Source organism: Rhamphochromis sp. 'chilingali' (genome assembly GCF_963969265.1).
Source record: "Rhamphochromis sp. 'chilingali' genome assembly, chromosome: 2".
NCBI classification, from domain to species: domain Eukaryota; kingdom Metazoa; phylum Chordata; class Actinopteri; order Cichliformes; family Cichlidae; genus Rhamphochromis; species Rhamphochromis sp. 'chilingali'.
The window spans coordinates 25,651,141-25,893,341 of NC_137930.1; the positions used below are offsets into that span (position 1 = coordinate 25,651,141).

At 40.7% G+C, this 242,201-nt stretch overlaps 5 protein-coding genes and 1 pseudogene across 9 annotated transcripts; 4 read left to right on the plus strand and 2 right to left on the minus strand.

Moving 5' to 3' along the window:
* Window positions 1-1,657: 1,657 nt before the first annotated feature.
* kcnn2 (potassium calcium-activated channel subfamily N member 2) lies at window positions 1,658-28,760 on the minus strand. 3 transcript variants are annotated; one of them, XM_080876690.1, is made up of 8 exons: window positions 27,868-28,760; window positions 27,380-27,475; window positions 12,712-13,130; window positions 12,295-12,436; window positions 12,028-12,138; window positions 11,822-11,949; window positions 7,090-7,159; window positions 1,658-3,670 (listed from the first exon to the last, which is right to left on the minus strand). In XM_080876690.1, exons 1-8 carry the CDS (start codon window positions 28,654-28,656, stop codon window positions 3,395-3,397), a joined length of 2,031 nt encoding a protein of 676 aa, XP_080732816.1. In that variant the 5' UTR covers window positions 28,657-28,760; the 3' UTR covers window positions 1,658-3,394. The 3 variants fall into 3 exon arrangements, with proteins under 3 accessions (XP_080732816.1, XP_080732814.1, XP_080732815.1); XM_080876688.1 differs by lacking the exon at window positions 7,090-7,159 and having other exon boundaries at window positions 3,488-3,670; XM_080876689.1 differs by lacking the exon at window positions 1,658-3,670 and having other exon boundaries at window positions 3,679-10,015.
* A 15,804-nt stretch (window positions 28,761-44,564) lies between these two features.
* slc2a11l (solute carrier family 2 member 11, like) lies at window positions 44,565-57,420 on the plus strand. The gene is made up of 12 exons (XM_080875783.1): window positions 44,565-44,664; window positions 44,964-45,062; window positions 45,158-45,318; window positions 45,446-45,570; window positions 45,683-45,812; window positions 51,861-52,009; window positions 52,103-52,290; window positions 52,522-52,632; window positions 53,169-53,270; window positions 54,915-54,990; window positions 55,107-55,234; window positions 55,338-57,420. Exons 1-12 carry the CDS (start codon window positions 44,641-44,643, stop codon window positions 55,542-55,544), a joined length of 1,500 nt encoding a protein of 499 aa, XP_080731909.1. The 5' UTR covers window positions 44,565-44,640; the 3' UTR covers window positions 55,545-57,420.
* A 94-nt stretch (window positions 57,421-57,514) lies between these two features.
* Window positions 57,515-75,002, plus strand: LOC308392651 (cytosolic purine 5'-nucleotidase-like). The gene is made up of 18 exons (XM_080875784.1): window positions 57,515-57,691; window positions 58,753-58,826; window positions 59,500-59,617; window positions 59,729-59,824; window positions 63,705-63,796; window positions 63,918-63,975; window positions 64,092-64,185; window positions 64,278-64,331; window positions 64,407-64,490; window positions 64,915-64,950; window positions 65,040-65,147; window positions 65,229-65,295; window positions 65,394-65,564; window positions 65,641-65,692; window positions 66,200-66,260; window positions 67,886-68,062; window positions 68,153-68,243; window positions 68,335-75,002. The coding sequence occupies exons 1-17, from the start codon at window positions 57,633-57,635 to the stop codon at window positions 68,240-68,242; spliced, it is 1,491 nt and encodes a 496-aa protein (XP_080731910.1). The 5' UTR covers window positions 57,515-57,632; the 3' UTR covers window position 68,243; window positions 68,335-75,002.
* Window positions 75,003-87,732: 12,730 nt separating this feature from the next.
* On the minus strand, window positions 87,733-127,197 carry sppl3 (signal peptide peptidase 3). Its single transcript, XM_080876672.1, has 11 exons — window positions 126,634-127,197; window positions 100,222-100,299; window positions 96,670-96,761; window positions 96,366-96,485; window positions 96,063-96,141; window positions 94,968-95,080; window positions 94,339-94,445; window positions 91,168-91,331; window positions 89,450-89,640; window positions 89,186-89,295; window positions 87,733-88,137 (listed from the first exon to the last, which is right to left on the minus strand). The coding sequence occupies exons 1-11, from the start codon at window positions 126,657-126,659 to the stop codon at window positions 88,066-88,068; spliced, it is 1,152 nt and encodes a 383-aa protein (XP_080732798.1). The 5' UTR covers window positions 126,660-127,197; the 3' UTR covers window positions 87,733-88,065.
* An 11,436-nt stretch (window positions 127,198-138,633) lies between these two features.
* Window positions 138,634-189,881, plus strand: gnaz (guanine nucleotide binding protein (G protein), alpha z polypeptide). Of its 2 annotated transcripts, none has more exons than XM_080864262.1 (3): window positions 138,634-138,847; window positions 171,330-172,638; window positions 187,123-189,881. In XM_080864262.1, the coding sequence occupies exons 2-3, from the start codon at window positions 171,916-171,918 to the stop codon at window positions 187,465-187,467; spliced, it is 1,068 nt and encodes a 355-aa protein (XP_080720388.1). In that variant the 5' UTR covers window positions 138,634-138,847; window positions 171,330-171,915; the 3' UTR covers window positions 187,468-189,881. The 2 variants fall into 2 exon arrangements, with proteins under 2 accessions (XP_080720388.1, XP_080720387.1); XM_080864261.1 differs by lacking the exon at window positions 138,634-138,847 and adding an exon at window positions 154,700-155,006.
* Window positions 189,882-210,931: 21,050 nt separating this feature from the next.
* On the plus strand, window positions 210,932-232,372 carry LOC308392626 (sodium/glucose cotransporter 1-like; annotated as a pseudogene). Its single transcript has 15 exons — window positions 210,932-211,107; window positions 211,869-211,940; window positions 214,109-214,213; window positions 214,404-214,463; window positions 214,556-214,660; window positions 214,753-214,858; window positions 223,392-223,472; window positions 223,565-223,773; window positions 226,465-226,600; window positions 226,716-226,823; window positions 226,906-227,056; window positions 227,132-227,300; window positions 228,097-228,312; window positions 231,949-232,054; window positions 232,164-232,372. The product of its transcript is annotated as a sodium/glucose cotransporter 1-like (transcript).
* Window positions 232,373-242,201: the final 9,829 nt, after the last annotated feature.

The window sequence follows — 242,201 nt, forward strand, 5'->3', positions numbered from 1 at the left end:
TCTAGCTGAGAATGTACCACTGTTGTCTTATATCGTCATACAAAAGTTGTACCTAAAATACTGCATGAGTACATTTACTCAGGTTGGATAGTGCGCTTTTATTTATTTTGCTCTTTTATTGAAATAATCCACAAGTTAAATATTAGAAGTGCTTTTCAGTATAAAACAAAACTATTTAACTACACATGAACTAAATTATCGTCTCCTAAATTAGGTTATGAATAAAAAACACCTCTATAGAAGAAAATTTTGATGAAAAAATAAGCTCGTGGGCCACTTCACTGAGTACACCTTAGTGATATGAGGTTAGAATACCCTTTGCCTTTTGAATAGCCTTAATTCTTCGTGACACAGATTCAACGAAACGCCGGAAACATTCCTCAGAGATTTTGGTCTATGTTGAAATGATCACACAATTGCTGCAGATTTTGCAGCTGCACAACCCTTTATGAGAATCCCCCATTGCCACATCCCAAAGGTGCTCTATTGGATTGAGATCAGACCATTTGAGTACAGTCAACTCATTATCAGTCAGTATGAGATGATCTGGACTTTGTGACATCATGTGTAATCCTCCTGAAAACAGCCATCAGAAGATGGACACACTGTGATCATACTGAAGACCGACCGATATATCGGCACTGCTGATATTATGAGTTATGTTATGAGTGGTAATGTTATCAGTTTTCATGTTGCATAGTTTGTCCACCAGAGGGCACTCTTTAACGTCTCTGCTGGCACCAATGACTGTCATTGGTTGGCACAAACACGGCAGATCTAAGTAGAGTCAGGCAGAGCATGAACGAGTAATCCAGGACTTGCTTTGACAATAAAATATGATTATTTTTAAACTGAATTGGAAGGACTCATAAATAACATAACAGATATTATGGAAATTTGTTTATATTTCATGTATCGTATTTCATGTCACCCATCAGCCCGTCTAGCACCAATAACCACGCCATGTTCAAAGTCACTTGAATCACCTTTCTTCCCAATTCTGATCCTCCGTGTGAACTTCAGCAGGTTGTCTTGACCGTATCTACCTGCCATGTGATGTGTATCATATTTAACACATGGGTTTTTGTCTTATTTATGAGCTGTTGAAAAGGTGTACCAAAAAAGCATCCAGTGAGTGTATAACTGCATATAAAGTCAAAGTATTGCAAACTGATGCTTCGGTAAGATTAATATAATATCACATTTGTTTAATAATAATTACATTTATTCAGGTAGACGTTTAAATACTGTAACTGGATTTCTGGTGTATAATTGTAAAATTGTTGCATGCTAACTTTTAAGAAATAATCAATTCTACCTTTCTGCTTCTAAATAAGAAAAATCTTATAACTTTGTTATATACTTAAGGACTATGCCTTTACTTTTGCCAACACAATGGCAACTCTGGCTATATCAAATAACCTAATGTATGTCATAGTGAGCCTATTTCTTTAGAAGATCTACAAAGTCTGTGGTGCACTTTACCTGGAGCGTACATACTGATGAGCACATTGTCTACAACACTGGTTATTGCACTGAACTGTGTAACATCTTTCTACAAAAGCACATAAGATACAAACCCACATTTAAATGCACACAAAAAGGATGGAGACCGGTGAAATTGTATATTTTTATTGTTTAATTCTTTATCGTTTAAGTCGCATACAGTATAGTCTGTCATTGGTTTCTATGCTGCTAAAGTTTGTGGACGGAACATCTGTGTTTTGTCAACTCTCTGATTGATTTATTGGTTAATGAGTGAGCTGGTTGAACAAGACCTGTGATGGATCTCCTCTGACCCATGCAATGCTCTGTGAACCTTGGAACGGCTGTTTTAAAAATACACAACCATTATGGTCGTATACTGAGTAATAATGCATAAAAGGGTATGTTGGACACATCAGGAGATCTCACAGTTCATATGTAGCTACTGTGCATTAATGACCAAAGTGGATATATGAATAAAATCAGAATATATGTTAAATCAATTGTGGACCGTAACATTTCCAAGTGTAGTAAATGCCAATCACATTTACCAGCCCTGCTCTTCCAGCTCATCCCGCAGTATCATCCAAAGCGTATGCTGTAAACGATAGATGAAGTGTGAAGAATACCACAGTTTTTAAATCACACTGTTTGTTAATTATGTTCAGGAAAAAGTCTCACAGACAGTTTTATGTATCTTAACTCCAGTCCGAGATATCCTTACCGTGTGCTAGTTATGCTGAATCTGCCTCTTAATCGATCCCACGTTGTTGTTTGTTTAGTTTTAAGAGGTGTGCTTCTCCTCATTAAAGTATATAAAAATAGGCATTTACTTTTTAAAAGGTAGATATGGTTATGGTTTTGTTGTTCAGCATTTGATGGCAGCAAGCATAAAGAGCACAGGTAAAAGAAAAAAAAAGGACAGGAGGTGAGACACAGCGAGACTGGGGGTTAATTAGTAAATGTATGATCACTCAGTAAGTTTCTAAAGACTTTTGCAGGTCTAAGATGATGCTTCTTTGTGAGAAACAGAAATAGGGCTTCGATTTGAATCATTAACACTAGCCACAACTCGATAATTGACAATAATAAACCCATGCCCAAACATTTAAAATGTTCTTCTTTTAATGAGCAACGTATCTTTATATCATATCTTAGTCAGCATTGAAGTGCATTGATTAAAAAGTAAGTGCAAGTACAGGTTCTGATGCATTCATTTTTACTAGAGGATTAAATTATTTGCAACGTGGCCCCAAAAAATAGTCATTCTACAGGGGCACTCTGCAAAGGAAAACCATTATAGTTGATGCTGTTTCTAACCTAAAAGATATATGTTGTTTTCCTCATTTCAAGCTTTTAAAGTTATCTCTGAGTGACAGTGTGTAGGAGCGATTTTCATCTGGCTTCTGCTGTCAGCTCACTCCAGTCCGTAAACCGCAGCATTTTTCCTCAATATCACTGCCATGCTCCCTGACTGATTTCTCAGTGGTTTCTCGGTTTCCTTTGAGGAACACAGAGACTGAATCAAGCCAGCAGAAGCACAAAGTCTGTGAGAAGCACTATTTTAGTGCAATAGTTTCACACTTGGTAACTCTGCTACCTAAAACTGGCTACCTCTGCATAGAGATGGAGAAGAGTTCTTATCACAGCCCCATCGATAGGCCTTTTAGTTGTTACTGAGGGAAGCGCCATTATTTTTATGTCACCAGAGCAAGGATAACAACATCTTTTGAGGTAATAAAAAAATAAATAACAGCATGAAGTTATCCATTAAAATGTATTGTCCCCAGTATCTTGGATTCTGTCATCAGAATTTGGATAATACTTATTGAAACCATAAGGCTTTACGATAAATGCAACTTGGCCATATGATGGCAAAAGTCTCCAGTGGAGGCGTTCCCCCTGGACTCTAGCTGCTCTCGGAGGAGGTGGGCGGTGCCGTGGAGGACGACCTCCGCCGGGACACTGACTGTGAGCGCTCAGGGCTGTGTTTGTCATAAGGCTGGAGCTGCACCTCCAGGAAGTCCCTGTGCTGCTGGCTGATGACCTGGCTGATGAGTCCGGGCAAAGCTTGCAAGTTACTCAGTAGAGTCTCCAGCTTCGTCTCCAGCAGGGCAATCCTTTTCTCCATGTCCTCCCCTCTCTCATTCAGGTCTGATACCATGTCATACATGATGTTCTGAGTCTGGAATAGGAGAGATAAAACAAGCTTATTGTTAACATTTTCAAACCGACGTTACTTTTGATGGACCACCAGAAAATTTATTATACATTAAAAAAAATAGGGAAAATGCATTTTCATCACATCAAGATGCACTGATAGTTCTGAAAAGAGAAGAAAGAAAACTGGTTACAAGAGGCTACGAGTGCTAAAGATTCACTGTTCAAACACATCAAAGTCAAAGTAAAGAATGACTTTAAAATAATAAACTGATGTATATCTATTTGTACGTCTGTCTGAAAACAATACTCACATTCTGCCTGCAATTTCAATGTCAGAAATCGTGAATAAACATCAATGGCGCTATGCTGTGTAAAAGTGCAATAAAAGTTCAGCTAATATGATGCTTCCACAGTCTGAGTCAGATCTATAAAGCTCACAGTTTCAGATGTTACAGGCTTTTTTCACTGTATTGCACAATATTTGCTTGCTAAACCAAGATAGAAGGAAGAAAAAACTCACCATCACATTCAAAGTATTTTAGGATTTCATGTTTCTCTTAAATGACAACAAAAAATGTTCATGACTGAGTGCAGTAATGACTCGAATACACTCAACAGCCACTTTGTTAGGTACACCTGCTCCACTGCTTGTTAATGCAAACTTCTAATCAGCCAGACTGCTTTGAGTTGATAGGATGGCAACAGGAAGTCAAACAACTCCTCGTTACAGCTAAGGTATGCAGAAGAGCATCTCTGAATGAACAACATATTGATGAGCTACAGCAGAAGACCACACTGGGTGCCACTTCTGTCAGCTAAGAACAGGAAACGGAGCTACAATTTACTTGTAATGGTGTGGAGGATATTTTCTTGATACACTTTGGCCACTTAGTACCAAATGAATATTTAAATGCCACAGCCTAACTGAATATTGCTGCGGATCTTGTCCATCTCTTTATGCCCTTTATGGCCACAGTGTGCCCATCTGCTAATGGCTGCTTTCAGCAGGATAGTGCACCATGTCATGCTCCTCAAATCATCAAAATTGTACTCAAACGCCCTCCACAGTCATCACAACCTAATCCAATAGAGCACCTTTGGGATGTAGTGGGATGTGAGATTTCCATTATGTGCAGCCAACACATTTGCAACTGTGTGATGCTGTCATGTCAATATGGATCAAAATCTCTCAGGAGAATGTTTCCAACTTCTTGCTGAATCTGTATCCCGAAGACTTAATGCAGTTATGAAGGCAAAAAAGGGTCCACCCTGGTATTAGCAAGGTGCATCTAATAAAGTGTCCAGTGAGTGTATACACCTTACGCCACACACGAGATCAGCCTGTACAGAACCTGCATTATATGACAGGATGGTGATTGCACCAATGCTTCAGTTTATGTGTCAGGCTGCACGCTGTCGTAATACTGCACGGTAAGATGTTCCTGCGCAGGCTTCTTGAGCTGAATCAACAGTTCAGATTTTACAAACTGCTTTATGATACTGCCATTTTATCCATCTTGTCTGCAATGGCTTGTGTCTCACCCAGAGAAACCTTCACCATCCTTCAAAATAAGGTCAGAGGAACATTATTGGGAGCACAGTATCTACCGTAAACTGATCTAGAAGGGTGAATTTTATTTGGACAGTTTACAGGAGCTTTATGTTTTCATGCAGACCAGAGTACATTAGTTTGTGACCTTGAGGAGACAGGAAAGGTGCCTGCTGACTTCACATAATGCTCTTCTGATGCATCAGCCATCTCATAACAGGCTATTAAAAAACAACAACAAGAAAAGAAAAACAAACAAACACACAAACAAACAAACAAACAAAAAAACCTCCATGAAAATTATATAACTACCGTATAACTACTCTTCTCTAAAACGGTTTGGGCTTCCAAAATAGTCAGCAACAGCCTAAGAAATTCATGTCACATTCCAGATGAGAAGTGGTGGTGAGGCTGCTGGAAGGTGGTCTCTGAGGTACTATTCAGTGCAGGACTAATAACCCCTGGCAGCTTAGAGGCGATGTCATCCATCACTTACCTTGTCCTCTTCTGATTTGAGGCGGGGATGATGGGATAGCTTGTTTATATGAATCAGTGAGGACTAAGGAAGCCATGACACTACTTAACCTGACAACTGTTGTTAGGGTTGTGCTATTAATATCAAATCAATCCAATAAAGGTCTTTTTCCTCTTAGTGTAATTAAGAAATGATTGCATCCAGGCACAGGCCTCCAAGTTTCAAACCGTGAAATGAAAGGAGAACATGCTCAAATAAGGTGGAATGGATGATAGAGAGCAAGAAAACCATTAGTAGATCATTGAGGAATATATGTGATGGAGCAAGAATACAGGTGGTTAATAGACATCCACTTGGGCTGTAATGTAAAACCGCAAATTGACATTATAAACCAATTTCTGTACAAGACGAGGGAAGAAGCGCGAGCAGAGTGGCAGAGATGGTTGTTAAAGCCACTTGAGTGAGCACTTTTGTAATTTAAGGATATGTACTGGAAAAAATGAAAAAGAAAAAAAAATCCTGTGGAAGGAAACTGCATTCAGCCAATGTCACATCGTTTATGTCACGCTGGATGAATAAACAGGGTCTGTATAAGTGACTCTGGAGGAGATAATGAAATAAGGGGATACGTTATGATCTGAGGAATTTCACTGTGCACTGCAGTGGCAATGCATCTTCCAAAAAGATATGTTCAGCTCTATTTAGCTCCGTCTTTCCACCGAGAGCGTGAAAAGACTGAAGCCACACTGCCCTCCTATGGTTGCAGACTCATACAACACTGGCCATAAGCCACCTTACTCAATGTCACGTCGCAGGTTTCCGTGCTGTTTTACAGCATGAGGTGATTAGGCAATATTAACTAATACCTTTCATGACATGCTGGCCTGAATCCAGTTTGACTGTGGTGTACTTTTGAATGTCAGAGTGCTCTGCTTTTCTCTCCTCTTTTTCTCTGCCTTTATTTCTGGCTGAATCATCAGATCACAGTGTGTCTCCCTTTCCAGGTTACTGTTTCTGCTGTGTCAGGCTGGCGCACTGCCTGGTCTTTCCCTAAGGTTTGTCGACTTCTGTTTAGTGCATCTGGAGACAAACATCAGAGAATACATAGAGGGAAAAACTGTGCCGGGTTTCTCATTACTCCCATTCAGTAATTTTTTTGTCCCGGGGACAGTGATTTACACTGCAAAATGAAGATGCGTTATTATTTCATACCCCAAGCAAATTGAATTCCAGGTGAGCGCAGTCAACCGCAATCAACACACAGATTGTAAAGCCTGTCTGTTTATTTGACACCTGTAGACTTTGATTTATATTAGAAAACACAACTAATTCAGCCAGTCAGCTAGCATGCATCGGATTCAGCCACACAGAGGGAGGAAACCTACAAAGGCAGCAGTGTACTGTTAGTCTAGCTTACCTTAGCAAGGTCCACTAGTGAGTTTGCTTGGTCATTCAGCTTGCGTTGCTCCATTTTAACACTTCTCAATCTGAACACAAGACCATTCAGAACCCAATAAATTAACGCTATTAGTGTCGATATGTTTTTTCTTTTTCTTTTCTTTTTTGTTCTTGTTGTAAATTTGTGCACACACAAGGCATACACATGAAGAACACTCCCAGGACATGCATGGGATATGTGTAGAGAATGCAGGGTTTGGAGGGGCAGTCTGCTTGGTTGAGCTGCATGCAAGTGGAAAGGAGACCACAGAGAAAGAAAGGGTGGGGGGGAGGAGAGGGAGCTGCCACGGGGGGTGAATGAAATCAGCTCTGCGTCCTACTCAACCAATACACACCACAAGGGAATGGGGGTGGGGGGTCATATCTGGGTACAGTGTAAACAGCATTTATCAAGTCCTACTGTATGTCTTCTTGACATATGAGATTAGAAAACATCAACAGCAAGGGTAAAAAGGTCAGCTGTTGTTCCTGTAAAGTTCCCTTCTGGTTAACTTTTTTCTCTTTACTATTCCCATTTAGTCACTCAGAGAGCCAAAAACATCACACACTGTTTTGTATTAACACAGAGGGTAAAGTTTAACCTTTAAACAGCAGCTATGAGCCTGCTTCCCTTTTGAGACTTTCCAATATTCCCATTAGAACAGAGAAAATCGTGTCATGGTGACAACTTTTTTTTTTCTTTCTTATTTTTTCTTCTCTCTTTTTTTTTAAGTGACAACTTAAAGAATCGTTTTAATTGTTAATTGCGGGCAGGAAATGAAAAGATTTTTCCAGAAACTCTCTTGTGGGCTAAAAAACCATGCAAAACGCTAATTTTTCTATCACCCAAAAATCCTACCTGCAAAGACTGAAAATTGCCTACTTTATAAAATGTGCTTAAATAATTTACAGCTCCTGTTTAATTATGCTACTGAAGCACCATTTTAAACTCTTCTTCTCAGGGGACTTAAAAACAGCAAAATGTGCACTATTGTAGAGTATTAGCCACGTGGCATCAACATATTAAAGAGGGTTTTTTTCCTTCCTCCTGAATCGCTTAAAAATAATAATACACCATTAATACAGTCTGATTCTTAGGTGATGATTGAGGGTCAAATTTTAAGATTGCTAAAGACGAAGAAATTCAAGAGTCTTCGAGGGAGACTGATATTTCATCGAGAAACTCCCAAATGTGCAGCGAAGACCAACAGAGAGTGCCACAGAAGCCACTAAAGAAAACTTCAAGCATAGGGCAAAAATGTCCTGCCACCTTAGCCCCATTATGCTTCATACAAAGAAGACTCTCAGACAAATGCAGAACAAATTTCAAAACATCACTCTTATATTCTTCTAGTTATAATGAAACAAATAAAGAAAAGAGCAGTGGTCTGCTCTAAATTACAGAAGATAATAGGTGTTCGGGGTTACATGGTTTTGTAGTTGACATGAGACCTGTTAGAAATATACATTTCACAATTGGAAGACCAATAGCTGTCAGAGGGCAGGTTGAGGTGAGGGCGAGAAAGCCTGCTGACCTTCTATTTTATATTCAAAGTATGTTTTCCACAATCAGTCACTGCTCATGGGCACTTCCCTTTGTGAACGGGCACTTTATATGCGGTTGGTGTTCATCGGGGGAAAACGGCTATGCTAAGCGTTTCAATCTCAGTTAGTGCTGCTCCACATTTTTTACCCTCTCAAGTTGCTTTATTTGTCATGACCTCCATTAAACTCATGGTGAAAAGAAATGCAAATTATTCTTCAAAGTAATGGTGGATGGGTCTGACGTCTTCTTTTTTTACCCCCCCCCGTCGCCCTTGTCCCTGCTGACCATTCACACTGTTGGTCACAGTTGCAGCCTCTCGAGCACAAACGGGATTTCTTCAAGGCTTTACCCTGACCTTCCTCTTAGGTCACTTCCCTCTTTGTTCAATTCGCTGATCTCTGAGCTAACAAGCGCTCACTGTCCTGCTTTTTTTTTTTTTTTTTTGTCCCCACTATGGTTCCTCCTTCAGCCTTGCGCATGGAAAAAGACTTCCTCCCCAAAGGGAGACATTTGATTTCACAGCCGTTATGGCCTAAAACATTCTGCAAGACATTTGGCTAGCACTTGTGTCATACCGTGCCTCTAGCACGAGTCATCCAAAGGACCTCAGTGTTGTTGTGTCTCCAAACTCTTCTTGCATGGCAGCTGCATGTCGTTGCTATTATGCTGTTTACCAGCCATGACAACAACAATGGACTGGCATCTCTGCTACTGTGTCATCCAACAGGGAAATGGAGGAAATGTAGCTGCAAATGTCGTAACAGGCGTAACAATGGTTCCACTTGCCGAAAGATGACCCTGAGCCCTGATCTGTGCGAGCGTGGCCGCTTGGGCGTATCGCATGACTTTTTGGGGTATCACAGAACGTACACGTCTGCAGGCTAATGCCACTCTGGTCGTCATCCTTCGGTAGGTGAAAGCACAGTCGATTGGAGTTTAATCAGTTGCTTTCTGATTAAAGATCAAAAGTCTCATCACATCCATGCAGAAATGGAAAGAAAAACACCCTCCATCATTGATAATTGAAATTCACTTAAACTGCATCTGTGGGTGTGTATACAATGTGCAGCGCATATCTGTTCACTAACAAGGTGCCTGTACCGGTGATTTAAATCAGACAAAGAAAAATGTGATGCTGTGTGTTTCGTCAAACTGACATGCCAACTAAGAAAAACACACTTTTAGCAGGTGTGACTGGGTTGTGTGAAGCAAAGATTTTTGAGGGATGAATTTCACTTATCAAATGAGGGAGTGTAATTTTTTTTTTTTTTGGTAGTTATTGGGTTCAAGGACAAGCTCTCGTTAGCATGCACACAACAGGTCTGTATCTACATGAGAGGCGAAGACTTACTTTCGAGCTCTATTGCATTGTGTCGACACAAACAGGAAAAACAAAAACAAAACAGGAACAAAAAGGAAACATGAAGTAGACAAATGAATTATTACAATATCAGATAAACATAGTCAGATGGCAAACTGTGTTTGCTCACGTCTGGCTGCTGAAACCCTCATCGCTACACTGTCACCTGTGAAGAGCAGCCACCGCTTCTCCTGACTTCCCTCATCTTGAAACCAGTTTGTCATTTTACCCTGCGTGGACCGTTTCTGGTGGTTGCAGCTGTTTTTGTTCTCTGAATCTAATTTAGCCTTTTCTGGTCCTATCAGAAAGACAGTGAATAAAAGCAATCTTCCTGTTAATGCCGGCAAACCAGAAGTGTCTGTTTAACAACAGCTTTTACCCCCCTCAACTAATAAGGATGTGTGAGCAAAGTTTTCTCACTGTCTTACAACTTTGACCAGTAGAGGAAGTCAAAGATTGCTGTAGGCCTATTAAAAGCCTCCACTTGTTAATCCACTTCCTATTCTATATTAATTGCACGCCAGAGTTTGTCTGTCACACCCTGCGATTAGGCTACAGGCCCTACTTAAAACTCTCCCACACGAACCCCGTGAACACTCTGCCTCATAACCGAGACCGAATCTCTCTAACACAAAGAATGTGACCAGGAGATGTTGATACCACGCTGAGTGGTCGTTCTAAGCACACAGAGCAACGTGACTTTTCCCAACTGAATCTGGTTCTTTATAGATTGCACTTTAGCTCTGAGCCATTTCCATTATTAGGCTGTCCAAGAGAACAGGAGGTGGACATGAGAAGCCGTCATCAATGCCGCGAATCACCTGAACCCAACAGCAAGGGCATAATGACTCGAAAAGCAGCAACAATGAGAGAAAGCTATTAAACTGCAAGTCTGGATGCGGGTTGCAGCAGCAGCAGACAGTTTGTGTATATTTGTGTTTCCCTACCTTCCCAATAAACATCCGAATGCCGTTAAAACTTAAATGTGTGTCCAAAAGATTCACGAGCAAAGCAAAGTTGCACACAGTACACCATATATATATATGTGTGTGTGAATAAAACCACAGAAAGCAAAACAAACATACAAACAGAGGACATTTTTACTTGAGTATGAACAATATACCAGCGTATTTGCTATTATTTATTCTAATAAAGCGCCGAGGTGATTGCCAGTTAATGAAAGAAGCCTCAGTGTGGCTGTGCTGGTAAGCACTGTAAGCTGAAGGAAAACAACAGTGAGGTGAGGTTAAAATCAATACTGTTTTGGAGTGAGATAGCACTTTGGGGGTCCTTGGGGACCCACTAAAACACTAGCTGACAGGTGAATGTCTGAGCAAGCGCTAGAGGAGTAGAAACCGAAATGTGTCAGCCCTGAGGTCAGCCTGACATCTGACTCACAGCGAAGAAGACACACAAGAGTCAACCTGACAGCAAAAGGTGGAGAAATCGATATCATACTCCTGTGAATTCTGTAAAACCTGCATATTTTGAGGTAAAATGAACTTTACACAGAGTTTCTTTTTCATGATGCTAGTTTATGCCTTTTAAAAAACGGGTAAATGCTTTACAGGAATCTCCAATGAGTCATTGTGTATATATACATATATAACATTCAAACATCAGCAGAGGAAGTTGTGAAATCAGTCAAGTCAAAGCATGGTTATAAAAATACAAGATCCTCCAAATCTATGAGCACAAAGCTTTGCTACAGGTGTCAAACAATTCAGATTTCAGGTTTGTGTTGCTCTGGTGAATGAAATTGCTGAAGAAAAGTGGCGAGGTCAGGGTTAAGAGCACGGCACCTACTGGTGAATGGCTTGGAGAAATTTTCTCTGGTGCTTCCTGACTCTGGCGTGGTCCATCTTCCTCACCAGTTTAGTGTTCTTGTAGATGAGCCATGTCTCCCTGAGAACGTTCGCAGCTGTGTTTTTCACCTTAGGGTGCAAAAACAAAATTGCTTAAGACTGTAATGAAATAAAGCATCTATGACACCTTGCAGCACTTTCACTTACTCTTTTTGTTAGCTGGGTGTCCATCATAAAATTGTGAACATGTTTTTCAGCTTTGGTTAATTCCAGTTTCTTTGCCACCACAGCCACCACCAAGGCAGTGCAGCCAGCGCCCTGGGAGCCAGAGAAAATATACAGCGTTCCTTTACTTGTCAATATTTTTCAGTCACGATAAATTAGCAGCAGATCGGCTGCTTTTACATAATTAATAAGAGTCTTTCAATAGTTTCACAAGCTGATAAAAAAACAAAACAAGCATCATAATCTCACCATAATGCCAGTCAGGAGGCAGACTCCTTTCCCACAGTACGTATGTGGGACCATATCCCCATAACCAATGGTAAGAAACGTGATTGAGATCAACCACATGGCTCCAAGAAAGTTGCTGGTTATGTCCTGGTTATCATGGTACCTGTAATGAATAATAAATGTATCAGACTGACACACCTTCATGCACCTGAACAAACTGCTACTTATTTCTTTTTAAAAAAAAAGAGGTTTTAGCGACTGTAATGCCTAAAATCCAACGTTTCAGGACTCTGCAGTTTCATAATCTTTTCTTACAGCTTGTGTTAATCCTTCTATCTTGATGCTCAGACAGAGAGTGAGTATTCTATCTATTTTTAAGCCTTATCTATGTTTCATGCTGAGCAGCGCGGCATAGCATGAGAAAACTGATCCAGGCACCTCTCGCAGGCTCTCACTGTCCATGCAGCGATTATCCATAGCGAGATGGTGAAGACCAGCAGCACAGTGCCGGGGCAGATGGTCATGAGAGTCTTCATCACAAATCGCGTGTTAAAGTTAATCTTGTTGAGTGCACCGATGCTGCGGGACGAGGCATCGGTGAAGAGCTTGCTGTGCAGCAGCATGACGCGAGCGATGAGGTACAGGCGCAGGAACATGGGGATGGACAGGATGATGTCCACATCTGCATCCGTCTTGGATGCCACGTAGGAGTAGGCCAAGCGTGCCGTCCAGGTGAAGGTGTAGTTGCCTGGGATGGGGTGTATGGCGCACACCAGGATCTCCAGGCAGATGAAGAAGATGCGCTCGTATGTCATGGCTATCCTCCAGTCATCAGCTGCATTGTCCACCATAAATAGCTGCAAGGAAAGGGCACCATGAGAGTGATGAAGGGTAGAAAAAGCAATCAAACAAAAGGAAACAGCTGAAATTTTCATCATGTTGACACAGCACACTACAGGAAATCATTAAGCCCATTAAAGAGTAAACAGCAAATCGCCTCAAGCCATTAAATTACATTTTTTTTTAAAAAGAAACTGTGCTCAGAACATTTGAAGGAAGTGTAGCCAAAGAAAACGGAAAAGATTTCATGACAAGGGGAGGATGTTACAAGCTTTCAGATATTTACAGATATATACAACATCTAATGACCTCATCATGGCTTTAATGTCATATCTGTGTTTGTGAGCGCACCACACCAGGTGTGTAAGTTTTAATGCCTTAAGGAACGTTTGTTGCTATTTTTCCCATTTCCTTTAATGCCAAAGGTCTTTGTAACAAAATAAGACTGGGGCCGGGTCATGTTTACCACTGTGTTGCATCACCCCCCCTTTTTAACAACAATCTTAAAGCATTTGAGAACTAAAGCTTTGAAAGTCAAACGTTTCCCCATTTTTGCTTGATGTGGGGTCGCAGCTGCTCAGCTGTTTGACTTCAACACAGACTCACTGTTGCGATGTGTGTAAAACACTGGAAACCTCTGAGAAAGACTTCTGGATGGCAATATGTTCCTCTAAAACCTGCGTATGCCATTCAGCATTAAAGACGCTTTTGAAAATGTGGAAACCTTTGGTTGTTCTGACCACAGCAGAGTTAGTTTCCACCCCAGTCCATCTTAAATGAGCTTGGGTTCAGAGAGGATTTGTGTGTTTATTTTCTTTGATCTGAAAGCAGCTGAAAATGGGACTACTTATAAAAACGACTGCAGTTCTTAAACAGTTAATGCAATACCTTTGTTACAGCCATCGATTTAAATCTGAAAGTCTGCACTTCACCCACATCTCAATTGCTTGATTTAAAATCCACTGTGGCAGCGGACAACTTAACTGTTGGTACAGTAAACGGTTATTTCAGCATCAAATTTAAAAAACAAAATAGTCCAAAGACTTCAGATGTTCACTTATGATTGTAAACCAGTTTTCTTTAAAGTTTTACCTTTTCAACAAAACCGAGACATTTAAAGATTGTCAGGGCAGTATGGACTTTTTAAAGCTACTTTGACGTGAAAACTAAATAATGTAAAAAGAAAAAGAAAGCCAGGAAACGGCAGACTCATCAATGCTGTATAAAACAGCTTCTGCATACAATAAATTATTGAAATTTCTGGAATAAATGACAATCCTTAGTGTAAAGCATCTTAGTGCCTGTTGAATAAATTGTTCTGAAGATGACTGAAAATTTTGACTTCTTCATTAAAATGCATTAAAATAAAATATTATTACATCAGGCAATACATTAGCGGTGTGCAGTAAGCATTTTCAACTTCTAAGCAGTATACTAATGAGAACATCTGCCACCTCCACATAGCATTAGGTGCTGATCGCCTGGCCACCCTGACCAGAAGGCTGGCTGTCTCACTGGGGACTTCAGTGTGAGTGGATTTCAACACCTCCCATCGCTCTTCTCCACCCCGTCCTCTGTCATATATACGCAGGAGCTTTCTCACATGGTCATTCCTGCTGATGTCCCTTCACTCCTCTTTATCACTTTCTACAGCTATCTTCAACTCGTGTCCTCACACAACTACCAATATCAGCTCCTTCACGGTCTCCACTTCTCACGCTAAAGGTTGTAAACAGGCGATCTCAATTTTATACCTGTTGCTTTGTATTGTGAGGCTTGTAGATAAAAAGCGCTCCAAACTGTATTCCTCTCTCTGACACCTCGCACTGGTATCCCTTCTCTAATGCGCCCGCTCTATCCACTCAATCACATCAAGGTCCTGCGCCTGTACAAGCTGTCACAAGTGGCAGTAGATTTTTCACAAAACATTGTTGTCAGCAAATCCAATCGAGGTTTCCTGGCAGCTTTTTTTTTGCCATGAGAGCAGACGCCTTTATGAAGGGGGAAAAAAGAAAAGGAAAACTGCACTATTACGTGCCGTCCGAAACCTCCCTAATGTACTCGGTAATAAATTATGGGGTGTCCACTGACTTCTCAGGCTTAACTATGATATACAGTACAATGATTTTGCTTACAGCCCTCTGAAACAACATCCTGCACAGTTCTGTTCATCTTTCAGCTCAGAAATGTACAAGAATTATTAAAGTAAGAGGAACATCTTCACAATTTGTCCTATTAATGTGTTATATAATACTGAAGTATTTGTTTGCTTACTCAATGGTAAGAAATGAAAATCAAAAAATAACCCAGATATTTAATGGAAGGATTAGTTTCAGGTTATGTCGTAAGTCACAGAAAATGTATAGTTAAAAAAAAGTCATGATGCTCGCTGCAGAGGTTTTGTGCTGATCTTAATGCGAGAGAACAGCTGAAACACTGCAGTTACTGAGTCGGCAGAGCGTTAGCGAGTTTTTCTCTCTGTGCCATTCAGAGGCACTCGGTGATGCCGCTCTGTAACTTTATGTGGTCTGCAACTATGTCGTTGAGTTTCTATTGTTCATAAATGCACATGTTGCAGGGGCAACATCTCACAAGCAGTCAGGTCATCTTAAACGTGTCAGTGATATAACTCGAGAGGTGGAGCCATCAAAAAACCCTTTTGAGTTCTCGCTTGGCTTGGCTCCCAGTTAAATCTGGAATTGAATTTAAAGTCCTTCTCTTCCCATACATGGTCTTGAATAATCAGGCCCCATTTTATCTTAAACACCTCATATTAATGTATCATCCCAATAAAGCTCCTTACTCTCAGACCACTGGCTCACTTACAGGATAAAAGTAGAACGGGAGGCAGAGCTTTCAGCTTTGAGGGCCCGGTTCTGTGGAACCAGCTCCCAGTTTGGATTCAGGAGACAGAAACCCTCTCTTATTCTAAGATTAGCCTTATAACTTTAATTACTGATGAAGCATATAGTTAGGGATGAATCAGGTGACCCTGAGTGATACCTTAGTTATGCTACAATAGGTCTGGGCTGCTGGTGGATTCCCATGATGCATTAAGTGTATCTTCATCACTCACCTCTTTTAACGTGCTGTTAATGTGTTTATACATCACTCTGCATTTAATCATTAGTTATTATTGATGCCTGGCTCCACAGCATGTCTTTTGTCCTGTCCCCATCCCCCGAACTGGTCACGCCAGATGGCCGCCCCTCCCTGAGCCTGATTCTGCTGGAAGTTTCTTGCTATAAAAAGGAAGTTTTTCCTTCCCACTGTTGCCAAGTGCTTGCTCATAGGGGGGTTCTCTGTATTATTGTAGGGTCTTTACCTATAAAGTGCCTTGAGGTGACCGTTGTTGTGATTTGGCAATATATAAATAAAACTGAATTGAACTGAATAGGAGTAAAAAGATTTTAAAGAAAATTAGATGACCATTTTTAGAATAATTCATCATTTGCAGCACATAATATTAGTAAACATTGTATCTGAAGAAATCCCTACACACAAAGGACAACACTGAAAAACAAAACTGACTGGCAAAGAAAAAAACAGGTTACAGAAATGCTGCTGCATCCTCTGCTCGTGTAAGATGGACTGAGGTGAAGTGGAAAGCTGTCTGTGTTCTTATGTATCAAATTTTAAATTCATGCTTGAATTCACGCGCGCTGCTCTAACCAGGCTAAAGAGGAGAGGGACCGTTCGACTTGTTGTCTTGCTGTCAGGAAAGGCCTTATTTATTTGTGTAAGACAATGCCAGAGCCCATTCTGCGCAGAGTACACAGCACGGCTCTGTTGCAAGAGAGTCAGGGTGAAAAACTGGCCTGTCTGCAGTTCAGACCTGTCGCCTATTGAAAACATTGGATTAATAGGCAAAAAAAAAGACAACAAGAAACAGCAAGAAGCATTTGATTTACAAAACTGCAGCAGCTGGTCTCCTCGATCCCCAAACATTTAAAGAGTGTGTTGTTAGAAACAGAGGAAAACCTGATCCTAACCTTTTTAAAATGTGTAGCTAGCATTAAAAATGTGGGTGTATTTTTCAAAAACAATTATATGCCTCTCTTTTAGCATCTATTACCTTGCCCTCGCACTTTTAATCATTTATATAGGGCTTATATGATTTGCAAATCAGTCTGTCTTAAACTTTATGACAAATCATATGGTCATAATTTTCCGGACACTCTGGAGGCATACATCATGACTCGGCAGTTTGCCAGCTACTCTCCATTTAATTTGGAATTTCTCATTATAGAAGCAAAAAGAAAACTGTCCCACTCCTGAAAGGCTAATGGGATCACTGACCTAGATTGTAATTTTAGCTGTGACATGTTACCTAAAATGGAATCGCTGAAATAGTCATGTTTCTCACATCTTAAATAAAGCTCCCCATTCAAAGCGTTCATCTCAAGGACAAAGCCAGCGCGCAGAAATCAATAAGACTGCGCTACAGACGTGTACGAGTGCTCCACATGCTACAGTTCGACAGCTTCAAAGGGACTCCGAGACTACAGCTTCAGCTGCTTTAATGCAGAAACGGCACACTGCACGCTTATTATAGCTTCTGAGCCAAGAAATGTGCAGGAAATATCAGCTGTCAACAAGCCGGCACAGTACAACACCAGCCAACAACAACAGCAACAAGTCCGTGAATAAATGGTACAACAACCCCACGTAGCCTCTGCAGCTCATTTGTATTTATTCAGAAGCTACAATCAAAGTCCCCCGCCCTCCCCCAAACACAGAAAACACGTGAATTAAATTTTCAGCTGTGGTTGTTCCTATCAAATGAGCGACACTGAGCTCCTTTAACAAACTGACATCTGACAAAGAAGTGTGTAACTCTAACCACAGCTTGTCCTGTTCAGCTTTCCAGCTGAGTGTAATGTAGACATGGAAACACAAGCTGTGTCTCCACTCACACTGTGGTCTCTTACTTACAGAATTAGCTCTCTGAAAGAGGCTAAATCTATTGTTTGTACGCGGCACAAGCGACGTTTTATTTTACATTTTAAACAACAAACCGGTCGTGTCAAAAGCAGTTACAAAGTTTGTTACCTCCAAACAATGTAATTAAACATTTAGCAGGAGCTTGCATAAGGAAAGCCTACTTGGTGAGTAAAAGCAATTATGGTAATGGATGACCTGAAATACAATACTCATGGGGCTTTAACCGCACAGCATGAAATATTTCATACTCGCTGGAAAACCAGCAGTTATGACAGAGAGGCGGAAGAAACTGCATCTATGGATAAAAAATATTCAACTGTGAGGTTTATTTTTTAAAAAAAGAAAAAACTTATGTTAACAGTGTGAAAAACAAAAGCCCTGATGAGAAATAGAAGGTTAATTATTTACAGCACAGATGGTTTAAGTACTATAAAAACAGGCTATAAATATAATAATTTCAGTTACATCATAGTTACATTTTTTAATGTTAAGAATGAAAATATGAAACAATTAATAGAGGTTCAAAAAAACAAATGAGTCCACAAGTAAATCTTGTGGTGATCATTAAATTATTATTACATTTTTTATTTTATTTACATATAGACAATTACATAAATGAAAATTATAACCACAGAGACATGATTATTAAAAATATGTCCAACCTAACATGAGAATAAAATAAAGGCCTGTGACTTGAGAAACATACCTGAAAGTTTATTTTTAAGATAAAGAAGGTAAAAAGAATCTATTTCAAGCGGTAAGAGCGCCGCATCTTAACCTCGTACACAGTGGATCATTAAGATTTGAAGATGAAACAGAGGCACAGCTAGAACAGAAGAAATCATTTTTCTTTTCAAAAAAAATCTTGTGCATAGACTTTCTTTGTCGTGCTCACTGTGTGGAAATATGACATTTAAATACGGTTAATCTTTTGTAAAAGTGGCAGAAACTTTATCAGGTGTCAATTAGCAACCTAGTTGCTAAAATCAACTTGTTTAATCTGCTCAAATGCTACACGTGTATGTTACTTAGCGTACACTTGTTAACCACTTTATTAGGTACATCTGTTCAAATGCTCGTTAATGCAAATATTTCATCAGCCAATTGCATGGCTGCAGCTCAGTGCATTTAGGCTTATAGACAGGGTCAAGATGACCTGCTAGAGTCAAAACCGAACATCAGAATGGGACTGCAAGAAGATCTATGTGACACTGAATGTGGCATTGTTATCGGTGCTAGATGGGTGATGAACAGGCAACAAAAACTCAAACAACTGCTTGTTACAACCAAGTGATGCAGAAGAGCATCTTTGAATGCACAACATGTGAAACCTTGAAGCAGATGTGCTACAGCAGCAGAAGATCACAATGGGTGCCACTCCAGCTGGGAAACTAAGGCTATAATTCGGCTCACCAAAAATGGATAACAGAAGCCTAAAAAAATGTTGTCTGGTGATGGTAGAGCCAGAAATTGGCATAAACAAGTTGAAAGTGTGTATCCATGCTGCCTTGTATCAGCAGTTCAGGTTGCCGAGCATGTACTGGCTTGAGGGATGTTTTTTTGACACACATTGGACCCCTTAGTAACAGCGCCGGTCTACCTGAGTATCTTGGTGACCATGTCCATCCCTCAATGGCCATAGTGCGTGCACCCATCTTCTGATGCCTGCTTCCTACAGGATAAAGCTCCATATCACAAAACTCAAATCATCTCCTGATCATGGTTTCTTGCATATGACAGTGGCCTCATATGACCCACACAGTCACAATCTAATAAAGCACAAAGATGGGAATGTGGAGCTGAAAAATCAGCAGCAGCTGTGTGATGCTGTCATGTCACTATGCTTTAAAATCTCTGAGGAATAATTCCAGCACCTTGTTGAACCTGTACAATGAAGAATTAAAGACGTTCTAATTATAAAGGGGGATCTAACCTGGCATTAGCACCTGGTACCTAATATAGTGGCCAGTGACATTTCTAATTAGCACACAGTACAGCTCAGAGTGATGGGAATGCCATTAAGTCTGTGAGGTTATAAACTAAAGGATCAGGTAAAAAAAAAAAAGAAGAAGACAAGACCTTAATGGCATTAGATTAAAAGCTAAGGAGTCACTAAATATATTTCAGTACATCCTGGGGGAAAGACAAACATGTGCACTTTATTCAGTGGCAATCCATCCAATAGTTGCCCAGACATATTATTTGAATGTGAACTGTGTGTGGGGTCACACAAGAGATTAGGATTTATCCTTATCTGCTCAGTATGAATGCCTATAATAAAGTTTCATGGTCGTTCCTTTAATAATAAAATGGCTAAAAATTTAGTCACAAAAATAATAGATGAAAAACAGGCCTTTAAATTCTTACAATCTATATTCATCACATGGATATTGAAAGACACGTTTGTTTGTATCTATATATGTGTCCTAACCTTAACTGTGTGCCTTTATTCTAAAACAGCTCTCTCCAAAATCCCCACCTTACCTTAGGAAAAAAAACCTAAAATCAGTTCAAGAGCACAGACGTTAATCCCCTGCAATGTACAACAGAGCCCAGGGAACAGGGCACCAGCCTGTTTCTAACTCGGGCCAAATCAAAGCATCAGCGGTTTCTCTTTGACATTCATCTTGTTTTCTGATGGACTTAAAATACAGTCTAATCACTCAGAGTGCATGCCCCTTTCCCATCATCGAAAAGGCTTCTTCATGTCAGTCTGAGAGACAGCACAGCCGAATATGTCTTGAGCTCATTCCCTGCCTGCCGATGTCCTGTGTCTGCACTGTGCAGCCCCGGAGGAGCTCACCTGTGCTGCTAGCTGGGTTGGTTACTGGTTTCACTACTCTCAATATAACTAATGGAGTGCAGCTCAATATTTAATCTGTGTAATGTGGAGATGGGAACATATATCTTGTCACTGAGAATGAAATCACTCAATCTCATTAGTGAATTAGGTTGAGAGGTTCAGTCCAATTAGGCATTAATGCAATGCTTTATTTATGATATCAAAGTGAGCCACTAAGAGGCCAGTTTGCAGAATAAATCTGAAGCTTTCGCAAATTCTGTTTGCTTTCGCTTCCGAGATTAAGTCTCACATTTGCATGTGCAATTTTTCCATTCGAGCAAAGTGAAACATTTCTGAGCCAAAGTAAAAGCTCGTATAAATCTTTCTTTAAAGTGCTGTGGCTGCAGCCAAGTCGCCACACATTAATAATCTACATTCAGCTGCATGTTTGGAGTCACACACACGCACAAAAAGAGCAATTTCATAAATAATCTTCAGGATCCTCAACTCTATGGGTGGTTTGGTATCTGTGCCCTTGAAAGGCGGTACGTTCAGTGAAAACATTGAGGTCACCAGCCAGTGGTGGTTATCTGACTCCAGTCTGGAGTCTCAGGTAGAGGACAGATTTCACTGTGAGAAATTTAGAGTGTCTCCTGCAGTTACACCATATCTCTGACACATACGCAGCACTCAGGGGCAATCTGCAGAGCACAGCCAAGTTTGGCTTTGGCAGAATTTTGCTGGCACAGTTTGGGTGACGCGTTGTTGTTTTATCTTTTCCGCTGAACCGAAAAATGTAATATTGTGCGACTGTGAAACATCAGCGCAGACCCTTATCGCAAAAGTACACATCAAAGACAAAAAAAAAACCAACCCAGCCCCCAAAGCATTTTGCATTAGTTTAAGAGAACTCAGCAGAACTGTCATCACAAGGTAGAGTGACACAGCAGTGGCCTTAACACAACACTTTGATGTGAGAAGAAGAGGGAAACTTGCAAAATGTCAGTTTGTGTTCGCTTAGAAAAACAGAGAGAACTCATCAACCACCTCAGCAGCTTGCAGCTCATATCAGACTCTGACAAGGACAAGTCAAAGTTAGGAAAGAGCTACACACTCAATGCAGCTGTGTTAACTTCCACAACACAGCTGCATTGCCTAACTAAGAAGTCTAAAAATTACTCATCTGGAAATATTAAGGAGACGTATAATGAGATTCATGCTTCCGGCTCTTTATCAAAGCTGGTGTGTAGAGGGAGGAATACATATAATTTTCCTTGTGGACACTAAAAACAAAACAAAAACTAAGGACAAATCTTTTTCTTTTTTTTTAAGCACACTCAGCTCAGTAGGTCACTCCTCACTGCCAATGCAGCACAGCAGTTGTATCCCTAAACAAATGACAGCCTGTGTCCGACCTCTCTCCTGCCTGCTCAGAGTGACCTTTTTTTGAGTTTTCAGTCACTCTGCGCAGAACAAACTCTGTGTTGTGGAAATCAGAGAGCGCAGACTTTACCGAGCTTGACAAGTAAATCAGTTTTAAGGGGCTAGAAGTGGTGGGGAAACCATTTCATCACCCTGACTTATGCCTCTACATCTGACAGGCATCTGTGAGTACACATGGATGTGCATGCATAATCTACTTCACTGCAGGAACAACATTTCCCACATGGCAAAGTGCACTTTAGAAACAGCAATTCATATTGCAACATTGCAAACACATTAGGCTCTCGTAGAGGCGTAAAAATGAAGCGCGGGGATGTGGATGGGGAGGGCGTGTTAAACCTAAGAACATTGCATAAAACCGAATAACACAACAGCTGACAGAGTGCTGATGCAGTAATGCTAAATAAGGATTCAGTCGATGGGTGTGTTTGTGTTTTGGTGGGCGCGGTGGTTTTCAAACTTTTTCTCCAGGGGACGTCATTTGCAGATAGAAAATAAAAATATTTGGGTTGGTGAAGCTCTACATGGGAAATCTATCATTTAAAGCGATTAGTTTCTGAACTCAGGCTCTAATGTCAAATATTTGGAGTAGCCACCCCTCATTTCTTTACATTTTGTTAGGAAAATGGGAAATAGATGCAGAAATTGTCTAAACAAATATAGAAATAGAGCTTGAACTCTTTTAGACAAGCTTTCTCATAATTACTTTTGTCTTCAAGAATAGTTTCCAGGCTTCTTGTTAAAGCGCTGCTTTGGATGCTGACATGGCAGAGCCTCCACTGTGTTTACAAAAGGCTGTAGACACTCTTTGCATCAGACCTGTTGCCACTGAGACTATTTCTGATGAGTCTTCAGTGAACTGTACACGAGTAAACTGGAGTGTCAGATGCATCTTTCAGGTCCTGCGTCAGGTCTTTGTTGGATTTTTTTCCAATTTGTCAAGGACACAACTTCCAGAGCTGTAGAGAGTTTTTTTTAGACCTGCCACTTCTTGTTTTGTCCTCCACTGCCCTGTTTCCTCAAAATTTTAAAGACACGCTCCACAGCATGCTGAGTTATGCCAAGTTTTCAATTAATAGCTCTTTAGGAATCACCTTTTGTTACAAAAATCCTATTTTAAGTCTGCCAAACTGGTTCAGCTAAAGAAACGGGAACAAAGGATGAGCTTTTGTGACAGGCTGCTAGCAACAAAGTGTCTAACAACTCAATTCAATATTCATTCTTTGCTAAGTTGTGTGTTATGTGTAGACACAACACCGGCTGATCCTTGAGTTAGGTGTTTTTTAATACTTGAATGATTCATGCAGTAGGTAAAAATATTCCTCTGAAAATGGGCAATGTCCAAAGAAAATCTTTAAAACACCTCCATCCTGGAGAGCTATTGTTCAAGAGCACTTTAAAAAATTACACATCTTGTTCCTTGGAAAGAAAATATGAAGCAATTGTCGTTGGCTTTTGCATTGTAGTGCACATTTACATTGACTTCATTCATGGGAAAATACTGTACTTTTTGCTTTGTTACACTTACTACTTGGCAGCCTTTATGTGAGGTAAACAAAACATGGTCAAAGACAGAATGATTCAACTATCAGAAAGTTAGTTGGCAACTGATTCCTCTTTAGGTTTAGACTATTTGATAAAACACGAGTTTTTAGATGTTATGTTGTTCATTTCTTTGCAGCGAAAGCTTCTACTTCTGATATTTTAGGTAAACTTCCTAATCACATTTATAGATACATAAGAAACACTTTCAGTAGCTTTACTTTCAGCTGAGCTTTTAAAATGATTGACTTTATATGATTTTGTACTTTGTTGTTAATACTTGTATAGCATCTGATAACCTCTTTGCCACTGCCAGATTTCCCTGTGTGAATTTACGAATCACTGAAAATTTACCAGTCAGTAGTCGTATTCTTCCACCTGTTAAAGTAATGTTTCTGACTTTGGAGAAGCTTTTCTCAAAAGACTTTCCAAAACTGCCAGTTAAGCAGATAATCAAGTTAAAAATTAAATGCCAAATTAAAAATCAAGAACCCCCCTCCCCCCCAAAAAATTCTCTTGTTTCAGCTCGTCTGGTGTGACAATTTGCTGGGTTTTGTTTGTATTACATCACTGTCAGTGTTTGCAAGCATTGTACAAAATCTCTGCATTTAATAATGGAAAAAAGGCTAATTCAGCACCAATAAACGACACCAGATTATTTAGAGATATAGTGAAGACTTAATGATATAAAATCGGAAGTAACATGATGTCACGTAGAAAAATGCGCATTTAAATCCATCCATCTCCATCAATCCTAACTGCAAAGACACTAAAGTCCAGGTGAAACTGGACATACACACTGAACATATCACCAGTGCATCACATGACTAATATCTACACCCAAACCAGTTTAGAATCACCAGTTAACCTAACATGCATGCCTTTGGACATTTGCACTCAGCACAGTGCCTGCAGGTGACCAGGTTCAATCTCAAACCTTCTTGAAGTGAAGTGAATGTGCTAACTGTTGTATCACCCCAATTTAATCATCTATCAAAATATTGGCAATGGTAAAATTTGCATTGGACAAGTTTATGTCGTTCCTAATGCACCCGACGTAGCACCTCACTGCTAATAAAAAAGTCAACCTTCAATCAGGATTTTCAATTTGGGGCATTACACCTTCATTTAGTCCTGATATTTAAATGTTTAAGGATTCAATCTGGAGTCTGTTTCAGTTTATCTTCCTTAAACAAAAAATAAACCGAAAGAAAACAATCAGTTTGTTTTTTTCACAAGTGTATTGAGTAGCAGGCAGCACACGGACAGAGAAAATCAGAAAGAAAAACACATTTTATCAGCTCTCTCCGGTCTCTCTCTGTTCTGTGTGCTTGTGTGTACTTGCGTTTACCATCAGCAAGGCAGATTCAGAATTAATTCAGCCGTCTACACATGTGCATGTGTACGTTTTTGAAGGCACATATGTCAATCTGCAGGAACCAAAAAAGCCACAACTGGAACAAAAAACAGCAACAATTGACACAAAAGAGCCTCAGGCAAGGAGGGATGGGAGCAGCTGTTGTGGTGGATGTTGAAGTATAACAGTGTGAACTGGATTTAAATAGTGAGACAAAGTCAGTTCCAGGGACTGGTTACTCCCAAAGGGAATGTGATGAATTAGAGGACAGACCTTCTAATCAACTTGTATATTTACAGAGCAGGTCTAGTGAGTAAGACTGCGGTGACTTGATAATGTTTTCTGACTCATCAAAGTGTTCCAGCTTCTACTTCAGTCAGCGTGAATATGTGGCGAATTGCAATAATCAGCTGTGAAGAAACAACTGCCTTAATAAAGTTTTCTAGGTCAACAAAGGAGGAAATGTCTTTTATAGCAAAAAGAGAGCTATGCGGGGTGAAAAATGTTGTGGATATTGACGTGACTGTCAGAGGGGACTTGATCAAAGATGTCTGAGCAGCCTGCCTGTGTGTTAAATATGCATCTGCTGACAATTAAAGGAATGGAAAGAAATCCTTGCTTTAGAGCTAAAATAATCACTTGCGCTCAGGAAACAGCGGTTCCTCAGAGTCATTTTAAGCAGAGAAAAGAGATTTCAACTTCTTGAATCCATGTTTATAATATACAGATGTGTTGCTGTAACATTGCAGCAAGGATATATATACATAAAAGTAGTCTCAGCGTCTCAGCAAACTGGTTTCCTGTGAATGGGAACAATAACCGCGTGGCTGATGCAGGACTAATTTGATACCTCTACCTAAATAGAAACATGCTGTGTACAAAGAATGTCTCTTTACATCAAAACTAAATTGTTACACCGGCCGGCAGCTGCATAAGCAAATGGTGAAAAAAAGCTCTGTTTATGGATTTATTTATTTGCTCTGTATTTTAGCAGAAATATCCAATGGCCAAAAAAAAGAGGAAGAAGAAGAAAAAAATGGGTTTGATACTTTCATACCAACGTATGATTTTCTTTCTAATTTATACACAGATCCTGGGAACCATCTGCAGGGGAAATGAAACAGCTTCTGTTGTACGGTGAAATATGATAATGATGCCTTTCTACCATCTCTTATGAAGAAAGGTTTACAATGAGAGATCTCAAGGCAGTGACACATTTTACTGTTGGGCTATTTTAATGACTGATCCTCTCCTGGGGTTTGTAGCTGCTAAATATACCAACAAAGCTGATGAAGATTCTGTTTGCCAGATGCAAGAGGTAAGAAGTGATGTTTTATCAAAGTGTAATGCACTATTTCATAAACAAAATGAGGCTACGTCTTGAGTTTGAGACTATAGACTGGCAACAAAGTGAAGAAATAAGGTCAGATGAAAACAGCTGGATCAGCTTTTACAGTTCAGCTGAAGGCATTTTTAAAATCACCCTCTTGTGCAAAGGTAAGAAACTCCATTAACATGATTAAACATGGCGTTGTTTAGTATTTGAGAAAATGCTTGGGTGGTGTTTCTTTTAAGGTGAAGCTTTTCCCATTTAGGTGAATTTAAAAAGAAAGAGACAGAAACACATCAGGCACATGGAAGCCGTCTGGCATGCAACGGAGGCCCATGCTGCAGGAAGTGAAAATTTGTGGCAAAGACATGAGTACTGAAGCACAGTAATGCAACAATGCTCCGAGGCATGGTCATAAAACTGTCATGTTGGAGTATCTCAGGCTAATAATCATTCATCCACTCAACCCTGCGAGGAGTTCCTTAATCTTCCCAATATCTATAATGAACTGTTAATGCGGCTTCAATAGCTGATGATTAGGCCTACAACAGCACCAGTGCAACAACCTCTTCCATCATTTACACACTCACAGGGCTGCAGAAAGTCTTTGATTCTTTGAAAGAAAAAAAAAAGATGGCAAAGAAACAAACACACATTTCACATGTTTCACAATGTTCATGCATTAAATGCACAAAATACTTAAATCTGACACTAAATGAGCAGCAATGACTTTAAAATCAACCTGTAACAGTGTAAAAGAAGGGGAAAAGTGTGCAGAAATACAGCAGATTAGACATAAAACTGATAAAACATGCTTTGATTAAAACAAAAAACAAAAAAAAAAAACAACAGAGTGCATCAGCATTACCTGTATCTCCCTTGCATGGTAGATGATAATCAGCCCCAGGAGAATGATTGTAGAAAGGCTTATCAGGCATTTTAGAGCTAATGAATATAGGGATTCCTGCAAAAGAGCAAGGACAGTAAAGTCAAAGAAGACACAACAACATGACAGAAGATCTTGTCTTACATGCTGGAGTAACTCCTACTAATGTGCCAAAATAAATAAATAAGTAAGTAAAAACGGCACGATTTAGCTTTTTAGGACACAGTGCAACAAATTCTAACATTGCAGCTTCTTCTCCCATTCATTTTTTTGGAGGTGATGGTGGTGGGGGGTCCCCTTCATGGCTGGACAGCTGTGGGCCTGCGTGCCTGGGACCTGCCTGAGAACACTTTATCCTACCACAAGTTGTTTAACGTTAAAAACACTTGTTTCGTGAGTCACATGTCCCCTAAATCAACTCTAGCCTACATGGGACTGCGAGGCACGGACTTTGAGTGGGCTATACGCACCTTTCCATACGCTCCCCATGAGAGTTCAGTCTCTATAACCATAACAACGATCCCAAACATCCCAAAGATTAAAGCATAGTCGCTGAGCCGTTTCCTTTTCTCAAACAAGGCCCTCCTGTGCCCCAGCTTCTCCCCAATGTTCTGGTTCTTCTTTTTACCCGATTTGGCCCCGCTGTGGCTGCAGCCTCCCCCTCCGTCTCCCGATGCGTAAGGCATCAGGGTGCTTGAATTATTCTCCGGCTTGGATACTAAAGTGTCCGACGCATCTGCGGCGGAGATGGGCTGCAAAGGCTGGGACTCGGAATCAAACTCGTGTATGTTTCTGCGGGACGAGCTCAAGTTGCTCAGCGGCCGCATTACGCCGCCGTTGTATCTGCAGCTGCTCATGGCTATTTCATTGTAGGAGTTACTGTCTTTGTGGCTGCTGCCCAGGCTGCCCCGCTGCCTATCGCGGCAATGCTGCTGCTGCTGCTGATGGTGAGGATGATGATGATGATGATGATGTCTGGATGAACTACCATGACTAGAAGGTGTGAACTCGCAGACACTGTACTGGCAGCCTTGCCTCGAAGACGTTTCCGAAGGTGCCCTTAAAGTTCCCACAGTGGCCGGCGACGTCCCGCGAAAGACGAGGCTTTTTCTCGCATCACAGGTGCAATTATTGCAGGTGCAGCATTGGTCGTGCTGCTTGCCGAGGCGATCCTCGCGTCCGCAGTAGTGCTGGTACTTACAGTGCTGGAGCTGCTGCTCTGGGAAGAAATCGTTCTGCAGCTGTAATGGGGTTTCCATGTCAGTGCTGCTTTTTAAAGCAGCGACCAGGCGCCACAGAGCCCCCGACAAAGGGCGTCACGGTCCTTACGGGAGGACAGAGCTGCTGCATGAATAGATCCATTTCGGCTCCGGTAGATGTGTGAGAGGAGCCTCCGATTGGGCAGAGGGGACCAAAACAACTGTCTCGACGTCATGAAAAGGTTGCAACCACAGGAACTGAAGCCCAGCCTCGTTTCATTCTCATCAATATAAGCGAGTGAATTGTTGCTTCCCCCCACCTGCACTGTCACACCTTTACAAAGACACACAGGGAAAACTTACTCAAGGTGTGTGTGTTTTTTATTTCTCATTATTTCTATTGATTTGTGAAACATCCCTTGATCAGTGCAGCTCTGCTTTGCTGAGACACCGCCACTCCCACAGGTGCATTTTAGCTTTTGCCCCCAACAACACATCAGCACCTCCTATTAAGAAAACCCGGACTGATTTCCAATTTCTTACTTGAGAGGAAACACAAGTAGCTCGCTGTCACCCGTGATTTACAACAAGGTGCTGATTTCATTCAGCTCATTGGCCGTTGAGCGCGTGACGCCTTCGCGAGCAACGGCCCTCTGTCTCCGCAGCCAGATTGATGTGAGCGCTGGTGGCTACCTTATTAATGGAGTGCAAGAGTTATATCACCCCAAGGAAATACAACCAACTGCCCGAGATTGAGCAGCTGTGGCATAAAACAAAGACCGAAACCTAATCATCCAGACATCGCGGCGTAACAGCAGCAGCAGCAGCAGCAAATTTAGTCATAGGGCCGTTTGGCGCTATTGGAGTTATGTTGTTGTGTTTGCGGTGGGATTTGAGTGCGAGCTGCGCAGTTTGATTGCTCGGAATGATTTCTTTGCTTCATCTGCAGTGAAGTCGTAAAGTTGCCCTTCTATGCAATATTTACATTAAGCATAAAGCGTAGATCCAGAAACAACAAAACAGCTCCAAACGGGCGCAAAAGTTTGAACTGCACGAGAGTGCGTGGTAAAGCATTAAAGTGCACGTGTTTTCCTGCAGTTATCTAAGTGGAGCTGTTTACTGGAGCTCACAGACAAAAAATTTGAGTCTTCAAAGTCAGAAACTTCGACTCCGTGGACTGCTCCACTCGCCCATTGATCACTACCAACCCCTCAATAAAACAAACCTTCAGCACAGGATCGCAATGCGCACTTACTCCTGATTGGCTGATGCACACGCCACGTGACATCTCTCGCCTTCACGAGCCGGAAGCTTCTTCTTCTCTCTCCCTCTCTCTCTCTCTCTCTCTCTCTCTCTCTCTCTCTGTGAAGTCCGGTGAATGAGAGCCGTGCTCGTTAATTCAAGCCACAAATCGCACGCAATCTATGGGAGTCTATGGACTCTTTTCTGTAAGGCAGATAAAATAGCCTTCATTGAAACAGAATGGTCATTTCTTCCCCCCACTTTGAATAGAAAGCATTGTCAGATATCTTAGCCTTCGTTTCTCTGCAAAACGGGCAGAGCATTTTAGTCCTTAAAAGCATTTTGAGCGGTGTTTTGAAATTACACCGTAAGAACAGCAACACGTTTGTCCTCTTAGGTAATTTAAAAATATGTTTATTTTACAATGTCACAACACTATTTTTGTTATAAGACAAAAAAAGAGAAGCTCTAATTGTAAGGGAATTCCAGATCTTAGGAAAAAAACCCACAAGATCCAGAACAATCATATGCACAATAATATGGGAAAAACAGGAAGTTATAAAATCAGATATTCTCGGTAATTTATATTTAGTTAAAATAGTATTTTAAAACTGCTAAAGCCTGGCTAACCCACCCAGGTACAGATTTATGATCGAGTTACTCACTTCAGAGGAACTAATTATTGCGCCTTCTAGTGGTTGCACAGAAGGGGAGAGAGATTTCAGTAGACAAGGAGACAGGAAGCACATATTCTAATGAGATGCTGGCAGCTGTGATGGTGTACATTTTATTCTTTCAAAATGGCGTGCACCAAACAAGGAAGAATAAACATGAATGTGAATTCCAAGCTGGAGAATAAACCCAGATAAATTGTTTTATATTCATGCCTTTTTGTAGATCCAGTTATATGAAAACCAAAGTGTTTCACAGGACCATATGGAGTTCCATGGAAAACTTTGGGTCTTTGTGGAATAACATAACTTGAAATAATGGTTTTCGTTTGACTTTGTCAGTCTGTCACATCGTTAGGGATGAATTTGGGTCCACTCTTCTCTACAGCATTGCTTCTGTTCATTGAGATTTATGGGCTTTATCTATGCACAGCTCTCTTAAGATCCAGCTGCAGCATTTCAGTCAGTCACCTTTGACTATAGAATACTTTGATATAAAGAAGATTTCATAGTCGACTCAATGTCTGCAAGGCGTCCAGGTGCTGATATGTGCTAATATAGTGTATTTGGTTTTCTCCAAATATGGTGTTGTGCATTGTTGCCAAATATCTCCATTTTGGTCCCATCTGTCCACAGGACATTGCTCCAGATGTTCTGTGGTTTGTTCAGATACAACATTACAAACCTGAGCCTTGCTGTCATGCTCTTATTAGACATGGAAGACGTTTTCTTGGCAATCCTTCCAAACAAGACACAGTTGTTCAGCTTTTTTCAGAACTTTACCTTTAACATTTAACACATTAACTAAAGCCTGTAGAGTTCGAGATATAACATTTTGCAGTTTCTCTGAACATTGCATGATCTGACTTTGGAGTGAATTTGTTAGGACATCAACTTCTGCACAGAGTGTGACATTGTGTTTACACACAGTTGAATGCTCCAGAGCAGCAAACCGCCAAAACCGATGCTTTTTCAGAGGTGCTCACATTTGCTGATGATCAATTAACCACGTACCTTTGATTAGCAACACCTGGCTGCTACTTACCCTCTTAATTAGAAACAGTAATGGAGTACTTAGTTTTTTACAGGACTACATGGAGTCATGTGAAAAAGTTCCTTTTCCACATGACTGAATATATGGGCCTTTGCATTTACAATCTAAAAGTATGCTATCTCTGTTCATTCAGGCTTAAACTGTACTGTAATTAAGAGAACGTGTGTAGCTTTGGTTCCGTCGACAGGAATGTGTGTTGAAATTTCCAGGATTAGATTCATGAGTTTTGCACCAGAGTTATGTCTGTCCTCCTTTGTGCCATTTCTCCATTCTTGCCTCTGATGTACCTTGAAAGAGAAACATAATGCTTCCTTACACAATTATAGAGTCAGCACCAGTTTGCTCTGTAACTCCATGTGTTTATCTACTGGACTGTGTTTTGATCATACTGACAAGTAGGTTAGGAAAAAGTGAGGAGAGAAGCAAGCTGCAAAGTTAACAGCCTGCTTAGTCAACAGTATAGTTTGCTCCTTCCTTTCAAAGCACATCTGACGGAGTCGTGCACCTGAACCCAGTGTCACCAAAACAGATTCCCGAACATCTTTATTTAGATGCTTTGGTGACAAAACAGTATTAAAATTGCTCAAGGTGATACTGCCTTCAATATAATCTCTTAAGCCCAGTCATGTCCAACATGTACAAATACGAGTGTCTGCTCTTAATGTTTTTTATTTTTATTTTTAAATAACCATTTAATATTAATTAATGTTTAAATGCATATTTCTTATGTAAAATGACAAATAAGTCTTATAATTGTTATTATCATTTGGTCTTATAATGGGCGGTATCCTGCTGTTGTCCATCTGCACATAAATGATTCGTATTTGAATGTAAATGTGCGTACGCAATTATTTACATTGTGATTTTGTAGATGGATAGATAAAGAAGGGAAAGTACTTTCTTGAGGCATTTCAAGATCAATGTCACCCACCTCCATTGTGCTGGGAATGAATTAAACATGATTTATTTAGCTGTGAGTCATATGGACACTGGATACCTGACTTGAGTGAGAAGCTTTAACTCCAGCATCAGTTTGCATCTGTTTTCACTACAATTCCTCCTCTAATGTCGCTGATACCTGATTACGGAGGGCTTTTAGGTGCGTCACACCTGACAGAAGAGCCATTTGTGTTGAGACGCAGATTTACTGGCAATCTGATTTAAGTGGCACCTTCAAGGGCATGATGGCGCGTCATGGAACCTGGGATTTTGACTCTCGGTTTCCATGAGGAAGAGTGATATAGTGCTGCTGTGCTGATTCATCTGTAAATGTGTCACTTGTAATCTGGAGAATGGGCAGCAGCCATGCATGCATTGGCAGAAATTCGCAGCCTAATTAGTCTGTCTGACTTTTGTGTGCTTTATGGCAAGAAAACTGAAGATGAATGTGAAACACAAAGTGAGGAGTGAGGTTTCTGACTGCGGCATGTGGCATCAAGAAATGAAGATTTAGTAGTAAAACACAAAGACATATTTTACGTATCTGAACATAATTAACATCAGTACTTGCAAAATCCTTTTATTAAACTTGCTTTGTTTTCATCGGTCTCTTTCCTGCCACTGGAGATTAGAAAATGTATCCACTGTGAGTGGCACTTTGAGGACAACCCTGACAAGCTCAGCATGTTTTTTCTTCAAATTATGTGTGTGTGTGTGTCTGTCTGACAACCTGAAAGTACCACTCTTTGTCATTTTGTACAAATTATGGATCCAGAAATGCAGCATCGCTCGAGTACATAATAGGACACTGCTTTGAGCACAGCAACTTAAATGAGGGGTTATCTGAAAGTCTGACGTCAGCTGTGCCTTTCCCCTTTGCTGTTCTTTGATCATTTCTATAACCCCACCTACAGATAACAAAAGAAAACTTCTCTGGAATAATAATTCTGTATTAAGCCTGGAGAGTCTAATTCTGGGCAGCATGGTGGTGTAGCACTTAGTACTCTTACCTCTCAGCAAGAAGATGCTGGGTTTGGAGGTTCTCAGCCTTTCTGTGTGGCTTTTGCATGTTCTCCCACAGACATGTTGGACAGAGATGGTTGTGTGTCATTTAGAGTGTTGACGGTGCAGCACCTGGGTCCACAAGTCGAAAAGTCCTTTTCCACTAGCACTTACTCGCCTCGACTCGGCTGACATGGCTCAACTTGACACATCTCAGTTTCTGATGTTTTCCATTACAATTGAGCACCGGATGGGCACATGAGCATTAGAACCGGACCACAGAGCAATGGAAGTGTGAGGGACCAAGCAACCAAAGCAAAGAGGACACAGGCAAAAAGGTATCTTCAAAAAGTGTTTTCTTTATTTTAACCCCCAAAAAGTCCAAAATTAACAACATTCAAAAACATACTTAGCAGGCCCGTAAAAGAGGTCAACTAAATATAACGCTATGAAAAGTAATTTCCAGAAACTTAACCAAAACAAAGTGAGACACAACTTAACTCACAAACTGACCTAATTAGAAAGATGCATGAGGGTAGCTTTTATAATGATTTGGCCAAACCATTTACACACAATAGGGGGAAAACAAAAACATACTAATATTAACTAAGCACAGAATAACCTAACTAAACCTAAAACACCCCTGCTCCTGGTAAGCCCATGGTTGGTCCTGCTGAGCAGGCATTTTGTTCCCAGAGTCCTCAGCCTTTTTGCCCAGACAGGAAACAGCCACCGCCCAAACCCAGGGAACTCAAAGAAAGAGAAACATAATTAATATAACAAAACATTTTAGAAAAACCACACGATGCTATGTGCGCGCCTCGTAATATCAGTGTTAGGTTTAACCAAATGATCAACAGTGTTGGGGAGTAACGGAATACATGTACCGCCGTTACATACAAAATATGAGTAACTGTATTCTGTTACAGTTACCGTTTAAAAAGGTGGTATTTAGAATACAGTTACTTTGTTGAAATAAATGGATTACATGGCGGTACTTCCCTGTTTCATATTGTGGCGGGTCAGGACTGTTTGGGTTTTGTTTGACAGCTGTGATGTTCTGTTGTTCCAGGCGGCAGCGTTACGGTTGCCATCGTTACAGGGTGAGGCTCTCTCTCTGCTTGTTTTCTGGGTGAGAGAGCGCCTTTTTGTTGTTGTTGTGCTAAGCTAATAGGCAGAATGCTACAGGAAGAATGTAGCCTCATGGGCAGTGTAGTCCGTGCTGCAGGGAGAATGGACTGCCATACCTGTTATGTGTCTGTGAGCGCGAGGAGGGAGAAAAAGGAAAAGTACAAGCTGTCACGGAGCAGAAACGGGAGCTGGAAGCATGTAAATATAATAATAACCACTGCAGCCAAGAAGAGTGTCTGACGAGCCCAGTTGTAAGTAAGGGCTTTGGAGTTGACTCGACTGTTCGTGTTTTCCTCCAAAAACAATAAGTTCCGTTGGAGCAGTCTTTCAACTCCTCTTTCTGTCTCTCGCCAGCAAAGTTGACCCACACAACAAAGTAAAGCTATTTTTCGGCTACGTGCCTGACACAGAACCCACCGTATTAGTCAGAGGTCCCTTTACTACGGTCCGGAGCCGCGGACCTTCAGTAACAGTAATAAATCACAGCAATAGCACATTCATGTAGTTGTAAACAGCATGATAATATATTAAGTAATCCAAAGTATTCAGAATACGTTACTCTCATTGAGTAACGTAACGGAATACGTTACAGAATACATTTTGGGGCATGTATTCTGTAATCTGTAATGGAATACATTTTAAAAGTAACCTTCCCAACACTGATGATTAATGAATTATATTAATGAAGAAAACTGCAAAACAAACTAATAAAGTGGAAAAATGGACTGATTTACCCCTGTGTGGCTGATGCCATCACAGGAAGAAGGCGGTCATGTCGTATGAATCACATTTTCGTTTGCATCATGTGGATGGTTGGGTGCCTGTGCGCTTCTTACTGGGTAAAAAATAAGACCAGGATGCACAACAACGAGTTTCTCTGTATCAGGATTTGCATCTCGGTGCAGATACGTCAGCACACCTTTAGGCGACTAGTGAGTCTATTCCGCCAGGATAATGTTAGACAGATAGTCATAATGTTATGTCTGATCGGTGAAAGCACCAGTCAATTTTCATAGTTTTTTTTTTTTTTGAGTTTTAGTTCCAGTTTTATTTTAATCCTTATTTGTGTTTTGGGTACTTTTCTTGTCTGTCTTTCTTTCTCTTTTTGTGTGTTTGTGTGTGTGTGTCCTTTCTGGGTCTCAGTTATCTGCTCTCCCTGTTTTATTTTGGTAAATACTTTTCTTTGTGCCTCATCCTGTCTTTGTTCTTTTCCTGTCCTTGTGATGGCCTGCTCTGCTGTGAACTGTTTGTGCTCACCCTGGCCTCCCTTGCGTAAATTTATTCTTTGTGCTTTCCTCCAGTCTTGATCAACTAGCCAGTTTTTCCCACTTCCTATTGTTTGTTTAGTGGTTTCTCTGAGTTTCTCGTTCAGACTGGCTTGGTTATATCTTCAGTTTGATATTCTGCTTCTCCCCTTTTGTTCATCTGTATGTTTAATCAAGTGATTACAACCTCACTTCCCTGAACTATAAAAAAAAGTGATTTTAGTTTAAGTTCATTGAATAGAAGTAGGATTGTGATTGCTTTGTGTGTGCTCTAAGGAAGCCTATTCAACAGTTTTCTTTAGTCTGATTCTCCACAGAGTCAGTGGAAGTTCTGATAGAGACCCCCCATCCCCATAATTTATTGCAATCATGTGCCTTTCATTTTAGCTGAAAGGGTTGATTCCTGCCAAGCAGGGGTGCAGTGTTTCTGGAAATAATCAGCCGAGAGGAGAGGTTATAAAACTGTTAGACAGTTTAAGTCACCCTGACCAGACTGGAGTTAATGAGGATATAGAAGGTGTGTGTGTGAACCTGAAAAGCTCCTTGTAAAGTGAACCTGTTAGGCATTCATTATTTATCGCGATCAAGCGTTGCCATGGGTCTCCGTCTACTTAGGAGGACTTCACGAGTTTGGCACCAGGCCTTGAGTGTCAGTTTCTACTGCCAAGTGTTTCTGAGACAGCCTGAAACAAAGAGCCCAGACTCAGAAATACAGAGTTATTTCCTGGGAATATAAATGGAGAAACTGACACATTGTTCCAAATCTAAAGTCAGTGCAAGGGATGGAAGATGCAAAACATGTCACTGACACATGACAAGAGAAAACACCAGACTATCACAGAGCCAACACAAAGAGACAGACAACCATTTGCCCTCACATTTACACCTCTAGGAAATTTAGGATCAATAATTATCCCAACTCCACTAACTGCTTGTCTTTGAACTGTGGGAGGATCCCAGAGGACCCGGACAGAATTCACGCAGATACATGGGAGGAACATGCAAACTCATCTGAGGTGACTGTGTTAAGTACTGCACCACTGTGCTGCTTTTCCCATTTGTGTACTAAACATTCTTACACCATACACAATATAAACAAAATCTCTACCGTGGTTAAAAGTTTGCAAGAACCGAAACTGCTTGGATAAAAGTGAAGACAGTTTGGATAAATGCAATGGAAAAATAACAGCACTCATGAAAATGCTAAGTGACACCTCGGTTTGGAGCAGCTTCTCAGGCTGACTTCATTTAAGGCGTTCTTCACTGATTCATTTTGCACTTCTATTAAACTGGAGGGCTCACAAGAGACCACTTAAAACAAGAATGAGTTTTGCCTCCATCTCTGTGCGGGGACACTTTGGCTGTCTATATACAGAATGTATATTAATAATATTATTATTGTTATCATTACCATTAAGTGAAGATTTGTCCTGCTGGTGATGCTAAATAAAAGAGCTAGGGATCACCAGGGTTATTAGGGTTTGTCTTATGGATATCTGGTAGTTGTTGACACAGTTTAGTTTGAAGTTCTTAGAAAATATAAGAAGAGTCTCACTGCTTTGCACCCACTCAAAACCACTTTGGACATTTATTTGAGCAGTTATTTTGAAGCATTATCTAAATGAACCTTAATTAAATTACATTTTAATGGAGACATAAAAAGTACATTTGTACAATCACCAGTTCAATCTGATAAATGCAGCTTCAAACCTGCTGACTTTGCTTCAAATTTAGGTTTAACAAGCTTTCCTATTTTAACTTGTACTTTCACCCTTGTATTTGCTGTTTTAGCACAGATTTCAGTTTGATTTTCTTTCAGTGGCATCTTTCTCTCTCTTATAACATCCCAGGCCAAACCCTGCCAGATAAAAGAAACAGTTCTCACCTTCTGATGGAGGTAGCATGGCATAAAGGAGTGGTTCCAAGGGCTTGGCGAAGAGCAGGAGGTATTCTGATCCCTAAGGAGAAGAACTTCTCATCCATCAGCCACTTTCGTCAGTTTAGCCTGCTGAATGTAGAGGGAAAGATCTTCTTCAGTGTCTTGGTCAAAGACTATCTACTTTCTTGCAAAGAAATAACTATGCTGACAGATCAGTGCAGAAGGCCAGCATCCGGGGCTTCTTGGGATGTCTGGAGCATGCCACCGTCATCTGGCACCAGATTCAAACTGCCAAGAAAGAACGAAGAGACCTTCATCTGGCCTTTTGATCAGTTCTGCATGAGATCTTGTGGATGGCCTTCAACTATTTCAGTGTACCAAACAACATCACAGGACTGGTCAAGACCTATTTTCAGGATTTATAGTTTTGTGTGAGAGCTGAGAACACCACCACAGCCTGGCAGCATCTGGGAATTGGAGTTATGGCAGGCTGCACGATTTCTCTTCTGGCATTTATCATGACAATGGAGTTGGTCATGCGGGCATCTTGGTGGGTAGCGGGAGATGAGAGACTCAGTAGTGGCCTTCATCTTCCTCCCATTAGAGTCTACATGGATGACATGACCATCATTACGAAAACAAAACCATGTACTAGGTGATTGCTATAAGCTCCGGGAAAACATTGAATGGGCAAGAATGGAGTTTAAGCCAAGTAAATCTCACAGCATCTCCATCATAAAAGGAAAACTGACAGCCGAGCAATTCTATATCAGTGGAGAACCAATTCCAACAGTCTTAGAGAAGTCCATCAAGAGCCTGGGACAGTGGTATAATGCAGATGTGGCAACTTGAACAACTAAGGCAGAACATGGCTAACGACCTCAAGTGGATTAACAACACTGCACTCTGAGGGAAACTGAAGCGCTGGTGCTTCCAGTTTGGGTTATTACCCAGACTACTGTGGCCGTTGACAGTGTACGAGGTCTCACTCAGTCATGCCAATCAACTAAAGAGGCTAATGAGCTCCTACGATAAGAAGTGGCTCAGACTTCCCAAATTCCTCAGCAGAGTTGGAATCTACAGTGAATGGATACTGTCATTGCCTATCCCTAAATTGAGGCTTGAGATCACACTCACGGAATTCCGGGACCCAATAGTGAGAGGCACTGCTCCCACCCTAGCAACAGGGAGGAAGTGGACCCCAGCCACAGCTGTGCCACGGGCCAAATCTGCTCTTCGCCATTGTGACGTGGTGGGTCACGTCCAACTTGGCAGAAGAGGATTTGGTCTTGGAGCAGTAACACCTCTGTGGCAACAGGCATCTGTAACCGAACGTCAAAAAATGGTGGTGGAGGAGGTGCGTCGACAGGAGGAAACAGTAAGACATGCCAGAGCCATAGCGCTGGCCAAGCAGGGTCGCTGGATGAATTGGGAGAGTGTTGAAAAGAGGAAACTCACATGGAGTGAAATCTGGGGAATGGAGTCCAATAGGCTAAGTTTCATCATCCGAGCGACATACGATGTGCTACCTTCCCCAATAAATCTGCAGCTGTGGTTTGGAAAGGACCCATCTTGCACCCTGTGTACAGTCACAGCAACATTTAAGCACATCTTGGTTGGTTGTAGGACTAGCCTTACTCAGGGCAGATACACATGGAGACACAATCAGGTCCTCAGGTGTCTAGCTGAGAAAATTGAGAGCAAGATAAAATCCATCAACGCTCAACCTTTCATGAACCAAGAGGAGCGTCAGTATTCATCAGCATTTGTCTGGGAGGGGGACAAGCCGAGGACTAGCCCTTCAACCTCACTGAAGGTTGCCAGGGATTGGCAGATGCAAGTGGACTTGGATCAGAGGCAAATTTTTCCCACAGAGATCGTAAGAACTACTCTGCGACCAGACCGCGTCCTTAGGTCTAACTCCCAAAAATTTGTGTACGTAACTGAGCTGATGGTACCATGGGAGGAAGCAATTGAAGAAGCATTTGAGCGTAAGACACTGCGCTATGCCAACTTGGCAGCTGAGGCAGAGGACAGAGGCTGGGAGATCAAAGTGTGCCCGGTGGAAGTGGGGTGCAGGTGCTTTGTTGCCAGTACAACAGCAAACCTGTTTATAGAGTTTGGGATCAGAGGACAGGCACGACAGCAGGCTATAAGAGAATTAGCTAACACTGCTGAGAGGACCAGTCACTGGTTATGGCTAAAGAGGGCTGACATCACTTGGGTAGCTAAGGCAGTCTGCTAACCGTGAGACAACCCGTGGTGGGCCTGCCTCAGGAGAGGGTGTCAAAAGGGTAGAAAACCTAACAGTAGAAATTTTGCTGGTTGACTGATACAGCTGGCTAAGAGCCTACTGGGAGCTGTGCAGTTCATGAAAGTGAAACCTAAAGGAGGAATGAAAGAGAAAAAAAGAAAAAGAAAAAAATGTTCTGCTCTTCTCCCCTCTGCTCTTCTTCCCTTTTCTGGGAGGCAGTGGGGAGGTAGAGCGCACAGCCCAATCCGGCGGGGAGGTGCGGGATGCCAGGCACTCTCTGCTCTCTTCTATTTTGTCTCTTTTGTCTTACTTCTCTCTATTACCTTTTCTATTCCTTTGAAGAAGTGAGGCTCCATAAATATTAGAGAGGTAAGTATTATTTCTCAGTTGCGGTGAATTGATAGAAGAAAATAAATTGTAGAAAACTAAACAGAAGAAAGTAGAAGAGAAATAACAATTTAAAAGTTTATTTTAAATTGACACACTGACACACTCTGGGGCTTGATCAACCCTGGCAGGGCCTCCTTGGATGAGGGTGTCTAGTGATAACACCCGATGAATCCAAGGTCCACTACTGACGATGTGTCCCAAATTTTAATATGATAATGTAGACCTGGGGCCCGTTCTTCGTACGTCGCTTACTACATCCAAGATCAAATGACACATCCAAGATCAAATCATCGCGCTAACCGTGAGCTCGCTAATCCGGTTCCCCGAACACACCTGCTGTTGACGATTAGTACAGCTGGACGCAGTAATGTGACATCACTGGGTGTCATAAAAGGGGCTACGCATCGATAGTAGAAACATTGATCGGCAACCCTCTGATTGGTCGGCGAAAATGTCGAAGGAGCGCGCTCGGCTCGGTATTTTTCGGCAGCAGAGCAAGAACTCCTGAGTGAGGGATTTCAGGAGTTTCAGAGTTTAATCAGAACGCAAGGGAACACTGCAAAGGCTGCAAAAGCAAGGAGAGAGGGCTGGCAGAAAGTTGCTGACAAATTAAACTCGTAAGTAATTTAATAATAATAATAATAATATATTGGATTTATATAGCGCTTTTCAAGGCACCCAAAGCGCTTTACAATGCCACTATTCATTCACTCTCACATTCACACACTGGTGGAGGCAGCTACGGTTGTAGCCACAGCTGCCCTGGGGCAGACTGACAGAAGCGAGGCTGCCATATTGCGCCATCGGCCCCTCTGGCCAACACCAGTAGGCGGTAGGGTAGATTTATTATATTACACTATATTATCCAATATTATATTACATTATATTATATTGTTATATTATATCCTCTTTCACATTAGAGCCACAACAGGACCCACTAGAACATGGGAACAAGTAAAAGTGAAATATAAGAATATTCTACAGAATGGTAATATTTATCACTTATATTGCTTTTCGTCTCTTGGAAAGAGAGCCTGAAATAATCTGTTTGTTTGTTTATAACAGCAACCAAGAAAAGGGCAGAGCAAAAAAAGACAGGTGGTGGTCCTGCACCCCCTCGTCAACAAGTTGGTTAAGTAAATAATATCCTCACGGGAAAATCGATATCTCTCAATGAGCACACTGTCGCGCTGAGCTAAAGGATCCTGTCTGTCCCGCAATATACGCTGAATTCTGAGGACTCTCCTTATCAATCTTGCACCTTCCGCAATGGGTTGCTCGCGTAAACGGACAGGACATGACTGCGACAGGCTTCCCAAATCCACCTTGGCTTTTATAGCCGTGGTCTCTCATCTTGATTACACGAAGTAATTTACAATTACTACTCTGAAATATGAATTACATCTGTAATAATCACATACATGTAATAGAATGTTAATAGTACATTTCCCTTTTTTAGGAAATGACCTGTATGTATCTGTGTGACATCAATAAAAGGATCAAGTGCTGCATTATCTTCAGTTACATTGATGTTATTTATTTATCGCTGTTGCTTTCGTATAAATGAAGCGGACATACCTGCGTGGCCGCGATCTAATCCTGTTTACATAAAGTAAACCTGCTCCCGAGCAGGTTTACGCTTACGGCTCTGTTGCTATGACAGCAAGTCCCGGATGAGCTTCGGGGAACCGACTGATCCAGGATCACGCAAAATCGTCAACAATCTAATCCGGCTAACCTACTTAGCGAGGTACGAAGAACGGGCCCCAGATCTCTAATCCCTAAACCTAACCAAGGAGGGTAAAAAATGGTGGATTAGCCTGGGGATAAAAGACCAAAACACCCTGTGAAGTTGAGGCACACAATGATGTGTCTCGCTGGTAAAGTTTGTGGAACTTTTCAGAACAGAGCCTAAAGGAGAGAGCACGAGTTAACAAAGAAAGTCGATAACGCTGATGTCACCCCTATTATTGCTGACGGGGTCTTTATGTTTTCTGAGGATAGCTAGCATAAAGAAAGCATAATGTTGAAGTGTCTTTGTAGTACCCAGCAAACATACTACAAAGCCACACCAGGTCACGGTGATAGTGTACCATGGGGCACATAGTATGGGCTTGGGACCCATCTGGGGCTCCAGCCATGTTTGCTTGGTATAGCTGGTCTCAGTTAGCACACAACACAGATTGCTCATGGTTTAACTTTGCTCATGTTTCACCAACACCATTTAAAACCAGTGTATTGTATTTAAGTTCTAGTTGTTTGTTTTGATAGATCATCACAGTATTTTGACAGGAATGTTCTCTTCACACAGGAGAGTGATGGGCAGGTGGATGTGGCTGCAGTTACAGGCTTATAAAGAAGATCGGCCTATGCTTCTCAGAGTGGGAAGTCTGACATAGAGACTCACAGCTATTCAAAATAACTTTTATCCAACAACAAAGTCAGAGAATTGAACAGCAACGTGTGCAACCTGTACAACATTGATACTGATGGTTTTATTTTTGCCCTGCATTAGTAGGTTTTTCATGAATATTGTGGGTTTTTTTTAATATGTATGTAGGTTTGCCTTCCTTGGTGAAATATATATTTATGTATCTTTTACTGATTTCAGATGAAGATCATTTTCCCCTTTATCCCCATTGTTTCTTTAGTCCTTTTCACTATTGACGACGAGTCAATTTGGAGCCCAAGTTAAAGATTGAATCCTTTATAATTTGATCTGAGGGTGCATGTGTGGTTCTCCAAAGAAAGAAAAAACACACTGGTTCATCATTCAGTTCGCAGTAATGACTCCGTAAGAAAAGTCTTACAGCTTTCTCATAAAGTGTCAGCTGTTTCTCCTTCAGTCAAGCTGAAAATACAGCCTCAACGACAGTTGCAAAAGCTTCATTCACCAGCAGGAATTTATTTTTTTAAGTTCTGGTCTTTCAGTGCTTTATTGACAGTGTTTTTAGCCTGAAGCTGACTCTGCTTCCTCTCTGGAGGTCAGCTGTGTGACATCTGGCTGCATCATGTGTCAGACACAGACACACTGTCTCCTTGGGACAGTTGTGCACAGCTTTTGTCCTTTTTGGAGAACCGGCTTACTTTTGAGAACCAGATGTTATGTAACAAAATTTGTGCTTTTCACAGTGAAGCGTCTTACTGCTGCTTTTGATCGTTCGTTGATACTTTATATTTGTGATTCTGACTCTGAACCAGAGTTTTGTAATAATAGGTGTGTTGGGCCACTCTTGTTTTTCTAGTGGAAACGACTGAAACAGCTTAATTTGGGTATCAAACCTAAGAAGCAACACTTTGAATAAATAGACATCTCACTGTGCCTTTCAAAGACAGATTACTATACACAATTAACAAAGGATTTAGAATAAAAAGAAACTCCCACACAATATTTTTTTTTTACAAAACAAAAGTGCAAGACCAATGTGTTTCTTTCTTTGCTGAAGAATCTTCCAGCAACATCCAGTTTCTCCTGTTCACTGTTTGTATAACTGAATGAGGTATGTGCAAACATTAAGGAAGTTATGTTGGTTGTAGCTTAATGTTTACTGACAACTGACACTGAGGTTTTCCCTGTCTGGATAGCTAATACATTTTCCAAAATGTAACCTTTCTTTTGAGACTTATGGCTCTGTATCCCTTCCATGAGATGATTTTCCTGTTGTGTTTTGTGATGCAATTCTCCACTAAGCTTTGAGACAAATAAAAATAGGTTAAAGGTTTTGGCTTAACTTCATAATCACGTCTTTGTCTCTCTCTGTGTAACTTTTTCAAACTTTTAAACAGATTGCAGGACAATAAATAACTTTTCTTTAGAGCAGCCTGTTAACCCTCTCAGGCCCAAATTAAGTTTTTTGTTGCTAATGCACAACCAAGTCCTGCAGTGGTACTTCTGAGTAAAAAAAAACTAATTAAATATGTATGTGGGGTAATCAGGTTGTTAGTTTTTAACTGTTTCAAATCTGCAACTTCTGCCTGGAGAGGGTTAAGGGTCTTTCATGATCACTGGGCAGAATCCTTAAGCAAACAAAAGTCATGCCCACATGACTTATTCCACATCAGACACATAACTTTTTAAGTTGTTGTTTTTGTTCCAAACACCTTTTATTCTTTGACCCAGAAAAAAGTTAATCATTTCAGCGCTCAGTTAAATGTGTGCTGCATCCATGTGAATGATCTGAAAAGACTTCTCACCCGAAAGCGACAGACCTACAACAATGATTCAGCACTTAGGACTCCTGGTAGGTGACAGTTAAAACTATTTTTATGTTTACATTATGTTTTTTGAATTGTGAATGGCTAGCTCAAGCATATAAATGAAAGGAAAACTTCTTTTTTTTGATATTTAAATGACTGCTGTATATGGAGAATTGACACAATCCATAAAAATAATTGAACATACAGACTGACAGATGTAAGTTTAGGGAAATGTGGTATTGAAAAATTAAAATTTGATTATTTAGCATGATTGACGTTAAACAAAATGTACCTACATTTTCCATAAAAACATTTCTTGATTTCTTTAAAAACATTTTTACAGGTAGCTTATCCTGTTGTATTTGCTGCCATTTTTGTGTGTGGTATCGGTGGGACATTTCATTATGGATACAGCGTGTCTGTGATGACCTCCCCCTCTGTTGTAAGTGAGATACTTTACTAAATTAAAATACAGACAACCTTAAGCTGTATTTTCAGCATGCATAGACAAGTCTATACCTGTTCACCTTGTTGTAGTTTATAAAGGAGCTGGTGAAGCAAACATGCGTGCAAAGATACGGTCTCTCCCTGGAGCCATGGCAGCTCTCGCTCATCTGGTCCTTCACAGTGTCCATTTTCTGCATTGGGGGTTTACTGGGGTCGCTAACAGCTGGTTCACTGGCGTCAAAATTTGGCAGGTTGGTGTACATGAGCATAAAAGTTCCATATTCTGTTTAGCTATTAACATGGCACTGTCAAAGACATGCATAAATAGATGTTCTGCGTTGGCCTCAGGCTCTAAGTCTCTGTTTTCCTGTCCCATAGAAAGCGATGCCTTTTGTTAAACACCTTTGTGGCTATACTTGGCAGCGTGTTGATGCTCTTGAGTAAAACAGCCATGTCCTTTGAGATGATCATGGCAGGACGATTTTTCTTTGGCATTAATTCAGGTAACCTTTTGAGCAAACTCACTGGAGCTAGTTTCCCGGCTGTCCAAACTGTCACCTCATTGAATCTGGTCAGATTGTGTATGTGTGTTGTTGATTTTTCCTGTTACTTTAGGAGCCAGTCTTGCAGTTTATCCAATGTACGTCATGGAAATCGCTCCTCGGAAGCTGAAAGGGATTGTTGGCGTGTTCATTGGTTCCTTCATGTCTTTGGGGAAGTTCTCTGGCCAACTGCTGGGGATCAGGTGAGGTAGCCTACATGTGAAAACGAAAGTATCTCACAGTCCTGTGAAAAACTAAGTACATCTCGTGATTCTAACACCTTCAGCAGAAATAACCAGAAGTAATCATTTTCTGTATAACATCATCATTCTCTCATTGTGGAGGAAATTTGGCTCACTCTTCTTCACAGCACTGCTTTGGGCATTCATTTAGCTTTCTTAAGAGCTCACCACAGCATTTCAGTCAGGTCTTAATTTTGACTGAGTCACTGCAGCCAATGCAACAGGACTGCAAAGGGTCAGATCATGTGGTATTACAATGTGGGACATATTCACATATTTGTAGACATTTTTTTGTGGATTGGTAAATTTCATCTGGCCATTTCTCTGTAAGATGCTCTTTTGACTTGTTACCGTTAGCCTAATTAGATGCAAAATGTTCCTTCAACTCCTTAGTAAAACTTAATTTCCCAGCCTTTCATTGCACATTCCCAGCTTTTTTGAGCTGTCTTGTTGCCATGAAATTCATCATGAGCTAATATTTTACATGAAATTTTAAACAACATATCTTTTCTATTTTGAACAAAATCTGAAATTTGAAAATCATTTGCATTCAGCTTTTATTTGCATTCTACACAACATCACTACTTTAAGGTTTTTATAGTATTTAACTGTATTTCTGAAAAACAGTCCTTTATGGTTCGTATTATTTGCAATTGCAAAAAAAGGAAAAAGAACAAAAAGTGATAGTTGCAGGGATGGATGGCCACACTTCAAAGGCAGTGGAGGAGGCTAAAGTGATGTGGGAGTGGAGGGAACAGGGTTGGATGGTACATCAGGGACATTTGAGTGAACATGACTGCGCAGGTCCCGCTTCAGTTTCAGGCCCCAGTCCGCGAGATCTTCAACGCACACCTCCGGCAGAGCTTCAACAGCATTCCGAGGGAGACTGGGGACATTGAGTCCGAATGGACCATGTTCAGCGTCTCCATTGCCGAAGCTGCTGCATTGAGCTGCGGCCGCAAGGTGGTTGGTGCCTGCCGTGGTGGTAATCCCCGAACCAAATGGTGGACACCAGAGGTGAAGGGAGCCACCAGGCTGAAGAAGGAGTCCTGTCGGGCTTGGTTAGCCTGAGGGTGTCACGGTTTGCGGGGCAAGCCGTGTGGATTTGTAGTAAGGACCCAAAAGGCGGCAGCTCTGGTGCAGGTGAGTGTTTATTTACAGGGGTGTAAGTACAAACAGCGGTGGCGACAAAACATGAAACCGGAAACCTAAACTGGGTAAACTAATAAGACAAACCAGAATGAGGATGCAGGGAGGTCCGGAGAAATACATACGAGGAGACGCAGGGAGACCGAGGGGAAACAACACAGACGAACCAGCGATTACTAAGACAGAAAATACAACTTAAATACACTCAGAACACAGGGAGATTATACACAGGTGGGAGACACAGCTGGGAGTGATTAACATGACGAGACCAGGGAGGCAAACTGAAAACACTCACATAAGATGCAGACCTTCACAATAAAACAGGAACACACGGGGGGAACAGGGTAAACACCAATTAGAGAACAGAACCAAAATCGCGAAGAGAAAACACAAAACGCTGGGTCAAAAGGACCCAGGATCATGACAGTACCCCCCCCCCCCCCCTCAAAGGCTGGCTCCAGACAGCCCAACAAGAAACAAAACAGCCAGAAAAAACAGAAAACAACCCGACCAGGGCGGGCGGCGGGGGCCCAGGAAGGAGGGCTCGAAGCAAAACAAAACCGGAGCACCAGAAGGCCAAAAGACAAAAACAAAAAACGAGCCCAAAACCAAAAGAAACGAAGCACACCAGAACACAGGAAAAAACAGAGCCCAAAACAGAAGAGTTCAGGGGGCCGACAGCACAGGAGTCCAAAACAGTTCAGGGGTCCAACCGTGCAGACGGCAACGGCGGCCACTCAGGCGATGGCGGTCCGGGGGCCGGCCGTGCGGAAGGCAACGGCGGCCACTCAGGCGATGGTGATCCGGACCAGGCGAGGCTGCAGAGGCTGGACCAGGCGAGGATGAAGACTCGGATGAGGCTGGACCAGGCGAGGCTGAAGACTCGGATGAAGCTGGACCAGGCGAGGCTGAAGACTCGGATGAAGCTGGACCAGGCGAGGATGAAGACTCGGATGAAGCTGGACCAGGCGAGGATGAAGACTCGGATGAGGCTGGACCAGACGAGGCTGAAGGCTCTGAGGCTGGACCAGACGAGGCTGAAGGCTCTGAGGCTGGACCAGACGAGGATGATGATGATGCTGCAGCTGGCGAGGATGATGATGATGCTGCAGCCGGCGAGGATGATGATGATGCTGCAGCCGGCGAGGATGATGATGATGCTGCAGCAGGTGGCTGGACGGGCTCCTCGGGCCCTCCAGCTGAGACAGGTGGCTGAACGGGCCCCTTGGACCCTCCAGCAGAAGCCATCACAAAGCCAGCAGGCATGGAGTCCTCTGGCAGACATGAAGGCAATGGGTGCTGTGCTGAGCACTGGCCCTGCTCAGACAGCACTGACACGGAGTTGTTCTCTGAGGGCTGCTTAATCTTCAGGGGTCCAGAATCAGCTGGGGACTGAGACCTAGCCTCTGGGGAAGCCCTGGAGTGCAGAACGGTGCTTGAAGCAGCTAAAGCGCGAGAAACTCCCTGACTGGACCTTAAATCTTCTCCCTGCATGGAGTGAATGAGTGGAACCGGTACTGCTGGAGCCAGAGCTACGGGTAGCGGGGGCACTGGAGCTACTGGGGCCTGCGCTACAGGCGGCACTGGAGCTACTGGGGCCTGCGCTACAGGCGGCACTGGAGACTGAACTGAGGGTGGCACTGGAGACTGAACTGAGGGTGGCACTGGAGACTGAACTGAGGGTGGCACTGGAGACTGAACTGAAAGGAGCACTGGCTGCGGGGGAGCTAACTGAGCTGAGAGTGGCTGCGGGGGAGCTAACTGAGCTGAGAGTGGCTGCGGGGGAGCTAACCGAGCTGAGAGTGGCTGCGGGGGAGCTAACTGAGCTGCCGGTAGCTGCACAGGCGATAAGCAGCTCGCGTTGACATCCGCCACACAAAACGCAGCCCCTGAATGAACAGTCATGCAGTCTGAAAATGAAAAAGAGTCCTCACTCACCACAGCCGGTGATTTAGAAGCCCGAACGTACGGCTGTGGGGTGGCGCGCTTGCGGCGCGATCGGCGTTTCCTCCCCGCAGACGGCTCCGACAGGCCGGGCAAGATCACATCCGGCGAGTCGGGCAGCGAGGCAGGAGTGGCTGAGAGAAGGTGAGGTGTGTGCCGGAGAAAAGCCTGTATGGTCGGAGGAAGTGAATTCAGTAGCCATGGCAGGCCGGAAAAGAGACGTTGTAGCCGACCTTCCACGGCGCGGCGAAGCTCGTACGGAGGATTCTCCAGCCACAGCCCGAGGAGGATCTCCACATTGTAGCCGATGTCATCCTGGAGCTCCTCGGACGGATTGACTGCCGCTGGGTCCATGGTGGCTGGTTCGTTCTGTCACGGTTTGCGGGGCAAGCCGTGTGGATTTGTAGTAAGGACCCAAAAGGCGGCAGCTCTGGTGCAGGTGAGTGTTTATTTACAGGGGTGTAAGTACAAACAGCGGTGGCGACAAAACATGAAACCGGAAACCTAAACTGGGTAAACTAATAAGACAAACCAGAATGAGGATGCAGGGAGGTCCGGAGAAATACATACGGGGAGACGCAGGGAGACCGAGGGGAAACAACACAGACGAACCAGCGATTACTAAGACAGAAAATACAACTTAAATACACTCAGAACACAGGGAGATTACACACAGGTGGGAGACACAGCTGGGAGTGATTAACATGACGAGACCAGGGAGGCAAACTGAAAACACTCACATAAGACGCAGACCTTCACAATAAAACAGGAACACACGGGGGGAACAGGGTAAACACCAATTAGAGAACAGAACCAAAATCGTGAAGAGAAAACACAAAACGCTGGGTCAAAAGGACCCAGGATCATGACAGTGGGACTCCGGAGGCAGCCGACAGGTATCGACAGGCCAAGCGGAATGCGGCTCGGGCAGTGGCTGAAGCAAAAACTCGGGTGTGGGAGGAGTTCAGAGAGGCCATGGAAAAAGACTTTCGGGCTGCCTCGAAGAGATTCTGGCAAACCGTCAGACGTCTCAGGAGGGGAAAGCGGTGCTCCACCTGCACTGTGTATAGTGCTGGCGGAGCGCTGCTGACGTCGACTGAGAAAATTGTCAGGCGGTGGAAGGAATACTTCGAAGACCTCCTTAATCCCACTGACACGTCTTCCGAGGAGGAAGCAGAGTCTGGGGATGAGGGGAATGACCCGCCAATTTCCGGGGGCGAGGTCACTGAGGCAGTTAAACAACTCCTTGGTGGCAGAGCCCCTGGTGTTGATGAGGTCCGCCCCGAGTTCCTGAAGGCTCTGGACGTTGTAGGGCTGTCCTGGTTGACACGCCTCTGCAATGTTGCGTGGAGATCAGGGGCAGTACCTGTGGACTGGCAGACCGGGGTGGTGGTCCCCATCTTCAAGAAAGGGGACCGGAGGGTGTGTTCCAACTACAGGGGGATCACACTCCTCAGCCTCCCTGGGAAAGTCTATGCCAGGGTGCTGGAGAGGAGAGTTCGTCCGTTAGTCGAACCTCAGATACAGGAGGAACAATGCGGTTTTCGTCCTGGTCGCGGAACACTGGACCAGCTCTTTATCCTCTCCAGGATACTTGAGGGTGCATGGGAGTTTGCCCAACCAGTCTACATGTGTTTTGTGGACTTGGAGAAGGCATTCGACCGTGTCCCTCGGGGTGTCCTGTGGGAGGTGTTGCGGGAATATGGGGTGTCTGGCCCATTGCTACGGGCCATTCGATCCCTATACAACCGTTGCAAGAGCTTGGTTCGCATTGCCGGCAATAAGTCGGACTCGTTCCCGGTGGGTGATGGGCTCCGCCAGGGCTGCCCTTTGTCTCCGGTTCTGTTCATAATTTTTATGGACAGGATTTCTAGGCGCAGCCAAGTGGCGGAGGGCTTTCGCTTTGGTGGCCTCAGAATCTCATCTCTGATTTTTGCAGATGATGTGGTTCTGTTGGCTTCATCGGGTGAGGGCCTCCAGCTCGCACTGGAACGGTTCGCAGCCGAGTGTGAAGCAGCGGGAATGAGGATCAGCACCTCCAAATCTGAGGCCATGGTTCTCAGCCGGAAAAGGGTGGAGTGCCCACTCCGGGTCGGGGATGAGTTCCTGCCCCAAGTGGAGGAGTTCAAGTATCTCGGGGTCTTGTTCGCGAGTGATGGGAGAAGGGAGCCGGAGATCGACAGACGGATTGGGGCTGCAGCTGCAGTAATGCAGACGCTGCACCGGTCCGTCGTGGTGAAGAGGGAGCTGAGTGTAAAAGCGAAGCTCTCAATTTACCGGTCGGTCTACGTCCCTACCCTCACCTATGGCCACGAGCTGTGGGTAGTGACCGAAAGAACGAGATCGCGGATACAAGCGGCAGAAATGAGCTTCCTCCGAAGGGTGGCTGGCCTCTCCCTTAGAGATAGGGTGAGAAGTTCGGCCATCCGGGAGGGGCTCAGAGTAGAGCAGCTGCTGCTCCACATCGAAAGGAGCCAGCTGAGGTGGTTCGGGCATCTGACAAGGATGCCCCCTGGGCGCCTCCTGGGTGAGGTGTTCCAGGCATGTCCCACCGGGAGGAGGCCCCGGGGCAGACCCAGGACACGCTGGAGAGATTATATCTCTCGGCTGGCCTGGGAACGCCTTGGTATTCCCCCGGATAAGCTGGAGGAGGTGGCTGGGGAGAGGGAGGTCTGGGCCTCTTTGCTTAGGCTGCTGCCCCCGCGACCCGGCCCCGGACAAAGCGGATGAAAATGGATGGATGGATTATTTGCAATTTATTTAAGTGCAATTTATTGCACTTTGTTACCATGTATGAAAGAATTATATGCAAAAATCTTTGTCCCTTTAAAACTTTTCATAACTGTGTTTTTGGAAGCATGTTGCTATTTTAGATATTAACCTGTGATAACTTGACTATTGATGTTATACTTGCAGTGAGTTACTTGGTACAGAGAAGCTGTGGCCCTGGCTGCTTGGTTTCATCGGTTTCACTGGGTTGTTTCAACTCATCACCCTGTTCTTCCTGCCAGAATCTCCCAGCTTCCTGTTGCTGGACAGAGAAGACCAACGAACCTGTGAAAAAGGTGTACAAAAACATTTTTAGCCTTAGGGGATTTTTTTTACTTAGTGACTGTTAACTTACCATTTAAATCTCATGTTTTTTCATGCCACCTTAGCTTTAAAGCAGCTTTGGGGCAATAATGACTACAGCAGAGAGATCGAGGAGATGCTGGAGGAGAAAGCTGCCCTGCAGAGTGTCCGCAGCTACTCAGTGTTGGAGCTGATTCAGAACAAAACGATCCGCTGGCAGCTGATCACTGTCGCTGTAACTTTCACCTCAGTGCAGCTCTGTGGCATCAATGCTGTGAGTGTATATGCTAGAAAGAGATGAGTCTTTCTTTCACCAGTCTCTGTAATCTCCTTTTTTAGATTATGTTCTTTCAAAAAATCCTGTAATGTCTAAATATAATAAAATGTAATAAATACATAACTAACAATAACAGTGAAATATTCAGCAGGAAAACTGGCCAGTTTCAGTAAAATGAATAGAAACATTACACAGTTTCTTATCTGTGTATGTTTAACTTCTCTACAGGTGTACTTTTATTCTTTTGATGTGTTTCGTGCGGCGGGAATCCCAGAAGAAAAGTTACGATACACTGCCTTGGGGACAGGGCTCTGTGAATTTTCTACTGTTGTATCCTGTGTAAGTACTCTTTCACTGATATCCAATCATGTTTGTATCCAATAAAAAATGGACTGTCCAGCAAAATATAGGTGCTCAGCTCAAGAACGACAAACTTTAAAGGACAAAAAGTAGTGCAGCACAATGACTGATCCAAAGGTGTTTACTTGTGCAAACAGACTAGCATTTCAGCAGGTGGAGCCAGAGTGGACAAAAACTAACAAGGGCAACTTGTGTCCTATGACTCATCGTCATTTCTTTGTTCAGACTTCTGTTGAAATGTTAGTCACTTAGCACAAGCCAATTTTAGGGAAACTTTGTGTTTAACATCCTGTAAACACTCTATCATTAATGTTTGTTTTATTTACTTCCTGCTGATGTATCAAATCATTTAAGGGAATAAACGTCTGGAGGTCTCACCAGTGATGTAAATGCCTTGTGGCAGCTGTTTTCATGTGTAATCGTAGCTCCCCCATGTGGCTGTTTAATTAATTGTTTAATTTTAATTCTGTGCAAAACATTTACAGCAGCAGGCTAAATCTGTTCTCATGTTGCAGTTCATGATTATTAACAGAACAGGAAAAACGGCCCTGCTCTTCAGAGGCTACGCAGGAATGTCTGTGACACTAGTTTTCCTCACCATCACTTTGTACCTGCAAGTAAGTCACTGCAAAACTAACCACTTTTAAAAATATATTTATATATACACTACCAGTCAAATGTTTTAGGACACATTATTTTTTTTCCATTTTTTAATTGAAAATTACGCTGTTTAATGTCTCATTACACCCTGAAATGAAAGCATAGTACAAATAAGCTGTTGGAGTTAAAAGAGAAATCATGGAATCAATTTATAGACAAAAATGTATTCTAAAGTTTTGATTTATCAAAGTAGCCAGCTTTGGCAGATATAACAGCTGAACACACCCGTGGCATTTTTTCTGCAATAGAAATCCAATATTCTTCAGGAAGTTCTTCCCATATCTTTTGCAGAAGTTCCCATAAATGTGTGACACTTGTAGATTGCTTTGCTTTCACTCTTCTTTCCAGTTCATCCCAAACCAGCTTGATGGGGTTTCAGTCTGGAGCCTGTGCTGGCCTCTCCATGTTTTCAAGCTAATTATCTCATTCTTTTTTTCCTGAGGTAGTTCTGGTAAAGCTTGGACTTATCTTTTGGGTCATTATCTTGCTGTAGGATAAACCCCAACTAGGCGCATACCCGAGGGTGTTGCTTGGGGCTGCAGAAAGCTGTGGTAGCCGTTTTGGTTCAGGGTCCCTTTCACTCTCACCATCAAATTTCCTTCCCCACATTTGACAGTTGATACCACACACTGTGAAACCATCCTTTCGCCTACTCGAAAGGGTAGTTATGATGGGAAGATTTCAAATTTTGATTAGTCCATAATACCTTTTTCCAGTCTTCAGTAGTGCAATGGCAGTGTTTCATGGCCCAGGCAAGCCTTTTGTCTTATTCTGATTATTCTTAGCAATGGCTTTCTTATTGCTACTTGTCCTGTTAAACCTGCTCAAAGTCTTCTCTTCACAGTTGAAACTGGGACTTGCTTATTACGACCTCTATTAAGCTGTGCTTGAAACTGTTGTCCTGTGAGCCGCCTATCACGCAAACTGTTAACTCTCAGAAACTCGTCCTCTGATTCAGTTGTGGCTTTGGGTCTGCCAGAGCTCTTCCCGTCTGAGTTTCTGAGTGCCTTTTGATGTCGAAGGAAACTGTACTCACTGACACCTTTACTTTCTTTGCAATTTCTCTGTAGGAAAGACCTACATTTTTAGGTGCTATGATGGTCTGTCTCTCTTCCATTTTTCTCGCCATTTTTGTAGCCACACACTTTCTGTAGTACAATACTGTTCAACTGATGCTCATGAGGGCATGGTACCACAGTGTGTTCCAGCACTGCTTTTATGCAGACAGAGGGGCCAGTAAGTAATCCAGAAAAGTTGCAATTAGTAGCACCAGCTTTCAATGGTTGATCAACCTCCATTGCTGAACGACAGCTTTAAATTGTTAACCCATTTTGTGTTCCCCGAAAAAGACCTTTTTTAAATAATTTTGAAATGTATATTATTTTTTAGTTTTGGGTAAACTTACCTTCACAAAAAAAAAAAAAACATCTGGCAGTTGACCACTTACCTTTGTACCATTTCAAACTATTCACTGGACTTGAATGACTTGAATTGTGATAAATGACTGGAAAAATTGGGGTGTTCTGAAACCTTTGACAGATAGTATATACATCTGCATATTTGAATAAATAAACAAACTTAAACCCTTTTGTTTTCCTCAGAGTCAGGTCTCCTGGATGCCGTACTGCAGCATGGTCCTTATTTTCCTCTGTATAGTCTTTTTTGCCATTGGTCCAGGTACGTTTGTCTCTCAAGCTAATATTTCTAAAGACTGTAAAATTAACACCAAGAAGTTTTTCTTTTTGACCAAACAATGAGGAGATCTTATTGTAGCATGTACATTTTCCCCAAAGTTGGAGTTACACCTAGTCTTCCAGGGGAACTCTTTGCTCAGCCTTTCAGATCGGCTGCGTACACAATCTCTTGCAGCCTCAACTGGTTAGTCCTGTTTGTGGTTGGGATGGTCTTCCCCATCCTAGTGGTAAGTATGTTAAAAGTATGTAAAATGTGGCATATTTTTAAGATCATTTGAAATGTGTCAAGCACAAGGACTGACAAATTGCCTCCAAATGCTTTATTTCCAGGAGAAACTGGATTACTTTTGCTTTCTCATTTTTCTGTTTTCTTGCTTCATCTGTGGGCTTTATATGAAGTTCAACGTCCCCGAAATCAAAAATAAGACACCGCTGGAGATCGCTGCAGAATTTGATAAGATGCATTGCAAACCCAAAAGAGAAGACGTGACTGAGAAGTACGCCAATAGAATCATATCATACGAAACCAAACTGTGATTAGATTTATTAAAAAAAATGAAAATATGCTGTTAAATGTGCAGCTTGAATTAGTCACTGTATGTCAGACAGACAGGATATGAATGACGTTAATAAATATTTAGGATTAAACTGGTCATCAAGGACATAGCACAGAGGGTTTTTTTGTTTTTGTTTTTTTTACTGATGAAGGACATTCACACTGCACCAAAATAACTGTGTAATACAAAAAACAAATAAATGACAGAAAAGTCATTTTATCTACTATAAAAACGTATTTTCTTTTTTTCTTTTTCTTTCTTTACAATGGATACGCAGTAAGATAAAAAACAAACAAACAAAAAATTAAATATAAAATAGGACATTTTCTGTCAATGAATAATTTATTTCTGTTTTCATACCTGAACTTTTTTTGTAATTTTTAACATTTCTGTCAAACATTTTCTTACAGTTTATACCCGAACTTTCTTTCATTTACTACAACAGTATAGTATATGGCGTAGAAAAACTGAGCTGTGCTGTTGTAACTGCACTTCTTTTTCTTATGTTAAGATGTCTTAGGGATTCAGTGTGTAGTTAAATGTCTTTACACAGACAGAAAGGAGAGTTTCACTGGTCCAGCCCACTTATGATCAAAGTGGGCTGCATATGGCCCATGACCCATATTGTGAGTTTGACATTACTGACACGTTATAGATCTTTCACTCTTGTTTGCTTATTAAAAAAATGATTTTAAAGTGAGTTGTAGCAGCATTTTTTTCTATTTGCGTTTTCTTACTTTACTCTAAAACTTTAATATCAGACCTTAAAATATTGTTGTGTTTGCTCTTGTGCTTTTTGCTATAAGCTATGATTTTTAATTTCTCCTCAAATGTGGTAAATCAACCATAAATTACACAATAATATTTAACTCGTCTGAAACATGATGCATTTCTATAGTTGAAACTGCTCCACAGTCTTTTTCCATCCTGACCAGTTGTATCACTGGAGTGCCGTTTAAATACTGATGACGTTTTTCCACCTGTGTGACACTATATATAGAAAAAGAGGGTTGGTTATGTCATGGTGGTGTGTCATGCAGATAAGTCCCAGCCCAAAGGGACTTACAGTACAGCACATAGAGAAACAACCGCACTACACAAACCACAAATGTACAAAACATGAGTTTTACAAATAATATTTGCTACAAAACAAACAAAAAAAACCCCAAAAACTGTGAAGCTCAAGTTTGATGTAAGTTACTAAAAGGTGAAGAGATTTAAAAGCATACTTGAAAACGCATTTTCTTATTTTTCTTAAAGGGGCAATGCAGTTTAACATATATGGAGCATGAGACAGATGTGCAGCACATAGTATATAGCTGTTGCCTATTTCCAACACGTTTCCCTTGTTGGGCTTTTACATTCACAATGCATAAACAAAATGACAACATTCAATTACGTAAAAGCACCTGTGTGACACTATACATATGAAGTTAACAGTGTAAAAACGAAGAGAGGGAGACTGAAAGAGAAATGAAAATGATTTCCAATGTATGGATGCTTGTATACAGTTTTTCTCTTCCTGGTGACCCTTAATGCTGCTTTGTGCATAAATGTGAGGATGGGGATGTGTTTCTGGGTGAAATTGGACAGTATGTCTCCAAATTGTTGCTGTTACTTTGAGCGCATGCTGCTGATAACGCTTCTGCACATGAAACGCAAACCAAATGATTCATAAATCAAATATCAGAAATGTTTTGCTTTGATACATGCAGCGTGTACTTGAGCTGCTCGAGTCGCAGCGGGACTGACAGCCATCAGCAAAACTCCCATTAGTTACGCACACATGTAGCCTGTGCACATGTGTGTGCCTCTGATAACACAATCTACCCACTCCAAGCTGAAAGCTCCGCAGCACCATGGGTGTCAATGCAGGGGGGCGGCAGGCTGCGTGCGCGTGTCCCACGGCCGTTTACGTCATTAATGAGCACTTAGTCAAAAGGAGGGGTTTCAACATGTGCACAAAAACAGAGAAGACGCTCAGCGGCACGCCTACAAAGTTTTGGGTACATTTGAGAATTTAAATACCTCTTTGAAAAGAGGAGCTGCACATCAGCAGGTGTGGACCATGGAGGCAATGGACACAAGCATCTCCACCGAGGAGAAGAAGAGGCGCCTTGAACAAAAGTAAGTTCAACTGGGGTAATATTGCACACGAATATGTAAACTGCTGCTAATTGAAACACTTTTTAACCTAAAGATGAATTTCCACGATCAGAATTTCTAAGGTTTTACAATATATTTTTAAAAAAAGAACACAAAAAGAAAAGAAAAGTCGTCAGTTTCAGCTCTTTCTTTGCATTTTTGCTGATCACAAGTTAATTACGTATTTTTACATCATAAGAATACTGTTGCTCATATAATAAGTTAGACAATGAATTGCAAAAAATAAATTTAAAAAATCCACTGGTATATTTCCACAACTTCCAGTGCTTTCTGACATTCTGACCTATTTCTCTATTCTGAAAGTTTGCACTCTAACCTACACAACTATTTGAATCATCAGCTTATTCAGCTGCTTCCTGTCAGTAAGTGCTCCTGCATCAGAAACACTCCCTTGCTGACAGCTTTTATTTTCTGTGTGGAACTCAGGAGAAACACATTCACAGAACAAGAGCTTACAGATTAATTATTTACAGCAACTCTATATGTATGAACTGTCAGGAAAGGTTGAGACTGGGCCATCCTGGTGCTGCAGACAGGCCTCCCTGCTCTGTGTGGTTAAAAGGTAGCATCTGGGGGCAAATGATGTAGAAAATACATGACAGACAAAAATACGTCATGATTATTTTTAATATGTTGTTCAAAATACACCATGTTAAGTATTTGGCAGTCATTTCAAACATCTGTGATGACATTGGTTTTGATAACATCTTTAGCCTCCACCCAGCACCACCCTGACTTGAGGGACTTCAAGGGTAGGATAGGTTCAAACTAAGTATGGAAGTCTCTGAATTTCTTTGGTGGAAAAGATAAATTAAATCATAGCTTCACACACTAAATGACTTCTGCCCCTTGAAGATTCATTTAATCCACATCTCAGGGCAGACCTGATGTCAAAAAGCCAAGATGCAAACTGAACCTTAGGAAACCCATTCTGATAAATGAAAACATCAAATTGACCATAGTGCATAAAAAATGAATTTCTATGACTGTCTGCCTTCAGCTGTGTTTCTGTTTGATCACAGGGTGTTTGTCAACAGAAGCCTGACGCTGGAAAATATTAAATGCTATGGCTTCGACATGGACTACACGCTAGCAAGTAAGTAGAAGCAAAAAAAAAAGTTTAATCATCTTTATTTATTCTATTTGATATTGAGTTATCTGTACTTCTCCTTGCTTTCTGAGGAACATGACTGTGTCTAGCACAGAGAGTCATAGGATTATTATTTACCTACAAATCCTTAAGTTTGCAGTGTTGTGATGATGTCAGCTATACAATGTTTACATTTGATACACTTGGCCAAGAACAGTACAGTTTATGTATAACTGTATAATAACGTCATTTTTACTTTTACTTTAACTTGATTGTTTAATTTATGTTTACTGCACACTTTTAAAAATTGCCACCTATTTATCTATAGTACAATATATAGAGTGTATAATGGTCTAGATACCAACAGGATACCATGTATCCTACCAATAAAGTCATTATTACTTAACAAAGGATAAAACCCTTCCCTGAGCAGAATGAAGTATAAGGTACTTAATCTATATTTGTTCATTTTTAAACTATATTTTGCTTATCATACTTTTTACAGCATGTGTATAAAATATTAAATCACCCTGAAGATGCTACATGTTGTCTTCATTCATAATTTTGAACTCTCTGTGCTGAATTCTTCATTATAGTTTCTGACTTTCCTTTCAAACAAGCTGCACAACAGTGGATGATTGTGTATTCATGCTTTTGCTGTGTGCATTTCTGCTTGCAGCGTATACGTCTCCCGACTACGAGAGCTTGGGCTTTGAGCAGATACGAGACAGGATGGTGTCCATTGGATACCCTCATGAGATTCTGCGCTACAAGTACGACCCCAGCTTCCCCACTCGGTTAGTTCCAAGTCGATTTACGCTACAATGAAGTAGCCAATCAATTCTTCTTATATTTTTTTTTGTTCTTGTCTATTATTGATAAACCTTCTCCCCTTTTCTCCCCCTCAGTGGCTTAGTGGTTGACACTACATATGGGAACCTCCTGAAGGTGGACTCAAATGGAAATATATTAGTCTGCAGTCATGGCTTTCAGTTCCTCAAAGGGTAAAGTTGGAAACAAGTGAATACAGTAAAGAAAATGTTTGTATAATCTATTTTGTACTGTTTGGAATGATAGAGATCATCGAGGTGAGGACAGGCAGAGAGAAAGAGACAGAAACATAAAGACTAAAACCCAAGCAAGGCTGGGCCAGTTGAATTCAACACACACACACGCACACACACACACACACACGCACGCACGCACGCACACACGCACACACACACATATAAAAAACACCCAGCATGCCCCTGCGGGCGGTTTATCCTTCAAGCTCGGGTCCTCTACCAGAGGCCTGGGAGCTTGAGGGTCCTGCGCAGTATCTTAGCTGTTCCCAGGACTGCGCTCTTCTGGACAGAGATCTCCGATGTTATTCCCGGGATCTGCTGGAGCCACTCGCCTAGCTTGGGAGTCACCGCACCTAGTGCTCCGATTACCACGGGGACCACCGTTACCTTCACCCTCCACATCCTCTCGAGCTCTTCTCTGAGCCCTTGGTATTTCTCCAGCTTCTCGTGTTCCTTCTTCCTGATATTGCTGTCATTCGGAACCGCTACATCGATCACTACGGCCGTCTTCTTCTGTTTGTCTACCACCACTATGTCCGGTTGGTTAGCCACCACCATTTTGTCCGTCTGTATCTGGAAGTCCCACAGGATCTTAGCTCGGTCATTCTCCACCACCCTTGGGGGCATCTCCCATTTTGACCTCGGGACTTCTAGGTTATACTCGGCACAGATGTTCCTGTACACTATGCCGGCCACTTGGTTATGGCGTTCCATGTATGCCTTGCCTGCTAGCATCTTGCACCCTGCTGTTATGTGCTGGATTGTCTCTGGGGCATCTTTACACAGCCTGCACCTGGGGTCTTGCCTGGTGTGATAGACCCCAGCCTCTATGGATCTTGTACTCAGAGATTGTTCTTGTGCTGCCATGATTAGTGCCTCTGTGCTGTCTTTCAGTCCAGCTTTGTCCAGCCACTGGTAGGATTTCTGGATATCAGCCACCTCCTCTATCTGCCGGTGGTACATACCGTGCAGGGGCCTGTCCTTCCATGATGGTTCCTCGTCTCCCTCCTCTTTCTTGGGTTTCTGCTGCCTGAGGTATTCACTGAGCACTCGGTCAGTTGGATATATATATATATATATATATATATATATATATATATATATATATATATATATATATATATATATATATATATTAGGGGTGCAACGATACTCGTATTGATATTGAACCGTTCGATACAGTGCTTTCGGTTCGGTACGCATATGTATCGAACAATACAAAATTTGTAATTTATTTTATCAACTTTCCTTCTGACTATGCTGTCTGTGTTGAGCGCTCAGTGAATCTGCGTTCGACTGCTCCGCCTAGGGTCGACAGTGCAGCCTAGGCGGAGTAGTCGAACGCAGATTCACTGAGCGCTCAACACAGACAGCATCCTCAGAAGGAAGAGCGCAGGGCAAGCTAGCGAGACAGAAGTTAAGCTCTCCTTACAACATGGACCTCCCCCACCCTCATTCAGATCTGGCGTTTGGAATTATTTTGGTTTTCATGTGACGTATGACCCTGAAGGTAAGCGAGTCATGGACTAAAGTAAAACAGTATGTTGGATGTGCCACACAATGCTCAATTACATGGGTGGGAACTAGTGTGTTAGCGCAGTTAGCTCGTTAACGTGTTGGCCGTCTAGCCCCATGCACGGGGCGATCGGCGGTAGCTCGTTAACGGAGATTTGCTGTGTTGTGGCGTTAAGGTCATTTCAACGAGATTAACCTGAAAGCACTAGTGGGAACACAACGAATATGACTGTACATTTACGCCGACATCATCCTAGTGCAAAGACAAGTGGAAGCAGACAAAAAAAAGCAAGCATGCTACTAACTTTAGCCGAGTCATTTAGACAGCTGTTAGCACAGGATTCTCCTTATGCTGCTGAGAATATAGCCCAGAAGAAGCGGATAGTATAGCTTTTATTTTGGAAAGAGACATTTCTCTGTAATAAACTCTCTTTTCCAAAGATGAGTGATTCCTCAATCAGATACAGGGCTCGCAATATCGCTAGCCCGACTCCCGGAGCTAGCGATTTTTTTCAGTCGGGCTACCAAAATCTATCTCTGCCCTGCCCGTCGGGCTTTTGTAGGAAGGAAAAATATATGTCAATGCTTTTGCATTCTTTCAGAAATGTAGCTGGGTAATTATGTCATTGGCATCGGTGAGCCACTGTCAATATGTGACATATTGAAGTCGCCTTTGAATTTGCGCTTGTTTTTTTGCTTTCACTTTGCAATCGTGCGAACTGTGTATAGAAAGCCACAGTACTGATCTGTGAGTGATGATAATTTGCGCACCAATTCCTCTGACATCGTCTTATTAATCGTTAGCTTACTATGCAAACATGACAAGTGAAATCTCCCGCAGCTTAAACATGTGAGAGGTTGATCGCGCAGAGAATCGCTGAGCTTATGTGAGTGCGTGTGTAAAAGCATTTCAGTTCTGCTGAGCCAAATAAGAAAGGTCAGGGTGAAGAAGTGACAGCCAAAGAAAAGCTTACCACAAAACGGAGAAGTTATGACAAATCAGACTATAAGGCAAAAAGAAAGTGCAGCTTTATGGTTTCATGGACAAAAGAATTTCTGTGGCTGCAATATGACGAGCTAAATAACCAGGGCTGCACATAAGTGGTCCGCAGGTGCGCATTCGCTGTCAAAATAAAAAACACGCACAAGGGTTAGGGTTAAATTTAAAAACTGTACTTTTGAGTTAAAATATATATTTATAATTTTAATAAATGACAAATTAAAAAGGCATGAACATTTTTTTGTATCGAAAAAATATCGAACCGTGACACCAAAGTATCGAACCAAACCGAGAATTTTGTGTATCGTTGCACCCCTAATATAAATATAAATATATATATATATATATATATATATATATATATATATATATATAGATATAGATATAGATATATAGATATATATATATACAATCAAGATGTGATTAACTTATAAACTTTCAGCTTAAATTCAAAAATTACATTACAGTAATTTTTATACACAGTCCCCTATTTTCTGTGACAGAGGGCTCCCTGACAGTTTCATAGCCAGGTGAGGTCCTGGTCCAAGTGCATAACTATATTTGAAACTCTCAACAGGAGGTACAAAGAGCTGTCAGTGCAAGTGAAGAAGGCCATCATCAGACTGAAAATCCCAAATAAACTTCAGGGAAGAAACGTAGCACTTGGTGACATCCATTCTTCTAGACTTTTAGACTTCAGACAGTTACTGACTGCAAAGGATTTTTATTGAAGTATTATAAGCAATTCTTATATATAAAGTAATTTTGGTTTGTTCAATTGCTGTTGAGCCTCTGAAAACAGGGGAATGTGTATGAACATGGCTGTAATTCCATAAACTTGTTTTAAAAAAAATCAAGTCAGCATAAAATTGTTAGATATAGACACAATGTCAACAAACAGTTATCAACATCAGCGGTCTCACTTGTGTAATTAAGTCCCACCTTTTTGTTGTTGTTATAAAAAAAGCAACATCAGGTTTCCTTTTAAATATGAAAATGAGATATTACCTCACTGAATAAACACTGGTTTGCATTGATATCCAACAGACAAGGAAGAAAAAGAATCTCAAAATTGAGTAGTTTTGTTTTGGCCTTTATATTGTCTCACTGAAATGGCTGTCAACTTCTTCTTTTTTGCTTGTAAATCGCAGCAGTCAGTACAAGCAAGTGAGTTCAAAGCTAAGAATTTACACAAACTAGATGTAAATTCACGCACGTTTGCAAAAATGTTTTTGTTTCTCTGCAGCCAGTCAGTGCATCTGGGTTGTTAACATTGATCCGTGTTATCATTTTGTGCCACAGTGAAGACATTCACAAATATTACCCGAACATGTTCATCCAGAGAGACGACACTGATCGCTTTTACATCCTGAACACTCTCTTCAATCTTTCAGGTATAAAATCCTGCACTCTGCTATACTTTGTGTAAATTTTGTTTAGCGTCTTTGCTTTTCTACAATTTTTCAAATTTTCCTATGCATTCTAAACAATTTACGATTTATATGCACCCTGCAGAGACTTATCTCTATGCCTGCCTGGTTGACTTCTTTACTGGATGTACCAGATACACAAAGTAAGTCACATATTTTATCCATATTATATTAAACTATCATCCCACCAAGACTTGGAGAAATATTCACTGTTGAATAAACTCTTTGTCCCTTCCATACCTGTGTTAAACTCTTCCAGCCTCCTGAAAGGTTTCCAGCACGGTGACTTGCTAATGTCGTACAGAAGCATGTTCCAGGATGTTCGAGATGCCGTGGACTACACTCATGATACGGTGAGTTCACAAAACCCGCCAAAGTGCAACGTTAAACACAAAGAAAATGTGTGGACTTCTCAAAATTACAAAATGTTCAAACTGTTTTTTAGGGATCCTTGAAAGAATTAACTACCAAGAATTTGGAGAAATACGTTGTCAGAGATGTGAGTAAACTGAAAAGATTATCAGTCTGAGTTTATGTTAGCAGACTGAAACACTGAAAGTATAAATGTTTACAGCCAAACCTCCCTGTGCTCCTCACCCGGATCAAAGAGGTGGCCAAGGTTTTCCTCGCCACTAACAGTGACTACTACTACACCGAGGTGAGTGTGCCATGACTAAAACCTTCCAACTACAAAGGAAAATCAATGCCCCCATCGTCAGCTACACCTTGCTATTACTAGGTTGGACCCCTTTTTCCTTCAGAATTGCCTCAATTCTTTGTGGCATATATTCAACAAGGCCCTTCCTCGGAGAACAAATTCTGAGTCTGAATGTTGAAGCCAAAAGTTTGAGATACTGTTTCCTTTATGGCTCAAAGTAGTCTGGCTTCTCTGGGTTCTGGCACAGCTAAACGCACTGAGTTGCTGCCATGTGATTGGTTGATTAGATATTTGCATTAACAAGCAGTTGAATAGGTAGACCTAATGAAGCGGCCTGTTAATGTTTATGAGATCATTGTAAATGATCATTCTGCCTTTTAAATCATTCTAACTGTATATTTTACACTTTACCTTCTTCATCAAGGTCATCATGACATACCTGCTGGAAAGTAATGTGAAGGTAAGGCATCTTCAACTGTGGTTGGACTTTCTGTCCTCTAAAGAGAATCATGAGAATGACATTTTAAAAAAAATTTTTTTTCCTTCCAGCCTGGAAGCCCCAGAAAGAGCTGGCGCTCGTATTTCGACCTTGTTGTTGTGGACACCAAAAAGCCGCTGTTCTTTGCAGAGGGGACTGTGCTGAGACAAGTGGACACGGTGTGAAAGAGTGTTTGAAGAGTTGCATCACAATGTTGAGCATCAACAGTTTCCAGTAATCTGTTTCCTTTTTATACACAGAACACAGGAAAGCTTCACATCGGGACATACACCGGTGACCTCCAGCATGGAACAGTCTACTCAGGAGGTGAGACAGCACTGAGTTTTCCTTCGACTATTTTGTCCTTATTAGTAACGTTCAATTCTGTTCAGTTCAGCTGCTTAACTTGTGTTTTCTGGTTACAGGATCCTCAGACATTGTTTGTGATCTGCTGGGCGTCATAGGCAAGGACATCCTCTATGTCGGAGATCACATCTTTGGCGACATCCTGAAGTCTAAGAAGAGACAGGGCTGGAAGACTTTCCTGGTCGTTCCTGAGCTCACCAAAGAGCTGCAAGTGTGGGAGGAAAGGAAAAGTAAGAACAATGATCCACTCGTTGTGTGCTGTTTTACTGTTGTGTCATGGTTTTGATGCAATACTTGGTTTTTCAGATATCTTTGAGGAGCTCAAGTGTCTTGATCTCTACTTAGCTGAACTTAACAAGTGAGTCTATTTTTTGTTTCGGTATATTTCCTGTAGATATGTTTAGATTTGAAAGGCACTCAGATCTGCAGTTTTTAGATCGGTGAGCTTTACCATTACTATAATTTAAAATAGTTAAACCCAATGAAATAATCAACATGTTCTCATAAGGTGCAGGGTTCTATATGTGGCTAGCAGGTGGAGCACAAGCACCCACAAGCCCCAGTTTTGGAAAAAAAAAAATCCCATCTTGTGTCATGAATAGATGGGATAGACTAACATTTTATTCAGTAACCATATGTAAGATTTTAAATGTTTTATTAATTCATGCATTTTTACTGGAAATTAAACAAGTTTGTTGATGTTTTGCAGCTCTTGAGATTCCAAACGAGAGAACTCTTCGCTGCGTATTTACTCACTAACACTAATGCTGATAAGACTTGCATTTGATTTTTCATTTCCTACATGTGACACAGTTAGATAAAGTGACATAGCACGTGTTCATTTTTCTATATGTGTCTTTTGAAGGCACCCAGACACCACCAGTCAAGAATATCGTGACATCGGTTCCATTCATATGAGAATGAAGGTGAGCTCTGCACACCACAACACAGTATTTTAAACATTTCCACACCTTAGTTGTGGATGCGCGTAAAGTTCAATGCATTCGTACAACCTACACTGTACCTTCAGCTGGTATTAGAAATGCTTTTTTGGATTCAAATTCTGCCTCATTCTCTGTATGTTGAAAGCTCAAAGTCCTGCATGGGAGCTAAATTATCACCACCATGAAATAAATATGTCTCATATGTCCTGAGATATACCTGGAATACGTTTTATGTCATTTTAAATGCATAAATGCACTTCTAAAATTTACCACTACGATAGCAATGCTTCACTATTGTAGCAGAAGAAAACCCAAATGTGTCTGTGCAGCATAACTGTCGTTCAGCACCATTACAGTTCACTTCACCACTTTGACAGTGTTTCTATTCCTTCGCTCTACATATGGTTAAAACTACACTTTTTAAAGTATTGAGTAACTTTCCACAGTCACCGAGTTGCAGCACTAGTTGGCACAAGTCACCCATAGTGTTAAGGTTCACAGAATAAGTGTATTTTTTAATAGTAAATACAGGTGTTGGCATGTTAACAGTACGGAAGACATAAAATTGCCTTTGATGTTGAAATCATGTCCTGATTTGTATTTTATGGAAACTGTTCGGAGTCTGTTTACAATCCCCGATTACACTGACACGCCCAGTACCATAGACTGTATGAAAAAGATGGAACAGAGTCCACCAAAGGCTGTTCAAAAGTGGTAGCGAGGAGCAAAAGGTGAGTTTGGCTACAAAAAACCTGAGGATGTAACTCATTCGTGTGTCATACTGAAGGATACCCAATCTTTCCATAAACCAGACCATAATCAACTTTTCAGTATGACTTAAAACTTATAACCATGAGTGTTAACAATAAAAGTGTTTGCTGAGGTCATAAATCAAGTGAACAGGGAGTCATGTTACAATAGACTTTTATACATTCTGACTTGTAGCCAGCTGGTGGTGATGCCCCCTGCTGGCCTTTGGAAAAAATACAGGTTTAAGGCACCTCAAAATATGCTTTAGTTTTCAGACCCTGAGGTTGTGTCTAGCTTTCATATACAGTCTACTGCTAAAAGGACAGAATAAAAGAAAACAGTACAAAAAAGTTTATGGTTAAAATGAAGCTGTTTTTGAACAAGAAATCATCCCTGAATGAGCAAGAATGAACATGCTCCTGGAATGTGTCTCTCATGCCAGAGACTTGAACTGTACACTGACACATTTCCTCTGTGGAAATTTACCATCCATGGACACTCATGGTGCAACATGATTTCCAACACAACAGCAACTGCACTCTGCTATGAAAACTGTAGAAGGACAGTAACACTAATGACCGAGTAACAGATAATATCTGTGGTCTCCAAGACTGCAGGGAAACCTCTGCACGCTCCTGAGCGTAACACGAATCTCCTTAAAACAACACGTCAGAGGTAGATTATGACTTTTGACTCCCTCTGTCTATAAGAAGTCTATTCCCAAAAAAGTAAACTTTCTTAGAATTAAATTGGACTAAGCAGGAAGTCAGATTGGTATATTTTCACTCATCAACATTTAAAATGTTCGATGTGATGTGTGCCATTAAGCCACTGCATTGTTTATTTTATACTTGCAGTTGCTGACCTACAGGATGGACATGTCATATGGCCAGATGGGCAGCCTCCTGCGCAGCGGCTCCAGGCAGACGCTGTTCGCCAGCCAGCTCATGCGCTATGCAGATCTGTACTCTTCCTCCTGCCTGAATCTGATGCATTACCCCGTCAATTACCTCTTCATGGCTCCTCCAGTCCTGGTCAGCCCTCCTCTTTGGTCAAACATCACAGAAAGGAGATGTTTGTCTCTTTCATCATTTATCCTGAGAGTCTTTTTTTCTCTCTCTCAGATGCCCCACGAGGTTGTTTCTGAGGCATCTCCAGACTTTGTGTCATCGCCGCTTACTCTCAACAGCTATCCTCTCACAAACAAAAGCTGAGGTAACAGATCTTTATGATAAACTGTATTTCTTCTCTACATTTGTTCATGTTAAAAAGTTCACAAGTAGTTCATTTGTTTCTTCCATTGCAGTGACGGCAGAGTCAGACTCAGGGATGAAGAAGCTACAGAGTAATGTGCATCTTCTTGTCATTAACATTTCACACACTGAAGACGGCTGCTTGTACCCGTGCACACATGAAGGGTTTATTGTAAACCTAAGGTGCACACACTAGCACGAAATTAACTTACTGCTCCACATGCACGCTGACAGTTTAGGATTTCAAACAGAAACAGACTCAGTGTTTTTACTTCTAGTTTTAAAGGTTATGTAATGGTTTATTTTTTTTTTTTAAATGTTCAAAAAAAGGAGCTTTACTCCATAATCTGTTGAATTGGTTCAATAAAACATTCATAAAATCCGTTTTTATTGTTCTCAATGAAGTAAAGCTCCTAAATAAGCATATAAATCAGTTTTGTCTAAGAGAGATAAATAATATTCAGAATTTTTTTTGTAGTTGTTGCAATCACAGTTTTTAGATGTGATTTTTCACACAAAAATATAAGTATTATTATTTTAAAGCTCAGCAACAGATCGTTTAAACTAGGAGGCAAAATCTTAAAAATATAGCAATATAGCATACTTTAGGAAAAATAACGTGTAGTTAAAGATTTTACTTTCTGCATTAAAGTTTTTGTCCAGTGGGTGGCGCCTGATCACCTCTGCAGCCCACCTGAGGATTGATTCCTGTGTGGTTGAATGAGTTTATTTTTATACCCACAACAAACATATTGAATAGTTTTATCTCCTCAAACAAATATTTAATCTTCCAAAAAGCTCTCATCACTTTTATACCAGAAACATTTATCTCACAGCTGTTGCAGAAGCTCGTCTTGATCGTTAAACTTAAATAAGTTACATTTATTTTGAATACATGAAAGCAGAAGCAGATGTTAATATCAGGAGCCTCCATCTGGGTATTCATTCATCATGGAGAGCACCAACATAAACAGATGTGACGCAATCCATGAGCAAACACCTAAACACACTCACAAATATGTGTGGCTCTGCAGGACACAGGGCACCTGGACATTTAGCATTTGTTCTCCTTCTGTATCTCAGGAACACACGCACACACACACACTTTCTCTCCGTTGTTACTGTAGGATTTCCGCGCTCATGTGTGATTGTGGAGGAATTTTCTATCAGAGTGTCATGATGGTGAAAATGGTGAAATCCTTTACCATCAGTGACGCTTCACTCTGGAGCCAAACTTCAGCTTCACAGTGATGTGCTGATCGTGTTATTTTATTTTATTTATTAACTACTTAGAGCATTAGTAAAGATGATGTGTGTGAAGAGATTAAATGTGAATCTAACTTAATCTAAAGTCATCATTGTTTTAAAAATATTTCAAACTTTCAGCTGCTTTAAGATTAACACAGATGAACTCTTTTGCGTTTTTTCGCTGCTTGCTTCAGATTGTTTTCAGATAAGCCACGAGAGGTAAATCCAATGCTCAGTTTTCAATCCCTCCTCCTCCTCCTTGTCAAAACAGGCACATAAACATTTCCTTGATGATTTCACTTCTTGTATCGGGGCTATTTTGGTTTATTTGGATTTCTGCCTGCCCATTGTCTGTTGGTCACCCGTGTTTATTGTTGCTGTTTCTTGAGTCATTGTGTTCGCTTTGCCCTGTTGTATTTTCTCACCTGCACAAATCAGTTGATCGCTTCTGTTTAATCTGCTTTTGAATGAATGCATTTTGTGAGAATAACCCACACTCGGCGTCCGCTGCTATTTGATGTTCAGTGAAACTAAAGCAGGCTCTGATGATCAGTTTGTCGCTGTGGTAAATTTTCATTTCATCATTAATCATTTATCACATCAGCATAACGAGCATTTTGTGATTGTGTCAAATTCACTAGTTGCCTCTGCACTACAGCGCCTGTCCTTTGGATGGCATTAAACTGCCTCTCTGCAGCAGGGATGAATCTTTGAAGAGGGTTAAATGATGGGCACGGTCAGCACATCAGCAGAGAGGCTGTGCATCTTCATTTATCTCTCAGCAAAGAAAAGAGCCGAGAGAAACGACAAGTTTTGCTTTTCTTTTCAAATGTACCAGCTCCCATTTTTAATATGAAAATAAAGCATTGCTTCCTGTTTCAAATATTTTGAAAGTTGCTGAAATACAAAAGAGATTATATAAAATAGGAAACTTGTTCCCTGCCAAAAATACAATAATTTCCTTTTTAGACTTGTCCAAAAATCAGACTAACATACAAATCTACCCTACGCATCACACAATAGCCACCACACCGCTCTCTGATGGGAGAACTGTAAATCACAACTGTTTGTCTTTAAAATAATTTAGCGTCTGATCACTCCTTTAATAGCCTAACTGCTTAAACAGAGGAGGAAGAGGAGTGCCATCAGGATCCAAAATAGGGCCGTGACATTAATAAAGTTTCACACCAGCATTATTTTTGGCAAACAAAATTCACAGCAATGATTTTTATCATGATATTAAAGGAGAACTTGAAACACGAGTAGCCATAATACTGTTGGTGAAATCCATTAAAACACGTATATGTTCTGTGTTTTGGGGGGAAATGAATGTGACTCAAAATCCAAGTGCACAGACGTGGTGAAAGAGTCTGTGGTTATGAATTTCTAAAAGCATATAATGGGAACAATTATGCAAATATTTTACAATATATGCAACATGTGTATTACTGCCACAGTTTAGATGTATTTTATCATCAGTCAGGGTTAACATGGCACCCCGGCTGAACGATGACAGCATGTCTGCTCTCCAGAGAGCTCATCACACCGTCGAAGCATCCAGAACCTGCTGTTTGATTTAAACACAGTGGCTAATGTGCTTTTGGTTGGAGGCCTTTCTGAACTGTTTGTTGCATTTATTAGAATGTGAAAAATGTCACCACACTGAATGGCTTTGCAAAGTGTGAAAATGCCAAAGAAATCGTTAATAATTCCAGTTATTTGCTTTGTTATGCAGCGAAAGCAGCATCACTGCACGAGAGTGAAAATGTATGGAATGCCAAAGTGGTTTTAGATCTGAGCCTACAAATAAGATACTATTGTTCACAACAAACTAAAAAAAAAAATCATATTTTATTTCTTGTTCATCATCTACTTTGCAAACGGAAGGTTCAGTGAATATAAACATTTAAAAATAAATTGTGCTTACTTACACTAAAACAAATGGAAAGTCTTGGAGGTGTAATTTGAAAGTTACTGGTGGTTTTTACTGCTCCGGCCCACTTACAGTCAAACTGGGCTGTATAAGGCCCATGAAGTCAGATGAGTTTGACCCCCTAATGTTTGCCATATGAATTTCAAACCTAATGATTTTCACTTTGTTGATCCTATGCCTTTGCTGGGTCATTGTTTGCATTTACAAACATTTTTCCTCACTGCGTGTGAAGCTCTGAGTGTTTTCCCCGTCTTCCACTTGACTGGATAGTCTACACCAAGTGAAATTTAAACCCAAATATATACTTTTATTTTTTCCACGACACAATAACACCGATACGGTTCACACGTACTCACAATAGTTGATTATTTAAGGCAGGATTTCTGCCATCTTTCTAAACTTTCTAGTTTCCTCTCAAATTAAAAATGGAGTTCTGTAAGTTTTGCAAAATAAATAAATAAATGTTTTTAATAAATGCAACACAATTTTGCAACAAGATCCAGAGCGAAAATCTGTTTGTGCATCAAAACTGTCGAAGCTGTAAGTGCACCCTGCTAAACCGTCCGTTTAAGGCCTGCAGGGATTTCAAAGTTTAGGTACAAAAACTGACAATTTTCATGTTTTTTTTCCACCCTCTACTTTCTAGACTTTGTCACTGGAGTATAAAGGGCAATTTATATTTTTATGAGAATGCTGCATCTGCTGTGCAATCGTGTGGTTTCATTTAAACCCATCATTTTGCAAAAAAAATAAAAAACTGACAAAGATGTAAATTTAACTGACTTTATTTAGAGAGAGGGTGACAGAAGAACATGACAGCAGATTAATGAGAAAGGTTTCACAAACCTGTTAAATAAATTATTTAAAAGAAATACACATTTACTTGGTTTAAGATCAATTATATAAATGCATCACATAATTTAACTTGTTTTTTTTCCCCCTTTTCAAAAATGTACATTACCAAAAACTAAATCAAACACATTAACTCGTGAGCAGTAGCTCCAAAAATAAATGACAAACAAAACAAGCACAGCGTTTGCTCTGTAATTGAGTTCATGTAATCATTTAATTAGCTTCTCTTGCCTGGAGTTTAACCGTGCATTCTCTGATTGAGGTTTTAAGCTGCTCAAAAAGCACTGCTGACATGTTGGGTTTCACTGCAGGATACTTGCTGCTCTATGCAGTCAGATAGCTGCAGAAGCACCACCGTCCCCCATTCCACACATTCCAGGATTTCCCAGCAAGCATTGCAAGCAAGCCTAAACAAGTCACGTTCTTTACTCAGGAAGAATTTCACACAGTCAAGTGACTGAAGCCTGCTTTTGTTTTCCCTCTGGTGAGCAATCAGAAAGACCCACCTTTACATCTGAAACACCTCTGTCACCGTTTAAAATGTATTATTACTATCATACGTTTTCTTTTTTGTCTTTTTTTTCCCTTGTTCCTTTCTGGAGAGACCTAATGAGATTCTATAAACCAGCTTTACTACACAGTCACAGCAAACTTTCTTTTCACCTGAAACCTTTTACTGCAGCGGGGCAATCTGTGCCCCAAAATATGCTTCCTGTCTGTTTTTAATAATACCTTGAGTCCTTCTCCAGCAGCTTGTAACAGCAACTGGACTGTGGTTAAACATTTCCACCCAGAAAGGTCCGCTGACAGTCATCAAAACAAACGTCTTTGCTCTCCTACTTCAGGGTTCAAACACGAGGCACACACGCACGCACACAGGAGCAGTGACACCTAATCTCGACACGGAAAGAGAAGGAAGAAAGAAAATAAAGGGAAGGCAAAAGGCAAGAGGGTGAGAGGGCCTTGCTCCCTACATTCCTCACAAACGTCCCCTCCCCCCATCGACCTGCTACCACCGAGGATGCTCAGAAAGAAAGAAACCCCCCCCCCACATACATTGACCTCCCACCCCTCCTCCTTTTCTTTTTCATCTGCTTATTTTACCCCAACATCCATGCTCACCATCTCATTGACAACAGAACACCATGAAGAAAAAAGGTAGAAGTCTGATAAGAAGAGAAAAACTTGATTGTTTAATCATTTTAACATAAATAAACTGCAGTGTCCGCTTTTACTTCAAATCCATCTACAGTTGTGTGTGTGGGTTTTTTTTTAAGTTAAATTCACACTTTGTTTGGCGCCTGATGGAAATATGTGATGATTTCCATCACAAGCTTGACCCCTCCTAAAAAAAGAAAAACCCAACTGTACCATATGTGTCTTCTTTACTTCATGTGCCTCATTTGTGAACCATTACCCAAAACTCTGGTCACAAGGACTTATGTCAGCCTAGAAAATGTGTGTAAACTCTGCTCTGTAAATACAGTACTAGGTAAACAGCTTAGGAGGCTTTCTGCCTCTACCTGCCATCAGACACTGGCTTTACTTCTACACAAGCTCGTCTGAAGCGAGCCCTTTAAGCACCGGTTTTAGTGTGAACTGAGGCCAAATGCTATGACAATACTATTGCACTGCTAGAATGGATGGTACAGTAGTGCAACATTGTCAAAGCAGCTGACCTCAGCATGTGTCAGCACATGGACATGGGGTGGGGGGGTGGGGGGGGTTACAGCCATTCTTCACAGCCAAACTCCAATTACGCTTAAATAAGAAGCAAAGGTGTTATTTATAACAAAACAAGAAGGTGGGTGTTGAAATGCAAATTTACCTGTCTTCTTCCATGTGGCTGATAACGTCTGTCGAGTGTGGACTTAAGTCTACAGGTTTCTGTGCAGCAGGAGACACAGTTGCATCACATTTAAGCACACCCGGGGGAAAAAAAAAAAAAAAAAAAATCTCTCCACACGCAGGTTAAGAGTTAAGGCAGTAAAGGGAGGTTTGAGTGTCTGTTTCATCAGCCAATGCCCTTTTAATATTGCACTGCTCATCTCAGTGTCCAGTAGTGCAACAGAAAAAGGGCAGTGGACAACAACATGGACACAATCAGCCTCCACTGCACATACTGACTCAACTACCCACCTTGTTTTCTCAGCCCTGCAACAAACAGTCGCTTAAATCACACAAATGAATTAAAACACACACACACACACAAACACACACACACACACACACACACACACACACACACACACGGATCAGAAAAAAAAAAAAAAGAGGGAAAAAAAAGTAAAGTTAGTTTGCAAACTAACTAAATTAAACCGGAAACAAATTGTTACTTCTGCACAAAGTCATGGGTTTAGCTCAAAAAAAGTTCAGCCCTGCAAGCGTGCATGTCCTGGAAACAAAAGTTAGGATGTCACAGATTAACAGTATAGCTTTTCAGCTGAGGAGTTAAATGAACTTCCCAAATTAAACAGCATTGGTTACTCTCACCCTGGGAGAATGGGAATTTCCCAGCATGTGGGCCCATACTATTCTCTCCAGTGAATGACATGCATTCTAATTTTGGTGGAGAAATGGGAGGTTGGAAACAGGGGAGGGGGGACACACACACACACACACACACACACACACACACACACACACACACACACACACACACTCTCTCTCTCTCTCTCTCTCTCAAAGGATTCAAAGAGCCAGGGCTGATAATGCCAAACTATAAAAACACATTTTAAAAATAAATAAATATTAGTTTTGTGCAAAACGAACACATGGTGGGGGAAAAATTGAGCTAAATTATTTAACATATTCAAACTGAAAAAAAAGTTTGCATCAATACAGGAAAAAATTAGTAAACTGTAGCACTCCCTGGAAATAAAAGTGAAGCAAATCCTGCAAGTTTACACAATGGGTGCGCAGTTACACAACGTACAGAATCTATAGCATGACAGGAAAGAGGCGTTGCAAGCGTCCAGAACACAGCGTAGCTTCCTCATTCCTCAGACATCTGACGATTCCTATAAATACACCTCAAGGTGTTCCTCTCCCCCCACCCACCCCTTTTTTCTTCCCCCCTTTTTTTACCTGTTCTTGGGAGCTTTATCCGCCATACATCTCTGTGAGCGGCCTATACGCCATCTAGAAGCGCTGGCTTTGCTGTGCGAGCCACTCCGGCCAGCTCTCACAAACCCACAGAACCATACTGACGACTTGTTAGATTGCACAACAGCATATAGGCTGCACTAAACGTACGCACACGCTAGCACCGTGAAAATGTCCCCCCCACCCACCGAACCCCCCTCGGAGAGACCCACCGCACTAAGATAACGGCGCGATAAGGTGGAGGACGCGGGGTGTCTGTCCACAAGGCGTTAAATCGTGTCCTGATCAAGTTTTGAAACGAGCTTCCAGATGCGCAGCGCGCGGGATTCACTCAACTCTTATCGCCGTTTTGCTCCTTTAGGTCACAGAAACAGGAAAATCTTCGTATCTCGACCTTTGCAACTTCCAAGTTTGCACTGAGCTCCTGACAATTTACGCACACAAAAAAGAAAAGATTTTAAAAATAAATAAAAATCAGCTACAACTCATCGTGGCCAACCTCCCCCTCCTCCACCTTCTCCACCTCCATAACCTCCTCCTCCAAAATCATGAATAGTATCAAGCCAGGGAGGGACAATCCGTTATGGGCAAAAAAAAAAAAAAAAAAAAAAGAGAGAGAGAGAGAAAGGGGGGGGGGGGGGGGGAGAAAAGGGAAAAAGTTGTCCATAAAACAAAGAAAAGCAGCCCTCTCCACAAACCACACTTCGCGTTCCGCTAGTTTGAGGATTCGAGCCGTCATCCTGCGAGGCTGCGGGTGGATACGGATCAAATCTGCGGAGCTCGGAGAGTCAGAAAAAATCGCAAGTCTTCCATGCACAAGCACACGGCCTCGCAGACCCGGACTCCATCTTTGACTACTTGACATTCAGAGCCTGCCGGAGCAAATTCCTCGTTTGCATGCCTCCCGCTGATTGGCCTCTTCTTGCGCTAGTCTTTGCTATATGATGCGCCATTGGTTTGGTTTCGGCGTGTTCGACATTTTCAGCGCGCACGGGATTGGCTGCGGGCGTGGAAGCGTCACAGCGTACAACGAATACCTGATTAAATGTTTCCCATTCACAAATTTCTCATCATCTGCCCCGCACATTATCTGGATACTTAATCACTAATTATTGCGTTTACTGCGTGGCGCACAAACCTTTTGTGCGCTTATAAAGGAGATTATGGTTGGTGTGTAATTGGTCTCTGAGGGGACAGTAAGCTTCTCATTAGTTAAAATGTGGACTAAGTCCAGCTTATTCTCACGGCTTGGATAGCTCGGATCAGACCATCAGGAGTGACCCAAAATTTAAAATAATCGATTTAATATAATTATGACAGGAAGGCGGAAGTAGTATGTAGTCCATAGTGGGCGCCGATATGCAACCTTTATTAAAAGAAATTAGAATAATAAATTCAACTTGGACAGGCTTTAAACCACTAAGACAGTTTTTCTTTTAAAGAATATCCATAATTAGCCTGTATGGATCAGCTTGTGAGGGGTCAATGCTTGGATCGGATCACACGGTGCTGGAGGCGGACCTACTGGGCGCCTCGGCCCCTCGCAGAGCTTTGATTGACGCACAGAGAGGAGTAGCGGGCTGTGAAATTTGGCATTCCTGGCCAGAGGAGCTGAAATAATGGCATTATCCAGTGGGAGAGGGCCCACTTTTTACTCCCCACACACCCACCCGACTCTAGCCCACTCAGAAGGGATCTGATTGTGCAGCCAGTCGGCAAAATATGTTTGATGTAAGGCGAGGCATGATGGATCCGGTGAAGGTTTGGGCCAGTGATGTCCCATCTGAATCCACACAGAGAGGCTTTTTTCCCCTCCTGTGACTGTTCGCATGCTGGACCGAGTCCTGTCAACGTTTATTACTACCTCTGAAACTGATCATAAAGACCAATTATGGTATATATATTCTGATTTTATCACTGCTGCTGAAGCCCATTTTCACACATTGTTTCTGTCCTCATTCATAACCAAATAGAAACAGACAGACAGGAAATCCGTTTTAATGAATCTGATAAATACACCAGGAACACTGGAAATCTGTTTAAAAAACACTGACATGCAATATATGAAAATGAGTGGATCCATATTAGGTGGATGTATGAAATAGACCTGTTTTTCACATTAAAGAAATTAATTTATTAAAAGGAAATAGACAGTTTCAAAAACAATTTGGAGAAATGAGCTGATTCACTGCTGCTTCAGGCTGGATTTAAAATAAAAATCTGGTTTCACAAGGAGTGAAAATGAATTATTATTATTGCTATTATTAATAAGCATATTTTCAAAAATGTTTGAGGAAAGATTAATGAGTATTTAACAGGATTGACATAATTACTTTTACAAAAAAAACATTTTACTGTTTCAAAGACACAGCAACGACTAATCTATGATACGACTTGATTATTTGTTAAAATGAATTTATATGTATATATTTTGTAAGATTATAAAACTGAATACACTTCATTAGACTCTGTTCACACTTGGTTTACCTTTGGTAAAATAAAAGGAATCAAATTTAGAAAGTACAAAGAGATACTTTCTTTTCAGATTTGTTCATTTAAAATGTGACACAATTACATATTTATATTTTGAAATAAAATAACATCAAACAAAAGGAGATAAAATACATTTATTGATTGGACAATTTAAACCATTTTACAGCTAAACTCAAATCAGGTTTGTGGTCACCAAAGGCTGATTTTCAGCTGTGTTTAATTCAGATATGACGATTTGCATTCTTCAGTTCAGGGAAATCCAGTTGGATTTTTTAATAACTGTAATTTAAGAGATTTACAGAACTGAATAATTTATTCTGTAAATAACAAAGACTAAAACAACATATGTTTTATGATTATTTCAAACATGTGTTTCCTGATTTAAATACAGTGTTTGACTCACATTTACGAGGATCCCACAATTCAACCTTTACATTTTAGGTTTAAACTATAAACTGTTAATAAAGCAAATTTGTTTACAGTTTCTGATAAAGCAGCTATCACTGAAAACACACCAATAATGTCACCGTTCATTTATGCACATATATACTGCAGTTCCTGACACATCTATAAGTTAATTTTACACCTTTTAGGACATTTTATCTACATTTCTGACATTTAGGGCTGATGTTTTCTGAGCTAATTACGTCTGATATAATTTAATAAATAAACCACGAGTTAAAAGGATCAAACAATTCAGTTTTATCAGATTTTTTCAATTATTTTTCTTTTTTTGGTTTAACTTTAAAAAACATTTAGAAGATCAGTATTTCCCAAAACAGAGATAGCTACACCTTAATTAAACTGGTTAATCTAGAGGACATTAAAGAAGGAATACACCTATAGAAACACAGGATGTGGTGCACTCAAATCCTCCTTTCATTAAGCAAATAACAGAAGCAAAAAACATATTTTTAAACATAAAAAAAATGTTTCATTTTTCACAAAATGTTTCTTCTGAGCTCGAGCTTGGGAGAAAATTACCAGCTAAAAGCTAAAAAAAAAGGCCTGACTTTAAACTGCTGCCTGTGTGAGGTGTCATGGGGGTTGAGAAAAGCCTTTTAAACATGGGAGTTATTGTTCCCTCTCTTTTTCCCAACCTCCCATCCTCCGAAAATGTACCTCCTTTCTTCCTCTGCCCTTTAACCTCTACCAACCCCCTATCCCTCCATCTTACGTGTCTCTCCCCCTCAACATTTCCTCTCGCCTCTCGTCGGCTGAAGACCAAACAACTGTGATGGATCGTCATTGATAATTTCCCACACACAGAAAAAGGTTAATGGAGAAGGTTTTGGTCAGTGGAGAGAGGTGTTTTCTGCTTCATCTTTTTTTATGAAGTAGCAGCAGTAGTATTAGTGCTAGTAGTGGAAGACGTAGTAGTAGAAGACCCCACCTCGAGCACCGGCTCCCTTCCTAAAAGAGGTTTCCCCACCTCACCTCCCCCCTCTCTCCTCTTTCTTGAAACAGACTCTATGGACTGCATACATGACATTCCAGCTGTGTGGGTGGCACAGCCTTTACAGCTTCTCCAACAGTACACATGGCTCCTAAAGCACAACAGCAAAGGAGCCCACGATCCATCTTCACTTACACTTCATCACTTCAGCTCTGTGCCGCGGTTTTACCTGAGAAATGTAATCACAAATGTTGATGGCTCGTTATCTGATGACCCAAAAGTTCACAGGGCAGGACACGTGAAAGAATAAGTCACAAGGCGGCACATTTTCCCCTCTTCTTTATCTTTAACCCTGATTTTGTGTTTTAAGAGCTTTAAGGAGCTCAGAAGCATTCCTGGAATTTTGTTTTACCACCTTGACACCTCATGGCTGTTCAAAAATATGTTTTTGTTCTAAACATGATTTTTCTAATTAGTTATATGTTTTGGGAAATAGCTGTAGGCAGCAGCTTTAATACACAATTTAATATGAAAGATTTTCATGTGCCCTGTATCTGTGATAAATATGTAGCTTTTCCATTACTGGAGTTTTAAAAGCCTTTAATAGCCAGTTATATGTCTCATAAGTAAAGTCAGAATCTACAGCAGTGTGTACATTTGTCTGGAACCTACCTTTGTGTTTAAAGAAAGCTCACATTTTTAATACATTTCCATATCATATATAACATTTGAACTATATCTTTAGTAAGTGTAATCACAATACTTTTCGTTTTGCTCTTCAGTTCACCTCAAAAATGTTCTCCATATATCCATGTAATGGCAATAACTTTGATATTTAGTGGAAGGAAATAGTGAATAAACATTGCGCATGCACATGTATTAAGTCGCTCAAAGGTTTAATTGCACCTTTCGTACTCTTACGGTCAGAGACTCCCTCGCCTTCACTATACTTTTGTTTTACGTGTAATCCGTTTGTTAAAAAATAGACAAAGCACACAATAAATAAAGTTGGTGAATAGAAATTTGACTGAAGGCAGAACCATCATTTTTTTCTCTGATAGAGATCATGATAACGTCGTTAATGTAATAATTTACATTAACGACTCAGCTTCAGGAATCAAAAAGACAAAATTGGATACTGAGACCTACAAACCTTACAAAAAATGTTCTTATAGCTGGTCACAACTACATTATCATGCACCACAAACCAGTGATCAAAGGTTTATGGCGGTCTTCTAAAAGTTAGGGTGAGGGTTATTAAAGTTAGTAAAGTTGGTAGTTTTTAAAAAAGACGAGTGGAGTTTATGAAGTAAAGAGGATATCAAAAATAAACAAAATGCCTTTCAGTGCTCGACTAAAAATTATAGAAACTGTTCACCAGTCTACTATGAATCATGTCAGCGCAGGTTAATAATTTGTGATTTTGCTTGTTGACACATGTTCTGTTTGTATTTATACAGCTCAGTGTCACAAATTTGCCACAAGGGGCTCAATCTGTCCCCTCTACCCAGAGACTCCCAGCCCCCCTTGGAATAAATAACGGGGAAAAAACTCAAAAGCATCAGTAATAATTTTATTGTCATCATATTAACCCAACAGCTGAGCTGTAGTGGTAGCAGGGAGTGGAAGCACCAAACAGCCTTCAGCTTCCACAGACCTTCATGCCTCCATTCAACAGCACCCTCCATTAAATCAATTAGTCATGAGGATCACTGCAGAAACTTACTGAAGCTCAAAACCTGCGGGTGGGAGACATCGATTCCTCTCCTACCACCAACAAACAACAAACCTCGTCCATAACTCACAGCGAAGGCTACGTCAGGCTTGTTTCCCCCCCCCCCCCCTCACTTCCACCGGGCGAGTGCAGGAGCAGAGTCCAAAGGATGAAAAAACTCAACCCCATTAGCTGAACTTCAGAGGAATTCCTCACTTTACATACGGAATGCACATTAGGTCAAAGGGCAAAGGGCCAGAGGGGAATCCACCCCCGCCCAGGCAGGCAGGCAGGCCTTATTTAAACAAGCCAGGAATGCCTGGTTTGAGGAGAGGAGAAGAAGGAGAAGAAGAAGGGGAAGGAACCTCTATGCCATTAAAATGAGTTAAGGGGCCACTGCCAATGAATACCAGCACTTTTTAAATTACCCGCACTGGATGAGTTCATCTGCTACTGACTCTGAAATTTATTATGAGCTTTCCCTCATTAGATGTTTACTGCTTAGATGAGTCTTCCTGTAATGATAGGTGAAATTACTATGTGTGCTCAGATGTGCCGTGCAGACTGAGGAAGTGCAATCAACCTCTGAAACAGAGAAGCTCTGAAGATGGACAATGAATACATATAGACTTTATACTCAGTTTAATATACATACTGACAGTGTTGCGTAGATTAATATAGGCTTGTTGTTGTTTTTTATTAGTTAAGCCCAATCAAATCTGTTTTTCGTGACTTTTGCATTGTTTTTTAAAACTCTTGTGCAGAATTCATCCAAATATTTTTGATATTATTGGAAAACCTTTCATATGAATTGTGTTTGGCACTCCTTAAGACACACCAGCGAGGCTTATATCCACATTTGTCTCTATTTCATGTGCAGCTTTCACACTTAGTACTAGACAAATATCCTGAAAGTTCATTGGATTTTATTGATCTTCTGTCCCCATAAATTAAAACAAAGGATTGATTCCTACAGCAGTTGCTGGCTAATTGGGACTGTGTCTTGATCTGCATGTCTCTAATTTTAGGATCAAAAGGAGAGAGCGGTACGAGCGCCTCTAAATACAAAACCCTGCATTCCAGGCAAGGGCCAGCTTCCCGAGTTTTAGGACCATCTCGCCAAAATATCTTACAAATGACATGCTACAATCCCCATGACTGTGGTGGAATTCTGTCCACTTCAGGGCTTCAAAGCTGTGCAGGAATCGTGGATTGCTCTGGCCAATAGGTGGAGGGGGATGGACCCTGCCTGCTTTGACCTCAGAGACCTTCCCCCCCAAAAAACCTCCCCCAGCCACGCATTCAGTGTCCTGGCCTTCATCCACCCCCTCACCATCCACACCATCCACCTATCCACCGAGCCAGTCAATCAGTCAGTCAGTGGGTCGGCCTGTTCATCTGTATGGCAGTTTGAAGGTCTTCTGGGTGTCTTTAAGCAATGACGAGCACTCAATATGGAGCCGTTTCTTTTAGCACGAAACCTCAGCCAAATGTTACACCAGCATCTTTTCATTAAACTGGTCCCTGCTAGAGTAAATTGGCTTCCTCTCCATAAACGTTGGAGCTCAATCCTGACCCTGCTCGTACTCAAATATTTTAGCGCTGATCTGCCACAGCAGATCAGACAAAATGCCTCACATCCACTACAGACACAAGCACGGAGTGAAGATCTCAACATTATTGTAAACTCTTGACTCAGCGTCTTTGGTCTGTCATTGAGGCAGCCATTTCCCCCCATTAAGATCTCCCTACAGAGCCCTGCAGGAACCAATTACTGTACTTTGATGAGAGCACACCTTTCATTTCTGTTAACTGCTTAATCAAGGGATGATTTCTCTCTTTGATTGTTTGATTCTGCAGCTTTCTGCTTCTCCCAATGTAGCCTGGCTGTGAAAATGTGAACTGTAAACGCTGCGGCTCATCTGCGTGTTGATACATTGGGTGAAAGCTGCTCATATACAATGGAAAACAAGCTTATAACATCGGCCAATAAGTGAAAATACACACGCTGAGTTTAGGAGTAAAAACCTTTCATAACTGACTGGTGTCATAGGGTTTTCAGATATTTGTGCTCTGCTGCCATCTGCTGGGCGATGTTCATGTTGCAGAGAATTATGCAACTGATAGTTAATGGAAAATTTCATTTTCGATAGGAAGATATGGGGTCGATTCTGTAGCTGCATATGAAAACCGCCAGAATCTATCACCAGTGCATGCATTCTGCCTTAAAAATGGCTTGAAATTTCTGTTTCTAGGCTGACAATATATTTTTCTTTATTTTTATCTAACGTAAATGGGAAAACCTGTAAGTTTTTTTGTTTTTTTTTTAGGTTTGTTAGCTAAAGTATTTCTCCAAAGTGTACATCATAAAATAGAAATCATAATCCACTATTCTTACTGTGAGCAGTTTCACACGGGAACTATTTTCTTTCTACCAATTTACACCTGCAAACCACATCACTGCGCCCATAGGGTGCGCATAAACGCGAGCAGAGGCTTGGGTGAAGACTCCGGCACACATTATATGTAGTATATTACTTTGACCAAAACTCTAGCTGGCTTCTGTTCTGCCAGTGGACCTTGTGGATATTACAGGATGCTGACACAGACGTTTCCTCCAGTGGTTTCTTTTAAACGCCGTATATTGGAATTCAGCGGGGGGTGACTTCAAAAACAGTCTTTTCTTTGCTCGATATCTGTTACCTTTACTTGGTTGTACTGCTGATGCCTTCATCACCCATCTCTGGTGTGAGTTGATGATTTACACCACAGAGCTGATGAAAAGTGTGACACCCATTATTTAGTCAATATTAGCATGTCATGTAAAATTGTTGCATAGGAAAACGTTTATTACGCTCACCTGCTATTTTATTAGGCACACCTGTATAACTGTCCCAATCAGTTAATAAAATGGCAGCAATTCAGTGGATTTACTCATTGCCAAGATCACTTGCTGGAGTTCAAATTGTCGCATCAGAAATGGAGAAGAAGGGTGATTTAAGTAACTTTTGAACTTTCTATGAGGCAAGTGTGAGTATTTTAGAAAACTGTTGATCTACTGAGGTTTTCCCGCACAACCATCTCTGGAGTTTACAGAGAATGGTCTGAAAAGGAGAAAATATCCAGTGAGCTGCAGCTTTCTGAGACAAAATGCTTTATTATCAGAGGTCAGAGGAGAATAGCAAGACTGCTTCAGGCTGATAGGAAGGAAACAGCAACTCAAATAACTGTTCAGTACAATTGAAGTATGCAGAAGAGCCTCTCTGAATGGACAACACGTCGAACCTTGAAGGTGATGGACTACAGCCATAGAAGACCACGCTGGGTAGCACTCCAGTTAGCTGAGAGCAGGAAACCGAAGCTACAATTAAGGCTCGCATGAAGAACAGGACAGTATTGGAAAACCTTCACCTGGTTTGATGAGTCTCAATTTCTTCTGCAACTTTCTGACTGTAGGATCAGAATTTGGGATATGAATACATCCTGCCTTGCATCAAAAGTTCAAACTGGTGGTGGTGTAATAGTGTGGGAGATTTTCTTGCAACCCTCTGAGCGCCTTAGTACCAGCCGAGCATCATTTAACCACCACCGCTTACCTGAGGTATTGGTGGTGACCGTGTTTATCCCACTAGGATCAGTGCACTGATCTTCTGATGGTTGCTTCCAGGAGGATAACACACCCATTCACAATGTTCAGATCACCTCAGTGTTTCATAACTTGGCAATGAGTTCACTGTACTGAATGACCTCCAATGAAGCACATTTGGGATGAAATGAGATTTGCCTCATGGATGTGCAAAAACTGTGTAATGCTTTCATGTCAAAAAGGACCAACCCTGTATTTAACGTGTGCCTAATCAAGTGCTACCTAAGTCGAAGCACAACCTTTTTTTTCCCCCCTTCTTCAATGGCACTACCGATCATGTATGACAAACCAACACAGGAGATGGACCCAAAGAAAGAGATGCACTCGTGTTACAGTTAGAGTCATGTTTATTTACAGCAGAATCCTGAATGAGGGGGGAGAGGAGCAAAGGGGGCGGGGAAGAGGGGTTAAAAGGAGACAAAGTGTTTTTAGATCAAGCGCTTCAGGATTCATGTTTCACTACACAGTTCTTAATTTATTTTATTCACCATTTTTCTATACAGAATCCATTCAGCCGTAATATCAACTCAACCGACAGAGCTCGTGTGCTCTGCTGGAGGGGAAGAGAGATGGAAAGAAAAAAAACAAAGAAAAAGAAAAAACCTAAAGCACTAAACTAAAAATACAGAGGGGCTAAAAAGAAAACAAATTTCAATAAAAAAAACAAAACAAAAAACCCCCCAAGATCATTAGTTATGCATATATTCACATATACATACACACACACACACACACACGGGTATGTATATGTGTATATAAATCTATATATTTTCTGCCTTGTCCATGAAGAGGTGAAAGGGGGGGGGGGGGGGTGTAGATCCATGATGTCAGTTATGACGACTGCAATGAGCAAACTGCCAGAAATCCCGAAGCAGACAGTACTCAGGTCAAAACTTTCAGTCAGAGCTGACCAATCAAAGTCCTTCTGACCTGCAGCCTTTGTACTACCCACTGACAGGAGTTCATAGGTCCAATGTCTCCGTGTTGGCCAGCAGAGCTCAGCACTGCAGTAGCCCTGTTTAATGCAGTCTGAGAAATGATACACTGTACACTTAACATGCACGGCCAGGTAGCATAAAAAAGTAAAAAAAATAAAAATAAAAAAAAAGAATAAAAAGAAAACACAAAACAAAACACCACCCCAAACCCAAAAAGCCAGCAAAATGCATCCAGACATCTTCAATCACACACTTTCCAGTATACATTAGATATTAACTGACAAGCACCACAAAACAGTGGAAAGACCAAAAGAAAAAGAAAAAACAAAACAAAAAAAACATCAGTTAATGGTGACAGTAAAAACATCCTGTGGGTTAGCTTCAACCTCAATTATTTCACTGATTTCTGAATGGTGTGACTGATTCATGACTCAGCTCAATGGATTCAAACAGGTCCAAACACACACGCATACACATTCACCATCCATCCACAAAACCTTTAATCTGTAGCTACTTTAATCTCAGTAAGCCTTCATATCCAATGACCCTCCTCTGCAGCAGGCTTCGATTTCAAACTCTCACAATAGTCAGGTTTTCATCGACTGAGGTCAAACACTGACATTTACAGAGTTCAGATCAGATGTTTCGTTTGATTTGTTCTTTTTGTGGTTTGTTGTTGATTTTTCCTTTCCTCCTTTTTTTTTTTGCCAAAACACAAAAAGACTTGTGTATTCTGGAAAGAAGTGTATTTTCAAGGTCATATATAAAAGGTGCAAATTTGGGATGTGCAAAATCACTGAAACATGTAGTTTCAGGATAAAAGTAACGTAGCATACCTTCAAGTTACTTCAACATTCATTTATTTGAAACAAACAAAAAACAACACTTTTTACATTTCCACCTGTCCGAAGAAAAAATGACCTCTGGTGAGTTCTGTGTAAAAGTTCATGCAAGTTTTGATTGAACATCCAGCTCAATGCAAACCTGACTATTGTCGCTGTTTCTAAACTTCAGTGTTCGTGATTTCAAATTAAAACCCATGTAAAACAACCATTCACTCATTTGTTCTGCTCTCTCTCACACACACACACACACACACACACTAGAACAGGAAACTAACTTTGCAATTGATCAGTAACAAAGGAAATTGTTTTTTTGTTTGTTTTGTTTTTTAAACCATGCGCGCGCGCGCACACGCACACACACACACACACACACACACACACACACACACACACACACAAAAATCCATCTGTTGATTCTATTGGACAAGTCGACAAACATTTAGAAAACTGTCTCCAATAGATGGACGCTTGCTTGTCGACGCAGCTGGCAGTCAAAATTCACCAAAAATTCGGCTGTTGGCTGGCGTCAGTTTCCCACCCTGTTCAACATGCTCCCAAACACAAATACAAACTCAAGATACTGCAAATACATGTGTACACATATATACAAATAGAAGCGCCCCCCACCCGCCGATGCTGGGGGGAGGAGGCAGCTTAACAATTTATAATGCATCATTTCTGTATATGCCAAGAATAAAACTTTTCTAAATAAAATACATAGTTATCTGTGAGGGTGGGGAATGAGGACAGCAGATGAACAGAGAGGAGGAGCTCGCGGGGAGTGTCAGAGGAGAGCATGAGCGCCGAGGAGAAGCCATTATGGAGCGATGGTGGAACAGATGGGAGAAAGCTAAGGTGAACGAGGGCAGACGGATGGAAGGGGAAGACTCTTCTCCTTTACGGTGTCGCTGCTCGTGGGCATTCTCCTGTGCCGCTGCAATACTCCACCTCAACTCCATTTTTTTTCAGTTGTTCCATAATAATAATAATAATAACAACAATATTAATAATAATGACCACGACAATGCTAAAAAAATATATATAAACCCCTGCTATGTCTCACAACTGCAAGTCCACAAAAAGGGGGGAGGGGAGGCCTTGCCCTCGAGTTCATCTGAGTCATAGACAAAGAGATGCAGAGGAAATTAAAGACGTAGAAAAAGGAGGAAACTGCAGACAGAGAAGAGGCCTGACGAATGAGACGAGGCCATGTGAGGGAAGTGGCAAATGAGACCAACTATACACGTGTGAAAAAGGAGGGGGGGGGGGGGGGGGGGGGGGGGGGGGGGGCAGAACAAAAACAGCATGGGCAGGATGTGCTGTAGTGAAGAGGAAATAAACAGCAGAGAGGAAGCAGAGATGAAACAGGGAGGATATAGGGACCAAAGATGAGTTGTGTCGGGGCGTTGTGATCCACACACTGGTGTCCCTTCGGAGGGTTTTCTCAGAAGATTGGTGGAAAGCATGAACGAGTGATGACAACATGGCCTCACTGTGAGTGTGCCCTCTCTCCTTCCCTCGAATTAAGGGAGAAAAAAAACCCCCAACAACAACAAAAAAAAAAAAAAAAAAAAAAAAGAACTTCTCCGTGCTGGTCGCTTGTCCCAAGTTGTATCATACCTCTAGGAAGCGAGAGCTGCTAGACTTAGTGTGGAAAGGCTCAGACCACATGCGCCGCAAATCCCCCTGTGGGCCACAAACACCAAGACAAACACAAGTTACGAGTCTTTAAGCGAATCACTCAAATGTCAGTAGATTGCAGACAGCAGTCAACCGAATTCTGTTTTCTTACCCCTCCCAATTCAACTGCGTAAGCTACGGTGGCCCCTGTAGGACAAACAACTCTCGCTGCTGTTCATCCCTCTGTTTACCTCAGGTGTCAATATGCCAGGTGTCCACCTCTATGTAGGAGGAGGCTGTAAAACTTTGTGAAAGTAGTCTGATACGAGGCAACGACTCAGTGAAGCTCACTTCTGTCTCATGAAAGTGATACTGAGGTGAGTTATTGAGCGTATCCTGAACCTTTCTGTCAGTAAGCGCTGCCGTTTTTGCAGGGTTAGGTCAACATACCTAAAAGACTATCGGCAGGATGGCGATGTCCATCTCAAACACTGTATTATTCAAGATGGCAGGCCAACATGGTGGCTTCCACAAAGTGGCGCCTGCTTCTATGCTGTTGTTGTTTTTCTTTTTTTTTTTAAATGGACTAATTTTAAGTTTAAGAGTATGCATTAGTTTGTTGGAAGACACACACACACACACACACACACACACACACACACACACACACACACACACACACACACACACACACACACACACACACACACACACACACACACACACGAGTTTTTTCTGTTAAATAAACCCTGACTGAACCTTTAAATACACAAGTATGAGTTTCTTGTTGAAGTCAGATGAATGTGCGTTGAAAAAGCATGCTGACATTTTATCACTGTCTTCTGATTTTCCTTAGTTTAAAGTCCCAGTAACCAGTTTATTAAACAACATGGGCAAGCCTTTAGCACTTTCGAAGAAAATGTTACCATTTATAGAAATTGAGTGCAGTTTATAGTTTCACTTAACAATTAGATTCACACTTCTCTAAAAGCAGCACAAAGCAAAGAGCTTATTTTTTTCCCCCCACACGTAGTCTTTCTTTCTTTCTTTTGTTATTTCTAAATCAGAACTGCAACAGCTAGATTTTTGCCACAGTCCATGGCTGTTATTATACCTTCAGGTAGGCCATGGTGAGCAGAGGCAGCAGGGTGAAGGGCACCAGGTAGAGCAGAGCGGGCTGTGCAGCACGATGGATCCTGGAGGCCACGGTGGCAGTCAGCAGTCCTGAGGAAACATCAACAACATGTCAAGAAATGTCACAAATACTTAAGACAAAACATTTTGAAAGGTCACAGCTTAAAAAAAACAAAAATTCACCACTGCCTAACACTGAGACAATATAACCTTGACCTTATCCATCCCTTCATTGATTGCTTACCTACAAAGTATCCGATGAGAGTGCAGTGGAAATAGGAGACGCGCTGCATGCGTCCAGACATGTTACCGGGCCCTGGGACTTCCCCGGTCGCTTGCTTCTTGTAGTTATCATAACGCAGGACAAAGCATAACAGCAGCCCTGGCATCACGATGTCTCCTATTCCCAGCATCGAGAAGTGACTTCCTGTGGAACTGCGCAGGAGCAAAGAGCAAAAAAGAAGAAATGATGGCAAATCAATTCCTGTGTCTTTTATTTCCATTTCATCACTACTTGGCTAAAGCCAACACAAGGTCCTGAGCAAATATCAGGCCAAAAGTCAGTCACCATGGTAGCCGCACTGTGGTTACTACGATCACTGAAACAGAAAAGGAACTGACAGCTTTAGGTGTCAGCTTCAGCTGTATTATGTTAACTGCAGCTCTGTTAGTGCTACTAACACACTCATTTTTAAAGGGGCCCTAGAACTGCTTATTACCAGCTATTATTTATTATAATAATAATAATAATAATAATAATAATAATAATAATAATAATAATAATAATCTTTATTTAACTTATAATTCAACCTACACCTGGAAGGCACTTGTGGCTCCTCTACCTTTAAGCCTAGTTTCTTCTGACCTGCTGCGCTGGAGACCATGGACCATATTAAGTATATCTCCTCTCTGACATAATACAAGAGTCAAAAAACTGTCCAAAATGGAGCACTTAATGCAGTCTGAGGCTTGAGCTTCACTTGATTTTACCTCAGTAAAGAAAGTTATGCAGAGTAAGATAGAATATGTGATTGGTTTAGTTTGCTAGCAGGATCATGCAACAAAATTATAGCTGGAGATGATTAACCTCTGGCATTGGTCCAAATCTGGGTTTAGATTCGGTTTCCAAGTTTCCATTTGTAAGGACTGTTTACCATTGCAAGACGGGGCAAAAAATTTCACATCATATCCTGAAAAATATGCAATTCTGAAAATAAATAAATAAATAAATAAATAAAAAATAAAAAGGAAAAGGGAAAACATCAAACTAATATTGATCCAGGGACTCGATTCATGCAATTCAATCCTTTAATGGAGGTATAGAGAATCAGCAAGGTCATGTTTGCAACTCATTCTATGGCAGGAAATAAAACATTAACAGCTGTTTTCTCACTTAATCAATATAACTCCAAAGCAGAGTACGAGGAAAACATAACATATCAAACCTTTCTGAAGCACAAGCACGTGTTTTGTCTGACGGTGTCTAAGTTCATGTTTAGGTTGTCATCCAACACAAAGAATACATACTCATTGTGACAAAGGGACAAAAACAAACAAACAAACAAACCCCACAAACTGGTATACTAATTCACTGACAGTTTCAGCTATTAGGATGTACCCTTTAGCATTAATCTTGAGGCAGATCTTAAGAGGTAGTTAAAATGTTTGTCCTTTGTTTCCTGAAGGTGTTGTAAATTTGTTGGCGACACCAACAGCCGCGAGATAACAATACTTTAGGATTCACCTCGTGGGACCTGAAAGATGTCTTTTCAAGGGTCGGTAACATTTAGCAAACTTAAATGTCAAAAAGCTGAGCGGTGTGATGAAGTGAGCATCAGTGACTGAATAAAGGTCACACATCATGCACACGCAGAGGCTGATCACAAGCAAATGACTCGGTGATCCCAAATGAATGTGTACCAAGCACACACTGCACTGCTTTATGATTGAGAGCAGCATTACCTGGGAAAGACGAGTTTGCCGGGCAAGGAGAGGCGGGGTACGTCACGGCCCATCCCCGGCCCCAAATGGAGCTTCCTGGACAGAACATCTATGGGATTTTCAGCAGGCTGAGTGGCTACTTTGACCATCACATTACTATTGAAGATGTATGCTGAGAAAAACACCTGGAAAGAAAGAGAGCCAGCTGTTAATACTTATCAGGCTTCACCACAACCCAAAGTGACTGTTGCGACTTTTCTCATAAAACTCAAAACACAATGTTTATGGCATGAAAAGCAAGAAAATCCCACTTAAAAGAAGATGGCTGCAGCCAGTTTGATATTAAGTAACACGGAAATTCCACAGTAGGGACGGCTTATAAATTTGTCAATGCCCAAGTTTTGATAAGAGGCACCATCAGTATTTATGCACTTTTAATTCACTCTGACAGAGCAACTCATAACAGCTCTTTAATAAAGACAAAGCTACCGGTCTCAGGAGATTATGTCTGACTACTGTGTGTTTGCATTATGTGCTCTTCAGTCATAGCTGACAGGGCAGACTCTTCAAGAGCGTGTGCTCACTTTGATGTATTTAATGGAAATTCTACTGAATGCCATAAATGAAATGTATATGGCACTCAGCTTTCCTTACCCTTTTACCCATGTGAATTTAAAATTTCTATAAATCTGAAGGAAAGCGGCATGTTTGTTTGCAAAGCTGCTGCTGTACTGCTTTCCGATTCTGGTGCTTATGGCATTTGTCAAATTCAAAGGCAACTGACTTGGCTTTAAATTAGGGTAACACTCAATACTGGTGTAAAAATGTCTGTACTTAGCGCAAAATACAATTGACCATTTTTAAGCACTTTTCAAAATGCTGGTTGTTCTGGGAAAAGCAAACGGCTTCATCAGTGGACAGCAGACATGCACATTTAACCCATTCCTTAGTGCTTTACAAAATAAAATCAACAAAAAATTTTATTTTGTAAAAAAAAAAAAAAATCATAGGGCTGTCATCAAGTTAATTTTGAATTCTTCCTGAACATGAACTGGGGGCTGGAGCCTATCCCAGCTACTACAGGGCGAGAGGCGGGGTACAGGTCACCAGCTCTTTGCAGGGCTAACACATAGAGACAGACAACCAGTCACACTTACATGGGCAATTTAGATTCACCAGTTTGCCTAAATAGCCTCACCTTTAGACTATGGGAGGAAGCCGGAGTATCTGGAGAGAACCCATGCAAACAGGGGGAGAACATGCAAACTCCACACAGAGAGGCTTCGAACAGGTGGTTGAATTGAACTCATGACCTTCTTGCTGTGAAGCAACAGTGCTAATCACCGTGCCACTGTGCTGCCACAATCTCAGATATTGACCGATATTTTTCTTCCAGGTAGACGAAACAAACAGATTTCATAACATGGATGAAGGTTGTTTTTTCTGTCCCTTCCTTTTCATTTAAAGCCATATACTGACAGATTGAAACATTTTTAATAGTGGTCCTCCAATAAACTGGCCAGGTTCTCTTCTTATATATACACCGAATGTCACCCAAGTATACAACTACGTCCATAAGTATTTCGATCATAAGACACTTGTTTGTAAGTTCTGTCTTTGCATACCAGAGGTGTAGTTTAATAAGTTTTAATTCAAGAGATTTTAATAAGTGCTGCATCGTCTGTTTAGAAATCACTGCCAGTTTCATACACATATATATATTTTTATGTATATATGTCTTGACTCTTTTTCTCATTGCTGAAGCCACAACTGCAGATGTCTTTGATAGACAACTGTCTAATATAAAATATGGATGCAGCTACCGGGTCAGAAAAATGAAGCCAGTGCAGACGTGGGAAGTGTCTTAATCCTGGAATCTATCTGAAGGCGACTAGATAGTGATGGCTATAATTTCAAAAAGACTTCTGGTCCTATAGAGGTCTAAGGGAAAAAACTGCTTTCTGACTTTATGCCTGTATACACCTTCCTTGAGCTGAAGGGCTCAGTCAATCATTTCGGGTAATTTTGAACACGAAAATAAATAATTAAGAAAATTAAGCCTGTTATGTAAATCTTCGTCGTGGCTTGTTTCAACATAGAGGAATTTCTGTGGTATGAATCACAAGTCAATAGAAAATGAGCATGTGGCTTCACAGTCAGACTTGTCCTTGTCACTTTTGTGGGGGGTTTTTTACAATTAAGGAAGCGAGAGAGCAGAAATGCTCAACCTGAGGCTTCACAATCAGGACTTCAGAAATGAATGGGTGGCGTTATGACGGCACACTTTTAAAACAGTCTCTGCCATTATTAAAGTTGTTGTTCTGCTCTGGAGATCTGCTGTGAGCTGGAGGACAACATGAACCCACAGCAGGTAAAGGGCTGCTGCTGTGATGCTGTAGCTCATCTAGGTTGCTGAGCAGAACGAGTGGTCTAAGACAGTGGCGCTGAAGACCATCCACGAGATGAACTTACTGCAGAGACAGCTAAACATCGCTCTATTATTTATAGACACAAAACGTAAACCTTTTGTGCATGTAAACACAGATACACAACTATTTTTTTGTGTCTTAAAATATATTTTTTTCCTCTGTTTTGAGCAGCTCTAAGCAGTACTCAACACACTACCTACAAAATGGAAGAACTGTTTAACTGACCAGATATGGGGCTGTTGAAAGATGTGTAGCATTGTAAAATTAGAGGATATTAAACAAAGAAGAGAGACATACCAAAAGTCTGCCATAAAATGCTAGCAAGACTTAGATGCTTAAATGTCTTAGTGAATTAGTGATCTAGTGTTTCCTGGACTAGCACCCTCTGTAGCAAGATCACCTTCATGATTCATTTAACATGTTAATTCGATCAGTTTTGCTTTCTGCCAAATGAATTTTTAATTTTTCATGATTTATTTAATTTCTGCACAGCAGTCAATGCGATCAAGTTCTCCCCCAAACTCAATACTGTTCAATGTAAAGTGCCTCACTTAATCAGCAATGACAGACACCGGCCTGCAGGTTTGAGGAATAAATACAAAGCCTTTCATAATCGTGAATCATCATGTTTGTTTGTTTTTTGTTTATAAACAGAAATTTTCTCTTTGAATGTGTGCTTCATATATCGCAGTCTGTTTGCTGCGTCTCATGGAAGCTGCTTGTATGTGTTGCAGGTTTAATTTGGGTTGGGAGCATCTCTTACCCAGAAAACATCATAAATGAGCAGTCCTGACAGCAGCAGGCAAGACACCTTCAAACTGGGAAGTCGCACAAACGCTATCATGGCGACGCACAAGCCCATGGCTAAAGCTGAAAGGAGAGGACAACATATAATTTCACATTTTCAAAAGAAATGAATGAAAACATCAACACGATAAAGCTGTTCAAATTATTTTCCTACTTGAAATTGATTTTCTCAGGGCTGCATAACTGAAGATGAATACCAACATATACCTTTATATTGAGCTGGGAGTCTGTCATTACCTTTTTCAAAGTCCAGCGAACTGGAATGCCAGTTCATGGGTTAGTCATGTGGGTAAAATATAGAACCAATGACTAATATTTAGCATGTACTTTTCCACCATTAGGAGAAGTACTTCTTTTAAAACTATGAATCATTACAAGCTGAAGATGTTAAAATGCTTACTTTTAGCATGCTGTGTAGCAGGGCATGTTAAAACAACACCAAATCACACATTGCAGTTACATTTCTGAAACCTGACTACTTTGTGTTTAAATTTCATTGCTGCGGCTCTTATCTGTGGATTCTCATTCTGTTTGTAGTATGAACTGAAGCAACATTCATACAAAAGTTAAGGCAGAGCAACGTACCGTCCATGAGAAGCCAGTGTCCAGTCAGCACCCAGATGAGCACCAGCATAACAGAGAGTGAGAAAGACAGGAGCTCAGCCAGAGTGAAGCGCCCACAGCAACCAAACGAAATCCTGCAATGAGACAAAAAGACACAGAAGTGACCCACTTAAATCTCACAGAGCACTTTGGGGTAAAATGCAGTGCACAAAAACTTTTACAGGTGGATATATTTCTTAACTGAGGATCTGCTGCATATCGACTACTGTACAAAGAACTTATGTTTGAGACAACTGATGTTTGGATGAGTGAGAGTGGAAGGTAAGCCTGTAAACTGCTTTACAGATCAAGTTAACAGTAGTTATTTTGGTAAATAGCATGCAGGTGTCCATCTTTCAGCTAGGAGTTTTCCCTGGGGTGTGGCGCTGGCAGAGAAACCATTACATTGTGTGGGTTGTAGGGTGGAGCCTCAGTGGTTCAGGCTTGCTCTGGGGCATTCAGCTGATGCTTTGATGGGAGGGTGATGTCAGGAATTTTTGTCAAATGGCATGTGGAAAGCCGTTGCCATCATGACCATACTTTATTAAGTCTAAAGGGATTCTGGGTAGGTATGGAATTGTTTTGGGTGAGAGAAGCAGACAAAGATTTACTGAAAACTAGATATGGGGATTTGAATGTTTAAACAAAGTCGTTTTTATTTAAAGCAGTTTTTTCCGTGTCAGTTTATTGAGCAGATGAGCTCTCCTGGTGACTCTGTGTGAACTCCCCGGTGGAATAGAAGAGTTGATTATTCTAGATGTCTTAATCTAGAGACTATGCTGAACTTTTAAATGGAAATTATATGGAGCAAGGCAATGCAAGAGAATTTATTGAATTTTTACTACCTCCAAACATTCAAAATAAATTTCCCAGTGGTATTGAGCTTTGCATCTAGTTTCCGTTCTACTCTGTGAAATTAATGCAAAGCATTTCCATCACACCAGGAACAGCTGAGAGGACAAGGACATTTGATAAGCAGTAGTAAAAGACCTTTTTGAATACTTTGTGGAAGAAACGCAAAACACCACAGAGCAATTGAGCAGGAGCCAGAAAGACTATGAAACATGATTTTCTTACTTGTTCTGTGGGGAGCAGGGTCTGGTCAGATACTGGCACATTGGCAACAAAAGGAATGCAAATGCAATTGTTGCAAGAACTGAGGAGAGGAACAAAACACAGCAGTTAAATCCAAAGCCCAGTTCACCTCCGCTGCTTGTTCCAGTGGTTCCTGTCAGTTTAATGGGGCAGCTAATGTCTTCAGTTATAATAATCAATGCAGTAAAGATGTTTCCCCAGTGCGTAATTACACAACACTAACATAAAAGCTTTATAATAACTCCACAGCTTATTTTTTGTGGTATGTTCAAGACTGGTAGTTACCTGCAGTGCAGATGGTGAAGACCACCTGTACAGAGTCGAAGAAGAAAAACATGACTAGCAGAGACACTGAGGCTCCTATGGGCAGAAACAGGGCCTGTGTGGAGTCTATAGTCTGAATGCCTGAAAAGGAATTCAAACATTAATGTAAGATGGATTAAAATGCACAAAACAGAAATGGATATTATATATGACTTTAAAAACAACGGTACGAGCAGAGAATTTAATCATTCATAAGTTATTACCTGAAAATCCAAGAAAACGTTTAGCATGCACAGTTCAACTTTGCCCTGTATGTAATACTTACTGTTGTTTGTATTGTTGTTATTGAATGACCCCGTTGTTGAAGGGTTTCCATCCTTATCCTTGTCCTGGTTCTCACAATCCATGTTTAATGACCTGCACAAGGAAGGGAAAGAAAACCTATGTGTGATTCTGGCTTCCACAATTAGCTCCTCAAAGCATGTACATTAGTATGAGGTGAAGGGAGGTGAAAACGCAATCTCTGCAAATCAGATCTCATTGTGGATGCTCTAGCAGCTCAATTTCAGGGTCTTTTGCATGATAAGCACCTTGCAAAAGACCCTCACATTTAGCATGCAAGCTTTTAATTTTATTTCTTCATTTACTAGGCATAGGTTTTGTTTTTTAAATATTTGGTTTCTACATAAGCTGTGTATCTATTAAAGCAAAAAAGACAAGAGACCTGTACTGCCAAAAATGCATATTTTAATATTTCTTTGTCACATGTCAAACAGATAATCAATACTGAGTTTCTTCATATTGTGCAGGCCAAGTCTGCATACACAGGTCCAGTCTGATGACTTGCTAATAAAGAGTGTGGGCAGAAGAGTGTAAAGCTTGTGCCTGAAAAAGCACATCTTTTCTTTGAGTCAGAATGCCTGACTCACAAATCCCGTGACTGGAAACCTTGAGTTCAAAAAAATTTAATCCTTAAACATTAGCAAATTTAAACTTGATGCATGTTTTGAATTAATTATGCTTATCTACAGTAGCTTTTTTAAGTCATACTTTGATACCAATTTTCCATTCTGGTACTATAAGCCATACTACCAGAAGAGGGTGCAAACTGAAAATGTGGAGAAGCAGTGGAAATTACGTATGGATGCATGTTTATCTAAACAATTATAAGCAGACTTTATACCATTTATTGTTACACAGATAGAAAAATGCTCACTGGATATCTTTGAAAACTCGTTGCCTTCTCTAACCATCTTTTTTGCATTCTTTAACATCTATGGCACTTTTCATGTTAATAAAGTACAAGATTACTGTCACACTAGAGAGGCTGGGATCCTACAGTTCAAACCAGATTTGATTCAAAGACAAAACGAAAGTTTTAAAGACCAACAACACAGTAACCAAAAATAAAAAATCCTGATATCAGTTACTTAAAGGTGCCACTTGTGTTTGTGGTTGGGCTGAGGTTCTTTAGATAGTCTCGTCAACAGCTGCAACAAGCTGATCTGAGATGCATGAGTAAGTCAAACTTGCTAATGTAAACCATCTTTTCAAACACACATGAAAATGTGGGAAATTCCAAAGTTTGGGAACATCAGTTACCACCAAGTCGCATTTCAAACACTTCCTACACAAAACCTTAATAGTCATTATTTTCCTGTATAAATCATTGGTTGCTTCTGTAAATCCAATAAACTTTGTTTCACTTCTCAAATATCACTGTGTGTGTCTCCTATATCATATATTTAACTGACATTTTTTATCGTAAAAAATTGTATCACTTTTTGTTTCTAATTAAGATTTCACCTTAGCCAAGTTGGAATTTTTTTACATTTTGATTTATTTTTGTCATCGCTGCCAGAGATTTATACTGTGCAAAATCAAATGGCATGCCTCCCAACAGCAGCCGCCTCAGACTAGAATGAGCAGAGTGCAATAAGTTAATAATAATTAACTAACTAAATTTTGTCTGATGCTTTGCAAGCTGCTCTGCTTGCTGGAGTGATGGCTGAGTGGCAGTTTCATGGTATAATCACAGCTATATGAATGTTTAGTGTTTCAACCTTTTTTCAGTACCACAAAGTGTATAAAACATTTTAAGGTCATAAAAAGAGACAGAGACTCCCATAAGAGGCGTTCTCTGTTGTTTTTGGTTAGCTGTGATGCCCTATTTTAAGGAAAAAGTCCTTAAAAGTTAAAAGTCAGGCTAGCATTTCCATAGCAGAGCTGTGAACTAAGACTTTAAAACAAACTTATGTGGCACAAACTATCCTGTTATCAGGAAGAACACTCGATTGCCTCAAGTAACATGTTTCTGTGCCTTAGCTGGTTTCCTGATACTTTGTGTAAAGAAGCTGCCTGAGACACAACCACAGTGAAAGTTCAGCACAATTTTTTTTTTCTTTTTTTAAATTGAACAAAGTCAGACAGTAGACGAGTGCTGTATGTTTTTGACATATTCCTGGTCTCTTTGTGTAATGCAATGATGGACTCCATGTCGGATGTTAATGATGTCAGGTTACCTAGCTAGTAAATATTACCCAGCATGTGTGTAGCTTTGCAAATGTGCAGTTATTAGAGTTAAACTGTTTATTGTTCACAGATTATAGTGTGACTTATTGATTTCTATCATATAATTAGAAGTGTGAATAAGGCACCGGGCACACAGGAGCTAGAGTAGGATGTCTCGAGACCACTTTTACGTGGTCTTGGTCTTGTCTTGGTCTTGGATCCCTCGGTCTTGTCTTGGTCTCGCTCTCTCTGTCTTGCTGTCTCAGATCAACATAGTGGTTGGGAGATTTGGAGTCAACAGTATCCATGACACACAACGCAACGTTCGATAATCTGTCATGCGCAAAAGCATCAGCTCTAAGAGCCGTGCATAGAGAGTGCTTTGTAGTGAATCAGAGTCGACTCCCATTGAGCGAGAGCCGGCTCCTCAATTTCCTTTCACTGCTCAGCTCTCACACAGTGGCTCAGCTATGGTCCAATCCCTCCATATTGTGGCCAATCACATGCGAAGATATAGGATAATATCATTATGTGGAAAACAGAGGGTGAGAGACACGACAGTCAAGTGGAGCTTGTGTCTGTCCTCTCAGTAAGTGAGTGAGACAGTAGACAGCGGTGAGGAGGGGTGTGCAAGTGCATCGCAAAAACACATAAATATGCCTGACACCCATAAACGAAGCAGCATCTGGCTGCAGTTTAAAGACTTTTTTTGTCTCGGTCTCGTTTCGACTTTGTCTTGGTCTTGATACCCTCTGGTCTTGGTTACAAGTCTAACAGGAGCCCATTCCCCCACCCCCAGGCAACCACGGCTCTCTAGGGAAACATTAATATTCCCTGTGTGGTTGTGAGTAGTTGCTGGAGGTTGCTTGTTGTCACTAGGTAAATTTGGTCACAAAGGGTTATACAGTGCTAACTGAAAACCTTTGATTGCTTTGGTCACATAAAGACTGCCGCAGTCAACAGTAAAGCCCCTCAGGTACCCAGTATGGAGACAAATTTAGACTACGTGAAAATTCATAGGGACTGTTTTGTGGGCTGACTGGTAAAACACTGTGAAAATGTTATCATCATTTTGATCATTAATTAAATTATGTCCAGTTTTAATGATAGATTACACCTGTTATTACTGGGATGGGAGAAGATAATATATCCATACAGATTAATCACAAAATATAAATTAGAGAGATGTCGTAATTTTGCTGTTTGCTAATCCAAACAATTAAACTAGAACTTGAGCATTTTTACTGACTTGAACACAAACAAAAAAATTTATTAAAAAAAAAACCAAAAAAAAAACCAACCTACATTTTACTGCTCATCTACTGTAATAGAAACACTAAAAACCCCTTTTGCTATTAACACTCACCTGAAGCTGCCATAGACAATGAGCAGAATGGAAATGAGGAAGGTGGACACCTGACTGGAGTCAACTAGGGAGTACGCCCTATAGAAGAAAGAGAGACATACAAACATTACTTACGGCACAAATGACTACGCATGGACATTTAACAACAACAAAAGCACAACTGTCTCATTATTAACACAAGATTACTGCTATGTACTGTTGAAGAGCAGAAACACATGAATCTGATAATTAACTGTGCTGCTGTTGATATTTATTTTACCACAGCTTAAGTTTTCAAATTCCTAACACTCAGATGCTGTTGTCAAGCGATTATACTTGATGCTTGTGTGTGTTTATGTTCTGTACTCTCCGGTCACAGCTGTCAGGGCAAAACTCTGGGCTCCATTCACTACATTCAATAGTGAACAGCATATAAAAAAGTATTAAATAGACCAATGCCAGCAACCTCAATGACATCTCACAAACAGAACTGCTAAGAATATGAGGAATATGCGATGAGTTTCACTGCTATAGCAAAGTGGCTGCTGTTCTGGAGAGCAGTCTCACAACTGTGATGCTGATGGGATTTGTTTAACTAAAAATACAGTGGTGTGGCCTCTAACACTTGGCATTATTAGACTTGATATTTCATCAGTTTAAATGTTTTTTTCAATAAGTGCTAAGACATGCAGAGGCCAGGAAAAGGAGACTGAAAACAAGTGTCACATGCTTCAAAGTATGAGCGAAAAGAAAAGAAAACACCAAAGTCTCTCTTTTTTTAAACCACAAAGGTTAACAACAAAAGTCAGGATGATGCAGCAGGAGACAACAATGTGGAGGAGTTAACTCGAGTGAAAAACTTAAAAAAAAAAAAAAAAAGAGTTTAGGTACTGCTTTTGCTGTAAAAACAAATCAAACCTTTGTGGTGAAATGCTTCTGCTAGAATCCATATAAATAATAAAGATGTGGTTCGATGACCATTTTTTCCAAGGGTAGCCGCATAAGCAGAGACCACCTTCACTAACAGCCCTGAAACATTACTGAAACTGCTCCTCTAAGGCTTTCAAGGGGTAAAGAGTTAACATTTTTTATTTTGTTGTGTAAAACAGAGTGTCAGTGGGCACTTAAAAGTTCAGAAAATGTCTGAATGTCTTTAACTATTAAATTTATTCATTGCGCCAAATCCAGCTGCTCATTAAGCCTTTCTGGTTTGATCAGAAAAGAAAACAGTGGTCCATACACCTGAAAGTCCTGAAAACACATTGTGAATTCTGTCTTGAGTCTACGGATGTATCCATGTATTTCCACAGTGCTGTTGCTGCGCTGAGCACATTTGAAGTGTCGGAATGTGGAAATTTCAACATCGCTTGAAAAGGTGCCAGCTAGCAACGTCCCTCTCACTGGTAGGCTAAGTTATCTTTAGCCAACTACAAGTTGAATCTGGTAGTTGGAGTTGTCAGCTAAAATACCATCATTAAGAAGCGGCACAACTAATGTGTGCGATGTGCACCGCTGGCCCAGCCATTTTTTTTTTAATGCACCTTCTCAGATTAATTCACTGCGTGTCGTGCCCAGGGCTGGACTGGGACAAAAAAAAATCGGCCCGGGCATTTTGACTAAAGACTGGCCCACCAGGTATTATAGGAAAAGCCATAAAGCCTTTAAATGAAAACGAACGCTGTTGTGACAGTGATGTACAGTCCTGTTGGTATATGTATGATCTCTATACATTTTACATGAGATGAAAACTTTGGTTGTAAGATTCAGATAATTATTTACTTAAAGCCAGACATTTTAAATGAGAATAAGAAAGAAAAGTATTTCTTTGTGCCCCCTTTCCCTGTCAATGCCCCAGCTGGCCCCCTGGCAAAACTTTGCTAGACCCGCCCCTGCACAGTTACCAGCTGTCAGCTACTTAGAAAAGGATCCTGGTGTTATTTGTCTCTCAGAAACAGTTCACAACTTCCCTTCAACTCATTCATGTCACCTAAAAGGTAAACCTGTTTCTCCATCACTTGTTCAGCTCTGATGATTCAGTAACATCAGGACATCTCCTGGTTTCATCTTCACGTTTCCCTCTCACCAGATAAGCAAACCGATATCATGACCAGCAGCCTTTACAGCTGTGGCTCCAGCAAACATCAGCTGATACTAGAAATGAATATTACCGTAATTGTCGGGCTATAAGCCGCTACTTTTTGCACAAGCTTTGAACCCTGCGGCTTTTAGTCAGGTACGGCTTTCTATGGATTGTCCATGATTTTTGTCATATCGTAAGAGGATTTGTTTTGTTTGTTCCGCTTTTGTACGGCACTACGTTGCCTGGCGGAAGGATCAGGGTTCAAGAGTGGTATGTTGGTCACATGTCCATCCGCCAGGCAACATAGTGCCGTACGAAGTAGCGCGAAAAACAAACTTCAAAGTAGCGCTACGCGTTCAGCTGGAGGCGTAAATAATGATAGGCGATAAACTTGCGAAAAGCAAGTTATGCTCAACTCCACCAGTGGATTCTGACAGCGTGGAAAAGTGTGAAAACATCCACGATCACCAACGGATTTCGAAGGGCTGGACTGCTGCATGATGGAGAGGAGGACACCGCCACGGCCCTTCCGAGGGTGTTCGACTCTGACACTGACAACGAGGATTTGTTTGGTTTTGAAAGTGACAACGAAGGAAAGAAGCTGAGAGTGGATGACGAAGCCATCATGAGCCTGTTCATATCCGACACTGGAGAAGAGGACTTTGGTGGTTTTAGTGCACAGGAAGAAGAGAAAGATGGTGGTGAATGACTGACTTTTCTACTTGTTAAAGTCGTGTCACTGCACCTGAGCCTAAAAGGTAGTCCGAATCTATTTTTCTGGTGTGCTATAGGTTACTGTTATGTACTAGCGAATGAGAGAAGAAGATGCAGCTGATAGCGTAAAGACAGAAAAACTCAAGCTTTGTGTCTTTTTCCATTCTAGCTGAAGTCCGGGACAAACTGTTCCTTTTCAGCTCAATACGAAACGCGTAATAATTTCTCTGAATACGGGACGATCCTGTTTTTTTACAGGACAGTTGGCAACTCTGCTAACAAACCTTATGAATAAAATAAAGTTCACTATCAGTAACATCATAGCACCCAGCCAGCTGTATAGAAACTTCATCATGCTAGCTAGTACACAGTACGAGTTATTGTAACTGACTGTAAAAAGTCAGCACAATGAAAATAAACTACACCTAAACTTGGTTTATACCCGACCCAGATAGACTGCAGGTCATAACTTTCTACCTAAAGTTCAGTTCACCTGACACTCGGACCGGCGGCTGCCTCAGGTCTCGCCCTCCTCCTGCCTCCTCTTTCCCTCATCCACCCACTGGCCTCTGTGAGCTCCGCCATAGCCACCACCAAACAACGAACTTATTTTTACACATCGGCCATCATCTGGCCAATCCACCACCTTACATTGTTTATATCATTACAAAAACAAACAAACAAACAAACAAACAAAAAAAAGAACCATCGGCCCGTAAAAATGAAAAATCACAATCGGCCCATCGCACAAATGCCCGGTATGCCCTATGGCCAATCCAGCTATGGTCGTGCCATCAGTTAACCCTTCGCGTGCCACACGGTTGCCAACCCCTGCTCTAAATGCACCACTCACTCTTATGTCAATCAACGCTATCCCGTACTTTCATTAGTTCCAGCTTTGCTTGTCTTGAAGTTTAGAAAAGTTTAACTTGGGATTTGCCCACTCTTCAGTTTTTTTAATATACTTTTGCTTGTTGCACAAGTTGAATTCTCACTTGATGTGATCTGACAACTAGTACCAAAAGAGAAATTGTTTAAAAGTGATTTTAGCTTTTGTGAGGCTTCCTAGCCTCTCCTTTTTTAGCTAAAGGAGAAGAAAATATTCACTAAAATACAAGCATTACCAAAAAGAAGGGAAAAAAAAACAAACCAAAAAACTATCACACCAGCAAAACAAATAAAGTTATGAAACAAAACATGTTGAGTTGACAAGGATTATTTAGTGAGTCAGGATGCATGTGATTACTGTCAAATTTACTCAAAGTTCAATTATGGAAGAGGAAATATGAGCTTCAGAGCTGGTATATTACAGGGGAAGAAAGTTCAGCCCTTAGATTTGCTAGACTGTGGTGAATTGTGTAAATAAGCCTCTCTCTGAGAATAAAAGGTGGTTTTCCTGCTGGATTCTACTCTGTAATCAATTCACCCATAGAGACATACAAACCATTGGTGATGTCCGAATAAATTATGGCTGTGCTGTTCTTTCCATGGAGTATTATTTTTTAAATCATCATACTCTAAATATAGCAAAAACAGACTCTAGCTGAAAATGGCAATTTGTGTGACTCCTTTCAGACTCTATACCTGACAATGGAAAAATTGGCTGTGGCAATTTTATCACCATGAGACACATTTGTCCCAGCAAAGTAGCACGGCACCAACAGCAACCACAAAAATGATAAACTGAGTGGAGCAAGTTTAATGCTTGGAAATAAAATAATGAAGTCTGCAGACTGTACCAGCAAGTGTAAACTAACTGGGCAGCATGTCCATTCTATACAAAGGTACAGCATTGTGCATTGTGCATACAAAGGGAACTGGGTCAGCAGAGTTCAGTTAACCATCACAGTGGCCTGTTAAAGTATAAGAATAAAACGAACAAAAAAAAATCCCCGTTTATCACTACATAACCAAACATGCAACAGAACTGGAAAAGAATCTGAATAAATTAATTATGACCACCCTACATCCCACTGAAGCTGCACAATACTGTTGAGCCGCACAACCATGAGCATATGTTCCCCTGAGATGACCGGACCTCATAATGCACACACACCAAAGGAGCGAATGAAACCAATTCGACAGCAGAATCTGAATTGCTAATTTTGCTGCATGTTAAAATGAGAACTCAGGAAAAGCAAGTTATTGATTATGAAAATCAATGAGGCCAATGGAACAGAGTTGAAGGCACACTGGAAACTGTATACTAAAGAAGAGGGTGTGAATTAAAAAAAAGAAAAGAAAGAACTGTACTAATGTTAAGTTCAGGTTTTAGGTGTTATGTTTATTGGTGTAGTTTAAAAGCAAATGACTGGCACATTGAGGTTTTATAAAAGCTGAGCTTGCACTAAATACTAGCTTTGCACCTATATTAGATCCATCAACATCTGAACATCTGAAATTTCACTGTGTGTATAACAATTCCTGATCGGACTGAAATGCATAAGCCAACACTCCAGATAGAAAATATAAATCATGCATTTGGTTCCTAGAATACTCTGTAACATAAAAGATTGTATAGAAAATGTTCTATAGTCTGGGATTGCCACCTATGATCATCTGCAGATCTTGCTGAAATAATGCCTCTGGAGTGGAATCCCCATGTGCTATAGCACTTATGTTTTTCAGTTTTATTAAATAGCCGAGGAACAGATTGAGCACAACAACGCAATAGCCCTCTGCTCAGTCACTATTAAAAATATGATCCACACAACTCAGCCTGAAAGCAGCAGGAATCATAGTTATGCACAATGACAGATGCATTGCACTTATTTTGATAAAGGGTGAGCATGGTTTTAAAACTTCAGATATCCATCTATCCATTTCAGTTTGTTAATCAGTCATGATTAGAGTTCTGCATCTAATCTGGATGTTTGCACATTAAACAGTGGCAGCTGTTTTCAAACAAATGTTTACCCAGGCTTTTATTTTGATCTTCGTCCCATATCAATATGTGGCACATCCTTGACATGCAACCTTATTATGCAGTCAAAAACTAGGCTGGTATTGTAATTTGCCTGCCTTAGTACGAGGTGCAAATTTGACCCAAATCCTACCCGTGTGTCTCCTGTCAAACTCTGGTCATGGATGAGGAATGCAGAGTGTATTTAAAAGTGCTGTTGAATTTAATGTTTACTAAAGAGTAAATGAAATAAAAATATACAGAGAAAGAAATAAGGTGTTAAAAAAGAGAAAACATACAAACACACAGTGTCAGAAACTATATGTGGACTATATGTACGACATTTAAAAGTAATATAATATAGTATCACTTCGTAGTGTTTCAAATGTTTCTCACACTATGACACCTGATGCCAGCAGCTACATCCTCTTTGGTTATTATGAAACAACACTGAATGGATGCAAAAATGATTTCCTTTGCAACATCCTGTATTATACACATTACATTTCCGTTTGTGTTGTCAGCACCAGCAAAATGTGAAAGCTATATTATAATATATAGCAATCATAACTAACTGAAAATCTGCATTTTTGAAGCCAATTTCGTGAGCTATACTTCAAGAGCGACAATGAACAAATGCAATCTTGGATGTTTTATCTCTGTAGTGTGCACCATAATGCCTCTCAGCTTTAATTAAATCAAACAATCCTTGGATATTTTTTTGTTTGTTTTTGTTTTTTTAATTAAAGCCAGTAGAAGATAAGTTTGAGAGCAACTCCATAGGTCGAATGTTATAAGTAACAGTTTCCTTGAATTGGTTATTGGTACATATACCGTAATACACACAGTGTCAACACAGATGAAATACTCCAACACCATGTACACGAACCGAGATCCAGTTCATCAACATTAATTGGCTGAGGTCCAGCCCAGGAAATATCTACCAGCTACACCCACGTCTCGGCAGCCACCTGTCAGACTATGCTGCCACACCTCCAACAGAATTTAGATTTTGTACAATTCAAACAGGTCAGCTATTAAAACTGGGGGATGTAAAATTGATCCTGCTGCAAAGATGGACATTTTAAGATGGGAGTCTATGAGAGCTGACTTGCTTTTGGAACAAGGTTCTAGTGGCAGAGGAACTGCTGTTTTTGGCCCATGCTGACTTTATTTTGCAGGCCTGAACTGACCCGAATGTAAAGCTTATCACACACACAATATCATGATATAAAGGGGATGCATTTTTAGTTTGGCTGTGCAATTACAAAGATTTATTTTCTGCTGGCATGCAGTTGAGTTGTATAATTATTTTTCCTCCAAACACTGATAGAACATTTAGCATAATGGGCCCTTTATACTCAGTTCTCATCCTTGCGAGTTGCACCGGACGCCAGAAGTGACATCACTTCCATTGGCACAAGCTGCACTTTGGTGTTCTGGTATAATGTTGGGCAACGATAAGAAAATGAAATATAGTGATAGAATATGGGTAAAACGTGCATGTGCAGTGCCTTTGTTTTCATACGCACATGGTGGAAAAAACATGGCGGCGAAGGAGAACGAGAAGGGCGAAAGCGGATCGTTAAATGAAACGGATGAACCAGAATTGGTTTGTAAAAATGCTGCAACTTCAGTGGTGTGGAATAGAGCAGGGCGATATGGCCAAAAATATTTATCACGATATATATTTGAAAATTTGCGATAACGATATAATTGATGCGAGACAAAATACAACTCCACAACATTACTAGCGCAAAAAGACAACCTATCATTTATTTTCACTTAAACAAGAAGCTGGTTTTTATGTACATTAAAGCTTTATAAAAATGTAACAGTGCAAATGCAAATTCCTTGCTGAAAGTTTAACCAAAAGGCATTTCCAGTAGAAATGGGCTGACATATACTGAGCATAACCATGTATAATATTCACTGAAGTTAAAATATAAAAATATTCACTGTTTGCAACATTAAACTGCAGTGTGCAGTACGTATTTTTCGGACCATAAGGTGCACGGGATTATAAGGCACATTAAGCGAAACAAAGCAGTCAGATAAATCAAACTTTATTAAACTCATTCTTCTTGCTTCCTCCACTTCTGTACCATTGATTCATTAATGTTGAATTCTCTGGCAGCTGCTCTATTCCCATGTTGTTGCAGTATATTAATGACTAACCTTCTATTGTGGATGGATTATCTCAGTTGTTCTCCTGACTGAAGATTGGTCCTTTTACAGCATCCTGCCATGCGATTGCATTTGTCTCTAACCATGAGGAACCTTAACGTTAATTTTTATAAGTGGAAAAGTGTTAGTGTTCGTCCTCCAGCTTCACTGTTTATGTTATGCTAACATAGCTGTGTCGCTAGCGATCACGTAGCACATAATTATATACCAGCTAGCCCAACTTCAGTAACCCTACAAACGTCACTGCTGTTTAGTTTCCTGTCTTCATTTATGTTGGAAGTGATAGCAGAGCTGTACGTTTGATTTTTTTCAGAAATCTCTCAGTCAGAACATGCAATATCATGCTTAGGTAACTAGCGAAACTAGCGAGCTAACTTCCGCTAGCTTCCTGCTAGCTTCTAACTCCGTTAAATGTAATGCATTTTGTTTTCATGGATGCCTGGAAGTTAAACTTCATAGTTACACCTGGTAAAGCAGCAATGCTGATCGTTTTATTAAAGATGAAAGAATTTAGACAGTTTTTAACTCTTAGTGATGCTGCAGTGTTCGTTTGACCTGAAGTATACGGAGTTTAGGACCCAGATTACTCCCAGATTTAAGGGCATCTTAGTCCGACGGCCGCTTGCATGTTCTGCAAAAAATGTGCTTTGTCGTGTATCTGACGGACAAACACCAAACCAGTTCCACATCACTGAAGTTGCACCATTTTTACAAACCAATTCTGGTTCATCTGTTTCACTCAACAATCGGCCATGTGCGTATGAAAACAAAGGCACTGCGCATGCGTGTTTTACTCATATTCTATCGCGATATTTCATTTTCCTATCGTTGCCTAACATTATACCGGTATTACCGTGAACGGTATAATATGGCCCAGCCCTAGTGTGGAACTGGTTTAGCTTTCGTCCGTCAGATACACAACAAAGCACTATTTTGGTAGAGCATGCTAGCCGGCCGTCATTATTACCGTGTTTTTTGGTGTTTTTAAAATCAATCCTTTGATTTTTCTGAAAATCAACAGTGCCCCTTATTATCCCGTGTGCCTTATGTATGGATTCTGGTTGTGTTTACTGACCTCGAAACGATTTTATGCGGTACACGGCGCTCGAAAATCTGTCAAATGTTTTAGCACCGCTTGATGGATTGGCAGAGCATTACGGCTATTGTAGGCAGGAGCCTCGCAGAGTGATACGTACTGTGCTTCAACATAATATTACTGTATTGTGTGTCTATAACCTCTTTTTAAGTTTTGTGGATATTATACATGGTTATGCTGAGGATATGTCGGCCAATTTCCACTGGAAATGCCTTTTGGTTAAACAGTCAGCAAGGAATTTGCATTTGCACTGATAAATTTTTATATAACTTTAATACACAAAAAACAGCTGCTTGTTTAAGTGAAAATACATTGATACATTGATTTTTTGCACTAATAAAGTTGTGGAGTTGTAAAGTATTTTGTCTAGTGTCAATTATATCGTCAGTTATATCTTTAATCACAAATTTTCAAATGTATATCGTGATAAATATTTTTGATCATATCCCCCTGCTCTAGTTCTTACTCTGCAAAAGTGAAAAAAAGCAAGACCGTTGTCGCTTTCATTTATTCAGTGGTACAGAAACTTCTACTGGGTCTCTGAGTCTGGAACACTAACATACAGTTCACTGTGGAAACGGGACACTAGGACAGCACTGCATCATACAGCATTACAATGGGGGTTGGTATATTTGACTCTAGGTGCGGGTTAAAACAACATGGTCAGTTTGGTTTCGAGCATTCATAAAGTGATAAGGGAAAGCTGACTTTGTTTTACAACACACCAATGAGGTCACTGCTCCACTGTCAACACAGCAAGCAGACAGACAGCTAGTTTAATCTCCCACAGACCTAATTCATATTCTAGCATCGAACTGGTTCGTCTGAATTCTGTGCACAGAAGCCTGTAGAACATGGGTGAGATAGATGAATGGAACATTTAAAAACAAAATACAATCCCGGACTGTTGAGGCCTGGACGGTAGCCCGAAGTGCCATAAGACGTCCTTGTTCGCTGACAGACTAGGTTTTCAATAACAATTCCAATACCATTCTTAATCAAAGCAGTTGCATGTAGAACTGGGCGATATATCGACTTTTTAAATATATTGATATATTTTTAGACGAGATATGAGATGTGACAATATCGTAACGCTATAGTATGTGTTAAGTTAGAATTATACTTGAGGAGCTGCAAGTTTGCCTGTCTTTCGTCCACTTTTGTCTCTACGCAACGTTACTCTGCCTCGCCTCTCTCCTTCACTGAACACAACTCCCCCTCTCCCATCGCTTCACCTGCAGGCAACGACAAGATGGACATGGCAGCTATCAAAGAGGAGCTGGTCGGTAAAAAGTAAACATTTGGAGATTAATGCTACCAGCACTAAAATGGTAATCTCATTAAAACGACGTTAACGCCATAACTGCATTAATGCGTCAATGCGGCTGGACGGCGTCAACACGTTAACGAGCCAACCGGGCTAACACATTGACACCATGCAGCTCCACGCACGGGGGCTGCCCGGCCTAAAACCCTTTCATTTTCTCAAAAATCGACAGTGTATGAATTCATACAACCAGAATTATGTATGAATTCTGGTTGTGCTTACTGACCGCAAACCGCTTTTATATGGTACACGGCGCTCAGCAATCTGTAAGCTACAAAGCCGCACCACTTGATGGATTGTTGGAGCATTACGGCTACCGTAGTCAGGAGCCTCGCGGAGTAATACCTACTGTGCTTCAACGTAATATTACCGCATTGTGTGTTTGTAAGGACCACAAATGGCACCAGTTAAGAAACATGGTTACAAAGAGGATTTCAAACTCCAGGCTGTCAGTCACATAGTAGAACACAATTGTGAGCTTTTTGTTATGCACAAAAACAACATTGTTTTATTTTATTTATGGAGAATTATTATTTAATAAATGCTGATAATTTATTTCTGAGTAATTTTTTCATGTACGCTGTATATTAATAAAAGTGCCTGTGTGAGATCTGGGACACAGCTTTGACTACGAACTCACTTTTTGTTCTTACTTTAGGGATTTAAAAAAAAATTTAAAAAATAAAATAAAATATCAAGATATATATATCGCCATCCAGCAAAAGAATATCGAGATATGAATTTTGGGTCATATCGCCCAGTCCTAGTTGCATCCAGACCTGACCACTAAAGGCCAGGTCAACAGGCCACAATAAAGACTTTTGCTACTGTGAGGTATAGTAGCAAAAGTCTACTATTGCAAAATGAACATCTTACTCAGGTCTGGTCTAATACACACACACACACACACACACACACACACACACACACACACATTAAACAGAAAAAAGGCAAGTCTTCCAGGACTAACATTAATCTTGCGAACAAGTTTTCCCATCAATTACATTAAGCGAGGCACTGGGTGTTTGACTTCCAATTAGGTAGCATTTAGTGTCTCACCTTTATGATCAATTATGGACATTAATGGACTACACCCAATATAAAAGGACACATTTCCTCTGCATTGGTACTGTAATGAGTTATCTTTCCATTTTGTGTTTGTTTGAGAATTTAGCATTGAAATGGATCTTGGTCAGATCCAGGCGGTTCTGGTCAGGCTTCATCTCTGGTGTTACAATCCGACAGCCCATCGTTCATCTTAACGTAGCAAAGATTGCCTCTAGGAGGGGTTTACAATTTTGGAGTCCAGTGACTAGTAAGCAAAAATAATAATGAGATCAAAAATACATTCTTGAATTAATCTTTTTTTTTTTTTTTTTTTTTTAAATAAAAAGAGAAAATCTCCTGCAAAAAGACATGTTTTAAAGTTTTGTAACTGCATGACGTATGCTAATGAAAAAATAAGTTGAATAACCAACTAACCAAGAATCTATCAGTTTGTATTAAGACATCAGGGATAATACTAGCTGTTGCACATACCTATTAAGGCTGGCCTCAACATGTAACAATTTTACTCATTTAATCAGCACAGATGACCACCATTAAAATTTAAGCTTGATTAGGCGCCTGTCTCTCCAAATTAAAACAAATTGAGCTTTTCAGCTCTGAGAGGTTATCTTAGTGGTGCTTCTGTTCAGGACACATCCAACAGGTGCCTTAGTAGTGTGCCAAACTCAGGTCAATGTGTGCTCTTAAATAGAAAATTCAGCAGGATTAGCTCTGTCTATACAGCTGTAAGATCTACTGAAGAAGCCCTCAAAACTCCTTAAGATTTAACAGGATTATTTAAAAAGTGCAAAAGTCATTTAACCCTTTAAGACCTACTATAGAACCAAGTCCGCCAGAGTTATCTTTATATTTTTGCATGCAGTAGTGCCATTTTTGGGAGCATTTCAAGTTGCTATACATCAATATAACCGTTATAGCCCAGATTTTAATAATATGTATGCATTAAGTCTATAATAACTACATATATTACAACAAAGTGCAATAAACTACAAAAAAATTGATAATACTTTTTTGGGTTTTAAGAGGTTTATCCCTCAAAATTGTAAATACAAAAAAGTTGCACAAAATAGTTTCTAATAACAGGAAATTTATTTTGAGTGTCTTCATAGTTTTATGTTTGAGCTGCACCAATTTTTATATACTGCTGGAGAAGTGAAAATAAATATTACAATGCAAATAAACACCATGTGCATCAAAATAAACTATTTCCAGCAGTGCAATTTGAGTTCTAAGCATCCCAGAAACTATTCAGAAAACTATGAACTCAAAAATGACTTTTAAAAATTATTGTGCTAGCTTACGTGGTTCTGGTTCTACAGGGATTTAAAAATAGTTACGCAAAACTGAGCATACCCGCTCCGACCGGTTTTAAAGGGTTAAGCATCATCGACTTGTACTGTAGATAAGTCTTAACAGGACTTTGTATTTATCTCTTTAAAAACTAGGTTTCCAGGTGTAAAGTTTCTTCTTTAATTTTTTAACTCTATTAACTTTTACTAAGGTATTCATTCATTAAAATAATCACATTAGTGTACATATGAACAATATTTTAAAAAAGTTTGTATTAAGATTATTTAAAAAAAAAAAAAAAAAGGTGCAGGAAAAGTGCTTCAAACATCTAAAAGATGAGCTTAAACATTGCAAATACAATCATTGCATTTGCATTTAACATTCCATTAATGACATTGTGCTTTTAAATATTGCTGAAGATTTTGTGCTGTGTATAACACTACACACGTGCAGTATTAGATCAGTTTGCCAAGTGTTACATTAGCACTGCTAGCAGCAGTAATCCACCTTTCCTGTTGGCCAGCATCTACATATGTGCCTGTGCAGAATGTGGTTACACACAGCTTCAGTCTTGTTTATGTTAACTCTTGTAATATCTAACGTATAACCACTCATCTTTCAAAGCATTGTAGAACCGCACTAGTTCTCACAGCTGTCTGCCTACTTTCCATCACAAAGAGGGAGCAAGCACCACTGCCTGCCCTTAGACGGAAGACGAGATATTACAACCAATGGGTAATTTTGGATATCAATAAAATAAGAATCACTTGTTTACCTGACAAGTACTTCTGGTGCCGACTAGCAAAAGCAGCAATGTTTAAACATCTAGTTGACCAGATGTTTAAACATTGCTGCTCTTGCTAGTTGGCAAGAGCAAGTGTTTTAAATCCAGACTCCAGACTGAGCTTTCCTTTCACGACATGCAGTGTACAAGCATTTAAAGCACCGGCACCCTGACCCTGGAGCTGTGACGTCAAGTCTGCATTTGTCAGTTTCAATGACCCCCACATACATTAGGTGGTACTTGATCGTAATGTCAGGTAGAAAGCTTGTTCTACAGGTTTGTTCTGAGAGAGAACATATGTTGACATAAATCCACACACAAGTTGATCTCTGCTTTTCTCTCCTTTTGTTTTTTGTCAACTATTAAATGTGTCAGATTGGCACAACTAAAAGAAAAGTTCTATTTTTTAAATATGCTGTAAATTTGATTGGATATGACAATCAGCAGATATGCAATGTAAAGTCTAATGTTTTAGGAACAAAAAGCTCCAGCAAAAAGCAAAAAAAACAAAACCCAAACTTCTTAGTTTAAACAAATAATTCTTTACAAAGATTCTGCTGTACATCCCTTTACACCTACATGCTGCAGCATTATGTTATTATTTTGGAGTAAACTTCATAGTTCTTGCAATTATATAAATTACAGTAAAATAGAAGTACCATCAGGTCCTTAACTATTTGTACTGGCTTTCCACTCAAGTCTTGGGTCTTGTGGCATCTCTACACAAGGACACACTAATTACATGTGCAATAAAATATTCATGTTGCATATCATAGTGCCCCATCTTGCTATACAATATAGTTACGCTTCAGACATACAGATATTTTTAAAAACACGCAGGCACTCGTAACTCTACCGCAAATGTATCTCTGTGGTAAGTGAGCCTGTAGTTTGCTTCAGTTTTGCCTGTTAAACTGAGCAGTAACCCAACTTAAATCTTATGATTATTACGAGCGCCACTATCTTGTCTTCATTTTTCCTCAGCTTCCTAATCCTGTCCCATATTAATTTTTTTTTCTAAAAAAACCTGAGCCTTTATTGCCTTTTTACTCTCATTTGTCAGTAACAAAAAGGAAATGCATGGGTACTTGAAATATAATATAACCTATTAATATAACCTTGAAACTATATGGCAATATCCCAAAAGGTTGATTCTGTTCATCTGGACATTTCGTCACCCACCCAAGTGACGAAACGTCCAGATGAACAGAATCAACCTTTTGGGATTTACTTACCTGGATGATTGGGCATGCGTCAAGATATATAGCATTATTTTTTAACATTTTAGCCTGATCCACAATCTGAATTGACAGAAAAGTATTTTAACTAACTGAAAGTGTTTCAAAGATTAGACAGATGGATTCAGTTTTAGCATGGTGGCTAGCTAGTTAAATTCCTCAAGTGAACTAACTTGCTGAGACTCACACCGTTTAACTTGACTGCAAGACTGCACAGGCCTGTTATGCATAAACAGCACTGCACTACCAATGATACGCTGGCATTCAGGTAACAACTTGTTACCTGAATCATCCTTAACATCCTCCACCCTTAGGTCACACTGACACAGAAATGACATATGACTTGGGTGTAGGCTATGTCAATTATGGAGAGATGGTACTTTCTTGGAGAACTCAAAATGTTTCTGACATGTAAATTCAAGTATTTCCTTCTAGACACTTTTTCATTGTAATCTACCCATGTCTATACACCAAGATGGAAGCCTACATATTTCAATTTAAAGGAACCCTATTGAACATAACACTCTTCTTCACTGCAACACCATCCAAGTCATCTCAAGGAAAACATACCTACTGGGCAATTTTTATGCCTTTGGAGAAATTTCTCAGACTTGGAAGAATTCAAAAGCATGACAAAGGAGATGAAATCATGATTTAATTAAGGAAAGTGCCATCCCTCCATAATCGTCAGAGCCTAATTCCATGCTTTAGTATCTTCAAGATATGAACTGCTTAAGCCTTAAAACCTTAACAGAAAAAAAATGAAAGAATAACTTTCATCACTGAATTGAACCACTATCATCAGAAATCCAGGGACATAATTAACAGACACTGGCACATCTTAAAAGCTGAACCGTCACTAAGTGGAATCACTGAGTGGAATCACTGAAATGCCTCCTCTCCTATCATTTCAAAGAGCTCAAACAATAAGCAATAATCTTGCACACAGTTTTCAGGCCAGCAAACCTAATCACACTTGGCATCACCTAAAAGGAAACTTAAGATGTTGGTAAATGCAGACAGTGTAACACCATTTCAGATATATTTTACCCATCCACATATTGGTAAAACGTTCCTTATCAAACAATTCATAAACTAAACTACAGTACAACATCAGTAATCTGTATTCTTGAATGCCCCAATGGTCAAGCTTACACTGAAAAAACAAAGAGCAGTCAACCAGTGAACTTCAGAACATATTAGATGCATGCATACTGGGAACTTGGAGTAGTTACAGCCAAACACTACCAAGAAGCTAAACATCAGTCCCTTGCCACTCTGCATTTCATTGGATTTGACTTCTCAGAAAGAGGTGTATTGGGTCTCAACACTCAACACAATGATGCCTGCTGGACTGAATGATGATTTTAGTTTAAAATGTTTTCTGAGAACAAGTTTACCGTAATTGTCGGGCTATAAGCCGCTACTTTTTGCACAAGCTTTGAACCCTGCGGCTTTTAGTCAGGTGCGGCTTTTCTATGGATTGTCCATGATTTTTGTCATATCGTAAGACGATTTGTTTTGTTTGTTCCGCTGTTGTACGGCACTACGTTGCCTGGCGGAAGGATCGGGGTTCAAGAGTGGTATGTTGGTCACATGTCCATCCGCCAGGCAACATAGTGCCGTACAAGTAGCGCGAAAAACAAACTTCAAAGTAGCGCTATGCGTTCAGCGGGAGTCGTGGATGACGAGCGGCGATAAACTTGCGAAAAGCAAGTTGTGCTCAACTCTACCGGTGGATTCTGACAGCGTGGAAAAGTGTGCAAACATCCACGATCACCAACGGATTTCGAAGGGCTGGACTGCTGCATGATGAAGAGGAGGACACCGCCACGGCCCTTCAGAGGGTGTTCGACTCTGACACTGACAATGAGGATTATCTTTGGTTTTGAAAGTGACAACGAAGGAAAGAAGCTGAGAGTGGATGACGAAGCCATCCTGAGCCTGTTCGTTTCCGACACTGGAGAAGAGGACTTTGGTGGTTTTAGTGCGCAGGAAGATGGTGGTGAATGACTGACTTTTCTTCTTGTTAAAGCCGTGTCACTGCACCTGAGCCTAAAAGATAGTCTGAATCTATTTTTCTGGTGTGCTGTAGGTTACTGTTATGTACTACATTTGTTACTCATTTATGAAGCACAGCACATGTGCAAATATGTACCCATAACTTGATTTTCAAAATATTAATAAAAGGGGTGTGTCTCCAAACAGCCATCTCTTTCCTGACAATTCGCTTTGTGCATATTCTCTTACATATGATAAGTCAATATTGAAACACCTGCGGCTTTTGGTCAGGTGCGGCTAATGTATGTACAAAACAGGATTTTCCCCTGATTTTAGCTTGTGCGGCTAATATTCAGGTGCGCTTTGTAGTCCGGGAAATACGGTATATAAAAATACAGAATATTTACAATAAAACTAATAACCCAAGACATAATCATACTCAGTCATATATATCACTATATCATTAGTTTGTTTTCTTTAATGCTCTAACAGAAAAAAAATGCCACTTATTACCTTTGAGTACTTGACACTGGACACAAATAACTGTGTTATCCTCCTAATATTTTATTATTAGCCATAGCTGCTAGTTCCTAGCTTAATGATGTTGGCTACTGTGGCTATTGGTTAACTGCTAATAGTGAAATGGCTACTGTTAATGTGATCTCTGGCTTTGTTAACATTTATGAAACCGTTTAACAACTTTGCTGGCAACTTTGCTGTCCTCTCAAAATTCGACAATGCTCAGCAATAAAGTGTTGCTGAGCATTGTGTAGTGGTCATGTGTTCGGCAAATAGTGAGGTGAGGAATTTGACTGGAGGCAAAGATGGCACTGTTGCCATCGGTACTTTTGCTTTATCTAATCAGATCTGTAATTTTTAGCTTATTATTATCTACGTATTATTTTTTAAACAACTTTACTCAAAAATATGTGAATTTACAAGTAATTCAATTGCTGATGGCACAAAACTATTTAACGTTAGTTTCCAGAGGAATGAGATGTAGTACTCTTCTTGCAGTCATCTGTCAGCAGTATAGTACTGCTGACAGAAAGAAACATTATACCAGAGGATATACAGTAGTCATATACGTAAACACACACACACACACACACACACACACACACACACACACACACACACACACACACAAAAAGGCCAATACAGTTTTAGTGCCCCCTTTGGATATTTTTGCTGCCACTCTTCCCACCCACAACTGGGCTGCTTAAACTAAAATAATAAGTTTAATAGCTTTTTACCAATATAGGTCTTGATTGTGATTATAAAAACGAGCACTGTTGCTATCAACTTAAGAAAAAAAAATTAAAGCTCAGGTTAAGTGAAAGAAAATTAACGGTCTTAGCTAGGGCTGCACGATTAATCGTTAGAAAATTGCGATCTCAATTCATACTTATGTGCGATCTCATTTCCAAATGACAACAATTTTTAAAAAAAAGACGATGATTGTACCGCATTTTGATCTGGGTACAATCTGCAACAAGCGCTCACTCTTCCTGCTCAACAAATGACAAGGGTGGAGCCTTATACCACGTGATACAGAAGCTGGCTGCTGAAATTGGCAGGGAAAAAAAACAACGGAGAGCACGTCAGGGATGACAAGAAAGTGACTGGAGAAAATTTGTCCCGGTCAACCACCCAAACATCAATAACAGGAACCTTATGCAGCGCTTCCCTATACACGTCGAACTCCCGCAGGCACAAAGAAATTATGGAAGCTATCACTTATCACCAGTGTTGGGTAAGTTACTTTAAAATAGTAACTTAGTTACATTACTAGTTACTTCTCTCAAAAGTAACTCAGTTACTTCAAGTTACTCGTTACTTTCAAAGTAACTAGTTACTAGGGAAAGTAACTTTGGTTTTACTCAGAATTCTCTTGTTAATGTGTTTCTCCCATAACTTTGCCAGTCTTCTAGCTTGCTTACTTGCCACAAGTGCACTGTGCCACCTACCAATAGAAAGGAAAATATAATGTATAATGTATAATGCATATTTCCACGAGAGAAATCCCACGCCTGGACCGTCATTGACTGCTGCCATGATTCTAGCCTACGTCACAGAGTCATGTGCGCCTTTTACATCCAACACAAAAACTGCAGTCGTGGTGCTTTGATTGTACTCAGAACTTGGAAATTCTGCCTTCTGAATAGGAAGATGTAGGCAACACCAGACTGCAGATGAGCTGCATACAGAGCTGGACTGGGACAGAAAATCGTCCCGGGCATTTTGACTAGAGACCGGCCCACCATTATAGGAAAAAAATCATAAAGCCTTTGAATGAAAATAAACACTGTTGTGACAGTGATGTACACTGTTTTGATGGTATATATGCATCAATCTATCAATCGTTTGTTGTAAGATTCAGATATTTATTTTTTAAAAGCTAGACATTTTAAATGGGAATAAGAAAGAAAAGTATTTCTTTGTGCCCCCCATTCCCAGTTAATGCCCTACCTGCCCCCCTGGCAACACTTTGCTAGATCCGCACCTGCACAGTTACCAGCTGTCAGCTACCTAAAAAAGGATCCTGGTGTTATTTGTCTCTCAGAAACAGTTCATAACTTCCCTTCAACTCATTCATGTCACCTAAAAGGTAAACCTGTTTCTCCATCACAGCTCTGATGATCCAGTAAGGACATCTCCTGGTTTCATCTTCATGTTTCCCTCTCACCAGATAACCAAACCATATCATGGCCAGCAGGTTTACAGCTGTGGCTCCAGCAAACATCAGCTGATACTAGAAATTAATATTAAATAAATTCTAACAACAGCTGATCAAGCTTAAACGTGCTGCTGTTGTTTAGCGTGACATCCACTGGTTTCCTCTTTCGGCGCAAAGTGAGCGATAAACAAACAAGAGAGCCGATCAGCTGATCATTGATCAGTTTCATGATTGAAGTAGAAACGGGAGAGGGAGGGGGAGAGAATGAGAGGAGAAGAGGCAGCTGTGCAGCAAAGACACAGAATAACTCCAGCTTTGTGCCTTTTTCATTGTAGCTGAATAACGGGACAAACTGTTCCTTTTCACCTCAATAAGAAGCGTTTAATATTTTCTCTGAATACCAGACGGGACGGTTGGCAACTCTAATAACTTATGAACAAAATAAAGTTCAACATCATTAACTTCATAGCACCCACCCAGCTGTATAGAAACTCCGTCATGCTAGCTAGCACGCAGTACGGAAAAAGTCAGAATAACGAAAATAAACTCCACCTAAACTTGGTTTATATCTGACCCAGAGAGACTGCAGGTCATAACTTCTTACCTGAAGTTCAGTTCACACTTGGACCGGCGGCTGCCTCGGGTCTCTTTTCCTTCTGCGTCCCCTTTCCTTCATCCACCTGCTGGCCTCCACCACTTGCTAATGTTACTGAATCTGTGGAAGCTCCGCGATAGCCACCACACGAAGTAACGACCCTATCTAAATCCCAGTAACGACTAACGCGTTACTGATTTTGGCATAATAACTAGTTACCGTGCTCGTTACCACAATAATAACGTAGTTACTGTAACGCGTTACTTAATAACGCGTTAGTCCCAACACTGCTTATCACCTGACCAAAGATATGGCTCCCATCAACACTGTGCAAAACGAGGGATTTAGGAAAATGATCAACACCCTAGACAACGCTACACAGTGCTGTCCCGCAACTATTTTTCTATTGTTGCACTACCTGCTCTATACACGCAGCGTCGAGCAACGGTGGAGACGGAATTTCAAGCAGTACAACATTTTGCGGCAACGACAAAATGTGAGACATTTGTTGTTTTTATGTTTATTTATTGTTTTTATGTTCAGTCTCAACTGTTACGAAGTTGATGTGCAGTTAATAAGTGCAATAAATATTTATACTGGAAAAGAAAATCGTGAGAGAATCGTGATCTCAATTCTAAGCAAAAAAAAATCGTGATTCTCATTTTATGCAAAATTGTGCAGCCCTAGTCTTAGCCCAAGGGCTGTCTCTTTGCTCACAGCTCGGTGAATGTGTGTCAGAGGTGAGGCTCCAGCTCTACCATAAAAGACAACAACGTCATCTTCTCTGCTATTGTGCTACTTAACCCAGTTTTCTGTGCAGATGAACTGATAACAGTAACTGGTGTAAACGCCATCACTAGCCTAAACAGGTCAGCAGGCAGGGGTTATGTCAAATCTTCCAACACTTTATATCTTTACTGGGTCTCTCTGGTGGTGGCAGGACTTAAACAGTTATATTAGGAAAAAAAAAAGTTTTCAGTATATTACAAATAGGGCAGTGCCCCATCAGTGTGTCAGAAATCAGTGTGTCCCTGCTGTTTATTCTGTATTTGCTCCCTCTGGGCAATGTGCTGCGCAAACATAATGTGTCCTTCCACACCTTTGCTGATGACATTCAGATCTACCTCCCTCTGAGGTTAGACTGTAAGGACTCTCTGCAGCCGTTATTCTCCTGTTTGTCTGACATTAAGACTTGGATGGCGCTTAACTTTCTACATCTAAATGAAAGTAAAACTGAAGTCATTGTGTTTGGGCTTCCTAAAGACCCCAACCTTTCCTTTGATTTTATGGGACCCCTAACATCCAAATGTACTTCCTCCATTAAGAGCCTCGGTGTTACTTTTGACAGTGCTTTTAAATTTGATAAACAAATCAGCTCCGTAGTCAAGGGATCTTTTTATCATCTACGGATTTTAGCCAAAGTCAAGTCCTACCTGTGCAGGAACGATCTAGAAAGGGTGGTCCATGCTTTTATTACTTCACGGCTGGACTACTGTAACTCCCTTTATGTTGGTTTAGATCGTTCCTGTCTGCATCGCCTCCAACTGGTGCAGAACGCTGCTGCTTGCATGCTGACCGGTTCCAAAAAGAGAGGCCACATCACTCCGGTTCTCTGCTCTCTCCACTGGCTCCCAGTTGCTTCTAGGATTGATTTTAAAATTTTACTGCTGGTTTTTAAGGTCCTTAACGGTACTGCACCTCCTTACCTGGCAGAGCTTCTTAGCATTTACCGCCGCAGGAGATCTTTGAGGTCAGCAGACCTGATGCTTTTAGATGTTCCCAGGTACAGACTAAAGACTGGGGGAGAGAGGGCTTTTGCTGTGGCTGCACCCAGACTGTGGAACAGTTTACCTCCTCACATCAGATTCTCCACAAGCCTAGGAACTTTTAAAACTGCTCTTAAAACTCACCTCTTCTCATTGGCTTTTAGCAAGGTTTAACTTATTGTTTTAATTTATTGTTTTATCAGTGAGGAGTTTTATGTACTTGTGTTTTATTGTATTTTATATTTGTATTTTGTTGTACAGCACTTTGGTCAGCCTCGGTTGTTTTTAAATGTGCTTTATAAATAAACTTGACTTGAGAAAGAGTGCCATACAACAAAAGAGTGCCATACGACTGAATAGTTCTGCTGCTCTATGCTTTCACTTCAGGAAGTGTGACTTTCATAATTTGATTTAAAATGTCACGGTTGAAAATTTCTCATTTACACTGCATGCACTGTCAGCTACACAACTAAAAGCTAGGAAGAGAAACTAGAACAAAACAACTACCAATGGTTAGTAATCTAACTTTAAAGCAAATTGCTGCTATTGCAAGAGTTGATAGTGGCAACAAATGAAGACTCTTCAGAAAGATTGGTCAGCTGGTTGTTGTGAGGTTGAAAGGGGCTCACTGTCGTTTGCGCCGGACAGCTTGATATAAAATTAGCTGCGCACAACAGAAACTAAGTGCACATTTAACAAATGTCTCTACAAATTGCGGTGAGAGATCGGTCTTCAAATATCTGCTCTTTGTCAACACTATTAATAAACTTAGGCATGTGATTTAAAACAGCAGTGCTTTCTGGTGTCTTCTGAAAGTTACTAGGAACACATTGCATTCAGTGGCTCAGTGTGCGAGGTAGCTGCACTGGGCCTAGCTGCTGCTCTTCTGACAAACGGGTACTGAGGTGAGGACAAAAGTGGCATCACTTACTCTACTGTAACAGGATGACTTAAAATTGATCTAGTGCAATATTAAACTATATTAACCTGATGATGCTGATATGAAGAGAAAACATCACTACTAGATAACACCAATAAAAATGTAGAAAATATGAAGCCATTTTCATGCATGTGCTCTTAACTTCTATCAGATTACATCAGGAGAAGTGTAGGGCAAAATGCAAATATCCCATGCAATTGGATCGGATGAGTTTTTGGGGGGTTTTTTTTGGGGGGGGGGGGGGACCTGTCAGCTTCATGGGTCCATGTGATGTTTGAACAGAGCACCTAATACTGCAGCAAATCTAACATTTCCAGCACACTGCAAATTTATTTCCTGCTGTTCACTACAAGTGAGAAAAGCAGAAAATATCTCAACCAGATTGTTCCAAAACTGTCCTAAATTTGTGTTTGAAAACAGCTTATGTCTACAAACACTATGATATTCTGCCCTGATGGTTGGCTGTGCACACTGTAGTAATTAAAATAAATCTCAGGTTGGCTGCAAAGCAAAAAGAAAATTTAGTGCGAGCACACAAGCTTTGAGATTCAACTATAATTCCACATTTACTCATTATTCATCTCTGAAGCTCCTCAGTGACATTTAAGCTATTTCAAGCACAATAGATAGTCACGGTCTAATGTTTTTCTGCTGAGCTTGCAAATCAACACAAGCAACTATGTATCTAAACCCCATTTAGACTAATTTCTTTTGAGGAGCTTGAGTTAAATCATAAATATTACAATAAATACATCTCTAAGCAGGAATCCTTATATCAACAGCTCTTTAGCCATGGTTAACACAAAATCATTAAGTCACAAAATGTACAAGGCTTTGTTGACACTACGTGTTTAAAAAACAAAACAGATTTTCCTTCTCCATGGACTTTAGCCTTTTAGCCACACACGCAGTTTTAGGTCACTGAAACTGGCCTTTTGGAAATCATGGGTCAAGAAATTCAGAAAAGGCATTTGCAGGGTTGGCAGTTTTTGACGTTGCAGAGCCTGTGGTTCTGATTGGCCGACATGGCTTTATGGTTTGTCCACTTGGCATGTTCTTATCAGTGCTTCTATTGTGTTTCTGTATGTTTTCTTTTTTCCCCTCTATAAACTGCCTCTGTGGGTGTGTGTGGTTCTTTTCTTCCTCTTTTTTCCTCAAAAAAAATAGACTAATGTATGCAAATTAGACCAGAGAGAATTTTGAAGTGGCTGAATTTTCCCAAAATCCTTCTAGAAGAAAGTCTTGCCACTGAGCAGCCATCTGGGTAAAGCTTTGTGGCACTTGTTTGGGGAGTTAGTTTAAAGCAAGTATCTAATGAACTCGAACTTAAGCGGCAATTGAGACAAACTACACTCACAAATGAAATGTTTTAAATGATAATGAAATTATGTACAGATTTTCCCCAAAAGCAAGGGGTTTTCCCCCCCTTCCCTTTCCCCCCCTCTCAGTTAAAATTTCATAACCATCTTTGCTGTTCTGAATAAATTTCAACCAGTATAATGTCTCTGATTCCTCTTTTTCACTCTCTTGGATGGAGGTTATCCGTTTTTCAGATTCCCTTTGTACTAAGCTACCTTCAACAAGTGTTAAAAGGTTGAGAATGAACAATACGTTAACACTGTTAAAGCAAGGCCTGGGGACAGATGATAATAAATATGTTCAGAGCAATCCCAGATAGCTTACCGATCAAGAGGATTGTTACAGGTTGTTTTCCCAATAACATGTTAAATCATCATCATTAGCTTTTGAATTCATACTTGATTTAATCTGCATCACTATAACTTAAATATCAGCATATATAAAACAAACACATGCAAAATGGTCATGTGTAGGAGCGCACATAAAATAACCCCAAATCATTTTTTATGTTTGTAGAACAGTATAGATAACAGTGCACCTGGAAAATATTCTTAATTTGATCATATAAGGCATGCCTGAATATTTCTATTCATACCTTTTTTTTAAAAAATAAATAAATAATCAAACATAAAGTTAACCCTCCTCCCCTCCCAGTCAGAGATGATCTCAGTCCTATAAATGTAATTAAAAAAAGAAAAATGATGGGGCTGTAATATTGTGAAGACATATTTCAATGTTAGTCCCATTTAAAGCAAAAGAATAAATGGACATTATCTGCTGTGTTACGAATCAATCCACTGATTTAACCACATCTAGAGGTAGTTTTGCTTGTGCTTTGATCCGATCTCATCGAGGTGTAAATCCATCTTGATCGGCAGTGGGTTTTATTGCTGCTGGGTCACATAAATTAAGCTTACTATGTTAATTAATCCTCACCAGTGCTTCGCTTATCTTCTGATATATCACAGCCGTTGACAAGTCAAACGGGATCATGAAGCTTGTTTTTTGGACACTAATTTGCATTCTGAGATCCAATAACATTGCACACAAAATTTATGACAACAACCCTTTCAAATATCAAGTTTCATTGTAAAAGCCTGTGGACTGGGTGTAGTCATAAAAATTGTGCATTAAAAAAAATATACAAACTATTTTCTTTCTTTGGCCTCACATTTTACAGTGATTTGGACTTTTTATACAACACATTTACCACACAAACAGTTTGATAGACCACTTATGAAGCTAAAAGCACACAGTGGCACCCTGCTGGCAAAAACGTTGGGAAAAACTTTGTTTTATCTGCATTTACAGATATCGCTGTACTGGGAAAGACTTTTGCTCACTGATCTAAAACTGATGAAAGATATTCAATTGTGATTTTTTTTTTAAAGAGCATGAATACTGGGATTTTCAGAGGCAGAAGGTGTGACATTAAATAAAGGTTAGTATATGAAATAAACAGTCGACTCGTACAACTCAATGAATGCACTCTCTTAGGGAAGACCCGGTTGGCTCGGCCTTCTCAGACTCAAAACAATCTTGTAGTAGACATGACACAAACACTTAATCTTTAGTTCATAGATCAGACAAGTATAACCTAGTATAGATTAACTAGGCCATAAGAAAGAGGTCGTTTTCGGAGACAACGCATTTCACTTATCACATCATCTCTGAATGATTTCGTGCAATCTATACTTTCGCCGACCACAAAAATTACTATGACACTATAGTTATATATCGTTTCTATACCTCGAGACCTGATGGTGCCATCTGTGACCGCCTATCGCTTGTCACTGTATGGAAAAACTGCATTTTTGTGACTTGACACCGATGCTAGCTTAGCTACAGCCGAACCTTTGTTATTGTGTGAGCAGCAGGTCGACGACGAATGCCAGCTAGCGCTAATTTGTTGGCACAGACAACAAACTAAGCCTTTTAACACTGTCATGAAACGCTGCGTTTATTGTGCACAACTGGGTTTACCAACAAAGCCAGCCGTACTCCAAAAAGCGAAGGAAAATTTTTAAAATGACCACCCCATTGTGCTTTAGCTATCAGCAGGGCAGCTAACTCGTTAGCATTTCCTTGCAACAGCCACCATTGGATTTAACCGATGCTGGACAATGTTAGCACGGCATCAGCTGGGGCTGCTCGTTAGCTAGGGCTAGCCAAAGTTAGCAGTTTAGCAAAAAAAAAAAAAAAATCAAGCTGATGGAAAAATATCTGGATGAGTGACCTTTTGTTCTGAAGACGTTGATAAATGCATGTGAAGTGTCGATGTGAAGAGACAAAGGTTTCTGTATACTGACAGAAATACGGTTCGTTGGTTTAATGACCTATTGCAATCTGGTTTAGCAATAGCAACAGCGGCTACCAATCGGTAGCGCAATGCCTGTACGCACTCACCAGGATGAGTAGCCTTGCTCCGCCATATCGCCAAAAACAGTGGGTTCCGCGACTGTGGCTAACACAGATTCAGGTCCCAGTGACAACCCGTTGGGACCCGGGAGATGTTTTCTTGCGTTTCCTTCACAATTCGACGTCTTAGCGGTTACTTTTTGGTGACAACATGGTGATACATCCCGGCAGCAGCTAGTAAGAACTAGCTGAATATCTTGCGGTTAAAACGACAGTGATGGTTTGCTATCGTTAGGTGGACTAGACAAAGCACCCCGAGAAAAAAAGACACAGCTGTTATTTTCGGTGGTTTCGCTAGTGTCCTGCTGTCACTCCAACCGAGAAGGCTCGGTCTCCAACGATGCTACACCCACAGTAAATCCATATTCAGCTCGCTGTATGCAGACTAAATTCGGATATTCCTCAAGTCTGCACCTCTAGCTGTTATGGAAGACGTTCAGCTTTGTTTTCTATGGCGAGTCCACGGGAGCGCGCAAAATCGCCCTACTGAAGAGGTTTACAAATAGGACGTGCACTGAAACGCTTTCATGCATCGAAAACGTTTGTAATGGTTTCCCCTCCCGGCAGCACTGCAGCCTATCATATACACAGCGATTATGAAAGGCAACGAGTTGTTGCAATTAATTGCTGAATTATGTGACATACAAAATACGGAAAAAACGGGCCGTGCATGAATATTTAACCAATTTACTTTAGTATTATGACAAAAAATAAAATTGTAAATTAAATTAAAAAGAAAAACAACTTTTTTTCAGAGCAAATTAAATTGAATACGTGTGTATAATTATAAAAAATAAATTCGTTTTAAGATTTTTAAAAATATTGTTTTGCATAATGCGACTCCTTTGGTGATTTTTTGTTTTTTAAAAGGGACCAAAAGCCGATAAAAGAAATGTCGTGCGGTTATCAAGTTGTCAGGACAATATGTTGACTGGAAATGTGAATCACCCCATAGATGCCCTTTATCAAAATATAAATAAAAGAGTGTGCAACATAGCAATATTTACTGAAATAATCAAGTCAAATTTATATAAAAAATATATTGGGCCTAGTTCTTTGTTTTTTTTTCTCAATGTTTATGTTCTCAATGTTTATGATGATGATTACGTAAATAAATCCATTTGTTGTGTCGCCCCCTCTGGCTCCTCAATGTAATAACCATAGCAGGGCATTCACTGTCGTTCCCCTTTTAGTGGTAAAAAAAACATAAACTCCACATGAAGATTGGGACTTTGCAGGTGAAATAAAGGTCAACGTGTATTGGGCTTGACCAAGTTACAAGATCTCTGCTCAAACACTCAGTGACGTTATCCATGGGCGGACTTATCCGTAGCTTAATTTATAGTTCTGTGGCCAACGCCATTTCCTGCAATTATATCTGTGCTTCTGTGTCGATGGCAACATGTAGTTACACTTCTAGGGAGGTAAATGTCCAGTTACCACATAGGGTTTGCAATTACAATGTAACTACAGCACAGATTTAACACAAAAGTATAAATCCACTGTGAGTAAGCAAACAATGGAAGCATATGTTTGGTTGATGCTTGCCTGCACCACTGGAGCACTGAAAGAAAAGTTAAGACTGGCTCAGCTTTAATTTCTAAATGTTTTATGTCAGTCATGCAGCGGTAAATGTTGGGTGCCATTGTGTAACTTCATATTGCTGCCTTCTATTGTCCTTTCCTAGTAGTGATACCACAGCCTACCCACTAATAGAATATTGATTCCCTCTGTGAACATGGAATGGAGATTTTATGGGAACAAAAACACTGCAATACCCAACTGGTCTAATGCCCAAATGGCACCCAAAGACCACAAAATTATTATTATCAGTCCTGTTAAATGTATAGCTCTAGTGATGGCATTGTCTGCCGGTCTCTGACTTTGGTCCAGGCTTTATAATTGTACAGACTGCCACAAAGTCTTGTGTAAAGGATGAACATTGGGTTTTTTCTTTAACCCGTGGCTGTTATTTTTTTGTGATTTGCAGTTATTGTATGAATTGCTCTGTTTTTGTGCAGACTTTTGTGAATTTCTGGAATTTCGTTTCTGTACCTGATTTCTCCTGTAGCCACGTTTTGCAACAGTTTATTTTTCTCATCACTCACAATTGCAGTGACACATCTATAGACTGTTTGTCCTTTTAAAGAAGCCTTATCAGTACACAACACATCTAAAAGATCAATGTATCATTAAAGCCAGGGTTTGTTGCTTTGAGAATGACACAAATGCTTTGTAAGAGTTTCTCACAATCAATACGCCAATCTGATAAAGATGCATTTTTGAGCAAATGTGCACAAAAGAATGCAAATTTTACCTTTTATCCTCTGGATAGCATATATTAGTAAACTGAATGACAATCTGCCCTTTAGACTTTGAAGTCCTCAAGTGGATATTTTGGCCAGACGGTGGTAAGAGAGGAAAGGTCAGAGGGGGTCACCAAAACCATTAAGGACTCAGTTCCCAGGAGGACCATCAAAGGCCACAAAAAATGTACAAACTGATGAGATGGGGTCTTAAAGGACAGATGTCCAAAATAGAACTGGCGTATTCTTTAGGTATCATGGGTGTGGTCAGGAAATTTGATGGTAATCTGCTCAGTATTTCTTGTGCTACGGTGGAAATGTTGGTTTGATGGGGATGAAAGAAGAATTAGGCAATGACTCAATATATTTGACATATCTCGTGGACATTATCTTTTTTTTAGATACACTGTCACAAGCAGTTGTGCTGAAAAGTCCTGGCATTAGGCAGGGTCATGGCAGGGGTCTGATATTCACTAGGAATTTTCCATAGATATACTTTGGATGATCAAACTGTATTCAGATGAGTGCATGGAAACAAAACTACATTATATTATAATAATAATAAGCACATAAGCAAGGTGTTGACCTTATCTAACAAGACAAGACACATGAACGTGTAATTCACCAGATTTAATATAAGAGAATGATGGGTTGATGAAAGAAAAGAAAGGGGAACGGCTCATGACCCAGATCAGTTCAGTTCAGTTCAGTTCAGTTCATTTTTATTTCAAACATTTCAAACATGTGCCTTCACAATCATTACAAAATATCATTCCATTATTTGTTTGAAAAGGAGTAGGCTGAAGTATTTACTTATTTGTCCCTACCCCCTCAAGTTTTACCTCTCATTCATTTAATTTTTTTTTTTTTAGTCTTAAATTAAACAAACAACATATGAAACATATAAACATATGAAGTAAAACAAAACAGCAATCTGTCAAACATGTTGTTGGTTCAGTAACAGAGTGAGCATCTACAGCTGCCAATAAAACTGGCACACTGACATTAATTTCATTGATGATTTTACTGCTGAGAGAAGTGTTGCGACAACAATGCCAAGCACGCAGCGAAGAATATCTTTCCAGAACAGCCCATTCCATTTTGACGATGGGAAGGGAGGAAGGTTAACCAGACTGAGAGATAGGGAAAGAAAAAGCAGCAGAAGTACTCATAAACTGTAACCATAAGTGCTACAGAGAGCTCACAGACCTGTCTGAATTTTCCTGGCATGCAGACAAAGAGGAAAATGAGCTGATTTCTGCAGCAATTTTGGATGAAACTACCTGTCTGACCTGCTGGGAAACAGCAGTGACCTCTTTGTCTTTGTGGGTCCTTGTTTCACGTTAATGTTTCTCATCTTCTAAACTTCTTGGGCATTAAAACCCTAACAAATACACACTTACTCTTCTCATACGAATTGCTGGAAACATTCACTGACACTCTGAAGGTCATACACAGTGTTCCCCTCATTTGAATAGATTCAAGCATGCAAATGTACATATTGTCTACCGAAAACTTGAAATTCCCTTGTCTTTGATTTTATCACTAAGAATTTGCATTTGGATTTGATTTTTGTTCATTTCTAAGTGAGCAACTTTCATGTTTGACTATATTTTTTTCTATATTTTCGTTTGTCTGTCATTCAGTTTGACTTAAACAACATTTATTTGAAGTAAACTAAATCTGTGTGTGGCTTGTTCATTTTTAGTAGTGTGTCTTGGAAAGCTAACTTGTTGTTATCAGTATTTTTTCTTATGTGATGAGGAAGTTGAGGATTGTGGTTATGCCAATGTAGACACTTAAAAAAATCAATTTTGAATATTAGGTATACACGAAGTGGCTGAATCCTAACACCTTACAACAACATAGGCTGAAAGAAGCTGCAGAGAACGCTTGAGAGAGTATGGCCTTCTTCTCATGTGTGTATAGTTTATGCATGACTGCAGACAGCTTTTAAACAAAGCACTGCAGATGATAATTTTGTTTGAGCTTCATGCAGATCAGTATAATTACTTCTGAACCTCTAAACTATGCCTTAAAAGTCTCCTATTTAGTTCTTGCATATTTGTAACACCCACATTCAAGCTGTCAAAATACGTAGTTTTGACTGTACATATATTCATCAGAGGAAAATAAGATGCTTGAAAACAGAAGAAGGGAGGTTTTTCCTTACAAATACCATGAGGGGTCATAAATGGGGCAGTGGGATTCCCTCTTGCCAATGAGTGCTGGGATTACCAAAGTCCATAAAGAGCTTCTTTTCTTACAGATTATGTACAATCTGTTCTCAGCACGAGAGACACATAGTCACAGAATCAGCATAAAAAAACAGCTGAAATTCTAGGGCATAATCGACCATCCTACATTTAACTGCCTCGTGAAATAAAACACGAGATTACCCCAGTCTTTCGTGAGAGCAAGTTTAGCCTTTCATTTCTTAGAAACCACTTGCTGGTTTAGTTTGAGAGGATGTTTTTTTTTCTTTCTTTCTAGACACCAGTTGGAGTGGTTTCGCTTTCAGATCGGGACTGACAGAGGCAAGAAGGAACTATGAGCTAACCTTGTAACACACAGCCTTTCAGCGAATTAATGTTAAGTGATATTAAATAACCTTTGCAACCCCAAGCACAATAGTTATAGTAACTTTAGATGTCAGAACTCTTAAATTATGTATTTTGGCGCCCGTAACCATGGCGTGCTTATTTACTGAGACAGACGTCAAACAGATCTTGCCTTGTGTAGTGCTTGTGATAAAAATCTCTGTGTTCCTTGAAATCAGGAGCTGTAGTCAAAAGCTTCCTGGAACAAAGGGGTTGCTATTAGTGACAAAATACCAAGAAAATGCCTGTAATTATAACAATTTCCAAGAACTACCTGGAAAGTTATTGTTAAATAACGGGCAGGTCCAGGTGCGGGGGCAATGAGAACTGAGATCTGATTGGTCCCTGAAGTGCCCCGTCCTGTCGCTACTTATTTCAGCATTTTATTGGTCGGACCTACGGTGCTGCATTGATGTCATGTGGGAATTGCAGGTTACTGATGTGAAGATCCCATGTTTACAACTTCAAAGAACTTTATTTGTAAATGGTGAAACTGGCAATTACCTTTGGGACTTAAACGCAGCACGAGATTGCACCGGCTCACGAGAGGAGCAGCTGCGCTCAACCCAAAGCTTCATGGTAATTTACCTTTCTGCGGTTTAGCTGGTGCTGTCACTGAACACGCAGTAGGATTGCTGAGCATTAGGTTTAACACTGTTGTTGCATAAATAGTTAAACTTTTGGACACTATGGGCGTGTACCAACAAGAATTGGGACTTAACAGGTACCACAAGGTTTGACTGTTTGACTGTTGGGTTCTCAGTTCAATTAATGTGGTTCACATTTTACATCACACCTTAGATTGCCATGGTAACTTTTCCTGCAGGTCTAATCTGCTCTGGATCAGGTTATGCTCAAGATGGGAGGAATGTACAATGTCAACCCCCACTAACTGATTAATTCCCCGTATATTAGTGTCACTATTCCTAGAGGGTCCCAGGAACTGGTTGTGTGAGGATGTGGTACAGGCTAGTTTTTGTCTTTGCTTTCTCCTGTTGGTTGCACTTTCAAAACAGTTGTATTGTTTTATAATCCTTAATATGGAGATGTGGTTTTTTTTGCTTGTTTGTTTAGTTTTTTGGAATTAATTTTCTTACTCTCTGATTATTTAACACCTCCATGTCTGCAGCTGAAAGAATAAGGTCGTGAGTTTAGCACATTAAACAGCATAGACTGCTAACTTAAGTAAAAACAAAATTTGGAGTCCCAGTCTGAGCTGTAGAGGTCTGTCAGCTTACAGTGAAGTCTCACTGACCACAGTGCTTAAAGTGCACACATTAATACGGTGCCTTTTAATAATACAATGCCAGTGTACATCACTTATCGTAGAATACACACTCACACCCGCTGCTTCTTGTCTGCAGTAGCTGTGCTGTTTTTTTAACCTATATGCTTTTTATGCTTTTTGTATTCTTCTAAAATTATACTTTGAGCTGCTACTTTGAAATGAATATCATTCTGCTGCTAATAAACCTCTTTTATGTTAACATGCTCAAATCTAGATTGAAAAACCTCAGGCTGACTTATCAAGTTCATACCGTTTACCTGATTACCGATGTTAGAGTATAAATGAAGCCATTTAAGGTAAAAACATCCTGGCTATGTAGAACTCCCGGCTGCCTCGGAGCAGCTCCAGTCACTTTTCACCATGCAAGAAAACTTCTAGATTCATGACAAGAGATAGCTAAATAGCTGTATTTCATGAGACATCAAACAATGAGTGAGAAAATATCATAAAAATGCACTCTTCTTCTTTTTTGTTAATTACAAGGGTCAAACAAAGGGATTATTATCAGCATGAACATCTGGTCAAAATGCAAAGAACACATTCATGAATGACTACTCCAGTATTATGGGTTTATTATAGGTAGTTTAAACAAAGGGAACATATGCACAACACGCTGAGCTCTGACAGAGACACAATAACTCAGCCGCCACCCCATGTGGTGGTGAAGGGAGTGCCTTTTTTGAATTATGTGTGGCGGATGAGCTCAATTACGAAATAAAGAAACACAAGAGCCAATCAGCTATAAGAAAAATAAGGACAAGAAGTGAGATAAGGGTGGGGAGGCGTGGATAGGAAAAGGCTAAATAGAGAAGTTTATTACACTCCCATTTTTTAGAGAGAAAAATGTTTAAAGAAACCGTAATTGGAAGTATCTTCAGGGAGGGCTGACAGGCTATAGGCCTGATAGAAATTTGATAAACTGGTCCTACAAATGATCTGCTAGTATTTGCCCATGTTGCCAGTGTCACTGACCAAAGAGATCAGAGCCAGGATAAGACACTAAGGCAAGTGACTCATACTTCCTTTAGGACTGGATCCAGAATGTTAAAGTTGCCCATTTGTGTACGGGGAGTTTCTTATTCTGCTCTTGGGTTAACTGGAAGGAATGGGGAGATTTGTTGGTGATTTCCAAGTGTTGAAACTTAAACAACTAGCAGATTTATTACTCTACAGCACTTTCCAATCCTAGAGTACACTGAATATGTGGCTAAGCTAACCCCTAAAGTGGATCACAGCACTAAAGAAGCCTAATACACTTCTCCTCTAACCCATAATGCTGGTAAAGATTACACAAGAGACAAATTCTTGTCAAATCTTATCATCCCAAACAGATGAACCAGTGGCCCACCACACCTATCAAATGGCTGCTCCAAAGTTCAATCCACTGAACCTGGCAATGATGAATCACCTCCACCCATCCATTTTCTGCCACTTCTCTGGGGTTAAGTTGCGGGGGCAGCAGTCAGCAGAGAACCCCAGATCTCCCTCAGCCCAGACACCTCCTTCAACTCATATTGAGCTGAGACATTGCCAAGCCATCCGAGAAATATATCTTCTCCAGCGAGTCCTGGGTCTGCACCGCAGCATTCTCCCGGTAAGACATACCCAGAATAGATATTCTATCCATAAAAACTATGAACAGAATCAGTGATAAAGGGCAACCCTGGCGGATTCCAATACCCACCGAAAACAAGTCTGACCTATTGCCGGCAATATGAACCAAACTCTTGTTACGTTTATACAGGGATAGAATGACCCATAATATCTTCTGAAAGTCCACAAAGCACTTGTAGACCCCTTAGCCAAACTCCCACACACCCTCAAGTACCCTCGGGAGGATAGAGAGCTGGTCCACTGTTCCACAGCTATGACAAAAACTGCATTGTTCCTCCTGAATCCGAGGTTTGACTAACGAATGGACTCTCCTCTCCAGCACTCTGGCATAGACTTTCCCATGGAAGCCGAAGAGTATGATCCCTCTGTAGCTGGAGCACGTCCTGGGTCCCACCTTCTTAAAGATAGGAACCACCACCATCCAGGAACTTAGAGCAAATCTTATCCCCAGGGGCCCTGCCAGTGTGCAGTTGTTTAACCATGTCAGTGATCAGTGGTTTAACAAAAAAGGTTTTAGCTGCTCTTTAAAAGAATCCAGTGGGATTTACTCTAGGTCCTTGGTGCCACAGGTTGAAAGGCTCTGTCTTCCCAGAGTCTGTAATCTCATACGTGGAGCAACCAAAAAATTCTGAACATCACAAAGAGTGAGCAGCAGTGTGTTTAACCTCCTAAGACCCCAAATCTTTCATGGCATGCATTTAACTTCTCTTTGCTATTTGGGCTGATTGGGATCTGATGAATGTAAAGACAAAGAATTACCTGCTTTTTTTTTTTTTTACCTGACTTTTGTTTCTGAGAAAAATTAGATCCACTTATTGATTGATTGATTGATTGATTGATTGATTGATTGATTGATTGATTGATTGATTGATAATACTTTATTCATCCCGAGGGAAATTGGGTTAAGGCTGCCAGCTGTGCCAGCGGCATCTACGAGGACATTTGTTTTAAATTTTAATAGAACAGTGGCAGTATAATGTCCTCGTAAGTGGATATCAGGCCCTTGTAGATCAAAACCTTGTATTTTGGTCTAGACAACCCAAACTGATGTCCACATATGTGGACGCCAGGTTCTAGGAGGTTGATAAGAAGATAAATAGTCTTGTCTGTTTATACTCCTTATGCGATTACAAGAATTTAAAAATCAATTCTAAAATAAATTGTGAGCCAATAAAGAGTATATAATAGGGTCGAGGTGAGCTGAGTTACTAGAACTTATTGTTAATAGTTTGGAAGGGCATTTTGTGTATTATGGAGGTGAGAGACAGATGATTCATCTAAACCAGTAAACAGGCCTTTGCAATTTAATTATGATCACAAAACAATGATTTTTTTCCCAGTCCAGTCAAAGAGACCAATTGCAATTGTTACAATTTCAAAATGTTCATTAAATGAAAGACAGAGATGTGAAATGGTTTTTATATGTGAGGAATCTGATAATGCATAAAGATTATGAACATTGCACAGTTGAACAAAAGGAAGTGAGTGTTTTACTGCTGTTAAGGATATAGTTCATGTGGAGATACAATCATGGCCTCAGGCTTAGGGATGGGTATCGAAACCCGGTTCTTGTTGAGAACCGGTTCCCACTGTTTCAATTCCTTGGAATTGTTTGCCATTTTTGCAAACGATTCCCTTATCGATTCCAGTCGCCCCGAATGATGTCACCACGTTGCGGAGCGTCATTTACCTGGCAGAAAACACAGCGCCTAAGCGGCTCAAATGCTCAAAAGTTTGGTTATACTTTACGAGAACGGATGACAACAGGGCAACTTGCAATACTTGAAAAGTAGATATTTCATTTAAGGGAGGAAACACTACGAATATGCAAAAGCATTTGCTCACAAAACACATGATGACCTTAAATGAATGTCATGTTTTTAATTCTGCTCCGGACTCGTGAATCTCAACCCAGCGGCAGCGGTAACGTTTGCACGTCCTCTCCCGTTAATGCGGCAGGTAAATAATCAACTAACAGTGCATATTATGTTAGCGCGATCTGCCTTATTACAAAACCTGCCATTACTGTGCATTTAGGTGACCATGATGAGAGAGACAGACAGAGTCTGGCTGGCTCAGATGCTGGCAGTTCTCGCTGCAGTCTACCGGTAGCGTCTCCTTTCAGGCCAGGATAGACGAATGTCACCGAGCAGTGTCTAAGTTTGTGGTCAAAGGTTTGCACCCATTTGCCACAGAAGATGCCCCCGATTTTCGGTAAGTGAATGTGTTTAATTGTTGGCAGGGACATTACTGGATATTCTTGTGTAATTGCTACAGAATAATTTATGTTATACTTTGTATTGCTACAGAAGAATATTTATTTTATAATTTTACATTTACAATTTTTTTTCCTGGGGACCCTGTGACACCCCACCATAGGCTGGATCTCTTAAGATGTCACTGTTGGGTTTGTAAGGCCATGGTACTCCTAAATTTCTATCTTGTTCAAAGAGAAGATATAAAACAAAGTTCTAAGCTAATCGACCTTAGTGTTCTCCTTTTTTTTTTAAAAGAATCAATAAGAGAATCGATAAAGAATAGAATCATTAAACAGAACCGAAACTGGAATCGGAATTGTGAAAATCTTATCAATACCCATCCCTACTCATGCTTGTTAAAATTTAAAGGTAATTATTGGAGAACCAGTCACTAGTCTAGGATAAACAATCAACTAGGGTTCATAACAGTCTGCAGACAAGATTGCTTTGATTGGATCAACAGATAAGAGACAGTGCATGCAGCAGTGGCACATTCTTTACGTGAGTACATATACAAATATTGAAGTACAAATACAAATAATATGTGACAAAGTGCAGGCTCTGAAATGCACTCCAAGTAAGAAAGTATAGCTCTTTAAAGCTCTTTGAAGATAGCTACCCACTGTCTTTGCATAAAGTTAAATAAACCTTGTGTTATATTACTATAATTACGAAATAATATTAACACTTGAAAATTGAAAGAACTTGAAAAACTTTTTTTTGTTTGCCTCCATGCTTACAAAGAAAAGTGAGAACAGTTGGGGCTTAAAGTGGGATTTGGCCGATCGAAAAGAATCATAACACAATAATTTATACTGAGAGCTCATGTGAACTGTGCTGCTGCTGCTGATTTGAGGTTTATTGCTCTTTGTGGATTTACCCGATTTCCATTCCCTACATTGTCAGTATGCCGTTTATACTAACTTAATAATGGACCATATAATGTTGGTATAAAGGTTGAATTCAGCAAATGAATCTAAATCTTGAATGAATGAATGAATGAATCTTTGCACTTGATGTAACCTAACTCAGACTCGGGCTTCATGCAACCTTTAAACAATATAAAATTTGCTTTTGCAGGATGTTTCACAAAGTGAAAAAAACAAACAAACCCATAACTTCATATCATTTAAAAAACCAATATCTGATTTAAATAATTATGACATTACATGGAAGCTTTACATTTTCAGTTTATCAAGCATACCTTTAAAAATAACCTCTCTTCTTCCTCTCATGGCCCATCTTTTTTTTTTAAATCTTTCTCCATCTTTGGGTGAAGTTGTGTCTCATTCTGGGAAATTAAGGAGCAGCTGCTGCACCTTTAGCTAGCAGACTGACAAACTGCACACACTTTGTGTGTTTACTGATTTTTGTTGAGCTGATCGCCCAACATTGCTCCTTTTATGCTCACTTCTCATTTGTAGCACTAGCTAGATGCCAAAGTACTGCACTACAGCTTATGGACATTTGCACCAAAAACGCAGTTCCTGATTGTTCTGACCCAATTATAGATCCCTGATTATAGAACTGTAAATGCTATAAAAGTATGTGTTGTTGATAAGCCTCTGTCATGGATACACCAATAGTACTGTATTATTGTTCCCTCCATTTAGGCTCAAATTAGTTTGATGTTTCAAAGCGTGTGGCAATCTGAAATAAAAGCTTCACTCAAATGTGTTAAACCTAAAGTAACAAGCCTATTTTGAAAGTGTGAGGAGTAGAAAGTAAAGATAATTGTGCAAAAAGGAAGGAAGTGAAAGTAACAAGTTGTCAGAAAAATACTCAAGTAAAATACGGTAACAAAGTATTTATACTTTGTCTCTTCACACCTTTCTGGAGTTGTGAGGGGGGAGCTTGCTGGCCTTGCAAGGGGAGTGCCATAATGGTAACTGCCATCTTGAACCTCTAAGGCTTCTGTTGTGGGTCCTGGTTGGATTTGATAGTTTTTTTTAACTGCACACTGGCACTTTGTCAAGTTTATAAAACCTTTCAACACTCCCATGCAGCACTGGACGGTTATGTGACGGGAGATCTGTGAGGGGGCCTTGGAGTATCCATCCTAAATGGGTTTTGACTGCAGCAGAGACCCATAAGACTTAAGATAATGCATCTGACTGGAGAAATAGGAGTAATAAGGTGGGTATAGTCAAAGCCTATGAGAAGCAGTAGAAAGGCCTTAATAGATGACAATGTGATGCTTTGAAGATGCTTTTACTTTCTATGAAGAGACAATACAAGATATGTGAGGTCTGAAAGTGCTAGTTAGTGCCTGCAGTTAAAGCATTCATAGTGAAAACCTTATCTAGGTGTAGGACAGAAGCGATCAGGACTCTTAAAGAACCTCGAATGGTTTCAACTTCTTGGTAAATAGAAAAGAGTGACAACTTTCAGCTTTCCCATTTAGGTGGACATACTACAAGAACAGTACATGTTTCAAGGGTTCTTTTGCTATTATGTAGAAACATTTCACAACTTTGAGAAATATGCTGTCACAGTCAGCATGCTGTATCTGCACTTTATAGTGCAGATACAATATCTGCACTATAAAGCTAGCAACATTGTTAGATCTCTGATTTACCTCTCACAGGACTTGTAGGTGTTCTCTGAAGCAGCCTGGTGAGTCCTAGTACTTTTTTATCTTTTCATACATCAGTGAACCCGGGACATTTGCTAATGTGTTGTTCAGAGAAGCAACAATATACACAAGTTACTCTTTTTTTGTACACATTGCAAAAGGCTCTGAAGGCTGCACTAAAACACAAAGTTTATTTGCTCTATGTAGAATTGTTTTAGGGGGAAGTATGGAGTTATGAGATGATGATGATGAGATAGCCTTTATTTGTCAGTTGCAGGTCTTTTGCCCACAACCAAGATGACAGACCTTGCCGACCGTACATACAATACACAAACATCACATTGGGGAGACAGGTCAGGCTAGGTAGCGAGGAAAAAAAACATCGAAATATGTAACACAAAAGCATAATACAGGAATGCACAGATATCAACACACCATAGCACAATAAACGCAGACAAGCAACATGGGAAAGAGTTCCAGTGTGTACATCTGATCTGGGACCGCTGCAATCTTCGACTGCGCCTCCAACTGTCCCAATGTCCACATCAGAGGGGAGGTAAGCATTGGAGGTGGCGTTGGATCCGGGGTAGGGAGGGTGATGCGTCAGTGAGTGCTTATCAGTATATGTATGTGTGTGCGTGTCCATAGTTCAGCTGAGACAGTGTCCTTCGCCCTGCCAGGCTTAGTAAACAGTCTTCCAGCCAACCTAGGTGGCCTTGCATGGAATGGGAAGGAACAGACTAAACACAGTCGTTATCAGAGAGTTTTTGTTCGGCTCCAGATTTGAGCCCACAGCTGGCGCTGAAGGGGTAGCCGGATTGTGATGGTAATTTTTCTTTTGCAACAACTCATGAGAATTTCAAAGCTGTTCTTTAACACTCCGACACTGGTCTCTCAATCTCTCGTTGGAGAACCACGAGCTTCCCCGTGATGGTATCAAACTTACTGGTGTTGTCATTCTTTTGCTCAGAGAGCCGATTCTGAGACCTCACGACTGCAGTTAGCTGCTCCACGATGTAATCCAACTTTCGCTCAAAGGTGTTATTCTGAGCAGGCCTCTCCTTGATGTAACCCAATATACGCTCAGAGGTGTTATTCTGAGTATTCACGGCAGCTGTAAGCGTCTCCAAGGTCTTAACCATGCTGCTTTCAATGAGCCCGTTCTGAGAAGTCGTGCCTTGTCCCATCGTTTCAATCCCAGCGGGCAGCCTTGGGGGGTTTGAACAGCCAGTTCCACTTTCTTAATTCTCCGATAAGCCAGGGCCAAGCCAGTTCAGATCAGCAAGAACCCTGTTATCATGGTTCCGAATAGGTAGATATCTTCAGCGTCCTCGATCGACAGTCCCGCCAGGCACACGACCCCCCATTTCTGCCACCCGTCCATCGTGTATCCGGCAGGGAAAGTCCCTCCAGGGCACTCGGGCTCTCCTGAGCCCAGACTTCTCATTGAGAAAAGGGTGTCAATAGCATTCAGAGACCAGTTGATCAAATCCATAATTCTCTTTAGGTTTTAGAAACAGACTGTGAGAGAGTGTTCCAGGGAAAGTAATACAAAAAAAACGAGACTAGACAAGGACATAAGAGCTAAGCAGGGAAGATAAGGGAGAAGAGAGGAGAAAAGTGCGTCCGCCTCCTCCGAGAGCCAAAAGGACACGTAGTAACATAGTAACGAAGATGGTATAAATCTCTTTTCTTGATTGATACAGTTTCCAACTAAGATGAGAAAAATGGTAAGTCATATTTTATGTCGTCATTACCTCTAGAGATGCTGTTTAAAGTGACTAGTGCATTCTGCAGGCAGCTTTTCAAGGAGAAGAACAACATTGCAGCCATAGCGTAGTTCTGGATGTCCTTGATCATCCTTGGTGCCAAGAAGAAGAGTTTGTACACAACAATGAAAAGTTATTAAGAGCATGGCCTTCACCTACTCTGATAAAGAATGGAGAGATAAAAGGAGATAAAGAATATCTGCCTTTAACAGTTTGAATTTATGGGTATAAACAATATACCCATATAGAGGCCCCTTCACTGTCCACTTTTAAATCACGTCTTAAAACCCACTTTTATTCCTTGGCTTTTAACCTCAGTGAGACTTAGTTTCTTTTTTAATGCAGTAGTTATTTAATTAATGATTTCACTCTTCTTTTATTTGTTTTTTATTTATATCTCATGTAATTTTATTTTACAGTTCCAATGTACAGCACTTTGTGTCAGCTGTGGTTGTTTTAAAGTGCTTTATAAATAAAGTTGATGATGATGATGATGATGAATATAAAAGGCAAGGGCTAGTCACTTAGCTTTATATTTAAAGTACTGTCTCATTAGGGTCAAGTAAGTTACTTAGTGCCATCTGCAATATCCCGCACTGCATTTCATCTTTAGTAAAGTGTGGTGAATGAAGGGCGCTCAAGCTGGTATGCACGTGCTCTACTAGTAAGTGGTCGTAGTACTGGCTGCCTTTGCAAGGCATGAAATGTAGATGATTATGGCCTTAAAGTAGAACACTGCCTCTGCCCAGAGGAAATGGAAATAAGAGGCTGAGTGGAGCCTGCAACTAGAGAATTTGAAAGCTGATCACAACAACTCAGTAGGGGACCCTGTAATAGTGATGCAAGAAAACTAGAAGGTATCTCATCATCTTGTGCAGCGAGGATTGGTATAGTAAACTAGCTGAAGCATCGAGAACTGACAAATCATTGTAACTGGGACATGGCAGAGGAAACAGATGTAGGGTGATGGCTAACCTGCGGCGGACAAGAACTTGACTGAAAGGTTGGTGGTTTAATTACCAGGTACTGTTCAGGTTGCCTTTGTATTTGGGAAACTGCTGGTTATTTACATACAGAGGGTTTGATATCTCCAGATCCAGATTTGGATATCTGAAGAATCATTGAGAATGGGGAGTGGATGAGTTAATCATAAACCAGCTTCCTTTATTATCGCTTAAAGTTCCTTCATAAATATAATAATTAGCAAGCAGAGGATCAGGGTCTGGATCTTGTTGGCTTTGCTAGTCTTGTTTATTATCCTGCAGCCATTGTGTGTCTGTGTCAACATGCTGACATACTGTTTGGCTTCCTGTTTCACATCCAGCACCTTTAGCTCCAGGATACCAAACGTTATCATCTTGCAGGAAAGCAAAGTGTTGACTTTCGTGACCGGAACATCTGAGGGTTTCAGTTGTTCCCTGTGAATGACAGTAACATGACTCCAGCTCAAAGTACCATTTTAATTAGGGGGTTCAAATGAAAGGACTGCTGTAAAGAATACAGATGTCAATGATTCTCCAGTGTTTAAGGTTCATTTTGTTTTTAGAAGGTTAGACATTAACTTGAAGAAAAATTTATTCAGTAAACTCAAGAGAAGACCAAAATAAGCTCCCCTTCGCCGCTGCGCCATGTGAGAGCGCAAGGAAGTGCAGTCGTCTTATGTGTACCAGGTGAGTCAATTAAGGAACGCAGAAAAAACAGGAGCCAATCAGCGATGGGAAAACAAAGACAGGAAGTGAGGTAAGGGACCTGAGCCATGGACAAGCAAGGAAAGGGGTAAATAAAATATCTTTACTATAGTTATGAAGTTTAACAGCTGTGTTTTACTCACTACGAGGGATATCTCCAAGGATGAATAACCTTTGCGACTGTTGCCCCCCTGGTGTGACAGGTGCCTGGGAGGGGTGCGATCCTAGATCCTGCAGCTGTGTATTGAAATAAAGAGGCACAGATCATGAACTTGTTTACGTTTCAACTGCAGGATTTATTCTGCAGATTTGCCTCCCAGGGGGGTTTACGCTCCTCCTGGCCGCTATGCCAGAGCATTCTCACTCCCGAGGCGTAACATGTCGACGTTTTGTCACATCCCGCGGCGTTCCTGAGGAACGCGAAAGGAGACCTTCGGCGTTCTTATGGTACGCGGTGGGTTATGGCTGGAATCCAGTGCAATGACGCTCCCGCGGTAATAGACGTTCCAGCCCTGTATTCCAGCCCTAAACCTAACCTTATCCCTAGCCCTAACCATAACCTTATTCCAGACCGTAACCAGGACTTTAATGATGTTAAATAGCGTGTTTCTAAGCGATTTGAAGAAAAAGAGCGAACATGTGTAGGTTCAGTCCAGACGGTTCTCATATTTCCTCTTTTTCCGAGGTCGTCATTTAGGAACGTGGTGGGTAGCCGAAAACGTAATATGGTGACGATTTGTCACCTAGCGTAAAATGTTACGCTTTGGGAGTGAGAACGGGTTGGCTATGCGCCACCTAGTGGTATTTTTTAAGTAATGCCATGGAAGATGTAAAGTGTAATTAGAAAATACTGATTTAACACTGAACGATATAACAAAGACCAAAATATAACTGGGGTGTTCCCTTTATTTCCTTGTATGAAGACATAAACTGAACTAACATCCCCATAAGTCTTTTTATCTCTTAATTTTTTAACTATTAGTGTAATCCAGATTTACCAGCCACACATTTCAACTTAACACATATGTTAACCTTTTACACAACATAAATCCACATTACACTGAATTTAGGCTTATTCAAGGTCCTTACGTGAGACTTGCCTCTACACTAATGTAGTTGAATATTTTTATTGCACTTCAGCCAACATTTAAAAGATTTATGACACAAAACGTACATTTTGACAGACAAAGTAACACAGCTGACGTGCCGCATTAGGAGAAAAAGAGAAACTGTTAAAGAGGAAAAAGGCTTTTTATTTTCTCTCTGTTTCTATAAATAAGAAGCTCATCTCTCAGAATCAGCATCTGATAACCTCATCTCCCTGAAACATAAAACACTCTGTTTAGTAATAATAATGCATATAACACTGCAGATTTACCCCTGTGAATGTAATCAGACAGTGAAGTCTAGTTAGAGTGTAGGGATTTATTCATATATACTGTGTCTAAACATTATCACAGTTTTTAGATCAGTTACATTAATTTATTATAAAAGTATCATGCACAGCACACCCTTTTATGCAGTTACTTTGCAAATTACTTTTTCCCAAGTCACAACAACAAAAACCATTTTCTTTAAAAAAATAACACCTTTAAGGTCAACTTAAAAGAAAGGCAGACGTGAAAAGTAAAAGTGAGGTCAGAGGTCAAATATGACATGATATTTGGATCCAAACTATGATGGTATATTAAAAAAAATCCCCATTCACCCATATCGTTTGTTAAAAGTTGCCAAAACAAACAAACAAAGACAGCAGAGTTTGAAGGATAGTTTTAAAGAAATGTGACCTTATTTGACCTGGAAGAAGAGGTCAGAGGTCCAAAGTAATCTTTTATTTAAAATTGCCATACATCATGCCCTGTATTCCTATATGTTGTTAATACAAACAGTGGCAGTTTTAAATAGATCTATATTAGCATTACTATGCCATTCAGATCAATTTATTAACCTTGAATGAGAGGTCAAAGGTCAATGTAACAGTTGGTCAATGTGACAGTTGGTTTGAAATCTTTATACAGTGCTCTGTATATGTTGACAGTGTGTACCACATCTGTAAGAATCATAGTTAAGCTAGGTTATAAGGCTTTTTGTCAATTTTTGACCAATAAATTTTTATGTTAACTTTGAAGACCTTGGTGGATGTTGGTGGATGTAAGCCCAATTTTAACCCCACTCTACACCCCTACAAAGTTTTATCAGAATTAATTCAAAACGTTTTGAACTATCATGTTTTAGACAGAAAAACACGCATGCAATCTTCTTTGTGGAGGCAATACTACTACTACTACTACTACTACTAATACTACTACTACTACTAATAATAAGGAATGTTTTTTAAAAAAAAAATCAAACACTATGATAATGGGCTTAAACCCTGGTACTGTAACAACGAGGTGCGCCGGAGTGTTTTGACTTCAGGACCCAGATGCAGATGCAGAGAGAGAGGCGTTGTCAGCTAAATAAAGCTAGACAAAGCATGAAACTTAAAACAAAGAGGACTGTGAACACTGTGTAACTAAAAGACTATGAAACTCAGTGAAAAAACTATGAGGAAACCATGAACACTGAGTGACTATGAAACATAGTGAAGACAAAAAAAACAACAACCTATGACTATGGATTTTTTGAGGCTGAGCTTTTATACATGATGAATTGCTCTCTTCAGTTGGGTGTCTTCCCTGCTGCCTTTAAAACGGCGGTGGTGAGGCCCCTTCTGAAGAAGAGCAATTTGGATTGTAATGATTTTAATAACTACAGACCTGTATCCAACTTACCATTTTTAAGTAAAGTCTTAGAAAAACTTGTTTTTAATCAGATTACTGATTTTCTCAATGATAGACAGATCCTGGAGATATTCCAGTCTGGATTTAGGGTGAACCACAGCACAGAGACGGCTCTCCTAAAGGTTTTAAATGATCTTAGATGTAACTGGGACTCCCAAAAGCTCTCAGTCCTGGTGCTACTGGATCTAAGCGCAGCCTTTGATACAGTAGACCACGCTATTCTTTTAAACAGACTAAAACACATGGTGGGCCTCTCTGGTGCTGTACATAACTGGTTCACTTCCTATCTCTCTGACAGATCTTTTATGGTGAGTATGGATACATGCTCCTCTAAGATCCATAAAATGACATGTGGTGTGCCTCAAGGGTCAGTTCTAGGCCCTGTACTTTTTAATTTGTATATGTTGCCTCTCGGCAGTGTCATCAGGAGGCATGGAGTGAACTTCCACAGTTACGCTGATGACACGCAGCTGTACATCTCCGTGTCTCCTGATGACACCAGACCAATGGATGCCCTTTTTAACTGTATCTTGGATATAAGATCTTGGATGGCAGAAAACTTTTTACAGCTTAACCAGGACAAAACTGAAGTTTTAATTGTCGGTCCTGAGGCTCAGAGAGAGAAACTCTTGTCTAAATTAGAGGCATTTTCACTATGTCCTTCGCTACAAGTGAAAAACCTGGGTGTTATTTTTGACTCTGAGCTTGGTTTTATCCCACATGTTAAACATGTAACCAAAATTGGATTTTATCATCTAAAAAATATAGCCAGAGTCCGCCCTATTCTCTCTCGGGCCAACACGGAGATGCTGATGCATGCTTTTATTACCAGTCGCATTGATTACTGTAATGCCCTGCTCTCTGGTCTTCCTAAGAAGAATATTTCAACTTTACAACTCTTGCAAAACTCGGCAGCTCGTGTGCTGACGAAGACCAGAGGGCGGGCCCACATTACACCGGTTTTAGAATCGCTGCACTGGCTCCCCGTGTGTTTCAGGATCGATTTTAAAGTTCTTTTATTGGTTTTTAAATGTCTTAATGGTCTTGGGCCTTCTTATCTCTCAGATCTGCTTTTACCATATGAACCCTCGCGGACCCTGAGGTCCTCTGGTACTGGCCTTTTAATTGTCCCTAAAGTCAGGACACATACTCACGGAGAGGCAGCTTTTCAGTGGTATGGTCCTCGTCTGTGGAACAGCCTGCCGGAGGAGCTCAGGGCCGCAGAGAACGTACATGTTTTTAAGAACAGGCTCAAGACCCACCTTTTTAATTTAGCTTTTACTTAGCGTTTATTTATTTTATGCTTATTTATTCTATCCTGTTATTCTATTATTAATTTAGGATTTACCTAATATTTTTTGATTTTATTCTTATTCATTTTTTAATCTTCTTACTCTATTTATATTTATATTTATATTGTATCCTGTTCTTATTTATTTTATCATTTTACCCTGTATATATCGTATTGCGTCATATCTCCAGTGTTTCCTCGGAGGGCGCTCTCTGCACCGGGGCTGTTATTGACCGTGGCTGCTGGGTCTCTGGGGTCCTCTCAGCCTGGTTGGGGGGCTCCTTGGCCTCCCTCCTGCTGTGTGCCCAGCCCGGAGGCTGCGGTCTGTGACCGGCTCCCGGTGCAGACGGCTCTCTGTTATAATGTTTCCTCACTTGGCTCATGCGAGCCCAGCCCAATTTTTACTCTTTAAGTGTGCCCGTGTGTATGTGTGTGTGGGTGGGGGTGGGGGGATATATGTGTATTGAGAGTGTGGGGAGTGAGTTGGAGGGTGGGGTGGGCTGCTTTTAACTATGTAAAGCACTTTGTGCTACATTTTTTCTGTATGAAAAGTGCTTTATAAATAAAGATTGATTGATTGATTGATTGAGAGCTAACAGACGACACAATGCTGAACACAGGAAGACCGAGGACTTAAATACACACATGAGGTGATCAGGGGAAGTGGAGACACACGGGGACACAGCTGACTAGAATCAAACATAATGGCAACACGGGAGAGAAAAAGTAACCACAGGAACCCAGAACACACGATTTACTTCAAAATAAAACAAGAAAGTAGACATGGCAACACTAAGCTCACAGACCTAAAACACAACACAAGGAAACAATAAATAATGGCTGCCTTTAACCTAAACTAAATAGGAATAACACACGATCACAACGCTAACATGAGAAGAATACAAAAATAAACTCAGAGCGCTGGGTCAGAGGCCCAGTCTGTGACAGGTACATTGTCAGTTACATGGCTGTAACACAGTTGGCAGGTTATTCATTTTAGACCCATGTGCTTACATCAAATAATGCTCTTAATGCTCTTAATTAACTGATGTTTAAATAAACTTTCTCTACGATTTTGTAAAAATAATATCTAGAGCAAAGACACATGAACATGTTGATCATACAATTGAAAAGCAAACATCTCTATGTGCGGACAGTAATAGAGAGAAATATTGAACATACTGTATTTTAAAGTCCATCCAATGGAGGAACTGAAACCATTTAGTGTTGATTATATCTCTTTGGGGCAAACTGTTGATTTATATAGCGTCAAATCACAACAACAGTCGCCTCAAGGCACTTTATATTTACGGTAGATCGTACAATAATAGATTCAGAGAAAACCCAACAATCATATGACCCCCTATGAGCAAGCACTCCCCACTTCCTTTCAGTGGGAAGGAAAAACTTCCTTTTAACAGGAAGAAACCTCCGGCAGAACCAGGCTCAGGGAGGGGCAGCCATCTACTGCGACTGGTTGGGGTGAGATTACACCTCAAGATGATTCCCAAGATATTAGCTAAAAACGTAGAAGTGGTCTCAATCAGTTGCGTTCCCTCAGGGCAGGCAAGCCATGTGCTTGTGAAATCTATTTGTTTTCTGACAGGAGATTAGCGTGCAAGACAAGTTGTCACTACTCTGAGATCAGTTATGAGCTGCACTGTGGGAACACTAAGCACAGCTCCTAACCACCTCAGCCAACAAGTGTGACTTAAGAACTTGTTTAGCACATTAGTAATGAAAGCTTCTGGTCCTGCATGCAGTAACATCCAAGAATAAATCACAAAAATATGAAAACCATTAAATGTTTTTTGAAACAAACATATTTCTTGAACAAAGAAAAGCTCATTAAAGGATGTGTGTCTTAGCTCAAAGATACAGAGCCAAAAGTAACAGATGAATAAGTGATAAAATATCTAAAAGAAAAAAACCTACTGAAAAAAGTGCTACTCCAAGACATAATCCTGTTATCTTTGACGTTTCTTAGCCTTTAAAAAACATTTTAAAAAGCTGCCAAGTAGTAATGAAAATTTTTGTCCACACGGTGACAGGTGGACATGAACATATGGATCTATGAGCTGATTATGCAGTCTAACATTTGATTGTGGGATTACAATTGACTAATGTCAGTGGTTACATGGCCTGAACTGATATCCCTGCGTTGGTGTTGTCTGAGCAGTCAGTTAGCATTAGCCAAGAAGTTAGCAGACGAACGCGACCTAAATTTAGCTAACGGCAAATCTAACTGGATAATATGTTTATTATATTGTATAAATTAATAAAGGAAAAACACAAAAAAGTGCTTACTGTTTGTTCTAAAAGACAGGTTAATTTATAAAAAAGTCATTTTTCTTTCTCCGCCCCCCTCCACACATTATAAAGCTATGACGTCACAACAGTGTGACTGAGTAGCTGCAATTTTGATCCTGGACCAACATTATTCCAATAACGAAGGAAGAACACCAACAGGGGAATGGCAGATACATTGGGCATATGTAGAAATGCACCATAGCCCAGTGGTGTGCATACACGATGAAGCACTTCAATGTTTACATAAAAAGTTTGTCCCCGTAGCTCCAGACAGAAGGTCACAGGTTCAATCCCTGGTTCTTTCAATCCACATGTCAAAGTGTCTATAGGCAAATGTCCATCAGTGCATCCACTGGTGCATGAGCGCGTTTGGCCTTGCAGAATTATCCCAAAAGTAAACAGAAAGCACATGCAGAATGTTTAATTAAAAAAATGAATACTATGTAGGAATCTTAAGTTAATCTTTTCTAAACAACGGGTAGAATGAGGATAAAATGGGGAGATCTTTTGGGTGAAACAGATGGTTGAAGTGGTGTTTGAAAGTCATTAAAATACCAGTTTCTCCCTAAAATAATTTTATTTGGTCAGAAGCTTAAGAATAACAGCACTTAATCAAACACCACAAGAAAAATCTTCCAGATATAATGAAATGTGAAAATATGAAACAAGAAGTGCAAATTATGCCTACAAATGACATAAAAATGGGAATTATGTATTTGGTAAAAGCTAACTTTGTTAAAAGAAATTATAAAGTACATAATTACAAATATTGAACCGTTTCCCGTAATTAGCACACATGAGCTCAGAGGTGACACATCTTGTCTAATGTGTGTTTTTATGTCTATAGATAAATATTGCAAAAAATGAAATGAGGACCTTGGGCAAGGTTTAAAAATAGTGGAAAAGTACCAAAATATAGCTGAACCAGAATTACTTATCAGCGACAATGGACTTTTTCACACAATAAATATGATGGATTACATTGTCATAATATGTCTTCACACAGAGAGAAACACACACTACAACAATGATAATAGGCTGCATGTGTATATTTTAATGTTTTTAATTGAAAACATTTGTACCTGATTGAGGTTGCAGGTGAAGTTGCATCTATGACAATGCTTTTGGATATATAATTATGTGGTGAAACAAAAAGAAGGAGAAGAAACTTTCAGCTGCTCCCTTATTCACCAGGGCTCACCACAGCTGGTACATCCAAACTGTTTCCTCTTAACTATATGTTATGTACATGCTTGGCCACTAGGTGTCAGCATTTACAGTAAAACCAAGCTAGATGCCACACCAGAGCGCAACACTTGGAAGATCATGTAAATGCAGGGCTTTCTATTTTTTCTCATTGTTTGTTATTTGCTGTTATTATCAGATAAAATTCAGTTTATATAGGCCATGTTTGCTGAAACTAAGTTTTTAAAGTCCAGTATTGCCAAAAGTGATGTTTTCAAAAGGAGAAAAGGAGGAAAAATTATTACAGCAGCAGGTAGTCACATATCACAGATCAGATGGTGCACATCTTGCGCTCACGCTGGCCCTGCTAAATGCTTCATTTCTCTGGCTGATTTAAAGCACCTGATTATACTTCTGAACTGATTAAACAGAGAGTCTGAGTACACTGTCAGTATTGTTGTACATCTGCAGAGAGCACAAACCTCCAGGTCATGTGGTTGTGAGAAAGGAAATCCTTTATGTACCCTGTCTGTTGGTTTTACAAGGCTGGCCTCTGTGATTCATTTTTTTTTTTTTTATGTGATCACTATCTAGCAATGTACGATAACCTCTCCACTTAGAATACCTGCCCCTGTGCACAAAGTCTGAAGAGAATGAATGATTGAAAGGATGATGTCATTTTCATAACTTGTGTACCTCATGGGATTCATTCCGAATTACCAAATGAATATGGCATATGTGCCATATTTGTTTTGGACTTTTTTTTGGTGCTCTGTACAACCATTTAAAGAAGCCTAAGCTTAAAAGGTTGTCCATTAGTCGTTTTATGATAAGGCTGAGGATAAGTATTACAATCCTCAGCCATAAATCACAACACAGGAACACCAGTGACACAGACTCTATGCTTGGTGTCAGAGACACTGCTCCCAAAAGCGACTTTTACATCTCTGCTTTACACCCTGTACTGATCTCTGTTCCCACAGCAAGTTTAGTTCACACAGGAAAGAAAGTGTGTCATTACAGCTGGATGGTGACACGTCCGTATGTAAATGTTTGCTAAATTTATAGAAAGAGACAGCTTCTTTCACAGTCTCTCGAGACAGGATCTCTGCTGCCTCGCTTTCACCTTCCTCTCAGGCAGAGTCAGGGGTGAACGCCTGTTTGAAGTTCTCCCCCTGGGCTCCGGGGTTCTGTGGGATCCGGGTGCGCTTACACTGTTAGCACGCCTGATATGAGAGCCTGATCAAAGCTGGCTCATTCTGCCTGACCGATTTCCACAGGATTAAGGATTAGGGAGACAGGAAGCTGTGAGAGGCACAGAGACAATCTGGGAGAGACAAAAAGGAATATGGAGAGTGAAAGGGATGGAGGAATGCTGAAGTTTTATAAAACATAAAACCAATGATTGTACACAGTAATAATAAAGCAAACATAAAAATATAAAAGGATCTTTCTGCAAAACTTATTTTTAGGATTTAAAAGACATTATAGCAAGTTTAGCCTTACTGGACTTACCTAACTTCATCAAAGATTAAATGTGTCAGTTTGAACTATTTTTTAACCATTTTCTCTTAGCAGTATGATTCAGCTTCCTATATTTCAGGGTGGCAATTTTCTTCGTTTTTAACACTTTTTGACCATCACTCATCTGTTAAGTTCACTTATATTTTTATTTTGGGCCACTATTAGTGCTACATACTACTTTAAGTGAACTATTTCCTTTTAAGATGCTCTTTCTTTTTAAGATCTTGTACTCTGCAGTAGCCATGCACACACTAGCTGTTGCAGAAATATCTCCATGGGCATGTTAAATCTTACTTAAAGTGAAGCCCTTATGCTCCATAGCAGCTCCCTATTTTTTATTTGTTATTACTGTTAACTTTTGATGATTCACGGTTCAAAAATAAATCCTCATTTATTTTATAGTGGCTCTTCATCTGGTGTCTGAAACAAGCTGTTTGACCTGCTCTCCCCTAAAGGCCACCCTCCCGTGTGCCACATGTCAGCCATGTGCCCGAGACGACCATATAGAACAGCAGTCCCCAACCCCTGGGCTGCGGACCGGAGTCGTTTGGTACCGGGCCGCGAGAGTTGAAGCTCGGGTGTGAAATTGATGGTTTTCAGGTTTTTTATCGTTGTTTTTTAATCGTTAACTTGGTCTTTTCCCATGTGTTATGAATACATTTTCTTTTTTTTGGTACTGGTTTTATTTTGTTGTTTTTATCCGCGACACCTTAAAGGCCGGTCTGTGAAAATATTGTTGGACATAAACCGGTCTGTGGCGCAAAAAAGGTTGGGGACCGCTGCTATAGAGTCTAGAGCAGTCTGAACTTTTTGGCTAATAGCCTTTTAACCTCTTTATTTTAAACCTTTTGCCATGTTTAGTATGACAGTCCACCACTGTGACGATATAAATGGAAAAGCAAAACACGCTCCCTTTAAGAAGAAAAAGAACGGTTTTGAGTCTAAAAGCAGCAAAAAGATGAAAGCAGTGATATTTTTTTATTCTTTTTTTTTAAATTAAGAAAATATAGGATGAAAGCCATTATCATTTAATTATATGAACATTACATCCAAACGATTATCTCCAGACTTAATGTAGCCTGAACAGCAGTGTGTTAATCGTGAGGCTTGGTTGTTAACAGTTATGAAAAAACACAGTATGAGACTGTGTGCCGCCAAACACTGGTGCTCTTCAGTGCACAGCGGCTTGTACAACAAGGGGAGACCAAAATAAGATCAGCGAGGTGTTTACTTAAACGAGTCAAGATGTTATGTGAACCAGAGGGAAAAAATGGTGGCAACGGTGCATATCATTTGTGTGTGTGTGTGTGAGTGTGAACATTTTTGTATTCATATACATCAAAACATGCCTGACGCAAATGTTTCCGTCACACCTGGAGCTTTATCTCCTCTTCTTCAACAGGTATGTCATCACTGGCTTGACATTTGAAGGTGAAATGTCAACAACAGCTACTAAGCCTAAGTGAAAACACTGACTGAGTATAAAGCCAAAACGTCTTATCTGAACAGGCAGGTTGTGTCTGTGCCGTCCTCTGTGCACCAGTGAAGCCTCAATGCAGTCTTGTTCTGTTGAATCGATGATACGGATAGGGGCTCCCCACTGTGGGCGCTTGTGGTTGTGTGTACCTGACTTAGAGTGTGCTATTATACCCATGTTTTTAGTTTCAGTCACTCATCTATCAGAAAACAGTTCCCTCTGCACAGAAACCGAGATTTGGAAGATTTCTGCCGTAACCTGACAGCTGCTAAAGAGGAAGGAGCAGGGTGTTTAAAGTAAATATTGGTAGACGTTGAATGGGGTAATAAGGATAAGGAGAGACGAGGGGGAAAGTGACAGAGAGAAAGAATGGGAGCAGCACAACACGTGCCTGCCGGCCTGGATTAAAAGGCCCAGATGAAAGGTTGGCGAGAGGCAAAGTTGTTCACCCGCACCAGATGTGCACTTGCTCTGGCCTATAGCCGATTAATTATCTCATTGTTCATGACACCAGGGTTGGTGTCCAGGCAATTGCATTACACTACACACCCTGAGCAACCTGATCTGGGGGATTTCTTTCTTGTTGATCGGTCTGATTTGGGTGTGTGCGTGTCTGTGTGAATCTGTGCGTTAGTAATATAAGGGGAGTCTCTTCACACACTAGCGGCATTCGTAATGACAAAGCAATCACACTCCAGCGGTGCAATCGTTACGTCTCTAGGGGTAGACTTGCGTGTGTTCTCCGTGGCCGCAGTCTAGTCAAACACATTTGTTTTATTGTCGTTCTCAGAGATAAACGAAAAGAGGAAGAAACACAGGAAAAGAACAACCCATTCACACCCCGCATGACACGCTGCCTCATTTGCCCAAGCCTCTATCAGTTCTTTGTTATAGCCAATAGCATTAAAGGAAGTGGTCACACTGTCACAGAAACAGTTGGCACGGAAACAGCACATTACACCATCGTCCAATCCCCCTCCCATTCCTTTGTCGTCATTTCTCCCCTCCCTTCCTCTCTTCTTCTGTCCCGTTCCCTCCTCCACCTCCCTCTCTCCCTATCTTGTATGTTTTTTTTCAGTCATCAATGAAATCACAACCAATCCTGCTGCTGCACTGTCAACAAGGAGACAGCTCTTTAAGGGGCAGATCGACTTGCCATATATACTTATAATCTAACCTTCAGGATTGCTTAAATACCAATGTGTGTTTTTCTAGCATAAAGCAAGGATGCTGTGGCTCCCCCATCAAAGCCTGCTTTCTCTCTCTTTCTCTCTCTCGCTCTCTCTCTCTGTTACTCTCATGATTTAATCCTGACCATTTCCCCCTTCTCTCTCTATCCCTGCTGACTCCTCCCTCCATTTCTGCCCTGCGCTCCCTCTCGCTGCCTCTCCGTCTCTGACACACTCAAACACACGCATATACACACCCTCCACCCCCATCGCTGCAGTGTCTCAACTGCCTTGAAGCAAACAAGAGAGGATATAGAACACAGACGTTAATGAGAGCGAGAGAGAGAGAGAGAAAGAGGGCCGCGGGAAGAGAGAGATGTATATGTGAATGTTTCACCCTGTGAACATGAGGAAGGCATGAAGATGGAGCAGCAGGACTAAAGGTGGCTTGTACAGAGCCTTTCTCACCCTGCAAGGGCTTGTCTGCAGTATCCTTTGTAAATGGATGCTGGCTTGTGAACACGGTAAGCCTCGCCACTCTCACAACGCTTCCTATTTCGCTATTTTGGCTTGCTTTGAGACAGGAAGATGATATTTCACTGAAGCCGTTCTGCTGCTGAGGCAGACTGTATTTTCCCATAAAATGCACCAAAGCAAGCAAGCAGCCTGTCCAGTCCCCTCCTCCACCCTGTTAGCTCTGTGCCAGCGGACGCTGCTATCTGTGCTTGCAATTTGACTCATCATCTCTCCAGAGCATCCTCAATTCTTATAGAATGCTTTTATCTGCGTGCAGATAAATTAATTTAATTACTGTATATAGGGCAAGTGGAGGATGGATTAAATGTGTGTGCGTGTGCGAGGCTGTATGTTTGTATGAATGTCTCTATGCTCTGTCCAGGCCATAAGGTGTAACAGAAAGAGGGGAAATGAGCGAAACCGCCATCACACACACACACACGATCAGGTGTTCAGTGCTTACAACTGGCTTTACGAGACACTGAATGTGAACGTGCAGTGTGGGAGTGGGAGGTGTACCATTCCTGTGGAGCTTGGTTCTGCAGACAGTGGGATAGGAAGGCAAAATGTGGCCTGACACTGGCATGGGAACATTGTAGGATTTGCCAGTGTGGAGCTTGCTGTCCCATGAGGTAAATTTACATCAATTAATAATCTGGATGTTGAACAGGGATTTATTTGGTTTGTTTTCTGTCCAGCTGTCTGTGTCTGCCTCATGATTTTAAATCCTGACGGTGAGAAGAGGGAAAGAGGCAGAAAGCAGAGCATGTTCATTACTCAGCAGGCAAAGCAGGGCAATTTCTAACATTTTCTGTCTCAACATTTCACATTTCCAACAGAGCATTACTGTATTTTTATTTATTTATTTATTGTAAGTGGCAGTTGGAATTTTTTGTGTAGCATCAGGAGAGCATGTGTATTTGTGTATATTGTATGTGTGTTTGTGTTACATGCTCAAGAGAGAAAAAGAGAAAGCAAAGCAGGGAGGGGTTGAGGGGCCAGGGATTTAACGATAGGGAGGCAGATGTGGCAGAGGGGCGGAGGTTGATGCAGCATCGAGCAAGAGAGGGAAAGAAGGAAAGGCAAGATTTCGAACAGAATGGACGGATGAGTGGGACCAAAAGACTGTGTTAATGTCACGGTGGTAGAAAGCCAGCGCTCGTTCTGGGCGAAGACAAAGTGATGGATGTGTCTGTGATAGTTCCACCAGCAAAAGCAGCAGCGCCAGTGAGGCCCTGAGACATCTGTGAAGCAAGGCAAAGATGGTGGAAATTCCACCACGCCTTCTTTCTTCTTCTTTCTTGAGGACCAGTGATCTCAGGATGGCTCAGAAATGGTAGATTGATTAAAATAAGTGGAAGGAAATACTGTCGTACAGCATCTACAAATGCAGATAAACCCATTAGGGGCAGCAGGAAATTCAATCTAGTGTTCCTACGAAACTAAATGCTTTGTATTTTCAGACAAGGCCAGACTTTTAGCACTTTTTCGATGAACGTTCTGTTTGTAAATCACATATGCAATCTTCAAGTAGGATATGACTGAAATCAATGTAAAACAAAAGGTATTGATATTAGTCATTTTGCCCACATATGTTTGACTTCAAGGGATCTGACCTGTTGTTTAGAGCTTGTAACAAAAACCTGCAGATGCATCGTGATGCTATCTCAAGAGAAGATGCCTGTCTTGGGTGAAAGAAAGAAACTGTGGGCTGTAACATTGCAGCCTGAACCAGGATTTGGTGCAAAACAGTGAACGTTTTGCATTCTCCCTGCATTCTCCCTATATCTCGCATGTTTCAGCTCCAGTCAGCAACGTGCGCTGCTCTAAATACAGATTCATCTTATTTCATTTCAACTGTGCAGTTTGTTTGTTTTTTCCACTTCTCCCTGCAACATGTTACAAATGTCAGAGGTCACCAATGACCTTGGCTTTAAAATGAGGGATGACAAGGTCCAGTGTGAAGTATAAAGGTTAATCACATGCTTACATAATGGGCCTTCAAGTTTCAGACACAAACACACACACACACACACACACATGCACATGCGCGCGCACACTTAAAAATGTCACGATACCCTCATGCCGATCATTTGGACGTGAGGTCGGAGAAAACAAGTGTATATATATATATATATATATATATATATATATATATATATATATATATATATATATATATATATATATATATATATATATATATATATATATATATATATAAACCTATATATATACATATATATATATAAACCTATATATATACATATATATATATAAACCTATATATATACATATATATATATAAACCTATATATATACATATATATATATAAACCTATATATATATATGTATACATATATTTTTTACCCAGCACGCCCCTGCGGGCGGTTTATCCTTCAAGCTCGGGTCCTCTACCAGAGGCCTGGGAGCTTGAGGGTCCTGTGCAGTATCTTAGCTGTTCCCAGGACTGCGCTCTTCTGGACAGAGATCTCCGATGTTGTTCCCGGGATCTGCTGGAGCCACTCGCCTAGCTTGGGAGTCACCGCACCTAGTGCTCCGATTACCACGGGGACCACCGTTACCTTCACCCTCCACATCCTCTCGAGCTCTTCTCTGAGCTGAGCCCTTGGTATTTCTCCAGCTTCTCGTGTTCCTTCTTCCTGATATTGCTGTCATTCGGAACCGCTACATCGATCACTACGGCCGTCTTCTTCTGTTTGTCTACCACCACTATGTCCGGTTGGTTAGCCACCACCATTTTGTCCGTCTGTATCTGGAAGTCCCACAGGATCTTAGCTCGGTCATTCTCCACCACCCTTGGGGGCATCTCCCATTTTGACCTCGGGACTTCCAGGTTATACTCGGTACAGATGTTCCTGTACACTATGCCGGCCACTTGGTTATGGTGTTCCATGTATGCCTTGCCTGCTAGCATCTTATATGTATATATATATATATATATATATATATATATATATATATATATATATATATATATATATATATATATATATATATAAAACGTGGCAGTGTGCGGTTACACTGCACTGCTTTTCATATTCAAATAAGAGCAATAGTGTAGCAAACCCTATGCTGAGTTGACCTCCTTCCACCTCTTTTGTTACTTGCTACACCCATTCCACTGGGTGACATAATGGCAGGGGACAGCAGGGACACAGTTGGTTTTAAAGTGACAGCGGCTGTTGAGGTAGTCACTCGCAACACCGAGCAGGCCAGCGTCACCGTCCGGTGCACTTTTAGCAATCTTTTTAACCTTGTAGGTGAGCACACCACCAGCTTGGACAATTAAACTCAGCTCTATTACAGTTAAGTACCAAGGGGGCCTGAGCGTAGCTCCCTCAGCAGCCTACTTAATAAAATGATTAATCTAAGGTGTCATTTATTTCCTGGAGGGGGACCAGCAGAATTATCACACAACTCTTACAGCGTTTGTCTTGGTAGTTGTGAGAGTGAACATGAAGCCCAATCTTTATGCAGGCACGGTTAAATAAACACTAAGGAAATGCGTGTCCCTAAGGTATGTGTGTGTGTGTATGTGTGTTTGAGCTGCTTTGCCGCTATGTTCAGGCGGGGCACCGCTCTGTTCAGCTGGCTCAGCATTTGTGTTTGTTTTGGGTCTTTAATCCTAGCCAGGTACTGGAACAAAGTGTCATCTCCACACAAACAGCTGTAAGACATGCTTTGGCAGCTCATTTTCAACAGGCAGCCGCTGATTGTAGAAAGGGCTAATAATCGACTTCACAGTAAAGCATCAATGAGGGAAAGCTGTCAGAGGAATCGAACAAAATCTTAGGGTGGGGTTCAGTGAATGAGTAAGGATTAGATTATCTTTGGTGTTATATAAAACCACACCAGCTCAATTCATCCTTCTCTCTCTCTCTCTCTCTCTCTCTCTCGTTGCCCTCCTTTCTAATCTTTGCTGGTAGTCGCATACAGGGGACTGTCTGTTTTCCTGAGGCAGGCCAGCAAGAGGGCCTTGCTTCCAGCACTCAAATCTGAGTGATGAGAGGGCACAGCAGAGGGGACTAACAGAGCAACTTTGTGTTCCACTGCACACACATAACAGTGGTCATATGACAACAAGGAGGTGGTGGAGAGAGAGGGTGGTGGTGAGCGAGGGCTACGGCCTACAACCGACTGCTGAGGGATGTTGATCTTCAGTGGAAGAAGTGAAAGCTGATATATGCCACATATATATAGAGAGAGAGAGAAAAGGAGAGGCAAGCTTTACAGTCTGTACTCTTAGTTCAGGCTTTCTGGATCACAGCCACTTTTCTTTGTTTTGATGAGGGCGTGCAGGTCGCCTTTTCCAAGAAAACATCTGAAAATGACGTGAGGCTGGTGGTGTATCTCGGTGACTTCTTCTTGCTCCTTGCTGTTTCCATAAAGTTCGGCACTTTCACATAGCCGATGCTCTAGGCTCTTTCTTCATGTAAACACACAACATACAGTTAAACTATACTCGTCTAATTGAACTCATTTATTGAAAAACATACTTCATCGTCATCTCCAAGACTTCCGCACCAGAAACCCACTGTAACATCAAAGATAGTTTGCGCCTAATAGTTTAAGTAGCACTTTTTTCCCTTTTCATTTGTCATTGTCCTTTGTGCTTTAATTCTACAGAGCTCATTGGGTGGGTTAATGGCAATTAAAGTGTTGCATCTGCTGCAGTGTAAGATGTTTCTCTTTTTCCTGTTCCCGTTATCAAATCACTAACAGCAGATAATGCCTGTGGGTTGTAGAAGCCTGAAAGTGTCTGTTACCCGCAATTTCCTTCTGTTAGAGAAGGCGTTTATCTTATCTGTCATGACCCAAATGAATGCTGTGCTGTAGTGAGTGTTTGAATGCAGATTACAGTGTTCATAGCACCAACCTGCATTTGATCTACCTAATACGGTTCAAAAGCCGAAGAATGCCTACTGTATCCAAAGGCATGCATGCGCGCCCCCGTTTGCTTTTATACAGCAGCACGTGCACGCGAGCCTCTAGTGTCCACCTTGTGCCATCTTATCCCTTCACATCACACAGCGTACAGGCTCAGCCTGTGCACAAACATGCCATTGTCATCGCTGGCTGGCCTTGTGATTCAGTGTGACCCGCTGGATTAGAGAAGGGGGAACACAGCCGCTGAGATGAGGAACATTAAACAGAGTATTATCAGGGAAAAGCATCTATCATACAGCGACCTCACCCCCACCCTGTCTCCACCCTCTAAATAGCCCACTGTTTTGGGGGAGTGGAGAGAGGAGAACACTGCCCATCATTGTTTTCAGTAATGAATGAGTTGTGTCCTCACATGTGTATACTACGCAGGCATCTTCCTCAGAGGTCTGTGGTGAGGACGTGATGGAAAGTAAGAACGTGAAATGTTAAAGAAACAATTTTGAGGGCTAAATTAAGAGTTTACAATGACCAGACTCAGATATGGAACTTTTTTTTAAAAGAGCATTTAAGGCCATTTTTGATCCACAGTGTTTCAAGAGTGTTTACAGAGGGAACATAAGTGATGTTGGTGATTTTGAGTTCACTTAACTGCAACCACCAGCCAATGGTTGGTCTCCTGACACGTGTTTTTGAAGCAACTGTGCAGTCATTACAGGTTCTCAGAATGCCTCTCCTCAGATGCTTCTCAGACACATGGCTGCAGACTAGACTAGTTATTCTTTGACAGCCCATTCAAATGCCTCTTCAGTGTATATATGTTGTTAACTATCTATCAGCTCTCAGCCTGGATGACAAGGCTTACTGCTTCTTTAGTTTTCACTATAATCCAATCTCCTCTCAAGAACGCTGATGTATAAGAAGTGAGGATTATTAGTGTGTTATTAGAAAAAAATGAAGGTTAAGCCATATGGTTAAATCTAAAGAGGTGCAAACTGCTGAATAGAGCTGTGAATGTGACGTAAAGTGGGGCGACCACAAAGCTCTGACTCATCACATAGAACCGGGCCTTCTAGGTTGGAAAACTTTGTTTATTTAATTCCTGTGAGATATGCAAACCAACAGAGTGCCTTTCAGTTATCACGATCGACAAGACACATGGCATGTTTATCTGAAAGCATCACATGGACCACCATAATCTACAGAATCTGTATTAGCAGCTAGCATCAGTTTGCAGCTCAAAGCATGAAACTCACTGTCTGCTTTATGTCGCTCATTCTGCAGCGTTGTGTTGCAGCACAGCCAGTCAATGAACTGAAACATGAAAATCATTCAGTGCAACGTTCAGATAACCCAGATATTATTTACCAATTCTTTCTGTCCTATTACACGTCGCAGCTCTCTATAAACACACTCTGTGCTTTCATCCTACTTCATCTAGCTAGATTTCTGCCTAGCGTGCCCTGCTTCACATGATAATACTCGCAACAGTGAATAATCTATCAATTAGAGTCAATCTATGTTTGTTTTTTTTACCCGTGGAAGCAAAGTGACAGCAATTATCTACACAACAAATGCAGTATAGTTAAAAAATCCAGCCTTTTTTATTTGTTTGTTTCCCCACAAGGATTTTTGAGAGATTTAGATTGTCATAGCCACAGTAACCAGTTCCATTTTATCTTGCTGTGTATTAGCTGTTAGATGTAAGATTTCCTGGAAACCTTCCCAGACTGGTAACATCTCCAGCACCCTTTCCAGAAGCTCGAGCAGCACTGATTTAAGACTCCTCTCAGCCCCTGCTCTGCTTCTTGGTAGGAGACCTAAACAGAATGCCACTGGGACAAATGAGAACACACAAACCCAGCAGTACAATTAAATAACATACACAAAAGAAAAATTAAGAGTGGGTTATGTAACTGCTTGTGCTGCTCCAAGCTAATTTGTCAGCAGCGCTGCCTGTAAATGATTACTTTTTTCACAAGGCCCATTTTAGTGTCTTTTTCTTATTTTCTGTGATAAGAAATCCTGGTTATCTGGGTCATAATTTCCACACTGGAGCCACTCAAGTATATCAAGCTGGCAACGATGATAGAAAGGCTGCAGCATCTTTCACAATATATTATTGTAACTTAAAAAAGACAGTTACCAACAGGTTATCAGTCACTGAGTGAAATGTCTTGTTTTTTGTAAATGTAACTTGAGACAATTCATTCTTAACAACTGTGATTGCCTCGTGCAGCTAAAGCTTCGGTGTCCTTGCTTGTCCTTGTGCAGACACCTACAAGTCCACATTGGAAACTGTTGCAAAACCACTAAAGGCACAATTGGAAACATTACAAATGATGAAATCAGAGTTCAGAATGAAAAAACTGCACAAACTGATCAGCAGTAACCGCACAGCACAACTGCATGCAACCACACAAAATGACAGGCGCACTTCATTGCTAAACAAAAGCAAAATAAACAATAAACAGACGATATTATGCAATAACTTGATGAACATAAAACTAATATAAAATGACCTGAAGTATCCAAAATAACAAATAAGGAAAACTAAGAAACTATAAAAAAAGAGTTCACTGTCGTCACATCCAGTAAGAACAAACCGATAAATGGGACTTGACCTGCATGAATGTCATGTGACCTGATTTGCGTCCTCACGAACATGCAGTAGTGGCTTTTGCTGACAAAGGGTAGCGTTATTTAGATCAAGAGGTTCGGGTGTGGATTTAGAGGGACATGAAACAAAAGTGTCTGAATATTACAGCCTTCTCTCATTTCTTTCAAGAAGGTGACGTTGAGCGAGGCTTTTGTGTTTGAACTCTCTTCACTTATGAATAGCCAATATGTGGTTTTGGAGACACCTACTGTAGCAGGAATTACCACAAAAGCTGCTTTGTATACTTTGTAAGGCTATCTGTCTATCAGCACACTGCCATGACACCTCACAAGAGTGCATTTGAGTTTAAAATCAATGTCAGTTTTGTAGACGGGTATTTTCTGGCTCACAAAGGGGGTAGAAATACATCAAACGCGCCACTGGTCCCTCCACTTAAGCCTCTCCGCTTATGTCTGCTATATAAACATGTAACGTTTGTCAAAGATTAAAGTTTGCAAGTCATTTTGTGGCTAATGTAATAATCTCTAATATTTCTCCATATGGTATCTACTTCACTCACTCGCTTTCTCTGTATCTGAAGCCGGAGCAGCTAAAAGGCAGTTTGAGCTTTCAGACTTAATTTCAGTCATGTGTAGTGCATCAACCACAATGATGTTGTGGTCCAAAGTATTCAGGAAAATACTGTATAAGATGTGAATCACATGCCTTCAATTCAAATTAGTTTTTACCGAGCTAAATATAAAATTCTCATCTTCTTCCAAATAAAACACTTCCTTGTTTCAAGAGTCTTTGCTGTATGAATGTGGATGTGTTTTTTTTTAAATATTTATGGTAGAAGTAACATAAAAACATGAGCACAGCTCCAAATAATATCCATGACTGTGTCAATGCCAGCCTGACAGATGAGGGCATTTTCTTATATATACCTTCATTTAGGAAAGAAAGCTTTTAAACTTATTGCATCATCACCTGTCGGTCAAATTGACTTAAGAAAATCCAGTCTGTACCAAATGGTGTTATTCATAACTTCTTGGAAGTTGCAGTCATCTCAGATTATTCACCACCTCTGTGGTAATCACATGATTGGGCAACTGGCTTTAAGGGCTGATGGTTTTTAAGAATCTCTTACTCGAGAACACCTCAGTTTCGTTTTAGACTGGACTTTTCTATATAAATACGACAATTACTCTGAAGGCAGAAGTGAAAAATGACATACTCAAAGGTTTGATCACTGCTTTATATTTAGAGATTAGCTTCTGTTTCATTTCTGAGGTTTCAGATATGACTATAAAAACAGGGGAAGAAAATTCTTTATCTTGATTCCAGTAAGTTGCTTACTTACTAGTAACTTTTTTTTGTGAGCAGTAAGCAAGCTTTCAGTCAGCAAAACAGATGCCTTTTGGTCAGAACACATAAGCACTGTTCCAGCACAGGGTACAAATGCTCGACTGGACTGGGCTCCAGAAAGTTGGGTGAAGTCCTCGTTGTTCTCGTGTCTTTCCCAACCCACTCCTGCGGAATCTTTGGGACTTGTGGGGCAGTCTGTCCTGTTTCAGGAGGCTGGAGTGGTCTACAAACATGCCGTGACTGGTGCTACCTGGACCCAGTGGTTCCCAGTGGAACATTACATTGGGAAAAAATGTGATATACACAACGCAAGGTCATCCACACCACCTATCAGTGGTTTTAATGCTGCGGCTGATAAGTGTTCATCAAGAAGAATTACATGTGAATTTCTGTGTGATCCTATTAGAAACACTAAATGAAATAGTTGCAGTTTCACGTCACAGGTGCCACTTCCCAGATAGTTCTGCTTATATTACAGTCACACAAGGGAAAACTGGTGGGAGACTGTAGCATGACCAAAATGATTGCAAATGTGTGCAATGAACTTTAAAATGGTTTCTTCACAGACAGGGACAACTCGCACTCAGTTGGCATCTTCAAAGCAACTTTGGTGCACTAAGACTTCAATAAAATGGTAATAGGACAGAGTCAGTCTGCATTTAGTCTGTCATCACCTTGCAATTGAACTGCATGCAGTCTCTTTGTGATAATGGTTAACTGTAATCATTCGATTAAAATGGCAATTCTGTTGCTGTCTACATACACAGAAATTCACAAGAATGGCCTGAAACTCATAGATTTGAATCCAAAATTCAGAAACTCCTCCATAAATAGTGATCTAGTTGGCGTACTTTACTTTAATATAGGAATTGGAGTTGGCCTGTCTGCGTTTATTAATTAGATAGCAGTTATTTGCAAACCTTTGGCAATTTGAGTCAGTCTGAGTCGGACTGTGATTGTTTGGAGATGGGCTTCTTACCACATCTGCACAATCACCTTGTAAGTGGTCACCAAGAGGTTGAGGGTGCTACACACTCAACCAGTTTGTTACTGCAACTACTTGCAACCTGTGACTGTAGATTTCTTTCAACTCATAACCAAATGCAAAAAAAAAAAATAAAACAAAAAAAAAATGCAATAATCAGACTACCTAGTTGCAAGGTCTTTGCTGCCTCATTTTCACTCTAGTGTGACTGAGACATTAGTCATAATAAATGTCCTACCTTTTGGATTCATTCAGTATGGATTTCAACAATTGCTGATTAAATAATAAATCTGCCTGTGAATTAACTTGCCTGCTTATTACCTGTTGGAGACAGTATTCTTAGGTTAGGGGTTTTTGCAATACAACAACTGAAACTGAAGCCCGCTGGCCATGGATTTAAAACACACACACACACACACACACACACACACACACACACACACACACACACACACACACACACACACACACACACACACACACACACACACACACACACACACACACACAGCCCTGCTCACCTCATTCATAAACCATTACAAGATGACTAAAAGCACACCTGCACTTTTCACCTTTCTTTTAACATTCGACATTTTTCCTTTTCATTTATAAAAACAGTAGAATTTCCATTCTGCATATCACCAGCAGTTCTGTACTGCATTTGTCAGTCTCATCATTGCACATCTCAGCACCGTTATTCCGTTGACATAAGTTTCATTTCACAAAGCAGACTTCAGCAACATGTCTTCATTAGCTGCAATCAGATCTTCCAAACATGCTTTCTAATTGCTGTTCTTATCCGGAAAACTAAGTTCACTGTCAGGATCTGGTCACCACTCCAGTTTAATTTTAACTAATGTTTAAATTCTGTTTAAAAACTAAGGCTTTTAACTGATGTGACTAAAAGAAACACTTTCCCTACCTACCTATATGGTGTGATCCTTCCTGTGTGTTTAAACATCAGTATGAGATGTCAATGTTTGTTCACATACTGTCCATTCTGGTAAGTCATCTGTAGTCGTTACATAATGCATTTTTCTTTGAACAAATTTCATGTCTGAGCAATACCATTCAGCCTCTAATGGATTAAAATCGCCACTCAATCTAATGTGACTGACCCTAATTGTAAGAGCATTTTCGTGGGCTAAATAACTACAGCAGTAGGACAGTAGGAGAGGTTATACAACAGAAACCACCGTGACTGCATATACTCATCTTGAATCAATCGTGTGATTGTAATTATTTGCAGCATGGTGAATTAATAATTAGAGGTAAGCCTCTGGGAGCAGTAGTGAAGGGGGAGATGATGGGCCGTGTGCAGCCAGAGCTGTGCAGGAAAGGCAAGAGAGTGACCAGGCTCTGTCACATGATGGCTATCAGATTTCTTCAGCCCTCATGATGCATCAAGATGCTGTCCTTTCTGCCTGGCCCCCGTGGCTCTGCATTCACTCATCACTCGGCCTCCACGCTGATACTCAGTCATTCGATGTACCCATAACACTCACTTTCTAGAAGACGGTCTGCAATAGTTCTAGTACAAATATTCAGAACTATTTTGTGCAAAATGCAGCAAAATCAAATCAATAGTTAGTGTATTTAGTCAATGCAACAAAACAAACAAACAAACAAACAAACAGGAGAAGCTTTGTATTGTAGACTTGCAAACAGTTTTTCAATCCATTTGCAAGGTGAGCTCCTCCAATGATCTTTGAGACCTTGTAGTGGATTCATGCTGTGTTAAGCTGAGCAATTTTGCACTTTCCCAGACAAAAACTGACCAACAGGAGAGAATCGTTATATCTTACAGTGCTCCAGTGTTGCACTGTGAGAGAGGTTCAAAGTTGGTAGTTGCAACTAAAAATACTCTATATGGACAAAAGTACTGGGCCACACCTATTAATCTTTGAATTCAGGTGTATAAAATCAAACACAGAGCCATGCAGTCTGCCTTTCCAAATATTTGTGAAAGAATGCGTTGTTCTAAAGAGCTCGCTGGATTCCAATGTTGTAATTGAACAAGATGCCACCTTTTCAACAAGTCAGTTTGTGAAATGTCTTCTAATGGATATGTCACCGTCAACTGTAAGCACTGTGACACATTGTGTGTAAAAGTCACCAGTGCTCTGTTGACTTATTTTCTTTAGTTACAAACCTCCTCTGGCATTAACATCAGCACAACAAATTTCCCCTGAGAGCTTCATTGCACAGGTTTCCATGGTTAAACGGCTCCTGTAGGTGTGATGTGTAGGTGTCCCACATTTGTCCATGTAGTGCAACTGTGGTCAACTGAGCAACCTATAGGGCGAGACATGAAAGCGCACAATAATCAAAAATACATTGGCATAATAAAAAAAAAAATACAAAAACAAACCCAAGTGGAATAAGTGGAGGCAACAAAAAAAGAAAACAAAGTTACTAACTCACATGATTTATTACAGCAGCAGGATGCAGTTAGAGTTTGCCATCTAGTGCAAATATTCAATTCAGTTCAGGTGTGTAACAATTCACAGCAACGGCCGCCCCAAGGTAAAGATCCTGCGGTATTCTGGAGAAAACCCCAACATTCAAGCGATCCCTTATGATCAAGCACTGTGCAATGGTGGGAAGTAAAAACTCCCAGAGAACCAGACTCAGGGAGGGGCGACCATCTGCTATAACTGGTTGGTGATGGTGGTGGATGAAGAGAAAGAGAAAAGATAAAAAAGAGAGCTGTGGCAAAACACAGACTAAGGGAAAAAGAAGACAAAAATTTGATAAAAATTGTGAAGTGATGAGTAAATATCCTCCTGGAGCCTATCGGTGGATGTTGGGGTGGTGGAATGGTTGAATCTGCAGGCAGCAATGCTTAAATGTCACGATGGGAAATTCATCAGCTTAAATACACAGAAAAAAAACTGGTGAGGTGTGCTTGAGATATGGCGTGAGGAGACTGAGGCACGCTACATAAATGACCCTATGTGACTCGAACCAGCTCATAGGCTTCACGTCATTTGTGACATCAGAAATGCTGCTTGTGTGTGTCGTCCAGAGGTCTTTTTGTCAACAGCGGCATGCAGTTTACAAGACTGCTGAAAGCCCACAGTCTGTAGGCGCCTTTAGTTTCATCTGTCTTCATGTATTCTTGAACTGGCTCCATGATGTTGAGATCAGGTCACAGTGGCATCTGTTGTATATTGCCTGGATATATTTGGGGTTGTTGTCATGCTGTGGAATGAATTTGGGGCCTTTGTGATAGTATTGTGTCTGGTTACAATTACATTTTAAGTCTTTGCGCCAAACTCTTTGTAAGTTTTACCAAAGCCTGAGATGTATCCTTGTAAAGTAAAGTTGGCACTGTAAGCATGATGTGAAATCCTGATATAGAAATGATATTTTCTTGACCTTTAAAAGCTAATTATTTATTTGCTGTCGCTTGCATTTGGAGCTATTTCGACTTTAAACTAGACTGTATAATTTGTTACAAAGAGTAAGCATGTTTTCATCCTCTAGGCACTTTCCTAATTAATTTGTGTTTGTTTTTTGTTAAAATTTTGTGGGTTCCTGCTGCGATATGCTCTAGTTATCCATGTGTAAGGAAGAAAAAGGCCACGTTCCTCTCCATGCAGTGTGTAAATGTGTCTAATATTACTTCACCAGTGCACTACTTCCACAGAAATTATCAAATAAGAGGTATAACTTCAAAAAGTGCAGAAATGTCAGAGCTGCATATTTGTGAAATAACAAAATGGAATGACTTCGCACGCAGCTTTAATGTGTTTCATGGGCTCTAAAAATCAGTGATGTGCATTAACCGGTTTGGCTGGCTTTGCCATTTTGAGAGGGTAGTAAGGTGCCTGAAGCCAGGAACCAACTCTCTTTTCTGTCTGTGTCATGATGCTTTATTATGGCTTTGTTCTGCTTTGTTGTCCTTTGTCTTTTGAAGAGTGGACGCCACGCACCAGAGTAAAAAAAGGTGCTCTCCTTCTCTCTGTGTGTGTCTAAAGATAATACCAATATTCTGCCATCGCTTAGTCTGTTCCAGTGTGCACCCATTTGTTGCTGAATCTGATAGAAACAACAGTAGCACAGTTATTCTTGCTTGTAATTATTCACGTCAGCCTCTGGACATTTGAGACATTTATGTAAATTCAAGCAACCAAGCTTCTTCCAATGCAGTATTTGTTTTATTTAAATAAAAGTGATGCCATATGCAAATAATGTATGAAAATGGGAGATGAACGAAAACTATTTGCATGTGAAATATGAAAGATAGCCACACATATGACTGGACAAAGAGTAAGAGCTTTGCAGTAGCATGAAAGCATGAGAGGCACCTGCTGGCTTGAGCCTGTTATTTTCCACTTTGATAGTAAATAAGCATTTCACCTTGTTTTACTGAACACCAGCGCAGAAAGAGTGCAGGTAGAGACACTGGCTTGTGAGGGAACTAGCATGAGATGCTGTTGTTTGCAAGAGAAAACACATTTTTGTTTACACTGCATCACTTCCCTTTCAAACGGTGGATAGTGTTTGTTTGTTTTTTGTTTTTTTAGTTTATCTCGCCTGGTTCAATCCTATGTTTGACCTTGATTGTGTATAAAATGAGTCTGTGTGTGGTACTGTTAAGTGGATAGGCAGGGTTAGCTTGCCTCAGAGTAAGTGGTAACAAAAGACTCCTGTTAAGGGAAGTAATCTGAAGAGGCAGAACATAGGTATTATGACAATGTTTAAATGGGAAGTGTGCAGGTTAGTAAGCATGCTTTCAGTAACTATCTGCTGGATCAAGGAAGAATCAATAGTGCATTTATTTTTCATTTCTTCTTCTCAGTTTTGCATAAATATGCAGATAATAATGTCATACTAGGCTAGAGCTTGGCTTGGCATAAAAACCAAAAGCAGTGCTATCCCTACTCCCTCGAGCTCAGAAATAAATCTACCAGCACCTTTAGAGCTCCCTCATTCAAACACCTACCATAAGTACGTCTATGGCCTTTAGTATGCAGCTTGTTTGGATAACGACTTAGTCCCAGTCTTCGAGCAAAATGTTAATAGTTACAATCAGAGAAGTTTTTAAAAGTAAGCACACTTACTGCTTACATAGAAAGAAGAGGGAAAGAGGACACCAGATACTAATAATAAAATACAGAGATTAACTGACCATCAATAAGTGTTAGCATCTCTATAAAAGCAGGAGTTTTGGCAGTTTGCAGGTCTGGAGCATTCAAGTGTGTGTTAACACAATGCCACCATCTTCTTGAGAGTGGACATCCCAGCAAATTCACCCCAGGGCAATGCTCAGAAAATAAATAAATAAATAAATAAATAAAAAAAACCAGAAAAAAACCCAACCTGAGCTACATCTTAGTTAAAGTTCATGACAGCACAATTAGAAAACTGAATAAGTATAGCTTTTTTGAAGGGTTGCCAATAGAAAGCTTCTTCTCTCTAAATTGAACATGGTAGCACAGCTTAGGTTTGCAAAGGTGAATCTCAACAAACTACAGGACTTCTGTAACAATGTCCTTTGGACAGATAAGACCAGAGTGGAGATCTTTGGCTAAGATGCAAAGCTCTACATCTGGTGAAAACCAAAGGCGGCATATCAGCACACTGTGTGGGCATCCCACATACTAAGCATAGTGGTTTAGGGCAAATGATTCAGGCTTGTTTTGCAGCCACACAACCTGGGCACCGTGTAATCATTGAATGGACCATGAACTCCTTTGTGTACCAAAGTATTTTAGAGTCAAATGTGAAGCCATCTATCTGACAGCTCAAACTTTGCTAAAATTGGGTCATGCAAGACAATTATCCCGAGCACAGCAGCAAATCCACAACAGAATGTTTGCAAAAGGAAAGATCAAGTTGTTGCAATGACCGAGTCAAAGTCCAGATCGCAACCTGACTGAAGTGTTGTGGTAAGACCTTAAGAGAGTTGTGCAGAAACAAATTCTTGCAAACCTCAATGAACTGAAGCAACGCTGTAAAGAAGAGTGGAGCAAAATTCCTCCACAATGATGTGACAGACAAAAAAAAAAGATTACTTCAAGTTTGTACTGCAAAAAGTCTAACTACAAAATGTAAAACATGGTATTTTCACAGTAAATACTATGACTGATTTAAAAGGTATTGCCAAATGGAGCTTTTAAATGTAACTTTCGCTTTTATAACCATAGACTTAAGATGCAAAAAATACAATCCATTACAAGCAAATGAAAACATATTGTCTATAATTGCACAAAAAATGGACATGATATGAACCTCACTCCCCTAGGAGAGAGTCTGTTGTCAGCTGATCTGTTTGTGTAGGTACCAGACAAAGTAGGTAAGTGTTAATTCCTCCAGTGGTAACTATTTGTGCTGAAGTAAGCTTCTAACCTCCAGAAAAACAAAAACATATATAATGAATTGTCGCTTCAGCACAATTGTCATTAATAAAACTGTTGCTATTTATCTTGCTCACGACTCCTCTCTGTCTTGTGTGTTGGCAGATTTGGAGGCCTTCAGTTGACTGGGAGATATTTCACCACAGGAAGACCAAGCAAAACAGGCCAAAGATACAACTTTGGTGGATGATTTCAGAGGCTGAAGAAGGGCAAAACACTGCAAGAGCCATGTGGGAAGAGAGTGAAAGGGGTTTGCTATTTGCTCGCATCAAGCCTAAACACTTTCTCTACTGACATACACTGAACGTTCTCGAACCTTCCTCCAGAACATTTCCTCAGGGGGAGCCCCTGCTATGAACCCCAGGCTTCAGTAGGCAGTCAGACCTCAGAGCCAGGCCACTGTGTGGGCATCCCACAAGTCTGGGTTCTGCCCACACAGAACTCACAGACTGCCCCTGAACAAAAAGCATGAAACACTCCTGAGTCACTCGTCAGTGTGGTAGCTTTCCTGTCTTGTCCTCAACTAGTCTATTGTGAAATCTCTTCTTTCTCGATCTCTGAAGGCTCGTACACACAAAACCCCCTCTTCTCTCCTTCTACCGCCACATATTCAGTCACCACTTCATTACTATTTGCTTCCCCATCAAGTAGCAGCACGAGTTCCTTTGGGTTTACCACGTGGTGGAGGACCATGGGATGCCGTCAGAGCTCGGAGGAGAAGGAAGCGGCGCGGCGCTCGCGGCGGATCGACCGCCACTTGCGCTCAGAGAGTCAGCGGCAGCGGCGTGAGATCAAACTGTTGTTGCTGGGCACCAGCAACTCTGGCAAGAGCACCATAGTCAAACAGATGAAAATCATCCACAGTGGAGGCTTCAATCTGGAAGCCTGCAAGGAGTACAAGCCACTCATCTTGTACAATGCCATCGACTCTCTCACCCGCATCATCCGTGCTCTCAGCACTCTTAAAATTGACTTTCACAATCCTGACCGCGCCTATGATGCTGTGCAGCTCTTTGCCCTTACAGGGCCAGCTGAGAGCAAGGGGGAGATTACTCCAGAGCTGCTAGGGGTAATGAAACGTCTGTGGGCAGACTCAGGGGTCCAGGAGTGCTTTCAACGATCCAATGAATACCACTTAGAGGACAACACTGCCTACTACCTAAATGACCTGGACCGCATTTCTGCACCCGAGTACATCCCCACGGTCGAGGACATCCTACGATCCCGTGACATGACCACTGGGATTGTGGAGAACAAGTTCACCTTTAAGGAGCTCACCTTCAAGATGGTAGACGTGGGCGGACAGCGTTCGGAGAGAAAGAAGTGGATTCATTGCTTCGAGGGCGTGACAGCAATCATTTTCTGTGTTGAGCTAAGCGGCTATGACCTCAAACTCTACGAGGACAACCAGACGGTAAGAAAATTCAGCTTTAAAAAGGCCCAACTTTTGTTCTGACAGTGCAAATGCTCTTATGCACAGATGCCTAAACAAATGCAGACAGGCAGCAGCCACTCAGAGTAGTGTGAAGAGGGACAAGGCAAATATCTACCCAATTTGCACAAATTCAGTAATTATTATCTCTTGTTAAAAGTTAATTGCAGTCATGAGAGAGGGATGTTTCTCACCATCAGATTAGAACATTAAAGTGGAGACAATTCATCTCTTTTATACAACAAACACCATTTATCCGATTTACTGTGTGGATTTTAGGTACCATTTATCTTATCAGCAGCATCCTAGTCTGTAAGATTACTTCTGATTCTTTGACAGGCAAACTTAAAAGCAGAGATATCTAATAATCACCTGCCAGTGAACTGTAGTTCAGTTTCACAGCTTGGATATTCATGCTATGAAACAATCAATGTAAGAAATGGCTTCCGAAAAGTCATTTTTGCTGTGTCACTTCCTCTCTGTGCATCCCCTTCTAGAGCACAGATAAGCCTCCTGTGGTCACATGGATCCACCGAGACACACATGGTTTTTAGTTCGTGTCAGAAATTGTTTGCTATAACATCACTCTGAAAGTATTAAGGGATATGTTCAAAACACTTTTTAGAATCGGTGCTGTTAGATATTTGCTGACAATTAAGGTAACAATTGTGTAGTTTGATTACTGAGTTTCCTGGAACAATTAAGAAATAAAGATTACTCAGTAAAGCCATTGAGGCTTACATAACTTGTATGTTTAGTCTGGTCTCCTCTAAACCAATAAAATTATTAATTGCACATTTTCCTGAAAACCCTGGCAGGCAACTGTTAATAGAGACAAACTGAAGGGAGCAAATGCACAGTATCCAAATTTAGGGAACTTTGGTTGCATGATCTCTTCTAAGGAAAACAAAGATTTTTTGTCATTTTTATTTTTCAACAGGCAAAGGATCTAGGACTTTTTAATTCTCTGCATAAATCCAGATTCCAAAATAGTTCTCTCGATTAAAACATGAAGCTCTTCTCCTACCTTGGGCTAAATGTGCAAAAAAAAACCCACCGAAAAACAGTAAACTGTGGTTCCACTTTGTGCGTTTGTTTTCTGTGTGGGAACATTTTGTAATGCTGTCACTTTACAGTGTAAAATTTGCAAAACACACCACTGAGCAAAACCAAACCATGTGCTGCTGCTGACAGGTGCTGCTGTTACAGCTGTGACGCCAATAAAATTTCTGATAACTGCTTGTGCAACAAATGTAATTACCACAATAAACAAAAATGAACTTAGCCACATTAATTCAGACTGGTAGCCACTTGTGACATGGTACCCAAGACTACTCAAAACACGGAATGATACTGCTTTACTGAACTTCATTTATAGTTTTAGTTTTCAATTTAGAAAGCCTTATCTACATTTTAAGTTCCTTATCTAATGTTTTTGGATGGTGAAATGGATTCTCTTTGCCTTAATGTAGTAATCACAGTTATTTTATATCTGTCTAAAAGAGGGGAACGGCTTGTGTTTGTTATCTTCTCTTCATGGTTTTGGAATTTAAACGATTTCTTCTCCATAGCATATTCATCATCTTATCTGAGTGTTTTAGAAAAGTTACTTCTTGTTTAACTGCCTCCGGGATAACGGAGGATCAACAATATAATTGTATTTGGTTATGAGGGGAGATCGTCTCTTGCTTCACTTTTTCCACGATCCCAGCATCCACTTTCACCTTGATGTTTTACAGTCAACTCCAGAAATAGCTCAAGCGCAGAGGAAACTTGGTCATTGCTGGAAGTGGACTGGCCTGATAATGCATGGGTTACCCGGATAAAACAGGGTGTACATCGAGCCAGGTTGGAACATGAAATCAATTAGCTTTATAGGTTAAAAATAAAGTCTGAGGAGAAAATGCAGTATGGTGTTAATTGAGTTCACAGAATAAAGTGTGAGGTTGTACCTGTGAGAATTAGCAGATTGTGCAGGCACTGTATAGCAATGGGAGTTAACTGGTGCAAGGAAAAACAACTTTTATTATTCAAACAAAGGCGAGGAAAGCTATCAGAGTGTATAAATCCAAAGGAAGGGGAGTTATGTGGATTGTCAGGAAAATGCATGATATACTTATGAATTTAAAAACCAAAAATGCCCTCATCAGCCACTTGATTGGGGACACCTTGCTAGTATTGGGTTGGATCTCTTTTGCCTTCAGAACTGCTTTAATGCTTTGTGGCATAGACTCAAAGTGTTGGAAAGGTTCCTCAAAGATTTTGATCCACATTGACATAATAACATCACAAAGTTGTTGCAGACTCGGCTCCCACTCTACTACGACTCAGCGGTGCTCTACTAGATTGGGATCTGGCTGCTGTGGAGGCCATTTGAGTAAAGTGAACTGTGTCTTGAACACCGCCACATTCAAGAAAGCAGTTTGAGATGATTGGAACTTCGTGTCATGGCAGAAGATACACTGTGGCCATAAAAGTATGGACATGGTCAATAGCAGCATCCAGATAGACTGTGGAGCTGTTACTAAAGGGCCCAAAGTGTACAAAGAAAATATCTCCCACACCATTACACCATCACCAGCATTCTGAACCTTTAATACAAGGTAGGATGTAGCCATCTTTTTATGTTGTTTACAAGAAATTCTGACCCTACCATCAGAAAATTGAGACTCATCAGACCAGGCAACATTTTTCCAATTTTCTCTTGTTCAATTTTGGTGAGCCTCTGCGAACTGATAGCTTCAGTTTTCCGTTCTTAGATGACAGGAGTGGTACAAGGTTTGGATTCAGAGATGCTCTTTTGCTTATATCAGCTGTAACAAGTGGTCATTGCAGTTACTGTTGCCTTTTTGTCAGCTCAAAGCAGTTCGGCCATTATCATTATCATTGCCCTCAATGTAAAGTTGTTTTGACTGTGAATACACAGTTTTATTCTTTAGTTGGACAATTAATGCAATTCACACTTGTGTCAAGGGGAATTCTTGGCTGGAAAAGCAAGAGGAAAGATATCCATGCTCTTTGGCTCAAAGTAATAATTTAATCATTAAGCATTTTTGCAAAAGCAAGTTTTGATCTTTCTCGGGCAACTTGACAAAGAGAAGAAAAAAAATGCATTTTTTAGAAGCTCTAATTTACACAGATCATTGTGAGCTCAGGCAGGTGAATGGGAACAACCACACATAGCATTCCTTAAATAAAAAGTTTTTGCGTGAAAGCTTAGGGCCAACCCAGTGTGTATGAGAAGACAAAGCACGTACAAACTCCAAAGCACATGCAAACCCCAAAACACAACGGAAGTGCTCCAGAACGCTAGGGGCAGTGATGAGCTCGATTTGCAAAATAAACGGCAAGTTTGTCTGTATGGGACGGTCTAGTCTCCGTCGCGCTTCCCAGGTTGCCTAGCAACCATGATACTAACTGCTGGAAACGTGTCATACAGCTTTGTTTGACAGAAATGAAGGAGAACATATTTTGTTCATTTGTTTGTTTGTTTCTACAAGAGCTTTGTGTGATTTGATAAGTATCTGAGGCTGAGACCACAGGACAGTAAAACATGATTTTTGGGCTTCATTTCTGTACTGAACAGTCATTTAAGATTAGTTAGTAAATAAGAATTAGCTAATGTTGTTCATGAGACTAAAGTCATATCACTTTGGCAATGTAAATATAATATGGCCAATATTATAGTTATTATATTAATCATTATTAGCTATTACAGCAGTGAACATGAACTCTGTGTCAAATACTGAGCTTCAGTACAGATTCAAGTTGCAGTTATTTATATGTCTTATCACCTTAAATCTTCACTCAAAGACAAGTATCTTTGACAGTGCATATATAGGTGTATCATATATAAGAGACAAATGTTGTTCCTTCAGTATGTTGGCATTACTAAATTTGGCTCATTGCTTACATATATTTATAAAAAGAAAATGTACAAGCTGTGATAACTGTTTCTGATAAAATGAAGAGTAGACTGATATATGAAATATTCCTTTATTGGGTGAGAAAATCAGACCATGTCATAACTGCTTTCAGTCATACAGAATAGATATCAGAGCCTTAAACAGGCTGGCTTCTACTAAATGGGTCAAACTGGGCAGAAAGTCTACAAACACATAACATCCTTATAGAATATGATGTAACACTATAGATCAACTTACCTCAGAATATATAAAGCATATAAACAATTACAGCAATATGATGCAACAAACACAGCAGTGCTACTAATCCAAAATACTCAAAGCTTCATAGAACTGGAACAAACATTTATTTTTAGGTCCATTCTGCTGCTGATACATACTTTAGGTTTCTGAATATTAAACTTGTTGCTGCCTTTCATAGTGTGTAACTTGAAGGCCCTGAGTACTTTCTCCCACACTGAAAACACTGGAATGATAAAATTATTTGAACATTACCTAATAAGACTGATTCAGGACAGACAATTAGTTATTTTAAACTTTTCTAGCAGTTCTTCACAAACAGGGAACGGTCTGTCTATTCTCTCCATCTGTCAGCTGCTGCTGGCTCTTCCTCCTCATCTTCCTCACACACTGCTGAGTTTGTCCTGGTGGATCATCAGGGGTGCAAAGCCTCACAGATGACGTGCAGCAGTGGGTCCCTCAGTCTGTCCTCACTCTGGACACTTGCAGTTGTCACACATGGAAATCAAATGTGTGATAAGCTGCAGGATTCAAACACAAGTGTGACTTATAAACACATGTTCATACTTTTATTCCACAATCAGAGAGAAAGAAAAAGAGAGAGAGTGCAGGACAGACAGACAGGTGAAAGTCTCAGGTGTATACACTGCTACAAAACAGCACAAAAGAAGGAGGTTTTAGTGTTTGTGTTATTACGAAACAAGAAGAGTTCCCAGATGGTACAGTGGACACATGTGTGACTGCTGTGATTAAAGCATCTTTCTTTCAGCTTCACGAGTGAACCGTCAGCTCGGTCAAACACACGTTAAAGTCCGTTTGGCTCGACACCACCGAACAGAGGCAGCAATATAACATAGCTAACATTAACAGTGCAGTGAATCCTGCTTGTGCCGTGATATTCAGGACTGCAAACCGAGCAGCATCACTGACTTTCAGCTTGTTGTGTTTGTGGATATATGACTGACTTTAATTATCCATAAAATCATCACATTCTCTGTAAGATTAAGGTCGACTATTGAACGGCGTATATTTTGAAGTAAAGGCTTTAAAACCAAGTTAGTACAAACATCGCTAATGTCACATAACTTTCCCGACATGTGGCCAACATGTTTTAATGTTCTTCATTATAAAAACATTTGCGCATAAATAAGTGACATAATATTCAGTACTTACTTCCGAAAGTTTACTCTTCGGCGACTCCGCTTCCGCTGTTTTTTTCAGCAAAATTATCCACACCACCGCGGCGCTATGAAATCTGGGATATGTTGGGCCATGAAGGCTACACCGACCCATCCTTAAAATTCAGGAAAATTAAGGACGCATTTGAGGGCTGCATTTCGAGCAGCCTTTGAATTGGGACAGCCTTCATCGTGTCGCTGTGACGTAATCGGCCTTAAAATGCGGCCTTTAAGGCTGCAGACCGAGCAACCTGAAACAGTTTCCCATCTGTTTTGGTCATGTAAATTTACGTGTAAATTCTGGAAGGATTTCCACAAGTTTATTACTGACTTTGTTCTCCCTAATCTTCAACTGTACTATAAGGATGTTATCTTTGGCTATTATAATTTTAAAGACAAGGACAATGATGCTTTCTTTTTTATAAATTTGGTTTTTATTTTTGGCAAAATTTCATATACACAAAAGCAAAGTCCTCGGCAGAAAGCCTGAACTTCTTGTATTAAAAATGGAACTTGCACAATATATAAGGACAATCTCCTCATCAAAAAACACTAAGGCTCTCAAGACTGTTAACATCTGTAACCGATTGAAACTGCTAACTTGATTTTGGCTCTTGCAAACTTTTGTTTATTTATGTTCCCCTTAATTTATTTTATTTTTTGTACTCACTTTTGTCTCACTGTCCTTGTCACTCTTTCTGTTCCTCATTGTACTACCACAATGTCATCTTTTATGTGATCCCTGTTTTACTTGACTGTATGTCTATAATGTGATAAATAAAGTTAAAAAAAAAAAAAAAAAAAGGCTGCAGACCCTGAATTGGGATACAGCGTAAATCCTGTCATTGGTACTTCCTGGCTTGTGTAGTTACTAGGTAACAAAAGCTCAACACTGCCCCTAGCGTCCTGGAGCACTTCCGTTGTGTTTTGGAATTTGCATGTGTTTTGGGGTTTGCATGTGTTTTGGAGTTTGTACGTGCTTTGTCTCTAGGGGCCACTGTAGCTAACCCACATGCTGTGAAGTGACAGCGCTAATCACCGAGTCACATCAATCATACTCGTCAAAATTACACAAGAGAGCATGTAACTAATATTGCTTTATAATAACCATTGTCAACAATAATTTTTAACTCTAGTGAAAACTAATAAAAAATAATGCTTATTACTAATGTTCTAATTTATGGTAGTTTGTGTTGTTTACTGTACTGTAGCTATAAGATGTGGATGACATGGGCACACATTATATTTTATATGCCATTTTAAGCATGTCTTAGTGGTTAACACATGCTGCCATTTTAAAATAAAAGTTTGATAATCAGGTAGTTTTCAGTCCAAAAGTATCAAATACTGCAGTTTTCTCAAAGCGGATAGTATCTAGCATACAAACCAGGCGTACTTTGAGGTTTGTGCTGTATCAGCAAGACAAATCTCACGATTCATATGGGTTCATGTGATGAGACAAACCAAAACCAATAGTATTACAGTGCTGAAAAATCTGGTTAAAAATCTAAAGCTCTGCACAAAGTTTAAAACTACATTAGCATACAGGCAAGGTAAGCTGCTCAAAAACAGCCAGAGAAGAACAAGTTAACATGTTTGTTACACAGAGAAATTGTGTGTCTGAATTAATCTACCAAAGCTACCCGACTCTTTGTGAAAAGTAATTACCCCTTAAATCTAATACTTGGTTGAAAAAATGCAATCAAGTGTTGGTGATAACTGACGATGAGTCTTGCACATCACTTTGGAGGAATTTTGGCCCACACTTCCTTGCAGAATTGTTTTAATTCATTCACCTTGGAGGACTTTTCAAGCAGAAAAGGCCTCTTCTAAGGTGATGCCAGTGCATCTCAATCTAATTTAAATCCAGACTAGGCCACTTTAAAAACCTTCATTCAGAGGTGGACTTGCTGCTGTTGGACATAAACTAATATCTGGATATTTTCCTTCAGAATTTTCTGGTAGAGAACAGAACTCATGGTTCTGTCATTCGTCCAGGTCCTGAAGCAGAAACCAGACCCAGACCATCACACTACCATCTCTTTCTCATTGTTGAATCATGAACTTAACTGATGAAAGTGAGGCCTACAGATCATTAGATGTTGTTCTGTACTTTACTGTCATTTACTTTTTGTGGTTAGAAAAAAAGCAAAAATTAAAAAAAAAGTGCAGATTCTGACAAAAATGGTGATTACGAAGCGAAACATTGGTGACTTTTAAAACATTAAAACTAAAATGAATTAGTATTCAGTACAGAATGCAGGGCACACGTGTGTGAAGCAGGAAGTGTAAGACTCTTATGTAACAAGCAGTGTCAAAACTCTATGTCTTGTCTTACAACAGACACAACAAGCAGTGTCAAAACGCTATGGCTTGTCTTACAACAGACACAACAAAGACTATACATGTCCAAAGTCTGTTGTTTATACAGCGCTACATATAAAATACATATGTATAACAGATATTTATATTGGATACTTAGTGGTTTAAAATTGAGGAACTTTGGTATAAATTCTGGCAATTTAGTACAGCTGCCACACCACACCCAATAAATCTACATGATCATCAGGTTGCAGTATTACACCACAGCTACATCGCAAAGGTTGCTGGAAACAAGCAGCTTCCGTTCAGGGGAAACATTTTTTATACATTTCTGAGAAATGTTACATTTTCCATCTTTTTAAGTTAGGTTATAGGGAGTCAGCAATGTAGGCTCCAAAGATTTAGATAACAAGGCATGACCACATCCTTGCTTTAACATTTTGCAAGATAATCTGCAATAAAGTTGAAATCAAAAGCAGCAAAATGAAGCTGGGTTGACACATTATAATAATGTTGTTAGAGCAGCTGGCTCCATAATGAGGCATTTTAAAGGTCTTTAAATATCTCTGACCTTGTTAAAAGCATGTCAGTAACACTGAATAAATTTGCACAGTATGCAAATTATTTGCGTAGACTCATTCATATTTTTTTTTATTGCATCACAAATATCGAACATTTTATTCAATGAAAACACTTGGAAAGATTATTAACATCTACATTAGAAGTGCCACAATTGAGTCACAGAGTGTAAAACCATTAGTTCGTGGGAATTAAAACTTTGCATTACAACAAGTTTCTCATGAACAAAAACCAGGGTACTGATTCAATAGTCCTACCCAGGAGTGACTCATCAGTTTTCATTTAAGTGCATCTCTGACTCACTGATTTCTCAGAGTAAGGTGGAAGTGCTGTAGGTTTGAACCCAGTCATTGCAGGATGGTTTAATAGAAAAGTTTGCCCTGAGGCTTTGTAAGAAATATATAAGAAATATATTAAACATAGTGACAAACAACACAAGAGGACTGAAAAGGAAAGCTGAATTGCACAACCACATTTGGTGTGTGGTCGTTGTTGGTGTTCTTAACAGTCATTAGAACTTTTGAGACATTCATCAGATTTTTCTGCTCATGTTTACAAATACATTTAAGCTGCTTTCAAGAACAAAAGGTCCCATTTTATTGTGATACCTTAATGCTGTGACCGGTGATCACTTAAGTGGTTTCAGCATTCAGGATTCATACAAGCAGAAAAAAATCAGAACTCATCTGACCGATAAAACACTGGTTCCGTTTCCATGCATCAACTCGCGCAAGACAGAAAATGCACCATAATAATTACAGTATATTTACCCATCATCCCATTGCCTGATGCATTTTCGCTGTCCCATCCCTGTCTTCATAATGAATCGGTTACCACGGCTACTGTTGCTTAGCAACAGGCCAGTCAAATGCTCCTAATCCTGTGCTGTTGACAGTGAGCTGTGACTAGGGAAGGGAGGATGAGAAGGGAAAGGAGCGGGCGGGGGGGGGGGGGGGGGGGGGGGGGGGGGTACAATAAACAGCAGCGCTGGAGAGAATAGATGAAGTTTCATGCATGTATTGTGTTCCTGTTCGAGTGTTTGTGTTATTATGAATATGTAGCGCAGGTTTATATGCAACGGCTGACGCCGAGCAACTGCAGTCAATTCTTTTTATCTGTGAGGGGAAAATGAAAAGCATAGATATGAGATTAGCGCTTGCTTAAGCTTGTGTTTGCCAAACATGAGCACAGACACTGACTGTACTGTCAGCTCTACTTCTATTGCTTCATTTATTATTTCAGTAATCTCTCAAATGGGAATTCATTACCTGTCACATGAAAGGACGCTGGAAATCAACGAATAGGGTTTCACGTTTTCGAATGTGGACCTTTGTTGTGTGTGCCTTATCTTTCAAGCTACAGCAGAGATGATGTGTGAACGGGCCTGGATGTAAAACATTTTCCCTGATCGGTGACTTTGAACAGTAGTGGCTGTTTTTCAGAATCGCTCGGGCATTAAATGTGTTTCAGACAGATAGTTTTTTTCAGAAATATTTCCAGCCCTGTGCTTCTTAACTGGCTAATGGGTTATCAAAGGCATTACCATCATGTTTCTTCGTATCAAATAATGGTGTTTTGGAAAAAGAGCTTTCCATTATATAACTAAGAATACAGAAGATATATATGACCCTTGTTATAGTGACATACAAGCCTAGTACCTGTCATGGCCTCTATATTTTTCTTAGAGTGCTTTGAACTTTGTCTTATTCACATCATTGTCATAATAAGGTGACAGACAAAAATATTAAACAAAATAGCCTAGATGAATTTGTTAAATTTGTTTAGCTCATGTTCAACTTTTTTTTTTAAAAGTGCTTCTGGTCATGTGTACAAATACATTGTGTTTATGTTTGTTTGCCTGTTCTTAACAGCTACACCCTGCAGTGTTGCTGCCCACAGTAACAACATTAGTAATTAAAAAGAGAGCGGAAATAGAAAGGGAGCGGTCTGAATAATGCAACTCTCAGGTGCAACAGGGAAAAAAAAGAAATATGTTGACAGAAAAAAAGCAACCTTGGCAGACAGATGCAGGGTGTCATTTCTTGTCAGGCAGTGACATGTAAATTTAACCTTAATGAGTAATGGAGAGATGGCTGCACACTTAAATGGCTTGTATTTGGGAAACAAAGCAATGACACAGTGATGAACTTCCTCATTAATACTTAAGCTTAATTAAAGCCCACACCGCTCTCTTGAGTACTCTGGCAGGAGGAGGTGAGGGGGAAGCAGGGTGTGTGTGCGTGCACATATGTGTGAGCATGTCTGCATCAGTGGGTGCTTGAAGCAAAGGAGGGGGTCTGCGTACTTTGGGGACCCCCCAACCCTGCTCTCCTTCCACCCCCCGTTAGGAAACACTTGCTGTAAAGTGATAGGTGGCCAGGTGAGGAGACTTGAGAGTCCCTTGGCTCAGCTGGCTGTCTCCTGCTATGCTCTCTTTACCATCTGGGCTCTTGTTTTGACACCCTGGAAAAAGGAGGAGTGAACTCAAACAGCCTGACAGGACCATATGCGGTATACAATGTTTAGGTCTCAGCACCTGGGATGCACACTTGTGAAGGAAGGAGAGCTTGTGATTCAATCTGATTAGGTAGCGACATGGGACTGGTAACAGAAAGGAAAACAGACAGACAATAAAAGAAAAAGGCACTTAAATGCTTAAGTGCAGAGCAGATTTGGCAAACACACTCTTATGCAATTTGTATTGAACACTAAAGCCAAAATTATTTCCTTCTTCCTGTTGTGTCTCATTTTGATTTTTTCAAGCAATTAGCTCATTTCTGGATGGGACAATAAGGCTTTAAAAAGACATTTAGACAGAGCTCGGTGAGTTGATCACCTTCTGTTACAACAGATTTTCTTTTTTACTTTTGAGGCTGCTTCCTTCAGTGGTGCATTTATTATTGGATACTCTGTCAAACTGTTGCATTGATAGCGAAAATGACTGCCAGGGAGCCATTTAATGATTCTCAAAGTTAATGGTTTAGTGCATACTTTGATTTTCAGTTTTTCTTTAGCTTTCTACTACACTATTTAAATTATGCTCAAAAAAGCATATATTATTCTGGCTTTACAGTTCACTCTTTACTTGAACAGTCTGTAAAGATTACAGCTTTCACCAGACTAGCTTGCTTTCATTTCATCTGGCTAACTATCACCACTCAATCCACTTTATCACAGTTATTTCTCAACCTAATTTTTTCAACATGCAGGGGTGCCTCCAGGATTTTTAAAGTGGGGTGGCACAAGCTGTGCCAATAACCAGTAAAAGGAGGGTCATTGGAAATTTTTTAATTTTAAACCCAGGAAAGCAGAAATATGTGCACAGACCTGCTTCCTTAAACATGGATTAGAAGATGTTGCTACCTCCATAATAAGACAGCAGCTGCACTGAATCACACACAAGCAAGGTAAAGGTAACATAATCTAGTTAGAAAAATCAAAATATGTTACATTTTACTGAGTGCTAGAAGAGTTAGACTGGTTGGCAACTACCTACCAAGCAGCGGTTGGGGGTTGCTGTCAGTGGCTGAAATTGAAATTGATTGCCAAAATCCCAGTTGTAAAGACTTAGAGACCAGTCTGGTAGAGACCCCTGGTAACGACCAATCACATGTTTTTCTGTTGCTGAGTGGACGGTGGAAGTTGCCTGCTGTTGCTAAGTGAAAATAGTTGCACTATAGCACTGCATCGACAACGTCCTTCAAATTGCTTTGGTCTCTAGAAGATTGTAGCCATTGCCCATTGGAAGATGTTTAGTTGTGTTCAAACAATAGCCAGCTATTTGCTAAGCGGTGGTGATACTGTGAAACTTTGCCCTCAAAGTAAAATTAGCATATTTTGAAATGTGATGGTTTCGTGGTTTAGGCACGGCATTTACTATGGTCTGTGTTTCCAATCTGTGTCGCACTTTTCAAAATTTCATTACTGCTCCATGGTTAGTTACAGAGTGTGCAAAAATTTGGCATCTTCCGTACAAGCTACGGGTGACTGCGGTAATCTACTAGCGATGAAAGCAATCACAAACAGGTTTTTAGTAGATTTCACCAAACAACAGCCAGCAATCCACATACCCACTAGCAAACAGTCACGGAGTGCTCATTTTTCCCTAGCGACAGTGGTTGCCAGGTGGCACTCAACTGGTCTGTGTGACTGAGGCCTTAGATGACGACAGGCAATGGACCAAGCCACTGTAAAGTATTGTATTCAGGTATTGTTTCCCATTCAGGATTCAACTAGTAGCTTGATATACTATTATTTAACATTACATAATTATCTATTTACAGTGCCTTGATGAAGACAGTTGTTGTGCACGGCACCTCTGTTAATAAGGCTTAAAAGGTGGCTGCCGGTCAGGAAGAGGCAGAATGTACAAGGAACCAGGACTGAAACTTCGGACTATTTGTATCACAAATTCATTTTCAGTTTCACAGTCAATACACCCCTGGTGGCATTTCTGCTCTTTCAGTGAACTGCAAAACAATTAGCATAATCAAGGGTACTGTAGTTAAAATGAATAATCACTCGATGTACAAAAAATAAAACTAGCTAAAGTATAAACAATATATAGAGGTTAATTAGGGGGTAAATATCAAGCCTGAGGAAACTTTGGTGAAAGTGTATGGAGATTGTGATGTATATGTGCGTGAGTGTGCTTTTATTGCTTAAAACTAGCACTGAAATGAATAAAATAATTATAAGAAAACATAAAAAGTGCACTAACACAGTTTGTGCATGTGAATGCGGTCTTCTTGGCACACATTAACAGCTTTAAATGCATTTTTTGGAGCAGTATCTAAGGGATACCTGCAATACAAGTTTCTCATAACTGCAGTCTTTTCATCATTATCCAAAAATAATGCACTTACACCACTGAATTATGAGGGTTTACTTTGAATCTGGCAGCGATTTCCTAATCCTGTGCTATTTCCCTCAGTATCTCTTTTTTTTCATGCTGTGCAGATCTTGTGATTTGCTCAGAGCATCATGTTGTTTCTGTAACCTTTTAAACAGCAGCGTTTCATCTGACAACCTCCCAGTCACAAGCTACTGGCCACTCGCCACATGCCAGCAGATGCCATGAACAGATCAGCTTTCTCTTTCTTAGCTTTGCCTTATACAATCAACATCACATGAGCACAGCTGTAAGAAAGTGCATACATACTCATGTTCGCAGGCTTTTTGTTTTTTCTTAAGCACCCTAACCTGCATGTTTTTAAAGATTACTGCAACACGCTATCAAAAATGAGCTGCATAAAGTTTCAAAAAAACACATAACTGTGGTAGTCTCATTTCTCTCGCTAGTAGTCCTCTCTGCTCAACCCTTACTTTAAGTCATGGCTAACGGATTTGTCTGCAGGATACAGCAGGCATCAGCGATTTCCATCAGAGAGTTGTGAAATCTATTTTTTTATCTCACTTTAGAGAAAATGAATGTGACATCTAATGTGGTCCTACGGCTAAATGTGATAATTGACCCACTTTTTGAAAAGCTCCAATGTTATTTATCAAAGTTTAAGGCTGAAGGTGAACTTTGTCATCAAGCCACAACAGTTATAGCATGCTAGGAAAAAAAAGTTTTCAGCATCCAAATGAACCATAACGGAAAAGAGGTAGGCACTGAGAGGGAGAAATCAGTGTTGTTCTTATTATCCTTCTGTAAGCTTTCCTAAGTCTCAGCTGCACAGTGTTTCTGTTATGACAAACTATATAAGGCCATAGAAGTGTGTTCCACATGAGCCACTCACATTTTCTTATATGTGAGCTACTCTTTAGGGAATAAGTTAGTTTGTTTGACTAAAGACTTGAACACGTTTTCCCTGACTGATCATTTCACTGTGTAGGACTTGGATTAAGAAAGCAGCGGAAGAAGAGATAATCAGCAGTTTTAGAGGAGAGCATAAGAGTTCAAACAAAGGTCTGCGGCTGTCTTAGTCTCAAGTCTGTGTTGACATAACAGAGAAGGCGTACCTTTGGCTAGTCTAGTAGATGTCTGTGACATGTGCTGGATGATTTCAGACTTAACATGTCCTCATTTACCTGAAATCTCGAGCTACCAGAATGAGTCCAGTTCGGTTAGTCTATGTTCTTAACTCTTCACAATGCGAAAATCTGGGCTGGTTTGAGTTGTTATTACAAACTAAATGCTACATTTTCTTTGTCATGAAGTCATTTTTCTCATGATCTAATTCCCCCACTACTTTTCTTCCCTTTTCTCCTTCACACAGAGCCGTATGGCCGAGAGCTTGCGTCTGTTCGACTCCATCTGCAACAACAACTGGTTCACCAACACGTCGCTCATCCTCTTCCTCAACAAGAAGGACCTGTTGGCTGAGAAGATAAAACGCATTCCCCTGACAGTGTGCTTCCCCGATTACAAAGGTCAAAATACCTATGAGGAGGCAGCTGTCTATGTGCAACGGCAGTTCGAGGACCTCAACCGCAACAAGGAGACCAAGGAGATCTATTCGCACTTCACCTGTGCCACCGACACCAGCAACATCCAGTTCGTGTTTGATGCTGTCACGGACGTGATCATCCAGAACAATCTGAAATACATTGGGCTATGCTAGGACCTGACACGGGTGGGGTGGGGTGGTGGTAGGGGGTGAAAAGCGGGCTGCTGTTAGCCTGCCGCGAGGCTGGATAAACAAAGGCATGTTAGCCTGCCGGGCAGTTTATCTCTTTGAAGAGGGGGCAACAGAGGACTGGAAAGGAAATGAGTTAATAAGACAGTGAGGGATGGACAATACTGTAGATTCAAGTGTTTCAATGGAAACAACAGAGCTGAAGGTCCATGGTTGAGGTGGGATTTCTACCCTACATGTTTGCACTGAATATGAGTATGCAGAGACACCCAAACACATGCACACCAACACACATCCTTATAGTTTGCTCACACGTGCGATCTTCAGTCAGACACTGGTTTGACAAGGCAACACTGGAAAATTTTTAGAAAGCTGCCCCCAACTGCCTGTCAAACCTGAAACCTGAGTCAGTTAATGCTGCTTAATTGAAAATAATTTCTGCAGAATCAATGCTCTCTTTTGGCTTTTTACCCAAACAATAGTAAACGGCGAGGGCACCTGAGGAGACACAGATATAGAGACAGAGAGAGAGCCTGTATTTCTGGGGGAAAAAGAAGTCAGTAAACATGACGTCACAGGTTTTCTGCCGAAAAGAGGAAACTGCCACAGTCTAAAGTTGAAGTGAAACATGTTTTTTACGCACCATTTCTGTTCTTTCCTTATCAGCTGTCTGTTGTTGTTCTTTTCCTCTCTTTCTTTTATCTTTTTGCGCTTAAAAAAAAAGAAAAGAAAAAAAGAACATGTCTCTCAAACCAGCTTTTACAGCAGGTCCCTGACTTAAAACCAGGAGTATGTTACACTCGGAAGAGTCAAAAGTATTTTTCATTACCGTTTCCAGCAAGAGACAAAAAAAAAAAAAAAAACAGTGCCAAGATCAGTTTGTAAATAAATCTGGATCCCATCCTTTATGTTACTTTTTTTTTCTTTTTTTGGTTTAGTTTTTATGGACGAAGACATTAAATCATGCATGATTTTGTTACTTTGGGATACTAATATATTTTCTTTGGGATTATGTTCCTCTTTTCCTAGGTTCTAAATAATATATTCCCAAAAATATATATTAAAGTCAAACACTGTGTACGATTGTACAGTTGTCAGAGAGGAATCTATTGAAAAGAGTTATATAAATATAATAATGATGATCAGAATTTTTATGGTGACAATGCTAACGGCGATGATGAATATACTGGTGATGAAGATAACCTCACTACAGAAGTTTGGGGGTGAAAGGGGAGACTGTAGAAGAACCTGAAAACAAAGAAGCAAACTTTCAAAGTTCAATCGTCCTTGCATTATCTAAATGGAAATTGTTAAACCAGTCAGTCAGTATGATGTGTAAATATACTGTAAGGTACACTCTTTGTTCAAACAACATGAAAAATAACGGTTGAGTTGGGATGCTGTGAGTGCGATAAAGAGAGAGTGAGAGACAGAGGAGGAAGATCCCACTCCACTCCTCCTCTTACCCTTTCTTTTTTTAGTTCAGAGAACAACTCAGCCAAGGGCTTGACTTTACAGGATGTCCACTTCAACAACAGACTAAAACGATGAAACAAACAAACAAAAAAAGACGTATAAAAGGACAATAACTATTAATAAAACAACTTATGCAAATTTTTATGGTGTAGTAAATGTGTTTTTGGGTGGTGATTGTGTCAACGGTGTTTTAAATGTGTTCGGGAGGGGAATGTTTATAGAGGACGGACTGCCGCAGGCCCTCCATATTCTTTCGTAATTATGCTGCATCGAGTGATTTTTTTGCAACTCGGAATAGAGCACCCTGTCTGAAACTTTGCTTCCATCTTCAGTGTCCAAACGATGACAAAAAAGTGTTTGTCCTCCTCGTACAATGTAGCCACTGGGCCAAGCAGAACTCGGACCTAAAGTATGCAATTAAATCACTGCAGAATGAACTTGGCCTACGTGTGATTGGGTGACGGTGCACAGCAGCACACAGACTTCATTCTAATTAGTGTATAAACTCCAGCATCACCAGGTGGGCTGATAGAGTCCACAAATACTTTTGGATTTTTGCACTTCTTAGTTTTTAGTCAAGTAGTCATTTCAAACTTCCCTACTCTAAAGGAAGAAGATATGCTATTAAAAAAATACTTTCACTGTATTCAAACCTATAATAGGATGATATGACCCTGTGGCCATCCTAGTACGCTCAAGTGGAACAAACTTTTTCGTGTTTGATTTAGCATTCAGTATGTCACACAGGGGACCAAGCGTTAAATAAAACTACTATTTTGCCTTTTACATCCTCCTCCTTTCATCATGATCTACATCCATGTGTGGGAAATGTCTTCAGGTCATGGGGATATTGTTTTGTGGACTGATTGAACCAACAGTGGGAATCTGTTTGAGGGATGAACATAAATAAAATTCATTTCTGAGAAGGCTGAAATTGTGCCTTATGACTGTCATGTGGTTGGAGTTGGTGCCAACTTTGAAAACTGAGAGAGAAGTCGCTGCAAAAAAAAAAAAGGTCAAAGTCCTGCATTTCTTTCATTAATTTGTTTATTAATTCAAATGAGACTGGAGTTTAAATAATTTATTTGTTTATTTATTTATTTTCCAAATATAATTTGAAGTACAAACTGGTCGGCCTTATGCTGTCAGAGGGTAGCACTAAGCAGCTCATTGTGACACTGACAGAGGTTTTTAAAGAAAAATAACACAAAAAGTAGCAGTAAAATGTTTCAACACACTCAACAAACCTTTGGTGATGTGTACAGATCTGGGTTTTGTGGTCTAATAACTCTTAAGAAATTCGCTAGAAATGATCGCAGTTTAGCTTGCCAAAACTCATGACAGCTTAAAATTTCATTTTCTAAATACAGTAAAAATAAAAATGCACTCTTGTTGGCCAATCCCAGTAGTTTTAACAATTTTTGAAATACTCACAGCAGTCCATCTGGAAACCAGCAATGTTCAAATTAATATAAATCACCTTTCATCCTCATTCGATGCTCAATTTGACCTCCAGCAGGTCGTCTCGTCTACGTTTCTAAATGCATTGAGTTCAGAGTGATAGACCAAGAGTTTGTCACTGAATGCTTTGGTAAGTATGAAAATAATGTGAATCACATGCTGCCTTTGTAGCCAGAACAAAGTCCGATTTTGGACTGACCTGTCAGACAGCAGCCTCTATGATCAAAATAGCTGGCATATTTCATCCCTGCAGAAGAAACTGGAAGAAATGCTCAGGACTTCACCAATACATGTGACATGATAATTTTTTCAGTACATTGTGTATATACATTGTAAAAAGATGCAAAAATAATTATTCCCCAAGAAAATTAACAAAGAGTGATCTAGAGTAACAAAAATTAGGATGGTAACAGGGCTAAAATAAAGATGATGGAAGGTTCCCTAACTTTTCAATGGTCAGTGTTCCCAACATTTTGAGATATTTAAAAAAAAGAATATAAAATCTTGTGATCTGCTATATTTTAAACTTACCAAAATGAAAAAAATCTATCAGAATATTACAAGAAACTTTGTCACCTAGTAGTCTGTATGGGTCAGTGCGTCCTCATATGAATTCAGAGGTCAGGGTCAGGTTTTTGCTGTTTTACGTGATGGAAATACAGTACATGGAAACAGATTGATGGGCCTATAAAAAAATTACCGGCTTATAACAAAACCTCTGACTGTTTTTACTTTTAGATTGTGAAGCATTGCCCAAAAATCTAAGACTTAAACGGGGGCCAGAAACCTCCGGTTTGTCATCAGTATTGGGACATACAATAAATAATAAGGAAAAAGGACTGAAGCATTTCTAAAAATAAGAAGTAGTTCAAAAAACAACCACAGGCACAGAAAGAGACATTTTTGGCCATATGATGACAGCTCTGAAACAATAAATATCTGTAATTCCTGGCATGCTCCAGCCCTGTCTATTTGTAGGCCTCCTGAATCATTCAGACATTTTTCAAAGAAAGAGAAGGAAAACAAAGCCTTTCCCACTAACTGGTCTTGTCTGTTTCCATGTTGTTGACCAGAACCAGACCTCTATAAGTACACTTCCTCACGCCATTCCCATTAGGTATGTCTTGTGATTCTGTGTTTCCGCTTGTCCTCAGCTCAACTCTTTTAACTTACTTCAGCTGACTTTTCCCTGTGTCTCCGCACTGACCTCCACATTTATTCTTGCACTCTATTTCCCTCAGGGCGCTCTCTCCCTCTTTCCCTCTAAGCTTTCCTATCTGCTCCCACCTGCTTCTTGGCTGTAAACAGCCTTGTGAATCAAATGGACAAACTTCAAGCAGCTGTAGGAAAATTCCACAGGTCTGGCTTTCTTGGAAGAGTTTTAGTATTTCATCTCTGTCTTTCTTTGCCTGTATCTGGTGGCAAATCTGCCATTTACCACTTTAAATCCAGTCGATCCTCTCATCTCATCTCAGCACTGCTCAGCTTACTCCTCCCTCCTCTGTTTGCTTTGTAAAAAGAATGATGACAGCCAAGCCTCATCCTTCAAACTAACCTTTGGACACTGTCTCCTCCTCTGACCCCTGTAACACAAGCTTAACGCCCTAAATGAAGTTCTGAAAAACAGACTTAACTTCTGTCCTCTTGAAACGACCTCCTGCTTGCTGTCCTGGACCACTGCTGCTGATCTGCACTACTTCCTAATGAGTATTATCAACCGTCCCTGACATCTGGCTGTGAACCATCTGCCTTTGAGTCAGCTCTCTGAGCTAAAGTTACCCTCACAAAACATCTTCTGGACCCTGTGACATCAGCTGTCAAAAACAATAAGTTATTGCCAAATATTAAGTCATTTTTAAAATTTTAGCAATGCCATTTTACTGGATTTTAATGGGTGGATAATGCACACTTATCAGTGTATGGGTAGAGAGGTGAGCTCAATTTAAAAGCAAGATTTACATTCTGTTACATCATTTTGTGAAAGCCCAATAAAAGCACAATCATAAATTACAGAGTAATAAATTTAGAACTTACATTTATTTATTTTTCCGGAAAATGAACGAGCAAGTGTGCAGGTCCTCTTCTTTGACGATCTACAGCACAATTCCAGGATCACTATAACTGCAAATATCCAGTAAGCAGCTACAATGCATGCTTATCATTTAGTAATTTATGAGCATGCTTTGTTTTATTAAATCATGCTAACAAGAAACAACATGTGGTTGATTGCATTGGCGTTAGTTATGCAAGCATTAGTCAAGAACTAGAACACAATTATGATAATTACAGTAATATAATAATATCTGATGATGGTAGATGTTAAAAACATAAATAAATCCAGAATTCAAAAAGTTTCTGCAATGCATCATGGTGGAGGCGCAACTTTGTGTGCTGAGATTTAGGCTAAAAAACAAAACTCAAAGGATTACGAACTCAGCGGGCCGATATCATCAACCAGTATCAGCTGTCTATAAATGCTGATATTAATCTATCAGTATCGATATTTATTTATCGATATCATTCTATTAATGATAAGGGAAAAATGAAGAGATGATTGAAGAGATGATTGAAGAGATGATTGAAGAGATCACCATTCAGATGTTACGAGTGTGAGTTTGCATAGCTTGTCCACCAGAGGGCACTATGCAACTGCCCTGTTTGTAACAACCAGCTGATCCAAGCTGCGTGAACAAGTAAATAAATATCTACGCAAAATCAGTTTACATTTTGTGTCTGAAAGAAAACAAATATTCCTGATAAATTGATTATTAAATGTGCAAATATCAATCTGAAAAAACGTACATCAAGTTGGATGGTTATGCACCATCAATATCTATAAAGAAAAACTTGTAATTCTAATCTTTCTAATAGTGGTTCAAATGTTTCTATCATAAGAAAAACAATGTCCACCACAACAAGTCTTTATTATACTGGTATGAGAGGCAAAAGCAGAACTCTCTGTACTGAAAACAGGCCTTAACAGGTCTGAAGTGGTGGGGAAGGCCTTGGTCAAGTCCATATCACAGTGCCTGTGGGCATCAGATAAAGTATGCCAACATTCCTCTGCTGAAGCAGAGGGTATAAAATAATATTTCACTCAGCTGCAGTTTGGCTGTGATTGCACAACGCCAGGCAATATAGACTGAATCACAAAAAAGGCTGAGGGTTAGGGCCCAGTCCTACTAGTCTTAAATTTGAAGCTTAAATCCATTCCGGTAAATGGTTTCCATATTTAACTTTGTACCAAGCCTTTAGTTATGTTCACAGTATGGGCAATAAAGTTACAAAATTGCCAAACACTGGCAGCTACGTTGTCACTGAGTTGCAGTTAAACTGTTGCGCAAAATGCAGGATTGCATTTGTGAACTTTCACTTCCTATTCAGTTAATGTTGCAACAGTAAATCACCAAAACACTTGTTTCACAGGGTTCCTCAGTCTCAGTGACTGAACGAGCAAAAACCTCTGACAAAAAACAAACAAAACAAAAAAAAGTCTGACAGTAAATTCACCACCACCAATCCAATGAAACCACAAAACTAACACCAGCACCGCCAACCCACAGCAACCCTCGTCGGCTTCCTGCTTCCAATGCGTGTCCCTGCAGCAGTGCCAACTGATGAGGTGTCAGAAATTGTCAGACTGACAGATATAGAGACAGTCACACTAACACAAGGCCAGCAGGAACTGATCAGTGAAATAGTGATGCACAGTAGCTGCTTTGCCATTTGTCTTATTCTGCAATGAATCACTTCCTCCTTTTTTTACTATTTTGGTTCCAGGAAAGCACATACAGGACGAAGTAGCTCCTGTGTTTAGCTTTGGTCAAGTGTGATAGTCTAATGCTGTTAGCCAGTTAAAAATACTTTTTTCCGTCTTTTGTGTGCGTGTGTCTGTGTGTGTGTGTGTGTCTGTGTGTGTGTCTGTGTGTGTGTGTGTGTGTGGGGGGGGGGGGGGGGGGGGGGGGGGATTTGTCTGCCAAACTCTATGAAAAGCTCTTCTCCGCACTGTGCTTTTATGAACTGCACGCTCTTTATTACTGTAACACTTCTCCAGCTCTGTGGAGAGACAACACTCTGTCTGTTCACATTTTCTATGCTGGCCTCGGTTAATTGCCATAATGTGCTCCTAGTCTGTTGCAATTACTTTTCCCCCCTAAAACATTTAAATGCTTGGGTGTGGGCAAAATGGCCTGCAGGCATTATTAAGGTGTCAGAAAACATACTAACGCCACAATCATTTGCTGTACTGTTGACAAACTTATTTTTGACTGGGAGGTTCTGTTTATGAATGAACAGTATGTCTGTTATGCATTGACCTTGTGACCTTGATTTGTTGATTGCTCTGCACTAAATAATTTTCATCGTTAGTTGAAAATTGACATCTGTCTATTATTGCAATATAGCCTGTATATAAAAGATAACCACTATAACATCATGCCTTGGTCAATGAAGTCCTGTCTTTCAACTGTAACTTGGTGTTATGCAACTTAACAGTGGTGGATCTGACAGTAGGACCCTTATGCCAGTCCTTTATCTTCCATTTTGAATCTAATGAAGGCTACAATTATGTTGTGTTAAATAAAACATGAAATTAGCAATTGAGACTATAAACACAGTAAACTGGGCAGTTTCCCCACAGATCTCAAAACAGCTTCTTTTTGCAACCAGAGGAGTTACTCTAAAGAAATCAGACTGGCTTTCGATTGGCCAACTTATCTGTGCGATTAGGGTTACATCGCCACCTGCTGCTTCGGCATGCTGTGGACATTAATATTTTCATGTGGACAGTAGAAAAATCCTCATTTTCATGCACTCAGAATAACCCTTTTAACACAATACAGCGACAGAACAGGTGCGAAAGTGAGAGAAACTGAAGCATGCGAAGGCTTGCACTGAGATGTGGTGAAAAGAAGCATAGAAACAGATGCAGGTAATGTGTGTTTTAATTGAACAATAATACTGTAGATGCTATTAGTTGTAACCATAGCTGTTCCATCACATTTATCTCTCCCTAACTCACTTCCATTTCTGAGCTTTCTCTAAAACTTATTCAACTTTCATTGTGTTTTCCCCCCACTTTTATGTTTTATTCAGTTTGTGTTTTGCGTGCTTTTTCAGCATTTTTCTATTATTTTTTCACGGGTTCAGTACAATTAACTGATTTGCTATGGATTTGGATTCTTTCAGATTGACAGTGTGATGGATTTTGAAGGATACACTTTTGACAAGTTGAAGTAACACTCCTTATTTTCTTCCTGAACCTGGTCCACAGAGTAAAAAATCTTCTTGAAAAAGTAGCTAATTTATGATCGATACTTGCTGAAAATCCTGTTTTTAATCCACATCAAGATTGCAGCTGCAACCATATTCCAGTTCATTTTCTTTTTATCTCCCTTTCCATGGTGACCCTGCATTTTATAACCCCACTTAAGGACCAGAATCATTTCCAGCCTCTCTGAGACCTTTCATTGTCATCTGTTCCATTACTTCACAAAGATCACAAAGATGCGAGTTCAGAGAAGCAATCCACCTATAATTAACAGGCTTACAGGTTTTCCAAATTCTGGGCAGTCTGCCCTCCAGTCTAAAAATGCCTCAGATGCCTTATCACTAACATCATCTGACCTAACCTTTTGGATGATTTTCGCTTTGATTTTTCCATCCTTCCATCCATTCATCTAAAAAAAAAAAAAGCACTTTTCCGTGAGATTTGCTTCTGTCTGATAGCTTTTTAACAATCACTTAGTTTCTGTTTTGTTTTGTTTTGTTTTACAGCCAGGTTGATTCCACGTGCATGCTGCCCTATGTCACTTACGTCATTTTCTTTGCTGAGAAGATAAATTTATCCAAAGGTAGACAATACAGAGTAGTCCAACAATAGTTCACAATCTGAACCCCTTATCCTGCTCAGGATTACTTCCCTAGCACATCACATTCAGGAAAATGTGAGGCAACTGCATCCACCAGGACATTTGGTGCTGATAAAAGCATTTGTCTTTATTCAAAGTCCATGAAATAATAGGCCAAAAGCATCTAATCACAGAAACACTTTGTCCATGTAATAATTATTAAATGCCACTATATGGGCTACTACAGGGTCATAAATGATACTTACTCTGTCTCTGACGTATGAAAAACTGATACTAGCCAAGCCGCTGTCCTAACAGCACCTCTCCTGACAGCTATTTTAAAAACATAATGTAAAACATTCACCTTCTCAAAATTGTACATTTGCAGCGTCTATGTAGAAATAACAACCCCAGAAGTCCTGTGTCCATGAGGCCCAGGCTGTTTTGATGGACAAAAGGAGCCTACATAATATAAGACAGGTGATTTTAATTTGTGGCAAATAATAGCTTACCAAATCATCCAAATAACTTATCTGGAAACTTATCCTGGAAATCCAAATGCATGTTAACAACAACAACTTGGTTACAGTATTAGTTTAACATGTGCTTACTTTTTAACTTTGATAACAAAATGTTTACGCACATAAAAATATTTATCTTGGACTTGATAAGTCTGAACATAGTAGCTTATCTGGCATCACACACCCCGGTCGTTACTAAAGGAGAGCTGAGCATAAATTAAGAACACGTACACTAAGTATAAAAGTAAATTATCTCCTGGAACGGGATCAGAAGATGACGGTGACAAGAAGGTTTGAGTGTTTTATGCCTACAAGTAAATCTAAAAACAACCATATCATAGCTGTTTTAGGAACCGTGGAAATAGTTCTCAAAGTGGGTGATTTTTTTTTCCCCCACAGAAAAAAGAGAAGAAAATAAACCAGTCGGACCATAAAAGCAGGAGACTAAAGCTCAAAGAGTTCAGAAAAGCATCACTGTAATTGGTTTAAGGTAGTTGGCAGAATGAATGAACGGACCTCTGGGGCTGGCTTTACAAAGATAGATTAGACTGGTCTGTATGGTTAGATAAAGTCTCACATTTCCACAATGGAAGTCAGACCATTTAACAAAAACAACAATGGACTAATTTTCAGCCACAGAAACATCTTAACCCCAGACTAACTAACTCTATTATAATAATCTAATATAATAATATACCAACTATTTGTACCCAAATAAAAAAGAAAAGGGAAAACTGCTGATATGCAAGTGGTCTGTAGTTTCCTTGTATGCTGTATTATAAATTATATTAGTGAAATTCAATTCAACCTTTCAATTTAATTTTATTTATTTGGCACCAAATCACAACAACAGTCACCTTATATTATAAACTAGAGAAACTAAAACAATAAAGAGAAAACCCCAACAATTAAACAAGAATCTATGAGCAAGTGATTTTGGTGACAGTGTGAAAGAAAAAATCCCTTTTAACAGGAAGAAACCTCCGGCAGAACAAGGCTGAGGGAGGGCCAGACATCTGCTGTGATCGATTGGGTGATGGGAGGACAACAGGACAAGAGACACACTGTGTAAGAAAGCAAGAGATACATAATAACTAGTGATTAAATCCAGATAGGTGTTTCAACGTATAATGGGTGAAAAAAAGGTGAGTAAAGAAGAAACTGAGTGCATCATGAGAAGCCCCCCAGCATCCTGGACCTATTACAGTATAACCAAGGGAGGATTCAGGGTCACCTGACCCTGCCCTAACTATATGCTTTATCAAACATGAAAGTTTTAAATCTAATCTTAAAAGTAGAGAGGGTGTCTGTCTCTTGAATGCAAATTAGGATCTGATCCAAATTAGCTTGTGTTTTATTTTTCCATTGATTAATATCAACCTGTCCACTGTTTATTCCCTAGACCAGAGGTGGCAGCTCATATATATCTTCAACGCTATATGTTTTATGGTCCTCCTCTTAATTTACCCATAATTCACTGCACTATTGTCCTGCTTAAGATAGTCAGAGTCTAAAGTTCTTTGTGCAATGGATGAATCTAGTCACCTACAGTGTATGTGAACTATGACTGCTTTATCAAAGCCATAGTCAAAATCTGTTCCCTGAAACTTCTGTGTACTCCTCTCATAGGCTCTGTATGTAATGAAGGTTTTACTTTGTTTTTTTAGCTGCTGCCATGTCTAATGTTGGTGCTGTTTCAAATTTCAGCAAAACTTTTGCTAATGCCACTATCTCAACGTTTATCTTTCAAAGGCAGAAAGAAAATTGTATCCCAGATGTGATTATTTGAGATCTCAAGACATCTATATGTCACCTTCAGACTCCAGAAGTTATCCTGTCCTTTTCTTAGGTAACAGTAATGTAAAAATAGCTCAGTACAGGTGAAGGTTATGCTTTCAAAAGTAGAAATACTTTCTTTGTATATAACTATTGGATGTGGCTGATACAATACTACATATGGTATAACATTACTAAATCTGCTTCATCTACTTAAGAGCAGTAAAGGTGTTCTATCACATAAACTCACTTAAATCTTTTTGTCTTTTTTTTTTTAAACTATTTGGCTCTTTGGGATTTAAACAGACATAAAATTACTCATGTCTGAGAAAGATTATGAAGAACCTCGCGAACCTGAATGGATAAGTGTTTAAGAAAATGAATAGGAAGAAGTTAAACAATGTGGCCCCAGCTAAAGGAGATACATTTCCACAAATTGGATACATTTCCACAGCAAACTGTAGTAAGAAACAACAGAAACTGGAAAAGTATAGATCTTGAATGAATGCCGTTGATGTCCAGCTAAGAAACGCCTCTGAACTACCTGTTAAATATAAAGTAGTAGACAATATTATCTCCATTTTTGGCTTCCAGAGTTCTTTCAGTTATTTCTCTTGTTCAGTGACGCACCACTTTTGCAGAGTTATGCTACTATGCCACCTTGTGGATAATATAATATAACATATCTAGTCTGTCTGTCACAGAGTGAACACAGAGGGGCATACAACCATTCACACCTAATTTAGAATTACCAGCTAACTTAACACGCATGTCTTTAGACTGTCAGGGGAACCCAGAGTGTCACGGATAAATACAACAAAATAAAACTAGTACTGGTACCGAAAAAAAGAAAATTTATTCATAACACAGGTGAAAAGACCCAGGGAAACCAAGTAAACGATAAAACGATAGCAAAATAACGCTGAAAACCGATAAAAACCCTGAAAACCATACATTTCACACCCGAGCCTCAACTCTCGCGGCCCGGTACCAAACGACTCACGGACCGGTACCGGTCCGAGGCCCGGGGGTTGGGGACTGCTGACTTAGATCACCTGGCTTCCCCTTTCTGATGCTCGAATTGATCTTCTGTATTTTTCTTGACCATGTCTACCTTAATGGACTGAGTTGCTGGATGTGAATGGCTGATTGGATATTTGCTTTAATGAGCAGCTGACCAGGTATACCTAAGAAAGCATCCAGTGAGTGTATATTGCAGTTTGATGCCTTTAAAAATATTTTTTCACATCATCAAAACTAAGTAGTAATTCTATTTTCTTTTCTCTTTTCTAAAACTAACTATTATAGGCAGCTTTAAGGCATATTATTTATTTATTTGTTACATATTATTAAGGCAGTGTCTCACAGTAATGCTTGTATTTTGTCAGTTCTTTTGTGTTGGCATACGTCTTCTTCAGGATTATATTTCTCCCATTTTCCTAATAATAGGAGATAAGGTAAAGATCAGTTAGAGACAGTATCTGTAAATAATGTGAGATTTGTACAGCCACAATGTTTACACCATACGAGAATTAACCAGCTTTCACAACTTCTAGGCACACAGCACTGAACACCGTGGGTGTCCCATTGGGATCATCACTTATTTGGAAACATTTCTATTGTTGTTTGGGCTACACTCAGAGTAGCGCATATTTGGAGCTTATTTTTTTCATATTTGGATTTTCAATTTTCTTGTGTTTCCATCAGTTGCATGGTTTTTCTTAGGTTGCAGCCCACTTTGTTCTCAGAGTCACCACACAATAGGGCTCTCTGCAGACACCAGCGACACAGAGATATGCTCATAAGGCATCACATCTGCATTGAGCGCTGGAGATCACAGTTTATTTACCCAAGACTATTTTTTCACACTAGACTCACCCTCCCACAAATGATTGCTTTTTGGCACTATTCAGTAGTGTCTGTTTGTAGTCTTGCAGCACACTGATAGGATCATCTTTTGTGCTTAAAATACCAAGATGTCCCTGCCACGTTATAGATTGAGTCTTGGTGAACAGAAGCCGAGAGACATAAAACTACAAAGAAAACATTACCCTATCTGGAGACTTTTGATGGTTGAAGTCTCTGCTTGTGTTTTAAAATCAGGACCAAATTCAGCGCATGCAACTGAGCCTTAATCCCCAAAGAGCATGGCCTCATTCCAGTGATTGATTCTCATTCAAGTGAATATTGATTGTCCTCATTCAGAGAGTTCAAGCAGCCATTTGTAACAGTAACAGTCTGATATCTCCTCCTCTATTCCTCTTCCTCTCGCTGTCCTGGCTGTATTCAGTATCAGTAGGATACTGTGGTGTAATAGTTACAAAAGCCTACAGACAAGGTTCAAGGTAAATAATAGTTTTTTTTTATCAGAGCTCATAAATATAATCGGTATCATAACCATATAGTATTATAATCATTGTCATCATGCCAGCCTTACCAGGCCATTACTGCCAGAGCTGTCCAGGGTACTCTAGTGTTTAGCTCATCATTACCTAACACCCTAATCTAATAGATAGACAGAGCAACCTTTTTCTCTAAAGCTCACTCTGCAGGGCACAATCCCTCACGTACTGCTGAAGCTTTAAGGCACACAGCGGTCTCTCTTAATTTGATGCTAGCAAACATCTCAGCTCCTGTTACTCTGACAAACTGCAGCCTGCATGGCAGACAGATTGTCCTAAATACAGGTGTTACTTTTTTTTTTTTTTTTTTTTTAAATGACATCAGAAACAGCAGTATGCGACATTACGTGATGGCAGAGCTTCAGTTCATCCTTTGTCATTTTTTTTTTTTTTTTTTAATAAATAGGACAGGGGGAATGAATGAGAGAAAGAGGGGGAGAGAAAGAAAGAAAACCAAAGGGGAGAAGAGACGGTGAGAAGGGGGGGGAAGAGAGAGAAAAAAAAAAAAGAACTCCTGGGTCACCTGTATGGAGAAAAAAAAAAAAAAACAAACAAAAAAAACAAACAGAGGAGACAGCAAACAACAAAGAGTAACATAATAATAGAGAAAACAAAGCACCATCACAATAAACTAGCTAGTCATAGATATCAATATTTACTAAATAATAAACGATATTGTGCAGCACGCAAGATAGACAGCGCACAGTGTGCTTTGAGGCAGCAGCCAAGAAAGCTTTAGTCCGCGTCTGTGAATACCCATGTGTGCATACCTGTGTGGATCAGCATGCTTGCATTCCAAAGGTTTCTCCATGTAATGATCTGCTAGGGAGTGTGGGGGGGCCACAGCCCCGTCCTCCAGGGTGTGAAGCGGGTATGGAGGAGATCAAAACTCCAGACATCCAGAGGCCCCCAGAACACAAGAGACCATGGAAGACCAACAGAGGGGCAGCCGCGCCACTGTCCCAGTAAGAGCTGAGGAGAGTCCCAGATGAGGGCTCGCCCAGCAGCCGCGGAGCAGAAGTCAGGGGGAGTTGCAGTGACGCGCCCGTGAGCTCCGCCGGCCCCCAGCTGTGCCTGAGTGACCGAGCCCCAGGCCGAGAGGCCGGGGGCACCCCACCTCCAAAGGGGCCCGAGCGAGCCCCAGGCCCCAGGCCCCGACAAGCGGCCGCCAAGGAGTGAGCCGGTGTGTACCTGGATGCCCACCCCCAGACACAAAGAACCACCAACACACCGACACCTGAGGGAGTCCGCCACCGGCAGGGGAAGTGGTGGTGGGTGGAGATAGGCCTCCAAACCTTGGAGGGCCTGAGGTGTCCCCAGAGAGGTGACGTCTGATACCCAACCTGACATATAGACACAGACATACAGGCACACACAGACACAAACATCCATTCCCACCCTCATGCTCTCATATGCACTCACTCCACACTCAACCAACGTGGAGACAGACATAAAGAGACGCTGTACACACAATCACACTCCCCAAGCGTACTCTACAAACCGGGTCTAGGTACTTTCTTAAGTTTGGCAACATTTGACTTTTGCGTCATCGTTGACCACAAGTTTGGTGATTTTTATTCCATTTTCAAAGTGATGTGTCTCTGTTTACATTCCTTGTGTTGTGCTAAATCAGTTATTGCCTAATTGAGCCAGCAGTCTCTGATGTATATAATAAAGAAACCTATGGAGCAACAAAGTGTATTTGTTTTTTTTTGTACACCTATCTTGGCTTTAAAATACAAATATACCTGAGATACCCAATAACAGTCATTAGTTACTTCTTTTCCCTATTCGCACTTTGCTCCTCTCAGATGGTTAATGCATATCACTCTTCAATTAGTTTCGTTTTTGCATGCTGCAGTCTGGTGTTGGTTCTCATGCTGACAAAGAAATGTTTGCTTATCATAACAGGAAATTGTCATGCTCTGTGGTGACCACTGGGTTGTGCAGCGTTCCATCTGTACCATGTAATTTTTGCTGGCAGTCTTTAAGTGTACCACATGCACCTGTTTCCTGTCATTCTGTATTTGTAGTGTTTGTACAAATGTACCTAACACAGTGCCCCTTCGACCATGGTACATGTCGTCACGCCCTCATCTTGTTGAATTCAGTTGGGAAAATCCAAAGTTAGCTGCGAAGATTAGACCAGGTCAGCTGATCATAGCCTGTATGCAAATAAAATATAACAAGTCATTATGTGACTACTTTCTAATTAAATATTTTCCTCACACTGCACCGGTACACCCGATCTTAGGTTGGGTTCCCCCACCTCCCAAATCCCACTTTAACTACTGACCCCTTTTTCCCCTAAATTTTTTTTTTTATCAGATCATAAATATGAGTAAAAATTGGGCAATGTATGTGTTTTAACAAAAATTAAACATTTTTAGTTTGACAAATTTCCTTAATATAGTCATTCTAAAATTGAGGCGTGAACCCAATAAAATATGGAATAACAAGTTTGCTTGTTTGTTTTTTCAGAGAAAATAAACAAATTATAGTTTGGTGCTATTTTGCAGATATTTATTCCACTTAAATTCAGCTTTGATCCTCTGTTGTTGTTAATGATTGATTAAAAGAAACTGTGGTGTGTGGGGCGTGAACCTTTTCCAGTTTCTCAAGTTTGAGAAGCAATGCTCTAATGGTTTCTCCTTTGCTCGCTCCTCGTGGAGCTGGCAGTAAAAGAATACTATAACCTTGGACATAGATCTCACCATAATGATGATAGATAAAGTGCCAAACAGAAATTTACTGGTTGGAAGGAGTACAGAAGCACTCGAACAAGTAAGTGTGAGACGTATGTTAGTGCAAGAAATCCTGTGCAGGCTACAATATGTGCCTTCAGAGGTGGTAAGCAGAAGAGTCTAAAAAGAGTAAAGTATTTGCCGCAGCAACACTTTTAGGAACAACTAATACAGTTTTTGCCCTATCCAAGCTTTTTGAGCCAATTCAAATGAAAAATTACCTTTTTTTTTAAATGTTACAATTTCTCACTTACAACATTTGATTGCAATAAAATAAAGTTTCTGTTTTTATCTCCATTTTATTTTTTAAATTCAGTTGAAAACATCATCCTTGAATAAAGTAATCACTGGTTTAAGCTTCAACTTAAACTGTTTATATATTTGGTTGGTTATTGTTCAGTTCCTTAGGAGTTAGTTCATTTGCGTTATAATTACAGAGGATTATAATTAGCACATTTAAAGTTTCTGAAGATGCCAACAACCACTGCTAATTTGCCTGTGTATATAAAAAGCATAGCTACATTAAATCCCCACTGCTTCTTTAAGGAAATGAGTGTAGCTCTGCTGAGTAAACATTTGCTTTCTATATGGCTGTATTTATTGCTTTAAAAACAATAAAACCTCTGCTGAACAAATGGCAACTACAATAATGACTTTATTGTGCTGATGTCATGAAAGATTTTGATGAATCATGCAGCAGTGTAATGCAGGAGGCCACACCTACATCGCTATCAATTACAGCACCATTTGAAAGTTTCAAGCATCACAGGTGGGAGCAGAGCCTTGAACACTAATCTATGGTTTGTCAATCCGGTGGCAGTTCCTCATCTGTACGAGCTTAGAGCCATCTGGTTTAGAAAATTGTTACTGCAGAGACACCTATTGGCTGCTGACAGTACTAGCTTCTTTATTTAGCTCACTATAGTTTTAATGCAGATTTACAATATACATTCATCCATTTACTTTGTGAAAATAATATATATATATATATATATATATATATATATATATATATATATATATATATATATATATATATATATATATATATATATATATAAAAAGTAAAAGCTGTGATTTATTGATGTACAGAATTCAATTTGAGGTATTTGGTGGTGATAAGGATCGGGGCATTACCCTGTAGACACGGGTGGTGGAGATGAAGATGAAGGCTTGAACTGGGTTGCACAAAGGCAACTGCAAGGAAAAATGACAGATGAGCGGTGAGATTTAAAGTATGGAGTGAAGGCTGATTGGCCTGAAGAAGGCAAGCAGAAAGCTGATTGGGCTAGACCTGTGGTGTCACAATCAGCTTGAGAGTGTGGGAAAGTGGAAATGATGTAAAGCTTAGATTAGCCAGAAGCATAAGCTTCATGTAAAACTGAGGTTATTGTAATCACCTCTAAACATTGACTTAATACTTACATTGGTATGACATATACGTATGTATGTACAAATATGTAGGGACTGCTTTCTTGCATTTGCCCAATATAAAATTAGAAAAATCCTATATTAGAGTGATGCTAAAAACTCTCCTCATCCCCAGCTGATCCAGGCAGACGGCTGCCCCTTCCTGAGCCTGGTTCTGCCATCGGTTTCTTCCTGTTAAAAGAGGGTTTTTCCTTACCACTGTCATCAAGTGCTTGCTAAGCGGGCTGGCCATTTGCCAACAAACGATTGTTGGTGTTTTCTCTGTATTATTGTAAGGTCTTTACTTTATAATATAAATCTCAAATTTAATGGACTTGAATTACTTCTTGTATGTTTGTGTGTTTCAGGCTCTTGTTGTGGTTGTAATTCTGTAATGGATCTTTGTGCCCATCTACATTAAAGCTGGGGTAAACAGAACTCTAAGGCTGCATATTGACCTGAAAGATCCTCAAAATCTATTCATTTCCACTACCCAAATGACATAAATGACTACTATGTCTGACAACACTTTGAGTAATGACAAAAATCTCATGCTTTGTGGATGTATTTAAATCATCACCTGAATACCTGAATACTTCAGAAGAGGTTTGGAGGACAGTGCATTCGCATTTATCTCTCTGTTCTCTCCCTTGTCTTGTATATCTTCACCAGAATTTCAGTAAGTGCCTCCAAAAGCAGCAGAAAATATTTATATTATACCTGTTTTCGATGGTCCTAAATGAAATCCTACACTTTTTTTCTCCCAATTCAGGCAGATATTTTTTCTGGTACAACCTTTGTCCAATAGGCCCTTGGGCCTTGGTTTTTCACTTCTAGCAGTTACTGCACTATATACTGTCAAAGGTTTGTACACAGGAAAAATTTCCTTCCTTTTCTATGGAACTCACAGATATTTTCCTAGAAAACTACAGTGTCATAGTACAATAACAAGTGTTATCGTACTTGAGAAGACTATGCCCAGTCATGGTACGATAATACTTGTTATCATACCATGACTGGACATAAAGTCTTCACAAGGCCATGTGACTACACATGGAGAGTTAGAAACACATCACACACACACACACACACACACACACACACACACACACACACACACACACACACACACACACACACACACACACAAATTCTCTGGCTTTCTTCATTGCTGGTTTAAATGTGCTGACTTGTTGTAGTCAATTGCCCGTGGACTATGATAACCATGAATTGGCCTTATGTTGCTTTTTAGTAACAAGACATCCACAATTGAAAATTTTACAGAAGGAGTAGTTACATAATTACAATATGTGTGTTTCCAATAAATAAATAATACATTTTATCCAAGGTGGACTGATCTACACAGACACTTTACAGACCATCATCGTGGTTATTGGATCATTCATTTTCATGGGCTTTGGTAATATTTTACTTACAATTTATTTGTTGGACAGTTTAAAAAAAGGTGGGTGGTGGTGATTCTCCTCAGCTTTCCATGAAGTGAAGGGCAACGAAAACTTCAAGAGACTCTAGATGCAAGCTGTCCCTCAATCAAGGGTAACATCAGTGCAAACTGCTATGAGCCCCTGCCAGACTCCTTCCATATCTTCAGGGATCCAGTTACAGGAGACCTCCCATTGCCTGGCATGGTGATCGGACTCATTATTTAGGCTACCTGGTACTGGTGTACTGATCAGGTGAGTAAAGAAATAAACAGAAACACTGGGCAGCTCAGGTGCAGTTTTTAGCAATCATTTACAGTTAGTCTGTCGTCATAACCAGAGACTCAAACAACTGATTTACAGATTAACTCTTTAACATATACACATTAATGCCCCTTCATATTGCTTTTTGAAGCATACTCAACAAGCAGTCTACAATGGGAGGATAACTATGCTTTTAGTTTAGTTCTCTTAGTAAGAGCCTGACGCCAATGTAATATTTTTTGTTCCATTACAGATAAAGATGATTTGATTCATTGGTTGTGAAGGAAATTAATATTTAAAGTGGAACATGGTGCCATAGGCTTCCACACAGCTGTCAGGTGGCTAAGTCTGCGTAAAGTGCTAAAAAGAGTATGGGAGCAGAAACTCAAGCATTTTGTGAGGAGAAAGGCAATTGTATTTCAGATCTCTCATATGACAAATTATTGATGTGCACTAATAAATGAACTAAATAGCAAACTACAAGACCAGAATCTAATATGTGAATTGCACACCCTGTGATGACGTTTATGAGAATGTTGCAATTTATATCAAACCAGGTGGAGAGCAGCATTCGTACTCACATGTCAATAGTGAAAGAAATTGTACTATCTGTTGATCGCCTCAGGTGGTACTCATCCATGTTTGGAGCCTTGCATTTTAACTTTTTAAGGTGATTTGAAGACTTCAAATTAGTTAAGAGTGAAATGCACATGATTTTGTCTCCTCCCCTTGCACTTTATATACTACATCCAGTGATGTTCAGCTTGAACTCACTGACCTGCAGTCTGATTCACTCCTGGCAAAGCATTTCACGTCAGTATGCTGACAAGGTGTAAAATATACACTCAAGTTTTATCCCAAACATTCATGTTTTTACACACTAGGTTATTCATAGATTAAATAAAGGATGTGTGTTAGTTACACAAACTGGTAAAAGCTATTGTGACCATTTACCTCACGGCATTCACACTATAAAGATGGCCTAGGCTATAAGAAGATTGCCAACACCCTGAAACTGAGCTGCACACGGTGGTCGAGACCATACAGCAGTTTAACAGGACAGGTTCCACTCAGAACAAACCTCGCCATGATCGATCAAAGAAGTTGAGTGCACGTGCTCAGTGTCATATCCAGAGGTTGTGTTTTGAAAATACATGTATGAATGCTGCCAGCATTGCTGCAGAGGTTGGAGATGTGGAGGGTCAGCCTGTCAGTGCTCAGACCGTACGCCACTCACTGCATCACATGGCTGTCCTCCAAGAAGGAAGCCTCTTCTAAAGATAATTCATAAAAAACGCCTGCAAACAGTTTGCTGAAGACAAGCAGACTAAGGACATGGATTACCTGTGGTCTGATGAGACCAAGACAAACTTATTTGGTTCAGATGGTGTCAAATAACCAGGTGAGGAGTACAAAGAGTGTGTCTTGCCTACAGTCAAGCATGGTGGTGAGATGTCATTGTTTCGGGCTGCATGAGTGCTGCTGGCACTGAGGAGCTACAGTTAATTTCAGGAACCATAAAGCAGAGCATGATCCCCTCCCTTCATAAACAGGGCCACAGGACAGTATTCCAACATGAAAACAACCCTACACACACCTCCAAAAAGACCAGTGCCTTGCTGAATAAACTGAGGGTAAAGGTACTTAACTGGCCAAACATGTCTTCAGACTTAAACCCTTTTCAGCATCTCTGGGGCATCCACAAATGGAAGTTGGAGGAGCGCAAGGTCTCTAACATCCACCAGCTCCATGATGTCATCATTGAGGAGTGAAAGAGCATTGTAATGGCAACCTGTGAAGCTCTGGTGAACTCCATGCCCAACAGAGTTAAGCCAGTGTTGGAAATAATGATTGCCATACAAAATATTGACACTTTGGGCACAGTTTGAACATTTCCACTTAAAGGTGTACTCATTTATGTTGCCAGCGATTTAGACATTAAGGGTTGTATGTTCAAGTGACAAATAAAGTATGCTGAAAAGCATGAAACCATGGTCGGGTCTGTCGTACAGTGATGAATTAGAATGGATGAGATGGATGGTAACGTTTTCAGACAATTTAATTGAAATTTTTGCTGTATAAGATGTATATATGTGTTTAAATGCTTTATTATTGCTCACTCACAACTTACATAACTTCAAATGGAGCTTTATATTCATACACAGGGAATTGCTGGTTGGGCTCCCATGAACCCCAGCTGGATGGGCTCTCCAGAGCCTCCGGCCAACGTGGAAGGTGCAGTCTCTGCAGAGTGTGCTCACTCTGAATAAACTGGCTTGGGTGCATAACAGTCCATAGGGGAGGCCTCAGTCTTTGCAGGTGCCAAGAAGAGGCCTAAGTTACAGTTTGTGACATTTGTATTTACAGACAGCTTAGAACCCAGCTGTGAAACACATGGCTTGGACTGTTCATGAATAGTGAACAGTATCGACCAGGTCCAAAAACAGACAGATAAACTGTGCTCACCTTACAGTAAGCACAGTTTGAAGAACACATTGCTGAAAAGCTGGTTCATGAACAAGGTACATGGATCTTTCCAATAACAGGCCTGAAACTAAATACTGCAGCCAGCTTTAGGTTTAGAAACATTAAACATTTTCTTATAACTCCCATTAGCAGAAATGAATGTTATTTTCAGTTGTCCCAGAGAATCCTTAATTATGGCAGATTTGGCCATGCTACATGCAGTCCTATTCCCATTGTTAAACACCTCTAAACACATAGCTACAGTTCTTTCAGGCACAGGGGTTATAATCACTGGACTTAAGTCTTTAGAAACAGAGTCAGTAGAACAATAATAGTCTCTTTTACTAGGCAAATTGGAAACAAAAGCCTCCTAATTCAGCTCTGCTGGATTGGCGGTACATGGAACTGATATGGAACCTATAGTCAGTACTATTTTAGTCTCAGCTCTCTCGGTTCTCAAGAGAGCTGGTGGCAAGAAGCCGCCATTACTCATCCCCGCTGTTTGATCCGGCAGCGTGGTGCAGAGGAAGCCGCTGGGTAGCCGACTCCTCATTCCCAGCTCACATTCTGGCCAGAAACATGGCCGGGCAAACCTGCTGCTGCGGCTGGGTGATGACTGGAAACCTGGAAGGCAGTAACGGGGAGGAGCCTCAGGGTGCTGACCTTAATCGCTGGGATGCCAGAAATACAAAACGAAACCGAACTGGAATACAGAAACCTAAACCAAACACACAGAGAAACACATAGCCATGAGGGAGATGGCAACACAGGACAGAGTGAGACGCAGACATGAATGAGCACGAGGGAAAACGAGCGAACAAACCACGGGAGGGAACACAACTGAACATGATCTAACTAACCAGACAGACAGCTGTCACAATAAAACAGGAAACACTGAGACGTAGACTGACACGAGCTTGACAACAGGACATGGAACAAACATGAAAACTTAGAACAGACTGGGGAGACGAGATGGGAAAAAAGGAGAGAAACTCTGGAACAGGTAAGGGAGACAAAACAGAGACACCTCTAAGACTGCAAGGGCAACAGAGAGGTAGAGAAAACACAAGACAGAGGTCGAGCGAGCGAGAGAGGGCGAGGGAGAGCTGATGGGCTGGGGAAACATGGGTAAACATGCCAGACAGGGGAGACATGGAATGAACACAAGGAGGGGGAACTTGACAACAGGAAAGGAAAACAAGACACAAGGACACACATAAACAAAAAACACACAGAAGACAAAGACACAAGGGCAACCTAAATAGACAAGAAACTAAAACATAGAATAAACTCAAAATGACTAAATAAACCTGAATAAAGACCAACCAACCAGAATACAAAATTGACACCAAAACAAAAGAACTCAAAAACACTTTGTCAAATGACCCAGGATCATGACAGTTACACATTTTAACACATTTTTCAGGTCAACATTCTTGAATCAGCAACGTTCATATGTGCATCCACCTTCAGCCAACTGGAGTATGTGTTAATGTCTTAGACAAACCCACTCTTTGTTTTCCCTTCTTTTACATCTACACTATCTACGCCTCCTGCTTTCATCTCCCTCTCACATGCACACCAAAGGTTATAAAGATAATCGCTTTCTGTAAACGCTTCAAACAGAGCCGACTCAAACAACACTGCTGTTGTCTGTCTCAGCTAAAATGTCTCAAGATTATTCTTATTTTGGATTCTCTTACATAAACAGAAATGCAGAAAATGATGCAAAAAACACCACGGCTCTTAATAATGCTGCAGATATCTCTGTTATTGTGGTGTACTTCCTGGTCGTCTTGGCAGTTGGAGTTTGGGTAAGTTTTGCAATCACTTTTAAAACCAATTTCTCTGCAATTCCTCAATAATTTTATAAACTGTTTCCAGCTAAGAAGATTTAGTATAGTTTGTATGTTAATGTGTCCTAATGTGTCTTACACCCCTGATTCTAAAAAAGTCAGGACACTGTGTAAAACGTAAATGAAAGCTAAATGCAATGATTTGAAAATCTCATAAATTCATATTTTATTTCTAGTGGAAATTTCAAATTAACCTAAAAAAACATGTACCATTAAAAAAAATCCTAATTATGAATTGGATGGAGGAATTTTGTCCCATTTTTGTCTAATAATATAGGATTCTAGCTGCTCAACACTCTTGGGTGTTCCTCATATTTTTTGCCTAAATGGTTGGAGTTGGTGAAAGGTCTGGATTAATGCCAGGGCAGATCAGTCTTTTCTACTATGAAGATATCCTGTTGTGATAGATGCAATGAGCATTGTCTTGCTGGATAATACAATGCTCTCACTGAAAAAGATGTCGTCTGGATGGGAGCATATGTTGCTCTAGAATCTGCACATACAACACCTTGCAGCATTAAAGGTTCCTTTACAGATGTGCAAGCTGCAATGGCATAGGAAGCAAGTCACCCTCATACCGTCGAGTGACTGAATGCTGTTAACAAGCCATGTTTTTCTTCTCCTCTTTAGTCTGGATGTCTTTGTTCCTTCAATGTAGTCTGTTACAGTTTTGCACATATTTAAGGATTTTCTAAAAACGTGCCTTTGTCCTGTTACAGTCTATGGTCCACACTAACAGATCCACTGTAGGTGGCTTCTTCCTTGCAGGGAGGAGTATGGTATGGTGGCCGGTGAGTATCTTTATATTTAGAATTAGATCCTTTACAGTATTCTTCCTGCATTTAGAGCCATTAACAATTTTTTATTGCTGTGTTCAAATGGAAAACAATGTGATGTAAGCTATCATAAAATAAGCATTTTATGGTACAGTGGTGGTTATCATAGTCACGTCATAGCAAGAGTGTCCCCCAGGTTCAAATCCTAGCTGTGCCATTCTGTGTGAGTTTGCATGTTCTCCCTCTGCCTCCAGGTATCCAGCTTCCACCTGTAGTCTAAAGACATGCATTTAAGGTTAGCTGATCATTCTACATGGACCATGGATGTGAGATAGATAATGTGCTGTATGAATGCGTGGTCAAATTATGACTACACATAAAGCATGTTGAATGCACAGGGTTTTCCCAGGTGCCTGGTTTCATCTTATAATCCTAAAAAATGCATGTTAGGTTAATTAGTGATTGTGTTCTTATAGCTGGAATGTGTTATTAAGATTTTGTTTTGTATGATTTGGCACCCTCTTGGGGCCACAGTTGGCACTTGGGAAGCTTGTTATGCCCAGCTAGTAGTGGTGGGAAGTTCATTTTCAGACCTTTTCAGAGTCCTGCTCTTGTGGCTTGTCTCCCAAAGAAGAGCTGGCTCTTTTGGCTCCCAAATGGCTCTTCATTTATTATCATCTGTAGCCTCACATTTTAGCCTTATTTGGCAAATATGAATGCTTTGTGTGTTGACAAACCCTTTTGCATTGAGTGTTTTTATGAGAAACCTTGTAATTGCATAATTTTGTGCATTTGTTCACACAAAAACAAAACGCTGCAAACAAATCCACAGAACAGAAACAGAGCCAAGGTAGCTGTTCAGTAGCCAAACAGTTTGTCCTCAGTGCAGGTTGACATTCAGAAAAATCAAATGCCTCAGCTTGGATGGGCTGATGCGGTTTCTCCACTTAGTTAGTGTCTGCTTCTTTAAACTGCAGCCAGATGCTGCTTTGTTTATGGGTGTCAGTCATATTCACCGCTGTATATCATCTCACTGACTGACTGAGGGGTAGTGATGTGTGGAGCGGTCCTGAACTATCAATGCTTCCATTACCAGCGTTTCATGTTGCAGGATCAATTCCCATATGAAAATATCAATAACTAATTTGATTACACTTTTCTAATTTTAAATTTTTTACATTTTTAATTTAAATATGACTTACAGACAAAAGTAAACTCCACAATTAGCGGGACATTTGGCAATACCCTTTGGATAGGAACTACAATCGCCTTCCGCCTCTCATTCAAGTGCGTGCTAAGGCTCCACAAGAATGTGAGTCAGTGAGATACCCAAGGCACAAAACAGACCACAAAACACTCAGTCTTGACTTTGTTCACAGATTATACCTGCGTTTATGTTCAGCATATAAATTATGCTGTGTGCAATGTGTGTGGGAAGACAGTTAAATACTGTAGCAATGCAAAAAACCTTGTTAAAAAAAAGTGGGGTGCTGGCTCTCACTTGATGGTTTGATACAAGTGCCCAGTAGAGGTGAAACCTTTGGCCATGAAGACTGTTTTGAAGCCTGAGGAAGAGTGCTGGTATCTTCCATTGTTTGGAGTATACCATCTGCAAAAGCCTGGACAAGTAAGGGTTGTTTTTGACTCAAGTGCCAAACATGAGGGGGAGTCATTGAATGATGTCCTTTTGGTCCAGACTTGAACAACACTTTGGTTGGTGTGCTACTGCAGTTTCTAAAAGAGCCCATAGCAATAACTGCAGATGTGAAACAGATGTTCTACTGCTTTACTGTAAGGGACGATCACCGAAATTACTTACACTTTCTCTGGTACTGTGACAATGACCTTGCAAAAGATGTGACAGAGTTCTGCATGACAGTGCATGTGCTTGGCAATAGCCCCTCGCCAACTGTGGCGATGGATGGGCTACAAAAAGTCTAGTTTTGAACAGAGATTAAGACTAGTAAAGTCCCATATAAATATGATTTATGAGGTTATATGAGATTAACAAATCATCATCATTACTTCTGAGTAATCAAATGTGTAAATCATTTACAATTTATACAATATACTGAGATGTGGGCTAGCATAAAAAGCATAACCAAGTTGATTCTTGAATGAATTCTTAAGTCTCCTTAATTTACAAATGGACCTACTGACAGATTGAACTGTGCTCTCCACAGATCGGAGCATCGCTGTTTGCCAGCAATATTGGCAGTGTCCATTTCGTAGGAATGGCTGGTACTGGCGCAGCTTCAGGAATAGCCATTGGTGGATTTGAATGGAATGTGAGTAACTGTTCCTGAGCCACTGATTCATTATCAGTTTTTATTTAAAATAATTTCCTCGCCTCTGATACTGAATAAGTTCATGTCAGCTCATAGTTTATTGATTTTTATGAGCGCTCCATTGTGCAGAGGAAAAAAGGATGAAAGGAAACAGGGTTCCTGATTATTGCATATTTCTTGTGTGTTTCAGTCTGTTTTTGCGATTGTTATCCTGGGATGGATCTTTGTGCCCATCTACATTAGAGCTGGGGTAAACAAAAGCCCTCATATATATATTTATTTACCCTTTATAAATAAGCAATGATTAATGAGTAAAATCTCATGTTTTGTGGATGTATTTAGATCATCACCATGCCTGAGTACTTGAAGAAGAGGTTCGGAGGACAGCGCATTTGCATTTATCTCTCTCTTCTCTCCCTTGTCTTGTATGTCTTCACCAAAATCTCAGTAAGTTCCTGAAAGAAAAGCAGAGAATATTTCTATTGTGCCTGTTTTGGATGATCCTAAATGAAATCCTACTTTTTTTTCTCCCCATTCAGGCAGACATTTTGTCTGGTGCAATTTTTATCCAACAGGCACTTGGGTTGAATATCTATCTCGCTGTTATTGCACTTCTGGCGATTACGGCACTGTACACTGTCACAGGTTTGTACACGGGGAAAAAATCATTTCCTATTTTACTGAACTTACAAACAGACATTTTCCTCATAAACTACCCAAGAAGCAATATCTACAGTTATATTATGACTGGGGTAAAGACTTCTCAAAGCCGTACGTGGAGATGTAGACACACGCCACACACACACACACACACACACACACGCACACGCGCACACACACACACACACACACAATCGCTCTCTTTCTTCAATGTTGATTTATCTTTGCTGAGTTGCTGTGGTTGATTGCCATGAACTAGGATAAGCCTGAATTGGCCTTCTGTTGCTGTTTTGTAACAACACATCCACAATTACAAGTTTTAAAGAATGAGTAGTTACATACAGTGGCCCCTACAGACAAAGCACATGCAAACCCCAAAACACAACGGAAGTGCTCCAGAACGCTAGGGGCAGTGTTGAGCTCGATTTGCAAAATAAACGGCAAGTTTGTCTGTATGGGACGGTCTAGTTTCCGTCGCGCTTCCCAGGTTGCCTAGCAACCATGATACTAACCGCTGGAAACGTGTCATACAGCTTTGTTTGACAGAAATGAAGGAGAACATATTTTGTTCATTTGTTTGTTTGTTTCTACAAGAGCTTTGTGTGATTTGATAAGTATCTGAGGCTGAGACCACAGGACAGTAAAACATGATTTTTGGGCTTCATTTCTGTACTGAACAGTCATTTAAGATTAGTTAGTAAATAAGAATTAGCTGATGTTGTTCATGAGACTAAAGTCATATCACTTTGGTAATGTAAATATAATATGGCCAATATTATAGTTATTATATTAATCATTATTAGCTATTACAGCAGTGAACATGAACTCTGTGTCAAATACTGAGCTTCAGTACAGATTCAAGTTGCAGTTATTTATATGTCTTATCACCTTAAATCTTCACTCAAAGACAAGTATCTTTGACAGTGCATATATAGGTGTATCATATATAAGAGACAAATGTTGTTCCTTCAGTATGTTGGCATTACTAAATTTGGCTCATTGCTTACATATATTTATAAAAAGAAAATGTACAAGCTGTGATAACTGTTTCTGATAAAATGAAGAGTAGACTGATATATGAAATATTCCTTTATTGGGTGAGAAAATCAGACCATGTCATAACTGCTTTCAGTCATACAGAATAGATATCAGAGCCTTAAACAGGCTGGCTTCTGCTAAATGGGTCAAACTGGGCAGAAAGTCTACAAACACGTAACATCCTTATAGAATATGATGTAACACTATAGATCAACTTACCTCAGAATATATAAAGCATATAAACAATTACAGCAATATGATGCAACAAACACAGCAGTGCTACTGATCCAAAATACTAAAAGCTTCATAGAACTGGAACAAACATTTATTTTTAGGTCCATTCTGCTGCTGATACATACTTTAGGTTTCTGAACATTAAACTTGTTGCTGCCTTTCATAGTGTGTAACTTGAAGGCCCTGAGTACTTTCTCCCACACTGAAAACACTGGAATGATAAAATTATTTGAACATTACCTAATAAGACTGATTCAGGACAGACAATTAGTGATTCTAAACTTTTCTAGCAGTTCTTCACAAACAGGGAACAGTCTGTCTATTCTCTCCATCTGTCAGCTGCTGCTGGCTCTTCCTCCTCATCTTCCTCACACACTGCTGAGTTTGTCCTGGTGGATCATCAGGGGTGCAAAGCCTCACAGATGACGTGCAGCAGTGGGTCTCTCAGTCTGTCCTCACTCTGGACACTTGCAGTTGTCACACATGGAAATCAAATGTGTGATAAGCTGCAGGATTCAAACACAAGTGTGACTTATCAGAGGTGTGGACTCGAGTCACATGACTTGGACTCGAGTCAGACTCGAGTCATTAATTTTATGACTTTAGACTTGACTTGAAAAAATGTTCTAAGACTTGTGACTTGACTTGGACTTTTACACCAATGACCTGGGACTTGAATTGGACTTGAACCCGTTTACTTGAAAAGACTTGATATTTTACCCCAAATATAAAATTTAACACGCATATTATATAGAGATTGAAAATGTGACGTCATTCACGGGTAGAACCGCAAAGGATTCTGGGAACTCGTGGCAAGAGGTACTAGCGCACGCAGGCTTTCAATTGAAATCAGTCACACAGCGATAAAAAGAAACACAAAAATGTCAAGAAGCCGTTGTATTATTAACTGCAATAGCCGGTCGCATGACAGCCACGGGAAGCCGACGGGTAAAGAGATCGGTTGTTATCGGATTACCTCGTTGAAGAGAAATTGTTCGAGCCATGTTTCCGAAGTAACAAAGAGGCGACGGGTGGCCTGGATTGCAGCCATTCAAAGACCAAATATAACGTCCCAGAACACTCCAGCTCACAGGTTAGTCTGCTCCAAGCATTTACACGAAGGTCAGTGTTTTTTAGTAGTTAATACGTCATTTTCTTAACATAATTGGTGATATAGGTTACAAGCAAGTCTGGCGCTGAACAGAAATTGTCGCGCTATGCTCCTTTATTTATTGTGCATAAATAGTGAATTGTCCTGACACAATATTGCGTTTCTCCTCTGTTATTATGGTACATTGACAAAAACATATACTTTTATTCACAGGATAAAACAGGTTTTTTGTATCACTAATTACCCAGTACGATTACAGCATACAGTATTATTGTCACTGCTACATTTCTGTGATGCTACCAGAAATTATTTCCACTGCTAATTAATTACCGTTGAGCTCAAAGGTCCTATTAATAAACGGTTAATGAATGTGTATTTATGAAGACGATTTGTGAGACTGGTAAACTTATGATACGTACGATGGTCTTTCGTTCTACACGGTACATTTCAAGGTCCTGCACCCATCCGTCGGTAAACTGTACCTGGGCTTGTTGCAGTGACCGGAAGTTACTAAACTTCATGAGTGTATGCACTCACTCCAAGAAGCGTATAATTATAAATATGCATATAACTATGCTAGGATGAGATAGCTGACTTCATCTAACTAGCAAATGTTGTCCAGGCTACGTTGGTGATGCAGTTTTTTTTAATGTGTATGATATTTTTGTCATGCGATTTTAAAGCCGGTCCTACAACCGCATCCAAGAATAACATGCAGCTTATCACAGAACTGTCGGTGAAAATTATTCTTGGAGCTAGGTTTAATTGAGCTGCATTTTAAAGAGGTGCAATTTCACAATTTGTGTATATTTTCTAAGTTCACTATTTTGTTATGTGTTGAGAAAAACACAGATTTAAAAATTACATGGTCTAATATTTACATTTAGCATAACTGCAACATGCTTTTTTCGTTTTTTTTTAAAGACTCGAAAGGACTTGAAATTCAAAATTTCAGACTTGTGACTTTACTTGGACTTTTACACCAGTGACTTGAGACTCGACTCTGACTTGCCTGACATTACTTGAGACTTGACTTGAGACTTGAAGATAAAGACTTGAGACTTACTTGAGACTTGCAAAACAATGACTTGGTCCCACCTCTGTGACTTATAAATGCATAAATACATTACACAATCAGAGAGAAAGAAAAAGAGAGAGAGTGCAGGACAGACAGACAGGTGACAGTCTCAGGTGTATACACTGCTACAAAACAGCACAAAAGAAGAAGGATTTAGTGTTTGTGATATTACGAAACAAGAAGAGTTCCCAGATGGTACAGTGGACACATGTGTGACTGCTGTGATTAAAGCATCTTTCTTTCAGCTTAACGAGTGAACCATCAGCTCATTCAAACACATGTTAAAGTCCGTTTGGCTCGACACCACCGAACAGAGGCAGCAATATAACATAGCTAACATTAACAGTGCAGTGGATCCTGCTTGTGCCGTGATATTCAGGACTGCAAACCGAGCAGCATCACTGACTTTCAGCTTGTTGTGTTTGTGGATATATGACTGACTTTAATTATCCACAAAATCATCACATTCTCTGTAAGATTAAAGTCAATTATTGAACGGCGTATATTTTGAAGTAAAGGCTTTAAAACCAAGTTAGTACAAACATCGCTAATGCCACATAACTTTCCCGACATGTGGCCAACATGTTTTAATGTTCATTATAAAAACATTTGCGCATAAATAAGTGACATAATATTCAGTACTTTGTAATTTGAGCTACTCACCCCTCCCTTCCTGTACTGAATCGTAAGCGAATCACTCAGGACTCGCTCACCCCCTCCCTCTTGTGCTGAATCATAGAGCCAACGAATCACTCACTCACTCACTAACCCCCTCCTTCCTGTGCTGAATCGTAAGCCTAAGCGAATCACTCAGGACTCACTAACCGCCTCCCTCCTGTGCTGAATCGTAAGCGTAAACGAATCACTCAGGACTCGCTCACCCCCTCCCTCCTGTGCTGAATCATAGAGCGAACGAATCACTCACTCAGGCTGTGTCCCAATTCAGGGTCTGCACGCTTGAAGTACGCGCACTACACGTACTACGTACGGTGCGTACTATAAGTACGAGAAGTGCGGAAGTGAGAGGCTTGTGAAATGGGACGGTATACGCTTCGTCGCGCTGTTCAGGTTGCCTAGCAACCATGATACTAACCGCGAGACACGTTACATACAGCATTGTTTGACAGAAATGAAGGAGAAAAAATGTTTTGTTGGTCATTCATTTTTGTCATGACATCACTTTGATTAGTTGAGTATCTGAGGCTGAGACCACAGGACTGTAAACATGATTGTTGGGCTTCATTTCTGTACTGAACAGTCATTTAAGATTAGTTAGTAAATAACAATTAGTTAATGTTGTTCATGAGACTAAAGTCATCTCACTGTGGTAATGTAAATATAATATGGCCAATATTATAGTATTGTCAGATTATTATGATATATATATATAAAAAAAATACCCAGCACGCCCCTGCGGGCGGTTTATCCTTCAAGCTTGGGTCCTCTACCAGAGGCCTGGGAGCTTGAGGGTCCTGCGCAGTATCTTAGCTGTTCCCAGGACTGCGCTCTTCTGGACAGAGATCTCCGATGTTGTTCCCGGGATCTGCTGGAGCCACTCGCCTAGCTTGGGAGTCACCGCACCTAGTGCTCCGATTACCACGGGGACCACCGTTACCTTCACCCTCCACATCCTCTCGAGCTCTTCTCTGAGCCCTTGATATTTCTCCAGCTTCTCGTGTTCCTTCTTCCTGATATTGCTGCCATTCAGAACCGCTACATCGATCACTACGGCCGTCTTCTTCTGTTTGTCTACCACCACTATTTCCGGTTGGTTAGCCACCACCATTTTGTCCGTCTGTATCTGGAAGTCCCACAGGATCTTAGCTCAGTCATTCACCACCACCCTTGGGGGCATCTCCCATTTTGACCTCAGAACTTCCAGGTTATACTCGGCACAGATGTTCCTGTACACTATGCCGGCCACTTGCTTATGGCGTTCCATGTATGCCTTGCCTGCTAGCATCTTGCACCCTGCTGTTATGTGCTGGATTGTCTCTGGGGCATCTTTACACAGCCTGCACCTGGGGTCTTGCCTGGTGTGATAGACCCCAGCCTCTATGGATCTTGTACTCAGAGCTTGTTCTTGTGCTGCCATGATTAGTGCCTCTGTGCTGTCTTTCAGTCCAGCTTTGTCCAGCCACTGGTAGGATTTCTGGATATCAGCCACCTCCTCTATCTGCCGGTGGTACATACCGTGCGGGGGCCTGTCCTTCCATGATGGTTCCTCATCTCCCTCCTCTTTCTTGGGTTTCTGCTGCCTGAGGTATTCACTGAGCACTCGGTCAGTTGGGGCCATCTTCCCAATGTATTCTTGGATGTTCGTTGTCTCATCCTGGACTGTGGTGCTGACACTCACCAGTCCCCGGCCCCCTTCCTTCCGCTTAGCGTACAGCCTCAGGGTGCTGGACTTGGGGTGAAACCCTCCATGCATGGTAAGGAGCTTTCTTGTCTTTATGTCAGTGGCTTCTATCTCCTCCTTTGGCCAGCCTATTACCCCAGCAGGGTACCTGATCACGGTACCCTGCTGGTACGTGTTGATGGCCCGGATCTTGTTCTTACCAGTCAGCTGACTCCTCAGGACTTGCCTGACCCACTGCAGGTACTTGGTGGTTGCAGCTTTTCTAGCGGCCTCTTCATGGTTCCCATTTGCCTGCGGGATCCCCAGGTACTTGTAACTGTCCTCTATGTCTGCAATGTTGCCTTCTGGTAGTTCAATCCCCTCAGTTCTGACTACCTTCCCTCTCTTTGTTACCATCCGACTACACTTCTCCAGTCCGAACGACATTCCAATGTCATTGCTGTATAGCCTGGTAGTGTGGATCAGTGAATCGATGTCTCGTTCACTCTTGGCATACAGCTTGATGTCATCCATGTACAGGAGGTGGCTGACAACTGCTCCGTTCCGTATCAGAATCAGAAAGGGTTTTATTGCCAAATGTTGAGCAGGTAGTCGGTATCCGTAGCCAGTCTTGTTAATGATCTCACTGAGGGGGTTCAGGCCTATGCAGAACAGCAGTTGGGACAGAGCATCTCCTTGGTAGATCCCGCACTTGATGGTGACTTGTGCTATGGGCTTGGAGTTGGCCTCTAGTGTTGTACGCCATATCCCCATTGAGTTCCTGATGAAGGCTCTTAGGGTCCCATTGATCTTGTACAATTCTAGGCATTCCAGTATCCAGCTGTGGGGCACTGAGTCATAGGCCTTCTTGTAATCAATCCAGGCAGTGCACAGGTTGGTCAGTCTGGTCTTGCAGTCTCGGCTGACTGTTCTTTCTACCAGTAGCTAGTGTTTTGCGCCTCTGGTATTCTTGCCAATTCCTTTCTGTGTCCCGCTCATGTATTGACCCATGTGCCTGTTCATCTTAGCCGATATGATGCCTGACAGGAGCTTCCATGTAGTACTGAGGCAGGTTATTGGTCGGTAGTTGGAGGGGACCGGTCCCTTCTTGGGGTCCTTGGGGATCAGGACCGTCCGACCTTTGGTTAGCCATTCTGGGTGTCTCTCGTTAACTAGCAGCTGGTTCATTTGTGCTGCCAGACGCTCGTGGAGTGCAGTCAGCTTCTTTAGCCAGTAGGCATGAACCATGTCGGGCCCTAGTGCTGTCCAACTCTTCATACTGGAGACCCTTTCTTGGATATCTGCCACTGGTTACTGGACCCTGTTCAGGGAGGTCGCTGTGGTCTGCCCTCAGATCCACTAGCCACTGAGCATTGCCGTTATGGGTTGCGTCCTTCTCCCATATGCTCTTCCAGTATTGCTCCGTCTCCAGCCTTGGTGGTGCTGTTCTCTTATTGTTCCCTTGCCACTGAGAGTACACCTTTGCTGGTTCTGTGGAGAACAGCTGGTTTATTCTCCTGCCTTCTATCTCTCTGGTGTACCTCCTCAAGTGGCTGGCCAAGGCTGTGAGTCTTTGCTTGGCAGTTTCCAAGGCCTCAGGTATGGACAGCTTGCTGTATTTCTTATTTCTTAGGCCGATTACGTCACAGCGGCACGCCGAAGGCTGTCCCAATTCAAAGGCTGCTCGAAATGCGGCCCTGAAATGCGTCCTTCATTTCCCTGAATTTTAAGGCTGTGGCAGTGTAGACTTCGTGGCCCAACATATCCCAGAATGCATAGCGCAGCGGTGGGTGTGGATAATTTTGCCGAAAAAAAACGGCGGATGAGGGGCGGCCGAAGAGTAAACTTTAAGCAAGTACTGAATATTATGTCACTTATTTATGTGCAAATGTTTAATAACGAAGAACATTAAAACATTACTGTTGGCCACATGTCGGCAAAGTTATGTGACATTAGTGACGTTTGTACTAGCTTGGTTTTAAAGCCTTTACTTTAAAATATACGGCGTTCAATAGCTGAGCTTAATCTTACAGAGAATGATCAAAGCTCATGTAGAAACAAACAAACAAATGAACAAAAGATTTTCTCCTTCATTTCTGTCAAACAAAGCTGTATGACACGTTTCCAGCTGTTAGTATCATGGTTGCTAGGCAACCTGGGCAGCGCAACTGAGGCTAGACCGTCCCATTTCACAAGCCTCGCACTTCCGGCCTTAGCGGTCTTTGAGTATGCGGCCCTTGAGGATCGTTGAGGCTGCGTACTTTAAGGCTGCAGACCCTGAATTGGGATACAGCCATTGGTACGTCCTGGCTTGTGTAGTTACTAGGTAACAATAGCTCAACACTGCCCCTAGCGTCCTGGAGCACTTCCGTTGTGTTTTGGAATTTGCATGTGTTTTGGGGTTTGCATGTGTTTTGGAGTTTGCATGTGTTTTGGAGTTTGCAAGTGTTTTGGAGTTTGCAAGTGTTTTGGAGTTTGCATGTGTTTTGGAGTTTGCAAGTGTTTTGGAGTTTGCATGTGTTTTGGAGTTTGCAAGTGTTTTGGAGTTTGCAAGTGTTTTGGAGTTTGTACGTGCTTTGTCTCTAGGGGCCACCATAGTTACATAATGACATGATGAGTTTATTGAAGAGGACTTTTTTATGTATATTAGTGCTGATAAAATCTCAAGTGATTAAGTGAAGATTTTCACAGACTGATAACATCATATATTTTATCCAAGGTGGACTGGCAGCAGTGATCTACACGGACACTTTACAGACCTTTATCATGCTTATTGGATCATTCATTCTGATGGGCTTTGGTAATATGAAAAATTTTACATACAAATTATTTGTTGGAAAGTTACAAAAATAAATAATAATGTTGATCTAACTTGCACATGATTTTCCTCAGCTTTTAATGAAGTAAAGGGATATGAAAACTTTGAGAAACTCTACATGTAAGCTGTCCCCTCAATCACGGGTAACATCAGTGCAAACTGCTATGAGCCCCAGCCAGACTCCTTCCATCTCTTCAGGGATCCACTTACAGCAGACATCCCATGGCCTGGTCTCGTGTTTGGACTCACTATTCAGGCTATCTGGTACTTTTGTACTGATCAGGTGAGTTAAGCAAATAAGCATTGGGCAGCTCAACTGCAGTTTTCAGCAACCAGTCTGTAGTCAAAAACCGAGACAAATTCAACTGATTGCCTCGGTGTGTTCATATATTCATGCTAGACTGAATTTAAATAAGGAGAGAACAATTGGAAGAAATTCAGTTAAGTTATGTAACCTAGAGGTGGTGAAGAAAATGCAGATGGAGTCTTGGATCCAGCTATGAGTAAACAGGGTGAAGCAGAGATGAGGAGGACCTGGGCTGCATGAATAGGAATCATAAAGGCAGAATGACAGACAAGCACTGAGATTTAAAGTATGCAGAGAGGAGAGTAGCAAGGAGAGGGCAGGGGAAAATGATTGGACTAGAACAAGGATGTCAGGACTCAGTCTGATGTGGGAAGTGGATGTAAAGAATAGACCGAATGCCCGGGAAAGCAGGTAGATGAGTGATTATAGATCTTCCTCATTAATCTTACGTGTAAAGTCATTTCAATAACAAAAGATTATTTGAAAGAACTGAACATAATTTACAAAGATACAGAATTCAATTAAGTTATTTGGCAATTAGGCTATTGATCAATGGTCTTTAATCAATGGTCTTTGATCAATGGTCATAACAATTTGCATATTAATGATCAAGAAACTAACCTCACAGCCCATTGTTCATTCAGTGGGCTAGTTTCTGTCATTGTGCCAATGTACTGTGTATAAGGTTGGGCTCTAGTGTGGTGGCAAAATAAAAACCTAGAAACTTGGCTTGATACAAAGTACACTACAAGGCCGAGAATCCTGCGTGGCAGCCTGAAGAACATAACAGAACATTTCATAAGCAGTGACTGGTGTTGTGGTGCTTGCGGTGCGCACTAGAGTGAGAGAGAGAGAAAAGGTGTTGGTGGGTGCATAGTTTGGGCCAGAGGTTATAGTGACTACTGAAATGGAGTGTCGGAGTGGCTTACTTGGGCAGAAAGACGTTTAGGCTCAGAGGGGGAGGCAGAGGTCCGAGTGGCTGGCAGAGGAATGACCTGAGCTTTCTAGGCCCCTGTGTGGGATGGTGATAGCAGCAGAGCAGGCAGGTAGTGCGGTTGGTGGTACTCCCTGGAGTGTGGCTGAGAATCCTGAGAGGTTTTGTGTCCAGAATCCATAAAGGTGAACCTTAGTGTTGGTGTCGTGGTGTAGCAGGCTGGTAGAGCTAGGAGAGAAGATGACTAGGCAAGCATACAAGGACAGTGAAGCTGGCGATTAATACCCTCCATTAATTGGAAGAGGCAGGGAACCACACAGGTCACACCCAGCTGCTCGCACCCTCAAGCCCTTCCCCTCCAAGTCTTGAACAATTTTGTCTCATTGGTTACCTGCTAATTGCAGAGTAGGCATTTCCTTCTTAAAGTCAGGACATCAACAATTTCCATACCAGTCTTTTTATCACAATAAATCCACATCAAACAGATTAAAATGGATCCTCCCTCCAGTGTCTTTTGATTATTTTAAAAGCAACCTTCCAGGCTAAAACTATTTCCTTTAAAATGTTAACTTCTCTCACTGGAGTCTCCAATTTCAACTGGCTTCCCTGCTGCAACTGTGTCCTACAGATGTCGAGTGGAAAGCCAGTCTTGAATTTGCTATTAATGTTCATGAATGAATGAATCTAATAGAAAACTATAAGGCCAGGATCCCAGTGAACATTTTGATAGGAGGAAATATGCAGTAGGTCTCAAGCCAACTGAAGACCAGCATTCTTACTCAGATGCCATCAGTGAAAGAAACCATAGCATCAAGCGATCACCTCCACTGATGCTCTTCCGTGTTAGGAGCCCTTGAGTTTTAAAGGTGATCTGAGGACTTAAAATCACTTGAGAGTGAAATGGATCTCTTTTCACTTGCAGTGTAGATAATGCATCCAGTGATGTTCAGCTTCAACCCATTGAACTGCATTCTGATTCAGTCACAGGTTTCACCTCATAAGTTGACCAGGTGCAAGTTCCCAGCAGAAACATGCTCACTGTATGATTCAGGGTGAAAGGTCTTGTACCTGGGGAGCAGGTGTGAGCCTTCAGCCTAGAGAGAAAGATAAGCATTTCTCCTAAACTGATGAGCCAGTGCGTTGGACTCTGCAATGTGTATGACAGACTGTCAGATGTGGTTTACATGGTGTGGCTGGTCGAATAGAAAAGGGTGGTTGTGCTCCATCGTGACTGTCATGCACTCAGGGCTCCAGCACTAACCCTAGACTCTCAACCCAACTTGAGAGACCACTGAGAAATCTTCTAATCTGACTTAACGACAGTGTCACCTCCCCCAACATCTCAAAGATTTTGACACAGACATGTGGGTTGTTGGGGACAGCTAACCACCTAGGTGAGGGCTGTGTGGAGTGTGGGAGTGTCTAAATGTAATTTCCCATCATGCCTCTGAAACACTGTGTTTCATATTGAATTTAAGAAATTTATGTTTACTGTTATGTAACCTGCTGGAAGTACAGTGTTAGTATGCTTTTTAAATGCAGAATAAAAGAGCACAGCCTTTGGAGTTGTAGGGTTTACAGCAGTATTTGAAGATTCAGTGCCTCCTTGTGAGTTTCTTGCTGTCTGATTTCTCAGCTTGTTGCAATACTTCACATTGAATCTGGCTCTATGAGTAAATGTATTTTGTTGCTTACCACCACTGAATTGTACTACAATTGTTTCCTAATTGTAGGTGATTGTGCAGCACTGCCTCTCTGCCAAGAGTCTCTCTCACGTGAAAGGAGGTTGTATCCTATGTGGATACCTGAAGATACTGCCCATGTTCCTCATGGTTTTCCCCGGGATGATTAGCAGGATCCTGTACACAGGTGAGTGTGGTGTGTGGTTTTAAGAGTCTGTTGTATGTAACTTATGTAGCAAGCTTACTGGTATATTTAAAGTTGTGATAAAATGAAATACTGTGGATTTCTGCCTTTAATCTAGATGTGGTAGCATGTGTGGATCCAGATGAATGTGAAAAACACTGTGGGACCAGGGTGGGCTGCAGCAACATTGCTTATCCGAAACTGGTCGTGGAACTCATGCCTAAAGGTTGGTGACCTTTGTCTTATTAACTTTTAATAATTGCAGATTTTTTTATATTTCTACTTTTTAATCTGTTACTCTATTTCAGGCTTGCGAGGTCTTATGCTGTCTGTGATGCTGGCCTCTTTGATGAGCTCCCTTACCTCTATCTTCAACAGTGCCAGTACTCTCTTCACCATGGACATCTACACTAGAATCCGTCGCTCTGCTAGTGAGAAGGAACTCATGATTGCTGGCAGGTAAAACACATTTTTGCCATTGATTGCAATGAGAAAAATAATTGCATTGCATGACTGATTGCATTTTTTGTACAGAGTTTTTATCTTGGCCCTGATTGGTGTGAGCATAGCATGGATTCCTATGGTGCAGGGATCCCAAAGTGGTCAACTCTTTGTCTACACTGAATCCATCACCAGTTACCTTGCCCCACCTGTTGCAGCTGTCTTCTTGCTTGCCATTTTTTGCAAACGTGTCAATGAGACTGTGAGTTGCCTCCTTCAGTGTTTGCTTGACTTTTTCATGAAATAAGAAAGAAATCTGTTCTTCACTGTCGTTTTGTGCAGTGAAAGAATCCTTCACATACCTCTGGGATTTAGTCAGGAAAATGTTATCAAGAGCAAAGCTTTTGTCATTTGTCGCTTGGGGAAAAACTGTTTTTATGCCGAGTGTTAGGGATAAATGATTAAACCAATCTGTAAGTCTGTAGAGGAAAAATAAGACAAGTAGTTCATAGCTCGGCTCAGTAGATGGACTGGGAATAAAATAGAGCTGTCAGAGTGCTTCTTGGCAAAAGTAGTTATTTCCACCCACAACCACTGAAAAAGTTCAATTAATAAGTTGTTTAATCATTCCAGACATCCCAGTAGGTCCTGACCAAAAAATAGTATTACACTTTGGCAAAAGTGGTAAATATTCCTTCATGAACTGTCCAACTACTTTTTGTAGACACATTTTTTATATTTTGGATCTGTACATGTACACAGGATGCATGTTAGCTAACAAGAGTTACAAATGCTGGTATGTTAATATACTGTAAGAATCATGATTCCAGCTTCCTGTTCAATATGCATCCAAATGTAGCGCTGATTCAATCTCACTTTTAGCAAGAAGCATTTATCCAAAACTATTTCTTCAAACACAATATTATATATACATATATATGTTGCTATCTATTACTATTTTACTATATTGTATTTATTTACCATTTTTAAAACCTTTAAACTTTTTAAAACTATTTCGATAAAAAGTAATATTTGTCCTTTTTTCTTTCTTTCCACAGGGTGCATTTTATGGCCTCATAATTGGGCTGTGTATGGGCTTGAGCAGGATGATTACAGAGTTTATTTATGGGACAGGTAGCTGTGCTATCCCCAGTAACTGTCCCACTATCATATGTGGAGTTCACTACCTTTACTTTGGGCTCATTCTGTTTGTCATCTCCGGCATCGTCATGCTGGCAGTGTCTCTCATGACCAAACCTATTGACGACAAACATGTAAGTTTTTAATTTAAGACACCAAAATACCAATGCACCTATAAATTGTTGTATAGAGCATGAGATTTCATGGTCATTGATCACACATCAACAGTGTTGGGTAAGTTACTTTAAAATAGTAACTTAGTTACATTACTAGTTACTTCTCTCAAAAGTAACTCAGTTACTTCAAGTTACTCGTTACTTTCAAAGTAACTAGTTACTAGAGAAAGTAACTTTGGTTTTACTCAGAATTCTCTTGTTAATGTGTTTCTTCCATAACGTTGCCAGTCTTCTAGCTTGCTTACTTGCCACAAGTGCACTGTGCCACCTACCAATAGAAAGGAAAAGATAATGTGCATATTTCCACGAGAGAAATCCCACGCCTGGACCATCATTGACTGCTGCCATGATTCTAGCCTACGTCACAGCGTCATGTGCGCTTTTTACATGCAACACAAAAACTGCAGTCGTGGTGCTTTCGATTGTACTCAGAACTCGGAAATTCTGCCTTCTGAATAGGAAGATGTAGGTAACGCCAGACTGCAGATGAGCTGCATACAGGGCTGGACTGGGACAAAAAAATCGTCCCGGGCATTTTGACTAGAGACCTGCCCACCATTATAGGAAAAATCATAAAGCCTTTGAATGAAAACAAACGCTGTTGTGATGTACACTGTTTTGATGGTATATATGCATCAATCTATCAATCGTTTGTTGTAAGATTCAGATAATTATTTTTTAAAAGCTAGACATTTTAAATGAGAATAAGAAAGAAAAGTATTTCTTTGTGCCCCCCTTTCCCTGTTAATGCCCTACCTGGCCCCCTGGCAACACTTTGCTAGATCCGCCCCTGCACAGTTACCAGCTGTCAGCTACCTAAAAAAGGATCCTGGTGTTATTTGTCTCTCAGAAACAGTTCATAACTTCCCTTCAACTCATTCATGTCACCTAAAAGGTAAACCTGTTTCTCCATCACCTGTTCAGCTCTGATGATTCAGTAAGGACATCTCCTGGTTTCATCTTCATGTTTCCCTCTCACCAGATAACCAAACCATATCATGACCAGCAGCTTTTTTTTACAGCTGTGGCTCCAGCAAACATCAGCTGATACTAGAAATTAATATTAAATAAATTCTAACAACAGCTGATCAAGCTTAAACGTGCTGCTGTTGTTTAGCGCGACATCCGCTGGTTTCCTCTTTCGGCACAAAGTGAGCGATAAACAAACAAGAGAGCCGATCAGCTGATCATTGATCAGTTTCATGATTGAAGTAGAAACGGGAGAGGGAGGGGGGAGAATGAGAGAAGAAGAGGCAGCTGTGCAGCAAAGACAGAATAACTCCAGCTTTGTGCCTTTTCCATTGTAGCTGAATTACGGGACAAACTGTTCCTTTTCACCTCAATAAGAAACGTTTAATATTTTCTCTGAATACCAGACAGGACGGTTGGCAACTCTAATAACTTATGAACAAAATAAAGTTCAACATCATTAACTTCATAGCACCACCCAGCTGTATAGAAACTCCGTCATGCTAGCTAGCACGCAGTACGGAAAAAGTCAGAATAACGAAAATAAACTACACCTAAACTTGGTTTATATCTGACCCAGAGAGACTGCAGGTCATAACTTCTTACCTGAAGTTCAGTTCACACTTGGACCGGCGGCCGCCTCGGGTCTCTTTTCCTTCTGCGTCCCCTTTCCTTCATCCACCTGCTGGCCTCCACCACTTGCTAATGTTACTGAATCTGTGGAAGCTCCGCGATGCCACCACACGAAGTAACGAGTAACGACCCTATCTAAATCCCAGTAACGAGTAACGCGTTCCTGATTTTGGCATAATAACTAGTTACCGTGCTCGTTACCACAATAATAACGTAGTTACTGTAAAGCGTTACTTAATAACGCGTTAGTCCCAACACTGCACATCAATGACATAGAGGTATTATGTCTGTAGCCTAGCGCAGCCTTGAAACTTTCTTCTCTTTGTTGCTCCTGTCATGATGATGAGGAACATACTGCTCTCCTATGAAGTCTGACAGACATCCACCATCACATGAACTCCATTATTTATTTGTTTGTTTTTTTGTCTTGGTATCCCAGAGCAGCAACTTCCAGTCGCCTTTGTTAATCTAGGTTCTGATTGGAAAACAGATATTTGTGACATATTTGTAAGATAGCCAATGCTCAGTTTATGTGATTGACACTGAAGATATTTACACAGAGGAGCACATTGATAATATTCATCAGCTAACAGTAAAGATTTCGGATGAACCAAACTAGCCAGATGTGGTCAAGTGCTGATCCAGATCTTTGGTGACCTACCAAGCCCTGATGATGCTGCTGTTTGCTTGTCTGTTACAACCATTCAAGCCGTGGCTCAGGAAGACATCGGTAATGAGTTGGTTCAGAGATACTTAAAAGAACTAGGTGCGAGGTAGTGGTGAAGCAAGTTTATTGAGTGTTATTCAGAGTAAGGTCCAAAAAGCTCAACATAACCCCAACACTCACAATGACACCCAACTAAGAATAGTGGCACATCCCCCCAACACTGTAACTATTGATCAATTGATCATGGTGAACCTACCTACAGTGCACCTTCCAGTGCTGTGGTGGAACTTGATAGTATTGATCTCACTCTACTAAACCCAACTCAGATCTAGAAGCTCTTGGTCAACACAAACCAAATCACGCACCTTTGCTGGCCACACTCCCTCTCCCACTGGTGAGGTAGACTATGAAGCATGACAGACTCAAGTAGATCTCCTTCTTCGTGATTACCTTTATAATGATGAACAAAAGATGAGTAAATACTTTGAAGGTTGCTCAGTCCAGTTGCAGAAGTTGTTAAGCTTCTTGGTATGAACTCCCTACCCACTGCTTATATTAATCAGCTTCAATTAATATAAGCAATTTAGTGTTGTAGAGAAGTGTTGTTTGCAGCATTTCTCAGATCCAATCAGAATAGTGAGGAAAAACTGTCAGCATTCTTGAAAATACCCCATCATTGCAAACAAGGAGGGGCTCATAGCTGATCCCCGACTTAATCCCACCCCATCTTGCATCCATCTGTTACTTCTACCGCACGCGACACTGTAGTTTCACTGCTCTCTTACATATTAATCTTACATACTTCTCTGCCACTCATGACTTCTTCACGCGATACAACAGTTCCTCTCTTGATACCCTACCATATACTTTCTCCACATCTACAACACCTCCCGACCTCTCATGATCCTGTCTGACACTCTCTTCACTTCTACAACAGTATACACATACTCTTAGTTTGAATCCATCTCCAGTGCTCTTGGCCTTGCTTCTATTCCATCTACTCTTTTGCACACAATACATCTATCTTCTTCATTATATCCTCCAGCTCTCTCCCTTTACCAGCCATAGTTGTAACCAGCCTACATTTAATGTTGCCTCTACACTCCTGCTTTTTTCTTCTATCTTGCTGCCTCCTAACACACCTTCCCTCTATCCTCATCCTCCAGCTTCCACCAGACTGATCTAGTATGGAGATTTAACTTGCTTTAACCTTCATATCTGCTGAGTCTCCTTGTTAAACTGTGTTTAATCAGTTATTAAGAAGTAAAATAAAATGATAAATTTTCTGATAATATTTTTCACCACATTTTGTGTCGTTTGACTAGTTGTATCGACTGTGCTGGAGCCTGAGGAACTGTACAGAGGAGAGGGTCGATCTTGAGATGGATGATTGGACTGATAACCAAGATTCCAACAGTGTGGACTCAGACGGTAATGAGCTGACATACGCAGCAGAGTAAAATATAGCACAGTAAATATGCATCCATACATATAAACAAATACATGCAGACTTTCGTTTGTCTTGTTTCTTCTTTTGCAGATGATGAGCCTGGCTTCTTGAAGAAAGCGGTGATGTGCTTCTGCGGCCTGGAAACCAAGAAAGCCCCCAAGCTGACTAAAGAAGAGGAGGAAGCGCTGCAAAGGAAGCTGACAGACACCTCAGAGGTGCCTCTGTGGAGGAACGTAGTCAATGTCAACGCCGTCATCCTTCTGTGTGTGGCTGTGTTCTGTCATGCCTATTTTGGCTAAGAGAGCTTTTTTCAACTGCTCTCTGACTCTCTAATTTATACCTCTCTGACCTGTCTTCCCCATGTGATGTTTTGTGTAATGTATGTATGGTCGAAGGGTAAGATGGCGCCGCCATTGCGTGCCTTATGAAATTTCCCCTTGTGGGACTAATAAAGGTATATCAATCAATTAATTTATACAAATTTAACAGACTGCTCAATAGGCCTCAGCCCTAAAACCCTGTTTAAACCTTATATGTTTAGAGCACTGTGCTTGTCTTTATCGCTTCTTGATATTTAAATGTTTAAGTGAACCAGTAGACAGTACTGTAATAATACAGTGGTATGCAAAAGTTTGGGGACCCTTGATAATTTTCATGATTTTCCTTCATAAATTATTGGTTGTTTGGATCAGCAATTTCATTTAAATATATCATGTAGGAGATGAACACAATGATATTTGAGAAGTTAAATGAAGTTGATTTATGAAGGAAAATCATGAAAATTATCAAGAGTGCCTTGATACCTTGCCCTGTGTCATGTATTACTGCTAATGTTCATGTGATCCATTCCCTTCTCTGTCAGCTAATTCAAACGGCTCTACACTCTTGCACTTATGTATTCTGTATCATTACTACTGTATCAGTGTTGCAATTATTATATTTGAAAAGCACTCTCCTTTTTTTTTTTTAACTCTTTGAGGTATTTGAAAGCTTAAGTGAAGTAAACTGTGCTGTAACATAATAACACATATTAGACCTCAAACAAGTTTAGGTAATATATAAATATTTGCACATTTATATGTTATCTATATTAACGGTAACTTTACAAAAGATCTTAAATGGAGCTGCAGGTTTGTCTTCACTCCAAAACAATTAGTGGAAATCTACGATTTTATTTTTCATGAATTATAATGGATGAGACTTAACATTTTCAGACATAATTTAATTGAAAGTTTTGTGTTTAAATGCTTCATTATTGCTCGTGTGTAAAAGGAATTGTTACATAACTTTAAATGGAGCTTTATATTTAGCCACTCTAAAGAAGGTCTCTCCACTCCACAGCAATCTGTGCATGTTTAGATTTACTATTCACCACAAAAATGGTTCAAAAGTTTATCCCAAAATAAACTTTCATAAAGTTTCTTTTACTTAAAAACTAAGGAAACAAACATTTTTAACACGATCTGTGTGAGCTTAGTGCCATGTGGCTCGTGAAGCTGTTACTTTAGAGACACCTGTTGCTTGCTGATGGTACTTGCTCCTTTTTACAGAGGTTCACTTCATAGATCATATCCCTAAGTTGACTTTGTGATGGAGATCAGCACAAAACTACAAAGTAAGAGATATTTATTTTGTTCTGCATAAGTCTCCCTCTTTTTTAGGGCTTTATTTTTACTTACAAATGTATATTTATGTTCTTTTAATGGAAAAAGATGAAGATCTGTCTTTGATGTTTTGAGAGAGATCGATAGATCTATTACTCAATTTATAAAAACATTTTTGGAATTGGTAAAATATTAGAAAACAAATAGATGGATGGTTACACTGTTATGTGAAGGCTGTGTGCAGGCAGAAATGGTGGACCCAAAATGCAGACGCTCGGAGGCACAACGTGAACTCAAAACAGCTTTAATGCTGAACTCAAAGTAACAAACTTCCAAAATACAAACATTAATGTAGGCAGGAAAAACCAAGACACACAGCATGGGTGAGGGTAAATAAGAGTAGATTGCAACACAGACACACACAGGGCTTAAATACACAGAGGGAGCAATCAGGGAATAGGTAAAAGGAGAGAAACACAGCTGGGGCAAATGAGGCCTAACGAGACAAAGGAAGCAAAACCAGACGCATTTACATGACACACGGACTTTCAAAGTAAAACAGGAAACATAACACAGAGACGCGAACTTGACAAGGGGATACAGCTGACAGGGAAGACAGAGCCAGTGTTGCCAACTTAGCGACTTCGTCGCTATATTTAGCGAGTTTTCAGACCCCTTAGTGACTTTTTTTTCTAAAAAAAAGTTGCTAAAAAAAGATGTGAAAGCGCGTATCGCTTTTACTCTCAACAAGCAGCGGGTGCTGTAATGCAGTCAGTTCTTCTTTTACTCTTTTAGGCTACGTTCACACTGCAGGTCTTAATGCTCAATTCCGATTTTTTGATCAAATCCGATTTTTTTGTCTGCTCGTTCACACTACAAATAAAATGCGACAGCAAACGAGCTCTAGTGTGAACGCTCAAAGCGGCCCGCATGCGCAAAAGAAGATGTCACACAACGCGCTCTGTTTAGACACAGAGCAAACAATATTGTTTGACTGATGGCCCTTAATATAAAGACTTCGGACTTCACGTTTCCCAATTTTTGCTTTAAGTTATTTTGTTATTTACATAATAATGTAGATAACCTAATAATTATCCTTATTGCTGTTTTAGAGAGGAGCGGTGCTTCAAAGGATAGTTGCAGATTTCTGTCAGAATCTGCAGATTATGCAGTACAAATAAAATGTTCACGTTTCTCCAACGTTGTCTTCCCAGCAGTTTCACCGGATGGCCAGGAAGCGTTCGCGATGTCTTATCGGGCGCTTCTCCGGTGCTGATAATTGGCGTCTGTCTTGTGTCAGTGACGTAAAAGACGGATTTAATGCGACTTGACCGTTCACACAGCAGTCGCTTTCTGAAACATCGGATATGTATCGGATTCAGGACCACATACGAAAGTGACCCAGATCGGATTTGAAAATATTGGATTTGTGCCGTTCACACTGTCATACCATGATCGGATACGGGTCGCATAGGATAAAAAAAAATCGGATTTGATGCGCTTTTGCCTGCAGTGTGAACGTAGCTTTACTCTTATGCTGTTTTGTGGATCACAAGGTTTAAAACTACTTATAAACACACACACACAAAGTAACTCCACCAGAGTGCCTATTTCGGGTCACTTTTGCCGGTCCAAGCCCGGGTAAAGGAGCAGGGTTGGAATTGTGACATTAAAAAAACAATAATTGCTAAAATAAATTTAATTTGTAGTTCTAAATAAACTCTAAATGCATTTAGGACGTTTTTTACTCACTTTATGTCTCTTCCACAATGTTATTTCTCTCTCCAACAACATAGGTTACAATTAGATTAGCATGACCAATTATGCAAATTAGGCGATGACGTCATTTAGCGACTTCTAGCGACTTATAGGACAACCAATAGCGATTTTCCTTACTGAGGAGTTGGCAACACTGGACAGAGCAACTAGAGAACAAAGAGACATAAACCATAAGACAGAACTCTAACAAAGAAACCAAAGACTAGAGATGATAAGTAATATAATAAACTCAAAACCCTGGGTCAACGACCCAGGCATCCTAACATACACATTTACACTTAAATAAGAAACTTTTTTTTGCTGCTACAGCTTTATGTTAGCCTGCTGTTATCAGACAATGATAAGATGAAGGATTTGTATGCTTTACTTGACTGTTTTATTGCACTTATCACAAGGTAAAACACCTGTAGGTAAACAATGTTGTGACCAAAGACCCTTCCTGATTTTCTTATTGTAATATTTATCAGACTCTCATATTTCAGATCATTAAACACATTTTTTTATATTCAAATACAAATAAACATAAAACTGTTATTTTTAATTCATTAACCACATTTATTAAACATCCAAGTTCAATATCACAAGCCACAACCAGGCCTCATTACACCTCCTACACATTCTGAATCAAGAAATCACTGGAACCCGTCTGTCAAAATGAAGCAGTCTAAAAGATCTCAAACATCACGCCATGACCTAAAGAAACTGAAAAACAGATCAGAAGCACAGTAACTGACATCTATCAGTCTGTCAATTGGCAGGCGGGACTCAAAGGCAGGACTCTGACAACAGGGTAAATTAAGCTATTTAGCAGATAAACTATTTACAGCAGGAATTAATCCACAGTCTATTCACCAGATCTAGCTCTAACTATAAACTTTATCAAAAAGAAAAGTTTCAAGTCTAATTTTGAAAGTAGGGAGGGTGTCTGTCTCCTGAATCCAAACTGAGAGCTGATTACACAAAAACCTTCTGAGCTGTCCCACCATCTCTATCCACACTAGCCACAAGCCACCAGGCTGTTACTGTAGAGACACGGCAGACATTGCCGGCTTACAGCCAATCCTCCTGAGGTGGTCCATCACCGCCGAAGTTGACCCGTAGTCAAGTTCCATCTCTGACGCTGTCCAGGCCCCATAACTGTTCTACAGCCTTGCACCTCACCAGTGTTTGACTTTGCAGTGCTCTGTTTCTTGTTTTTGTTCACTTGAGCCTACGAGGTAGCTCTTCTGTGTTTGTAACCCTCTTCAACACAAGTTGTTTTGTTTCCCTGATGTATAATTTACAAGATTTGTAAATTGGCATTTAACAGTGTACACTAGGGATGGGAATCAAGAAAGAAACAGTTGCATTATACTCCTAACACAACTTTGGTTCTTTGCAAACATCTGCTGTTTTTTACAGGATGTGTAAAACACTGATGAGCAGTCAGGCTGGTGCCTCCATTTCTACCTATTCATGTTTCCACTGTATAATCACCACCACAGCTACAGTCTCACGCCACACACTTGGGAGTGTGTGGTGTGAGACTGTAGCCTCAGGGTTATATATTTTTAAATGATAATTATGAGACAATGTGTTTCAGTTATTTTACAGAGTAACATGAAAGTAATGTAGCGAGTAGTGTAATGAAGTACTTCTCATTTTTCCCAACACCGATCATAGCAAAGAGGGGAAATACCTCCAACAATGTGTTATCCTGTGGCGGACCACCAGGTGGCTCCACTCACACCCAAGTTGAAGGGAAGTGTTGGGGTGGAGATTTTGGCGCTCACTATATGTGAAGTTCTGAGAGTCAGTTAATAAAGTTGGAGTGAGACACTGAGACCTCTCCTGTCGTTATTACATACCTCCACATTGGTGACCCCTGTAGCGAACATGCTAAGGCTCGACGACGAAGCCAGCTCCGGCCTGGAAGCATCGGCTGCCGCCGGACTTTCACCTCCGCCGATGGCTGCGTTTGCTGTGGCGCTTAAATTGCCGGATTTTTGGCTTCACGATCCTCCTTCATGGTTCGTGCACGTAGAAGCTCAGTTTGCTCTTCGTGGAGTTTCAGCCGACGATACTAAATACCACCATGTGGTGGCCTCACTTGACCCGCTGTCAACCCGCTGCGTGATGACTCTCCTCCGGGACCCCCCAGCCCAAGGCAAGTACGCCGCCCTCAAGGCGCTGCTGCTGCGGCGTTACTCCCTCTCTGATGCTGAGCGGGCCGAGAAACTCCTTTCCCTCGCGGGCCTGGGCGACGGCACCGCTCTCGAGCTCATGGAGAGCATGCTGTCCTTGCTGGGCGCGGATGACGGAGGATTTCTCTTCACCCACCTCTTTCTCCGACAGCTGCCGGCTCCAGTGCGCGCTGGCCTTGCCAACTCCCCGCTATTGGCCACGAAGGATTACCACTCCCTTGCGGAAGAGGCGGATCGCATCCTCCTGGCTACCAGGACTTTCAGCGTCCAGGCGATTGTTCAGGACTCACCAGCGTTTTCCCCCACCCCCTCACCGATGCTCCAGGGGCCCTCCGACTCGTCCACGGTGGCCGGAATCGCTGCACGGCGGCACCGCGGCACCACGGAAAGGGGCTTTGTTTTTATCACCAGCGTTTTGGAGCGAAGGCACGGCGCTGTCTCCCGCCTTGCAGTTTCCAGACCCAGGGAAACGGGCATGTCAGCGCTCTGTAGCAGCCGCGACCGCTGGCAACAAGGAAAGGCTGCTTTTCTTAGAGGACTCCGGCTCGGGGAGGCGTTTCCTGGTGGACTCCGGCTCACAGAAGAGCCTTCTTCCCCCGGCTGGCTCGGACAGGCTAGCTGAGGGCTGCGGGCCATTGCTAACAGCGGCTAATGGCTCTCCCATCAAAACCTTCGGTGAAAGGTTGGTGACTGTTTGCTTTCACGACCGTGACTTTCAGTGGAACTTTGTTGTTGCTGCTAGCTCTGTGCCTATAATAGGCGCTGATTTTCTTTGTGCTCATGGACTGCTGGTTGATGTTGCTAACAGACGTTTAATTGATGCTGTGTCATTTTCCTCATTACCCTGTTTGACTCGGGGTGCTCAGCCCGTGGTGCATGCTAACTCAGTAGATTCGGGTGACGTTTTTCAGTGTTTGCTTTCTGAGTTTCCCTCACTCTCTGTCTCCACTTTCTCGAGCACGGTGACGAAGCATGGGGTGGAGCATTACATAACTACAGTAGGGCCCCCGCCTCGACCCTGCCAAACTGGCTGTCGCTCGGGAAGAATTTGCCACCATGGAGCGTCTGGGCATCGTGCAGCGTTCGAACAGTGCCTGGGCTTCTCCGTTACACATGGTGCCTAAATCTGATGGTCGGTGGCGACCTTGTGGTGATTTCCGCCGTCTTAATAATGTCACAGAGAACGATTGTTATCCCATTCCCCACATCCAAGATTTTTCCGCCCATCTTGCGGGGACCTCGGTTTTTTCGAAGATCGATTTGATACGGGGATATCACCAGGTTCCCGTGCGCGCGGAGGACGTCCCCAAAACCGCCGTAATTACACCTTTTGGCCTTTTCGAGTTTCTGCGCATGCCGTTTGGCCTGAAAGGTGCCGCCCAAACCTTCCAGCGGTTGATGGACTCGGTCTTGCGTGGGCTGCCCTTTGTTTTTGTATATCTTGATGATATACTGGTGGCCAGCAGCTCGAAGGAGCAGCACATGTTCCATCTGCGTCAGGTTTTTCAGCGTTTGGCGGAGTATGGACTGATTATTAATCCGTCTAAATGCCAGTTTGGTTTGCCCGTTCTCGATTTTCTTGGGCACCGTATTTCCGCCGAGGGTGCGGTTCCATTGCCTGACAAAGTCCGAGCTGTTTCGGAATTTCCGCGTCCCATGAATGTTAAGGCACTGCAGGAATTTTTGGGGATGGTGAATTTTTACAACCGTTTTCTCCCCAGAGCGGCACATCTGCTAAAGCCCCTTTATGGGGCGTTAAAAGGTAAGAAAGCTAATGACTCCGTTGACTGGTTTCCGGAAAGCATCCAAGCGTTTTCTGATGCTAAGTCAGCGTTGGCTAATGCTGCCCTTCTGGCCCACCCATCCCCCTCAGCGCCGATTGCGTTGACCACCGATGCGTCGGACATAGCGGTGGGTGCGGTGCTGGAACAGCGAATCTCGGGTGTATGGCAACCGCTCGCCTTTTTCAGCCGTACGCTACATGACAGCGAACGCAATTACAGCGTTTTTGACAGGGAGCTACTGGCGCTCCACCTGGCGACTCGTCACTTCCGATTTTTTCTCGAGGGTAATCACTTTACCGCATACGTGGACCACAAACCCTTGACGTTTGCCATGTCCAAGGTTTCTGATCCATGGAGTGCACGCCAGCAGCGCCAGTTGGCAGCCATTTCTGAGTTTACCACAGACATTCGGCACGTGGCTGGTAAATCCAATCATGTGGCTGACTGTTTGTCCCGTGCGCTGGTTTCTCCCGTCTTTCTCGGCATAGACTACTCCACCATGGCTGCCGATCAGAGCGGTGACCCGGACATCCTCGCGCTTAAATCCACCCAGACGGGCCTCATACTAGAGGAGAGACCCGTGCAAGACGGTGGTCCCCTCCTCGTCTGTGACGTTTCCACCGGCCGCCCTCGCCCAGTGGTTCCCGCTTCCTGGCGTCGTCAAGTTTTTGACTTGGTACATGCTCTCTCTCATCCAGGGGTCCGGGCCTCTGTTAAGCTGGTCAGCTCTAAATTTGTTTGGCCAGGCCTTCGCAAATCTGTTAAGGAATGGGCGTCGGCGTGCATTCCCTGCCAGCGTGCAAAGGTTCATAAACACACCAAGGCGCCCCTGGAGCCGTTCTTCATACCCGGCAAACGTTTCGATCATGTGCATGTCGATCTGGTGGGTCCTCTGCCACAGTCACAAGGTTTTACGCACCTTTTGACTGTTGTTGACCGGACCACCAGGTGGCCGGAGGCGGTCCCCCTGGCGTCCACTACTGCAGCAGTGGTGGCCAAGGCGTTTTTGTCAAGCTGGGTCTCGTGTTTCGGCCCACCCGCAGACATTACGTCAGACAGAGGCCCCCAGTTCATTTCCGAGCTTTGGTCGGCCATGGCTGATGGACTGGGGACTAAAGTCCACCGCACAACCGCATACAACCCGCAAGCTAATGGGATGTCTGAACAGTTCCACCGGTCGCTTAAGGCTGCTTTTCGCGCCTCCTTAAAGGATGGCAATTGGGTTGACCGCCTCCCGTGGGTTTTGCTTGGGCTGCGCTCTGCGGTTAAGGAGGATCTCGGCGCTTCCCCAGCTGAGCTAGTGTTTGGTCAGCCCCTCCGCGTGCCTGGAGAATTCTTGCCCGAAAATCCTCCTCCCTGCTTCGATCCATCGGTGCTATCTCTCTACCCTCTTTTGCACTCGCTTCGGGTTCCTGTTCCAAAGACTTTAGAGACTGCTAAGTTTGTTTTCGTCAGGCACGATGCCCACAGGACACCGCTGCGGCCGCTGTATGGCGGCCCATTCAGGGTTATTGAACCGGGCCAGAAACATTTTGTTTTGGATTTTGGGGGTCGAAGGGAGACTGTGTGTGTTGACAGACTTAAACCTGCACATGTTCTTCCGGACAGTAATGTAGTGCCGGCCCAGGCCCCTCGCCGTGGCCGCCCTCCTTCGATGGGGTTGACAGACTCTGGTTTTCCCCCCAGGACTACCCCCGGACCACCGGCGTTTGAGCCTCCTCCTGCCTTTCCTGCTCGCCTTCACCAGCCTCGTTCACAGGATGGACCTTCCTCTGCCTGTTCTCTCCCTCCCAGGTTCAGTCGTTCGGGTCGTTTGCTTAGACCCAGGGTCCTGGACTGAATAGAGACCTAACTGTGTGTTCGGGGGGGGGGGGGGGGGGGGGGGGGGGGTATGTGTGGCGGACCACCAGGTGGCTCCACTCACACCCAAGTTGAAGGGAAGTGTTGGGGTGGAGATTTTGGCGCTCACTATATGTGAAGTTCTGAGAGTCAGTTAATAAAGTTGGAGTGAGACACTGAGACCTCTCCTGTCATTATTACATACCTCCACAATCCCACATTATCTGAATGATATCAACATTCAAAATAAATAAGACATTAGTTTAATAAGCAGAGATCATATAGACCAACTGAACATGATTTATGGAGATAAAAAATTTCAATTAATAAGCCATTTGATTTGGCAATTGGACTCCAATGACCCAACACAGCAGAACAGAATAACTGTTTGTATTCATGGACTAGAGGAACAAGCATTGAGTTTGGCAGTGTGAGAAAGAGGAAGTGATGTAAAGAATACAACTGCAACTGAACACACGGGAATACAAATGAGTGATAACGGATCTTTCCTAATTGAACTTAAGCTTAAGCTTCATTTATTGCAACGGTGACACTGAGCTTTTGAGAACAAAAAGCTCTTTGTCAAATGTTTTTAAAGGTGGCCTGGATTATATCTATGCTTAAAAAATATAAGAGATTATTTAGCATATGCTCGCTTGAGATGCTGTGCAACAGAACTTTATGGCTACAACGTTCTCCCGTTTACAGCTGCACACTGACTATTTTTCGCAGCAGAAAAATGTCCAGCATGTAACAGTAGCACAGTATCAGTAGCATTGGTATCAGGTGATTTTTGCGTACACATGTAATGATCTCTAAGCAAACAGTAAACAGAAAACAGCTTTCTTAAAGCGAAATGAATGAGATTTATGAAGCTGAACTCCAACTCTGTTCAGGTTTTCCTATCTGCACTTGTAAAATAATTTCACATGGGTTCAT

Coding starts and splice junctions, on each gene's coding strand:
- kcnn2 (XM_080876690.1), bottom strand. CDS start 28,656: ATGGAAACCCCATTACAGCTGCAGAACGATTTCTTCCCAGAGCAGCAG. Junction 13,131..27,379: donor ACCATGCAAGGGAGATACAG/GTAATGCTGATG, acceptor CTTTCCTTGCAG/CTATTTATGGTGGACAATGC. Junction 12,139..12,294: donor GCCTCCTGACTGGCATTATG/GTGAGATTATGA, acceptor TCTGGCTCCCAG/GGCGCTGGCTGCACTGCCTT.
- slc2a11l (XM_080875783.1), top strand. CDS start 44,641: ATGATTCAGCACTTAGGACTCCTG. Junction 52,010..52,102: donor CCAACGAACCTGTGAAAAAG/GTGTACAAAAAC, acceptor ATGCCACCTTAG/CTTTAAAGCAGCTTTGGGGC. Junction 55,235..55,337: donor TGGTCTTCCCCATCCTAGTG/GTAAGTATGTTA, acceptor CTTTATTTCCAG/GAGAAACTGGATTACTTTTG.
- LOC308392651 (XM_080875784.1), top strand. CDS start 57,633: ATGGAGGCAATGGACACAAGCATCTCCACCGAGGAGAAGAAGAGGCGC. Junction 63,976..64,091: donor GGATGTACCAGATACACAAA/GTAAGTCACATA, acceptor AAACTCTTCCAG/CCTCCTGAAAGGTTTCCAGC. Junction 65,565..65,640: donor AGTGTGGGAGGAAAGGAAAA/GTAAGAACAATG, acceptor TTGGTTTTTCAG/ATATCTTTGAGGAGCTCAAG.
- sppl3 (XM_080876672.1), bottom strand. CDS start 126,659: ATGGCGGAGCAAGGCTACTCATCCTG. Junction 96,486..96,669: donor TAACAACAATACAAACAACA/GTAAGTATTACA, acceptor ATTCCTTTTCAG/GCATTCAGACTATAGACTCC. Junction 89,296..89,449: donor TCTCATCGGATACTTTGTAG/GTAAGCAATCAA, acceptor ATGTTTCCTCAG/GACTGCTGACTGCCACCGTG.
- gnaz (XM_080864262.1), top strand. CDS start 171,916: ATGGGATGCCGTCAGAGCTCGGAGGAGAAGGAAGCGGCGCGGCGCTCG. Junction 172,639..187,122: donor TCTACGAGGACAACCAGACG/GTAAGAAAATTC, acceptor TCCTTCACACAG/AGCCGTATGGCCGAGAGCTT.